The sequence below is a fragment of the Caretta caretta genome, chromosome 13 (assembly GCF_965140235.1).
Source record: "Caretta caretta isolate rCarCar2 chromosome 13, rCarCar1.hap1, whole genome shotgun sequence".
NCBI lineage: Eukaryota > Metazoa > Chordata > Testudines > Cheloniidae > Caretta > Caretta caretta.
In genome coordinates, this window is record NC_134218.1 from 22701770 (window position 1) to 22990127 (window position 288358).

The 288358-nt window shown below is 42.6% G+C and overlaps 1 long non-coding RNA gene across 1 annotated transcript; it reads right to left on the minus strand.

The window, feature by feature from the left end:
- Positions 1 to 22910: 22910 nt before the first annotated feature.
- LOC142068732 (uncharacterized) lies at positions 22911 to 233989 on the minus strand. The gene is made up of 5 exons (XR_012664638.1): positions 233714 to 233989; positions 99439 to 99622; positions 94071 to 94176; positions 93301 to 93383; positions 22911 to 23017 (listed from the first exon to the last, which is right to left on the minus strand). It is a non-coding gene; the product is annotated as an uncharacterized LOC142068732 (long non-coding RNA).
- Positions 233990 to 288358: the final 54369 nt, after the last annotated feature.

A 288358-nucleotide genomic window follows, 5' to 3' on the forward strand; every position in this document is an offset into this window, starting at 1 on the left:
TTGAGGGTAAGTTGCAACAACCTTAACCTTTAGAGAGACCCCATCCCTCCTGAGAGACTATTCCCATCTTTCTGCCCTAACCCCACCGCTTGAGAAAACTCCCATGAAATCAGTAGGAGCTGCAAGAGCTCAGGGCCTTTGAAAAATCAGGCCATTGACTTTAAATGTGGCTTTAGGGTATGTCCAGGCTGCTACCAGAGGGTGGATGGTGGCTCAAGTGGACACACCCAGGGTAGCTTTATTTTACCTAGCTCAGTCCTGGAGTAGGGAAGCTGTGGCAGGAGCATGCTGAAGCATGGGATAGCCCCACGAGTAACTACCCAAGGTTCCAGGCGGGCTTGTACAGCCCATGCTAACATGGCTTCGTTGCTCTGGGACCTGAGTTAGCAAGATTAAAGCTAATTCAGGTATGTTTACTCGAACTGCAATCACACGCTGTGACTGCAATCTAGATGTACCCTCAGCTGCCTGACTTTAGGCCCAGATACTTGAAATGTTTTGCCTTTTTTGGTAACCGAATACTCAGTAGCCCTAGTTAACATACGCTGTGTGCTGCAAGTTTCTTTCCATAAGGGAGATCTATTCAGAGAGGTGCTTGACTGGACTGGAGGAAGGACAGGTTGATGATATTAGTCTAATTGCAATGGAGCTGTTTATCTCTTTCCCATTTTTTACTTCCTTGCCCTTTGTTAATTTCACTGAAATCCTTCTGGTTCGACTGCTAACAGCTGAAGTTCTCACTGTCCACTTGCATGTTTTTTGGCCCCTCAGGAAACATTACTTCCACTAGTGTAAGTGGCAGGTTTCAGAGTAGCAGCCGTGTTAGTCTGTATTCGCAAAAAGAGAAGGAGTACTTGTGGCACCTTAGCGACTAACAAATTTATTTGAGCATAAGCTTTCATGGGCTACAGCTCACAGTTCCGATGAAGTGAGCTGTAGCTCACAAAAGCTTATGCTCAAATAAATTTGTTAGTCTCTAAGGTGCCACAAGTCCTCCTTTTCTTTTAGTGTAAATGGGTTACTCTGAGATTCCTTGTGGGGATTAAAGCCTGTGTTCTGGTTTTGAAGACTCCTTTGCCCAGAAAAAAAATCATATTCTATAATTGCATATTGGATTTATCAGTCTGCAGAGCCCCCTTGCAGCAGACCAATTTCTCCTACTTCAAGCCTGCACGTTATCCAGAAGGCTCACTTGCTCAGAAGCAAGTAGGTGGAGTTCCTAGAAGGAGGCATTTTACATGATCAGCACCCTGGAAAAGGACAGGCAAGTAGACTTTGTGCCTGGGCTGGTAAATTTTGACAATCTTTGCAAAGATAAGAACATTTGGTGATCTATACTTACTTCTGTAGACACCTACTTCAGAGACTGTTTGTAATTACCATGTAACAAAGACTTTGGATGTGAACAATTCATCTGCATTTACCTTTCCCCTGGGTAAGCTAAGTGTCCCAGAGACAGACCCAAAATAAACAGCAAGTACTTTTGGTTGAAGTGACTTGATGTGTGGGGGGGAGAGAGGGGTTGTTTTTTTCCATAGTGATCCTCCTTCTTTATCATGTGTAAAGACAGACAGGTCAGGGGCTAAACTATTATATATCACAATCTAGTGGCTTCTACGCCATGTAAGGCTGAGATGAGCAGAAAACTGGACAATAAAAAGAGACCTCAAAATATTCTGTCACTGTAAAGGATTCTCTTCCCCCGCCCCAATCCAAACACACACATCATGACTTTAATTTTTTCAGTCTTGTACTGCAATTCACTGAGTCTCCTCACCCCCGCTTCCTTCCCCTGCACCGTCCCACCCACACACACTCACTTTGCCCTCTGAACTGAAGCAATGATCCGTTCCCTGTGATTAAATTAGTGTAAGTAATAAGATATCATAGAACTGATTGATTTCCCCAGCAATGGTTATTAACCAGCTCAATTCAGAGGCAAGCAGGGCCATTATTCTGAACATCGATTCCTGAACAGGTCTGCGGGAAAGCAGAGCTCTTAGATACTGTGATATGTGTAGCTTGAATGCAAACATCTAGCTATGTCCAAAAAAAAAAGGGTACTGGGTCCCAGTTTTCTTTACAGGATCATTATCCCCTTAGAAAACACATGGCACAAGCTCTTTTTATCAACAACCCTATCACAGGACAATGACTTTTTCCTATATCACCCTATGTTATCCTTGAAAAGACCACAGCATCTTTGTGTGGGTCTCAGGGTGTTAGTGACAGAAAATTATTACCATTCATCTGGTGAACTATGTGGAACAAGTCTGGGAGGCTTGGCCCAGCTTCTGGTGGCCAGCTGCCCACATTGCAGATAGCACTGTCACAACTGGCACCGATTGTCTCCTTTCTTGGCTCTCTTAGCACAACAACCAGAGAGTGAATCATGAGAGTCTTTCACTTCTACATAGAATCATAGAATATCAGGGTTGGAAGGGACCTCAGGAGGTCATCTAGTCCAACCCCCTGCTCAAAGCAGGACCAAGCCCCAACTAAATCATCCCAGCCAGGGCTTTGTCAAGCCTGACCTTAAAAATATCTAAGGAAGGAGATTCCACCACCTCTCTAGGTAACGCATTCCAGTGTTTCACCACCCTCCTAGTGAAAAAGTTTTTCCTAATATCCAACCTAAACCTCCCCCACTGCAACTTGAGACCATTACTCCTTGTTCTGTCATCAGCTACCACTGAGAACAGTCTAGATCCATCCTCTTTGGAACCCCCTTTCAGTTAGTTGAAAGCAGCTATCAAATCCCCCCTCATTCTTCTCTTCCACAGACTAAACAATCCCAGTTCCCTCAGCCTCTCCTCATAAGTCATGTATTCCAGTCCCCTAATCATTTTTGTTGCCCTCCGCTGGACATTTTCCAATTTTTCCACATCCTTCTTGTAGTGTGGGGCCCAAAACTGGACACAGTACTCCAGATGAGGCCTCACCAATGTTGAATAGAGGGGAATAATCACATCCCTCGATCTGCTGGCAATGCCCCTACGTATACATCCCAAAATGCCATTGGCCTTCTTGGCTACAAGGGCACACTGTTGACTCATATCCAGCTTCTTGTCCACTGTAACCCCTAGGTTCTTTTCTGCAGAACTGCTGCTGAGCCATTCGGTCCCTAGTCTATAGCGGTGCATGGGATTCTTCCGTCCTAAGTGCAGGACTCTGCACTTGTCCTTGTTGAACCTCATCAGATTTCTTTTGGCCCAATCCTCTAATTTGTCTAGGTCCCTCTGTATCCTATCCCTACCCTCCAGCGTATCTACCTCTCCTCCCAGTTTAGTGTCATCCGCAAACTTGCTGAGGGTGAGGGCAATCCACACCATCCTCCAGATCATTTATGAAGATATTGAACAAAACCGGCCTGAGGACTGACCCTTTGGGCACTCCACTTGATACCTGCTGCCAACTAGACATGAAGCCATTGATCACTACACGTTGAGCCCGACGATCTAGCCAACTTTCTATCCACCTTATAGTCCATTCATCCAGCCCATGCTTCTTTAACTTGCTGGCAAGAATACTGTGGGAGACCGTGTCAAAAGCTTTGCTAAAGTCAAGGAACAACACGTCCACCGCTTTCCCCTCATCCACAGAGCCAGTTATCTCGTCATAGAAAGCAATTAGATTAGTCAGGCATGACTTGCCCTTGGTGAATCCATGCTGGCTGTTCCTGATCACTTTCCTCTCCTCTAAGTGCTTCAGAATTGATTCCTTGAGGACCTGCTCCATGATTTTTCCAGGGACTGAGGTGAGGCTGACTGGCCTGTAGTTCCCAGGATCCTCCTTCTTCCCTTTTTTAAAGATGGGCACTAAATTTGCCTTTTTCCTGTCATCCGGGACTTCCCCGGATCGCCATGAGTTTTCAAAGATAATGGCCAATGGCTCTGCAATCACATCCGCCAACTCCTTTAGCACTCTCGGATGCAGCGCATCCCTTTTGGGTCAGGATTTAGCACACCAATGGGGTAGTGTGGGCAGAGACAGCCTTTGAGACCTGGAAAGTGGGTTTCTGAAAGTCAGTAGGGACCCTGGAAGGATTTGAGGTATTCAGGGGCTTAGAATTCCCAGCCACCCAAGAGCAGCAGTAGGACTGCCTTGATCTCCTGCCCATTTGCCTGCTGCTGAACCAACTCTTCCTGTGATCTGGTGGGCTCTCACCCCAGCCCAGGAAGTTTCGCAGATGATCACCCAAGTTCATCTAAGGCCCTCTGCTCTGGGTACAACCTGTGGTTTAACACCAAATGTATGAGAAAACATCCAAACAAAGCAAAGCTTTTGCCCAACAAAGGCTACAGCCCGAGAGGCTCTCTCTCCTCGCCTCTGTCAGCCACCCTTCTGGGTCCTTAGCCTGACAGAGGGGCTCCTGCTAGGGCCATCCTACTCTCTGCAGAGCTATCCCAGATTGCTTTCTGCAGGATTATACTGCACAACCCACCCACCAGGAGTTGCATGTGAAGTGGGGTTTCAGCATGGTCAAGTCACTGAGGTGGCCTTGCCATCCAGCTAAATCAAAGTCCAACCCCTTCTGGGGTAACCCAAGTCCAAAGGAAAACACCAGTCTTCCATCCCAAACCTATGCCGGGTCTGTCCTTCTCTTCCTGGGCTCAACTTCCATGCTTCCTGGGCTCAGCTTAGTCCTTTCTCTCCTTTATCTCAGGGTCAGTGCTTCACCGAACCAGGTGGCAGTACAGGGGGAATCCACATCCACTCTCTACTCTGGGTCCCCAGACCTGGGACCCCTAAATAACTTGGGCCATCCACCCCTGTAGACTCACCTGCCCTACTTCGCCTTCCCAGAGCCTCTTCCTGTACTTGTTGCCTTCCTTCCAGAGCTCAAGCTTCTTCTCCCTTGGAAGAGGGTACTCCACAGCCTTCCTTCCTTGGGCTGTGTTTTAAGCTTCACTGACTTTTCTAGCTCACCCTTACTGGGGTCCAGGGTCAGGTACTGTTCCAAGGAATCTCCCTCCAAGTCTCTTCAGACTCCAGGATCTCAACTCCCTCCTTCACCAAACACAACAGCAGCTGACCATTCATTGGTGTTGCCACTCCCTGCTGCAGGACTCCTTCTGATGTCTTTTTTTCTCCCAAGTCTGCTCTTATCTCCCTGCAGGCCCCGCTCCTTGTCACCTGAGCCCTTGTCAAGTGACTTCACTCATTGCTTTCACCTGAGGATGCAGGCCAGATCCGTCACATGTGCATCCCTCAACCCTTTCAGAGGATCAGCTCACCTTGACACACCTTCCCTGAACTAACAATGTGGATGGAAAGAGACAACACAGTGGAAGAACCAAATCAAGTCAAAGGGATCAGCGAAGAGGGAGACCTGCAGTGGCAGAAGGAACTCAATGTTTCCATGTCCTCAAAAGCAACAAGAGAAGCAACAACCTCATTTGGAGTGGGGAAGGAGGCACCTCAAGTGGGACACAAGAAGCACTATGGGGACATTCCAGAGAGGAGATAGGTGCAGACTTTAGGGGGAAAAGGAAGAGAGAGGAGGTCCCTGGGGCAATAGGTAAACTAGAGTCATATATTCAAACTGTTAGAAACAATAAGCAGCAACAAATAGTCCCACAATAGTGGAATTGTAGCTCCATCAGTTTTAGTTCTGGTCCAAATAGCTCTCCCCCTCTTCTGGAATTCTAAATGAGATGTATTACACTTAAAAGAATCTCTCTGAGTGTTTGTGTACCTATGGGACTTTTTCAAGTCACTTATTTGTCTGAATGCCATTGATTTTTCTCCTAATTGTTATTCACTATGCTAATTTCCCTCACAAATCTCATATGCTATTGATCAAAAAGTAATAAACTCTCCAGCAAACAAAACAAGCATTATTGCAATGTTGGGAAAACATCATTTAATATCAATACCATATTTACAATTATCTTTAACCCAAATTTCACCCGTGATGCAATGCATAATCAAAATCAGAGAGCTACAGGCAAAAGGGTGATATTAAAAAATTCCCACTAGACTATTTCCTAGTAGATTATGAGAAGAAAGGCTGAAATAGGATAAACTTGAACACCTTAAAATATACAGCTGATGCTGAACAAATGCCACTGAATGAAGAATAATCTTTTTTTCTATTTTCTTTTTGGAAACAGCCACAGGAAAAGTACAGCACAGGTATAACAAAAGCAGCACGTGTGCCAAAAAATCCTTCCCTTTCATAGGTAGATCCACCTCTAATGATCATGGCCAATGAAGGCCTTGGCCCCTGCTTTTTTGCAATGGGGGACACACTTGGTCCTTTCTAGACAGTTTCAAACACATCTACTACAAGTCCAAACACAGTCAAAACCAAAGACATTATTTTCAAGAGCTGTATGTCACAGAGCACAATGAACACACAAATCTATAATGTGAGTGGATATGTGAAAGAAGAACCTTTGAGTGTGACCTGCCATTCAACTCTGCACCTGGCAAAGAGTGAAAACGATTCTAGTGAGCCAACTAATATAAAACAAAAAGCAGGAATGAAATCAGCAATATCAGGGCAACTCTTGCTAACACCTTCCTAAAGTTTCATGAATCCCACATTTTCTCCAACTGGAACTGCAACTAGGTTTCTGTCACTAACCAAAGCACTCAACATCTGTGTGACTGGCCTTATTCTGAATAATGGAAATCTAGATTATGGGCTAGCTGGTGTAAACTGGCATCACTCCATTGACGATTTACACTAGCTAAGGAGCCAGCCTTTGAGCATTGCCTGTTAATTTGTGTGGGAAGAATTCTTCTGCCTCCATCATATCTCTACCCAACTTCCACCATGATATTCCATCCCACAAATCCTGGGGGAAAGCAAGTAATCTCTTGGATGACTCCGGCCCAAGGTTCCAACTCAGAGGAGCTCCAAGCACAAACTTGACAAATATTTGTAATTTAATGCACAATGCCCAATTCACTTTTTTATATATATTATAAAATTGGGCCAATTTTTGCAGAACATTCTGCTATAGAGTAGCACTAATGCCATTGTATATATTGAAGGCACACCCTCACTTGGAACATTGTGTTCAGTCCTGGTAATTCCATCTCAGAAACCAATATAGCAGAAATAGAAAAGGTCTAGGGATGGGCAAGGAAAGAGTTTAGAGGCATAGAATACTTCCATCTGAAGAGAGAGAAAAGGTATGACGTGTTTAGTTTAAAAATGAGGTCAATAAAACTTAGTGGTAGGGAAGGCAGAATGGATGTTCCTTTTATACTTGTAACACAAAACAAAGAAATATCCCCTAAAATTGAAAGGGAAACAAGTTTAAAACCAATAAAGGGACATTTTGTTTTTTACGCAATGCATAACTAAGCTATGGAACTCATTGCCTTGTATATCACATTGTTGAGGCCAAGTGCTTATAGGAATTCAAAAAATGATTAGTCATTTATATTGATAACTACAACTTTGAGTTACATTAGATGGAATAAAAAAAAATACCAGGGCATAAGTCAACTACTAACCATCTAGGATAAGGAAGAAGCTTAACTTATGAGCATGATTCCATAATTGTCATGAGTGATTCCATAATTGTCTACTACAATGTTTCTTCTGCATATCTGGTGCTGCACATTGTTGGTGACGGGATACTGGACTGGATGGACCACTGGTATTATCTGGTATGACAATTCGTATGCTGGTATCTCCTGGCTCAAAGTGTTACATCACATGAAATAAGTTGGCGGTGCCAGACTTCTGGCTGGAGCATAAGAGTCATCCCAAAAATAAGCATCAGAATTGGCATGAACTGGCAATTTCAGCAGAGAAGGCAATGACCGAGTCAGCTTTCGACACTGAACTACCCTCCATCCATTGAGATGGTAAAGGCACACTGATGGAGCAAGGTAGGGAAAGCTTGCACTGCTGCTGCCCAAGCTGAATCCCTTCTGTGGATAAACAGAGCATTTCTGTCTCTAGGGCTGTCAATCTGGTACCTTTCATGTGTGCTGAAACAAATAATTATAGCTATAGTGATAGATGAGGAATGAAACCTTTTCCCCACCCAAAACAAAAAAAATCTGTATTTTTGGCCATCAATGTCACTTCCAGGAAAAGTGCGTGAAGTTGCCAAGAGAGGCAAGGAATGGCCTGAATAGATGGTGTACTAAAAACTACCCAGAAGCAGCCAAAAACGCCTGCCATTATTTGGCTTCTCCCTCCTCCACCCCACAAAAAACAGGTGCAATGTGACAACTGTTTATTTAGCTTTACGGCTTCCTCATGTTTGCTGGTGCTCCTTTCCAGTTCCTCAAGGTGGTTATCTTGAAGATAATTGGTGGAAAATACCCTACATAGACTGCGAAAGGAGAGTACTGTCATGCCTGCCAACCATACAACTGATAGTCAGGCTGAATTCTCAGTTATATTAAGACCCTCTAATACCACTCTGGCAGTTAGGTTCTCTTTTCTGAGCAGTTAAAAGGGTCTTAGTGTGTATGGGAATAAGGCCCCCAGAGTGGACTTCATCAAGCCCCTGTGACATTTGTGAATTATCTGTGAGCAATTACATTTTTATGGATGTTTATTATTTTAAATTATTCAATGAATGGTTTATACCAACGTATTTCTGTCTATTGACTGACTGGAAACTACTTGCTGCAACTATTTCTTTAACTATTTCTTATTTGGAATTTGCTAATTAGGATGTGTGGTCAGTCACAGAAAGCTATTCTTACACTAGAAATACTAGTAGTCTTTGCTCAGCAATGCTGCAGGTGTACCATTGCTAACAGCAATGTAAGCATTGCTGTAGAAAGGACTCAGGTGTTTTAACCAATTGCTCTGAACCAGGTCTGCATGTAATGCTGCTGATTCGGGCACTGGAAAACTGGCAACAACTATAGTCCAGCTAGTAAGTGAATAATAAGTGAATTGTCTAGTAATTAGAGCAACTTCAGCTAAGAGAGGGTTTCAGGACACAGTGAGCCCTGTCTACACTAGTGGAAGCAAGAATGCAGCTGCATCAATGCTGGAAAACAGGTACCAGTTTTCCTAGTGTAAATGCACCCTACAGTATGTGGTCTTTCTGCTCACTGATTGGATGACTTCCCTGAGGGATGATTTTCAGTCCCACAGTGAACTTTCAAGATGGCTGCATGAACATTTCCAGCATGAATAGAGACAAATTCATGAGAGTATTCAGGACACTTCCCTTTCCACATCCTTGCAAACAAAAAAGTTGCTTATATGAATTTCTGTAGAAGGTGAATGGGATTGTGTCCACTTGATTAGAAATGGATGAATAACAGAAAACATGACTATCTTGGACCATATAGGAGTCAGTGCCATGCAGGTTGTGGACTGCATATCACATTCCCCGATCTTCCCCATTTCCCTGACCTGGAATTGACTTGTAACCTGTATCCACAGAAGCTATATTAAATTTCTCCATCTGGATGTGGCTCTAAAATACCAGACAGCTTGTTTCTTACTCACTTACCAGCTGGATTACAGTTGTTACTGGTTTCCAGATCCAGTACATCCAGACTTGGTTAAAAGTTAACTTCAGAACAGTTTAATGCCTACAAATGTTCTGTAATCTCAGGCCTGTGTTACATAGGCTACATGACATTATTTTGTTCTTAGCATACTAGGAAATAAAGTGTGTGGGTTTTGATTCTAGGATCCAGACCATCTGCTAAACCTATCAGAGGTTTTTTGAATTCTAATTTACTGTTGATTTAAAAATAGTCTCAGCATTACCCTGTCATTTTCTGCAAATTATATATTATTTAGTTTGCCATTTTTAAATATTATAGCATCCTCTCCTCTTCTCTCTTATGCTTCAATTTAGATTCCTTATCAACTGCATCAATACAAGTCCCCTCCCAGTAGCCAATACTCTCGTCTCCACTATGGCATGAGCAATTTCAGTATAGCACCTAGCAGGCTGATCACAGACCTGAGAATTGGCTCAGAAACTTCAACTACTCTTTTAGGACTCAACCGGAGTTGTCCAGAACTCAGTCACTGATGCAAGATGTCATCTTTATATCAAGGGGTGACTTAATATAATTTTGCTCAGTTATCCCAAAACACCACAGTGGAAGCTGGCATAGTGCTGCTGATGTTTATCAAGTATCATTGCCTGTAGTTACCAAAATAGGTACATTAATTATTTTATTATAGTGATTATGTAATTATTAACTAAGCATCTCTCCAGGCATAAAATGTAAACCCTACCTCAGTTGTGATTTTTTTTTCCTAGGCAGCTTTGATCTGTGCCTCTCAGATTAAAGGTGGACCTTCATACTTCATATTGTTCTTCTGCACCAAGCCCTGCACAAGGTGTCTCTGGACTCCACTATCCTATTGTATTCTCATCCCATCTAAACAAATATATCACGGGACCTATTTCCTGAAACTTCAAAGGGTAACCAAGAATTTGTGCTTCTGCGGCTACATAAGAATTCAGCTTCAAAGTATGGCCTATGGTGGCCACCATACCTTGAAACCAACATTAGACAGAATACGGCCCCCAACACATTTGCACCATAGTTAGTATGATTCATACAATAATGCTGATACACTATTTTATTCATTCATAATTTTAATATTTTATTATGAAGGCAGTGATACAGTGAGGGGGACTGGCAGGAGGGTTGAGATAGTGGGAGCAAAAGAGACGGGTAAAAGGAAGAAGAGGAGAAATCTGGAGAAGGAAGGAGAAAAATGGAGATGAAGGCTGAGTGGCATGAAGGGCAGCGTGAGTGAGGCTGGCAGTGTGCGGCAGAGGGATTCTGCAGGGTGGAAAGGTAGTTGGAACAAATAGCCAATCAGCAGACAGAAGGGAGGTCCCATGGTAAGAAGTTCTAAGGTCTGCAGGTGTCCAGGGTCTGTGACTATCAGAGACAGAGAGCTGGGGTCCTAGTTGGGCCTTTTGCTGCTCTGCTGCTGCTTCTTCCCCCAGCTATTGCTGAGGAACTCCCTGCTAATTCCAGGGATGCCTCTCTGCTCCAGGCAGGTCTTGCTCTACTTTCCCCAGTCCATGGGGTGATTTTGATTGATCCCAGACTACATGTGTTTGGTTGGTTTTTTTTTTTTTATACTCAGCCCCTGACAATGAAGGTCTTGCTAGAGCCACCAAGAAAGCAGAGGCAAAGAATCCCAAATGCAGGAAAGATTCAGGAAAACCAATAATTTCCTCTATTTAGGTTTCACTGTTTATTTTAAGCTATTTTATAAACAAGGACATGACTGGCGAAATTTTCACAGATGGCCCCTAAATTTGCAAGGATACATTTGTGCACACAATCCTTTAGTTTCAAAAGCATACCAAGAGGGTACCACTGAGCAAATTAGGTCGGTAGATTTCATGCTGTGTGATTTCAATCACAAATCCTATTTAGAGACTGGGCTGAGGCACCCTTGAAACTTTGTCCCTACACAAAAAAAAATAAGTTTACACTCTTTAAACACTCTTTAAACAGCGGAGGATCTCAAAGCATTTCACAAACATCAATGAATGCAGACTTCCAGCACACTATGAAACAGCTGGTTTTATTCTTATTTATGAGTAATACATATGTCCAGAAGGGGAGACTGAGGTACTGAGTGGTTAAGTGACTTGTCCAAGATCGTACAGCAAATTGGTGGCAGAGACAGTCATAGAAATCATACCTAAACTGACCAAACCAACGTCAGTAAGGATGGGAATGGTCTTGATCTTGTCATTTAACTAGGAAAAGATTCTGGTACCAAGGCGACAGACAGCAAGATGGATTACACAAGGCTGCATCAACACTTACTGGCCTCCTGTGTGAAGTCCACTTGTTTTATATTTGAGCTGTGCATAGAATGATTTTGCAGAAGATGTTGATATGTTGAAATTTGGTTTCATTCCACTTTGGGAGTGTTTGGTCACACTGCAGGCTGCTCTAGAGCCACAGACGTTGATGTGGGGCCAGGATCCTGGGAGACATACTCTGCAGCAGCTCACCAGGCAAGGTGTGGAGGAGCCTGGGAGCTGGGGTTTCCAGGATCTTGGCTTCTGTCAGCCTGCTGGGGGGCTTCCAAAGAGCCAGGAGCCTAGCAGTCAGTGCTCCACAGCCCCTCGCCACATGGGATGCCAAGGAGCTGGGATTAACCCAGGCAGGTTTCTGACAGAACCTTACCTGGGTTCCGTCACAAGTGTGACAAAATCAAGCGGTCTCTGAAACATTTGTATTTCAACAAATCCGCACTCTCCGAGTTCCACTGGATGATTTCCCACCAGCTCCACTTTACATTCCATCGGCTCCTGCAGCCAAATAAACAGCAACTAGGGTAAAGAAAACAAGCTTCTTAGTTACGGTTTGCCTGGGCAGTTCTGTCAAAGCAAAATCAATCACCTTTGTTTGTGTTTATACATATTTTGCACTTCAAAGCCAAAAATATAATGTAGGGTCAGGTTCAGTGCTTAATTTGTGCCAGTGCTCGCCGGGGCTGAGCCTGGCACCTCTAGGCTTGGCAGTCCATAGCCCCGGCACCTCGGGAATTGCCACATCAGTTATGAAATTAAAAATATTGCTTAAGCCCCGGCACCTCTTTCATTACAAATTAAGCACTGGGCAGGTTGTTGCTTTAAGCCACTGGCTCCAGTCAGGGGCAGTGCACACTGATCCAACAGGAGCTATTGGAGATATCGTGCCTGGCTTAGGTTTAAAGTCCTCATCGCTCTACACCAGCAATATGTGGAGATGCAGTTCTGCACTAGCTCAGCTCTGCTGGTGTAGCGTAGATGGGGCTCGGGTGTGTACTGCCCTGCTGGCTAACCCAGCTGTGAGCAGGAAATGATGTAGACTTGAAGTGGCCTCTTGGGTACCCTACAGGAAAAAGCATCCCCCCTGTTATAAACAGGATGCATACAACAATCTGGATTTATTTCTTGACGCCAGTTCCTTTCATGTGATAGAGGTATTAACCTTTGGTAATCCTCATCCACCACAGGGGTCACTATTCACTGATAAGACACACTTGTATCTTATGATTATTTGTCTTATGCTAGTGCCTAGAGGCCATGGCTCCCATTGTGCTAGGTGCTGTACAAACAAAAAGACAGTCCTTGCCCCGAAGAGCTTACAATCTAAGTGTCAGGCTATGGACAACAGGTGCATAAAAGAGATTAGGAGAGCACAAGGAAACAGGAAAGTGACATTATTGAACTAACCTCCAGGAGCTTACTTAAGGATACTTCTGTGTTTTGTCTTTCTAAGATTTCCATTTTGAGTGCCCAAAGTCAGGATCCTAAACTTCACAGTCCTGATGCCAAATTTCCCACAGGTGCAGAGCACCACACTCCACTGAAGTCAGTGGCTGCTGCAAATGCTCTGCTCCTTGGAAAACCAGGCCACTTAGATTTAAATGTCTGTGTGCAATTAAGAACCTACCTTTAGATATCTAACTTTGCAAATTCCAGCCTTTGACTTTTGCAAAGAATGTTTGCATCCTCTCTTCTCTATCAGCCCTAGGAAAGACTAGTTTACTATTAGTTCTTTCTTAGGAACCCAGCCAAGCACTAGAAGCAATAAGGCCTAGTGGTTGGAATAACTACAACTCCTGCCTCTGAGCTTGAGGTAATGATATTATCACTACATATGTAACAGGGATTGGTGTTTCTCACACTGACATGTTGTAGCAGGAGAGCCTGTTGCAGCATAAAAAAGGCAGAGGTTTTAAGACGTTTTCACATAGATTCAAACCCTCCACTCACTAGTTTGAAATGTCCGATCTGGTGCCTAGTGCCTCTATCTTATCCACATCACAAAACCACCATGCAATGTGGCCTGACGATCAGTGGAGGTGTACTGGGAGTCAGAATTGAGGTTCCTTGGGTAGCACAGAATGTGTAAGGAGCTCCCACAACACTCGTCTATACTGTATCTGACTGTAGCTTGTGTGATGATACATTTCATAAACACTGAACTGACAAAAAAATACCAGTGAGAATCTCCTGTAAAATAGCCTGGTCCTGAAATCCTCACTCAGGCAAATCTCCAATTGGTGTCAAAGGGAGCAAGGATTGAATTTAAAAAAATAAAGTGGCTCTTGATTTGGCCCAGAATGAATCAAGAAAGCTAGAAAAAATGGATGATGAGACCAAGAAGTTATACCAAGCTACCAAGCTGTCCTTTTGTAATAAAACAAACAATGACAGTCAGACAACTGCCTGTTTAGAGGGAATTATTAGGAACCGTACTGCTGTCAAGCGGGTTTATAATTCCCTTCCATATATCAATTCCTTAGGACTGGAGCGACCTCTAGAATGGCTCCGTGCAGTACAGTGTACCAAACTTCAACTAAACACTGCAGCCTGGAACGATGAAAGCCACAGAAACTGGCATTTGGCAGGCCCTCTTAGATTAGTGCTGTGCCTCGCCAGCTCAGCCTTTGGTTACACTGCATACCCAAGTGAAATCCAAACGCTGCCCCGTCCTCATTCTTGCGGTGGTGTCTGCTTAATGTCAGAGACAGACACCAGAGCACTGTGCCAACACGCAGGGATGGCCAACGGCAGACTCTTCAAAACCATAACTGTGCATTAAGACTTTGTTTTGGCCAGACTCTCGTTTGGGTGGTTTATTTTTACTACTTTTTAATTACTCTAATTGAAGGGGGAATATTTCCCTTCACTTCTCCCATTCAGTCACTTTACCTCCTCCCACCCCACTATTCCCTTTCTGAGCAAACGGTTGCAAACACCACTGCTGGTCATATTACCACGTTACACTGAGGGGTGGGTGGGTTTTTCTTCCCTCCTCTTCTTTTCCCTTCAGCTGGAAGGTGGACGACAGATGAATTTCATTAGCTGGGCTTGCTTATAGATTGACACACCCTACTGCACATAAACACCGGGATTAGCTAGCTCATTCTAATAAACAAAAGAGTTTAAAAAAATGTGTCCATCACTGGGTTTGTTTGAGGAATTTTGTGTTTACAGAGGGAGAGGGGCACATGAGAACAAACCTACCATTTAGTCATGATTAGAGGAGGAAGAAGAGGGGATGGGATCAGGGGAGAAAAGCTCCAATCTCTATTGCCTGGAATTTAAGAGCGACTCTTTCTATGTAAAGACTAGTAGCCATGCCAAAGATTATGTATTCAGTTCTACAGTGCTTCTAAGACATGGGTCTTTTGTAGCTCCTGTTGAGGTTTAGTTAAAATTCAAGCAAGAGCATTTTGCTGGAAACCACAAGTAGAATCCAGGCATGCACAGAAGGCTTGTTCAGTAATTAGTTAGACAAACCTCATTGCTTTTAGGCATAAATTCAACCAGAGGTAGAAAAGCAACTCTCTCAACGTGGTGGGCTAAAACAAGAAAAAACACCCACTTCCTTCCAGAGAAGTAGAAAGAGATAGGCTGCCGGATTAACTCTGTGGACATAAAGTGTCCTGTCCTTCAATCCACCCACCCTCCAGCCAACAGGCTTCCAAATTCCCCAAGGGGTCTTGCTCCATGCTCAATACCCATTTTTGCCTCAAACCACTAAGTAGCACGTATTGAGTTGTGCTGTGCTCATAGGCCTAGCTGAGGATTTTGATCTGATGCTGCAGTAATAGGACAGGAGCGTGTGGAGGAAATTGGTGATCTTGTTCACATGTGGGCTCCAAAAGCAGGAGGGAGAGAGACAGGGCACAGATTATTAATTGTTATAATTTAGGATTTGTAAAACCCAAGGCCCCAGTGAAGATCTAGGCAGTGTATAAACACATAAAGAGACAGAGCTCGGTCTTGTGAAGTGCTGGGCATCCTCAATGGATCCTTGCTTTTCCAAGTTCTCAGTACTGGTCCAAGCTCTCCCGACTCCTCTGTCCTTCAGGGCCTTTGGCTTCATCTGCACTAGATTTTCAGCCTTATAGAAAGAATGATGCTATAAACAGAGTTCTCGCTAGCAAGGTATTATAACCAAGTTCCCCTGGTTTGCAGTGATGACAGGAATAAATCCCCTTATAAGCCACTTTCCAAAAAACTGTCTATGCTGAGACCGTATACAACAGTGGTTCTCAACCAGGGGTACATGTAACCCTGGGAGTACGCAGAGGTCTCTTAGCGGGTACATCAACTCATCTAGATATTTTCCTAGTTTTACAAAAAGCTAAATAAAGAGCACTAGCAAAGTCAGTACAAACACATTCCACACAGACAAAATGAGAAAGTAAGCAATTTTTCAGTAATAGTGTGCTGTGACACTTTTGTATTTTTATATGTGATTTTGTAAGCAAGTAGTTTTTAAGTGAGGTGGATCTCGGGGTATGCAAGATAAATCAGACTCCTGAAAGGGGTGCAGTAGTCTGGCAAGGCTGTGAACCACTGATCTGCAGCAAGGTCTTGGAAACCTGTTTATAACAAGACACTCAGTGGGTCAGCCCTTGTTCTTCTGCCCACAATAACACCATGCTCTCAAGAACTTTGTTTAAATGTGATTCTAACTTACACAGTTTGAACAGGCCTAAAACCTTCTATGAAATTGTCCTTCACCTCTGAGGAACCCTGTTAGATTCTTGAAAGATCAGCAGTGGTACTGACAGAAGACAATTAGTAGATGCTTCCACTGATTGCAACCAGGTTACGCAAACACATCTAATTTCCTTTGCGCTCTCAAGCCAAGGTCTGAATATAGAGAGTGAGCAAATTTAGCAGCACAGCTGCTTTTAAGCTTCCTACTCACCCCACTCATAACGCACAAGTGGTACTCCTGCATCACACTGCACTGCGATCAAGACCAGCTGATCCCAAGTTTGTCAAAATGTTACCATTTAAATTCCACTTGAGTTTTTTATTATATTTCACCGTGGCCCTTGTAAACCTGGTAAAACGTTGGAGCACCTACACTACTAAATGTTGCCATGTGTATGTGTTTCCCAGTATAAGACATCACAATTCTGTCTAATGCTCTCCACTGCCCCGTGTGGTATTGGTTGCCACTAACAGACTGTTGAGAAGAAAATGTTGCTCCTGTTCTTTCCCTGCCTCAATCAATCAGTGGCTTACACTTATATAGCACGCTTCATGCTCATATCTTGGAGTGCTTACAGTCAAATGAAATAAAACAACATACATTACAAAGCAAGGCAAATTAAATAATTCTTTAAGACTTGATTTAAACACAGTCAACAACAGATCAACAAACTAGATGGAAAAAGAAACTCCACTAACATATTCGTTCAACTACATTATCCTACAAGAGAAACAAAAATATTTTCTGTTGGGGTTCATGCTTCAAATGCGAGATGCTACAAGTAGTTATGTGCTGACATTTCACCTCTAGAGATGCGGCTTAGTGCACAGGTCAGATGTGACTTAGTGCACAAAGAAAGATTAGCAATCTTAGTTTAGACCTTAAGGAACATTTATCCAAGTGGTGTCTGCCAGCTGCTGGCCAGACACATTGGACTTTTTTATACAATCAGTTGAGTCCCCCAACCCATTTGAACTGGCTGTGTTTTCCAAGGCTTTCATAGCCAAGAGAGGAGCTGGCATCCATCTGGTGTGAGAGATGTTCTTCTACCCAGAATGACTACAGGAAAAAACTCCCTCTGGCAAAGTCATTTAGGGCCTTACCCAATAGCCCTTTGAAGTCAATGGAAAGACTCCCACTGACTTCAATGGGGTTGGGATCAGACCCTTGGCACTGAGCTCAGCTATTTTTGGCTGGAAGCTACCTCTACTCAGCACTTGACTAACACCTGCTTGTGAGTGAAATGGCCTTTGCTCACATGCAGTCCAGGGCATTAAATGATGGTATGGGTTGTTAGCCATTGAATAAATGTCTGTGCTTTTTTAAAAGGTGGAGAAAGGGAGGGAACATGTGCACATATTCAAGGCTGTGTCTCATTGTAACAATGGCTACTATGTAATATATTACTGAAATTGCTGCTTTCAGTGTGCAGTGATCATGAATCCTGCTATTCCACACACATAATCCTGTTAGTTCACCTCAGATGACATAGGCAAAACACCAAATCAGTTAACTGTCCTCCTTGAACTTTCAAAGTAACGTCTCTGTAAAAAAGCAGCTTTACTATAGCTGAAATGCCTTTGCTTATCCAAGTTACGTCTGCCATGCAGGAAACCATTTCTGCTTTATTTTACCCCATAAAAAGTTAAATTATTAAAAAAAGAAACGGAGCATTTTCTTGAGTGGTTGCAGGTCACTCTGGATCAGTGAGGTTTAACTTTAGTGCATTGTGATGAAATATTAATACTGAGTCAGTGTGTTTATTTCTCCAAGTGTCTGGAGCCGCTGAGTGTTTATGCCCTGAGATTAGCAGGAAGTGTGTCCATGCATAGCAGCCCACTACTTAGAGAGTTCGAGATTTCAGGACTTGAAGGATGTCCATGGCAAATCAGCTGCATCAGATTTCGTGTCAGTTCTGCTGTTAGACGGAGAGTACTCCTTTGAGGTTTAGTTCCCACAGAACAAAACAACAGACTGTCAAGGCACATTTCTTCGTTCCTTAGTCTCCATTGCAAAGTGGTTCAGAGTTATCTGGAGTGGGCAAACATTTAGGTCACAAACTAACCACAAGCAACAACTGAGATGCCGTGGAGTCCCTGCTTATTCTTGCTGATGGCAAAGACTCTCAGTCAAAATGGATTTCTTCATGTTACAGTCTGTAGGAAATTCAATACTTGTTGAAAATCTAACAAGGGGCTCCTTTTCCTGGAAGATTTGAAGAAAAATTAACTCATGACATTGGAAATTGGCTTTATACCAGGCTTTCCGCAGTGTACAGGTCTCACATGGGATATACAAGACATTCAAAATGTCTCACACAAAACATGACAACAGGTGCCCAGAGAAGTGGGACCGGGAGGATAGTTTGCACAGAAGGCTGGGATTCCCAGGTCTGAACCAGTTACAGGGAAGTTGTACCCCATTCACACCCAGCTGGCACTGGTGCACTCAGCAAGCATCCAGAACTTGAGAACAGGAAGTAACTTACTTTTCCTATTCTAAAGATTAGTGAATGAAGGGCAACAGTTAGGATTAGAGGTGAAAAGGCAGGAGAAGGATTCTGAGTTCTGCTTGGAGGCAGGTCCATTTCCCCTATTCCTGTCCAAATGGGAACACAGCTTGGATCTTGGCTGAGAACCTATCTCACATCCCATTTACAGCAGTGCCATCTCAGCATCACTTTTATGTGGAAAGGTTTCTTTCCAGAAGGATGAGTCAGAAAACCAAGGTCCTGACCCCACAGCAATGTTCTGACTCTCTACACTTCCTTGTTATGGTTTCCAGTCTGGCAGCAACAATTAATGCTGAAAGAACTAGAGACGCTTGAAAGGAAACTAGACCAAATTTGGTTTTGCTGTATGGAGGAAATACAGTACAATACATTACAACTTTATTATGCAGGGTGTTTTTCTACAAACTGTAGCCCCAAATGCCTTATAAAGCTAAATACAAAATGTCAGCAAAGAAAGAAGAATTGAGAGATACAAGGAGAAGATATATGTTTAGAGATTAAGCTTGGAAACTGATGTGGCAGAGAGCTATGGGAATGCTGCTGTAGCTGGCACAAGCTGCCAAGGAGAAGGCTGTCACTAACAGTGATAAGACTGATGGAAGGGACAGAGAGGAGGCTAGTGCTAGGTGTGTGCAGAAAGCGATCCAAAGCTCTGAGGTAAGTTGAGCTTTAGCAAGAGTAGCTATCAGAGAAAAGGATGAGACAGGCTCAAAGAAGCAAGAACTAAGATTGCACAGTGGCTATAGTTGCATTAAAGTTTTCCTTGCCCCAGGGACATTTGGCACAACCCCACAGAAGTGGCACCTAACCTATTCCAGTCAAGCATCATGTGCAAAACCACATGACTAAGGTCACACCCAGTCAGAACTTTTAGGGTTCACACACTGGACCCTCTTACAACAGCTCAAATATATCCATCACTCCACCCATTGAAGTTACTCTGGATTTGCACTGACATAAAGGAGCTATGAATATGACCCAATTTATGAAACACAAATACAATGATCATCCTTGTCAGGGGATTGAAGTCCGAACCTGGCAACACCACCCAGTGGTGAGAGTCAGTGGCCAGTGATAGGGGAAGATAGTCCCTCCCTGCTTCCGACCCACGGCCAGTCAAGAGGGCACAGTTGTGCACACATCGTGCAGTGGAGGACCCATATGGACACTACTCAAAAAAGAATAAGACATTTCTTTTTTCTCGTTTGAAAAAGATTTTCATAAACAGCAAGAGGAGAAAAAGGAAAAGATGCAGGTCCCTTTAAGAGCAGAACCCCCTCCACACACACACACACACACACACACACACAAGATTGTCTCCACTTGACATAAACACTTGCAGTATAAGCACTAAGACCCCCACAAAAAAAAAAGAAATTAGACAAGTCATAATAGTACCATAATACAACTATAAAGCAGGAGACTGCTCCAGGCATTTGACATGCATCTTGGCACTTTTAATGAGGAAAAGCAAAAGGCTTAGAGTGCATGGGGGGGGGGGTGTGATGCTGAAGGGCGGGGGGACTTGCTCACTAAAGCCCATCATTCTCCAGGGTTGCAGTAATTCTCCACAGCCAGGCTAACCCCGCCTTGCTCCTCACGCTACATTAGGCATGTTGTACTCCCTTTGGTTTATGGAGGATTGTGGTGCTAAATGAGCTAGAACAGAGCTGCAGTATCAAGGGATGGGATGGCTGTCTCCACCAAACAGCTCCACTAAGTGAGGATTTCTCCATCTTTCTCTCTCAGGATTGAAGCAGGAAAGGAGTCAGACCTTTCCGCCTGATATTTTGATTTACACACACCCCAGCTCCGTGACTGTACCTTTCAGGCCACAGGGAAAGGAGCATTTATCTTGGCTGCCACTAAAGAAGCAATTGTGCTGTATTTTTAATTTCTTAAGGTAGGTCTACACTACTACTTAAATCGATATAACTTGCATTGGTCAGGAATGTGAAAAAGCCACACACATACCCTGAGCGATGAGAGTTACACTGACCTAAGCACTGGTGTGGACAGCTCTATGTCGGCTGGAAAACAAGAATGCTGTTTTTGGTGAAAAATGTCAAGGTTTGGACATTTGTTTTTGTTCCCCATCAGAACAAAAATGAGACCTTTCAAAATGTTTCACAGAAAAAACAAGAGACATACAGAATAACCAATAGCCTGGTGGTTCAGGCACTCACTTGGGATATGGGAAACTCAGTTCAAGGTCCTCCTCCAGATCAGGGACTTGAACCTGCGTCTCCTACCTCCCATGTGAAGGCACAGACCAGCAGGCTATTGGCTAGTCCGGGGGTATTGCTCCCTCTTGCCATGCTGAATCTGAGAAACAGTCCCACTGAAAGTTTTATCACAATGGCTACGTTTCTGTGAAAAGTTTCAGGTTCGATAAATCCGCATTTTCTGGCTAAAAATGTTTAATCAAAAAATTCTCGACTCACTTTACTTAGGGGGTTAAATCCCATTTTCAAAGGTGACTCAGGCACTCAGAAGCCTAAGTCTCACTCAAACTAAAGATGGCCCATGACAAATTGGATATTTTTAAAACCTGGCCCCTCTTTATCTGTGCAGTACATTACACACCACAGATATAGGGCAAATATATGCCTTTTCCCAATAAGCATTACCCCCTTCCCTCCAAATCCATGTTTTTTATTGAAAAATGTCACAAAAGCAGCTCAGAAGGGGAAGTAGGGCTGAGCTGACTGATAAAGGGAGTCCTCTATCTAAATCACTAGTTCAGTTCTGGTATGGTAATCAGAAGATAATGTTAAGTCACTACCATCTGATGCTTGGTGGTGTAATGAGTTGGTGGTCTTGGTTCATGGTCTACATGCTTACATACTATGGTGAGGGGTTTTGTATAAAAACCTAAATAGAACAGAACACAGGTCCAGAAGTATTACTGAGAGTTCATTCCCCTCAGGAAATCTGAGCTTAATTCTTAGCTCTTCTTAGGTAGCCTTGGGAAAATAATTCCACCCCTCAGTTCCCCATCTGTAGACAGGGAACAACACTTCCTATTTCTACCCTTTGTCTATCTTGTCTATTTAGACTGTAAACTCTTTGGGTCAGGGACTGTGCCTCACTATGTTTGTATGGATCTCTGCTGAGACCTTTTAGGTGCTATCATACGTGAATAAATAGAGCAAACAATCTAAGTGGAATCAAGTAACTGAGACTAGATTTTGGATCAGTGCCTGTAATTCTGCTGCAGAGCCTGAACAAAACTAAACATTCCTCAGTGTTATCCACTCAGGGGAGCATGCAGGGTTAACATGCTGGAAAGCCAGGCCTTCTCCTACTGATCTAGCTTTGTAGAGTTTGCATAACATGGCACCGTCTGCTATAGCCCGTTCACCTTCTGTACGACATCTACAGCAATCAAGACTTAGGGCAATTAAATGGGATTTCTTAAGTGGCAGCGAAAGAATGTTAATTGATGTGTGAAATATAATTATCCTCCTGGGCTCCTCAGCTTTCTCTTGTTCGTGACTGGTTTTGATTAAACAGCACTACTTTCCAGGCCCTATTGTGTCCATGCGCCCACTCTTTTCTTCTTCACACAAGCCTGCATATGGAGAGAAATCTAAAGAGACTGTAGCCTTGTGCATCACAAAGATTTTCTCAAGGCAAAAAACAAAAGGGGGTGGGGGTGGACAGGAAGAAATCAGCCACCCTTCTTGGTATTTGGGTCCTTCATTGAGTGCTGTTTTTGGGTCAGAGCCCTGCATCTGGACTCCAGCTCATGCCAGCTGAAAAGGAAACTTTTATTTTGTTTGCTTAAAAGGCAACAAATCTCTGTTTAAAAAGGCAATCCAAGGGGATTTTGCAGGGACTTGACCCGATTGGTCCGGAAAGTAAATTAAATGAGGTGTGGCCAAAGCCTTCTCGAAGCGTGCAAGAAAATACTTTCTTACCAGGATGGTCAGGAAACAAGAGGGCGGGATCCTATGTGTACTGCTAAGCATCACTGCTAAATCATTTTCCTTATTTTCGTTCTGGTGGGCTAGTGTAATGCACTCCACATGGACCTTTATAGCCATCCAGGCGCATCTGTATATCAGGACATGAGAAATGTGAGGAAAAATTAGAACTAAAACCTACAGAGAGATTTTTTCAGACCAAATCTCTGGATCATTATTTTTTTTAAGCTTTGAAAGGTGCCAGTCTGGCAGTCCTTCAGGCTGATTATTTTTCAAACTGGTACAGTATAGGCAGCAACACGGCAAGGCTCCCTATTTTGCCTCAGAACTGACGTGGGGCAGCTGTCTGACCTCATACTCCAGTCATTCCTTGGCCTCTTTGCTGAGGTCACCAGCTGTGATATACAGTAGGCATTCTTTAAAAGTTAATTCTGGTTTGGATGATATTACTGATTTCAGAAAGATTCTGTATATTTAAAATAGAGACTACCAGTCAGGTAATTTTCCCCGAGTCTAAGTCTAGAATCTAAACCAGGGTTCAGCAACCTTTGGCACATGGCCTGTCAGGGAAATCTGCTGGTGGGCTGGGACGGTTTGTTTACCTGCAGTGTCCACAGGTTCGGCCGATCGCAGCTTCCACTGGTCGCGTTTGCTGTTCCAGGTCAATGGGGGCTGCGGGAAGCTGTGGCCAGCATATCCCTCGGCCCACACCGCTTCCTGCAGCCTGGAACGGCAAACTGCTGAGAGTGGGAGCTGTGATCTGCCAAACCTGCAGTTGCTGCAGGTAAACAAACCATCCCGGCCCGCCAGTGGATTTCCCTGACAGGCCGTGTGCCAAAGGTTGCCAATCCCTGATCTAAACAATAGGGTCCTGTCAATAACTAGGGCTCCCGGGTGCTACAATAATGCAAACAACAACAAAACAAGACTATCCATTATCTTTAGAAGAGGGACCCTGTGTTTTATTTTGTCTGTGAAGTAGTAGGCATGTTAAACTCTCCACAAAATGCTTTTCACATACACAAACAGTTAAAACCCCCTATATTTAAGCAGGCAATTTCTTCAACAGGCTGGGAAGGCAGAAAGTGAGCAAAAGATTGCTCTTATTTCTATTCTTAAATATTAGATGGTATTTAAATAGTATGGTAACAGGTGGCAAATCCTGCTGGCCCATGGAGAGACTGGGTTAGATCACAAACAAACTATCTAGACCTCACTCAACACTGTAGCCTATAGGTCTTTCCCATGGCAGTGCAGAAAATGGCTCCCAGGCTAGTATTCCCATTATAAGGAACTTTAAGTGCTTTTTGTGTATTTTTTTTTTATGGAGTATCATGTGCTTTTTTAAGTTAGACTGCAGGTTTTGGAGGCCGTATTGGAATTCCCTATGCTTCCATCTATGAATCAGCTGGAGGGGATTGGTCAAGAACCAGGCTACTTTCCATCATGGGCAACCCAGGAGTGAAGGATGGTGTCCCTAGCCTGTGTTTGCAGAAGCTGGGAATGGGCAACAGGGGATGGATCACTGGATGATTACCTGTTCTGTTCATTCATGTTGGAAGACAGGATAGTGGGCTAGATGGACCTTTGGTCTGACCCAGTATGGCCACCTTTATGAAGAAATAATCTTGGTTTCACAACCTGCTACCACTAGGACTGACTAAGGCTTCCTTTAATATTTAAATGCTTTACGGGTTAATTTTCTGGTGGAAATAACTGACTTCAGGACAAGGTCCGCTTCTTAGACATTATAGTGAGCAATCAGGCCTTCTAAACAGCTGCCTTTCAAAGTGTCCTGACTAAAGAGTGTCATGCTGGTGTTCAGATAGTACTGCATATCCTCATTGTGTTTATTCTCCATCAGCAACTTCCATATCAAATTTGATATTTCCAAGCCAAAACAAACGGTTGATCTGTCAACAGTGGAAGTTGCATGTGGAATCTAAGAAGTCAAAGTATGTCTTTTGGGCTCCGTACATTGCTGATAACTACAAAGATTCCAGAATCAGAATGCAGCTGGTAATTCTGAAGGATATTTTCAAAGGCACACAGGACAGTTAGGTACCTAACTCGTTGACTAACTCCCATCTCTGCCTTTGAAAATCTCTCCCCTATATCAGTGGATGAGACAGAAGAGGATACATTTTGGTCTCCTGCAGCCACGTGGACTCTGTAGGGAAACAAATACTAGTTGTCATTAAAATGAACAGCTCTAACTTGGGAGACACGTGAGGGAGGTTCTCAAAACAAAGCCAAGTACTTATTCACGTAACTGCTATTAGTGTTAATGGGATAAGCACAGTTAAAAAAACATGCATCAAGTAGAGAGCCAACCCTAAGGAAAGCACAAAAGGGAGGAAACCAGGTGCCACTGAGAGTCACTTTTGTGTCCATTACCATGGCTGCTAATTGTAGGTCTCTCTCCTTCTGTCAGGGCCTAGGAGGAGATATCCTATTCCCGAATAAGAAAGAAAGGCAGAACTCTCTGAACCAGAATCCAGTAAAGACATAAATAAGGAAGGCAACATATAATATCTGGAATAAAATCCAAGCACATGACCGATACAACAGATAAGTATCAGCAGAATTACAGAGGAGAGAAAGCAAAGCCTATAACATTGTTTGCTCCAGCCACCCTGAAGAAAAATGTTACAAGAATAATAAATTAACTTCTCCCAATTTAGTAAGGAATAATGAAAGTTAAACTGGCTCTGTAGCATCTTTACTGGGTGCTGTATATCTGATAGACAGGGACCTTGTTACAAAATACTGCATATTCTTGTTCTTTTAAGTCATGTGAATTTCTCTGTCATTAAGATGAAATGGATTGTATTAAACAAAGTAGTTAAGATAAGAATGTATGGATTGTGCAAGCCACCAAAAACAGGCTGAGGTCAAAAGTATTTTTTTTTTCCTTCAAGGGGAGGCATTATTTACACCTAACAAGTCAAACATATTTAAATTAACTGGAGAGACCAATATTTTTTGAATTAGTTGCATGATCATTTCCCAGAACATTTGAATTCTTAGACAGTCTCACCATATGTTGCTCGGAAGTCCCCATGGATGGGTTGCAGCGCCAGTAGGGATCTGTTTCAAATCAACCCATTTTGTAGAGTGTCTGAGGAGGGAGATATTTATGACTTGGGATCTGGTGATTTGTACCTACGGATATTCTCAAGTAGCTTTCCAATAGATCTTATTGGAAAAGCAAAACAACACCACTCTTATTCATTAACATTATCTATTCTGTGGCATTTTGCAATATGCATTTTTGAGAATCCCAATTCTTTTTACGAACAATAGACAATTATTAACATCTCATGTCCTCAGAGTACTGGACAAACATTTTACAAAATGAATTAACTACCCCTAGGAGCAAGAGAAATATTAACAACTTTGTTTTATACATGGGAAAACTGAGGCTGCACAGAGAGGTTAAGTCACTTGCCCAAACCCACACAATGAGATATATGACAGAAGCAGAATTAGAACTCGGGAGTTCCTGGCTCCCAGTCCAGCACTGATTTGACTAGACCATGCTGCTTGCTCAGCTTTGTATAGTTACACTATGCAGTACAAGTTTGTTAAACAGAATATAACCTCCTTGTTGCATCAAAAATGTAGCTTTTTAATGGCCCAGCTGGCTTCCCTCCCAACATTAAATCATTCTAGGCTCCCTGCTGCATTTTAATGGTTAACCCACACACACAATGCCTTTTCTTTGAACCTTTACATCTCCCCACTCAGCCACTGAGAAGGAGGGCCGATAGGGGTTGCATGAGAGAGAAGGTGGATGAATGGGGAGAAATATGAGACACAAGGCTGATGATGTCCATGGCATAGTAGTTGGGACAGGGGGATTCAGGAGAGAAAGTACAGGGCAATGATGTGACATTCAGAGTGTGGGTATTATGGATCCAGTTCAGGAAGGTATCCCTGTACAGGAATAGCCACATGGTCCATCTCCAGTATCCTGTCTTCGACAGTGACCAGCATCAGTTGATTCAGAGATAGGAGTAAGGATCGTCACAATAGGGAATCTGGGATGATCTGCCCCTCATGAAACCCTCCTCCTAACCCCTAAGAGCTACAGATTGGCTAAAGCCCTGAAGCATGAGGTTTCGCGGCTGTTCTGTTTTTAGCATTAACTCTAACAGCTCTGGATATTCCTGCTATGCACTCGTTAAGTGTCCAGTCCCTCTCTGAATCTCGCCAAGTCGCTGCTGTCAATGAGATCTTGAAATCAAAGGGACGGTTGCAGATGTTTGAAGTTAAGCACACGCCAGAGTGAGGTCTTGAACAGGGATGGGTTTATGAATGTGTTTAAGGGTAGGGCAATAAGGAGCAGGGAACTGCGACTATCTTGGAGGATTCGAGGAGAGATATGAGCACTAGTGGCAACCACTGAGGGTGAGCTGCACAAGCAGAGTAATCCAAGTGGTCAAGGCCTCCCTGCTTTCCAATACAAATGCACAGTATTTAGCCATTGATTTGTTACACATCAGAAGAGAGTTAGGGCCTGATTTTTACAATTGGCCACCATTTTTGTGGGCACAATTTTGCACCTTTGCATCTGGAGACAGTGAGATACACAGCTACCTGTCTGAGCCTATGTCTCTCCTGCCAGTAGTTAGCAACTTCACTTATATTTGCTCCAAAAATGGAATGCAAGTTCAGAAAAATTAGCACATTTATTTGTGCGCACAAAACTGCACCAACTAAAGTCAAGGCTAGATGAGGCCTGGCTGAAAAGTCAAGTCCATCTCATTAAAGCCCAAATATTTATGATAAAGGCTATAAGTATCTCTCCCTTTAAATCACTATTGTATCAGAGCACAAACTCAAGAGTTCCTAATATAGGGATCTTATACTACCATTACCACAAATCTTTGCTGCAACAGAAGGAAGAGAGGAGCCCTTACTAAACTACAACTACTGTACAGAACGCTCCTCAGCAACATGGGCTACTGCAAGCACGTCAGAACTGTCCTCCATTCTTTACACAGGCTTCCCATAGAATATCAGGTCAAATTCAAGGCCTCAGTCCTTCTTTTCAAGGCATTCATTGGCCTAGGGCCAGCATATCTTAAAGGTCATCTACAGCTCTAGGATAAGGACCATGGTCAATAACTCTACTCCTCTTGCACAATGATGCTTTCTACCATAAGGGTGAAGCTCATCTGCAGGAGACAGAACTTTCTTAGAGCTGATCCTAGACTGGGGAAAGAACTCCCACAGGAACTAAGGACCATCACCATCTCGCCTCATCAACTTCCACTCCAAATGCAAGTTCATTTCTCTTACTAGCAAACATAAATGTAGAGCATCACGTACATATAAAAACAAACAAAATCCCAAGAACAAAAGGCAACCAAAAGGAAACAGTACACAGCATACACAATTCTCTTCTGGGAAGAGGATGAGAGAAAGAACAGATCACATGTGACACATTAGTCATGTCACTTAATGCACTGCTGGAATGTAATCCTCAGATACTATAATGATGAGGGCTATAAGGAATAGAATAGAATGATGGCCACATTCAGTTTCCAGCTGGCCAAAGACTTGCTGTATCACCTTGAGCAAATCAGTTCATCTGTGCCTCAGTTTCCCTATCAGCAAAATGTCAATACACTTTCCCCCCCTGCTCTTTGTCATGTCTATTTAGATTGTAAGTTCTTTGAGTCAAGGGAAGTCTCTTATTATGTATTTGTACAGCACCTAGCACAACAGATCCTCAATATCAATTGGGCTATCTATGTATTACTATGATATAAACAGTAACTAATATTTTGGTCACATTTCTCTATAAGAAGAAGCTTCAAAACCACTGTCTAAATTTCAGTTCCATCTCTTCATTTGCGTGTGGCAGAACAGGCTTCGCACTTGGTGAATTTTCAGATTGGTGTGCTGGTCACAACAGGCACAAATATTTTTTAAACCTATCACCTCAGGCCCATTATACCAAGCCAAGTCCTTGGATTAGGTTACATCACCCACCGGTTTGGTGTATTCACTAGCTGTTCAGAAAACTGCCATGGCCTGTACCAACTTTGTTGTCAGATCAAGGCCAGCAAAATCTGGCATCACATGCCAGGAGCTTGGCCTGCATCCCAGTCACGTCTGAGGTGTTAGAGATCTGAGAATTTAAAGAGGGAAATAAGCAAATGAAAACCAATAAATAAAATAAACAAAGGAAAGGGGGAGTTTAAGGGAGGGGTAAGGGAAGAAACATACGGGCCCTACTGGAGATGAAAACTTTGTTCAGTATCCAAAATTCGAAGCAGCTCTTCTGTGGGTTGGCTTGTGCTTTTCTACAAACAAGCTGGCCCAGCTTATAACCTGTATCAATTTATCATACACACCAGCAGTGCCAGAATTCATACAGATCTCTGCCCTGCTGTTTGCTAAGCATTTAAAAGACAAATAATTGTGTGTAAACTGCTGGTCAGTCACTTGTCAAGAAGCGCCTTTCAGTTATTCAAATCAAAACATTTCTGCCTCCTCCCCCACCCTCTTTTCCCCAAGAGTAAGTGATGCGTCTTGGCAGCTTCTGATAAAACCCAATGCTTAATAATTAGAATGCAAGCTGAGCTCAACCCTGGAATGTCCATGATGTGCAGAGGAAGCCCGGCCTTATGGCTAAATCCACCATATGTCCTGAGAAAGGGAACAAGACACACGGGGGAGAAATGGGTGTTGTAAAAAGCGCAAGATCACTTTTGTTTTTCTACTACACATGCACACCAGCTAGAGCTACTTTTAAATGCAGTCTCATGCTCATGAAGCAGAGTGATTCTAATTAGCACCAAACCCTATTTATTCACTATGGTAAAAAGAGAATCTTTATTACATGTCACACAGAGGTCACCTATGTTTGAATTAAGTGACAGTGTATGACTGCCACCATGGGATGTCACCAGGGAATGAACCCAAGACCTGCACTCCTAAAAGCTTGTACCGCTGCCACTTGAGCTAAAAGATTAACTCCTTTAGTGTGTAGCTCTAGTAAATTTATACTGTCTGTGGACCAGCCACTAGAGGTGACACACAACACATGCTGAACAACATATTACAGTGCCACCGGTGTAACAGGATGCTGCACAAGACTAGCTAGCCAGCCTTGACAAACCCACAGAGCTCCAAAGGCAGAAGAGCTCAACATGGTTTTCATATGGCACATTAATCAGCCATATCCAGTATGTATCCAACTTTCTGTTGATGAATGGCTAAATCATCGGAGGTTGTGGGGTGAAATGCAGCCAGTGCCCAGTGATGTCTCGGAGGATGAAACCCAAAGTTGCATTGACCTTTTCTACTACCATCTCCCACTGCAAACAAGTCTAATCACTTGTCTTTTGTCATTGCTAAGTCTCTCACACTTTCTTCCTCCCACAAACAATGTGTTTCAGACTGTTTTTCTCCAACTGTATTCACTTGGGATTTTCCCAAGATATATTCAATTTTGTTATTTCTATATTTCTGATCTCTCTCTTGTATCATCACTTATTGTTACCAGTTTTGTTGTTTTGATGCAGAAGGACAAGGGACTCATTGTTTAAACAAAAAGGGAGTATAGCTGGATTTGCCTTTGCTGCACCCCTTTGTGGCCTGTCAGGACACAACTCACTGAGTCATGCGGTCTCCACTAGTAGGTCCCTGTCTCTCACAGGATCCAATGAAGTAGTTATTTTAGCCCTCAATCCAAGGCACACATCAGTCCTACCCTTTCCGGGGTGTTATAGTTCAAAAGAAATCTGGAAAAACCACAACTCAAGGATCATCCAATGAACCTTCAGTAAGACCCCGGTCTTCTATTCAGAGCCTGACTTCAAATAATCTGTACTCTGGCCAGGCTCATAGAGTCTGGTCATCCCTTCCACCAGGAGACCCAACTAATCAGCAAACTGCCTCAGTCTTTGGACTGCAATTAGGCTTCTCTCACATCAGGAGAAGCAGAGCTTCGCTCTCCCTGTTCAGCCCTGAAATGGTTTAAGTCTCCTCCTTTTAACTCTCTTCTCCATGTCTGACATCTGCAGCAGGTGTAGCATTGCAGAGCCAATTGTGTCCACATGCTCTCGGTAATCCTCTCCTTTACATTGTGGGGACTCTCTGCCCCACTGCAGGATTCTTGTGAAATAGATTGTTCTTGTTGCTTTGTACCTGACCAATGCACCCTCAGGGCCAGATTTTCAAGTGGCATAAATGGATATAGCTCTGTTGACTCCATTAGAATTACACCACTGTACACCAATGGAGGATCTGGTCCTCTATATTGTGAATAATTTGCATATGCAGTTACTACAGTTGCAATCTGCAAATGCAAATGGTCGCTTGGACACATCACTGGCCACTTGCAAATACAGTATTAAACACCAGATATTAGCAGATTCCAGAAAGCTATTAACAAGCAAGTAGGATGCATAACTAGCCATCTATATATGTGCAGATGCTCAATTTGTGCACTCACTCCTTTGTGTGCACAAACTAGGCATGCAATTGTACCTGTATTTTCACATGTGCAATTGGACACCACATTTTTTGAAAATCAGACCCATGTCTTGCAGCCAAAATTTTGAAAGAAAGTTGCAGGTGAAACATGTTAAAAGAAACTTGGAATGGCAAATTTTCAAATAGTTTCTGTAAGGAATTCTGAACAGCATAGTCAATAGCATGACATTCAAATTCCAAATTGGGAACAGAATATCTAATTTTGAATCCAACGTGCAATTAGAAATTTGCGCTGTTGTCGATTAGATTATTACATTAAGTCAAACCATCAGCAAAGAGAAACAATGCCACATGGCTTATATAACTAACAGTGAGATTTGAGACTTCTACACTCCACCACCCCTCACCCACAGCAGGAAGTCTCAGAGCCCAGGTCAACTGACTAGGGCTCACGCTAGGTAGATTAAAAATAGCAGTGTAGACATTCCCATTTGGTCTGGAGCCTGGGCTCTGAGACCCTTCCCTCTCCCCTCCCCAGGTTTTAGAGCCCAGGCTCCACTCCAAGCAGGAATGTCAACACCACAATTTTTAGCCTTGTAGCACAAGCCTTGAGAGACCAAGTCAGTTGACCTGGACTCTGAGACTGGCTGCTGCGGGGTGTTTTTTGTTGTTGTTGCTGTGTAGATGTACCCTTTGCACAATCACACATGTTGTTCATAAACCATCTATAGATTAAATATTATTCACTGAAGAAATTCACAATAATTTAAAGTAATGAATGTGCTAAAAAACTTTCTTGTTTCATTACAGATAATTCTCAGACATCAAAAGGTGTAAAGTGTGTGTTATTTCTTTCAAATCTTTCACCCAGCTCTACTAATGAACAGTGGGAAATTTACTCAGTACTGCTTCTACTGCATGTGCAAAGTCTGAGGCCTTGGCTATTTTAAGAAAATTCACACTGCTATAACTGCTTCCAGTGCAACTTACACCTACACAGCTTCCTCTGGTAATTTACTGTAGTAAGTTGCACGGGTGCACAGCCCACTTCATGTGGAAGCTGCTCACCTACATCAGCGTAACTCCATTGATGCAGTGGCACCAGTGTGACTCTCTAAAATGGAGACAGAGCTTGAGTGTTTGCACTTAGAGATTCACCACACTTGTGTCATTTTTTCACATGTACATTTATTCCTGTCTGTTATTAGCATATCACCTGTGGGTGAACACTTTTCACAAAACGATCATTGTATCATTTGAGTCCTTGTCCTCAAAGAAAACCTGCACAACACTCTCAAAAGACAAGCCTGGGAGCTTAAATTCATAACTTTGCTAGACACTAAAAATCATGGTCTTAATAAAGACACTGGATTTATGTCTTAATACAACAATCTGTAACCCCCTACCCTGCCTTTTTTTTTTTGTCCTAGGACCACAGAGATGTTAACTGGCCCTTTTACCTTGAAGTGTCCCTTAGAATATGTGCTAACTACTTATGCTAAACTATCTGTTTGACCTTGTAATTAGCTATGACACTCTGACTACCTATCCCAGACCCAAGAAGAGGTTGGTGTAGCTCAAAAGCTTGTCTCTCTCACCAACAGAAGTTGGTCCAATAAAATATATTACCTCACTCACCTTGTCTCACTAGCCGTTTTAACATTTATGCCCATCTCAAGGATTTTTAACGCCTATTAAATCCTTGAGAATCAGAAGCAGCTCTTTTGAAAAAAAAAATCCTATGAATAATCTTTTCAGCCTTTAAAATTCTCTCACTTTGGCTTTAAAATTCACATCTTGCTGATGCAATTCTGTGCTTGGAGATAGTATCTTGCAAAACTTAGTTGACAGGGCAGAAGCACATCTGCTTCCATTTTCATAACTATCTTCACAGTGGAAAAAACTTTTTCATAATTAAAGCTTAGGATGTATAGAATATTGTGGAATGTGGCAAAAGTTAATGTGGGAAATGTATTTTTTATTGTGATCTCCATTTTCCTCTGTCCTGGATATTAAGGTAATTTTAGAGGGAAGGATTTTGCTGTTTATGTTTCGATGAGAGGCAATCTCCATCATGAAACTTCTCCTAGCAGCAACCTGAAAGAACCAACTTTTATTCCCACACAGCCACTGGCTCAAGCTAAGCAGTAAGAATGTGCAGTAATATCAAAATGGGGCAAGTGCTGCACTAAAGTGTGCTAAAATCGTAGCCAATGCCAGTTGTGCATTACTTCCCCATCAAATAAAGGGGCTAGCCTTCAATGTGAAGTAGGGGCGTGCTGAATTTCAAGGCCCAGAATTCAGCCACTTTTGCTGGAGTTGGAACTAAAAAAAAAAAAGTGTAGTTAGAATTTTTTTCTTGACACATGGATTGTGGGGAGTTTTTGCTCTCTCATAATTCAAAAAAATGACTAGATGGATTTTGCACATTTTTTTTTCAGGCCATCACCAAACAGAACATTTCAGTCATGCAGGCGTGAGGGATTGTAAGCCTCAAACACAGGCCCTCAGGTCCCCTGTTAGGGTTCAGACCATGGCTGTCACCTAGTAGCTCACCTAAACTGCTGGAGAAGGGGGCCCGTGAAGCTCTAGCTCACAAAGAACTCCACCCATGAAGCTTCTGATTGGGGGAGATATCCAGTCCCATCGATTGGCTGCAACCTTCTAATTAAACCCAAAAGAGGCACTGGAAGTTGTCTGAGCAGCTAGATTAATCCCTGAGTGGCTGTTACTATGGACCCTGCCTACTTGCCTGAACCCTGCCTGTTCCTGTTCTCTTAATCCCAGACAGACATCTGCTCCCAATACTCCTGGGGAATTCTATGCCATTGCACAATTTTGCAGAATTCCCTGTTTCCCACACAGAATTTCTGGCTGCCACTAGGGGCCGCTGGACTCAGTGAGCGGAGCTCTGAGACTGGCGGGGCTGGATGCTGCATGCGCTTTGATCCCCATTCTGCAACGGACAGGAGAGGGTCTGGAAGACCCAGCCAGCTCTGGCAAAGGGTGCAGAATAGGATGACCTGCTGACTAGGCCGTTAAAAGTCCAGTTGATGGGGCTGGGGAGCTAAGCCAGGCTGGTCCCTACCTCTCTTGGCTCTGCGCTGCGCTCCGGAAGCAGCCAGCAGGTCCAGGTCCAGCTCCCAGGTGAGGGGGCGGGTTACGGCACTCTGCGTGCTGCCCCCACCCCGAGCACTGGCTCCACAAGGTGGGCCAGTACTGGGGTAAGTGAATGGGGGCAGGGACTCAGATCCTTATATCACTCTGTTCAGCAGGGTACTGTGTACATAGAGAAACTCCCATACTATGGTGGGACAAATCGCCCACTTACAAGTGGGTGAATGTTTCCAAAAGTTCTCAGCATATGAAAACAGGGTGTCATAATGGAAACTCTTCTGCAACCCTAACTGTAGAGTGGTTGCCATCAGCACTGACTATATTATATGGATCTATAGAGATACATATAGTGAAAGTGTTGTGGATTATAGTGGCTTTGTTTTGTTTTTTGAATAAAATTATATGCTGTAGTCCATCAGCAGAGCTCGCTGACTAGAACTTTATCTCAAGGAAACTTTGTCCTCATACTGCAAAAGGAAACCAAAATAGAGGCTTTGGCAGTCCGAAGCTTTCCTAGCAGCCCACTCATAATAAACCATAGGAAAGGACATGATGGCCTACTTTTAAAGGAGTGGACTGCCAAATCCCAAAATAATAAGAAAAAAATATATGGTGTAACAAAAAAATGCCTTTAGGTTGTGGAAATTATGACTTGATGACATCCCTCACCCCTTTTGCTTATGATCTTGCTGCACATATACAAGACCTTAATTATAGAGCTGAAATCAACAATCAGGCATAGAACATGTTTTCCGCCAGAATAAAAAAATAATCCAAGTGTAGGGAACCTAACATGCCTCGAACCAGGGTAGTGGAGTGGATGCTGAGCTCAGGGAAAAGGTTGACTTTCGAGGTCTGTCACGAAGAAAGGAACAGCCCCTCAGGGCCTTTATAAAAGAGTTTGACTTCCATGCACATCTGAGGTCTATCCTACCCATGGGCCCTGTCACAAAAAAAGGAAGCAAAGTATTCCCACACACCAGCTACACCACTGAGGCCTCAAACCCTCAATCCAAGCTGCTCGGAAGTCACAAAAATAGACTCCATGATAACATACGGGCAGTGTTGTAATATTATAATAAAAGGAAACACAGGAGCCAAGTTCTGTCCTCAACTACATCAGCGTAAAGCTGCAGCAACTCCACTGGAACCAGCGCAGTTATTCCAGGTTTAGCCTGCTCTAGATGATGAAAGTGACTCAAAACCAGCGGCACTGAGGGAAAATGGATTTACACAACGGAGTCTTACGTGCATATTTTCTTTACCTAAGCTGAACCTCTCTAGCCATAACTCAGGTAGGTCCCGGTTATTCCCATCTCTGGGTTGGGAGAGCCAGCCTGCAGCTCTGCTCCTGCCTTGAAGCCAGCCCTGGCCTGGTCTTGCCTCATGGCAAGTAATCCAGTCCTAACCATCAGCTTCAATTCCTGACTTTGACTGACCCTTGGCTTGGGCACCTGGCCTCTGACTCCAGCTCTGACCCTTGGCTGCAGCCACTGCACCTGACTCCTGCTCCAACCTCTGGGCACGACCCTCCACATCCTTGGGTCTGTCGGTCTGGATGTCAGTCTCAGTCTGCTGACAACTCATTCAACTCCCAGCCTTCCTTCCTTCGGCCAGCATTTTTAAGGTTTAGAATCCTTTTTGGTCTGAGGCTTTGGTCTGGGAAGAATACACCTTGGCAGACTAGCTGGAGCCAGGCAGGGGGTATCCCCAATCGATAGCGTCTCTATTGTTTCCCCACATAGCTTTATCTTTGTCATTGTTTCTTTTGCTGTTGGTTTCTCCCGTAACAGCCTCCTTTGATTTAATTCCTGGCAGTCAGGCAGATTAATATCAGACAGGAACTGAGGGCATATGATAGTTATAAAAAAATACCACACAGCTCCCTCATTGTCCAGACCCAAATGGCTAGACCACTGGAGTAGTCTGCACTGCGCCAGGCTATGTAGTCTTATGCTACTTAAGAGCATACAGACGTTGGTAACAAGACAGCATTACACATTGTCAATAATTTTCCTCTTTACCTCTCCTAAAGCAGACCAATCAGAGAAATTTTTTTTAGGGAATTTCTCTGTGCTTGAAGCGAGAACTTTTTTCTCAGGCAAAAATGGTAGCTATAGACACTAGAGGTAAAGCACATTAGTGATCAATTGCAGCAAATGATAGACTTTCTCAGGCCTCCAGTCACCTCCAGGTGGTGAGACCCTCACATACTTTCTCCACTGAAACAAAACACTTCCTCCCAAGCATTGGCCACTGTCAGAAGACAGGATACTGGGCTAGATGGACCATTGGTCTGACCCAGTGCGGCCGTTCTTATGTTCAGACATCTATAGTTTTTCCAATGCATTCAATTTTGTGTATGTGTGTAGATACACAACTCCAGCAAGCACAAAGGAGTAGCACAGACCACAGTTTTGAACCATGCTATGATGCTTAGAATTTAACTGGTGACTTTTGGATCCCAAAGAAATAAGCTTTCCTCAGGACGTAAAAGAAAATCTTTGCTACACCAGCACCTATGCCTTCTTTTCTAATGCCTGGTCCACCCTTAAAATTTAGGTTGACATAACTACAGCGCTCAGCAGTGTTAAAAATCCACACCCGTGAGTGTCATAGTTACCCCACCTAACCCCTGGTGTAGACACAGCTAGGTTGACAGAAGAATACTTCTGTTGAACTAGCTATCACTGCTTGGGGAGGTGGTGTTCCTACATGGATGGAAAAACCCCTTCTGACACTGTAGGCTGTGTTTTGCTGGCATAGCTATGGCACTGCAGCTAAACTGATAAGTGCCCATAGTATAGACAAGGCCTAATCCTTTAGTTACCAGAGCATTAGGCTATTCTAATTTCCCCTCCCACTCCCCCACCATCACACACACACACACATGCACCACTACCATTCACTCTCTCTTTAGGGCTATGGTACTTTTCCTTTAAAGAAAACCTCTCATGTTATTTCTTCCAGATGACAAGTATATTACAGTTTTGGCATAGATGAGTCTGTGTCACTATCACCATGCAAGAACAAGACTTGTTTGTTTGGACTTGTTACCCCAAATCAGGACTGAACTCTGAGTGATGTGGTCAGAGGGTTGATGCCCCAAACCCCACCCTCACCCAAGAGAGACAGAAAATCCTAGGGAAGAGGAAACTGAGGCAAGAACTGCCTGCACCACCACACTCAGCCAGCAGGGCACTAAAAGGCAGGCACACCCCCTGACAGTGTCTAGCTGCTGAGCAGAGTAAATGCAAGATGGCTGCCTCTTTTCAAGTAGCAAACCATATGTCCCTGTGCCTTTTTACATGCTACCTTTATGCCTGGAACAGCCCCCTCCTCCAGTCTGCCTTGCTACTTTGCTGTCCCTTCCTTCAAGTCCTTACTAAACACTCACTTCATTTGGTTGACCTAACTCTCTCCAATGCACGTAGTTCATTTAACTCAATTGTTATTTATCTAGCACCCATCCAGACTCCGTGAAGAAAACTGTCAGCCAGCCCTCTAACTTTATACACGAAAAGCCCTGCTAGAAATTCTAGCACTTGTGCAAACAGTAAAACCGGCTGAATGCAAATGGAAGCATGTGCACGTGCAGAACCCATGCCTCTAAAGCCCTTTACAAATGCTAACATTTGCATGTGTAGCTGTTGGACTATTGGGTGTTGCTGAGTATTATGAGCTCACAAGTGTTTGTACCTGCAAAATACAGGCACGCATTTGTGTATGTCCACTTACTACAGCTCTAGTCACTCTTCTACACTGCCAAAATATATACCATAATGTTTATTTAGTTGTTCTTAGACAGAAAGACACCCCACGTGACAATTACCGATTCCACAGTAAGTCTCCTCGTGGGTGCATCTCCCACAGAAGGGATGGGGAAATTTTCAAAAGCATCAAAGAAGTTTAGGAGCACACGTCCCACCAACTTTCAGTGGGGATTTTGTTCCTAAATACCTTAGGTCATTTTGAAAGACTTTCCTGAGAGTTGCAGCCATATATCTGTGAGGAGAATTCAGTCTTTTCCCATTTATGTACCAAGAGCGCAAGACAAAATTAAACTCATTTAAAAAAAATACTTTCAGGAATTACTTAATTAAAATAATTTTGCTCAAATAATTCTTTTCTCAAAACAAATAATGACTGAAAGCGTGCAGGTGATTTCCCACCCCCACCCCCCTTTTTACTAAAGTCACAAACAAAATCACTGTTTAATTAGTAATTCATCATTCGCTGTCATGATATTTTGTTTAATTTGAGAACAAAACGCTTGTATTTGTATTAAGTGCAATGACACAAAATGTGATTCAGATATTATCAGAGGCACATGGAAGATGGGGAGGGCTGACAGAACAATGATGGGTACAGTGCTTTCAAAGTGCTTTCACGTAATTTACCATTGCTAGGTCCTAAATTGCAAGAGCTATTTATCACTCAATCTGCTGAAAGTTTTGGTTTGGCAAAGGCAAGTCAACTGTAAAATGAACGTTCTATTTACTCTGACCCTATTATTACAAATAACACTTTGTGATGCTACCATGCTTTCCATCTGAGGATCTCAAGGAGCTGCATGATACTCAAGTATGGCTTCTTCAGAGTGGATGGGCAGGGAAGCAACAGCCCAGGAAGTCTCCTACCTTGTCTGCATTCCCATCAGGTAGCAACCATAACATGGCTGTTTTTTAAATATGGGAATCACTTGCACTGGAATCAGTATTTAGTGCTCCAAAAGAGATATAGGTGATGTCCCTGTCTACATGCAGACGAGGTTGCAGCGAGGAGTGCTTGCTACTTTATCAAAGCATCACTCATTAGCACGTGCTCCCCCTACAATAGAGTCAGTGTGGTTTAATAATTTAGGAACCAATCTAAGAACTCCTTCACCATCACCCCCAAAAATAAACCTTACTTTATGAGGAGTTTGCCCTGAGGCAAGGTTCATCTTGTATGGTTGGGACTGATTCTGATGCAGATGAGAACATGCAACATTTCTAGAGGCTGGCTGGGTGTTCAGACGCAAAGTCACCACTTGGCAAAATGTTGCAAGAAACAGCTTAGCTTTGGGGCTGAGAAATCAAGATTGCAAATATTTTGTGAACACATAGTCGCTATTTACACACACACACACACACACACAGAGAGACTATCAGGCCTAGCCATCCAGCCCTGCACCATCTTCAGACATTAAACCCACCACGGAAACTTTGCTGGCACAGGGAGAAAGCCTTGGAGTGCGTGTAATGTGGGTGGAGTTTTTAGTGTGAGCTCCATTGTCACTAGAGCCAGCCAGAGAACAACAATTTCACAACAACTTTTGAGACGGATTCCCAGGGCTTTGATTTAATGTCCTGGAAAAGGCAACAGATAGTTAGACAAATGGGTGAGGTTTATCTATCACAAGCAACATCATAATATATGGTCATTTAGCCTGGAAATGAGCAAAGCGTTGACCGAGCTTTCTAAGATTGTGACAGGAATAATGTCAGCTGGCCACTCCTTCTTTGTGTTTTATATGGCCCCTTAATGCAAGGTCAAGATGTAACTATCACTTGGCAAAATTAACAGTTCACATAAGCACACGCACAAGGAAATGCTCTCTTCAGGCAGTTGTGTAATCAGCCTGAGAATTCATGGCCATGAGAGGTCAGACAGTTAACTACTGTAGCTGGATTACTAAAAGGTCTAGCTAATTTTATGATCAGTAATACCACATTGTAAGGGACTGAGGCATAGGCGGTCTGGGATAGCAGCCACGGCTGGGTTCGTGTCCGCAAGTCAAGGACTTGTAGGTGGAGTACTTGTGGCACCTTAGAGACTAACCAATTTATTTGAGCATGAGCTTTCGTGAGCTACAGCTCACATCTGATGAAGTGAGCTGTAGCTCACGAAAGCTCATGCTCAAATAAACTGGTTAGTCTCTAAGGTGCCACAAGTACTCCTTTTCTTTTTGCGAATACAGACTAACACGGCTGTTCCTCTGAGACTTGTAGGTGGTAATCAGCAAGCAGGGATCAGTGTAATCGCTAGAGCCAAGATCAATAGGCAAGAGTCAGGGTCAGAGGCTGGTGATCAGAGATAGTTACCAGGCTGCAATCAGGAGGCAAGAGTCAGAATCAGGCTGGGGGCAGAGACTGGAGATCAGAAAGCTGTGTGACATCTGGAGTTGCAGCAAGCCAGAAGTCTGCATGGTTGCCCAGACAACTTCCTGGACCATCCTCCAGGTTTACGTAGTGAGATGGACAAATCAGAAGGCTACGGAGTGCTGTCACTCTGGACCCTTTGCACAGTACTTTCTGCAGCACTAATAACCACAGCGCTCCTTGGATATGGCTCCTCCTGGCGCCAAAGTAGGAGCATCCCAGGCTCCGCATACCAAGGTCTAGTCCCACATATCCTTACATACGTGTAGCTGTGCAAACTAAGATTTGGGTGATCAGATATCATGCTACAGGTTGTCATGTGATCATCAGAGGGGTCAGGAAAGAACTTCTATACCCCTTGGTCCCCATGAACAATAATGCACAATTATCTAAAAGCAAGTGCCTCTAAGAAGTTTTCACTTTCCTCTGAAACACCAGCTGTTTGCCAGTGCTGGAGGCAGGATATCAGACTAACTGAGCCAATCATTTGATTTGGAATGACAAATCCAAATGGCCAAAACTTTAAAACTTGGGTGTCTCAAGTTACGTCTGGACACAAAAACGTGTCTTCCCAAACAATGGCAAAAATCCCCGTGTCCTTTGTTTCCATTTTACAAAACAATGGCAGTTCTTCAAATGGGAAAAAGAATAATTTTAAAGTAAGTTTTAAGACCAGAAGGGACCAGTATGATCATCTAGTGTGACCTCCTGCATAACACAGGCCATGGAATTCCAACCCTAATTACTGAAAAGGACAAAATTATTCTTCCCTACTACATAAGTGAACCTGATTAATCCCCAAAACCCGTGGTTGTACTACGGCCTATTTTCTAGAAAAACTTCTAATCTCTTAAAGACTCCATCTGAAGATGAATTTATCACTTCCCTTCGTAAATAGTTCCCACACTTAAATTATTCTCACTATTGAAGTCATGTCTCATTTCCAGTTTGAATGGACAAAAAAGCTTCCGGAAGTTTCAGATTCCATATATGTGTGGAATTCGATATGAAGATTCTAGTTCCTGAAGACAGGCTCATTTTGAGGGGCAGCATAGTCTGACGGATTGAACTCAAGGCTGGGAGTCTGGAACCCAGGGTCTAATCCTGGCTCTGCCACTGGCTTGACATGTAGACTTAGACATCACTTACACCAGAATTTTTCAAGTGTAGGCACTTAAAATCAAGCGCCTAAAACCTTATTTAAAGCACCTAAATGAAAGAGGCCTGAATTTCAGAGTTGTTAAGGACTGATGTTTCCCACTTACCGACAATTTTGGGAGTTGGGAAATTTGAACATTTTTAGATGCAGATCAGATTTGGGCCATATATGCAGAATGTAAAATATAGGTGACAATAACAGATATAGTAACTATTAAAGGACCTGCCAATGTTTGTGATATTTAAGAGTGTACGGTATGTGTATTTATAGGCTGTGAAATGTCTTCAGCCAAATACAGTACATACTGCCAACCTGTGGTCAGGGTTCATTTTGGATGGGAGGGTGGCAGGTTAAGGCCCTACCGTTCATTTGTAATGCTGACTGCAAGGCTGCTATTTTTATGTCTCTCAAGAACCTCACAGAGTGATGGACAACAGATGGAGGTGCTGTTGAGAGTTCAGGGAAAGGGATAGATACATTCTCCATTCCTGCAAGCTTCTGCTCTCCAGCTGCAGTCTCTCTTAACAGACAATGAATCATTCGCCTAGAAAGAAACTACATATCTGAATAAACCACACTCTGACTGTCTCTCTTTGATAATTTATTAGGAGAACTGGACCAATCAAAGCTCATCAGCTGACACAGAAGCCAGCAGAATTAAAATGCACAGACACACAAAAACCCTTTGTAAACTACCCTGTAAAATAGAAGTGGGGTCGTGCAAGACCTTGAACACAGAGAAAAACAAATCTATTAATAACCAGAACACAGATAAAGGTTGTGCCTGGTTAGGGGAAAAAAAGGTGGGCTGTAAAAAATCAAAGTTTTTGTGGTCACTTAGTTTTCCATCTGATACAAAAATGTGGGCGTGTGTCTGTGTCCCTAGGACAACCAGGAGTCGGGGTCCAAGAAACAGTTCAACTTGGGGTAAGCATGCTAAAGGATTATGAACACAGGGAAAAAAAATAAGGAAAACACTGTAAATTCCACTTAGCACACAGGAAGGGGGGCACATTTGTGCACTGTCAGAAGCAGATGAGCTGGCAAAGACTGCCCTGCAATCTGACCCTGATCTAGTGTATACCACCTTGTTACGCTGGTGTACACAATCCACTGACTTCAGTAGATCACTCTGGATTTACACCAGTGTGAGATCAGAGGCTGGCTTTTCCAATTCGCCATGGAAGGTTGCTTTTGTTGTGATGCTCAATGCAATGAAGATCCTGGGAGATTGTCTGAAGATAAGAAACTATAGGAGTGGTTACACAAAAGCCACTCTGTGCAGCTTGCACATGTAGAATTGAAGAAGCCCTGCCCTGTTAAGCCTGTGGTGGCAGGATACAATGCCCCAGCCACAGAGGTGCAAAGGGCACCATCATCTGAAAAGGTCTGGGCCCTGTTGGGATGCCCGTCATTGTGCTTTGCAGCTAAAAACTGTCTCAGGGAACTTTGTGGCATTCGGTGCACTACGATGCAGCGTAACATGATCCAGCTGAAGCTTGTGTCATCTCAGGTCAGAAATTATAGGGAACGAATAAGTGGTGGCTTTTATTTGTTTATTCGGTTTAAATATGCGGCCGGTGCAAGGATCAGTTGTCAAATAAAGAACGCTGGTTTAGGCCAAACCTCCAACTGAAAAAAAAAAATAGTCGCAGGGAATGAAGACTTCTGTATCATCACTTCTTGCCCATAGCTGTTGTCCAGTGTGGCAGTGTGATGTCAATTGCTGTGTTTCACATAGACAAGCTGAACATTAGGAATGGGCAAAATTATTCCTACGTACAGCTTGTAAAGTGCTTTGCTATCCTTTAGGATAAATGGCACCATAAAAATCCAAGGTCTTTGGGTCACATTGTGCCCTTAACTTGTAGGCCCATCACCATTAAGATGGGGATTTTCAAAAGGAGTCTAAAGCTATGTCTACACTTGGAACTAAGGGGTGTGATTCCCACCTCATATAGACACTAGCTTTCACTGAGCTAGCATGCTAAAAATAGTAACATAGTCCAGGTAGCAACCAGCAGCACCATGCGCTAGCCACCCCATGTACGTACCTTCAGGAGCTAGACAGAGTTGTACTAAAGGCAACTAGCCTGTGCTGCCACTCGCTGCTGCCCCTCTGAGGCTACTGTAACTATTGTGGCTACACTGATATTTTTAGTGCACTAGCTTGATGAGAGCTAGCACAACCATGTCTAAGCGAGCTGGGAGTCACACCCATCGCTCCAAGTGTAGATATGCCCTAAGTACGTTGGGTACTATCAGCCTTAAGAGTAATTTGAAAGTCTCAGCCTAATTATAGCTGTCACTCCAACAGCAGTGTTAAAACATTCTAGCATTCCAGCACAAACTTATGTGGGACTGCATTAGGACAGCTAATCATGGGACCATACCCACTCTTCTGTGGACAGACTATAGTCTATCTCCTCAGCAGCGACAGATTTGCCAAATGAATTATTGAAGCAAAAAGTTCTCCAGGAACAGAAAGCTGGTGAATGCTACAAAAGGGTTACGGCCTGCCAGACCAGCCAGGAAACCTCAGGAATGTTGAGTCAATGTCTAAGATAGCTGGTGTTTCTAAATCTATATTAAAACGGAAATGTAGCACACTTCAAAACACCACCAGATTCTGTTCAGATTGGGCCTGAGGCACTGTTTTCCTCACTTTCCATCCAGAAGACAGTCCAACCCACTAATGTATTGAATAAGACAAAGGAAGAGGCTGATATCTTATCTGGAGGACATATTGATTTGAAGGTCCTGTTTGAATCCAGAAAAAAAAATTCACTGGAAAGAATAGTGGTAAAATTAAGTAACCAATAGCTGAGGTTTTGGTTTTACCTTCCAGTAGCACACAGAAATCCTTAGTAGAAAATAAAACATCCACCCTTTAAATTTTGTCTTTCATACTTGTATGGTATGGGGGGGGGGGGGGAATTATTACAGTATTTGCAATTACAGAGCTCCAGATACAGATAGTGGTGATCATGAAACCTTTGTTACACAGGCTTAATGCTAGTTTTTTCCAGTGTAGACAGGAGTAATAATTTTTCTAATACATACTTGATTCCAACTCCACTCTAAGCTTTAGGAAACGATCAGCTGTTACAGTAATGCCCTGAAGCCAGATCAGTGCACAGCACTATCCTTCTTTCATTTCCCATTGAAAGCTCCCTTTTATCTCTTACAGTCTCATTGTGCCTGCATCAGAATTCTCAAGCCCTTGATTCCTTTCTTGTTTAATTTCCTCTGTGTTCCTTGCACCCTTAAATTTCACAGAAACAATTTCTCTTATTCACTTATAAAAAGAGGCAGGAAGATACAGAAACTAAACCTACTTCACTAACATACATGTGTAATACTATTATCACAAATATAATGACCTTCATCTGTTATCAAAGATTCCATTCCGGTAGTGTTTCCTTTACACTCAAGAGTTGCTGCAAGGCAGTCACAACTAGTGACACAAGGGAAAGGTATGCAGGATGACATCCTTCGCATATATAGAATGACTCAAAATTCAAGGGGTCCCCCTTTCACTATGAACTTGAATACAGGCCAATTTCAGAAGAAAGTTTTACATGAACTTTTTGGAAAAAACAAGCCAATTGTCTAAGGATTTCAGCTGAGATTTTTCTCTTTTAAAAAGAGCCTAAGGGAGTTAGGCACGTAAAAATCCATTGAACTTCAATTGGAACTGGTTACTCAATGAGAGATAGATGCCTAATACCCTGGGGTCCATTTGAAAATCCCAACCTTCATTGGAAGTAATGGGCATCCAGTAACTCTGAAAATTAGGCCACTAATTTTGGGACCCAAGTTTAAAAATGTTAGCTTCAAGTGCTTGTCCAAGAACTGTACTTCGAATCTAGGTTTCCTATCTTCCAATCCCATGCTTAATCCAATGAACCATGCACTACCAACAAAAAGTCATTTTTAAAATTAAGAATTTTTTAAAATAAGTTCATCTTATGTTCCTTGACTGACACTCACTTCTATTCCCTGCCCTTTTCTCCTGCCTTGACAACAGTGACCTACACAACATTCAGACTGAAACCAAGAGAAAAAGATGATCTGACCCTGGGAACCATCTCCACTTAGATCCACTGGGCTGTGGTTTTACAAAACAAAAACCAAACAAGGTATTTTGTGGGTGGAATGTAATTGTAAGGCACTCAGACGTAATGTATATATTAATAGTTACACTGATTGCTAGATGGGTGGATAGACAGATGAAGAAAACAGAACTGTTTTTCATTCTCACTAAAACTAAACTGGGAAAGTTTTCCATCCAGTTAATGATGAAAAAGGAAAAATGGTAGTTTGTCCTTATTTCTCATTAGGAACAAAATGTCCTGCAGTTCAACACCTGGGACAAATATTTAGCTAGTGTAAATTATCATAGCCCTACTGACTTCAGTGACTTTCACCAGCTGAGGATCTTCTCTTTATTGTAACCAATAAATAATACTGGAAGGCTATAATCCAAGCAAGATTAAAGGCAAATAAGCAGCGAGTCATTCTGCTAAAGGTCCCCAGTCTAAGGGACAGCTAGACAATCCCTGAAAGCAATCCAGGAGCCAGGAAGTCTGGATTTGGGGAGTAGGTGGGAAATACCAGATTGCAGTTCAGCTTTACTTTGATCTTCTCCCATCTTTTCCCCATCCTCATGACCACACCAACAGGATGATGAATGGATTCTTCACACATCCCTTCTCCACAGAAATAGCAATCCCTCCCACTCCTTTAAAAGAACAAGGGGGTGGGAATCAAAGAATCACTTTGAAATTTCATAACATTCAGCCCTGGAGGCAGAAGGGTTTTTCCAATGTAAATTTCTTTTGGTCACTGCAATATGAACAGAAATCTTGGGCAGCCCTGCATTGCAGCAGAGTTTTCATATTTCCTTTGCCTGCCCAGCTATTTATCATTTTCCAATAATCCTATGCCCTGGAGATATTAACGCTCGGTGAATGGCCCTACTCCTCATCACCCCCCCACCCCACATACACAATAATGTTTCCATGCCTGAAAGTCTGTCCATCAACGCTGATTGGCGAAAGAGATAAACACTGTCTATACATATGGTAAGTCACAGAAGTCAGAGCTAGAAAAAGATCTATTAGATCATTGCATCCATGGCTCTGCTAGCAATGGATATAGCCCCCAGAGAGAGTATGTTTTTAACCAGATGCAATAAATCCTTCTTCATGATGTGGTGGCCAACTGAGATTTTCACATCCCCAGTTCTAAGGCTAAAGATTGTCTTTTGGAAGCTAGAGCAAATTAGCAGAAACTGACAAAATTTAGTATCCTGAATCTATTGGGAAAGGAGAAAAACTTCCAAATTGCACCGACAGACCACAACCACAATTCTTCCCTCAGTGCCTGATCTTAATTCAGATAAGATACTTACTGAAGTCATCACTTGGACAGCTCTCAACTGATCCTTGGCTGGGATCACATATTGAAAGACAACAGTCACAACAATCCAACAACATCCTTCGAACTAACCCCCAAACTTTTCAGAGGTTCAGAAGAACTCCACCCTTTCCCCCCTTCCTCAGTGGCAGAATCTGGCTTACAAGGGATGTTTCATTCTGGAGCTGTCCAGATGCCCTGCACACAAAAATGGGCAAAGCCACAGAAGGCAAATCCAAAGGGTGCTGCAGCTGGCCCATTGCCAATCCCTGGTATTGTGAGAGGGGAGTGAATTGAGTTTTCACTGCAGGAAAGTTTTGCAGATCTAGTAGATAGTGGGAGGGAGTACCTTTCCCCCAAAGAGCATTTCAGAAGGGGACGGGGGAAGCAATGGAACCTTTTCCTGAAGACACACAAGAGGTGCTGAGACTTCTCATTTTCCTTCCTCCCTTCACAACAGCTTCCCTTTCTCTAATGGCAGCTAAGAATCCCCTGAAGACGACTACGGAGACTAGAGGGGACAGGAATCTTCTCAATGAGAAAAGGTAGGCCAACGATGGAGATAGCTAAAAACTTTTGAATTGTAGAGCACAGTGATATTGTAACACCGACAGACCCTGGTTGGCGGCAGGTGGGATCGAACCCGAGACCTCTGGAGCTAAAGATATAAGCTTCTACTGCATGAGCTAAAAGCCATACGGCTCTTCTTCAGCTCTGTGAAGCTCAAAAGCTTGTCTCTTTCACTGACAAAAGTTGGTTCAATAAAAGCCATTTTCCTCACCCATGTTGTCTCTCTCACATCCTAGTACCAAGATGGCTACAACACTGCAAACAACAATGATTTTCAACAATACACTTTTGAACACCACTTAGCATCTAGGCTGGAATTTCCAAAGTAGCCTAAGGCCTGGTCTACACTATGGGGTTAGGTCAAATTTAGCCACGTTAGGTCGATTTAAAAATGACTGCGTCCACACAACCAACCCCGTCCCGTCGACCTAAAGGGCTCTTAAAATCGACTTCTGTACTCCTCCCTGACGAGGGGGGTAGAGCTAAAATCGACCTTGCTGGGTCGCATTTGGGGTAGTGCAGATGCAAATAGATGGTATCGGCCTCCAGGAGCTATTCCAGAGTGCTCCATTGTGACTGCTGTGGACAGCACTTTGAATTCTTATGCACTAGCCAGGTACACAGGAAAAGCCTTAGGAACTTTTGAATTTCATTTCCTGTTTGGTCAGCGTAGCGAACTCAGCAGCACTGGTGACCATGCATTTCCCCCAGAATCGTAGAGTGTAGAATGTTTCTACGCTCCCCCTATCATCTCTGTCCCTGAGGTTATCGCAGATTAGAAGGCGAAAAAAAAGCACTCGCGATGACATGTTTTCCGAGCTCATACAGTCCTCCCGCACTGATAGGACACAGCTTGACGCATGGAGGCATTCAGTGGCAGAGGCCAGGAAAGAATTAAGTGAGCATGAAGAGCGGAGGCAGGACGCGATGCTGAGGCTAATGGGGGAGCAAACGGACATGATGAAGCGTCTGCTGGGGGAGCAAACGGACATGATGAAGTGCCTGCTGGAGCTGCAGGAAAGCCAACAAGAGCATAGACCCCTGCTGCATCCACTGTATAACCACTTACCCTCCTCCCCATGTTCCATAGCCTCCTCACCCAGATGCCCAAGAACACGGAGGGGTGTGAGAGGGGAGGCTCCGGGACTCAGCCACTCCACTCCAGAGGACGGCCCAAGCAACAGAAGGCTGTCATTCAAACAGTTTTATTTTTAGTGTGGCTACAATAAGCAATGTGGCCTTGTCCTTCCCTCCTCCCCCACCCCACCTGGGCTACCTTGTCCGTTATCTCTTTTTTTTAAAGTAATTAATTAATTAATAAAGAAAGAATGCATGGTTTCAAAACAATAGTTACTTTATTTCAAAGGAGGGAGGGTGGTTGGCTTACAGGGAATTAAAATCAACAAAGGGGGCGGGTTTGCATCAAGAAGAAATGCACACAACTGTCAGACCAAAGCCTGGCCAGTCATGAAACTGATTTTCAAAGCCTCTCTGATGTGTAGTGTTCTTTGCTGTGCTCTTCTAATCGCCCTGGTGTCTGGCTGTTCAAAATTGGATGCCAGGCGATTTGCCTCAACCTCCCACCCCGCCATAAACATAACATAAAAATAACCATGGGAATGTTGGTTTCGCTGAGGTCTGACCTAGTCAGCAAACAACACCAGTGAGCTTTTAAATGCCCAAAGGCACATTCTACCACCATTCTGCACTTGCTCAGCCTATAGTTGAACTGCTCCTTACTACTGTCCACGCTTCATGAGCCATGGGAGCAAGGGGTAGGCTGGGGTAGTGTGACTGCGCGGTGCTGCTGGCTGGGAGAGCAGCCTGAGGCAGAAGCATCCAGATAACACGATATTCCAGACAGGACTGAATCTCCATGAGATGAAACTTAAAGAAGAGAATGACCTGGAATCTTTGCTCCCATTATGTGCTGTAAGAGGAGGAGAGCCATGTCTGTCCAGGCGCCCCGATCGACCTCACCGAGGTCTGCCAGGAGCACCCAGGAGACGTACGACGGCTATCAGTCCTACTGCACCATCTGCCACGAAGGCAAGGAGCTGCTGCTGTGTAGCAATGCAGTACCACGTCTGCCAGCAGCACCCGGGAGACGTATGGTGACAGTGAGCTGAGCAGGCTCAATGCTTGCCATGGTATGGCGTCTGCACGGGTAACCCAGGAAAAAAGGCACGAAACGATTGTCTGCCATTGCTTTCATGGAGGGAGGGAGGGAAGGAGTGGGGCCTGATGACATGTACCCAAAACCACCTGCGACAATGTTTTTGCCTCATCAGGCATTGGGAGTTTAACCCAGAATTCCAAGGGGCAGAGAAGACTGCGGGAACTTTGGGATAGATACTCACAGTGCACCGCTCTAAAGTCGAAGCTAGCCACAGTAGTGAGGACACACTCCACCAACTTAATGTGCTTAGTGTGGACATACGCAGTCGACTGTATAAAATGGGTTTATAAAAATCAACTTCTATAAAATTGACCTAATTTCATAGTGTAGACAAGGCCTAAGGCAGTTATATACCCGAATCATATTGACATTCAATGGGACTTGGGCATTTAGCTCCATTAGAGTCCCTTGCAAATCCCAACCTTAGTGTAGACAAACATAGTTATGATTTAAAATGGGGTCCCTAGGGTACCACGAATATCTGGGCCCAGGATACCTAGAAATCACTTAAGCTCCAGGATGAGGACCATGGTCAACAACTCCACTCCTAAGGCACAGTAGAATTTTCTGTCTTTAGGGTAAAGTTCATCTACGAACGAGAGAGCTTTTTCCAGAGCCTAGTCCCAGACTGTGGAATGAACTCCCACAGGAACTAAGGACTATCACAAACCTCATCACTTTTTGATCCAAGTGCAAGGTGCACTTCTCTCAATTACTTTCTGCAATATAAACACATAGCATGTGCATTTAACAAAACCAAACGAAACTCAACCACTCCATGGCACATACAGTCCTCCTGCAAACTCGTAAGAGTGCACCCCTCAGTCCAGACCGGGCTGCAATGCTACACTCTATTATTCTGGTACTGGAACATCTTGAATCAAGACAGCAAAGCTTGCCAAATTGTGGGGAGATTTTGTTTCAGAACAGAGTCTATGAGGAACTAAGCAGAGACCAGATACATAAAAGGATAGATCAAGAAGTTCACCATCATGCCAGGTCATCATCCAGAACTCGATTCAAGTCTCTTAATGCTTGAAAAGGTTTAGCTAACTGTTCTCTACACCTATCTTGCTGGACATTCTGCACTGCCTGGCCCCAGCTGGGGATGGAAAAAGAACTGCAGATTTATCACTGGTCAAAGGAAAACAGCTGCAAAAAAAAAAAGTTAAAAAAAAATTTAAAGTAATTTAAATTTGGTATTGAATGAGTTGTGTTTTTTTCAAAGTTTTCCCACAAACATTTACTTCACAATTTCAAAATTGAAACATTTCAAAAATGCTAGGGAAGGGGAAAAAACAAACAAACAAAAACAAACACTGGCCATTTAATGCAATACAATGCGTCTACAGTTTTCCCTTCCACTTTTTCATTTTTCTTTTTCTATTTTTCCTTTTGCCACCTTAACTTTTCAAAAGATTTGGGAAGTTAAAGTGAAAAAAGAATTTTTAAAAAAAAATTAAAATAGAAAAATACCTGGATATCACTGCATTGCTTTAATGGCAAAAAGAGGGATGTGTGCAGGAAGATATAGAGGCGAACACTAAAAACCCAATGTCAAAATTATGAAATTTCAAGTTTTGATTAAAAATTGAAGCATTCTGCAAAAGTTTAGAGTTTCAGAAAAATGCTGTTTTTCCATCCAAAAAAATTCAAACACTACCTGATCTGCTTGCAGTATTGCTGGCCTGGCCAGGAGCACTCAAGAAACAAATATCTCACAAGAACAAAAATCATGAGAGAGCAGACTCTCTCATGAGATTTTCAGCGAATTTTTGCAGACTCAGAACATTCAAATAATGTGTAGGCTAGTATTCCAGACTCTCATAAATAGCAGGACTTCACAATAGTTGGAGTTGGGCCTTAAGCAAAAGCTTAGAATTGAACACGTTCACTTGAGGCCATATGTCATATGTCAAAGCTCAAGTTGTACTTGCCAAGGAGGGATTGAAGGAACTCATCTCATGGCACCCACCTGAAGTGGGGGTTACTAACACCACTATGGACATGAAAAGCTACACTATCCCAGTCTGACAGCATCAGAGATGAACTGTAACCAATCCCCACTTCCCCTCCTCTTCCATCCCTTTTGCACAGCAGCAAAGCTGCCTGTTTCTTCAGCAGAGCAATCTGAACAGCAGCCGAATTCATTCATCTGGGATCCTTTTACATTTTCTGTTCCACGCAGTGTCGCATGAACTCTGAGCTAATCCTCCAGTGCGTCTGATGCTCTTGCTGGGGCGTGGGTGCTTTTATCCATCTCTGATTACTGGCAGCCATTGAGCCCATTCTCTGTACTCCATGGTCTGGGCTTCTCAGATTTCTCCCTAGTTAGTATGAGTGGGCCTGTAAAGAGATCAGAGACCTCCTCCTTCTATAATTGCATTGGGTGTGAACTGTGAATGGTCCTTTTGAGTGATTTTTCTCTTTCCCAAGTACAATTTTCTATGTATATAAAAACATATGCTCTATGTTTAGAGATGATATTTCAAACACACCCAGCGTAAATAGACATTTTTAAAATTTATTTTCTCTCCCTCTTGATGTGGTGAGATTCACAGGCTGTGGGAAAAGGGGTTGGGACAAGACAGGTTTGCATCTGGAGCGGGGGAGGCATTCTTCTCTGTGGTCGTCTGATGAATTATCAAAGTCAATGCACAAGGAGTTTGGGGTCCAGAACTTTTAAACAAAGATTTCTCTCTCTCTCCTTCCCCTTCTGTCTCTGACTCTCTTGGGGATTTGATTGAGTCATATTACACTGGCTGTGATTTCACATCAGTCGTCTCTGGCTTTAATAATATCTTTATTTTTATTGCTATAATTTTTGGCTGCAGCCAGATTCTTAAGAGCTTTGTTGTTAAACTCTGAGCAGAGGCAACAGCATGTACTGAGTGAAATAAGGACCGGGGATGGGAATGATCTGAGGACAACACCAATCTGGCCTTTGGAAGCAGAGATCTCTATATACAGTCAATCAAACTCAACTTAGGGCTCAGTTAAAGGAAGGCCCACTTTCCTTCAAATGGAAAGCTTGATAAGGAATTTCTAGCATGCCTTTTTCATGAGAGCAGCAACTACAGTTGGTCAGAAATTTGTCAGGAAGATTTAATGGGAAGCAAGGAGGAAAACATTGAGGATATTTTTGCAAACCACTCCCCCACACACACATCTCCTCCCCGCATTTTCCAATTAGCTCTTGAGCTGCTTGAAATCCATATCCAAACTGTGCAGCTCGGGCCCCAGTTCAAAGCAAAAAACCACAACCAAACAAACATGGTCAAACTCTAAGGCTCCAGATGACAGGAAAGCCCTTTGGGGAGGTCCAGGTGTTCAGCAGAAAAAAACAAACAAACTTCCCCACCCTTTTCTATAATAATTCTCAGAGCCTGCAGCTACATTAGCACATCCCCATGGAGCAAAGGGAAGGAAGGGATTTCATAGGCCAACTCCCTTCCCTTAAAGGGACTTTTTAAAAATAAATAAATAAATAAATAAACAGACAGTACATCTCCATTTTTCAGAGCAGTGCAAATATGAAGCCAAGCAGCATCCTGACCAAGAAAAAAGAGGAATCGCTCATTAGTGACTGCATTTCATCTCTTTCAAAGGATCATCTTGGAGCCCATCCCAGAAGGATCCTGCTGTGTTTCAATAAACTGACTACAGGGTTCGAAAGCTGAGTCAAAGGCACCTCAAGAACTGACTCAAGAAGGCAGCCTATGCAATCAGGGATTATTTATTTATTCATTCATGTACCAGAAGACGGGGGGGGGGGGGAGAGGGGAGAGAGAAGAAAGTTAGAGGGCAAAGGAGAGATACACAGCAAGGTTTTTAGGAATTGCTATTCTTTGCCCCAATAGCAGAATACGTAAGCTTTCAAAACAATCCAGGGAATTCTCCTTCAGCAAAGCTGCTACACTAGTAAAAGGCTTAAACCTCAACATGAAGACTCTCTGGTGGGGGACAGGGTCCAGGTCTTGGAAGAGCTTTTGTTTATGATGGACAGAATTTCATTCAGTTGCTTCCACAGAAGCCATAATCTCACTCCAGTAGGATTCATAATGCATTTAGTTATTTGCCATGAACATTCAAAATAATGAACAAAGTAAGCTCCCAACACCACAGGAAGATTCACGGAAAGTCACACTCATGCATACTCAAATTCTAATAGCACTCCTAGATTTCCCCTTCTCTTTTATACAACTCTCAGCTTTGCTATCAGGGAGCAGATACAACAGGCGATCACTTTCAAACCATGAGTAATGAAAAGGAAATAGTTGAAGGGGATAGTCTGCAAACAAGCCACCAGCAGGAAATACAGATAGCCTAAAAATTCTGAATGAACAATTTCATAAAAATCAGCAGCTGTTTGTGAAGGAGAAAACAGGGGCTCAGATTCATCACGTAAGTTATTCACAGTGATAGTTTGTTTAGCGCATTTTAGTTGGACACAAGTAATATGGTGTTGTGTCCATTCCTTGAGTCAATGGCTGTAACCTCTGTGATCAGTTTTCCAGGCTGACAACTCACATTTATGAATTCAAAATTCACTTCCATGTGCACTCCCTGATATCAGCTTAATTTGCACCTGCAAACATTCCCACTGGGAAATATTCACTAGAATACTGGTAGAAAGTGAACAAAAAGCAGATGCTAAAGGCGGACGTTCACCGATGCCACCACTCCATACCACACATATGGAAGGGACCAAGACAGTACTGAAACCTGACATGTGGGCCCGGTATTGCAAACTCAGTGCAGCAGTGAAACAGCAAGCAGAAGGAAATATATACATCGCTAATTGCTGCTGACTGCCAGTGCAGAGCATACACAGGGAGGAAAGAAAGAGCCTTGGTACTATGGCCCCCCTAAATACTTCAGTTTGCATCACATGGTGTCCCAAAGAGAAGCAAAGGGAGTGGGAGTAGGAGTAGTCATGTGACTCCAATTGCCAGCTGTCCAGGGGAGGCTGAACAATTTAAGGTAAGAATTTAAGAATGCTCAGGTTCCCAGGTACATGTTAGTCTCATTCCCCCCAATCTGCACCCTGTTAAAAAAAAGCCCTATCTCAGAGCCATGGAAAAGTGTCTGGTTTGAAAGCAGCAAAAGCCTACTGAAGACAATAGTGGCTGGAAGAGCCCAAGCTGTGCTCTCAGCCTGCTTGGCAATAGATATATTTCTGCAAGGAAGCATTTACTCTTCTGTTACAAAGATGAACCTTTGTGCTTGGAGAAACTACATTATTTCCATACAAAAAAGCCTTTTGTTTTTGATGGGGTTTTTTTTTTAAACCCTGTGTGTGTGGAATTCAAGGCTGAGATGGACACAGATGAGCATGGCCAGAAGCTCACTTCAGCATAATCTGGTGCTCTGCTTCCTATTTGTGTAACCTAGAGAGTATTTTAAAAGCAAGAGAGCACAACAAACAAGGTCACTTTGTTTTCACTTGGCATTATTGGGTGGTTAAAAAAAATGGATTTTCTTCTAGATGTATTTTTCCTCCTCCCTATAAACACCAAACTTATTGGTCAGTGGTCAGACTGATGTTAACAATTAATACATTATGATGTCCCATTCACATTGGGCCAAACTCTCTCCTGGTATAAATCCACTGACTTCAGAGTTACATCAGCAGAACATGTGGCTGAAGACTTGACCTCATGAGGTGAATAATTTGACCCAAGATTTAACTTCAGTGGGTGACTTCAGGGAGTGTACCAGCCAAAGATGACCTATTAGGGAACAACCATATGCACATTACCATTCGTAATAAAAGAAGAAATTAGGAAGCAGAAAATAGATGATATAGAAGCACTCCTTAAAAAAATTTTAAACCACTTTGGCTATGTCTGCACTGCAAAAAGGGGAGTGTTTTGATATTGAATTAGCTAACGCAATGCAAAATCCTAGTGGAGATAAGGTAGGTTTTACCCTGATTTAGTTAGTTGAAGTCAACCCCAGTTGGGGATATACGGTTGCCCATAACTAGCTAAATCAAGGTAAAAAATACCAGTGGTCTTGTCTGCACTGAAATTTTACATCAAGAGAGCGAACGTGATATAGATGTATCAATGGAAGTGAAGATGAAACTTTGAATGACCTTGTTGTGGAATTTCAGAAAATTTGCAAGGTTCTGCCCAGTTTTACAGATTTGTTCTGAAGACTTTACTGACAACATATGAATTATGTAGCCGGTCTTATGGTTCAGATTTTTGCAAAAAATATAGGTAAGTAATTATTATCCCCTTCACACAGAGGAGAAAACTCATGGGCTGAGCGGTTAAGTGACTTGCCCAATGTACTCTACCCACTTGACAATACATATAAAAACTCTATGAGCCTACAGCACTTTACAGACTACACACACATCACCTCATGTACTCAGGGCTTGTCTCCACTCACAGCACTATAGTGGTGCAGCTTAGCGCTTAGCTGTAGTGCTTAGTGAAGACGCTACCTACAGCAACAGGAGAGCTTCTCCTGTTCGTGCAGCTACTCCACCTCCCCGAGAGACAGTAGCTTTGTCAACAGGAAAAGCCCTTCTGTCAACGCAGAGCTGTCTATACCAGGAGTTCAGTTGGTATAACTGCGTCACGCAGTTATATTGACGTAAGTTTGTCTTGTAAACCAGGGCTAACGCACCACCACCACTCTGATGAAGCATCAGTAACTCCGTAACAATGAAACACTGCACAGCAAGGTTTAGGACAGGAAGTGAAGAAAGCCTTACCCAATGAAAACAAGAGGTAAGACTTCAGGTACTGAGCAATACGTTGCCCAGACTAGAATCTGGCAACTGGGTGAGGCCATGGGGTCTCATTACCAAGAGTGATCAAGGACCTCATTTTTGTTTCTCATTCAAAGGAACAACCCCTAGCATTACTGGCATCACTAACTCCCCCCTCCCCATCATCATTCTGGGACACTGAGTCAGTGGACCAATAAAGTGAATCACTACTGCTTCTTCCTGCAGCATTTGAGTTTTCCTTGGAGGTCTCTCAACCAAGTACCGGATCAGGCAAAAAATCTCTTAACTAGCGAAATGTGACTTGTTTTTTGGCCTGAAGTATAGCAGCACTGAGTGTCTGGAAATATCAAACCTGAGAAGGGGGAATCAGAGCCAGAAAAGATGTCTGAATGACTCGGCAATTGCATTTGGTCTGATGTTGGTTTTCGTGTTGGGGCCCTTTTCAGGGGTGCCATTAAGTGGTACAGGGGAGGGTGCTATTCCCTCCGCCCACCCCAAGTTTTGTCTGCTCACCCTAGCCCCAGAAGGAGCTCTTAACTGCAACAGCTTGAGTGTGATATGTGATGAGTTCAGAAGCTGGGAGCAGCACAGCCTTTGGGGCTAGGAGTTTGTTTATAAACAGAGGCAGGTGACTAGGATAACAAAAGGCTTGTCATTAAAGTAAATTAAGGATCTTTAAATGACCCTGAAAGCATTGCCAGGCACTTCAGTTAAAAGATAGGAAACAAAGGGTAGGAATAAAAGGTGAGAGTGGCGAGAGATAAATAGTGGTGTGCCCCAGGGATCTGTACTGGGACCAGTCCCATTCAACATATTCATAAATGATCTGTAAAAAGGGGTATGCAGTGAGGCGGCAAAATTTGCAGATGATACAAAATTACTCAAGATAGTTAAGTCCAAAGCAGACTGCGAAGAGCTACAAAGGGATCTCACAAAACTGGGTGACTGGGCAACAAAATGGCAGAAGAAATTCAATGTTGATAAATGCAAAGTAATGCACTTGGCAAGATATAATCTCAACTATACATACAAAATGATGGGGTCTAAATTAGCTGAACCATCAATAAAGAGATTTTGGAGTCATTTGTGGATAGTTCCCTGAAAACATCTGCTCAATGTGCAATGGCAATTAAAAAAGCTAACAGAATATTGGGAATCATTAGGAAAGGGATAGATAATAAGAGAAAAATATCATATTGCCTCTATATAAATTGGATTTGGAAAAAGTACAGAGAAGGGCAATATAAATGATCACATGTATAGAACACCTTCTGTATGAGGAGACATTAAAAAGACAAAAACAACAAGAAGTCCTTTTGGCACCTTAGAGACTAACAAATTTGGAAGTGGACTATTCTCAACAGTTGACAAGAAGGAGTGGCAATCACTTTTGTACTGCTAATGAGGCCAATGTAATCAAGGTGACCCATTTCAAACAGTTAACAAGAAGGGGTGAGTATCAGCAGGGGGAAATTAGTTTTTGTAGTGACCCATCCACTCCCAGTCTTTATTCAGGCCTAATTTGATGGTGTCCAGTTTGCAAATTAATTCCAATTCTACAGTTTCTCATTTGAGTCTGGTTTTGAAGTTTTGTTGTTTAAGAATTGCCACTTTTAAGTCAAAAAGAAAAGGAGTACTTGTGGCACCTTAGAGACTAACCAATTTATTTGAGCCATGAGCTTTCATGAGCTACAGCTCACTTCATCGGATGCATACCATGGAAACTGCAGAAGACATTATATACACACAGAGACCATGAAACAATACCTCCTCCCACCCCACTGTCCTGCTGGTAATAGCTTATCTAAAGTGATCATCAAGTTGGGCCATTTCCAGCACAAATCCAGGTTTTCTCACCCTCCGCCCCCCGACGCACAAACTCACTCTCCTGCTGGTAATACCCCATCCAAAGTGACCACTCTCTTCACAATGTGTATGATAATCAAGGTGGGCCATTTCCTGCACAAATCCAGGTTCTCTCACCCCCTCACCCCCCTCCAAAAACCACACACACAAACTCACTCTCCTGCTGGCAATAGCTTATCCAAAGTGACCACTCTCCCTACAATGTGCATGGTAATCAAGGTGGGCCATTTCCAGCACAAATCCAGGTTTTCTCACCCCCACCCCCATACACACACAAACTCTCTCTCCTGCTGGTAATAGCAGTTTGTGGTGGGGGGGGGGGGGGCGGAGGGTGAGAAAACCTGGATTTGTGCTGGAAATGGCCCAACTTGATGATCATTTTAGATAAGCTATTACCAGCAGGACAGTGGGGTGGGAGGAGGTATTGTTTCATGGTCTCTGTGTGTATATAATGTCTTCTGCAGTTTCCACGGTATGCATCCGACGAAGTGAGCTGTAGCTCACGAAAGCTCATGCTCAAATAAATTGGTTAGTCTCTAAGGTGCCACAAGTACTCCTTTTCTTTTTGCGAATACAGACTAACACAGCTGTTACTCTGAAACCTGCCACTTTTAAGTCTGTTATTGAGTGTCCAGGGAGATTGAAGTGTTCTCCTACTGGTTTTTGAATGTTATAATTCTTGACTTTTCAGCTTGGAAAGGAGATGACTGGGGGGGATATGATAGAGGTCTATAAAATCATGACTGGTGTGGAGAAAGTAAATAAGGAAGTGTTCTTTACTCCTTCATATTGTACAAGAACTAGGGGTCACCAAATGAAATTAATAGGCAGCAGATTTAAAACAAACAAAAGTATTTCTTCACAGTCAACGTATGGAACTCTTTGCCAGGGGATGTTGTGAAGGCCAAAACTATAACAGGGTTCCAATAAGAACTAGATACGTTCATGGAGGATAGGTCCATCAATGGCTATTAGCCATGGTGGGCAGGGACCCAACATCCTGTTCTAAATATCCCTTACCTCTGTTTGCCAGAAGCTGGGACTGGGCAACAGGGCAACTTGATGATTATCTTCTGTTCTGTTCATTCCCCCGGGGCACCTGGCATTGGCCACTGCTGGAAGACAAGATACTGGACTCAATCGACCATTGGTCTTATCCAGTATGGCCATTCTGATAATCTTATACAGAACCCAGATATATCTGTTCCCCGCTGTAACCCACTAGACCCCGCTGTCCTCCCAGAGCTGGGATAGAACCCAGGAGTCCTGATGGGGTCTCTGTCTCTCCACAGAGTTAGTAATGAAGTAAGAATATACATTATAATTTTAAACCTAACCAGTGTCCCTTAAGTGACTTGCCACAAGATGTCAGAACGTGTTATTAGAGCTGAGTGGGTTTAATATTTATTTAATTTTCTTTCTTTTGTAAAGGAATTAGATACAGGGCTCCTGTCAATTAATTGCTAAGTTATCTGCCAAAAAACTAGAGTTTTCAAGTGCCTTAGTAGCCGCAGGAATCATGGTTAAAGTTGACCCCCCCCCCCACCACCACCAAAATCTGAAATGGCACCCCTGGCCCTTTTACTCAGTGCAAACTGCCCTAAGTTGTTTAGTTTGTTTATTTTTGTGGTAGTAGGGAGAGGTTAGCACAGACACCCAACTCAGCCTCTCTCTCAGAACTGCTGGGTGCTTAACACTTGTGAAAAATCTGCCCCTACGCTGCTAGCATACAGGTTTGTAAAGGCTCAGATTTCTGAAAGTCTAGCTCCAAGTTTCTCTTTGTAGAAGACAAGAAGAGTTAACTAACAGAAAAAATATGCACAAGAAATAAAACAATAAACGGGGGGGTTGGGGGGGGTGGGAAGCCTCCATCTCGGAGCCTCCACCTTCAGCTCAACACTGAATGAAAGGGTCTCCAAGCTGCTTTACATGCTTTTGTTGACTTCCTTTCCTCTGTTGTCACTGGTTGTTTCGTGGTTTGCAAGGCTGAAATGTGGGTAAAGGGGGGCTTTGCGTGTCAAGTATTGAAGTTTGCCTTTGAAGGTCCCTTTTTCAGATGGAAAAAGGAGCTTCAGACAGAGCTTCAAAGTTTGACTAATCTTTTGTCATGGTGGCATTTTGCCACATAAGGCATAACCCCCCTTTAACACTCAGATCAGGAGCCTGTGTTTTTACATTTCCTTTTAATAGCTGCTCCACAGTCTATTTTCTCTCATTTCATTCCATGGTTTTTGGTTCTGTTTGTTTTGTTTTTCTGTTAGGAACACAGAAATTCTAATGAAAGAGATATTAAACCAGTAAGACCGCAGAGATAACATGCCTCTGATACAGGAGGATCAGAGAATAGCTGTATTCTGGGTCACCATCAATAATCCAATAAAGAGAATATATGCATTTAGTAGATAACTATGTATTTCCGAAGTGCCCATCATTAGAATATCAAGGCACTCAAAATGCAACTGGTACATGACCAGAGTGGGTATCAAAACTATGACCTTTGCATTACTATCATCACACTAACAACTTAATAGACAGGCAACACGTATTTGCAGGCACTGTCAATAATGAGCTCACACATAGTGCTTTTATCCTAAGGGAAGTTTCATTGACAAGTAGCAACTAGTGGGGTAAAACAGAGAAACTGCCTGGTAGAACATAGCAAACCTAAACAAGCATTTAGGAAGGAGAGAGAGGAATACCTTTTCTAAATCCAAATGAAATTTCAATAGAATTTAAATAGGCAGAATGCAATTACCCAAGTCAGAATTTACCCAGATCCCTGGAATTAATTCCCTACTCTCATAAAAATTGTCATGACATCTTTAATTACCAGAAGGGATCAGGACTTAGCTTTATATCTCAAGCCAAATATGGTATGAAACATATATGCAGTACTAATGGCCAACGAGTAGTGGGAATCCAGAAGGGTCTAAAATTCTGATTCCCAAGGGAGGCTACTATTCATTTTCATAGATGGGCTTGTGTGATCAGACTTGAGCATCTGCCTCCAGAATCCTGACAGACCACATACAATATGTTGATTCTAGCCTTGTAGTTGTCTATAAACTGACGTTTGCTGCAGCACAAAATGAAAAAAATCAAAAAATTCCTTATCCAAGTTGTATGTCTGAAAAGCCAGCCATCAGATAAGAAATCCTATGCCAGTGAGTTTATAGGAAAAACAAGCCTTATCTACAATAGCTTGCATTGTGCATCTATGCAAAATAGTACAACAAATCCAAGAGAAATGTCTGGGAGGAGGGACCAACTAACCCAGTTCAATTTGTTTTTGCATTTTAAATATCCAGTATTCAGAGAAAGCACAACCTGTCTCCACTCTTCCAAATTACTAACAATGCAAACAGTGAGGAAGATATCATATGTAGTTGCTCAGAGAACAAAGACAAGGAAGAAGTGGTGGATCCCAAATCATTTCCTCCAGGTCAGAAGTTGAACTCAAGTTCAGATTCAGCTGGAAATCCCATGTCTAAGATCAAGAACATTATGTACTTATTTGGATTAAATAACAGATTTAAACCTTCACCCAGAGCTGAAAGCAAAATGAGAACTGAACCTTGGGTGAGGTTTTAAAAAAGTCTAATTTTTAGAGATAGGAAAAAGCCAGAACAATCCACCATCGAGGGTCTTTGCAATCCTACCCCAGCTCCAGAGTTTGCAAACTGCCCCTATCTTTAGAAGATCCTGAACCAAGAATTTAGATCAAGGTTCAAATTTGCCACTTCACAACAGGCCTATGTATTGCCAGCAAATCCCTATCCAACATTTTTCATTCTCATGCTCTCTCTCTCTCTCTCTCTCTCTCTCTCTCAGTACTTCTAGAGGTCCAAAAGTGCAAGTGATGAAATGGTTTGAGCGAGAGCTCTCCTGCAACAATCTTAGCCCCAACCAGAAGTAGGAAGAACCAGACCTCTTGCGAGAAAAGCTGCTCAAAGCTGGTCTGTACAGATATAAAAAGGCCAGCAGCCTCCAGCACCTTGTTAACTCAAATGCTCATTGTCGTCCTCACAAGTGGAGCTGTAACAGTGGGAAATTCTAGGAGTTGGGGGACCAGCTAATAGAGACCGGGCCTTTTAGTTTGCTTGCAGTAGCCACATTTCAGAATGGATTATTAGAGTGATTGCATAAAGCAGACCAGACTTTACTGGTGATATGCTCAGCTCAGCCTCTGAAAAGTGTTTCACCACTTTTTTTTTAGATAATTAATATTTCTACAAGGTCCAACACTTACACATTCAGACAAATAATTTATAGTACAATCTGTATTAGCACCATCCAATGGATTTCTAATACTTCAGAGAACATTATAGTTCTTATCAACTTCAGGGCCAAACGCAAGACCCATCTTCTTTGCTTCAACTTTGCTACTAGAGAAACAACTGACTGGACACCTTTCCCAGCACTAGAGGGAAGAAAAGAACCACCAGATCATGTGGCTAGATTTGAAATCAGCATTAGGAAAAGATTAGATTAATTTCTATAAATAATCTCAGAACCCTTTGAGACTCAAGCAGAAAAGTGGTATGAGGAAAAAAAATGTTCTTGCACCCTCAAGTCCTCCATCCACCTGGGTGTGAGGTGGGAACCAAAGCAACCATGATTTGGAAAGAACTTACTGCACTCTTTGCAGAGGAACGCTGGTGGCAAAAACACAATCTACCCAGCAATTTCCAGCAGTCTCATTTTCACTCCAGCTTGCGGTTCCCTTTCAATTATCTATGTACAAGCCTATCTCCAGGATCCAATATAAACCACTACAGTCAAAGCCCTTGAAATGCTTTACCCAATCAGCTCATATATATTTCATTAGGTGCACCTTAGCATTATTAACTTGAGCTTTGTGGGTACTGTAAAGTAGAAGGGGGTGTTTTCAAGATGTTGAGAATCAAGTAATTTTATACCTAAAATTACTAAAAAAAATACACAGTCTATAAAAACAAGAAATAGTAGGGACCAAATCTTAATAATTGTTTCTCTTAATACCAATTCAAGGAGAAGACTCCCATGGCCAATTCAGGGACATGATTCCTTGCTGTTTTACTATGATAGGGCCCTAGCTCTCACCATGTCTTCAGGGGCATTGTGATTAAACACAAGCAAAATAATCACAATTATTAATTATGACTATTTTATTACTAAAGGAACAGAGAAAATACAGAACACAAGCAAAAAAAATGGTGACTTCAGTTCCAATCTCAGTATTTAAGCATGTTGAAAAAAAGCACAGGAGAAACAGTTATGAAAGCTGGTTCCCAAGCCTGACTCAGGTAAATCTTTCTACTGATCGGAATGAGGGAGCACTTCACATGAATATCTGCCCTATGCCTGTACATGCCAGGAGCATTTCTCTTGCTATTTTGTAATTAACTATATAACGTAACCACATTTTATTCCTATAACCATGTTTTGGAATAATCCATTATTTCCTTTTACTTCCCTGTGAATTATACATTGTGGCATAACGCATCACAGTATGTTACAGTATCAAAACGCAACAGCAGCAACTGGATGAATATCAGTTTCTCCTGTTCAAAATCCATTCACTCACAGCAAGCCACTCCCCTGTTAATAGGCAGCCAACTCTCACCTCTATTCCTAAACAAGAATGATTCCCTACACACACAAACATCTACAACATGTCTACACATCTGTGTATATAGTTCAATAAATATCCATGCACATGTATGTATCACTTCACAGACGTGTACCCAGACACCCTCCACACATCCACCCCCTCTAGTCAGGTACAGTACATTCAATGTGCTCCTTCCCAAAAATGTCCATGTACACTCACACCCTGTGCATACATTTACAGATTCACCTACATCTGCACAATCCCTACAAGGAAACCTGCTCACGCCTACACTACATGCACACCCCCTTAGCACACATGGATATGTTTAGGTCTTTAATGCAGTAACACAAATGCACACATACCCTGACATAAGTACTTACATGTGTTTAGGTGCATGTGTGTGTATACACATGCACACACCTGTTCATAAACTACACAGCCTCCTGGCCTTCATATATTTGACTAGCCCAGCAGGGGATCTGTCTTTCTATATTTACCTGCATACCATATGTACACATTCCAGCTTAGTTATCTGCTCTTGTATTTACATGCATATCTTCATGTCCATTACTTGCAAATCCACATACATGCATTCATGATACATCCCAAGGACATGCAAGTGTTGGGGATTTCACAGCCTTTGCATTGGAAGGGGGAAATCGAAACATTCTCACATCACTGGAGAAGCCATTCTCCAGATACTTCCGATGCACCAGCTGTAGGAATGTTATTGCACGCTGGTGCATGGAAATCATAGCCGGACACATGGACAGCAGAAAAACAGGGCGGCTTTGCCTTTTTGCCTTCAGTGTTTGATGACTCTTGTATTTCTCCCTCAACCCCCTTATTTTTTGTCCTTTCCATTAAAGAAAATCCAAATGAGGTGGCGTTCAGCTGCTTCTGCCTCTGGCATTTAGGACTATATGGGTGAGATCAGAAACAGGAAGTCTGACTCCACACCAGTACCACCAGCAAGCTGAGCCCTGAAGATCAAGAATAGGAACTGCTCCCAAAGAAAGTCCGGAAAAGGAATGGAAAAAGCTGTAACTTCTGAGAAAACAGAGTGACCTTTGTCAGCAACTTACTCTGAGCAATTTTGTTCTGGACACACATATACAAAGTATTATTAGACATCATAGAGAAGAGGAATACAAGACAAAGATAAAGGCAGAGGATTTTCAAAGCTGCTGAGGGGGTTTTGATGCACAATTCCCAATGACGTCAATCAGAGGTGGGAGTCTAAATCTCCTAGGTGGCTTTGGAAATCTCAGCTAAAAAGCACAGCAATATTATTTTTATAAATACATTCCTTGGTGAATGAAAAACTGTTCTTTTATATTATGCACACACACACACACACACACACACACACAAACATATGTATGTTAGAAAGGTGCTCAGATACTAAGGGAGATGGAAGTGTATAAAGAAAAGTAGGTGGACTTATTCCTTAGATCAGATAAATATATAGGAAGGAAGGCTGAGAGGTATCACCTTGCAGACTATGGCCTGATCTTGAGAAATGCTGTGCCTTCTCGACCCCTAGGTACTTCAGTGGAAGAGAGGGTGCACTGTAGCTCAAAGGTGCTCAGTACCAAAGAGAAATGGTCCCCCATAAAAATATTTCACCCCCTGTGTGCATCCAGCTGAACAAGGCAGCCTGAGTCTTTCCCCAAGTATTAAAAGCAATGTGGAAACTGGATTAGAACCACCACCAGACAATTAAATGTTAATCTTAATGTGTGATCTCAATCAGGGGAAGCAGTCGCTTGCTTTTGGTCTTACTGGGTCCAACATGAACCTGCAATGTGCTGTAACATCCCCTTTCTAACCTGCATTTTACTGCATAAAGCCAATTCCTCAGCTAACTGCAGGATAGAGGACGTACTGAAATAAGACAGATTTGAACAGTCCTGCATAGATGACGACAGATGGGGAGTGGAGGGAGGATATAATGTGTTCTGGCCATGAGAGACCTGGATTCAATCTGGGCCATGTCACATGTTTTGAAGTTAGTTTAATGGTTTTAATTTCATTCCCACCTCACTAAACGCATGTGTCAACTTCTGCTCAGCCAATGCGGGTGTCACATATCCTGGCTGAGGCACATTGGCAGAGCTGCAGGAAGGCAAAGGGTTGGAAGAACGCGGGTGCTGTATCTGAAAGTATCTTAGCAGAGTTTTACAGGCTCCAGTGCTGAGAAATGGTAAAAGCTGCTGCATCTCAGGATTAAAAGTGCACTCTGTCACATCTGTGCAGGAAAACTTGCTCAGTGTCTACCCACACTGTGCCTGAGTCTTTTCTATTTCCAGAGTGATCAGGCCCTGCTGGGAAAAAAAAAACGGGTCTGAAAAATCCACCCAAAAGTGCAGAAAATCTCTTACTGTAAGGGCAGCACAGTGAAGATCTAAAATGTTCCATGTTGACATCTAGCTGCACCAGCCCGCAAGCTGTTCCATCTCTGTATCTAATTGGGAACAGAGCTGCCTTGTGGCTTGGTTTTGGGAAGGAGAAAAGTTGCTATAAATGGGGGGGGAGGAAAAAAAAAGTAACCACGAGTCACTTTCTAAACACGTTAAAAAGATTATCTGTTCAGTAACTCGCAAGTATCTGGACAACTGAGGGTTTGTACCCAGAAGAGAAAAAAAGTGCTTAGATTTTTTTTCTTCCCATCAAATGCACCTAATTATGAAAATGTTAAGAAATGCACCTTAATTTTTTATTATTTGAAATTTAATCCAAAAGATTTTAAGGCTAAAGGGACAGATTTTTGCTTTCATGCTGGCCTTTTGGATTGCTCCACACTATAACTAGAGATCACAGGCAACCTCAAGTCATCGTGGATGTTCAACAGAGTGAAGAGTTCAGCAAGAGGTTAGGTTCTAGAGCCACATCTTCTGTGAATCATTTAACCCAGGACAAAGTCCAGCTGCTCCCGGCAGAGGCACTGTGGTCTATTGGCTAGCAAAAGGAACTGATGAAATCAGCACTCCTGGGTTCTATTCCAGGTTCTTCTACTGACTTGCTGTTTATCCATGAGCAAGTCCCTAACCTGTATTCCTCACATTTTAAAATGGGGCTATTACTCATGGTCCCTCAGAGGGGTGTTGCAATGAATTCACTCATGTTTGTAAAGATGAGATTCTCATACTAAGTCCACCAGAAGGCCCCAAGATTGTTATTGATAAATGAATTGAAATAGTAGCTGTCAGTAGCTCCACAGATTCCAATTTTCTTCAGTCATTAACAGAATCCAATGGGTGAATGAACCAAGAAGTTTAAAATGAATGGTAAAGGCTCCACAGGGGGCAAGAAGTAGTGGAAGGGGTTGAGACAGTTGTTTATGAAAAAGTGCAGGCATATAAACGTCATGCTTCAGGGCATAAGCCAGCCTATAATGAGGGCTAGGAGGAAACTTTTGCTGAAGGCAGATTATCTGAAAACATCCTCTGAAGCACCTGGAACCAGTCACCATCAGGTAAAAGGTAGCTGGATTAGATGCACCATTGGTCTGATTCAGCAGCGCAAGCTGGAGGGAAAAAAACATCTTTCTGTGCCAAACCATGTGAAGTGCTTAGTGCCCCTACCAGATTCTGAACTGTCACCTCCCACAGAAATCACTTGGCAAGGGGTTCTTTAGCACCATGCAGGACCTTGCTCTATCTGAGGTGATCCAGCTGTAGTGGGCGGGGCGGAGGGGAATGTTCCATTCCCTTCTGGAGTATGGATGCAAATTGGAAGCAGGGACCATCTTTTTGCTCTGTGTTTGTACAGCGCCTAGCACAGTGGGGTCCTGGGTGATGGCTAGGATTACTAGGTGCTAAGGTAATACATATAAATAATAATTGAAATCACTAACTCACCTATCCCTAGACAGAGAAAGAAAAAACCTCTTTAAAGTTTGCATTTACAAATTAACACAGTAGATGTGAACCCAGGGAAATGACCAGGAATTTTCTTGCCTGTAGCACAGCTAGTTTCCCCCATACAGACATAAACAATGCTCATCAATAGAAATGTGATATTTCAGAATATAAAAGAAACACAAACTGCGCTTACTAGGTCTCCTCTGGTTCCCGTTTAATTTCCTTTGTCTAATGTAAACTCACTGGGCTATGACTAACAGCGAACATATAATTTCTAATTGTATGGCATTTTGTTATGTTAGTACAAAAACATTATCAGAGCCAAGGAAGACAGCAGCAAACAGTTCAGTCTTACTAAGGATTAGATAGGAATGGAAAAACACCATCAGCATCAAGTACGTTCGTCGGGGAAATAGATTAAAAGTCAAGTTTAATGGGAAAAAATTCTCCCCATCTTCCACCTCCTCCTTGTTAGTTGTTAGAACTGTTCTATATATAAAGCAAATGGAACATAGTCACATTTACTACAGAGCTGTGGAAAAGGAAGCTGACAAACACAGCAATTACTATTTGCTTTATTAATATTATTATTACTATTAAGAGAACCACTATATATTGTGTGCATAAATGACCTAAAGCTCTATACAAAGCTACCATCGGGGCCCCAAGTACCCTGGGATTCTGCAGCCACAGAATTAGCTGTAGAATCACTCCTTGCTGCAGAATTGTGCTCTGGAGTTTACATTTCAATTACGAGGCAGATCCCCAGCTGGAGTAAATCCCCTGATTTGCACCATGTGGACCTCACCTCATTGTGGAAAAACCCATGAAAATACGAACTGAGTGTAATGCAATGCAGTGTTGTGTTGCTGAGCCTGCAGGCAGCCTGAAACAACAGCTCTGAGAAGAGTGAACTGCCTTGTTCCTCTCAGTGGTTAAATGTCAAACCCAAAGATTGACCTTTAAATGGTCTACACACTTAACCACTTAATTGCTGAACACCTTAGAAGAAACATACAGCGAAAATTCCCAACTGCCTTGCACACTTACCCAGGCTCCAAATTCTCCGACTGTCCCCTACCCAGCTGATAAAAACCTCCAGTTTCCTCCCTGACAGCTTTGCCAATACAGCACAAAAATCAGCATACTGAAGACAGAAAATGTGGGAACATCATAAAATAAATGTAATTAAATATCAGAACAAATATAGGGGCCATTTTCTAATTCTGCTTCATATTTAATTCAGTGAAACCTCCTATTAGATTTAAAAGAAGCTATTTTTTAGCTTCTTTTCCAGTATGCTATCCCACCCAAGGACCCTGCTGCAGAGTCTAGGTTCAGCATGCTGCTGAATACATACAGCCAGAACTGTAGTAAGATCTTTGGAAGGATTGTAAGAATAAGTTAGAACAACACACTCAGGCGTCATTTTTGCAAGTTACCTTCAGTCATTTGGAGACAGGAAGGACTAGCTCTTCCATCTCTGACCATCTTTCACATATAGCGTGTTTCCTCTTGCAATGTGTATTTAGATATACAACCCACTGCTGAGACTATGCCAGATGTTGAATAAATTGAATGGGGTCAGGAATTAGGCAGAATACACTTATTTGTTTATAACACAGAGGACTTGTAGAAAAAATAATGGATGATCATGTCATTAAAGACTATCATAATGCATACACACCAGGGGGCTGAAGTTACCAGAATTAAGGTTGCCCATGCAATTCACAATTTTTGAGAGTTTGGGTTTGCAACCTTAATGTTCTCAATGTAGTTTTTTGGATGTAATATCCTAGGTTTTTAAAAACGGAAACTAAAAAAAACAAAACAAAAAACCAACCCTCCTTCCCCAGAAATGCCATCACGTGGAACCAGATTGACTCCCATCTGACTAATCAGCAGGGCGAATGCTTTTAGATCCCCAATCCACAGCACAGACCTTTCCCACTTAAACTAATCAAGTAAATGAGCAGTAGCTAGTCACCATTCTTTATGTGGGCCAGTCATTAAAAGGGGGTTTCACTGATATTTCATGACAGCAGAGGAATGTTGAGACCCAGGAAACCTGGGTTTATTCCAGGTTCTGAGGGGGAGTGTATTCAAGTGATTACAGACACTTCTGACCCACTATGTGACCTTGAGCAAATCACTTCACCTTCTGGGCCTATGCTTGCCTTCCCACAATCTTTGTCAGTCTTGTGTATGTAGATTGGAAACCCTTCAGGACGGGGACCTTCTCTTGCTATGTGTGTTTGTACAGCACCTACCACAATAAGGTCCTAATGGGGCACTGCCATTATATAGATGAGTGCCTTACACCTTGTGCTGGCCCTCTGCCCAAGAATAACTTCATCCCCCACAAAAAGTCCATAAGATTCCAACAGATTTTAAAAGGTCATAGCCCTCCATGATTTTTCATTCAAAAAGGAATCTAGAAACTCCAGTATTCAGCCAAAGAGCCTCCTGTCATTTGACCTTTAATGTCAGTGTTACCTAGGATACACCTTGCAGTGACCAATCATAAATCTTCCAGAACACTGTAACCTTGACACTATTGACCAGCACTGCTCTCATTTAAATTTCAAACAGCCTGCAGTTTTGATTCCTCCCTCCCCCAGCTCTGAAAGCAAACATTATGGATTTTATAGGGAACTAAGCCTTTGCCACACACTCAATTTGCACAATCTTTGCATAAGCGAAAAGGCAGTCAATACAAACAGAATTAATTTTAATTGACCATAATATGCTTTCAAAAATACCAGACAGTTTTCATTAGCAAATAAGCAAGCCACAAAAAAAACACATCTATTTAGTTATTTACATGTGTACATGCCCAATGGTAGAGTCACAGTTAATTATGGTGCTTGCTGCTGAACTTGCTTTGTCGTGATCCCACTGAGGAACTATTTAGGTCAATAAATGAGAACGTTGCTTTTTTTGGTTTTGTGTAGTATAACCCAACAATGAGATTTCAATTAGTAGGCCTGTCAAAGAACTTTAATTTTCCATCTAATCACCTGGTCTCCAGTGCCTGTTGGAGGGGAGGGGGAAATCTAAAGATGATTTCCCACCCTGGAAATTCCACTGGAAGAACTTCTCCCAGGTCATAACTAGACTCAGTTGCAACCTAGAAGCAAGATGTCTAAAGGCCTGAGTCTGCTCGGTTACTTACACCAGTGTAAATCAGAAGTTACTACTGAAGCCAGTGGTTACACATTTGTAAGACTGGTGAGTGGAAACTCAGGAACATGGTCTGTGAACCCACTATAGGTTAAAAGTAAAGAATCAAATCATCAATGGATTTAAAGCTGTGTAATTCTACTGAAATAGATGGAACTATGCCAACTCACACCCGCTGAGGATCTGGCCCAAAGTTTGCTAACAGATTTGTTCTAAGGATGCGAACAGACAGAGGGAGGGCCTTACTTGACGGGTGGCAGAGCAGGTTTTACTAACTAAGGGCTTGTTTATATGGAGAGTAAGAACATAAGAATGGCCATACTGGGTCAGACCAAAGGTCCATCCAGCCCAGTATCCTGTCTGCTGACAGTGGCCAATGCCAGGTGCCCAGAGGGAGTGAACCTAACAGATAATGATCAAGTGATCTCTCTCCTGCCATCCTCTCCACCCTCTGACAAACAGAGGCTAGGGACACCATTCCTTACCCATCCTGGCTAATAGCCATTAATGGACTTAACCTCCATGAATTTATCTAGTTCTCTTTTAAACCCTGTTATAGTCCTAGCCTTCACAACCTCCTCAGGCAAGGAGTTCCGCAGGTTGACTGTGCGCTGTGTGAAGAAGAACTTCCCTTTATTTGTTTTAAACCTGCTGCCCATTAATTTCATTTGGTGGCCCCTTGTTCTTATATTATAGGAACAAGTAAATAACTTTTCCTTATTCGCTTTCTCCACACCACTCATGATTTTATATATCTCTATCATATCTCCCCTTAGTCTCTATGTCTATGTCTCTAAGGGTATGTCTACACTGCAATAGAAGCCCAAGCTCAGGGTTCAAACTCATGCTCAAGCCTAACCCCCCTTCTGTCAACACACAAATTGTGCTAACCCAGGGCTCAGACCCAGGACCCACGGGGTGGAAGGTCCAAGCCTGAGTCAAGCCGGGTCCCAGGGTTCAAGTCCTATTGCTTTACAGAGTAGACCCAGTCCCACTGGACTCATGCTCTGAGACTCCGCCAAATGCATACCACAATCCTATGGGCCAACTTTCTTTGTTCTCTGTCAAGAATTTTTTTCTTTGTCAAGTTTTCCTACACTGCACCATGAACAAAGGGAGAGAGTAGCCACATGTTGGGAGGGCACTTGGAAGTCTGGGATATGGGTGGCTGGACTCGGGCCCACATAAGGCAGTGTAGACACTGGAGCCCCAGGTTAACAAACCTAAAGTCTGCTAACTCAAGTTCTATTAACCCTGGGCTTACATTGCAGTGCAGACATACCCTCAGTGTGCAGCAAGCCAGGGTGTAACTATACAGGGCGCTAACTGGCAGTGTGGGCCCTGTAGCCACATGCTTAAAGTTTCAGAGTAACAGCCGTGTTAGTCTGTATTCGCAGAAAGAAAAGGAGTACTTGTGGCACCTTAGAGACTAACCAATTTATTTGAGGATAAGCTTTCATGATCTACAGCTCACTTCATCGGATGCATAAAGTTCTGTACCTTGTTACTCCAATCCTGCCATCTTTGCACAGCCAAAACTCCCATTGAGGTGCATGAGAGTTCTGGGTGCAGAAGCACTGAGGTATTGTTGTTCCTTATCAGCATAGCTTGGCTTCAGGAATCTCACTCAATCCCACACAAGTGAGCTGCATGCAAGGTACAATAAAAGCCGAATAGCTTGTCAACCAGCTATTTGCCAAAAGCTAGCTCCAAATCTCAACAACTAATTACATAAAACAGAATTGCCAACCCAAAGTGTTCAACAATAAGGAGTTAGGCCCCAAAAAATCATGAGATTTTACAAAAATATATATTTTAAAAAAATACATTTTGGGTTCTCTCTTTGCCTTCAGGTTTCTGAGCTGTTAGGATGCACTTGAGTTATATTTTCAGCTATTACCCACAACTGAGAGGGCTAGAAAATTACCTTTTTATTTAAATGAAAACTGAGATTCTCCTGTATTCACTTGACTCCAGGAGGTGGGGCATTAAGAAAATCTCCAGATATCACAAAACACAGTAGAATCACAAGAGTTGGCAACAAGGCAGAAAATACCATCCAGCTAATGCTTCCAGAATTAATACTTGTTAATGAACGGAAACATCTAACAATAATGGAGACTGCAGACGGTTTCTTGGACAGGAATATGTGGTTTCTATAGGACGGCTGTTAGGAAGTAGGCGATTGCAATGTTACTAAGGTCCATATCCTGTTTACCTAATTGAGGACTCAATGGGTCTAATTCTAATCTCACTTGCCCTGTTTTTATATAGTCTAAAGAATTTACCCTGATTTATACCAGTGTGCCAGAACAGAAACAGGCCCAATGGAACTACTTGAGTAAGTAAGGCAAACAAGGCGTGGTCTTAAATAGTGATTACGTTTATGAGATTAACTTTTGGTTAGGATAATTAAATACAATGCTGTTGATATTTACAGTTTCAGCATCTCCAAAACCCGGATGGGGTATGAGAGTGTAGGCTACGAAAATCTAGAAGCTGGGGATAGACAAGTGCTCTATTAATTGCAGTAGGAATGATAGGAATACAAACTAGCTGCTGATCAACAATACAACAAATACAACAAAATCACCCCCTTCCCCCTTGGAATTATTTGTTCCCATTATGTATTTATCTAGAGCATTTCAAGCAAAGCTTCATCAGATGTACCACTTGCACTGTCTGCGATAAATGCTATCCGGATAAAATTACAACTAACACTAACGGCCACATTTTGGAAGTGTAGAAAATTGCACTGACAAAATTGGGCTTTTAGTTCAATTGTGCCTTCAGCTATCTGACTGAGGGCATGATTAAGTTAGAGCAGAAGGGTGAGTACTCGGGCTGCAAAAAACAGGTGAAATTTTTACTGTAAAAAAATTGCACCTGCAAAAAAGGGAAACATTTTTGAAAGGCTCAAAGTGTTACATGAAAAATGTAAGGCCCAACCTGAGTAAATATATTAAAAAAACCCAAACCATTTGCCTTACTATTTTGTCTTCCTAACCAATCAGGAACTTTAACACAAAAGGCAAGGGGGTGGGGGGTGGGGAGAGGATTACACCGCTGGCATTTTCAGATTTAAATGAACAAAGCAATTTATTACTTCTCAATGGCAGGGCAAGAGATAGTGAGGGAGATGAAAGCTTTTGTTTCATTTTATGTGCAAAACAGAACAGATATCACCCATAGACATGCTAATGAAACATTGATTTGCTGGGGTGACTGTGTTACCACAGGGCTCTCCACCTTGGGCTTTCAGTAAAAACGATTCACAATTAATTAACTCTTTCCACAGATTATCTGAAATCTAACCTGGGCTCACCCTACTTAGTGCTAATGTACATTATGTTGATAATATGCAGACCAGATGTTTATATATTTATTGCTATATGCATGCTTAGCCCACAGTGCCATGTGCGGAGCTCCTGTCAGACCTTACAAACTAACCATTATCAAGCCAGGTCAGTACTCGTGGGAGAACGCCAATAAACTCTTTGGTGCTGTAAAGAGTGGCCTTCTAGATTCAACAGCTAGTGCTTCACCCCACCCCTCCCCCACAATATAATACTAAACCATCAACTCAACATGGTATTGGAGGCACAGGGCAGGAAGGGCTATCCTCTCTTGAATGAGATGTAAAACTAACATCTCCAACACTTAAAAGGCATCATGGCACATCTTGTAAGTCTAAGGGTGCTGTGTCTGATATCCTGGTCAATTTCAATTTAGATATATTAGGACAGGCAAGGAATGAACTCTTCTGTTGTGTTACTGTGTGCAGTTGTACAGTTGAAGCATTTGACCCCAGAATTGACTGTATTAACTATTGTTTGAAGTGACCAGAAGCCTGCCACTGGACTGCATAGCTCAGTGGGTCATAGATGCGGTCCAGGAAAGAGTGGGTACTATATTATAGTTTCAAGTTCTGCATTTAACAGCAGAATTTCCTTTGTGAATACAAATTCCAGACATGACATGCTGCTTCCAGCATTTCCAGCCAAAAGGGTAGATGATCTGCTGGTTAATGAGAGGGATTGGAAGACAGGATTCATGGCTTCAGTTCACATGTTTTCCACATGCGCTGGGTGTCTTTCCTGGGTGGGGGGATAAAATCAACACTTTTGACTTCTTATACCCATTTTACAGATGCATAAGCTATCTGCCTCCCAGGGGTGAGAAGGCCTTAGAGAGTACCTTTAGGTAAAGCAGCTTTGAGATTCTTGAATGAAAGATGCTGTGCTCGTGTTATGTATAGTTAGCAATGAAAGAAGGATCCTAATCAAGACTAATCTAAATGAAGCATCTTTCAGTTTGGAGGGAACCACCGGTTTGCTATCTTTAGCTCCTTCTGTAATTTCTTAATAAATTGAAAGCTCAAAAAAGGAGGGGGGGGGGGAAAGTAGTGACTGAGTAACTGCTGCACAGTGGGCACTGATCCAAAACTCCCCTTAGACTCCATAGAAGGTTATATACAGACATATCCAAATACAACAGACAAACCACATAATGATGCTGATAGCCATGTGATAAATTGCAAAGACGTGCAAAAGCTCCCTGCTGTATCATATACCTTTGATGGTCTCATCTGCCCTCGGCCCACTAATCCGTCTCCATTTAGAGACTCACGCCAACATTCCAGCCCGCTGGCTAGCTTCAAACAGCTGCCTCTGGTTTTACCACAAAATATATTTTCCCCCATTTGTGGAAACCCAAAGGCCAGAATGAGCCGTGTTCAATGCTGTATAAGTGACTTATTTAATGTCCACTGTTTCATGAAGCTGCAGAGGTAGAACTGAAAGGAGCTCAGAAAGGAGCTTGATTCCCAGCATTTCAGTGGGAGACACAGCTAGAGATGCATAGGAAAAGGTTCTCTACCTCCTCCCCAGGAAAACTTTTAATGAAAAAATAAGTTAGTTTTCAAACAACATTTTCTTCTACATTTTTCATGTTTGTCAAAAAAACAACAACAACAAAAACCCACAAACCACGAACCAATTTAGGGGGGCAAAGAAAACCAAAATGTTTCATTTTAAACCCAAAATTATCAGATTTTCCAATGGAAAAACCAGAATATTTCCAGAAATGGGGACATTTTTTAATCACAATTTCTCTTCAGTTGAAAAGCTACTTTCCACTAAAGCGTTGAAACCAAACATGTTCAACCAACTCTGCACACAGCACTCACTTCTACCTGTGGCAGTGAACGAGGTATTGACTTTGAAGTCATGGCATTTTTAAAGGATCATTTAAAGACTGGTTTTTAATTGATTTTAATTTCTCTCTCCATCTGAGTCCTGTGCAGCTGGACTCATGGTAACTAAAACACCTGGCTTTGCAGATGGAAGGATACAAGAAATAGTCCCAAAAACATTTTGGAAAAACTCAAAAATACATTTCTAACATAGCTTTTGTGAAATATATGGAGGGACACATGTCTATCGTACTGTATGTGACACTACAAATACTGCCAACCCCTCCCTTCTATGAAACTTTAGTCAACTGGATTTGAAATTTTTACACAGATAGATCAAACACCCTGTACACACACACACACACACACACACACACACACACACACACACACACGATTTTGTCCCCTTGTTTTAATATGACATGAATTCTATTAACCTGAATAGCAGGCTTGGCTCACCTTTACAACAGCCATTATTGACATGGAGTTAATGATCAATACAGAACAGATTGGAAGCTCATTTCAACAAATTGATAAAAATTCAGAATCAGGAGGGTTAGATGGTTTACAGCAAAGGTTAAATCTATGCATTCTGCTTCTCTCTAATATTCAGGGTTTCCCAGATGCTTCCAACAGTTATAATTAACCTAGTTTTAATAATCCTAATGTAGGCTTGGTTCACATCCAAGCCTAGTCTCCTTAGCCATGCCTCTTGTTACAGCTCCAAAACAGGGTGAAAATGGATTTTACTAGCAGTTATATTTACTGCACAGGGGATACTGCTTACAGTATGAGACAAGTTTCCTTTGTGGCAAAGCTTCGAGAACCATGGAGCCGCGCATTTCAAATTCTGACATCCATATTGCAGCCCAACATCTAGCTCTACAGACAGGCTTACATATCACATTGCACAGTGGGGATTGCACATTCAAACACCACATCTGCTGAATAGCAGGAACAGAGGTGCTCTACAGCCAGCTGAGTATTTTCCAAATTCAATCAGACAATGGTTGGCTGCTAAGAATGAGGCATTCCCCTGGGTCTGGCATGCTCTGGGATGACACAGCTCCAGAGTTAGAGGGCTAGCGTGCAGCAGTGGAAGCAATGAGAGGAAAAGGGTTTCCTGTGCTTCTGCGCAAAGATACTTGCCCAAAACATTTAGTGGAGAGGGAGCCAACCTTGTTGCCCCTCAGCAGAAGCCTCAAAACAGGACCCCTGACAACACCACTGAAGACGTCAATGGGTGTTTAAAAAAGGATTGAAGGTCATCAGCATTTCCCTCCACTCCAAAGAGCTTGCAATCTCCAGCCAAGACAACAGAAAGACAAGACAGAGGTGGGGAGGATGGCAAAGCAATGGTGAAATATGTTGGGTGACATCAACTGGAGTGGAAGATGCTCAGTACTGCAGGGGGGAAAAGATCAGCCCACTACAATAAAAGGAAGTTTCTGCCAAATTTTTTCAATCAACTCCATACAGAACACTCAATTCCAAACCTGTGGCTGGGCCCAAGAGATTGACTTTGAAGTCACGACATTTTTAAGGGTTATCAGGTCATTTTAAGACTGCTTCTAAATAAGGAAGGAAGAACAAATGGGAAAGGGTCTTCCCTCAACGAAGCAGCACAGGTCTGAACTCTAAATGAGAGAGCAGAAGTCCCAGTAGCCTCACCGCTGAAGTGCCTGTCCTTTGCCCATTCAATTACAGTTGTCTCACTTTCCCTGTCTCCATTCTTTTTGTCATCTCTCTCCCAATTAGATAGTAGGCGCAAATGTAACACTGTTTTCCTTTCCAGTGCAAGAACAAAGAGGCCATGAGAAAGAAGTGCTGTATTTAAAATAACAAGGGAGGGACCAATACAGAGTTCCTCTGAGTCCCGGCTCACTCTTAATGTTTATGTTGTTATATAAAAGTACCACAGTGTCTATAGGGCAACCCCATGTCTATCACAGCAGCCACAGCAATTTTATACCATATGCTTTTAATTATTTCATTGACACCCTTGGACTTGATAACTGCCTGAATGTTCCTGTCGACATGTCAGGCCTTGCGTTTTATTCTTTAAATCAGTTTCAAGTTACTTTTTTTCATTTTTACCTTTAATTCCCTGAATGCCCCACGCTGTTTTAAATTACATGCTCGCTTTGGGATATGCAGACTATTTATTCAGCAGGCAGATTTCAGAGCCATCTGAAATTAATTTCCCAACCCAAAAGTTCCTGGGTACCAGCCTTCAGTTCAGCCATGGAATTTCCTGGTGGTACGACGTGTGTTTCAGTCTTCATGTTACAGGTTTCTTGGCACTGCCCTAGCGCTGCCCAGCCAACTGTGAGACTAAGACATGCATCCTCTGCTGCCACTTCATTGCCGCTTTTACAGCATGGGAAATAGCATCTTCTTGGTGGACATTTGTAAATGAGACAGGCTATACAACTCTCTTAGTTGCACACACATCTTGGGATGTCTTAGTGTTCCACAGTCACAGCTGAAGGGCACATGACACATACACAGCAATATAAACCACAGTGTTAGCCACGAAAATTGTGTTAGTTTACTGTTAATGTGAGACATATTAACAGATACCAAATACACCTTTTATATATCAACCTAATTTTCAGAGGTGCCACGTGATTATTTTCTCCCAGAGAACATTTTGATCTTTATCAGAAGGAAGTTACCAGAGCTGTTCGAAAAATTTCTGATTAAACTTTGCTGGGGAAAAAAATTCGCAGTTTTAGGACAAAGCTTTTTGCTTTTGTGTGGCTAAAAACCGAAAAGTTTTTGATGAAAAGTCAAAATCCTTCACAAGGGAAAAGAGTTTCCAACCAGCTCTAGAAGTTACATCACCACAGTGGATGTCTTTTAAAAAGTCATTATTTACCCAGAGGAACAACACAGTGGCATCCAAAATACCTTATTCTATCTATAGGGGAAGTAAATAAGTGACTGGAGTTACACTAGTGTAAACTAATTTAAGTGTCAGGAGAAACAGCCCTAATAGACTATATTTGCCCACAATGTCAGCTAAAGAAAGGATTCCCTCCCATCTAGCATAAGGCATACATACCGCACAGTGGTTTGAACACTAGGAAGTCATGCTGACATGTGCTGTCAAAGGGTTTAGCTAGAGTACTGTGAAATGTCTGCAATGAAACTAAGAACCAAGAAACCCTTGTTTCATAGTTCCCTAGAAACCTAGAACTCACTGGAAGGTCAATGCCCAGTTTACTAGTGATCGTGAACCCAACCCATTCTTTTGAAACAAACCAAGGCTGACTTATGGTTTTTCTTCAAAACTAAGGTTTATAAGCTTGGTTGGGTTTTCATTTAAAATTTTGGCTTCACTGGAACCAAAAAGAAACACACTGGGAAACTGCTATGATGTGAAACTGAAGAAAAAGTTCAGACAGGCCCCCGTGAACCTAAGCACAACTTGCACACCTCTATGATTAACTTATTTGGAATGTGTCCGATGAAGTGAGCGGTAGCTCACGAAAGCTTATGCTCAAATAAACTGGTTAGTCTCTAAGTTGCCACAAGTCCTCCTTTTCTTTTTGCGGATACAGACTGACACGGCTGCTACTCTGAAACCTGTTATTTGGACTAAGAAATCTGTTCCACCTCGTATTTAGCTGTGACGCTCTGAGTATGTTTCCCAGATCCGAAGGAGAGCTCTGTGTAAGTCCGAAATCTTGTTTCTCTCACCAACAGAAGTTGGTCCAAGAAAAGATATTACCTCGCTTACCTTCTCTCTCTAATTTGTTTGGAGTAAGGCAGATAATAGCATGACTTACATTTAAGGATCCATAGTACCAATGCCCAATTGCCAGTGCATGAAAAAAAGACAGGAAAACAATGAAAAGGAAAAACATTTCACTCTCCTTTAACTGCTCCCATCAGATTTATTAAATACATGAACTGAAATTTGACCAAAGATGGCCACATACTCAATTACCCAGGGATCCAATGAATCTGGGTTCTTGCATCTTTAAAATGATTCCCTTTGTTGCAAATATTTTCCACCATTTAAAGAAACCACTGCTGACCATATAAATCTGGGAAGAATTCAAACTATGAAATCCTCAATCAAGGGAAAACATGGTCAAAGCTTCCGTGAAATACCTCAAGGAAGAAGAGATGCACATTAAGAAAAAAAAACAAAAAAACATTATGTTAACAGTCCATGATTATGTTGAGCAGCTGTATTTTTTTCACTCTTAGAAAAAAAGGAAAAGCCACAATTTTAAGAAAAATATACCACACCTAAGAACTGTACATTAAAGGGAGCAAGACCTGTGTGCACATTTTGATCTTGAAGTGAACACAAAACTAATTTAGCTCTCACTGTTTTGCTTCGTCGATGCCTCAGCTGGGTATTTTAGCATGTTTTTTCAGAGGGAGGGGAAATTTCTGAAAACATTTTGTTAACATTTAACTTTTCCATCAAGATTTTCATAAAGAGAAATTTCCAACCAGCGAAGGGCAAAGAGAACTTCCAAAAGGTTCTCACACCTTTAAGCGTTCACAGTAAATGCTGTGGCAATAGAAAAAAATTGCTGCCAAGAGCCATTGCTTTCTGTGTCAATGCTCTTCTCCTCTTTCCTCCCAAAGAGGCTGATCCTGCAGTGTGCTGAGAGACTCTTCTGAATATTAAGAGTTCCCAGTGAAATCAATGGACATGAATGGCTCAGTGCATCTTGTGAGCCATTTAGCACCTCACACACTGAGGCCCAATGTTTCACTTGCCTCAGCAGTTTTGTCACCGTGCCAAAGGGCACAGATTTTCAAACCAATTAGGTGTGTGTAATAGCATGTGTAGTTGTACATCTATTTGTGGCACAGTTGGAATAACCAAATATGCAAACTGGGTCCTGCAAATTATCAGAGAGGTCCATTTGTACCTGCAGTTATCCAATGTGTTTGTGCAATTACAGCAATTGTGCAAGTAACAGTAGGCAAGTAATTTTACACCTAGCTTGCTTGCAAGTCTGGCCCAAGGTATGAGGGCTTGTCTGCTCATGGAGGTATTCCAGATTAGCTATTCTGGAATAACTCCACATGTGGACACTCTTATTTCAGAAGAGGAGTGCCTTGTTTAGCTTAATCTACTTTGGAAATGGATTGCACCAACCAGAAAACAAAACACTTTTTCTGGAATTAGTGTGTTCACACATGGAGTTATTCTGGAATAGGTTTTGTGCTTTAAATTCGCACTCTACTTTCATCCAAGTTAACTTTCAAGTGTAGACAAACCCCAAAAGATTATTTTCTCCTGGAGAGCAAACTAGGCCCCTCCCACAATTCCTTCCTTCTCCTTATCATTACTGCTATTTGAAAACAGCAGGTTGCTGACTATGTAAATTAATAAAACCCATTAAGTACATCAATGAAAATCCACAGTTACATGCCTAGATATTTGGCAAATAAATAGCTGCAGAGTTCGGTGCAATGACTCCTTCACATGACTCCATGTTACAAACCTCACATAAGTATTGTTCATTTTCAGGGTAATTACATGGTAAAACCAGACTAATGAGAGAGGCACACCCAGCACTATCAAAATCTGCATGTAACTAATTAGAAAGATGAAAGCGACTTTAAAATTTAAAAACTGCCAAACTAACAAAGCTGTGTAAAAAGGTAAATGTTTCCACAGTCACCCAGACAAAAGTCATTGGCAGTAATGGGGAATATTTGACTTTTTCACTTGAATATGCACAAGAAAAGCTATTAACTAGGCAAGGGAAGGGTTGGAAAGGAATTACCGCTGTTATAGATCATGAATTATGGTTTGTGGCACATAGGGCAAAATCCTGGTCCCTGCACCAAGCTTGAGTAAGTGGGCTCGGGTACAGTGTGGGGAGGGGTGGGGCTCTGCAGGGGTCAGAGAGGATGGAATCTTTCCTCCCACACCATGGTAAGTGAGTGGCACTGCAGTGGCTGCAGCCCTCCCTTGCCTTGGTAGTGGTGTTGGTGCGTCTGAAAAGCTGACTTCCAGTCACCCTCCCACCACCCTTGCCCCACACCCAACCAGTCCCATACCACAAAGCAAAGGAAAGCCTGCTGTTAAGGCTCCCTCCACTTGCTTCCAGCAGCCCAGTGCCACACAGAAATAAACACTGTTCTGATGCTTATTGGCCCTTCTGTGCCCAGGGATGGGAATGAAGGCACAATATGACCCCTTAAAAGTAACTATGCTGTGATCAAGATAAGGGGAAAGCAACAGTGGACCGAGTCAAATAGCTTAGTTGCTGAATCAAATGTTCTGGCTGGATTTTAAGGAGGGCAGGATAATTTTATTACCACTAATAAATTGCATAGCTATGCTAATTAAGGTAAGGGCTCATGCTTCCAGGACATACAATTAATTCTTCCTTCATACGCCACTACACATAAAGGGGAGGGGCCCACTTTCCTTTAAAGCAGTAGGTACCCCCCACTGCCACAGGCAGAGTGGTGGAGCTCAGGGTCTACAGGTGTGACACAATATGGTAAATTCCACGTTCCTGTTATTTTATGTACTTAAATAGCTCCCATCTGTTTTGTACCAGAGCCCTGAATGTAATATCACTGAATTTATAATCACAACACCCCAGTTGTCAGATGGGGAAGTCAGGCACAGAGAGGCTAAGTGACTTGCCCATGATCACACAGGAGATGTGTGACAGAGCTGGGGATTGAATCATGGCCTGTTGACCCTCCAATACCCTGCCTTAACTACAAATCCATCCCTTTCCCACAAGAGCTGATCAAATGGCCCCAAAATTAAATATTTTATTTGATTAATTTCATGAGATTTTTAAATTATTTGATAAATAATTTTGCGAAATCTGCACAAAGCTCTACAAGTTCCTGTGCAGGTTATTCATGTCAGAACCCAATTACCACATAACACTGTCAGGCTACAGTCACCATGTCACTGACATTTCAATAGCAAGAACAAAGAGTTAACTTGCTCAGGCTTCGTCCTGTCTCAGCATCTGAGAAGCCTCCACCATTCTGTAAGTGCTCACTCTCCTCATATAGACTAATGGGAAAAGGGACTTTTCACTGCAGCTTCTCTTCCCTTTCTTTATCTCTCACTTTCTTTCTCCCAATTCACCTCCCCCAAAGCAGCACTTACCACAGTGATAAATGAAGCAATAATAAGGTTAGTCATTTAACTCCTTGCATCCTACTTAAAAATCACCCTAATTACTGTGTAATGGGTCCACAGAGGCAGAAGAAGCTGGGTGAAATCTACCCGGAGGGCTCTGGTATAGTTCATCTGTCCATTCTCTAATAGCACTCCAAAGTTCACCCTTATAAACATGTCACCTAGTCTATAATTAAGTGACTGGTCATTAGGTAACATATGTGGTACCTGTGGGTCACATATCAGTCAGCTGGTGATGGATCTTTATCCAATAACTGTGCAGAAGTAGCTCCATAGCTCTCTGTCACCACAGCATATAGCTTTACTTTCAATGCATGGCATACTCACTCAGGGTAATTTGTGTAGGTGGGTCTTTAAAGTGGTACACTCAGCTTTGTGAAGGGTGAAAAATTGTCCGGGGGTTGGAGATGGTGTCACAGTCCATTCTTTATTCTATTTGCATGTTAAAAAGGGGGGGGGGGTGTTTCTATACACTCTGCAAGAACACCTGTTCCTAAGGCATTCTTCCATGCCTCATTGGCTAGCAGATGTACTCCTTTGACCCCCTATGGGGAGAAAAAATCAGCAGTTACTGCACCTTTAAAAACTTGGAAGGAAGAGCTTTCATTCCTGAGTACTAACAAACTCATTTTGCGCCTTTTACCTCTTTCAGTGTTCCACAAATGCCCAAAATGGTGCTGGAAGGAAGGGGAACAGAGATATGCAGCCCAATTTATTTACCAGTTTCACTAAGAAACTTAGACTTGCTTTGAATATACAGCTAAGGAGAGCCCTGGGCTCCCAAATAAATTGTGAACTATACATCCGTGCTGACCAGCAAGCCATGCATCAGGGTGGACAGTACTTTCATCACAGTGGACAAAGAAATACAGCCAATTCCCTTTTCATGTCTTCTCTTTCCCACTCTCTCATCTGTGCCGGGTGTAAAGGGCTTGGGTCGGGGAGAATTCAGGACAAGATCAGAACATTAAAAACTCAAGGTCCTGTCATATTGCACTGGGACTGTTTCCAGTAGATTTTGGTGCCCCTGGTAGAAAGAAATGCCTGGCCCACGTGAAGCGTGGAAGTCAAAAACACAGCTCCAGACAACCAAGGCTATCTCCACCCCCCTGAATATTTGTTAAATACTTTTACAACTCTGATGTATTCCTTTCCTTTAAAAGCTTCAGAAAAAACATTTCCTGGAAGAAGGCACATTAGGCTTAAAACAGGCCGTGGTTACATAGCCAAGGGCTGGGCAACACAAGGGTTCTAACCTAGCTGTGTCACCCACACCCTGACCTCAGGCAAGTCACTTTCACCTTCTTGAGTTTCAGTCTGCCCGGATGGAACACTTGGGCAAAAATCTGGACCACACAGACTTCCAGATGGTGTATGTGAACTGAGCTGAACTTTCCTGGATAAATAAATTATCAAGGAAAATAAATGAAAAGCTGGTGCCCACAAGGTTTTTAAAGGGTTATAACTGCTAGTCATTATCTCCCTGAGAAGTGCCCAATGCCATGTCACTGTGGTAACTAAAGCAAGGCAAGAATACACAGTCTGGCCTCAAGTGTTCAGAAGTACTTGAACTATCATAGGTATTAGCCATCCCTGACATCTCCACTGGCAATGCACCTCTACTTTCAACATTCATGCTAAGTGACTGGTCTTATTTAGAGTTTATAATACACACACACAAAAGGTACATTTGGCAGAAAAATGAAATTGGCTAACAAAATTCACAAGACAAATGGCAAATGTGTGAAATTCAGAGAACTGGAGGAACCTATTTCACTGCTGTGACTGCCATGCTGTAGAGCAGGAAGCAAGTGTTAATGGAGAAGAATTGCAGGCATGAAAAATGAATGGACTGGTTTCAAGATAAAAGGCAAAATCTGTTTGAAAGCTTTCATCTCACACAGCAGGCCTGATATATTGTGTTTTAACTTCTTTCAAGTCAGTGGAGGCAGAGTCACTGGGGATGAATCTGGCCCATTGTAATGAGAGGTATTACCAGAAATAAACGATGGCAAAAGCACTAGCATTTTTGCCGTAAGAGCCAATAATGCATTTTGGTTCAAATTATGCTCTGAACCACAGGGATGCCCAAACTTTGCCCCATGGAGTGAGTCATTGACAACTTGCCCAAAGCCTAAAATACTTTTGTGCTCAAAGGCGTAAGGGCTATCCCTCCTCCTTTGGGTGTTGGCAACATAACAGTGGACTTCATGTAAAGAGCCAATGGAGAAGGCCACTCTAACCAAGATGGGGAACTGCACATTGGGATATGTAGTCTCTGAAAACCAAACCTTCCTCATTGTCTCCACTATCTTCCCTAACACTCCTGATGGTGGCATGTCTACAGAACATGCCACCACTTTGCACTTCTATAGTTACCTCTCAAAGATAGTTCTCAGTCACCCTACATAAAACCAGAGGTTCCACAGCAAGTTAATTTGCAAAATATGTGAACAGATCTACTTTCAAAGCAACGCTCAGACAATAGATGCCTCATTCCCAGAGTCTGACAATAGGGTTTGTGTATAGACCATTTCTGGCAGGTTGCCTTAAACCATTGATTCCATAAAGAATTGCAATATTGTTTAAAGGTTTCTTTCTTGTTTGTAAGTGATCAGGTTTTCCCTCCTACATTTAAAACCATTCAGTAAAGCAATCTAACTTTCTCACTTGGGGGGTCTGACTCCTCATGGTACCCCTGGGTGCAGTATCAATCACTCTATGATGGATGGGTATCCTATATCAGGGTCACTGGGACCTCTATTGCTTATTGAGCTGCAGCTCCTGGTGCTCATTGAATGCTGACGGTTGATCCATATGATTCAAGTCCAATCAGAGCAGTGATTTTTCAGTGTTAAGGGCTCTGCCATCTGACATGTTATATTGAGGTTCAGAATGAAGCCCTGGAAAATACCATAGTACAGGATTAGTGGAATATTTCTACATCTGTGCATGATTTTAAAATAATCAGACAAAGCATTTTGTGCCATTGCCTTGTGATGTAGGTAAGTGACTCCCTGCTGGGGAAAATTCAGTATTGCTTACACAAGACAGGTTTCAGAGTAACAGCCGTGTTAGTCTGTCTTTGCAAAAAGAAAAGGAGTACTTGTGGCACCTTAGAGACTAACCAATTTATTTGAGCATGAGCTTTCGTGAGCTACAGCTCACTTCATCAGATGCATACCGTGGAAACTGCAGTAGACATTATATACACACAGAGACCATGAAATAATACCCCCTCCCACCCCACTGTCCTGCTGGTAATAGCTTATCTAAAGTGATCATCAAGTTGGGCCATTTCCAGCACAAATCCAGGTTTTCTCACCCTCCGCCCCCCCCCCCACAAACTCACTCTCCTGCAGGTAATAGCCCATCCAAAGTGACCACTCTCTTCACAATAAGAAAAGGAGCACTTGTGGCACCTTAGAGACTAACCAATTTATTTGAGCATGAGCTTTCGTGAGCTACAGCTCACTTCATCGGATGCATACAAGGTGGGTCATTTCCAGCACAAATCCAGGTTCTCTCACTCCCTCACCCCCCTCCAAAAAACCACACACACAAACTCACTCTCCTGCTGGTAATAGCTTATCAAAAGTGACCACTCTCCCTACAATGTGCATGATAATCAAGGTGGGCCATTTCCAGCACAAATCCAGGTTTTCTCACCCCCCCCACCCCCATACACACACAAACTCACTCTCCTGCTGCTAATAGCTTATCTAAAGTGATCATTAAGTAGGGCCATTTCCAGCACAAATCCAGGTTTTCTCACCCTCCGCCCCCCCCCACCACACAAACTCACTCTCCTGCTGGTAATAGCCCATCCAAAGTGACCACTCTTTTCACAGTGTGTATGACATCTTCATCATCTAGACCCATGGAAAAGAAGCCCTTGAGGAATTCCACCATGATTTCAACAATTTCCATCCCACCATCAACCTCAGCCTGGTCCAGTCCACACAAGAGATCCACTTCCTGGACACTACAGTGCTAATAAACAATGGTCACATAAACACCACCCTATACCGGAAACCTACTGACCGCTATTCCTACCTACATGCCTCCAGCTTTCACCCTGACCGCACCACACGATCCATCATCTACAGCCAAGCTCTGCGATACAACCGCATTTGCTCCAACCCCTCAGACAGAGACAAACACCTACAAGATCTCTATCAAGCTTTCTTACAACTACAATACCCACCTGCAGAAGTGAAGAAACAGATTGATAGAGCCAGAAGAGTTCCCAGAAGTCACCTACTACAGGACAGGCCTAACAAAGAAAATAACAGAACGCCACTAGCCGTCACCTTCAGCCCCCAACTAAAACCCCTCCAACGCATTATTAAGGATCTACAACCTATCCTGAAGGATGACCCAACACTCTCACAAGTCTTGGGAGACAGGCCAGTCCTTGCCTACAGACAGCCCCGCAACCTGAAGCAAATACTCACCAACAACCACATACCACACAACAGAACCACTAGCCCAGGAACCTATCCTTGCAACAAAGCCCGTTGCCAACTGTGCCCACATATCTATTCAGGGGACACCATCACAGGGCCTAATAACATCAGCCACACTATCAGAGGCTCGTTCACCTGCACATCCACCAATGTGATATATGCCATCATGTGCCAGCAATGCCCCTCTGCCATGTACATTGGTCAAACTGGACAGTCTCTACGTAAAAGAATAAATGGACACAAATCAGATGTCAAGAATTATAACATTCACAAACCAGTCGGAGAACACTTCAATCTCTCTGGTCACGCAATCACTGACATGAAGGTCACTATCTTACAACAAAAAAACTTCAAATCCAGACTCCAGCGAGAAACTGCTGAATTGGAATTCATTTGCAAATTGGATACTATTAATTTAGGCTTAAATAGAGACTGGGAGTGGCTAAGTCATTATGCAAGGTAGCCTATTTCCCCTTGCTTTTTCCTACCCCCCCCCCCAGACGTTCTGGTTAAACTTGGATTTAAACTTGGAGAGTGGGGGGTGTGAGAAAGCCTGGATCTGTGCTGGAAATGACCCACCTTGATTACCATGCACATTGTAGGGAGAGTGGTCACTTTGGATGAGCTATTACCAGCAGGAGAGTGAGTTTGTGTGTGTATGGGGGTGGGGGGGTGAGAAAACCTGGATTTATGCTGGAAATGGCCCACCTTGATTATCATGCACATTGTAGGGAGAGTGGTCACTTTGGATAAGCTATTACCAGCAGGAGATTGAGTTTGTGTGTGTGGTTTTTGGAGGGGGGTGAGGGGGTGAGAGAACCTGGATTTGTGCAGGAAATGGCCCACCTTGATTATCATACACATTGTGAAGAGAGTGGTCACTTTGGATGGGGTATTACCAGCAGGAGAGTGAGTTTGTGTGGTGGGGGGGGCGGAGGGTGAGAAAACCTGGATTTGTGCTGGAAATGGCCCAACTTAATGATCACTTTAGATAAGCTATTAGCAGCAGGAGAGTGAGTTTGTGTGTGTATGGGGGTGGGGGGGGGGGGGTGAGAAAACCTGGATTTGTGCTGGAAATGGCCCACCTTGATTATCATGCACATTGTAGGGAGAGTGGTCACTTTTGATAAGCTATTACCAGGAGGAGAGTGAGTTTGAGTGTGTGGTTTTTTGGAGGGGCTGAGGGAGTGAGAGAACCTGGATTTGTGCTGGAAATGACCCACCTTGATTATCATACACATTGTGAAGAGAGTGGTCACTTTGGATGGGCTATTACCAGCAGGAGAGTGAGTTTGTGGGGGGGGGGGGGGCGGAGGGTGAGAGAACCTGGATTTGTGCTGGAAATGGCCCAACTTGATGATCACTTTAGATAAGCTATTACCAGCAGGACAGTGGGGTGGGAGGGTATTGTTTCATGGTCTCTGTGTGTATATAATGTCTACTGCAGTTTCCACGGTATGCATCCGATGAAGTGAGCTGTAGCTCACGAAAGCTCATGCTCAAATAAATTGGTTAATCTCTAAGGTGCCACAAGTACTCCTTTTCTGCTTACACAAGAGTGTGTATGCACCTAGATTGAATGTACCAGGACAATGATTTCACTTGCAAGTGCCCATTTAGACATTTAAGTGGTAATTTGCATGTACAATTGTGGGGCACAAATTTAGCACCCATTTTTGCATAGCTAATTCTATAAAACCAGGTCTTAATTGTTATGCCTTTGCTAATGAGGCTCTCCTCCAGCTCCCCTTGCACAGCTGCTGCCTATGGTCCATATTAATAGCTCTGGATATACCAACCAAGGGCCAATTCTGTACCCTGCCCCAAACCGGTATGCATGGTGGAAGAACCACCTCCGCTGACAGAGTCCAGTGGAATGGCAGTCTATGCTCAGCTAAGCACAAGACCTGCCATTAACCACTGGCTAGCCTCCCCGCTCTAACTTGGGCAAGTACAGTTCAAGTGTGAGAAGGTGCAAAGACGGTCTTGGGGAAGAAATCAGCATTGCATGGTCCCTGTGGCAGCACTAAAGGGAGAAAAGGACTGAAGAGTAGCCACACATTAAGTGGAAGCCTAGTTTATAAGCCTAAGGGAATGTGTTAAGAATCAACATCAGAAGAAACAAAAATTAGATAGGGTAGAGGGGGAGCATATAGGATGGAATGACAGCAGGTAACTAGGAAGGGGCAGAGTTGTGCATAGCCTTGAAAGTAAAGGCAAGAAGCTTGATGTGGAAGAAGGGAAGTCAATGAAGAGAGGGGAAGCCAGTGAAACTCAGTGTGAGATGTAGGGATGATATGGTCTGAATGTTGGCAGAAGAACATCATCCTGATCTCTTGAGTAATGCAGATTTGAGATCGGACGTATGTCTGTTCCCTGTTACTTTATGTATTGTAAGATTACTTTGGTGTGAAGAACCCTTGCAGTTGAATTGAGATGAAGCCTGATGCTGAAGGGAGAAATGCTGGAATTTAAGATTATTTGCCTTAGCTTTTATTTCTGACTGCATATATCCATTATATAGTGTCTTTTCAAAGGCAATAAGAGAAGCCATTATTCAAACTGCAATGATTTCCTGTGCCAACAAGGTGGTCTAATTGAGTTTTTGGCAACCTGCACTATATTCACTACAGTTTGTACTTTTTTTTTCCCCCCAGGCACTTGCCATGTCTGGGGACAAATCTCAACTCAATGCACCAAAATGCTGACCCTGGACATCCGTATAAGCTTAAAACTTGATTTCCCCATGTAGCTGGGAAACTGATGTGGTGAGACTTGAGATTTCAGCTGTACTGGGGCTGTCCTGTTAGGAACCAGCACCTAAACTATGACGAGTGCTCTGCGGTTACAGCTGTTCATGCCAGGCTAGTGCAATGCAAAGCAAATTGAGAATTGCTCGAGACAGAGAGACATAAGATAAGGCAAATGAAAACAAAAGCAGCCCTTGTTCACTGAATGTAGTAAAAAAGGGAATGTGGTCTACTGCTTAGAGGAGGGATGTCAGGACTGATACTTCACTGCTTACTTTTTCTGTAGTAATTACTCCTGTGCAATGTGTGTGTAACACACTACACTATTTGTACAGGTGTAGGTGCACTCAGGGAAAAAAGAAGTAGATAACTGGGCCCCAAATCAAGATTTTGGGGCTCTATTTTGCCAACAACTCATTGTGTGATGTTGGACCACAAGTGTAAAGAGCAGATTATACGTAACTTCCTCACAAGGATGTTACAAGGGCCAGTTAGGTATTGCTTATTAATGCATTTTGAGGTTCTAGGTTGGAAGATCCTATAGATGTGCAAAATATTTATCTCATCCTGTATTAATATTTAAGGTCAATCCACTCGTTTTGCTCAGCTAGTTTTGATAAAGGAGTTTGGAAGCACTATTATCCCCATTTTACAAATGGGTTAACTGAGGCACAGAAAGACTAAATCACTTATCTTCCTTACAAATATTTGTTTTTACTATGAGATAACTAACTCACATTAGTTATCCCTCTGTAAAACTCACGTGCAGCTAAGGCCCTTGGACTTTACTGTGAGGTAAACCCCAGGTGGTATACAGAGCTGACCTCTTCTAGATACCTCACGGTAAACACTACAAGTGCCTTGTCTCTAATATAGCAACCCACCCACTTTGCAGTGAGGACACAGGCTAAATCACTTGAGTGCTGACAGTTCTCCAATGCCTTCCCACAATCCCCTCAGAGTCCCAAGAAAGATGGACAGATTCTCCGGGATAGAATCAGAGCAGCTCAGCTTATTACAGTGCTAAGAACCATGGGATATATCCCCAGAAGTTACAGCACCCCACACAGGTGAGGACACAATAACTCATGCAGGGCTTTGCAGTGTGGCTCCTCACACACCGTGTGGCTCCACGCATTCTGGTGCCAACTGTGCAGTGAAGACATGCCTTTAGAGCAGGGGTTCTCAAACTGGGGGTCGGGACCCCTCAGGGGGTTGTGATGTTATTACATGGGGGGTCGTGAGCCATTAGCCTCCACCCCAAGCCACGCTTTGCCTCCAGCATTTATAATGGTGTTAAATATATTAAAAAGTGGTTTTAATTTATAAAGGGGGGAGGGGAACCACACTCATAGGCTTTCTATGTGAAAGGGGTCACCAGTGCAAAAGTTTGAGAACCACTGCTTTAGAGTGTACCGTACAATCATGACAGCATCTTAACCAAATGAACCCTTGGGCTTTCATTTCCATACCCAATGACAGCGAGGAACTTTTGAGTTTCAAATAAGAATCCCATTTAAAAGGTTTGTACAGCAAAAGCTAAGCAGGAAATCAAGCTTCAAAACAGAACCAATTTCTTCTCTTGATTTTTTTTTAAACAGAACATAATTGTGACATTTTTAAAGCATGTTTTAGCATTTTAACGCTTCACCCCCTCACACACATCCTATGGTCCCGATCACAAAATCAATTTGAGGGCAAGTTTGGTTTTATTTATGTGAAATGCTGCATTTCCTGGCAACCTTCAGGGGAGAGGGAAAGAATAGCATCAATTTCTAAGAAAACATCAAAACGCAATAACTACCCTCCTAATTTTAATCTATACCCATCTCTCAATGTAAGTCACTTGACATAAACACACCACTCAGAGACACACACGCATACACATATGCACATGCATAGGCAGTGCTATAGATGAGGTAGGGTTCTCCTGGAAGAGTTTCACAGAGAAGAAGAGCAGGTGCTTATTTCCATGGCCTGCTTAGGGGGAAATAATTTTATGGTATTGTTAATTGCCATGATTGGGGATCCCAAATTCTTTCTGAAACTGGAAGCCACCTATCAGAATTGTCACACAAATTCTTTAGAAAAAAATAAAGGTTCATTTATGAGAATTTCCACCAAAATACACATGCTGTTTATGTTGGGAATTAGACCCCAATCCTGCAACTGGATCTGCCAGGGTTGACCCTTGCGCGCACATAGCAGTTCACAGTAGCGGAGCTGATTGCAGGATTGGGAATTTAGAGTGGTTAGTGTGAACAGAAAATACCATACAATGATAGCACTTCCTATGCGTGCTCCATGCTGCTGTTCATTCACTGCATCGTCACAAAGCAAATTGCAGCAGCACAGTATGCCTGACACCAGACTGAGGCACTAGCTTATCTTGACTAAGAAATTGGCTACACAGGGACTTTGAATACTCACATAGACAAGCCTGAAGAGAAAAGGGCACTTAGCCCTTACAGAGTAACAGGCACAGCTACACTTGTATAAAACAAAATGTGAACACCTGGCCCAGGATTACAATGAGGTAGTTTACCTGCAACATTCTCTTCAACTCCGATATTGCAACAGAGTCACTGTAAAATGTTGAAGTTGGTTCCAATGTGTGTCTCGGCATCACTAGATAGAATTGTAGCAAAGTGAGTGAAATTAGAGAGTTAAATTAGTGAAACAGAACTTGCATAATGTTTTAGGGTTGTATTTCTGACACAGCAGGTGCATATAGGTAGGCTAACCTTTTAAGTTTGGCTTTATCTTGATCTGTTTTTAAAAGAGTCTGACGAGGTAGGTGAGGTAATAGCTTTGATTGGACCAACCTTTGTTGGTGAAAGAGAAGACTTTGAGCTACAGAGAGCTTGAAAGCTAGTCTCTTTCACCAACCAAAGTTGGTCCAATGAAATATATTACCTCCCCCACCTTGCGTGTGTCACATCCTGGGACCAACATGACTACAACAACAACATTGCAAACATTAAAAGATTGTATGACTTAAGCATAATAAACTAGAGAACATTCCTCTCCAGTCTGAGGTCCTATGCACCCCATAAATCCCACTTAACAAGTACATATGTGTGTGTAAAAAAATATATATATACTGAGAGTACGAGAAATAAATTAAGACTGAAATTTTCAAAGTTCCCTAAGGGATTTGGCACTTTTGAAAATTAAGAGGAAGTCTGCATCCAAATCCCCTAGGCCTCTTTGAAACCATCTCAGCCTAAAGCTCATGGCAGCAGTTACAATACTTTTGGAGTACAAAGCCTGAGGGTTTGGAGTACAAAGCCTGGAGTACAAAGCAGGACTTACCTAGGGAAGCAGACGGTTAAGTGACTGAATGACTGTCTGCTAAGAAAGACAGACATTTTCCAGTTTGCCAAGGGCAGAAACGCCTTCTCACTGGCACTGCCAAGTCCTAAAAATAACAAACAGAACTGACAGTGAAAATACTCTGAATTATGTGTTTTTCACTGGGGGAAGGGGAAAAAAAAAAAACCCAGCATTATTGTGCGGTCAGTATGATATGCCTAGAATGTAAGTCCATATAAAGTATTAAAAGCCCAGTGTGATCCTTTTTACACAACAGAGCTAAGGGTTTGTCTACAATGTAGCTGCAATTTTCAGCTTGGGTAGACATACCCGTGCTTGCTCTGATTGAGCTTGCATCCTAAAAACAGCAATGTAGCTGCAATTGCAGAGGCAGCAGGATGGGATAGTCACTTTGGGTACATTCCCATCTAAAACCCTAGTTATGTACTTTAAGAGGCTAGCTCAACTCGCTGCTCACGCCATTGCAGCTACGCTGGTGTTTTTAGCTTGATAAATCCTAGCATGGGAATGTCTAACCAAGCTGGAAATTACACCCTCAGCTCCAGTGTAGATGTATCCTAAGATCTGATGCAAGTCAGAGGTAATTCCACGGAAGTCAGTGGAGTTAGAGTATTGCCAACACTTCTTGCAGAAGCGTAAAAAAAAAAATATGTAGTTCCCTGTTATCCACTGCTTTCCTTCCCTGCATGTAGTAAAATTACAGTATATTGATACAAGTAGATCAAAAATTTAGGCATGTATGAACATCCCCCCTTCAAGGTAAGTGCTTTATTTGGGCCAATGTAAACAGTATAAGTTATTTGGTGTATAACTGTGAAGCTCAGCAGATTCCGTTCAGATTGGTTTGTGCATCATATTTTCCCCGCTTGCTTCATTTGGGCTTATATCTAAAGCTGGGAGAACTGTTTGGTTAGAACTGAAAAATTAAATTAGCCTTGAGCGGAGGTCAAAATCTCTCCAGCAGTGGTTGGTTAGAATTAGTGAAGGTCCTGAACCTGTGTCTCAGATATGAATACACCTTAATTTTTTACCATGTTCCATTCATATGAGCAGGTGTAACCCCCACACCTCCTGAGTGTGGTGTTCTGTCCCATCTAGTGGCACAGGGATGAGGAGAGAGATTTTAGCTCATGCTGTAAAGGCTCATGCACTAAGCTCCTGAGGTCCCCAGTTCAATTCTGCCCGCCGACAACCGGCGTCCATCAGCGTCACACAGGCAGTCCATGGGTCCTAGCAAACAGCTTGTAGAAAATGTCAGTTACCCAGGCAGTGCAGTGAGAACATCACTACATACTGTCAACATTCTTCAATCCATGGCTTAACATGACCACTTTCTTAGCATCTCTGTCAATATAAAAGAGTCAGCTTACAAGGTGGTTCAGTGTATCAAAAATGGGCTCACAAGCCTGCCGTCATGCCATTTTATTGGTAGCAGCATAGGGAAGGTAGGATAGTCAGCCTAAGCAGCAATGTGATGCAAAGTTTCTTCCAGGTGGCTTGCAGGGCTGACGTGTGAAGTGTCTCAGAACTCGAGGCATTCCAAAGAGTACACAGAAAGGAAGCTTAATTGGGACCATAGGCCAACCACCAGGCTGTCCCAGTTAAAGGCCCAATTACGCAACCCCTACTCATATTGGAAATTGCATGCACACACACCAGCCCCAGTAGCAGTCCCATGGAAGCCATCGGGACCACTCATATAAGTGTTCACCTGTATACATAAGGGTTGTACCTAACTGACTTCCCCTGTGTAATTATATATACTGTTCTACATTTTACACATGAATCTGGGTCCTATGTTGCATACTATAGTGTATTTAAGGAGTTTATGTAAGCAGCAGACCTTGCAAAGCATAGCATGTACTATAGAAGAAGAAACAGCTCAATCTTAAAGTTGAATGATGCACATTTCAATTTCAGTCTTCTTTTAATTAACCATAAAACAATTCTCAGCAAAAGAACTGCTGAAGATATTTTCAACCACTTCTCACTATTGCAATATTTATTACCTGTGTATAGGGGAAAAAACAGCCAATATAATTGGGCTAGGTACCACCAAACCTTTCTGTGACCCCTCACCCTACTATATCTTAAAAAGAAAAGCACCTCTTACACCACACAAATTTCATTTTCTCCCTCTTCTACTACAACCAAAACCCCACAAAATGGCCACAATGCCCATTTCTGAACTCAAGCAATCTTGAAGGCACTGGCTATATTCCACAATGAGCTCCAACAGGAAACACAGTAGTCTGAACTCACATGAACATGGGGACTTGGGTGTTGCACAAAACGGTGCCCTCTATGGATTCAGGGTTTGGTAAATGCATGCAAAATAGGCAAGTCAGGCGAGCCTGAAAACAGTGCCTAGCTATCGCACAGGTAGAAATGGAACTCAAAGAACACACAGCTCTGTACAATACCCTCCAGGGAGCTCTGAGGTTTGGAATTGGAAAAAACCCAGATATGCAAAGCAGAACTCAGGTGAAGCTGCCAAATTGGGACTGCTCTCAGTTTAAAAACAAAAACTTGTCAGGCTACGGTCAAATCAAACTTCACTTTCAAATTCAAACAGATATTCCTGATTAGGTCTTTGAACTATTTGCCCAGCTCTAGATTCCACAAGAAACATGTCTCAGAATGATCAAACCTCAGATCACATCTACTGAAACCCTTGTGAACATAAAATGACAGCACTAGAAGAAGGTTATTACCCAGTATTTATGTAAGAATTAAGGGCCAGATGTTGGCCTGCCAGAGCATACACAATCATAGGCACAGCTACTGAGACTTCACATGCAAACAGGCTAACTGCACATGCAATTGTGTCTCGCCATTTCTTAGCAGTTACCAAACTTGTGTATTTAATTGTGTGTGTGCAATTTAAGCACATAATTGCACATCTAACATGTAAGTCCAGCCCAAGGCATTTTCCACTGCAAATTATCAATATATTTTAAGTAAATATTTTTGGTATTAGAAATTTATTCATTTACTAAAACATCAACAATTGCATCCATCTGTCATTTGATTTTTTATTCCCAAATTAACGTTCAGAAAAAACAGTGGGTGTTAAATTAATTTATCCTCAAGCCTACATCCAGTTTGTTTCTTTGGGTATGTAGGGACTTGAGCATCATGGTCGAACATCAACAACAAATACATGGATCCAGCCAGGGGCAGCAAGGCCACTTTTATCTGAATCAGAAGGTGCAATGGATTCATCAGGCCCATGACACAGCTATGGCTATGCAAATCATGTAAGGAAATGGCCCAGTAGCCACCTGCTGTATCTGATGGACTCCTCATGGCCCAAGGTGCCTTGCTGAGGCACACAAGAATCTTGCATTTTGTTTCTATTTATTCAGTCTCCCTTCAGTTGAAAGGGAGAGTAAAGAGCAACCATCCTGAAGCAGAAGCTTGGGCTGCCAAGCATCTCGAGCAGGTTCTGGGACGGAAAAGATTTAATGTGAAACCATTCAGGTTGGGAATGACCTTCTGCACTGATTGACTTTAGTGGGATGTAAATGATAGGCAGTAAATCAGGCGACATGCAGGCCTCTCAATGAATCACACCGTTCCCTTCAATCCCATCTAGAAGGGGAGACATAAATCCTCCCAGTTCAAGCCAGGCCATGAGCAGTCCTTCATATTTCCAATTAAAGATGTACTGTCCTTTGCCTGGCATTCAGTTGGGAGGCTGAACATTAATATGATAATCAGCAACCAAGGAGCAAGCCATGGGCCTCATGGTCTCTGCCACCTCCGTTGCCAGGCTTCTTCCCAGCTGGAAGTGAGAAGGTTCTTTCTGGCAGGCAGATCCTGGCAGAGGATGAAGAACCCTTCATTACAACACATTTTAATGCTGCACTACCCACTGTGTTGCACAAATCAATTATTTGATTATCAGGGTATTCACAGTGCACCCTTTGGGGCTGGAGGCAAAAAAAATACAGACGCTTTCCCAGTGCTACATATATATGCACGTAGTTCAAACGCAGCCTAATGGCTTGAATGCCTATGGGCCATTTTAACACCATCCCTATGGTGTTGCATCTGCAAGACCACGGCATAAGGGAGCTGCTTCATTCCTCCTCAGTGAAAGCACACAAGGTTACAATGGAGAAATCCACTGATAGCCTTGCCAGAGAGAGGATGTGAAGGGATATCCAGCCCAACAGGTTGGCTAACTTTTCTGTGATTCCCCACAGTAAAGGCAGTATTAGGAAAGGCCTGTGTTGTACTGGAGATCAGGAACTGAGTTCCAACTGAGGAAAACCCTGTCTGACAGTGATGGTCCAGCATTTTGTGGTGTGTGATGCTTCCGTATTTTGTTACATTGTTGTATAGTTCACTAGTACAGATGGGGGCAGAAATCTAAGGCTTTGTCTACACTGGCAATGGCACATAGAGTATAGGCACTACACGTGTAGGCTACACACTGCAGTGAAAAGCAAGCTGCGTCCATACTGCGGTGTATAGCTACACGTGGCAGGTGAAAGGCTCTAACTGCAGGGAGCCAGCGGGAAAAGGCTCTGATAGCTTCCCGCTGCTGGAGTATTTCACTGAGGCAAAGAAAGGCTCCAACAGTGGGGAGCTTCCAGGAGTAGTCTTTCCCTGAGGTGAGGAAAGGCTCTGATGGGGGAGGGGACCTGCTGGAGGTCTTTCCCCACTGCAGCGGGACACTATGCTACTAAAAAGCAGCATAGATGGGAGATGCACTGCTTGGGCATATAGAGAGCCAAGTAGGGTACATACCCTAAGGGTCAGGTGAGTATTTACTCTACTCTCCTAAGCAGGGTCTCACCATCTACACTGCAATTTATACCCATGCCAGGGGGTCATGCAGTGCATGCACTCTACCTACTGCTGTAAGGAGTGTGCAGTGTAGACATACCCTAAGAGATGCAGATGATTCATTAGTATGCTGTGTATCTAAGCAAACAGCGAAATAGTCCAAAACCATGATGGGAAGACAGAACAGATTACTCCAGATCTCCCTCGGCAGGAAAGGAGATAAAAATGAAGCAGTGACATTAACGAGCCAGATTCTACCCTCATTTACACTGGTGTAAATCCGGAGGAAGCCCAAAGAGCAAGGCAAGTCCCATCATCCTGTGTACCAGGGGAGAACAGGTTGTTTAAAAATGTAACATGGGGAACTAAGAAGCAGGCCAGCTGAACGTAGAATTAAAGACTAGGAAGTTTAGCCCAGAGGGCTGAGAAAGGACATGGCTGAAATCAAGAGATATGATCCTTTCAGCCTGCACTGACTCAGCTGTGCTTCATATCTCGCCAATGTATGCCCATGACTTAGAGTAGAAAGGGCTTAATGCCCCATACTTACAATTTCAGACTCTGTGGTCTAATTTTCTCTGTCAGAGATCCTGTGGTGCCAGACTGCTCTGAAGATATTCACTGCCGTCCTTTCTGAGATCTTAAGCTAACCAGGTTCTCAGTCAAAGACATGGACCCAACCCATAAGGTGCTGTTGGGGCTCTGGCTACAGTCAGCCTTTAGGTCAGGAAAACCTGTAGGACCATAGGAAAAAGAAAAAACGTTTGGAGGGACCTAGATGCAGCCTTACAACCTCCTTGTGCACCCACAAAGCAGACAGGGACGATCTGGTCCTCAGGCCACAGAGTCAGGAATTCTTGTTGCCAATCCCTAGCCCCATGTTCAACCTACTAGGCTACCAAACTCTATTTAAGAGTTCTAATAAAAGCATCTTAGATTTACAGTCTGGGTGTAATTTAAAGCCATCCTAGGCAAGACCACCAAAAAAAAAAAAAATCTTCCTTCAGATGAAGATTTTAGAAAAATTTCTCCTTCCTCCAGGCTAGTGAGACAACAGATGATAAACCCAAACAATTAGACTTTACATAATAAATGCACCTCAACCAAAGACAAGATATTTGGCAATAACCTCCCCATGGAATGAAGAACTTCATCATCATACAGACTTTAGATAGATCTTCCTACCCCCCATACAGAGATCTTAGATGACAATACTTTGTATTTCTATAGCACCGTCCTGAGGATCTCACGTTCAGATGAAAAATTATTACAAATCCCTACTTAAAACAAAAAACAAACAGGGACTAGAGCCTCTGATATGCCCAGGCAGCTGTACACTGCTCTAGCTGCTCAAAAGACCCCCAAAAGCTAATGAATCTAGCCTCATGAGGATTCCCTGTGTACATATTCGGATGTTGCAAGGCTAATAGCAGCTCCAACATCTCCCTCTTTTCAGCTCCTCCTGTGCAAGGGGCATGGTCTGGGTGTCCCTACCTCATAGAGATCGCTGGCTGATGAGAGAGACCTTTTGATCCAAGACTTTTCTAAGCAGGATAGAGATAGTGCGGACTGGCCCCAAGATGAGAAGATAAAGATAGCCTAAATCTACCTTTGCACCTCCCCGCCCTGAGCTGCAGCTGTACACTGCTCAGCTACAGCTCAGGATCCAGCCCCAGGTCTTTTAAATCAAGCGCGGACAGCACCTGCTACTGTAAACAGCAATATTCTAGCAGGATATGATGCTGGCACAAAGAGAGGCATTTAATTTCAAGACTGATAACTTTCTGTTTAAGTCACACGACAAGACTAAATGATCCCTTTTAAACTTGGCAGTTTTAGCTGGAGATTGGATTATAAAACTCAAATATATGGAATTAGGCTTGAATTCCTGTGTCCCAGACCAGCAGGCGCTGGATGTTTTGAAGAGGTGAGAGATCCAATTTCGACTAGGGGCTGGGTGCCAATCCCTATTTTTAGGCAGTACCCACTGCCAGCTCTCTCTCTCCCCACCTCCCCGCTCCTGGAACAATTTTCCTCTGGCTCCAAAAAGGGATTCGCCTTCCCTAAAAAGATGGATGGGGTGAGAATTTCTGGATCCAAAAACCCTTCTTCCCACTCTCCCTCCTCCCCATCCCCCCTAGCTATTTTTAACATCCCATTTCCTCACATTATGGCAATTTACATACTTAAGCACAGTGTATTAGCGTCCAAAATATAAACAAAGTGAGATAATGCTCTGTAAAGAGCTGTATAAAAAACCCAACACAGGCAGGAGCTTTCAGAAATCAGGCAGTTGTTTGAAGCAAAGCAGTTCCCCTGTATCAGCAATAGCAGGGTTTCTCAGCAACACTTTGCAATAAAGCAGACTTAATGAGAGCCGAGCAGTGGCGTAATTCCTGCGGAATTGCATATTGAAAGCGACATTCATACCCAAGGAGCCCATCAGGACCAGTATTGTTAGCATGAATGCCGAAGGAATTGCAAAAATGAATTGCCATTTTATTATCAAGTGCTTCCGATCTCTCCATCCTGCCATCTGTGTCATCTGGAAGATGTGAAGTAGCAGAGGTCCGAACATGGGGCATCAGAAACACAGGTCAAGAGGAAGTCATATTGCAATCCCTCTGCCTCTTCCGAAACAAACCTACTGCAGTCAGCTTTCTCTTACTCTAGAGCCAAGAATTGAGTCGGCTTGAGACTTTGCTAATTTGCTGGGGAATACTATGGACACTATAATGTTAGGCAGCCGTGCAAAGCCCTATGACAGATCAGATCATACCCCCGAACCAAAGCTGAGGGCTGGCAGGTCATCTCACTTTCTGCAGAGCATTATATAAACATGACTCCAAATGAAAAAGGGTTGATCCTTTGCTGGCTTGATGCACCTGCTTTTTATATGGAGCTATATGCTTTTCTTCCTGATAGGATTATAAGAGCTTCAGTAGCAATGGGCCAAAACCAAAGCCCCAGACCCAAATGCCCCCAAATCCTGAGGGCGTTCAGCAACCAAACCTGGATCCAGAACCACGTTTTTGTGACTGGTCCAAGGGCATGGTCACTGCCTTTAAGGAGCTTGCGTCTCCTCACAACTTTTCACTGCTTCATTACAACCACACTCTTATTCCTGACCTCTCCCTTCAACTTTGTGATGGGGTTGTACCTCTGAACTGGTGCTCTTTTCCTAGGATGGGCTGAAGCAAACCACTAGATCGGAGGCTGTTTGAAATCTGAATCTGGATTTGAACTGAGGGACATGCTGGCTCCTTTTTGTCATTCAGAGTCTCCACTTTTAATATGAAATCTCATGTCCAGTATATATTCTACATTAGGCCTTCTGAGCATGAGCAAGGTAGTTCTGTGTGTGCTACTATTCAGAGAACGAAATAAGGGAAAAGTCAACTGTTAGCCTTAGGGTTTTTTTCTGTTTTTTTTTGTTTTTTTTTGTTTTTTTGCAAGGCTGAAGAGGTTAAGTCCTAAAGTTGTGGTGTTATGCCACTCCATTTTGATGCATTTTCCATGCACAGAGACCAGATTCTTTGTTCCCTTTCAATTAGGCAACAATGAAAAACAAAAATCTCCCTGAGACTGTGCAGTGTGTGAGCCTCCTTTGTAACAGGCTGCATTTGAACTCAACACAAAGTGGCCACTATTGCCAGCAGGGTCCTAGAAATTTCTGGGAGCTGCAGTAGACAGAAAGCAAAATTGCCATACAGGTACATACACCAAATGAAGCCTCTGCAAAATTACTCTAAATTAGATCAGGATTGTTTTCCCTCTGCTTCCTTTCCCTAAAGGGACACACAATTTGCAATTAGTAAATTTTCTTTTAAAAATGAGTTAAATATATATTCTTGGGCATTACTATCTGCCCTGAGTCCCTCTGACAGTTGCTTTGTTTTTACAAACACACATTAGTCTCCCCTCTGTTGCTGGGTAAAAGGCCCACTCAAACAGGAGAAACCAACAGGCTGCATGGGGAAAATAGTGAAACTGACTCCGCACAAAGGGTAACATTTTCAAAATTGTTTGAGTGACTTAGCGTCCTAAATTCCATGTTTGAAAGCATCTAAATCACTAAAGAGATTAAGAATCAGAGTCTAAATCGCCATGGGACTTGACAGCACTTCAGGTAAAATTTTCAAAAGTGTTTAAATCTCATTGTCAAAAGCATCAATCTAAGTCACTTAAGCACCTAAATCCCATTGGTAGTTAATCTTGTAAATGAGTTAGAAGCTTTTGAAAAACAGGACTTAGGCTTTCAGGTAAAACTTTCAAAAGCGCCTTATTTCAAAGTCATCTAAATCATTTAAGAGATTAACTACCAGAGTAAATCTCAATGGCATTTAGCGTTTGTCTACATGGTATACTCAGGAAAGTTAATCCAAATTAATTAAAGATGTGAATTTAAAGTGGATTAGTTAAACTGTATTCACCCCTATTTGAACACACTCATTCTGAATTAAAGTGGCCATAATTTGATTTAGCAAACAATTTAAATAGTTTTTTAAAGAGAGCTGGACAAATTTATGAGTGTGATTGTATGCTGGGGTTGCTTGTGATGGTAGGAGCAGGGCTCAACAGCCCTGGGGCTCACTTCTGGTTTATGTCTTATAAAAGCTCATACTTCAGGGTTTCAGGTGGCCACCTGCAAGGGTCAGAATGGGATTCCCCACCCTCACATGTATTCTGAGGGGGTAATCTCCTTCCTCTGAAGCATCGGGGATTGCCGAGGCTGGAGACAGAACATCAGATGGGGAGGGCTAGGTACTTGACGGGTTGATTTTTGTTCACATGCCCAGGGTCTAACTGATTATCACAGGTGGACTCAGGAAGGAATTTTCCCCTAGGTCAGACTGACAGTGACCTTCGGGGGGTTTTGCCTTCCCCTGCAGCATGGGGTGATTATCTAGGTATATCTCACTTCATCATTTCCCTGCCATTTGGGGACCCCGGATACTGGTGCACCTCAGTCCCTCCTATTCTCAGCCTGTGGGACATAAGTCTAGTCTCTCGTGAGCTGTAATAGTGTCACCTAATTTTGGCTGTTGAGTTTAATGTGCGGGCACTGGGTGGTGCTGGTGGCCTGTGACATACGTGAAGGCGGACTGGATGATCTGGCCTTAAACTCATGCGTTCCATTCTAGAAGTTGGAATGTTTATTCCTGTATGCAGTTGTAATATTTGTGGAATATTCTAGAATCCTGAAAATGGTGGGAGTTACATGGAAGCCCTACAGGTAACGGTATTATTTATTTTCCCATTTTGATGTTACTGCTTTTGGGAGGTTTCTAGTGCACCAGAGTTTGGAAATCTGGCCCAACCTTTAAGCTAACTTGGGAGTTAGGCAGTGCACCAGGTCCTGAAAGACACACAAGAGAGCAACCGAGGCTCTTCCACACTTGCCACACTCTTTCATACTAGTGTTAAACATCCTGGTACCTGAGCACACTTGGTTCCCCATCACACTGAGAAAAGAAAAAGATATCTAATGCTATGTTGTCCATAATTTTCCACAAGTTCACAACTTGTCACCCAATTGTTCCTCTTCCACAAACAGAAGTGACCTTCCCCTTTCTAGATGGCTTGTTAATCACATCTCCAAGCAGACTATCCTAGGCCCTCTCACTCTTATTCCTCTCATCCAGTGACTGTCAAGTCATAGAGATCCTCAATCTTTTATTCCAGCTGTCCCCGAGCAATGCCTTTGATCTACCAGCATTTCAGTCATACATTAGCCTTCTAGGGATTCAAGTCACATACATATAAAGTGTTCCCAAGATTAGGCTACAGATCATGTAATATTTTCCATCCATTGATCCCAAAGCACTACATGTAAAGGTAGGGACAACAATGATGTGCTCTTCCATTTTAAATATGGGTAAACTGAAGCACAGAGGTGAAGTGACTTGACAAAGGCCACACACCAAGTAGTGGCAGAGGCAAGACAAGACGTTAAGTTCCCTGACTTACATCCCTTGGCTTTATTCCACAAGACCGCAGTTATCTCTGTGAACAAATATCAGCTTATCTAACTACCCACATATTTAAACAGCAACCTAGAACTGAGCCAAACAATACAGACTGAGGCTAGCTAAAAATGGACCAGCCCTGATAATTACTCAGGCATCTGAGGTTCTTCTCCTGACAGGTTCAAACCCCTTCATTTAGATGCAATTTCTTTGCAGCCATATGGTCCCCAGGCTTGCATTTAAGGTTCATATATCTCAGATGGTAATGAATACCACGTGATTGCTGCACAAGTGAGAGGATGGATGTTTATGGGGCAGTGACAGCATAATACGACATAACAGAAGAAACAATATTATGGGGTTTTAGTTTAGGATTTGTTCATTTACAGTGCTATAAAAACGAATGAGAATTTAAATGTTTCCAGATTCACTAAAATAATTATTCAAACTAAGTTCTTAGGTCTGGCTTTCCTGTACATCAGTGTGAATCAGGAGGAACGCCACTGACGTTAGACCCTATTGTCTGCAGCCACAATGATGTGTGATGGTTTTATCGAAAAGCTACTCAAAAGGCTTGCTCAAGACGCCATAAAAAAAAAAAATCAAGGGAGTCTTTCCATTGACTTCAGTGGGCTTTGGAATAGACCTCACGTGAATAAAAGATCCTGAATTTAAATTTATGATCTAATGGAAAATGCTGTCCAGATTCCACATGTTTAAGACGTCTCCACTACAGCATAGAGCCCCCAACTCAGCAAAGCATTTACACACAAGTTTAACATTAAAATTGCTGAATTGGGACCTAGGATAGTAAAGAAAAACATTTAACCACTATTTTGGAAGGACCCACTTAAATAAAAGGCCCAGTCCTGGTTCCATTGAAGGCAATACTCAAAGCCTCTTCCAGTTCAACCCATATTCCCGGAGCTGTGTGAATTTCCCAGCTGGCATCATTAAATGATACACAGATAAATAAACATGAGGCAGCTACATTCACTACTTCTTCATTACAAAACACAGGAGAAAAATTATTTCAACAAACAGAAGAATTACTGGGCTGATCCTGAAACACTTACCCACAGCAGCTGTCCCATTGACTTCAGTGGGGGGAAAAAAACCACAGGCATGAAGACTGCAGGAGTGGGCCCAGATATGGTAGAAGGATTTTTTTTTCTTGATAATTGAGAGGGGAGAAGAAAGAGGTACGTTTTTGAACCAGCTTTTCTTTCAGCCATTAATTGAGCATTATTTTCATGGCACACAGTTGCAGTAGCTTGTATCATAACACTATTTTATTTCTTTGAATTCAGATTAACACACAAGAACCCAAAAACAGAACAAGACAAAACAGGCTGCTCCTTAAAAAGCAGAGGGGCACAGTTCAAGCCACCTTACTTTAGGCTGACTGGCTGGCTGAAGACTGACTGATTGCAGGATTTCTTACAGAATCCATGACTGCAAGAAGGACAAAGAAACCCCATTCAAATTAAAGTGATAGCCTACAATTCCAACAGTTTTAAAATACACCACAAATGCCCTCCTTGGGTTTGTAAATGTGGAGGGAGGTTAACCCAGGCTGTGGCTTCTGGAACTTCACCATTTAAACTTCTAAACACATTTTTAACGTGGCTTTTCCCTCTTCCTATAAAAATGGCCGGAGTGTACTTTTTGGGTCCATATAGAGTGTCTTGCCTTGGATCATATGGGGAAATTCGTAGATGGTCCAACTGCCCGTAGTTATTCAGAAAACAAAAAGGAGCATCTCACAAATCTTAAAATTCTGCTTTTCAAAGATACTTTGTCTTTTGGTGGGGGGTGGAGGTGGGAGGCAGAAATCAGCCAATTTAAAGAAATGTCTGATGATATTTTAAAAAGCTTTGGTTACGCTGCCTGGGGGAGCTGAATAAAACAAAGGTAATTCAGAGATACTTCATTGGTTTGTGAGCTGATTCAGCTTGATTAATCTTGTCTATGCTGTCATATATCCCTTCTTGCAGGGATTTCAAAGGAAATTTTGGTACTTGAAACTCTGATCTCGGCCTCTGTATTTGCAGCCATTTTAAAACCACAGTGTATACTCGTACAGCTCTAGTGAGTCAATAAGACCAGTCTGGTTTGTGGGTCAGTTAGTCAGGGTCAAGATGTGTGCAGTGTTGTTGTAGCTGTGTCAGTCCCAGGATATTACAGAGACAAGATCGGTGAGGTAATCTTTTTCACTGGACCAACTTCTGTTGGCGAGACACAAGCTTTCAAACTACACAGAGCTCTTCTTCAGATCTGAAGCTTGTCTCTCACCAACAGAAGTTGGCCCAATGAAAGATATTACCTCACCCACCTAAGTTCAGAATGTGCATCTGTGCAAGGCTGGTCACCAACATTCATTTAGTGGCCCAGGAACACTCAGCCAGATGTATTTTATTCCTTTTATTTATATGACACCTTAATTTTAAAAACCATATTTAAAAAACAACAATTTTGAGGGATTTTATAAACCATAGCCATCCACTCTGGAAGATAATTCAGAGTAGAAGGTATAACAGGAACTAGCAGACGGGGTGTAGTCTTGTACCCTAGCCACAGGAACTCCTGGGCCCTTTTGCCACATCTGATACTGACCTCCCGTTTGAACCACTGGCATGTCACCTGGGGATGGATCCAAATCCTGCTGAAGTGAATAGGGAGTTTTCTTAGGCAGTGAATTGGGACCTTAATCTCTCTGGCTAAAATTTTCAGAAGTGCCTAAGGGCGAATTTTCTAAAGGTATTTAGGCATCTGAAGATGCAAATAGGTGTCTAACACCCATTGAAATTAATCAGAGTTAGGTACATCTTTCGGTGCCTAACTACCTTTGAAAATCTATCCCTACGTGACTTAGTAGCCTAAGACTCATTTTAAACATGACTTAGTAAGACAAGAGTAAGTCTCTTCAGCACTGTTGAAAACGTTACCTTTTGTGCCTCAATTTTCCCACTATTACCATTATCACCACCACCTGTTCACCTGGATAGCAAGAGGATAGATCAGTTGTTCTCTGAACATGACAAACATTACATTTTATCAGCACTGGGGGAACAGTTAGAAAATCCTTTTTCTGTCTGGAATAAGTTACAAATTCTCTGGCAAAAACTGTCTAACTTGTCAATTGAACAGATTTGACACAGAATCGATGTGGTACATTAAACAGAGCCCCACTATCATACCGCATGTATAAAGTCACTCTCCAGAGTAAAAAATGTGACATTTTTTATCAATCATAAGGGCCAAATCCAGCTGTTGGGTGAATGAGTGCAATTCCACAGATATTCAATCAATGGAGATCTATTCCAGTAATTTAGGCACAGGCCTGGGAAGGAAGAAGTCCCAAGTTCCAATCCTAACCCTGACACTGGTTCCTCTCTGTGGCCTTGAGCAACTCGACCTTTTCCAACTCAGTTTTCCCTTCTACGTACCTGGAACAACACTCGACCATGGCACCTGAAAGGGTGGTAGTTAGGATTCAGGTAGGCAATAGGTAGATTTAAGTGCTTGAAGGTGCAGTGATGTGTCCATGTGCAGGATTTTAACCTTATGAATTAAGCTAGCAGACAGCTTTGAAAACATAAAGTGTTGTGTCATTGTTAGGTATAACATTCTGTGGTGCTGCACACTTATTTTAGGGCTGATTTCTGGCCCTCTGCATCCAAAGTCATGTTACTATATTTACATAAATTAAATAAATACGTATTCTTATTTATGTGAATTACTAAATTTTTGGTCCTTGAGTCACCTATTTCTCGGACTTCATTCTGCCTCGCATCATTATGTTGACAAAATCTTATTTTGGTTTTTCTTTTCCTGCTTTTGAAATACAGTCAGACACTGTTGTGTGTGATGGGCTTTCAAAAGAGATGTTTTTCAGCAAGGAGGATAGGGGTGGCTGCTCTCAAAATTTTTCAGGCTTCCTGAACTGGCTTCTCACCCAGATCTTAGATGAATGATTACCTGTTTTGAGCCACAGAGCCAGTTTAGACACTTGTACAGTTTCCCTAGGAACTGGTTCAGTGCCAAGCTGATTTCAGCTACTGAGGGAAATCGCTATACCTCAGGTTCAGCAGCTTTAATATCCTCCAGCCCATAACATAATAGCATTGTTCTCTGTTTGTTAGATGATGCATAGGATGCATTACACTGATATTTAAACCAGCATGGAACTGGCCAGTTCTCATTCTATTTAAACTCTCAGTTATAACATGAGCGTACTCCTGCTTCCATTGAAGTCAATGGGTGTTTTCCTAGAGATTACAGTCAGTGCAGAATTAGTCCAGATGTCAAGTATATCCAAAGAGATTAAAAATTGGTCATCTATGGCTTTGCTATGAATAACTTTACCACAGTAACCTCCATTACAGTATACTTGGCCTAAGTTTTCAACAGGCCTCTTTATTTTGACTTCAGACCCCCCAAGCCCACCATACACAAAACAGGGAATTGCTAGAGCTGGCTGAAAACTGGAATTTCCTGTTCCATGGTAAGTTCCAACATTTAAGAAAATCAAAGTCATTGTGAAACGGAACAAAAACTGAACATTTGGAATTTTCAGCAGAACGGGCATTCCAAAATTGTGTTTGGAAAGAGTCAAGCCAACATTTTGTTGCAACCTTTTGAGAACATTTCCAAGAGGCCCCACACTGCAAGGGCCCAGCAAGCTACCAAGGAGTCAGACCCCTGGAAGCCGATACCTGCCTGGTTTCTGTCAGATGTTCATCAAAATAGACATTCCCGTGGAATGTGTTGATTGCAACAACTCAGCATTTTCAGACATAACAATGTTTCACTGAAATTTTCCAACCAGATCTAGTAATTACACATAGTAAAAATAAAACAATTGGTATTGCACTGAGAAAGGCCGGTCCCAGAAATTTTGAACACGACACACACAACTGAACTGCACTCACCCTGCCGGGATGGCTCAGCTCTTTCCCAAGGGGCAGGGACAGCTCCAGGCTGCTCCAGGCACTGCTTCAGGCACTGCAACCTGACACATGGGGTCACAGTGCCACTCAGGTTTGGCCCAGCCACCCCTCCAGCATGATGGAGGAGTGGCTGGGCCAAATTTCAGTGAGTGGAATTGTGACCCAGCATGCTGGGTCACAGCACCACTCAGGTTTGGCCGAGCAGCCCCTTCATGGAGAGGCCACTGGGCCAAACCAGAGTGGTGCAGTGATCCCCATACACCAGGTCATAATGCCATTCAGTTTGGGGGCCCTTTCCAAATGGGGACCTGGGACAAACTGTCCCTCCCTCCCACTCACCCTGGTGGCCCTGCCTCCCAACTGGCACTCCTATCCTTCAGCTGGTGCCCCGCCAATGGTACACACCATGCATAACATGAGTACGGCTGTACCACACAAAACACTGAAACAACAGTATCCCCTGCCGACAAAAGCTTCTAATGCTAATTTGTGTGTGCAATTTACCCACCTTTACATTCAAAATACAGGTATTGTACATCAACTCATTTTTTGATGGTGTGGTTAGAGAAATTCACTGAAAGTTTCCCTTTATGTAAGAGGCCACACAGACTAACAAGGGTCTATATTCTCTGTGTATGTATTGGCAACTCCCACATGGGCTAAAGGGGGTTAAAGGTTGTCATACAATGTCCACCACAGTAGTATCAGGGCACCTTGCAGAATGGGAAAGTGTAAATATTAAGGCATTCCACTCCTCCACCACCAGTCAGCGGCATTTGAATGTTGTTTATTTATACAAATTCGGCCTAGATTTTTTAGGATTGACTAGTAATTGTGAGCATCGCTACTTTTCGGTGCACATGTGGAAATGCCTTGAAGGGACCTCCTTTTCAGATGAAGGGTGCTCAGCAATTTCTGAAAAAATCAGGCCTTTTAAGAGAGTTTCCAGTTGGACACCCAGAAATCTTTTGAAATCTTTTGACCTACTTTTGAAAACATTGACTTTACATTTTTAATTTACATACATTGAAGTTAGACTCTATAGAATAGGGCAGTAAGACATAATTTGGTCACCATCAGGCTGTCAATGGACAGAATGAGTTGGAAGATGCCTTAGTGCATGTTTGCTCCCTACAGTCACTTGGATTGGGATATTTTTCCTTGGGCCTGTGCCAGACTTAATGAAAGGGCTGATACTTGGTCAGGTGTATATTTGATTAGATTTTTAAAAAACAATAAAAAAGCCCTGCTCTCTAGCTGAATCTAAAAAGAAGCCAGATTTTTAACGTATTTAGGGGGATTGTCACATCACCTGCATATAGGCCAAATAGTTAGGCTTTATGCCAGTAAAGTATATGGTGTTTGAGATATGTGGAATCCATCCCCCGGCCACAATACAAAGTTGGGGAGAGGATGGATTACATGAATGTTTCTTACCTTAGCTGTTATTCCAGCCTGTGGACTGCAGTAGAGAGGGCCACAAGGATTCATGTACCCCTGGCCTATGCAGTCTTCCCTTGCCCCGCCCTCAATGTCATCCTCCATCATACACAGAGGGGATGACATTGCATGTCAACTTCTTCCACTCCGCTCTCTGGGTAGCTTTGGCACACAGCCCTATAACACAAGCTAAATTCTATGGTTCACACTTTTTTTCCTGTTTCAGAGGAACAGCCGTGTTAGTCTGTATTCGCAAAAAGAAAAGGAGTACTTGTGGCACCTTAGAGACTAACCAATTTATTTGAGCATGAGCTTTCATGCTCAAATAAATTGGTTAGTCTCTAAGGTGCCACAAGTACTCCTTTACTTTTTTTCCTGACACCATAAACTGATCCTGATTAACTTGAAATCTGTCCCAAAACATTTGTAACCTTGACTAGAGATTGGATTCAAATAATGATATGAAAATTGTACATGGCTGTAAATAGTTCTGTGTTAGTTAGTAAAGGGGCTTCAGATTTTCATATTGTAATTCTTTTTCTGGAATCAGTCGTGCTTCTTTTCTTTTTCTGCGTAGTGGTGAAAAATGGATTCAAATGCAACTAAAAATATCATCAATACCTTTAGTATTTACATGCAAACAGCTGTAGTCAAGTGTTGCAATATTCCCCCCCTCCCTTTGAAGAGCAATGGGAACAACTTGGGGTATCCTCATTTCTCTACACTAGGGAAATATGCACCAAAGTTTCCTTTTTTTAAAAAAAAGTGTATGTTCTTGTGAAGTAATATACACTGAAGTCACTAGCATACCTGCCTATAGCATTAACTTTTACTGCAATGCAATTTTTTGGGGGCCGGGGGGAGAGGGGGAAATCCAAAATTAAACTGAAAAAGCACTAAGAAATGCACTGTAAAAGGAACACTCCTTCATTCAGAGGGTCTGGATGAACTAATGGGTCTTTTCCATCTCTAACGTCAAGAGTAAGAAATATTAACATTGTGGTGAAAGGGACAGAGGGAAAAAGAAAAGGGTGAAAGAAATAAGTAGCAAAGGATGGGAGGTGTGGAAACATTTTAATGTTTATCAACATACCCTGTGCTCCACAAAATCAGCACATTGTTAAGATGGATTTGAATAACTCATGTCATCTGGAAAAGGCTTCTGGGAATACCATCTGACCATGCTTTCCTGAAGGTAACTTGTTCATGTACTACTGAATCTCTAAAGACCATGAATGCGAACACATACTTTTCAGTGACCTCCACTGTCCTTGTCAACCCACATGTGATATTTATGCATGTGAGACACAAATCTGAAGCCCTTCTCAAGCTCACATTCATCATTAGCCCATCACATGCTGCCTAGACCATATATCTCCACCTGCATGCTTCCTAATCTTTAACTATTAAACAGGAATAAGACAGAAATTTTATTTCAAGGCCCTGTCACTCAACTATTTAAGTGTATTTAGAGTCAGCTTCTTTCATATGAGATCTATGCATAACCTTCGAACAGGACTTGTTTAATTCACTTATTACTACTGCTTAGCGATAGCATTTCCAAGCCAAATTCTCCGCTTGTGTACGTCAGCATAGCTCTGAGGACTTCAGTGAGCCATGCCAATTTATACCAGCTGACAGTCTCGTCACACAGCTTCAAGGCACTGTACACACATTAATTAAGCCTCACAACAAACCTGCAAGGTTAAGCAATACAGGACACCAGAGGCAGAACTGCAATTACAACTCAGGAACACCTAGCCCCCAATCCCACACTCAGTCCAATAGACTCTGCTCCTCTCCAGGGGCCAAATGCTGAGGTTCTTAGTTATGTTCAGCCCTTACGCAGAACCCCACTGACATCAACAGGAGTTTGCTCCAGTGAAAAACTGCGTAAGGTATAGGTACAAATGCCACATCCTTCTGGATCTAAATGCAAGAACGTCTACTGCTTGAGCTAAGAGACCAAGGCTTCAGCAGATCAACCACCTTTGTCTATGGCTCAGCCACCACTAGAGGGGGACAACACAATACTGAGACTGTTACATAGGGTCACTAAGCTGCAACTGTAGTAGTATCTGTTGATTTCACCGCCTAAGAATTCCCAAAATTCATCCTTACTTAATGGCGCAAATCAACTCTGTGTGCGCCTAGATTCTCTCCAAGCTTCAAATCGTAGTGCATGATCTAAATCAGTGGTTCCCAAACTTGTTCCGCCGCTCGTGCAGGGAAAGCCCCTGGCGGGCTAGGCTGGTTTGTTTACCTGCTGTGTCCGCAGGTTCAGCCGATCGTCGCTCCCAGTGGCCGCGGTTCACTGCTCCAAGCCAAGGGGAGCTGCTGGAAGCAGCGGCCAGTACGTCCCTCAGCCTGCGCCGCTTCCAGCAGCTCCCATTGGCCTGGAGCAGCGAACCGCAGCCACTGGGAGCCACGATCGGCTGAACCTGCGGACACAGCAGGTAAACAAACCAGCCCAGCCCGCCAGGGACTTTCCCTGCACAAGCAGCGGAACAAGTTTGGGAACCACTGGTCTAAATCATTAGAAATATTCTATTTTTACCAGTGTGGTTTCAAAATTCAGACTGCTTGGGCTGGAGAAAGCTCAAGTCTCATGAAGAAAACTAAGATTTAGAGTGGGAAGTGAAATGTGTAAATTGCTATTCAGCAAGCAGTGCCAAAAGACCTAGCTAAAGAGTGAGCAGGATGCAAGTGAGGATTCATATATTTTAAGGCCACAAAGGATCTTTATGATCATCAAGGCTGATCTCCCACATAACACAGGCCATAGATTTTTATCCCATATTTCTTGTATTTGGGCTGTCATTAAACACAGTTAAGGCATGTGATTAATGCAAAATAAATTAACTAGATTAAAAAAATAGTCGTGATTAATCGCAGTTTTAATCACACTGTTAAACAATAGAATACCAATTTAAATTTATTATAAATAGTTGTTGATGTTTTTCTACATTTTCAAATATATTGATTTGAATTAAAACACAGAATACAAAGTGTACAGTATTCACTTTACATTATTATTATTAAATATTTTCACTAAAATACATAAAGCAAAAGAAATTGTATTTTTCAATTCACCTCATACAAGTCCACTGAGTCCTACTTCTTGTTCAGCTAATTGCTAAGACAAACAAGTTTGTTTACATTTGCTGGAGATAATGCTGCCTGCTTCTTATTTGCAATGTCACCTGAAAGTGGGAATAGGCGTTCGCATGATACTGTTGTAGCCGTTGTTGCAAAGTATTTACATGCCAGATACGCTAAACATTTGTATGCCCCTTCCTGCTTTGACTTGTAGAGTCTAGCGTTTTACACGATTTTGTTTTTGAGTGCACTTATGTAAAAAAAATTCTACATCTGTAATTTCACAGTAAAGAGATTGCACTACAGTACTTGTATGAGGTGAATTGAAAATTAAAATGTCTTTTATTTTTTTTACAGTGCAAATATTTGTAATAAAAATAATATAAGGATTGCCACTGCACTTTGCACATGTGCAGGGGATTCAGGAAGGGTACGGAAAGACTACTGACACCCTCTCCTGCACTAACACATCCATGGCAAACTACCCTAAATATTTTGAAGATAGTTCTCATTTGGTGCATTCAAAATGCAACACACTTGCCAGAAACATCTTTTTGAGCCCTAGATCAGAGTCCTGACTCACAGGGATGAACAAGCTATATCTGAAACTGGGAAGAAGTTCCATCAGTGACAAGACAATCTTATTCACTTCAAACACTGATATCATGCAACCAAGTCTGTGTCACCTACTGGTGCGTGTGTGTTACAAGTCCTCCCCACCCCCAACGCTAATCACAGAAGATATGAATTGTTACAGTCCCTTCTCCTCCTCTAGAGAGCCTTGACTCTGTAGCTACTAGTACTCTTAGATCTGGAGGTCCCCACTTCAAACATCTCTGGTACATTAACCAAAATGGAGGAAGTCATATACACAGATCAGGAGTGAGCCCCAAAGCCTGATCCTCTAGATCAACTAGATTTTCAGCTTTCAAAACAGCTACCACCCTTTATCTGCTTGAACACAAATATCCAACCACATTTAACGAACAGCCCCTCAAGGATGCAACTGTTGAGAGTTACGAAATAAACTCCCATACAGCTCCAAGACTCCGCTGTGCCACATCCAGTATGAAGGTTTCCGGCTGTGGGTCGGAGTATATAATAGGCCTGATTTATAGTTATCAGCATGGGACCTGATTCGAAAGCTCAATCACCGTGACTTCCCACAGTGGGGTTCACATGCTGTAACGGGTCTCGAAATTGGAGAGGAATTTACCTCCTGCTGCCAAACATTACATAACAATCAACAGAAAACAAGCGGAGACCGGTGGGGGGTCCTCATCATTAGCCTGCACAGTCATGTTAATGAAGACGGTGCACACACTCATCTATCTGGATTTATTATGGAGCTTGCCAGACTATAGGATTACGTGGATACAAGAGACGGGAAAGACAACATACATGCAGGTAGCTTCAAAATTCAAGCTAAACAACTAGAATTTCCAAGTTAATTCCACAATACATTGCCAGAGAGACCAGGGCCAACAGATCCAAGCCTTATGGTCACTCGAAGCAAGGAAGTAAATGGGCCTTTTGAGGTGGGTAGAACTACCTGAGTTGCAAGGATGCGGTGTGTCTGTACAAAACTAAGGGCATGTCTACACTACAAACTTAAATCAACCTATATTAGGTTGACTTACAGCCACTGCAGTAATTACTGCGGTGGTTGATGTCCATAGTACCCTCTTTCTGTTGGTGGTGCACGTCCCCTGCAGGAGCCCTTCCCCCAACGGAAAAGCAGCAGTGTGGGGGGTGAGAGCCAGGGCTCTCAGCCCTGTGCAGCTCTCCGTGGGGAGCCCAGCTACTGCCCAGGGCTTCTCACCTCCCCGTTCCCAGACGAAAGTGGGGGGTGGGGCGCGCAGCGGGGAACGGTGCGGTGGGGGAGGCCACCCAGGGTTTCTCGCTTCCAGCGGGAAGATCAATGCCCAGAGTCCATGGGGAGAGGGGAGGCAGCCATGCTCCCAGCAGAGAGCTGCATGTGGAGCTGAGAGCCTGGGCCCCCCACATTACCCCTCTTAAGTCAGTGGAAGTGTTCCTGGTGGGGACGTACACCACCAACAGAAGGAGGGTAATGTGGATATGAACTACCACAGTAATTACTGTGGTAGTTGTAAGTCTACCTGGGTCAACTTACGTTTCGAGTGTAGACATGCCCATAATAATTAAGCCTCAAGACCCAGGCAGGAATGTGTTACGTACTTTAACAGAAAGGGATTGAGAAGCACAGAGGGTAAGTGACTTGTCAAAGGTCAAACAGCAACTCAGTGACAGCAAAGAACAGAATCCTAGAACTCCTGATTCTCAGTCCTTTGCTCTAATCATTAGAAACATTTCTTCTTCCATCCAAGCCAGCTAGTTATTGAGGTTTGCTCCTGGGGGTGAAAGTAGTGAGTTCATTCTAAAGCTCCAGCAATGCACAAGGTTAAGAAAGGGTCAAGACACTTTAAGACCATCCAGCTTGATTTTCCATGGACTAGACCAGTCCATTTCTCCTACTCCAATGTCCCTTAAATGCAGAGCATCTCTAATGGCCTGAGATTCTCCCCCTTAATGTTGCAGATATTCTTTGTAGATCATTAAATTATGGATCCATTTCATATTTCTTTTAAACAAATTAAAAGTGACAGTTTTAAACAATCATCATGTTATAATCAAATAATCTGGAATGACATTAGGTTTGTAGATTGCCACTTTTGTTTTCTGATTAATGCCATGCTTCCCATTAGAAACACTGCCTCCTCCCTCATGAACCATAAACGACGAGCTCATTAACCCATCTCAGATGGACTATTTTTTATCTCTGGGCCAGTGATAAATCAGAAGAAATGTCTCTTAATATTTTCTCTTTTTTTTTTTTTAATTCTTCTGCCTCATTTTACCCCCAAGTATCAATGAATTGAACTGGGAACATTTGCAAACTAATGATCATCTCATATTTTAAACGAATAGTCCTCTGCAGCATTCGATTGATCTGTTTGGACTGGCGATGAGAATTTATCCCTTGCAGGGACAGGACAGGTCAAGTGAGGCCCGCCGCTAAAGATCCACTTGTTTGCGACTTTATGCTTCTCTTGCAAACCCTCCTGAATACACAGCAAGCTTTCCTGTTAATCTGTTTGAGCCACTGATTGATGTGTCTGTTTGAAATAGACAATACATGTCAAAAAATAAGATGGTTAAGAGAATATCAAGTAATATATAATTTTTTAAAAGAGATGGTTTTAATTCTATGCTTTTGGACCAAGGTTTTCAAAAGTGACCAGTGATTTTTAGACCCAACATTAGACACTTTAAAGGGGCCAGATTTTCAGAGGGGCGTTGCTCAGCAATTTCTGAAATTCAGTCCCCAGATTTCTGAAATTCAGCAGCCAAAAATGGAGACACCTTAAATCACTACTTACTTTTTTTGAAAATCTTCACCTTAGCTAAAATCTCAGAACAATTTAATCAGTAAGGTATCATTCCTGATTTTGTCCCTCAGTATAGACAAACTCTGATTTTTCTCGTCCTTGTGTGGCAATAGAGTGACAGCATATTACGGCCAGAGGCCCAGGTGTAAAATTGGCATAGCTCTATTGATGTCAATTTAAACCTGCAGAGAACCTGGCACTCTGGTTCCATTTTATTTACTTCTCTTTCTGAAAGATCATTAGAAACATCCACAGTTAGTGTTTTTCAGAATCCAACTTGCTATAGATAATTTCCCATCATTGTTTTTCCTTCGTGTTTAAAAACATATACAACTTTTCCACAGTAATGTAATTTTTTTGCTAAATAGTGAATTTTAAACAAAAAACAAAGGAATACCTCTCTCCAAGGACATGCTGCTCTGGATTATAATGGGTTGAGTGTAGCCAAGATTTGGACCCAAAATGCTAAGAATGTTGCTTTATCAAAAAGTTTTCATTTTTCATAGATAAAGTGATGGTTATTGATCTTTTGTGGAGCTTTGATTCACATAAGCACCCAAAAATGTTAGATAATCAATTCTGCTCCTCACTCTTGTTTCATATATGCTTCTAGGACTTCTCTAATTTATGGGAGGGACCATATCCACAAGCACCCAGGATATATAAGGCACAACACAGAAATTCTGAATCCCTAGCAGAACTCCAGCTCAGTTCTACAGGCACTCAATGTTTGAAGTTCTGAATCAAATCATTATCCAAACTATCCAACCGCCTTGACCCTACAAAATTGGATTGGAGACTGTATGAGAAGTGGCTGTCACGTGAATTCTGGTCTGGCTGGGAATACCACAAAGCCATCTTTTACATTTTTGACACTTGTGTGCATGGTACATCAGAAAGCAAGGAATTTCATATTCCGTGGAAACAGCTTTTAGAAACAAACCATTATCCACATTCTATTAAACCTCAACTACATTTCACCTTCAGGTGGAGGTTCCACATTGGTTCAGACCAGCCAGTGTTCATAGAATCATAGAATAACAGAGTTGGAAGGGACCTCTGGAGGCCATCTAGTCCAACCCCCTAATGTTGTTCCCTAGTTCCCAGTTCAAATGAGTAGACAACCCATCATCTTCAAGTTATGGGCTGGAGGAGAATCTGAACAGTAGGTATGTGAGCTGTAACCAAAATTTCCTTGCCTTGTATTACTGCTTAGCCTTGAAATTCTGGTTACATTAAATCTTTAGGTGGTGAACAACACTACAGCTTTGTTGCAACAACCTAATACAGCAGCATTTATCTAATGCTTTAGAATTTGCTTGCTCTCCTTTCAAAGATTGCTATTTCAGAAGTAACATGAGAATCATAGGGAGCAGCATAGGAATTGTCTTTTTTGTGTGTGCCACATATGAGAAGTCTTCAGAGGAAATTAAGACCTCCAACCCTGAAAGAGGATGCACCAAGTGTGGACGCTTATGGCCATGTGGCATCCCATTGGAGTCAGTAGCAATCTGCAGAGGTGTAAGGGTTTGCCCTTTTGCAGTTCCCAGTGCAGGGCTCACCTCAGACAAAAAGAATTTCTGAAAACATTCTTTAGTTGCATTTTACTTTTGCTACTATTAACATGTTTTCTTACAACTCCCAGTAGCGTACTGGGCACCTCACAACACAGAGAAATTATATGAACCTTTTCTTAAAGAGCTTCCAGACCAAGAATGGACAGAACATACTAGGACAACAAGACACTGAGGGGAGCATACAGCATGGTAACTCAGCAAAAGCTAGTGCCCAGCATGGTGAGGAAAGTGTGAGTGCCCCTGTTTTGTTTTGTTTCTTTAATTATTATTATTTGCATTAAGGTAGCACCTAGAGGCCAACCAGGAATGAGGCCTATCGTGCTGGGCACTGCACAAAACAGTTGTGGAGGAAGTTGGTGTTATTAAGAGTTGATGTAAAGAGCTGCTCAAAGGAAAGCCATTTGCACTACCCCAGAAGTCTTATTGGTCCTACAATACTGTACACTGGAACTATGCTATGTTCTCTTGAGTGACATCTACTGGTACCCTGCTTACCTGCTAACTCTTTACACATAAATACAGATAATGCTCCTGTAACAGGTTGTAGGAAATATCTTGAATGAGGAGAACGCATGTAGGCCAATTCAGGGATGGCATGCCCTACTTAGAAGTGGCACAGAAGCTTCCACTCAGCATTAAGTGACCAAACTGGGGGTGGGGGGGGGGGAATGTCCCTGTAACACTGGCAGACAAGGTGCCAGCTCAGGCCAAGGTCCCTAGGCCTCACTGAACACTGACAAATGCATAAGTAAAAACCAGTCTGGCTCACCTGTAAGTGAGTTTTGTTAAAATAGATGTTAAGTTTATAAGAATGTGTTTAGCATTTAGATTTTAGGAAATGCTTGTAGGATGCTGCCAGTATTAATATTATAACATCTGTTCCCCACATTATAAGGTTATTTTAAGTGCTGGCATTGTAATCCTCTGTAATCGTGTAAGTCATCAAACAGGAAAGGAATATTAATGTAGAAATGCTGGCTTGCTACAGAAGGTGCTTGGTCCTGCCCACCAAGAAGGCCCACTGAAACCAAATGAGCCATTGTGAAACATCAAAGAACAAAGACATTGTTTATTGCTCCCCTGCAGCCATAAAGAGCAGACGTGCAGGTGGACTCATCCCATCAGCTTGAACTCTGGAGGAAGGGAATAAAAATCCTTGTCAAGAAGAAATTGTTCTCTCTATTCTGCTTGAACTCTGAGGGGGGAAAAGGATTCCTGAGCATAAGCAAGAGATCCCCAGCTGTTTGGCCTGGGCTAGTCCTAGAGGACTTATAGAGCTTTCTTATTACAGCAGCTTCTATTGGAGACTTCTAAGCCTCAGTCTTTTGTATGTGTATATTTTCCGGCTTTAACCTTGTAAATAACACATCTTTTTCCTACTTAATAAATCTTTTGTTAGCTTATTGTAGGATTGGCCACAAGTGTATTTGGTATGAGATCTGAGGTACAATTGAACTGGATTAAGTGACTGGTCCTTTGGCACTGGGAGTATTGTTGCGATTTTTGGCGTAAGGGAACATCTATCACAAAGGCAAGCTTGCCTAGGTGGCAAGATTGAACAGAGTATCCCAGGGGACTGTCTGAGACTCCATGTTAAGGCTCTTACAGTGTTTGGGGAGTTCACAACTTGGTACTTGGTTGGTGAAATCTAAGTGTAGAACACACAACCCATTTGGGCTTCGTGCCTGGTTTGTAAAAGCCTGCCCTGTGGTTGGTACTCACATTTGTGAGATACTGTACGCAGCTTGACAGTCCCAATTCTGCTCATTGCTCTCCTATGTACCCTTCTTGCTGCCCTAAATCCAGCTACAGCTTCTGATGAAGAAACCAGTAACATCAATGTTTCCTCTGATTCTCATTGGTCCTTGTGAACTACAGACAGAAAAAGCCTGGCCTAATCAACCCAAACTACATCTCTTACAGATTGCAAGAAAAATAAGAGCCTGTCCTCCCTTATTTAAAAGAAGGGCTGTTAGGGTCTAACATAATAAATAAATAATCAATGAATCTCTGCTAATAAAGGTTGTAGGAGTGAAATTTACACTGAATGTAAGTATGATCCTGGAGTCTTTGGGTTTTTTGGTATGCTGCCCTGGCATGATTTACACTGAGATAACATGATGGAGCTTCCACCATTGAAAGGAATTAAATAAAAATGCAATAAAGGAGTACAAAATCAATCTGCTTACAGTTTTGTTTAATAAAAATTCATGAAGGATGGGTGTGGAGGCCCATAAGAAACACACCAGTTCAATGAGGGGCTCTATCAAGCCCACAACCATTAGAGAGTAGCAGCGGGATCAGGTTATTGAACATTAGCATGAGTTAGCAGTGTGTTGAATATGCCTCAGTTCCCCTATCATTCCAAACTCTGTCATTGCTCCTAGTTAATAGTGTATCTATCACCCAAAATAATGGCTAACAAAAGCACAGGAGACTGGGTGATGACCTTGAATGAGACGCTGATCCATGAGGATTCTCCAACAATATCCCCCCTGCTCCTTTAGGAAGCTGGAAAAGTATAATACAGCAAATCAACCTTTGAAATCAGTGGAGTTGCATCTGCTTATATCAAAGCTAAATTTGGCCTAGTGTGATAATTTTTGCTGCCGTATGCCCCTTTTCTCCATTTGAAGGTTTTTCTTTATCTTTAAAATGAGTTTGTACCCATTTTCCTAATTACAGACTGAAACTTGAGTGCGCAGCCTAACAAGGATTTCCTCCCCCAAATCCCAACCTGACTCCAGTCCACAAACTATGGTATATCAAAATACTGTAGCTACTCTATCCCAATGGAAATTCTGTTCATGAGGTGGCTACAGAACTAGGCCCAGCATCTTATTCTGATTGTCATATCTGATCCAACAGGTTGCATCCATCTTGCAAAACTATCTAGCATTTCCACTAGAGCAAGAAGATGTTCCACCTATTCACACCTAGTTTTTAAAGTAAATTCATTCCCCCATGGGCTTGTGTTCCCCCTTTTGGAGGCTGCTTTCCCTGAATATTTATCCCATAGAATTCAACTGGTAGAAATATTTGTTGAACGGGAATTTCTGTTGCATGAGCAAGTATTTACAAAACCAAGTTTTAAAACCCCAGGTGTAAATATTCACATTGGAGGTGCTAATATAACATGCAGGCTATGTGTGCCATATCACCCTCTGGTGGCTGGTATACACTAGGATGTGAGAGTCTGCTAAGAGTTCAGCTCAAATGGTAGATACACGTTTTTGGTGCTGAAGCACTCAGGTTCTATATTGGCTGAAGACTAGGGTGTGTGGGGGACGGAATCATTACATTTGCAGATGTATCCAATAAGGCAGTGTTTCCCAAACTTGGGACGCCACTTGTTCAGGGAAAGCCCCTGGCGGGCTGGGCCAGTTTGTTTACCTGCCGCATCTGCAGGTTCGACTGATCGCAGCTCCCACTGGCTGCGGTTCGCCACTCCAGGCCAATGGGGGCTGTGGGAAGGGCGGCCAGCACATCCCTCGCCCGTGCCGCTTCCTGCAGCCCCCATTGGCCTGGAGCGGTGAACCGTGGCCAGTGGGAGCTGCAATCGGCCGAACCTGCGGACGCGGCAGGTAAACAAACCGGCCCCCGCCTGCCAGGGGCTTTCCCTGAACAAGCCGTGTCCCAAGTTTGGGAAACACTGCAATAAGGGAATAGAAACATTAGCATGTGTCTTTTTTGACCAATCACAAATATCCAATATTGCTCATATCAAAAATATTGAACACCCAATTGTTGTGATAAATCCAGAGCCAATAAATACAAAGTGATCGATTAACAGAAATTTGAGACAATCACGCTCTATGTCTGTGGAACTCCATGCGCAGATAAGAATAATTTACAGTGGCTGATTAATTCTGCTTTATCAATAAACTTCTCCCAACAGTTTGGATGAAAACAGAGTGAATCTTGGACACCGGCCTCCTCTACTGGTCATGGCACCTGAGCATCTGGGTTTCCTAGTGCTTCAGCGGCATTCCACAAAGTGACAATACATGGGAATGGCCTGCTCCCTATTTCCCAGCATGGTGAGTAACCATGCTGTTCAGAAGCATAGAAAGATACATGGCCTATATAGTCACATCAAGAAGAAAAGGAGGACTTGTGGCACCTTAGAGACTAACCAATTTATTTGAGCATGAGCTTTCGTGAGCTACAGCTCACTTCATCGGATGTATACCGTGGAAACTGCAGCAGGTGCCACAAGTACTCCTTTTCTTTTTAGAAATACAGACTAACACGGCTGTTACTCTGAAAATAGTCACATCAAGGCAGCTCAGTTTTCAGGCCCACCAGAGGTTTTTCAAACTTCACTTTCTGCTTTAAGTACTTACCACTCAGAAATCAGACACAAGGCCATCTTAGCCTCCTCCTTCCTCTACAGATCCTGAACTTCTCTCAGAGATGCTTTAGGCCAAGCAAAACTGCCCTAGCAGTGATTTCCTGGTAGTTTTCTTGGCTGTTCCAGTACGTTGACTAGAAGGACAATAACCTCTAGCTTGTTTAACAACTTGCACAGCAGGGACAATTACACTCCTTTTAATTGGCTCATGGGGTTTAATCATCTCCTGGGACACAGTTTCCAACGTTTCTCATTAACTCCCAGCTCACATTCTCTTGTTCTGTGGAGGATGGGATATGCTGCAGAATGACACACCAAAGGAGGGTCTTTCTCTTTCAGAAATTATAGACTAATGGCACTGGAGCAGGGCAAGGCTCTCTCTCATCCACACAGGGCAGAGGAGTCCTGCTCTACACAACATGCAATAACCCAATTATTCCTGTCCTTTGCATGACACCACCAGCTCCACCGAGACCCAGATTTGATTGCACAGTCCACACTAATTTCAACAAAACGATTTGAAACTGGGAGAGAGAGATTTGATTGAGAAACTGACCAGAGAGAGACAATTTGTAGCATTTTGGTCAGCTCTCCCACCCATTACAGATCTACTGCCATGCTTACCCATTTAGGCATGGGGAGCACCTCTGACTGTATCATATTACCATAGTCCCAAATGTCTGGATGTTTTAGCTAGATGTTCCCAGGATTAAATGGCTCCCCAACTACATATGAAAATACTGTGGTGAGCCCTGCCTGAGATGGAGGGAAAGGATTTGGCCAGTGGAACACATTGCATTAACCAGAGAGTAGAGGGCTCCATAATACTGAGAGAAGAGGAAAAAGAACGTGACATCCTGAGGACAGAATCAAGGGAGCCAGGGGCTGCATGAGCACAGAAGCAGCAGGACGGAGGTGGCCACTTGGGAGCTAATTATGGAGAGAAGGCCAGGCAGTGTAGGGCCTGGGAGTGAAAACTGGACAAGGGCCCGTGGTAGCTGCAGGAGGAGGATCACAGCACAGTGTCCTGCCAAGTAGGAAGCATGAGAGCAACTACACATGCATAGCAGGATGACTATGCCAAGGGGCCCCCACTGTTATATTTACATCCCAGCCCCAGGCATGGCATTTATTGTCTCATGGGATATACCCATAGCACACTGCGTGTACCCTGGGGTTATATGGTGATCCGAGTGACTTGTCATTTTTGCTCCCCTCAGCTCCTTGACTACAGATGTTAGAAATAAACTGGGAAAATTAAGTTACAATAACCATGTCACACAGATCAAATGTCCATGTAATTTTTTGTTTAATGAAAATTTTAGTTGGGGGGGGGGGGAAGAGAGTGCATAAAAAGGGGGGATAAAAACTCCTTCACTTTCTCTGTCCTTTTTAACCACCGAAATGAGATGAGAAAATTTTTAGAAATTGTCAAAAAACGAAAAAATTCTGCCAAAATGAACATTCAGTGAACATATTAATTTGGATCCAAAAGTCATTTTCCATGGGAAAAAAACCTGAATTAAAAAGTTTCCACCAACTCTAATAATAACGCCCAAGACATATACAGATCACATGACTTTTTCATACTCCTAGGCAGCTGAGTGCACATGAAGTTTTTATGATCTAATCACCCAAAAGTCAATGGGCAAAAATTAAAATGATTATAATAGGGGTATATGTAGCTTTGCAAATGATAGAATGTTTTCTCTCTACTCTACCTTTAAATTTTGATACAGCCAGTCTGCAGAGGCAGCTGCCGTTTTGTAAGGAACACCTGATGCAGTTACAAAGGAGAGGCACACTGCACTCTGAGGGTGAAATCCTGGCCCCAGTCAAGTCCCAGGAAGTTTTGCCATTGACTTCAATGGAGCAAAATTCAGACCACTTTTGATTCTCCTTGCTTTGTTGTTTCCTTTAATCTAAATCAAGAATTCACTCAGTTTGAAGATACAGGTTGCTCTGGTGTATGCAAAACATCAGTATGTAATTTGAATCGTAAGGCACATTTTGACTTGGGGATAGACAGACATACTGAGGGTTAGAAAAGCAATGCGAAAAAGAGGTAACTGCTCCTTCCCAGGCAGTCAGAGCCAGCAGCTGGTCTCATGAGCATGAATCAAAGACACAATACACGATGTAGAAAACAGAAAAGGAAATCTGACATGTGGTGAAGGAATAACATTGTGTGTTAAACTTACACTGGCAGGACCATGAGATCCAAGTAGTTTTCTATTACTCCTCAGCTACGGTCGGCAGGTTTGTTTGATTTTTCCCGTCAGGATCCTGCAGTTAAGTTCTCTTTACTGTGGGGAGGGGAGCGCAGTGCTGGGAAAGGGACTGAGAAGCAAGAATCTGTCAAACAGTTGTTTTATTTCCTACAGTGCTGGCTGACTGACCAAAATCCTATAAAAAAAAAATCAAATTCAGGAAAAAAACCTGAACATGTCAAGGCTTTTGGAACAAATGGCACAATAAGTTTTTTCCTGTAGCTATAGGCATGTATTTCTTTCTATTCTTTATTTATTTATTTATACAAACCCCTGTAACACAGCATTTCTCCCAATGGACTGCAAAAGGTTCAAAGGGTTTGAGAGCACCGATAAATCACAACCATATAAATGTCCTGTAGTGAAGTTTGATTCTTATTTACCCGGGGTCTTTGGGCCAGTGCTCAGTCTGTGTTGCAGGAGGCAGATTTACTTCTCCCATGATGCCCTCAATTCACAGAGTGCTCATCTTGCAAGCTGCACCACTCCAGGCCTCTGCTGCTAAAATGGAGCCCACATTTCTAGTCAACGGATTTTATCCTTTGCTTCATCATCCTCTCCCTCCCCTTCCCAGATGCTGATCTGAACTAACTTGTGGTTAGAAATATCTTGGGAGGTGAGTGGCTCAGATTCAAAGAGAATGTTTGTTGGTCACTACCATATTCACAGGGGATGTCCAGATCCAAAGGGCTTTCCCTTTAAGCCACCTCAAGTTATGACTCCCTCTTTAAGGTAGCTCTTAGAACCCTGGCATAATGTATAGTGCCATAGGGTAGGCAAGTATGTATGCACCCCCCACACACAGATATGTACATCACAGACAGGGAGGGAAAGAGAATTTCTACTAACAGGAGGGAGGGTACTTTTTTACCTATTTTGAGACTAGTTGGTTGGGCAATTGTGTACCTAATTTGCATACACAATTCAGTTCAGCAGGCACAAAGGTAATTATAAATGAATTTAATTTGAGTACATATCCATGGAAAGTGGAGCTATTCATCCAGCTCTAACTCAAAATAAAACAAATCTAAAATACATCACCACTAATAGATGAATCTCAGAACTCTGACGTTTGGCCCAGATAAGCATCTGAAGTGACAGATGTTTCTCCAAACCTTTCTCCATTGATTTGCCTCATTGGTATCCACGACCTCATCTATTGTCTTTTTGACCAACATTGGGGTGAGCAAGTTTCACTCATGGGAATATTCAAGGAAAGCAAATAAACAATGGCAACCCTTGTATAATTGCACTGAATGTTTGTATGGGTAGTGTTCTTATGGTCGTTATGAAGCCCTTTTAATCAATCACTCAGTAGATTCATCATGCACATTTATTACACACATTCACAGGTAAGTTCTGAACAGATAAGAGATGCCATGTTTTATAAAAATTTACATCATCCAATCAGGGAACAGAGACAATACCTAGTGACTTAGGGGGATCAGTCATATGGCACAAAGAGTAACTATCCACTTGCAGTGATGATGGCCACGTAAATAACTGAATAGAAGGCTGGATTAACAGTGACTAATCAGAGCAATCAATTTGGGAGCAATCCCCAAATTAAAATTTATTCACATAAATGGTACAAACAATCACAATTTAAACATGTGGAAAATGTCTCATCACTGGGTAATTCATAAATATAATGGTCTAAATCTGTCAGATTGATTGCAATGAACAACTCAACTGCTGGCTACAGTGGGACCATGATATGCCCTAAATACATACTGTTTCAAATGCATTGTTAAGATGTGCAGAAAGTCACCTTCTCAGACACCAGTGGCTTTGAACCCTTGAGGAATCCCCACAGCTCTTAAGAGAATCCAATTATTGTCAATAATGGGATAAGAGTCTGGAATGGAAATTCTGGCAAAACCCCAAGAGCAGACTTGAACAGAGTAACTGCATGCCAGAAAGCAGTTTGCTTACAGAACTGGCAGGCTTGTAACAATAACCCTTTTAAAGAGATGAGCCCGGTGTACAGTAGTAAGCTAGTTCAGAGGCTCATGGAGTGATGGACCTGTGGACCATGCACTATCAGAGGGCACTACTAGTATATCCTTCCAGTAAGGTCTAAATGGCTCAGGTGCTTGGTAATGGGCTTTTACACAGCCAGCCTGATTGTTCAAAGCCAGCCCAAATTGGCAGCAACCAAAAATCATCTGGTGGCTATTAGACTATCATCTCATTTCATACAGTCAAACTCCTGTGGACATAACTCAACATCACAAAAACTACCAACAGGTTTAACTGGCAGCATCAGAGGCCAAAAATGAAATGGACTTGGAGAATGAATTGCTGTGTGTCCCTAGAAGTCAGATGTGGGGCAGTGTGGGGAAACTTGTGCTTCTGCTGTACCTGTTATGTGGATAAACAGGTCTCCAGGGCTGTCTGGCCCCTTTTACGCGCAATAAATGCACTATTATATGCCATTCTTGCAGAACATTATTGTTAAGTGGAACTAGAGCTACTTAATTTCAGCAATTAGAGTCCAGCCTTGTACCCCTCCCTGGTTCTGATCCTACCCACAGGGAATCTGCCAAGCTCATGGAAGCAGCCACTGACTCCAAGGTTGGTAATGCAAATTAGAGGAAAGAGCACAGATCTGGGAGTCAGAAGCATCCGAGTTTTAATTCTGGTGCCGCCCCTGATTTACTTTGATCTCCAGCAAGGGACTTGAACTCTGTGCCTCTGTTTCCCCATATATAGAATGAGGGAGAATACCTCACTCAGAGGGATGGTGGGAGGTTCAATCCATTAATGTTTGTTTTATAACACTGTGCAAGTGCCAGGTGTTGGCACACGGTCTCCTCAATAATTCCTACCAGCCCCGGTCTCCCAAATCTAGTCTTATTTTGATTATCAAATCTTCTGAGCAGGAAATGTGCCTTGTCTGTTTGTAAAGCCCCAAGTAATTTACAATGCAACATAAATACTTTATAATCACTCAGCCTTGCAAAATTCCATTCATCCGGGATAAATCACTTTTTTATGTCAAGCAAGTAAAACATTATTAGTAGTTTTTTATTATTATTATAATCATCATCAGCTCCAGCAGGGGATGGATATGTAGGTGATGCCTGGGCTAGCAAATGTTCATTTAAAAAGAAACAAAAACAAAAAAACTTGCAAGACTAATATCTGAGAACTTGAAGGAAGCAATCACGGTGTTTAGCATTCTGAAAAAGGAGACTTCCCCTCAGTAGTAACAATGGAAAATTTCAGATCATTGAAGCATGTGGCTCAATCTTTTTAACAGACAAAGAGGCAGTAGAATGCTTGCCTTGTTGTGGCCTACTTTAGGCTTAATGTCAGTTTGGACTTAGTATAATAATTACAATGGTGTTTGTGTTGTGTGCAACGTATGATGCACTCGTAAAAAAAAATACAACAAAAAAAAACAAGAGCTCATTCCCCAGTCAATGAAAGCAAAAATCCATCTTTAACATAATGGACAGATATAATCATCATGCACTCTGTTAGGCATACTGAGTGATTGATACAAGGGGGGATGTGTGAAATTATGATGATCTGTGAAGATGTGGCTGAAACAGAGAGAGGGAGAGAATCATTTTTAATATGATTAATATTACAGCAGAGAGGGGAGAAAAGAAAGAGATGGGATTTGGTCCCTTTTAACACTCTACTCCCATGCAGGGCTGCTTAGCAGGAAAGCCTTCCAGCTGAGGGCTATGAAACAGTTATCACTGCTAGGTGATTAAGTTACTAATTCTTCAGGGAGAAGACATTTAGAGGCCCATATTAAAGGAGAGCAAGGCAAAATTACATTCCGTTTCAATTTGGTTTAGCAATTCTAGTGATTTAGTTAAATGAAAAGCAATTGTTCCAATTAATAGTATTGAATGTTATTCATCAAAAGTGTCAAAACAGCTGTGTTGGTGCATTAGTAATCTAGTCTCTTGTCAGAGATATGGATAATTCCCCAGGATTGAACTGGGGAAAACGGCACAGCATCCAGGAGCCTTCAGAGGAACTGAAAGATGGAGCGGGGGAGAGAGGGTGTAAAATAATCACTGACTCGTCATGGTTCTGCTAGGCCCTGTATTGCAGCCTATGTATCATTTTATCTCCTGCAGGGACAGCTCTCTGAACTGGAGCCAAAGGGGGGCAGGGGACATTCCTGAACATGTGAACCTACCTGCCATCGTCTCCAGGTCCATCATGGGGATACTGGGCAAAACATGCTTCCCTCAGGTGAGCCCAGCGCTCTTAACTAGAGTGGATCTTAACTAGATCCTCTTCTTCATCCCACACATCAGGAAGTGTAGCACCATCATCAGTGCTAGTTTTGCCCAGAGGGAGCAAAATGAGGAGGAATAGAACTAGCCTCTGCTAGCATTTAGCAACTGTTTGGATCCATACACGTGATCTATGGTGGCCACTGTCTCATGGAACCCATCCATCAAAACAGTGATTAAGGATCTAAGAGGAAAAGTTTGGATGTAACCCCTGAATACAATGGGGTAATAAAACACAATGGTGCTGCTAGCCTGGGAATATGACACTCTGGCACAAGACGGGCCCTTCTATTTCGGGATAAACAGAGCCCAGTCTGAACAAGGCCGAGGGCATCCTGGAGCTCATTAATCTGTTTGGGAATGACAGAGACAGGATAACAGGTCTGATAAGGGTTTCCTCCAGCCTTTTCCTCACACAGCACAGGCCCCTCCAGCAGCTTCAGTTATCTCCACTCAATAAGGCTTTATACACTTCCTCCCAGGACCCATAATTACCGTCTCAGTGCAGGCGATATCATCATCTTCCTTTCCTTTCAAATTTCCACAGCATTTTTATGAGAGATTAGAGAGCCTTGTCTCTTTTGGACTCCACTGTTTGTTTTCTCCCTGAACCCAGTCAAAGAAGAAAAATACATACAATGTACCTGAGTTGAAGGACAGGGGAAAATGATCCCCAGTGCCCAGAAGGTTCAGCAGTGGAGGAGAAGCGCGTCTCATGGACATGAGGCTACCAGGGTGGCCTGTCGTTGCTAGGTGAGCTGGTTCATGCTACAGTGTAACTGGGAGTGGCCTACACAATTCTCCGGGTTGTGCCACCTGTCAGTGGCCCCCAGCTGCTGAACAGTCCCAGCCATGCTCCATACACTGGCAGCATAAATGTGGGGGGAAGGGTGGGGGGAAGAAGTCTACGCTGCTCTACCTGAAGGATCCTGATACTGGGATGATAGTCCCATGGTCAGCTGTGCCAGTTTAAAGGCAGCAGTTAGGCACAAAGTGGCTACACCACACAGATTTTAAAGCCAGATTAGGCAATCACAACAGTCCTATCTGACCTCCTGCATAACAGGCCACAGAGCTTCCCTGAATGTATTCCTATTTGAAGTAGAGTAGATCTTTTAGAAAAACCATCCAATTTTGATTGAAAAATTTCCCATGATAGAGACTACTTGTCAGGGTTCCTTCCCCACTCTGAACTCTGGGGTACAGATGTGGGGACCTGGATGCAAGACCCCCTAAGCTTATTTTTACCAGCTGAGGTTAAAAAGTTTCCCAAGACACAAATTCCACCTTGTCCTTGAACAGTATGCTGCTACCACCAAGTGATTTAGACAAAATCAGGGAAAGGACCACTTGGGAGTTCCTGCCCCCAAAATATCCTCCCAAGCCCTTACACCCCCTTTCTTGGGGAGGCTTGAGAATAATATCCTAACCAATAGGTTACAAAGTGAACACAGACCCAAATCCCAGGATCTTTGGACGCTGAAAAAAATAATCAGTTCTTAAAAGAAGAATTTTATTTAAAAACAAAAAATAAAAGGTAAAAATCCCCTCTGTAAAATCAGGTTGGAAGAGAACTTAACAGGGTAACAAAAGATGCACAAAACACAAAGGAACCCACTTTAGCCTTAGTTTCAAAGTTACAACAAAACAGGGATAAACCTTCCTCCAGCAAAGGGAAAATTCACAAGTTGAGAAAACAAAAATAAACTAATACGCCTTGCCTGGCTGTACTTACAATTTCTGTAATATGAGAGACCGGTTCAGAACGGTTTGGAGGACATGGATTAATGTCCAGTCCCTCTTAGTCCCAAGAGTGAACGAACATAGAAACAAAGCCTCCTCCCTGGATTTGAAAGTATCTTTTGTCCCCATTGGTTCCTTTGGTCAGGTGCCAACCAGGTTATTTGAGCTTCTTAACTCCTTACAGGTAAGGAGGAACGTTAGGCTACCCTTATGGTTATGACACTCCTCCACAGGCCTTGGTAAATTGTTCCAAAGATTAAAGACTAATTGTTAAGAATCTGTGCCTTATGAAGGGATCTGGAGCAGACCTCTAACCACTGACTTGGAACATTACACATCTTTCTCGGAGGATTGCCACAAGGGGCTCGAATCATAACATATGTACAGAGGGATTGTTTGTGCAATACCAGCTGCAAGCCCATCTTGAAGTCTATAAGACGGGCTCAGTGTTCTACAGACCTTCCCCCTTCTCTGCAAGCCCAGCTGGCAGAGCAGCTGGGGAGCCCCAGCTTTGTTGCATATGACAAGGCAGCGCCCCAGTGTGATGGGACCACAGTACCTGCTGGTGCAGGGTCATGACCTATTGAGACTCACATGCTCTCTGCGCTCCTTACCAATTGCCCCTCCCTTTTTTCTGTCTTCCCTTCTCAGTTCTATTCCCTTCCTTTCCTCCCCTTTTCCCCAACCCACTCCTTTGCTCCCATTTACTTTCACCTTCCTGCTGCTATTCCCCCGGCAACATTCCTCTCCCCATAATAAAAGAGATAAATGAAAGCTTTTTAAAACATTGAACTAATAAGGTGCCTTAGCAGAAATTGCCTCTAGGAGACAAGAAGTCTCCCACACATACCAGGGCTGAAAGGGGAGCATGCCAACGGCTTCACTCCTCTGGGGGGCACCATACATCTGCTCCAAGGCCAAACATCATTGCCAGTCAGTATGGAGAGTGCTGGGGCTGTGGTCCCATCTCATTCCCCTTCCCCACTCAGTCCTTTTGGGGTGGCTTGTACCCCAGTAGTCGCTAGCAGAGAGCAGTCCTTGTGTTTGAATGTGTAGGGTCAGAGGCCTACAAGAGAAAGTTGCACTGATTTAACTTGTGTGATTTAAATCAGTACAAACCCCTGTGTAGATGCTTATTTTGCAATGAGCTTAAGCTAAACCAAAATAAGCCTTGTTCAAACTAAAATAAAAGTATTGAAACAGCCTTTGGCACTGGTTTGGCTAAAGCACATTATCTTAAGTTAAACTGATGTAGCTTTCTTGTTTAGACAAGGCCTAAGATCGGGGAGGGTAACTAGCATAATGATGGGGTAAATAGTCCTGAGAAAGGGGGGGGGGGAGGGGGATTTTTCAAATTTAAAAAAAAAAGTCCATTTTTCAGTGCCCTGAAATTATTTGTGAATTTGGGGCAAATCTGACACATAGATTCATCTGAGGGGGGAAGAAATACTTTAGATTTAGTTTTTTCATTTGAAAAAAAATGGGGGAAAATGATTTGTTTGAATCGAACCAGATCTTTTCTCCCAAATTTTTGTGTTCTGTATCATAACTGAAAAATCCACTAGTTGCTCAGCGGTAATGGTAACATGCTTTCCCAGATTTATACACCATAAAAAATAAATAATAATAATAATGAAACATCATCTCTAGGTAATAGCAGATCCCAGCACTTTATTGAGACCTCTCAGAGCCTTGGCTCAGAATCATGTCACGGTATCATCTAGCATAATTCTAGAAAACACTCATGTGTACAAAGGATATTCACTCATTAGACTTTCACTGTGTTTTACCGGACTCTGGGTGTTTTGTTATTTTGCTAAAAAAAAGCTGCTGAAAACTCTCAATATTTGGTCCACTCCCAGCCATAACAGATAACAAAAAACACTACCTATAGTTTCAATTTAGCCCACCTGGCATGCAGAAAGTGTGGGCTTTAAAAAGAACAGCTAGACAGAACAAAAATGTATTCTTCTGGACTAGATTCTTTACTTAAAAACAAGAGTATCATCAAAACCTCTTAAAAATCACAGCCCAGAGTCTTTGGTTAGTAACTCCTATTTTTCACATTGTAACAATACATGTCTCTTATAAGGAAGGCACTGCAATTGTTAGTGCCTGCAGGGCGTGAAGGGTTACTGATGATAAAGCTGAGCATTTAATATGCATGAGTGATATTAAGTGGGCATGTCTATTTTAGTTTGGATGACTCTATACAACATTTGTGTTGTTGAGTCACATTTCATATAACACTTAAAGAGCATCATTATGTTAAGGCCTGCTTTACAAAAGTAAGCCCAATACATATTGCCCTGATTTTACAAATGGGGAAATTGAGGCACAGAGATGTTAAGTGTCATACAGCAGTTCCATTGCAGAATCAGGAACAGGAAATTCAAATCTCTTGACGCCTACTACAGAACTCTATGCTCTGCACCACACTCCCTGACAAAGGTAAAATGCTGCATCAACAATACCAGCAAAATACCAACTTCCTACATTAAAATGAATTTTTTAAGCATAATCCATCAACTCCTTCTCAATGCACCAATATAAGTAATATTCTTAACATCAGAGGTCTCTAAATTCCAGGTTTTCAGTGCATATGGCAGCAAGTGAACTGACTCCAAAGAACTTATCAGTTATACCAGAACACGTTATGCTGAAGGAGCACTTGTCAGCAATATAGAATGGGCCCAGCCACTCTTACAAACAGGAATTGCTTCTTTACTATATGTTTTGGGCAACTGGAAACGCCTCTATGTAATTATTTGCAATTGTACAAGTTAGACATGCTGTAAATATAGCTAGTCAGCAAATGGGATTACCTTTGCCCTGTGGGAAAATTTGACTTTTTTATTAAAACGTTAAAATAAAAATGGAATAGTTTGACTTGGAAACACCACTGCAATGCACCCTATTCCCATTATCCTCCATAGGCTGGGATCCCTGATAGTACTGTGTGTCCCATGATGCACTATGGCTTCCCTCTTAGTGAGGGGAAGAGGTGCCTCGTGTGAGTGTCATGCCACAATCCATGATGGAACATGAACTCCAGCTGGGGACCCCAGCCCGCTGAGGGGAATGGAGACATGAGCTAATTAAACTACATCTCTCAGGAGGCATCGTGGTGGCACATCCAAGTCAACGTGTTTCAGTGTTTGGATGAAAACTGAACAGGTTTTGCTTTATAGTTATTTGGTTTTGACAAAAATTAAAAGGTTTCTGCTTGTTGCAAAAAAATGTGTGAGAAAAACATGGTTTGCTGAGTCAAAAGAGACCATAACTGTCCATCCAAAAAACAGTGTAGATGGAAAATTTTCTACCAACCCTAATTGCAAGAAGAGTTGGTAAAAAAACACTGTGCAATTTTTTGCTAATTATTTAGATGAATTCGCAAAGATATTCTGCTAGCTCCCTTATGAACTCTGCAAGAACTCAAGAAAAAAAGATGCAGTAATCTATTAGAACTAAAATAATTATAACCACCGCAGAATAATGTTTCCAAGTGTGCATTTGTTAAATACAGGGCACACAGGCTGAGAATGCTAATTAAAAAATAAAAATGAACATTCAACTACAGATTTTACTTCAGCTTGGAAAGATAGAAGCCGCAGTATTGCAATTGCAGATCTTTGTATTTAAAGCACAAGACTATTATTCTCCTAAAAGATTATGGGCTTGTGTACAAAGGGAAATTGATCAGCATGGCTACAACAAGTAATTATTAGACTATAGCTATGCCAGCATAACTCTGGCATGTGAACACTATTCCAGAATAAAAGTGACTTTATTCTAGAATAATTACTGTGCTTTGGAAGTGGAGTAACTATTCAAGAATAAAGTTACCTTTATTCCATAATTGAGTGCCCACACAGAATTATTCCAGAAAAGCTATAGCGGAATAAATTTATTCCTCTATAGCTATGCTAGTCAGTTTCCCTGTGTAGACAAGCAAATCCATTTAAATTGCTGTTATAATAGATTGTTACAATTAAACCTCTTCCATGCCAAGTGATATACAAAGTTTTGTCCAAAGAATGAATTTCTCCAGTCCAGTGTACCTGGTCGGTGCATCTTGAAATTACATCTAAATGAGTGGGAATTGTTCTGTTTGAACTTGCTGAAGGAGATGTGCTTGGCAGTAAAAGGATTAAATAGGGCAATGCAAGACTGTATGTGTTATATTATAGTGATGCTATTTTATTATAAATAATGCTGGAGGATGCATTATTTATGTTTAATATTGGGCTTGCTTATAAAGTAAGTTTCTCTTTCTCCAGTTTCAGAGAATCATGCCTCCAATAGTAATATGAAGTAAGGATCAGGCAGAGGTGCTTAGTCAAGAGCATTTGGAAGGAGTCACCCACACACCTGTTAGTGTTGGGAAAATTCAGGGATGTTGGAACAGGAAACAATGAAAACATTTTGAGTCACCTGCTCTTTGTATCCCATGTCCTAAGGTTTAATAACTAAGGACAGAGGAGAATCTCAAAGGGTTAGGAACTCAGCTTTAGTTCATTTAAGGATTTTAAATGTTTGGATGTTTATCTGAACCTCATCCAAAAGTATGTGACCCTTTTACAGCTGCAAAGCTGGGCTGGAAATACCTTCTGATGAGATTTTTTTGGCACTTCCACTTCTCATCACAGCTTTAAACCAAAATTTGAAACAAGTCTCTGAACCATAAAAAGTGTTCAAGTTGGTTCTTTGAAATGGATCAGGGCTAGTGCCTCGCAGAGAATTTAGTCCTTTAACAAGGTTATTTTTTATTCCTATATCAAGGACACATCTGAGAGAACTTTGATAGTCTGTAGACGTTTTGGTATATACAACACTCCCTGTCCACACTGTGGTTAAACCAGATTAGCAACCATGGTGAAATAGTTTGTTGACAGCATGGTTCTAGAACATGATCATAACAGAGCTCTTAAGAAAGAAATCGCTCCCCACAGTGATCCGGGAAACGGTGTTATAATGGTGTTCTCTCCCATCTAGTGGCACTGAGACCATTTGAGAGAGAGAGATTAATGAGTCTGCTCTACAACCTATGGGACACTTGTAACACTGACAGATCCTAGTTGTCGTCAGGCGGGATCGAACCGAGGACCTCTAGAGCTATATGCATGGGCTTAAAGCCATATGGCTCTTAGCTAAGGCTGCAGAGAGCACGCACACACATGCACGCAAACACCCTAGGGTAAGTATCAAGTATTAGCCGGTATCAAGTGGAGTGCCCCAAGGGTCGGTCCTAGGGCCGGTTTTGTTCAATATCTTCATAAATGATCTGGAGGATGGTGTGGATTGCACTCTCAGCAAATTTGCGGATGATACTAAACTGGGAGGAGTGGTAGATACACTGGAGGGGAGGGATAGGATACAGAAGGACCTAGACAAATTGGAGGATTGGGCCAAAAGAAATCTGATGAGGTTCAATAAGGATAAGTGCAGGGTCCTGCACTTAGGACGGAAGAACCCAATGCACAGCTACAGACTAGGGACCGAATGGCTAGGCAGCAGTTCTGCGGAAAAGGACCTAGGGGTGACAGTGGACAAGAAGCTGGATATGAGTCAGCAGTGTGCCCTTGTTGCCAAGAAGGCCAATGGCATTTTGGGATGTATAAGTAGGGGCATAGCGAGCAGATCGAGGGACGTGATCGTTCCCCTCTATTCGACATTGGTGAGGCCTCATCTGGAGTACTGTGTCCAGTTTTGGGCCCCACACTACAAGAAGGATGTGGATAAATTGGAGAGAGTCCAGCGAAGGGCAACAAAAATGATTAGGGGTCTGGAACACATGACTTATGAGGAGAGGCTGAGGGAGCTGGGATTGTTTAGCCTGCAGAAGAGAAGAATGAGGGGGGATTTGATAGCTGCTTTCAACTACCTGAAAGGGGGTTCCAAAGAGGATGGCTCTAGACTGTTCTCAATGGTAGCAGATGACAGAACGAGGAGTAATGGTCTCAAGTTGCAGTGGGGGAGGTTTAGATTGGATATTAGGAAAAACTTTTTCACTAAGAGGGTAGTGAAACACTGGAATGCGTTACCTAGGGAGGTGGTAGAATCTCCTTCCTTAGAGGTTTTTAAGGTCAGGCTTGACAAAGCCCTGGCTGGGATGATTTAACTGGGAATTGGTCCTGCTTCAAGCAGGGGGTTGGACTAGATGACCTTCTGGGGTCCCTTCCAACCCTGATATTCTATGATTCTATGAAGTACTGGAGGGCATGCTCTTTGAAAGACAGGAGCCCCCTTGCTACTGAAGGGACGGTGTCCCCAGTTGCTGGCATTCCTAGAGAGAAGGGGGCCCTATACCACTGCCACTCCAAGTGAAGGTGAGGGGGAGCCACAATAATGAAGCAAAACATAGGTGTCCCCATGTTTTGTGTACAGGGCAACAGGTTGCCTGAATCTAGTGCTGCCTAAGGAGGCCATTTGTGAGCTTCTACAACCTAAAGATCTGGGTTTCACAGTACTTTCACCATCTGAAATTGAAATACCAGCTCTCCATAATTGGCTTCCTAAGGCTTTAAAAAGAAAAACACTTGTTAAAAACCTGGTATAATGGTCCACATCCCTGAAGTCCTGTTTAAGGACTCAGCAAAATGGAGTAAAAACAGTAAGAACCTGAACATCTGGCCCAAACACCAGCCCTTCTCATACTTCTAACAAACACTGTTAGCAAGTTCAACCACAGTTTGGATATGGACTTTTTTTTTTAAAAAAAAAAGGGCCCATTTCTTTAAGTGAGCTTCCGGTGGTCTTTTATCACTGAATCTCACCACTGTCTGGTGGCAGCCTTATTGTGGCTGTTTTCTTGCTAGGTGCAGTTTAATCAGCAATGCCCAGCTGAGATACAATACACAGAATAGCAGCATCCGACTTCTGGTAGATGTTTGGTTTGCTAATTACCAAGTATCATTTATAGAGTCTCCAACCAGAAGTTATTTGCTATCTGATAAAAAAACCCTTTGCAAGGGATTTTCAGAAGGAATGAGGTGGAGAATCTTAATTGTTAATAAAACTGGAAGGCACTTTTGTGTAGGAATGAACTGTGAGTAGCTAACCAAGTTCAAATATATGTAAAGGCTGCAGGTCAACAAAAAGGAGGGGGAGAGATTTCTCTTCAGGATAGAAAGTTTGTGAAACTGCTCGTTGTGGATGCCTCCTATGGTCTAATTTCATTGGTAGTAAAAGTGAGAGGTTCCAGCACCAACAGCATTAATGAGAAGGCAGCTGTATACCCTAATAAGGAGCCTCAGTGCCACCCATTTATCATCTAACACTCATTTCAGTTCTCTTGCACAGAGTTTATACTCTCCTCAGTGTTGGTTTACCTAAGTAAATCATTTAAGGAGAGAATGTTGTTGGTATAAATGTCCACTTTAATGGCTCAGTCTCAGGATCCTAATGGCACCTACTCATGCAGATAGTAACAAACAGCCCATAGTCAGAGTTCTCAATTCTCATGATACTATGGTGTGTCTTAAAAGCCCCAGCTCCCAGATTCAGGCAGGTAAGTGAGAATTGCAGGTGTCATGTTAAAAATTTCTTAGTTTGCCAAATTGCAGAGAAAAGAAACAGGTGGCCCAAGTGCACCCTACACACTCAAAAACAGATGAAAGGTTTTATTACTTTCATAATTGTAAGCAGATCTCATGATTCTCTGGGGCTTTACTCATGATTGCCAATAAAGTTAGTGCTTTCTTCCATCTGTAGCTTTCCGGGGCACTGACTTTCTCTGAGATATGGCCCTTACCAGTCATTCAGGTTTTTTCACCTGCAGACTGGGTTACTATAATGCACTCTACTTGGAACCATCCTTGAAGATGGTAAGCTCCAGCTGGTGAAGGACACAGAACTGAACTTTGAGTGGGGCTGGCCGTAATGCACTCAGAACACTCATTCTTGCCCCTGGCTACCTGTTCTGTACCAGAAGAAACCTGAAGTGTTTAATCCCAAGAGGTACACAAATGAAAGAACTTCCTCTTTCTCATGTTCCACTGCAACAGTGAGCTATACAAGTGCTGAGGCCAGTGTGTCTGAGGTATGCTTCAGGAAATTCTCAGCACAGGGAGAATTCTCAGCACTGACTCGAGAATCTGTTTCCCCTAGCTGCCCATCCAGGTCCAATTTTGACAAATTTCAGGTCATAGTGCAAACCTCGTTAAAGTCAAAGTATGTTTGATATTTTCTCATGTTTGTTTCTTGCAGTATAAAACAGAGGAAGCTTATATTAACAGATGGAATACTTGTTCCTGAAGCAGGTAAATGTTAAGTACAGCTGGGGAAAGTTCTCAGTTTTGATCAGTCTGTGGCAATTAGTCAAAATTTTGATCAAAAGAAAAAAAAATCACACACACACCCTTTTTTTTTGTTTTGTTTTGATTCATCTGATCCACAGATCAAGTGAATCCCAATCATTACTGCAACAAAAGGAATACCAGGATGCAACAGAATAGAAATTTAAGATTCTGCAATTTTAAAAATTAACTAGTGATTTTGGGTGCCCAAATTAAGGTGTTGTGACATGGTTGGGCTTCTCCCCAGTTTAACAAGTAATTACTGTCATGCCCAGACTCTTAAAGTAAGTTTACTTGTCCAAACATAAACCCATAACAGACAAAACACAGTTCTTTAGCTCGCCCTTAATCCTAGGATTCCTTGGACTCTGCTCCCAGGGGTCTCTATAATCCTGTTCCTTGCCACTTCCCAGTCCCAGCTAGCTCCCCTTCCAGAACACCAGCCCCAGGGCAGCCTCCCTGAGCACATACTGGTTTGTTCCAAGGATCCACTGCTGGCGTTAGCTCCACTCACCTGTAGTTCCTCTCCTAGGCTCAGCCTAGCCCAATTATTCCTCATCTTCCTGTCCTCTGATAGGCCTTCGTAGCCACACAGGTGTAGCCCTACTCCTTTTAATTAGCCCAGTTTGGCATACCTGCTCTAACACAGGGGCACTGGACCTGGTCTACTCACAGGGACCAGCTACCTTAAAGGAGCCTCCTTTTCCAAAGTTGGGTGGCTCCACACTTGGAGAATCTAGCCCCTTTAAGATGTCTTAAGTTGGGTACCCAAAAGTGACTAACCATTTTTGAAGATCTTGCTTATGGTTCCTAGGCACCTCTCTTTGGGGCACCTCTGAACTGGGAAGCTCCAGAGTGCAAGAAATCTTAGTCAACAGCACCTAGCGTTTTTTTATTTATTTATTGACAAAAGAAACTAGGGAGATGCTGTTCTGACTATCACTTGATCCACACACTGCCTCTTATTTCAATTCACGCTTTCCCTGAAAGGTTAATTAGTTGCCGTGCTCTGTGAACAGACAGTTTAGTTGACTGTACACTTGTTTTTCTGCCCTGCTTTGGCATAATGCTGCTGTTCTTATTCCTTTTTGCATTGTTCCTACACAGGAAGGCAGGAAAGTATGTTTCCAGGCTCCCAATATATGCTTGTTTTCCCTTATTGTTGTTCACTCTGTTTACACAGTCGCTGTTTTTCTTCATCTTCTATGAAGAAATGTTGGGCTAATAGAAGGAGAGACATTTAAAGGAATGGAAAAATAAAGGGCAGGCAGAGTCTGACTGAGCAAAACACAGACTTCATTCTCAGCACTGTTTACTTGCAGAGTCAACCTCTACCCTGCAATGTTCAAATCAGTTATAAGTACAGTCCATATAAATCTGGAATAGGACCAAATACCTCATGTAAAAATAGGACAAAAACATTAGCAAGTGACCAAGTAGATTTGGCTCACATCATCAAGTAACCTACACCAAATACTAACTACCAAATTCTGCCACCCTTGCTCCCACCTTGTCCAGGAGTAACCCTGTTGTTTTCAACAGGACAACTCACAGAGTAAGGCATTACCACTATGGGTGAGGACAAGCCTAATATGTGAACCTTTATATGTTGGGCGGTTCAGAGAAGGACCCAGAAATGCAATAGCTCTCTCTAAGCTATTGGACCAAAGTTACAAATTGAAACTACCCTCAGAATATGCAAGAGCAGCCATTTGGAAGTGCTAAATCCCTCATACGTGCATGAAGACATCTATTGGCATAAAAGCAAACAAGCCTGTATGCACTCAGCTGTTTTTCATTCACAGTATTTATCTGTGCACACACGTTTGCATGTGCAATTATTGGGGGGAGGGGTTATTTGCACAAATTGAGGCACTTACAAATTTTGTGGGTGCAGTTGCAGAGGCCTGTTTGAAATGTGGGTGCTTTAAGCCCTCAAATTTGGATTGAAAATCTACAGGCTCTCAAGATTCCTGGTTCCTTCTACTCCTAAGTCAGTAAGGAGACAGCACAAGAACGATCTCTCTTACAGAAAGAATGAGAAGTTGTATTTCTATCAGGAAGCACAAATAGTTCAGGTTTGCTTTGAGGTTTACGCAAAAGTTCCTATTTTCTTTGAACTGGTAAAACTCATCCCTACTGAAAGCAGGAGTGCTTGGATTCCCACTGTAGTCAAAGCAATGGGTGACTATCGCCATTCCCAATGGTACTAAATCCATGATCTACCTTCTCAGTCAGTTTAGTTTGGTCCTCTAAGTTAGGAAACGCCATCCCTTCCTGGAGGAATGGAAGTCCAAAACAAATTCTAGGCATTCACCCCATCTCCATCAGGGGCAGTGGCTTTCTTCTAAGGTTCTACACACACTTCATCACTTCTCCACTTTCTGTAGGGAGGAGTGGAGGGGACCTTCAAGCTCTTGCCCCCTCCAGGATCCCCAAAACAGACTCCAACTTTCCCCTCCAAAGTTTTCCCTTTTCCAGCTTCTCAGCTCTTGATGACTCCAACAGCCACTGCTGCAGCAGCATCTACCAGGGCTTCTCCTCTTCCACTCCCTAGAGAGGACCCACAAAAGGTCTTGCCTGGTTTCTCCATTGTAGGAAAGGGGGCTGCCTTTATACACCTCCTGTTTCTCAGCATTCCTTGTGGTCGCAACAACCAATCTGAGATTACATCAGTAACAGGCCTGTCCTAGATCTGGGCCTGTCCTTAAAGGACCAGCACATCCTGATACACGTACAATTTTACCTCATCCCACCCAAAAGCATTGTCCCAGCATTAGACCAAGCCAGTTGACCACCACAGTGAAATTAGTTTCAGATCTGCTACTTTACAAAGCTGTCAAAGCTCAGAATGTCATAAAAAACAACAGCTTTTCTCTTCCACCAGAACAGAGCAAGCATGAGTCCATTGGATATTTTGGGGACATCCAGAAAGACCCTGAAGCATCTTCTAAAAGTCTAGACACTCAACAGCCAGGAATGGACGGCGCAGCAGGAAGCACAAAGAGAAAAATAGCTCTCAGAGCACATCGTAACAAGTTGTTAAATATCACCATTCAAAATGTAAAAGATTAATTTCCAAGTGCTACAGCAGGTCTCAGAACCCTATTAATAGAAATTAGAGGGAAATCTAATAAGGAATGACAGAGAGGAAGCTATCCTCTCCACTGCTCCCTGGGGAAGGTGAGCAGAGACTGAGAGATGACACTTTATCTCTTCTAATTCCCCCTGGTTCCATAATTGCAGCATTCATTCAGCAAATAATAATAATAAATATGGTCTGAAGTGACTCCAGCTATTTCAGCCTTGATAAATGGGTTGAAATAGTGGCAAACTCAGATACAGAGAGCATCTTTTCCATAAAATTTGATAGGGTATTAATAACATTAATGGAATACGATGCAGTCTTCTCTTTTTTTAATTCTCATATTCTTCCCCAATCCATTTCCCAGCCCCTTCAGACAGACAGACTTCTCCCTCCAATAATGGCAAATTCAGACTATTCTGAATAGAGCTCTTTGTAAGCTCGAAAGTTTGTCTCTTTCACCAATAGAAGTTGGTCCAATAAAAGATATTACCTCACCCACCTTGTCTCTCTAATATCCTGGGACCAACGTGGCTACAACAACACTGCACACATAAATTCAGACTGTGTCAGTTTTCTGCTGAAAATGCATCTTGAGAGTTAGTCAAATACATTTGACAGGATTTTATTCTTTTATTGAACTGTCAACAGGGATCTTTCTGGCTGACGTAAATTCAGATACAGCCTGAGGGTCACAGGTCCAAATCAAGTACTACAGCACAGACTTCTCAACCCAACTCTGGCAGCGCACCCCAGTCCTGACCAGGAATTTCTCTGTTCTTCCACATCTGAGTATAAACTGTCAAGGATACTAAGTAAATGCACTGGTCCCTTGCAACCCTGAGGATCAGGAAATGAGAAGTCTTTGCAATACTCATCTGTGTCTCCTGCTGTGTCCTAGAAAGATCCTCTGCATATCCCTGCCCACAATTTAAGGACAAAAACAGACTGTCTCTGACTAGTTCACACCAAGTACATACATGTTAAAGATGTTCTGGGAGTTTAATCACTTCCAAAGGGGCCCTTCAAAAAGCCTAGATGTAGTCAATAACATTGCTGCTTCCTTACTTTGATACTGTATATTAATGTGATCCTGCTCCCATTGGAACCAACATCAAAACTCCTATTGCTTTCCATGATACAAGATCAGACCATAATTAATGGTTCATGGTAAGTCGGGACACAACACCACTTATCCCTTTTCATGTGGTCCTTTAGGGTTGTTTTCCAGGTGTCAAATTCTTGCAGACCACAGGGAATTAAATGAACACGCTCCTCTCTGTACTTCATGCTTTCAGCTTTGGTTCTTGCAAAAGGCATTGGGTTTGCAAACAGAATGGCTATATGATTAAAAGAGAAAAAAAAATGGTTCATTTTTCCAGCCTCACGCATGGACGTAGGGAAGCAGCAGTCAAGTGTTTTATATCTCAGTGCTTCCCTTGCAGGAAAATAAAAGGAAAGAAAGAAAATTATAGAGTAGCAGGGAAATGAAATGTTTGAACAGAAAATAATTTCCCTAACTCGTAGCCTGCGGGCATAACCTGTCATAACTCTGCATGAATTGAATAGTCAGGGAGTTCAAGTTTTCTGCAGCTTACCATAAACTAATATGCTCCATCACATCATGCTCAGGAGACAAGCATCTGAAAGAGCCACTGTAGTTAGTACAACAAAGGTAATTCTATGGCTTAATATAATTAGGAGGAGTCATTAGGAGCCCAGTACAAACCAGTGTGTTAAGAAAGAAAGAAAGAAAGAAAGAAAGAAAGAAAGAAAGAAAGAAAGAAAGAAAGAAAGAAAGAAAGTGACTTGGAGGTGGAGAGCAGCAGGAAAAAAGGAAAGATTGGAGATGGAGAACTGGATATGAATTTCTATCCTAAACCATTCCAGAGACCATGGTCTAAAGGCCCAAAGTTACATAGAGCTTATTTCCATGGTTACACCTTTGTATAGCCAGAATGACTCCTACGACTTCTGCCTGGTGGAGGGTATTTAACCCTTTAAGGTTCTCATGTGATGGTGGATCATCCTATGAAAGATGCTACAGTGGGAAAAGGGGAGGGGGTGGGACTGAATGGGAGTAACAGGAGCATGCAGTGGTTAAGGAGGAATCCAACTACTTTAATCCCTTTCCTGCACTGAGGGTCAGATTCTGTTTTTCCAAGAGTGAATATACACTCACTCGATTGGTTTTTGCTAGATTTACTCTGGCTTTACTTCTGACTAACAGAGCAAACTTTATCCCACAGCATGCCAGTTAGTCACTGAATAGAACAGAGGTGGAAAAGTTGGAGGATTCCTGAAGATTGTGGCTTTTTTCTTTCCTCCCCAAGTTCACACGTAGAACTTGGAGTGGCTTCTCTTTTCCTGAAGTACCATTAGACATAGGGTAATCAACCATAATACAAGAGAACCTCAATGGGGGGACAGCCCCTTCTCTCAGCAGAACTCATATGCTCCTGAACTGGGGCAGATGCTAGAACTCAAGTGGCCTACCAGAATTCAGACGAGGTTATGGCCTATCCCTGCTTTTAAAGAAAAACAGGAATCAGACTACAAACAAGAGATATCAAGTGGCATAACACCTCAAAGTTCAGCCTTGGGATTTTTTGAGGGATGAAGCAAGGACAGTGGTGGCTGATTTCCTTCCCCTCACTGCAGAGGCAGCAGAACAGTGGGCAGTTGTTGGGGGCCCATTTTCAGTCCAAGAAACCTTTGTCTGGAATTTCCCCGCTGTGTGCTACCTCCATATGCTCTCAGTGACACCAGCTGTTCGCTATGAAACAGCCTGTGACTAAGTCTTACTGATCTGGCATCAGACCCTGCTGCTGCCTTAGTCTCCCCGACTCTTGCACTTAATTTGAAAAAGACTCTCATGTGTCAAATTATACCCCTTCTTGAGGTCTGCTTTATGAAATCATCACAGCTCAAATGTCAACTTGAATCAAAACAAGTCTTTTCTCTATTGTACAGTTTCTCCAGCCCCTTGCTGGGCTCAACAATTCTTTCTCTAAACCCTGCCTGGAGTTTCCTCAAACCTCTTCCTCTTAAGGTTTCTGCTCATGTCCCTCACTGCAGGTAGGTCCAACCAGGACTTCTCATCTAGCTGATGTAGCGAGCTCTTTGGTGAATCCTCTCTCAGCCTCCTGCAGAAACCTCCCTAAAGGTCACTCTCCACAGTTAGCTGGGGCCTGAAGCCCTGATATGAAAGACTTTATTAGCTCTCTTTAAACACAGGAGCTCTGCTAGACCCACTTCAAACTCTGATTCTCTGGGGAGGCCAGCCCTAGGTCTTTCCTCAGTTCTAGTCTTCCTCTCTGAGGCAACAGATTCCCTCTTCCAGGAAGCTCTGGCCCCAGCTACCATCATATGATGCCTGGTTACCTGACCCAATCACTGGCCCAACCCCAAACCTGGAACTGGATGATAAGGTCAGTGGGGACTAAGCCCAAATCCCTTGAAGGGCTAGCCTAGTCTGTGACATAGCCCCTCAAGTATGCTTACTTCCATCCCGCTCAATTGCCACTCTGATCCACTATGCATTTCCTCTCCTACATGATCAACACTCCCTCATCAGAATGTCACAGGGTGATTTGGCCCTTTAAGTGGGTGGGGATCAGCCTCACATATGCCAGGTGGAGGGAATAAGAGTATAAGAGTCATAACCAAGAACCAGGCCTGCTGGGAGATAAAAAAGCAGCCTGTAGTCATTCAGGAGGGAAACTCCAAGGACAGCAGATCTGGTCATGAACACCTATAGAAGTATAGGCCGGAAGTTAAAGCACTAGCCAAGGATTTAGGAGATTTGGGTTCAAGCCCTTCCTTGGTGACCTTGGGCAAGACACTTAATTTCTCTACTTCAGCATTTCCATTCTCCTATCTGTAAAATGGGGATAATAGCACTTCCCTACCTCACAGGTGTGCTGTGAGGATACAAGTGTATAAGGTGCTCAAATCCTAAAGCAGTGGAGGCCATATAGGCACCTAAGATGGAATAAGTGCTCCATTAAAGAATGGAAGATTAGCTTGGAAAGGACCCGTGAGGAGGCCCAGGAAGGACAGATGGGGTGATAACCCAACTGTTTAGCCTTCCAGGACCAGGAACCAAAAGTAGAGTATCTTTTGTTTAACTTTTTAGAAAACATTTAACACACACAACCCCCAATCATTTTTCAGGCAATTATTTTCTTTCAACAAAGATCTGGTCTGCACTCATTTGGGGTTTTATAGGAGAAACTCAGACACTGGGGGCCAGACAGATCAGTCAGAGACTCCAGTATGTTCAATTGCCCATGGAATTCTGGCAGGGGTAGCTGAGCCTGCCACCTTTCCATCTCAACATCTCTCTAGCACACACAAACTAGCAGATCACTACCCAATCTGGAGCCGCCTTGACTCAATTCCAGCTCTGTCCAATTGCCCCATTTGCACAAAGAGACAAGGGATGTAACCTGCTCAGTAGCAGGGGCTTCTCCAAAGCACTCAGTCTGACCTCAGCGTAATGAACAGAATTAATATGGCAAAGCCTCTAACACGGCACCACTTCCCAGCAGCGCAGCGACAGCCTCTAATTGATTAGTCCATAAAAATCTGTGCACTAGATTGAAAGGAGCTGCACTAATTCTCTTTTATGTTAAATTTCTGTCTTTCTCCTTTATCGAATACTTCGTCCAACGTCCCTTCTGCTGCCTATTGTGGGCTTGCTGTGGGCCTGTTTTCCTCTTGCCCAGATTAAGTACCTAATCAAAATCTTGTCTCCCTTAATGGCATAAAATTGAAAGATAGATATTGCACTTTACACAGCTGATTAAACACTAGAATGTGGCTAAATGCTTTACAGGGCTTGTTACATTAACTAACTCTGTCATCTGCCAGCTATCTTTTAATTGCATATGCTCATGCTGCCACTGGTGAAGCCAAGGTAAGATTTCTTTTTCCTTCTATTCCCTCTTTCCACTCTCCCTTCATTCCACATTATGGCCCACCAAAGTGTGGTGTTAGTGAGCAGCTGCGAGTTCCAGTAACTTCAGGGAAAAAATGTCTAAAACTCTGCCTATAGTTTTCTCTCCTCCTACGTTCATTCCTTGTCAATCACTGGCTCCCAAACAGTGATTTGTGACCACCTGAGTGGCTCATGTGATGGGAATGGACGGCTAATAAATGCCATGAGACCTTCAGAAAAGAGTAGGGCCTGCCCTCAAAACTACCCCAGTTGCTTATGGATAGGAGCACCTGTTCTAGCAGTCCCAGAGAAGCCCTGGTGGTAGAAATGAAAATTGTAAGGTGATCATACTATGGTGTTGAGGGAAGTACAAGAATTTATACAGAACAGAATAGGAATGAAACTCCCACTGATTTGTCATGTAGACACCGGTTATAAACACAACTGGGAATTCAGGAGCTTTTCCCAGGCCCCCCACATTGTCCACCTGTGTTACTGTTTGGGGGAGAAAGCTCACAAGGCCTCTCCCACTTGACTCAGACTGTTACAACTTCATCCTGGCCTCAGATCAGAGTTCATTCTCTCTGCAAGAAGAAAAGGAGTACTTGTGGCACCTTAGAGACTAACCAATTTATTTGAGCATGAGCTTTCGTGAGCTGTAGTTCACGAAAGCTCATGCTCAAATAAATTGGTTAGTCTCTAAGGTGCCACAAGTACTCCTTTTCTTTTTGCGAATACAGACTAACATGGCTGTTCCTCTGAAACCTCTCTCTGCAAGGTGCTTGACAGCAATTATCACCCATTTACTATAACCAGACCCAGTTTGGATTGCCTTAACAAAAGAAAAGAAAAGAAAAGAAAAGAAAAGAAAAGAAAAGAAAAGAAAAGAAAAGAAGTTACAGAAAGAGAGGAACATGCAAAGTTACTCTAAACTTAGTTACAGAATATATTTGAGATGCCTGAAGGTATTACTTGGCAGAACAAACTATCAGTCTAAAAGCTGTCCTGTCTGTCCAGTAAGTTGTGAGAGTGAACAGGTCTGCTTTTTCATTCTATTGAGAACATACTTGTGTGCTCCCTAAAAGCCCCTTCACTTTGTAACTGAGGAAATAGGCTACATGTTACACCTGTTGGAAGCCAGACCAGAATGGTAAAAACTGCTTTGAATGCAGTTCAGATAGTGCATGCTTCTTCCTGCCCCCATCCTGTTAGAGGGAATCCATTTGCTGAGCAGTGAAAAGAAACACCTTGTGGTTTTGGGGCCAGACTATCCTAAAACTCTCTTCCTGTTCCAAAACACACCAAGTTACTTTCCAGAAGTACAGATTACAGCTAATGAGCAAATACAGAGGGGTCCCTTCGGTCACTGACAACCCCCTTCCAAATTCTATCCCTTAGCGCGCTAAAGATGGACTCCAAAGAGACAACAAGGAGTCAAAGTGCCACCTTGGAATTGTGCTCACAGCCACTAATTAAACTCGTGCTTAGCTGACCCCTAAACAGACCCAAAGGGACAATTTTCTTCCCCGGGACGACAGGCTAGTGAATGAAATACAAGTAACTTTTTCCATTTAAATGGTGTTGAATCAACAGTGATCAGACAGACACTGCATCCTGATGGCAATTAAAAATCGATTAATCATCTTTCCATCCCAAAAGAACCCTGCTCTCATCCCAGGCTCCATTCTCCAGACTCCATATAAAAGCCCACATGAATGAGTTCATCATACTACTGTTAATGTTTTATAAAAGCTTAATAGAAGCTATTATGAAGTCTTTACTAAGTGCTTCTTATTAAAGATTCATAAAGGCACAATATATATTTTAATAAGGCAGGTTGTAAGATACAAAATTCAGCCATGAACTAAATATCTCTAGGATCACAGCAAAGGTTTAGTCTGAAACCCAGTCAGGATATCCACAGAAGAAAGGTGCGTTAGCTTTTCAAAATCCACCCATAGCTCCCTTCCACCCACACATGAGCCATCTTTTCTGGGTGACTAGCTCGGACAATGACAGGTCCCATTCTAGTATTTTATGTAAGTTAGCTTCTTGATTTACACTAACATTGGCTGAGCTGCACTGAAGGACCTTCCTTCTGCATATCCTCTAGGGGTCTCTCTTCCCTTTCCATCAAGATACAGAATGTTTGCTCCTACTCTAAAACCAATGTTTGCAGTGTTGGTCCCAGTATAAGAGAGGGACAAGGTAGGTGAGATAATATCTGTTATTGGACCACTTCTGATGGTAGAAGGTACAAGCTTTCGAGCTACACAGAGCTCTTCTCCATCAATAGAAGTAGGTCCAATAAAAGATATTACCTCACCTACCTTGTCTGTCTCAAGGTACAGAATGACTTACAGTTAGCCAGTGACATTGCTAGAATGCATTTCATTTGAGGATAATGCTCCAGTTCAAGACAGGAATACCTGGATGGCTTATTTATGCACTATTTTCTCATTTCTAAATTTTGGGTTGAAATAATGGATTATGACAGATAATAAGCAAAAGTGAGTAGCAGTCTTATCCTAATTCTTAGTGGACATTTGGCCATATCCATATTCATTTGACAGTCACACAATCCAGTACAAATTGCCAAACTTTTTTAGTAGAGACATAAGACTAGAACGATGACAGGTCAGAAATTAAGTGGATTGACAGAGTTACAGGGGGAAGGAACTTCATTTTCACCAGACCTGGTTAAAGCCAATGCCATCAGTCCCTCACTTCCATGATCTTCGAATTCACACAGCAAATATATTAACATTTTTCCCTTTTCCTGTGCTCTGCTGTGATCCTTGCTGAGCTTCCACAGGTGCTGGAACTAGGGCTTTTAGGGGTGCTTTCGCACCCCCTGTCTGGAAGTGGTTTCCATCATATACAGGGTTTAGGTTGGTTCAATGGCTCTCAGGACCCCCACTATACAAATTGTTCCAGCACCCTGTGAGCTTCTGTCTAGAAGGACGCACATTTCAGAGCCATGAAACTCACAAAATGTATGCTCAGGCATGGGCAAAGCACCTTCAGCAGGCTGCAACTGATTAGGTTACAGTTCATAAACTCTGATCCTAGTAAAGTGCTGAGCACCTCCTGCGTGGGTGCTGAACTGCCCTGTTGCTTTCAAAGGGCAGCACTCATCAACTTGCAGAATCAGGCTCATAAGACACAATCAGTGAAGAACTGGGAGGAGCCAGGAAAGAACAGAAAACTCAAGCAAGAGATTACAATCTGTAGAATATCCTCTATCTAAGGGCATCATTCCAGAAAAAACGGGGTGGGGCAGCAAATTGTGTCAGAATATAGAGCATTATACTTGATTACGTTGTCACCTGTGAAGTTGGGGATGAGGCAAAAAGTGAAGCATATAGACTTATGAAAAGTCAGTAGGAGCAAATTAAAGGTTGAGAGAAGAGGGCAACTGCCCCCCTCGCCCAGAGCAACTGACACCCTGCCTCCATCTGTGTAAGATGAGAGATGAGATGGTAATGAAATTTTAAAATATCCCACAATCAGGAACTGATCCAACTGAGCGACAACGTACAGCCCACCTCATCTTCCCCCTATAGATTTCTTTTTTACGTGGAAAGACAAAAGCAGGAGGAAGACAGACGTCTCACTGTGGCTGCAAAGAGCCTTCTTTACAACACACTGCAACGAATGAAGAGAGTTTGCCTCTGCTAGCCCTCTGCCAACTCTCATCTGACTCACACTTTCTCCTCACTTACCTTCCAATCCCCATTCCACTCTTCCCAAGGGGTTGTGGAATTCAATATACGTGAGAAAAAGTATTTTTCCATTTAAACTGTGCTAAACTAACAGTGACCTGAATCAGACCCTACAGTCGTGACAACAATTAATAATCGATGAATCATTATCCTCCTCTAAACAAAATTCCATGCTCCTTCCAGGCTTCTCTCTGGGGCTTTATGTATACATAAAGAACAGTGCATGTGTAAAAATCATTGAATAAATGAGTAATCCCAGTAGAAATTCTTCTCTTAAGAACCTGCAGGGTTCTCATTAGGCACTAGTATTACTAGTTCAGTAGGATCTAGTTTCAAGAAGTCCTGCCACAGATATCAACAGATGCCAGAGAGACATTTAGAGCTAAACAAAAGCCTGGAGCCAAACAAAACACCTGCTTCCCTGCCACTAGTGACGGCATGTATAGTTTGGATGGTACTTCTTCCAATTTCACCCATGATCATGCAATATGTGGGGAAGGGAAGTCAAGCCCTGCCATGTAAGGGGGAGGTTTTCAAAAGTGTTCAACTCCCATTGGAGTTGACGGGAGCAAAGTACCAAAACATTTTGCAAATTTATGTTCGTTTTTCCAAATTGGAAAAAGTGGGGGGGGACCCAAAATTCCTAAAACACCAAAATCTTTCATTTTGACATTTTTCTATCCAAAATATTTTATTTTTTCAGAATTAAATTACTTTTTGTTTCAAAATAGCCTTTAATTGCATTTAAAGTATCAAATATTTTTTTTCCTAACTTTTTGGACTTGCCAGCCAAATGAAAAATCCATTATTCAGAGAGCTGTTTGAGGCAGAAACCATCTTTTTGTTCTGTGTTTGTACAATGCCTAGCACAATGGGGTCCTGGTTCAAAACTAGGGCTCCTATGTGCTACTGCAATACAAATAAATATTAAAATAGGCCAACAATGAATAGTTCTGAAAACCTCGCCCTACAGTGTCATTGCTACATTAGAAGGCATTCGTGCAGCCTGTCTTTAAAAGGATGGGGTAAAACTGTGAAACACTGCCTGCAACATTTATCTGTGAAAAATACCCATGTAATTTTGTTTCAGGCAATTGCATGTTGGCCAAAGTTTGTACAAAATATTTTGTGAAATGAAGTTACACACCAAACTATACAAAATATTCAATTTTCAGATGTTGGGATACAAATATCTAACTTCGTCACAGGTTACATTTCTAATTTTAAATTACAGCATAGTGGATTTTTAAATGAGATTTTTTTTCCAAAAGAATGGGCCTGTTTTCACAAGCAATCTATTTTAAAGTAAAACAAAATCTGGACATTTTCTAGACTCCACAGAGTTGGACCATTTTCAAGTAGTCACAACACAATGAAGTGAAAACCTCATACTGGGAAGTTTAGTTTAGTTTAAAGAAAAGGAGTACTTGTGGCACCTTAGAGACTATGCATCCGATGAAGTGAGCTGTAGCTCACAAAAGCTCATGCTCAAATAAATGTGTTTGTCTCTAAGGTGCCACAAGTACTCCTTTTCTTTTTGCGGATACAGACTAACATGGCTGCTACTCTGAAACCTGTCATTAGTTTAGTTTAGTTTACTTGGAAGTTTGATTTAGTTGGTGTTGGTCCTGCTTTGAGCAGGGGGTTGGACTAGGTGACCTCCTGAGGTCCCTTCCAACCCTGATAGTCTATGATTCTATGATTAGCTTTCAAGTTACATTGTAAATATTTTGCGTCGCCCTGTCAGACTATTTATTATGTTGGTACCTAGGGACCAACCAAGAATGGAACTCCATTGGTTGGTGTTATAGTATTGACAAGTAGTTTTGCATTTATTTATTTTTGCAGAACCATCAGTAGTGTTTTTTGCTTCCTGCAATGCTGCCCTGCTGAGTGGTGCCTGGTCCTGTTTATTCACAAGTAAGCGAAATGCCAAAATAAAACAAACAATTACTATTTGGGAGAGAAACATTGTGAACCAGATGTCCATACGATTCATTTGAGAGGAAACACCATAGTCTAGACTTTAGACTGAAATTACACAATAGAATTTAAGATCATACACCTGATATAGTTAATGCAGCCATCTAGTAAGGGAGAAGTATTACTGAGAGACCCTTTGGATGATATGTTGAACTGAGATCCTTTTACCTGTCTGATTTCTGTCCCAGTGGCAGTTAAAGGTCCTATGGCAATTTTTGCAGAGAGGTGTTTTTGGCTAACATTCCCTCTCTCAATAATGAAACAAATTCTATTATCCAAGGCTACACATGAACTATTGCTGAGTGCATAATGGCTGCCACATTTGCCTACGATCTCTGTGCTACCAATAACTATCATTGCCCTATAAAGTGCTTAGAGATACCTAGAATATGAAGGCACCTACACTACACAGTACAACTTCATTTACTGAAGATTTCAGGCAACATCTGAATTTCTCCTTAAAAAGGGCCCAAAGCTGTAACCCAAATGCTCCCACATTTTGGAAAGTTCAGATTCTGGCTGATTTTAGTTACTACATTACTGAAATTAGAGGAGTCACATTAAAAGGCTTGGTCCTTGCTGGTAGCTGCATGCAGGGGAGGGGGGAATTGGCACAGAAGGGCAGAACTGGTGGTGGTTTGGGGTTTGGTTTAACAAAGTCACAGCCGTGTGTGTTTTGGATCTGGATCTCATTTTTCCACAGGGTGCCAAAGCTGAGACGGTAGGAAAGTATATTGCATTTCTTGGTAGAGTAGAGAGAGGACTCCTTTATAATAATCATGATGAGGGATCTTTATTGAGGCTGCTGAGTATATACAATCCAGAGTGCCCCTTGGCTCTCTAGTTTTCAGACTAACAGAACTCTATGCTGTCTAGTGCTACCCTGACGGGGGATTCCAATTCTCCTTTCACACCAGTTCTACATCATCATCATCATCATCCCACCAACTTCAGTGATATTATTACTTCTAATTTATACTTGCTGGAGTACTAGCTTCAGCATAGTCCTGGAAAGGACTATGATACAGCAAAGGCTGCTAATAAATGGTTTGGGTTTAGCCCATCTGCTATAATTCAGCAGACTGAAAACTAAGGAATGGGGTAGTTTTGCAAAACCTCATCATTATTCTGTGGGTTCAGAGGGCGTTCTGATCCAGGTCCTGGTTTTCTCCAAGCCACCAAAGTTCTGAACAGTTTTGACAAAAGGTTATGATTTTGGCCCATTGATAAGCACCTATCAGGACTGAAGGCCCAAGGATGGAAAGCATTAAAGGAGATATAAAAAGCAGCTACCCATAACAAATACTTTCCCTCTTATTATAGCAGGGAGGTTGTGCTTGCAGGCACAGCTTGTGTCTTGTTTTTAGATGCAGAGAATAGTAAAATAGATGCAACGTGTATGAATTATTAAAAACTGCACAGATTCTCTCCCCCTCAGCTTCTTGCTTAATCCTTGTTCATTGTTGGAGGCTCTGGGGATGATTGACACTTAACATGGCTCTGCCCTGATCCTTTACCCACTGTATGCCTGACATAGAGGGAAAAAACCACACACACAAGCATATGCAGATTTCAAATGCTTCAATCTATTTGATTTCCCCTTCCTCCACACTTCCCCTGAACCAAGCTCCTTGCAAACTACAAGAAGGGAGAAATGTCAAACTAATATCACTTTGTTTGTTGCATGATTAAGAAACTATTTGTGCTTTTTAAGTAACAGATATTGGGAATTAACACACAAGGAAAAAACCTCAGTGTTATCGGTGGTTTTTTTTTTTTTTAATTATCCTAATTTTTCCTATGCAGGAAAAAATGGTGCAGGAGTCTGTAGAGTGGCATTACCCCCTCTCTTAAGAAATGTAACTGTATAAACCTGCAATTGAAAGGTGTCTGAGGAATATCAACTTATCCCTCCCCAATAAAAGTGATCTCCAAAGAACGCAAGCTGGCGATGTGAATGGCTCTGTTATTCCCTGGACATTTACAGCATTAGCTGTGATCTTACACAGCCTCAAATTCGCATGTTGAACAACAAAATCTAGGCAGGATTTAGTATTGTTCTCTCTTACAATGAGTATGTGGAATTGGCTCCCTCTTACCCTAAATGAGCTGAATACAAATTAAAATATGACAGGCACCAAGAGCAAAGCTTATTAAATAAGAAACATACCTTCATCCTTCAGAAAGTCAAATCTCAACAGGTGAGGGGTTTGAGGTCAGTTCAGAGAAGCATTCTGAAGATTGGAAGTTTATCTGATGTTGATCCTCACACCTTGGTGTCTAAAAAGTTTGGCTGGTTAGAATATAACGTGGTAAGAACACAGATGTCTGGTTTACACTAGCACTGCAGCCATTCCCCAGCGGACCTAAGACGGCAATAGTGCAATGCTGAGAAATTTCCACACATAAAAAAGAATAATGTTGACTATTCAGTTATGTTATTTGAGAGGGGAAATATCTGCCTGATACTGCTCAAAGTTGGCAGACAGATTCTGAACTAAAGTACATTGAAGTTAATGGAAAGACGACCGTTATCTATGATGTGTTTTGAATCAGACCCTTATAGAACCATAGAAATGTAGAGCAAGAAGGGACCTTGAGAAGTCATCCAATCCAGCCCCCTGCACTAAGGCAAGACCAACTAAACTGATAGGCATAACTTCATTTCTAGATTTCTGGGGGCAGCTCCAGTCAGGCCAATGGTGCTGCATGGGGTGGCATAGGTGGAGGGCAAATTCCATGCCTGTCCAAGGCTTGCAGTTTGGAGGGACAACGCTCCCCTGCTTTCACCAAATTATGTCCATGAGTAAACCTAGACTATACCTAACATCTGTTTATCCAACCTGTTCTTAAAAACTTCCAGTGATGGGGATTCTATAACCTCCCTTGGAAGCCTATTTCAGATTGACTTACCCTTATAGTTAGAAAGTTTTTCCTAATAGCTAGCCTAAATCTCCCTTGGTGCAGATTAAGCCCATTACTTCTTCTCCTACCTTCAGTGGACATAGAGAACAATTGGTCACGGTCCTCTTTATAACAGCCCTAGCATATCTGAAGATTTAACAGTCCCATTCCAGTCTTCTTTTCTCAAGACTAAACATGCCCAACTTTTTTTTTTACCTGTCCTCATGGGTCAGGTTTTCTAAATCTTTTATTATTTTTGTTGCTCTCCTTTGGGCTCTCTCCCATTTGCCCACATCTTTCCTAAAGTGCAGTGCTCAGAACTGAACACAGTACTCTAGCTGAGGCCTCACCAGTGCTGAATAGAGTGGGACAATTACCTCCCGTATCTGACATATAACACGCCTGTTAATACAGCCCAGCATGATTTTAGCCATTTTCACAACTTGTCCTTGTACTCAAGTGGTAGAACGTTGTGCTTCTGGTCCCAGGTTCAAACACCCTGCTGTTGGGCCGTGGTTGGGGTTGCTAGATAGACACAATCTTAGAAAAACTAACTCATGGGCAAGTCAAAGAAGCCCAGGACAGCTCTGCCCAGCAAACCAGACCCTAGTTCATCTGATGCAAGGTTTATTGCTTTTTAAGCCTTGACCTTTTTAACAGGGATTTCTCCTACAACTCTCTCTGAGATAAAGCCCTTTGAACCCCATTATATTTACCTTTGTGGTATCAATACCTCTCGGTAAGCATGTCAAACTGTTAATTTTCGCAAGGAATTGTCACCCATGACAAAATGAGACTCTCACAAATTCTGCAAAACCAAAATCACTAATTCAGCCACCAAAGTATCAAAATTCCTTTAATCAAAAATGTCTGTTAAGCTTTAACCCTGCACTGTGATTCATGCAGGTGGACTAGCTACGCTTGTGTGGAGCCCCAGTTAAGCCAATGGCATCTACACAAGTGAAGTCGTCAACCTGCACCGATCATAATACCCAAATGGGGCTTTGTTGGCAAAATAGCGTCATTTTATTGCAAATGATAAGTGTGCCATGAAGTATGCTGTTTGTTTTCATGGGGAGGAAAAGCAAGAGGAGAATGGCAAAACCACCAAAACAATTTGCTTTTCATGAAGAGTGGCAAAGAGAAAAAAAATTGCAGCAGGTGCAAGTATTTTGAAAGCGCTAATTTTCACCATGCAGAGGAGTCTAGTTAAGTGCCCACAGTGACACTTAGTATCTGTTCCAAATATAAATACTGTACATAAAAAAAAATTAGAAGGGGATAAAGAGAGACAGTTTTTCAATGGATTTCACAGATTTTGTTGACCGTTCCACCCCTTGCCCTGGAGCACCAATTACAGAGATAGCATGGCTTTGCTCTGTAGCCCTGGCCTGGAGGGAGCATGCTAGTCACTCTGTGGGGATGCTACAAGTAGCATCTGCTCAGCATTAGATGTTGTGAGAGGATGGAGCTTGTTCAGTGCACATGGAGTCTTTGGATATTTTAGCTACTAAGATCTAAGAAGACTCTACTAAGCATGTGCAAACAGAGATTTTTTTCAGAGGCTTGTAACTTGGCCAAATTTAAGCAGATTTTCAAAAGAACAGCAAATGGCATATCTGATACAAAAGCCACCCTCCTGGCACATTACAATTTCCTGCTTCCCAGCATCAGAGTGCTAGAGCTTTTCAAAGACAAAGGTGACTTTTTAAAAAACATTGCAAAATAAATATTTTTTTAGGTGAAAGGTTTTGGCTGATATTTTTCAAAATAATTTAGTCAGAGGCACACAACCAATGGGAAATTTCAGTCCAAATGGTTTACATTTGGCAATGTTATAAACAACTGAGAACAGTGTCTTACAATGGAAATGTAAAAATCTCTGATTAAAAATGTATAAACCCATTGCTTCCCACCCAATGCAATCAGCCATGCTGTTTGAAGATTCTTTAACAGCAAAATGCACTTTTGCCCTCCCAGCACCTGAGTAGTTGGGCTTTATATGGGTTAAGCAAGAGGGTTGGGGAAAGTGATATACAACTGCCAAGCCCATGGCTAGAGCATGCATTTGCATCACAAACTACTGGAATCATCCTACAGGCTGTAAAAACAGCTGCAGTCCCCTTACATAGGGAGTTCAGAGCAATGGATCTTCATGGATATGGACCATGCGGCTCTTACCTCTAGCTACTCCGGTGGTGAACAATGAGTTAAAAGGTCCTCGTACAGTCACTCTAGCAGTGGTCTAAAACACAGCCCCACCACAAACATTGTGGAGAACTGAAAGCATTATGTGGGACCTCCATACTGAGTTTAATTTCACCCTAGGTGCTTAATAATGCAGAATACATCCATCCTGGAGGAAGCCATAGGAAATGAAGACTTAGACAGCCTTGTATTTTACAGTGTGATGTCATGAATTGCCATGATACAATGTATCAAATCAGGAATAATATATTTTTGCAGGAGATTATGTCAAGCTGAAATGTTTAAAGAGAATTCCATTTACTCCATAGCAGTAAAACATTTTCAGATGTCAGATTTATTATTTTATCAGAAGAACAAAGAACTTTTTCATTTATTCTTGCCCTGAGGAATAATACACTTCTCTCACCTTCTTGCTAGTTTTCTTTCTTCTGTAATCTAGATCTTCCCTCAAATCTCTCTGCCACCTACTTTCTCCATCCTCCTGCAGTCAGAAATCTTCCATTTTCCCTTCAATGATCTTCTCTCAATTATCATCATCATCCCTAGCTCTTACATAGCACTTTTCATCAGTAGATCTTAAAGCACTTTACGAAGGCAGTCAGTTTTAGAACTGAGAGAAAAACTAATTTTTTTTTGTTCAATGGCCCAACTGAAAAATGAAAATAAAAATTACAAAAAAATCATTTCAGGTCAAACCAAAACTCAATCTTTTTGTTTAATTTTGTTACATTTTCAGGGGGATAACCTTTTTTGTTTTTTTCAAATGAACAAATCCAGCTAAATTTCAAAACAAAAATGTCAGTTCAAAACCAAAAGTCAAAGTGTTTTATTTCAAAAATATCAAACCATTCTGATTTTTTAAAAAAATTCACTTTTTATTCAGCCAAAACTATTCAGTAGTTTTGCCCAAAACCTGCATTTTTCAGTGAATAAACTATTTGACCAAAAAAATTCTCCCACTTCTAGTCAGTTTCATTATCCCCATTTTATAGAGGAGGAAAGGAGGCACAGAGAGGTGATGTGACTTGCCCAAGTCACACACCTGGCCAGTGGCAGAGCTGGGGACAGAACCAGACATACCAAACCCTCAAAACAAACAAACAAACAAACAAACAAACAAAAAACAGGAATTGGGCTTCTTTTTGGCTTAATCGGCTTGTGAGTTGCTTGTTGGCTAGTTTTTGGCATGTAGCTTATTGCTTGTTTGGCCTGTAGCTTGCTGCTTCTTCTTCTTTTTTTTTTTTTGGATCGGTTCCCAGCAAGCAGGGGCAAGAAGCGGGGCGGGCAAGCAAAGGCTAGGAGGGGAGAGAATCGGGGTGCACAGCGGGCCCACCACAGTCCCAGACTGCATGCCAGGGGGATCTAGTCACATAGAGTATTGGGGTTCTTAGGTATTGGCTTGTTCTGTCCTTGTTTTGAAATGGAATTAGCTTTATTTTTGGCTTCTTGTGAAAGTCAGGGTGCTTATTTACCACGTGAAAGTGGCAACTGTGGATAGAACCAACATCTCCTGAGTCTCAGTCCAGTGCTCTATCCACTAGTCTGCTACAGCCTTCCTCACCATAATATTTAAGGGCATATCTACACCATCCTGCAATTCAGATGAAAGGGGTGTGAACAGCAGTGCACATCAAACTGCTGCACTGTAACTCCCATGTGAACTCTGCGGGCGCAAATTAAAAGGTTCCTAGTTTGTATTAATGTAGTCCTGTTGAAGAGAAATAAACTAGCAACCTTTTAGTTTGCACCTGCAGAGTCCACATAGGGGACTTACAGTGCAGCACTTTGGTGTACACTACTATTCACAGCCCTCCTTAATCCAAACCGTGCGGCAGTGTAAATATGCCCTAAGATGCCGATTGGTTAAAATGCCTGTTTGCTGAAGAATACACAAATGCTGCATATCAGAAATTTAAAGGTGTTTGTCTCACATCCAATAAAACTTTACTCATGTGAATAGTGTCACTGAAGTCTGCATCAGGAGAGGTATTTCCATGTAGGGATAAGGAGGTTTTAGTACCATTATATAAGGCACTGGTGAGACCTCACCTGGAATACTGTGTGCAGTTCTGGTCTCCCATGTTTAAGAAGGATGAATTCAAACTGGAACAGGTACAGAGAAGGGCTACTGGGATGATCCGAGGAATGGAAAACTTGCCTTATGAAAGGAGACTCAGGGAGCTTGGCTTGTTTAGCCTAACTAAAAGAAGGTTGAGGGGAGATATGATTGCTCTCTATAAATATATCAGAGGGATAAATACCAGAGAGGGAGAGGAATTATTTAAACTCAGTACCAATGTGGACACAAGAACAAATGGATATAAACTGGCCACTAGGAAATTTAGATTAGAAATTAGACGAAGGTTTCTAACCATCAGAGGAGTGAAGTTTTGGAATAGCCTTCCGAGGGAAGTAGTGGGGGCAAAAGATCTATCTTGCTTTAAGATTAAACTCGATAAGTTTATGGAGGAGATGGTATGATGGGATAACATGGTTTTGGTAATTAAATATTCATGGTAAATAGGCCCAATGGCCTGTGATGGGTTTTTAGATGGGGTAAGATCCAAGTTACCCGGGAAAGAATTTTCTGTAGTATCTGGCTGATGAATCTTGCCCATATGCTCAGGGTTTAGCTGATCGCCATATTTGGGGTCGGGAAGGAATTTTCCTCCAGGGCAGATTGGAAGGCCCTGGAGGTTTTTCGCCTTCCTCTGTAGCATGGGGCACGGGTCACTTGCTGGAGGATTCTCTGCTCCTTGAGGTCTTCAAACTACAATTTGAGGACTTCAATAGCACAGATATAGGTGTGAGGTCTTTTTTAGGAGTGGTGGGTGAAATTCTGTGGCCTGCATTGTGCAGGAGGTCAGACTAGATGATCATAATGGTCCCTTCTGGCCTAAATATCTATGAATAAGTCAATGGGGCTATTTACTTAAGTAAGGATTTGCAGGGTAGGGTCTTTATTTTATATATGATCAATGAGAGTCTGTATTAAAAAGAAGAAAATGGTTTCAATGCTCGGGATTCTCAGGGTAATTAGCCAAATTTTAAACTATGATTGTTCCATCTGAAGAGATACTTGCCCTTAATTGCTCTTTTACCTTGGCTCACTCTACTAATTTGCTGTGGAAAGGGAATTTCCCGAAATATACCAATCACCATTCTTATGGCAATTTAAACAAACAAAATGTATCTGTAACTAAATATAAGTTGACTGTTTGGCTCTCTATAAATTCCTTCTTTCTGTATGGGGTGTGGAGATTGGACAGAAGAAATGTAGGGAAAGCAGCTGCCAAAATGGTAAGTAAAAATAGGCCTGGCAAAGATTAGGCAAATGCCAGTCAAACCTTTTTAACACACTGCAACACATGCAGAAATATATTCACTAGAATGACATCAAACCCAAGATTAATCAGATGCAATTTTGATGTGGGAGAGAAGAGGTATGTTGGGGGGCAATTCTGCAAGTAGCAAACGTATATCACTTATAGGGATAAGATTTAGAGGAGGGCAGGAATTTTTTTCTTGAAACCAAAACGTGTTCACAGGAAAGGGACTGTTTTGATTAATTTCCAGCCCCAAACATTTTTTAAGAGTTTTGAAATTGTTGGAACATCCCATTTTGACATTTTTTTAAGTTCCATTTTTTTGGTTTGAAATGACTTAAGTATAGTTGTAGCCATGTTAGTCCCCGGATATTAGAGGGACAAGGTGGGTGAGGTAATATCTTCTATTGGACCAACTTCTGTTGGTGAAAGAGAGAGAGAGAGACAAGCTTTTAACCTTACACAGACCTGAAGAAGAGCTCTGTGTAAGCTCAGAACTTGTCTTTCTCACCAGCAGAAGTTGGTCCAATAAAAGAATTACCTCATCCACCTTGTCTCTTTAGAAATTTAATTTATAGTAAAAAAAAAAAAAAGTATAAAAAGTTCAAAATCAAAACAAAATGTTTCAATTGACCCAATACAAAACTGCTCATATTTCAGAACACAAAAATTTGAGATTTTGACCTTTTTGCCCCAATTCAGAACAGGAAATTTTTTCAAAATTTCAAAAATTGTCATGGGATGGAAAATTAATTTCCTGCCCAGCTCCAAGAAATTCACCCCAAAATGAAGCTAGCACTTCATCTTGCAGTACATGAACCAGAGACTAAAATGGAGCATGGGGTCAAGTGCAGGCTTTGTACAGAGGGGTGAATTTCACTGGAAATAAGGTGTACACACACACACACACACAAAACTATGTTAAAAGATCATTAAGGTTGAAAATGTAAGCACAAAAAAATTGGAAATGCCTGAATTAAGGCTTCCATTGCAACCTTAAGCTGGCCTCTTGTGCATGTGAATTATGATGTAGTGTTTAATTACATGTCCGCATACTATATTTTCCAAAGGAAAAAAAATGATGTCAATGGATCTATGAGAACTTATGCCAGTGAAAGATCCTCTCTTTAGAATATTTCAGTCTCTAGAGCTGCTGTTACTCCTTTACCTTGTACAAGAAATAAATTCACACAGAAAAGAAACAGTTATTCTCAACTTAAAAAGACAAGCCATTTTAGCTCGCTATGTGGTATCCAGCAGCTTGGCTGAAGTCTAATACAACACCATAGGTGTGAGGTCTGATTGCTGCTTCTACTACAAGCATGTTATATCACCTCTCATAAATGTTAGACACAGCTCACAAAACCAGAATGCTTCAGCAGATAAAGAGTGTTATTTTTTCCCAGCCAGTTCAAGTAAAGTGTTTGAGTTACAGACTGATTTTCCTTTACAATCTCTGTTCTAAAACACAACTGAAGTCCCCCAGAGCCATTTCATTCCATTGATAAAACGGACAGTATGTGGATCAGACACTTACCTGGTAGAAAAGCAAACATAACTAAAGCTGCAAAATGAAGCATATGCCTGCTGGCTGCACATATCATATACAGGTAACCTATGATCAGTTATTGGCACACAGTAGTTTCTATTAATTAAATTAGCTCAATAATGTATTTTAATATATGCATAAAGCAAAACAAGCATTACCCTAGCATGTGTCTCAATGAAATTCCACTGCAAACTCATCAGGGTGGGAACCAGGGCAGAAATGTTCAAGATAAGCTAGTGATTTGGGGTGCCTCAATTCTTAGCCCAACTTGAGATCCCCTGAAGGACACCTGAGACACACTTGAGTGCCTATCCTGTAAAAACCTGACCTCTCAAAGATGACTGAAATTGGGCATCCAAAAAATGAGGCACTCAAAATCTCTGGTCACTTAACTATCTAGTCCCATTTCATTTTATACCCTTTTACAGCTCCTAGCAAAATGTCATCCTGATGCTAATTCTGGAGGCCTTCACAACACAAATAATATTAATTTGTAAAGAGCAAATAAAGAGGGGCGCAATCAATCAAACTGAACAACCTTTTGGAGTTTCAGTGAATGTCTGCAAATCTTTTACAAGTACTCTCAACCAGATCTAATCATTTATTTAAAAAGAATCTCTAACAGAATAGTCTGTCCTGGAGGATGAAAGCATGTCTCAGCATGGATTCATTTAAGAGGGAGGCATAAATTATCAGGTTCAGCATTACTTAAACTCAGTGCTGCCCTTTGCTTATTTTATATAAACACTTAACTGAAATGTATGTAGTAATCTGACTGCACAATACTTCACTTCCATTTGAGCTTATGGTTCTAAGTGAAATAAATTTGCCAGTTTCTGTTAGCAGTGAGCTAATCTGAGAAGGGGTTGGAGTTCACCTGGGAATGGTACCCAACAGCCTAGATACTTATCTCAGAGCTATCAGACTCTGGAGCCTGAAAATGTGCAAAGGAAACACTACGTGAATGGCCCTTTTTACTTGTATTTTTGACCCTTTCAGTTCTGGTCCTGGGCAGAAAATTCTATATCATCTACTGCCCTCATCACAATAGATTGGATTCATGTTGCATAATGCACTACTGGAACTACGAGGCTCTCAAAATCTGTCACATGATGTTTATTCTCTTTTATCCTCTCCCCCGAGGGAGAAATAGTGCATGCAGCTCAGAGAAGGCAGGTCGGGGAAAAGCATCTTGCACTTGGAGTGGAAAGGGATGATGTTTGTGAGGGTCCTTACTTCTTGGTGGAATTAATTCCATGGTGTTGAACCAGCCCCCTGAGAAATCTCTGTCTTCTACACAGACTGAGCTTTACCCTTATGACAGAAAGTTCCCATTGTGTCTAAGAACAGTTCTCAACAACAGTTTTTGTCCCATAGTTCTAAGCAACCTTAAAGGGCTGTGATCTTGAACTTGACTTGAGACAGCATGGAGAGACTGCAACAGCCTGCACTGCTGAGATGTGCTGCAATGTTGTGGACTACTTGGAGTTATCTAATGGCTGATAGCTTCATGCCCAAATCTATTACATTGCCATTGTATGGTTGGGAGATGACAAAGGTGACCTTGCTTGAGTTACGCACAACTGCCAGAATGGGATGGAGTCTCCTAGCCAGCTAGACATGGTGGAAATAGTTACTTATGGGTGCTGCTAGGTGAGAGTTTAATGTCTGCAAGGAATGTAGGAGCATCCATAAACTGTCTGAGGCCTTGTCTTTGCTCATAAAAAACGTGTTTTTACATTGGGTGTGCAATACTTCTTGATGAGCGAATGCACTAAACTCAGGGAATGCCACCTGCTATTTATTATCATGTACAAGAGGAGCGAATCCATGCAGTGTGAGAAGCCTTCTCTAATGTGCATGATCTTTTCAGTGAAGGAGGAGGACAGCTCTTCACAACACTTGGTGCTGAGTTCTGCTGTGGGCTGAAGTCATTCAGGATTGACGAAGCAGTTTACTATCCTGGATAGCTTTTTGGGATGGGATTTGACAGCTTTAGGGGAGGCTGATAGGAAGGGTCTCCTGGTCTGCAATACATTTCAGCATAGGCTTGGATGTGCACCGGAATATTTCAGCACAGTGACAGTTCTTCAGTACAAGTTTTGCCTACCATGCTCTAAGTCAGCTATTTTTACCCATTGCTGTCAAACTGCCTTGAACATATTTTCCATGTCTATTTTGCCTACCCACTTTCAAAAGTCATCAACCCCCACTGTTTTGGCTAGGTTGTGCATTTAATTGTACAGTGCTTAGCACAGTGAAGTCCTGATTCTAACTGCAGCCTCAGGATGCAACTACAGTACAAACACCCAGAGATCACAAGGACTCTCTGCGGGAGAACGAGAGGAAATCCAAATTCGCATCTCAGGGTGGCCTTTATGCTGGGGCACAGCCAAGCAAGATACAGAAAGAAAAAAAATGCTTTTCCTAAAGCCATTCCCAAATCTAGGGCAGCTTCTGCAAACCCTTCCTTGTCCACATAATCCTGCAGTGTTCTGCTGGATCACTCAGGTGAATAAGGGTCTCTAGACTCAAACCCTAGGAACCAGTAACTAACTCTACAAAAATGTCTAAGGACCTGATCCTGCTCACATTGAAATCAATGTGAGTTTTGCTATTTACTTGATTAGAAGTGGGATCAGGTCCTAATTTTAAGAGGCTACTGCTGTGAAGATAAGGAATGAATCAGAATGAGGTCAGAATTCTCTCTTCCCTCCACCTTCTGTAGCATCACAGGCAAATGAAATAGGAGAAAGTTAAAAGCAGAGACTCATGTTTGCAACTGTCACTTTAAAAAACCTGCATGCTTTACAAGTTATAATTAAACACACTTATATCAAGTTCTGTTTCTAATTCAATCTTGCATCTCCCCACCGGCTGAAGAGCAATGGGAGACTACACAGGGTTGTTGAAAGATAGCAATCTGCTTGACATGGGGACTATACAAGTTTAATTAAACACCACTAGAACTCAATGAATAAATGAATCTACCCTGAATGTATGAAGAAAAAAAATTAGATCCAAATCAGAACATAGATTAGAGACTCCAGAACAACAAGGACATCTGGGTCCGGACATCACAGCTAGGACCAATATCTATAATGAGTTAAATCCAAATATAAACTAAGCTCAAATCTGGATCTAAACTCAGGCCCAACTATATTAATAAATACCCCCAGAACATTCCATTCACATGCACCATCACCATTAATTTTTTTCTGTTTATTGCTGATAAAATTTGCAGATGACACAAAGATTGGCTGAGTAGTAAATAATTATGAGAACAGTGCAGTCATACAGAGCAATCTGAATCTCTTGGTAGCCTGGACCCATTCATACAAAGAATGTTTTAATACAGACAAATGCAAAGTTACACATCTAGGTACAAGAAATGTAGTCCATACCTAAAAAGTGGGGGACTGTATCTGGAAAAGCAGTAACTCTGAACAGAATGTAGAGGTCACAGGGCACAAGCAAATGAACATGAACTCCCACTGTGGTGCTACAGGAAAAGGACTAATGAGACCTATGGATGTATAAAAGGGGGTGTAGCAAGTAGGAGTAGTGAGGTGATTTTACCTTTGAGTACAGTGGTGAGACCAATAATGGAATACTGTGTACAGTCCTTCCTGAGACTAATAATGGAATACTGTGTACAATTCTGGTGTCCACATTTTTAAAAGGATGTTGAGCCACAAAAATAATTCAAGGGCTGGAGAAAATGTCTTACAGTTAGAGGCTCAATCTGTTCATCTTATCAAAAAGAAGATTGAGCTGTGAGTTGATTACACTGTCTAAGCACCTTCATGGGGAGCAAATACTGAGTACTAAATGGCTCTTTAACCTACTAGGGAAAAAGCATAACAAGAACCAATGGCTGGAAGCTGAAGCCAACCAAATTCAAATTACAGATAAAAATGCGTGCCCTAGCAGACACGGTGATTATTCGCTGGAACAAACTACCAAGGAAATTGGTAGATTCTTCATCTCTTGATGTCTTCAAATCAAGGTTAGATGCCTTTCTGGAAGATATGTTTTGGCTAAACACAAGTTATGCTTTAGTCAAAACAGTTACTGGACTCAATACAGGGATAACTGGATGAGATTCAATGGCCTGTGATATACAGGAGGTCAGGATGGATTATCTAAGCATCTCTTCTGGGACTTCTGAGGACTTTGAGAAAGTAATTCGCCCCCGCCACCAACTTCCCCTTCTCCCTCCCCCCCGAAAAATCCCACCATTCTGATTTTCTTATTTATAGTCCATCACAGCTAGAATTTACAGGGATGACAAGGAGCTCTATGAAAGAATGAGTGAGAAATCTGAATCCAGGTTTGGGGCTGGCCTATATACTGAGGCATAACCAAGTACAGATGCATATTTTACTTCTTTTTTAAATTGAATTTAGCAGTCTTGCAAAGTGCCAGATTGACAGCCTTGGGAAATAGACTGTGGGGAGCAGGTGGTTATGCATGGAAATAGTCTGAAACCATGCAGTACCTCATCCTGACAATACCTGGTGGGTCGCCTCCAAGGCAAGAATGGAGTTCCTCCATCATATCCTCTCTCTCCTTGGCCTTCTGACAGACTGTCTACAAGGTGGAGTCCAGTGACACCTTAAAGACTAACAGGTTAATTTGGGCATCTGAAGAAGTGGGTTTTTTACCCATGAAAGCTTATGCCCAAATAAATCTGTTAGTCTTTAAGGTGCCACCGGACTCCTCGTTGTTTTTGTGGATACAGACTAACACGGCTACCCCTCTGATACTCTCTACAAGGTGGGAAATTGTAACAGCATGGGGAGAGTTTTATAATATATACAACACTCTCCCATAAAGAACTAGACAGAGATGCCACTAGTTCATTTCACACAGTCATCAGTTGGCAATTCCCTCTCATTATGGACTTGGACTGGATTCATACCAGTGACATAGAAGTGAAGGCTGAATTGCCCATTCGCAGTCCCTTGATCCACACATTCCTCCCATGCCATGTTCTGCTTCCATGGGCGTACTGGCCAGTCGGTTTGTGCATCAACTGCTACAATAAGAGTTTTCTTCTTGCGACTTCCTTGTAGGATCATAAATGTTCACCTTCAAACAGAAGAGGTCAATTCACCTACATTATTTGGTGCTTTCAACTCTCCCTTCACATATGCTCCTGTGAATGAAAAATCAGCATGAATGAAGCCAGCTTTGCCTGCACTTGCACCATCGATATGCACAAACCCCAGGAAGCCAGGCCTTAATTTGATCTGAAAACCCCCACAGCCAATGCATGTTAAAGACACAACCACAAAGCCAATCAATAGGGACCGTTCAGATACTTGCTGTCGGTGGCTAAAAGAAAATGGATACCGAGAAAGCCATAACTATGATAAATTTAGGTGCTGCTTCTCTCTGACTAATGTAGGCACTAAAACACTCCATGAATATCCTGCTTTGAAACGTGTCATATTTCTGAGAGGCCAATCAATCTCAGGTTCTCTGTGGACCACATTAAAATACATTTGTCACTGTAAGTTTATGAAATATTGATGGTGTTTTTTAGGGGGGTGCTAGAAGGTGGAGAGGTGGATCAACTGGGGGGAGGGGGAGCTATGTTAATGAATTATCTTTAGGCTGGAAGAAGAAACAAATGCAGAAGCCTATTGTGAATGAGGATGAAAAAAACAGTCAACAGAGAATTGCTTACTGAAAGAAGACGCCTGTTGGATTAATGGAAAAGAAAGATCACGTGCGTGCACAGGTTACAGAGACGTTGTTAAGTATTCTAGGTCATCAGTTTGACCCGGATTTATAATTTTATTAATCTCTAATTTTCTAAACTTTGGATTTTAAAAAAATCCCAAACTGCGTGAAACTTCCAGTTTTCACTTTGTGAATGCTATTATTTGTGATACAGTAGTGCCAACTGAGGTCAAGGCCCCATTGTGCTAGGCGCTGTATATATTAGTAAAACAATCCCTACCCCAAAGAGTTTACAATCTCAGATAAAGCGAAGGAAAAAAAGTAGCATTATCCACAAGGTACAGAAGGGAAACGGAAGCACAACAAATAAATGACTTGCCCAAAATCATAAAGAAAGTCTGAAGCAGAGATAGATGAACCTAAGATATTTTATCCAGCCCAATGTCTTCAACACAAGACCATCTTTCCTTTCCATAGCCCTGATCCAGCAAACAGTTATCTTTGTACTTAGCTTTACACACACTAGTAGTCCAATTGAAGTCAGGTCAAGCATATAAGCCCTGCTACTAGTATCACATAGCCCAGTACAACCTGTTGTGGGTCAGGTACTCGGATGCTAAACGGGGAACCCCACCACTCACAATGGTGAAGGGTATGCCAGATGACCACTGGAATGGAAATCAGTATCCACAAGGAAGCAATTCCACCTAGTGCTGCTATCTTGCAACTAGTTCTTGGCTGAGCAAAAGCTAAGGGAAAAAACCCTAAACCAAATCTGCTGTGGAGAAAATGTCAGGCGGTTGGCACTGGAATTCAGGTCTGACCTCTGGCATCTCTGTAAATGCACTAGCTTCCAAGCAGCTTGAAGGGGGGAGGGATAGCTCAGTGGTTCGAACATTGGCCTGCTTAAACCCAGGGTTGTGAGTTCAATCTTTGAGGGGGCCATTTAGGGATCTGGGGCAAAAAAAATTGGAGATGGGTCCTGCTTTGAGCAGGGGATTGGACTAGATGATCTCCTGAGGTCCCTTCCAACCCTGATATTCTATGATCTCCAAGGCTTAGGGGCTCTGGTCCTAAGACAAGTCTCTACCTCCTTATTTTTTCTGTCTGTGCATACATGCTGGAAGTTCAGGTACCATGGTAGCACCCTTCAAACGTGCTTGTTGGAATGTGAGGACTATGTACACTGATACGTCAAACAGACCAGAGGAAGCCACTGGCCTTAGAAAGACTGCCATAATTGACAGAGCTGGAGAAGACTGACATCTACGTAGCCACTCACTCAGAAACCAGATTAGCAGCCACAGGCTCTCTGTGTGAGATGCATTACACCTTCTTCCGGAATAGAAAAAGCAAATAAGACCACCACAAGCATCGAGTGGGTTTTGCAGTCAAACTCATTAGCGCACACAGTCAAATGTCCTGTTGTAACATCAGTGACAATATCTACCACAGGTGCCTTTACCAACATTATCAGTACATATGCCCCAACACTCTCCTCCATCATTCTGTCAGCAACTTGACAGTGTCGTCAGTAAACTACCATTGGGTGAGCAACTATCTACTGGGAGATTTCAATGCTACAGTCTGCTCAGATCATGAGATGTGGTTGCTATGCATTGGCCACCATGGAGTGGGAAAAATGAACAACAATGGGCAAAGACTATTACTAGCATTCTTCACTCACCGAGAACTATGCATTGTCAAGATGTATTTCTAAGGTGGTCACCACCAGAAGATCCTGTGGAGACACCCCTCAGCTGGACAGTGGCACCAACTGGATGTAATAGTCACCCACAGAAAACACCTACAGGATGTTCTCCATACTCTCAGTTTTCACAGTGCAGACTGACAAAGACCTTGCACTTCATTGCTGAAAAATAAGGCTTTCACTACAGATGTTCCATCATACCAAACAAAGCTGTTGCCCATGCATTAACATCAACCACACAGAAGACCAAGAAAAGTGTCTCCAATTCACTAGGAATCTCAGGACATTATGGTGTCAACTATACCTCACCTGAATGCTGATGCAGCATGGAACACATTCAAAAATGAATATCCATATAGCTATAATCTTAGCTTTTGGTATAAAGAGTGTATAAGATAAAAACTGGTTGCAGCACACTCTGAAGAAATACTTCCAGTTATTGAAGCAAAATGCACAGCATATTTCCACCACAACATGAATCCCTCTCCTGACTGATGTGCCAGCTAACCTCAGAGCGTCCAAGAGCACACTGCAATCAACTGCAAAGCAATGTGCTCAGTCTCTCAAAATGGAGATCTAAAAGGTATGGATGATGGAATCAAGAAAGTAGTAGGTCCTCCAGCCAAGAAGACTGCCCCATTCAAATCTCTTAGTGGAGACATCATCATTGACAGAAGCAAACAGATGCAACACTGGGTGGATCACAAACTCTATTGGCATGAAACCACTGTTTCTGAAGCAGCACAAAGTGTAATCCCTAGGTTCCAGTCTATCATAGAGCTAGATATAGAACCATCTTTAATTAAGCTTCAAAAAGTAAATCATTTCCTTAGTATGAGGAAAGGCTACAGGAAAAGAGATGGAATACCAGCTGAAGTTCTGAAACAAAGAGGATGGGTGTGCTTAAACATCTGGACAATGTCTCACTTGCCTGGTGGAGGGAAGGTGGGGTACCAAGACACGAAGGATGCCAACATCATAACGTTGTATAAAGAAAAGATTGGAGTGATTGCAACAACTACAGAGGAATCTCTCTTGTTAGTGTTGCTAGCAAGGCATTCACATGGGTCATTCTTAAGACAGCAAGTTCTTGCTGAACATGTATATCCAGAGAGTCAGTGTGGCTTCCATGCCAATAGATCAACTATTGACATGGTCTTCACACTAAGGTGACTACAAGAAAAGTGTCAAGAACAAGGAAAACCTCGCTACATGGTCTTCCTAGAATATTACAGGATCAAAGAAAACTGGTTCTTTTCTATCTCAGATAGGCCCATCCAGTCCACCTCCCTGAAAACACAAGGTTATTTTGTTAAGTACACTTTTTTGTCCAATCTGGTTTTAAATGTCTCAGGCATTGAGGCTGTCAAGGTTCCTCCCCCACTCTGAACTCTAGGGTACAGATGTGGGGACTTGCATGAAAAACCTCCTAAGCTTATCTGTACCAGCTTAGGTCAAAACTTCCCCAAGGTACAAAATATTCCACCCTTTGTCCTTGGATTGGCCGCTACCACCACCAAACTAATACTGGTTACTGGGGAAGAGCTGTTTGGACGCGTCTTTCCCCCCAAAATACTTCCCAAAACCTTGCACCCCACTTCCTGGACAAGGTTTGGTAAAAAGCCTCACCAATTTGCCTAGGTGACTACAGACCCAGACCCTTGGATCTTAAGAACAATGAACAATCCTCCCAACACTTGCACCCCCCCTTTCCTGGGAAATGTTGGATAAAAAGCCTCACCAATTTGCATAGGTGACCACAGACCCAAACCCTTGGATCTGAGAACAATGAAAAAGCATTCAGTTTTCTTACAAGAAGACTTTTAATAAAAATAGAAGTAAATAGAAATAAAGAAATCCCCCCTGTAAAATCAGGATGGTAGATACCTTACAGGGTAATTAGATTCAAAACATAGAGAACCCCTCTAGGCAAAACCTTAAGTTACAAAAAAGATACACAGACAGAAATAGTTATTCTATTCAGCACAGTTCTTTTCTCAGCCATTTAAAGAAATCATAATCTAACACGTACCTAGCTAGATTACTTACTAAAAGTTCTAAGACTCCATTCCTGGTCTATCCCCGGCAAAGACAGACTATAGACAGACACACAGACCCTTTGTTTCTCTCCCTCCTCCCAGCTTTTGAAAGTATCTTGTCTCCTCATTGGTCATTTTGGTCAGGTGCCAGCAAGGTTACCTTTAGCTTCTTAACCCTTTACAGGTGAGAGGAGCTTTCCCCTGGCCAGGAGGGATTTCAAAGGGGTTTACCCTTCCCTTTATATTTATGACAGAGGCCTCCATTGCTTCCCTATGGAGACAATTCCACAGGATAGTGAGTCTCATTGCCAGCAGCTTTTTCCTGATGTTCAGACTAAATTTTCCCTTTCTTAATTTAATTCAGTTATTCTGAGTTACCACACCCCTGGTATCGACCTAAAAAAAAAAAATTCTTGCCATGCTCATCAGAAACCAAGAACAGCCAATAAAACAATATGTAATAACCATAGTTTATAAGAGTGGTTCTCAACCTTTTCCATACTTGGGCCAAACCAAGAGCCATATCCCCTAACTTTAAGATTAAATTAATAATTTTGCTAGACACTAAAAATCATGGACACTGGATTTACAGCTTATTACAACAATGTGTAATGAACCAACAAACCCTCCCTCCCCGCTGTTCCCTCCCACCTCTTTCTTTCCTCTTATGACTGGAAGAGTCTTAACAGGCCACATCAGCTTGAATGGTCCCTTGAAATATGTATTAACTACTTATGCTAAACAATCTGTTCCACCTTGTATTTAACAGTGACACGCTGAGTAAGTTTCCCAGACCTGAAGAGCTCTGTGTAAGCTCAAAAGCGTCTCTCTGAAGTTGGTCCAATAAAAGGATATTACCTAACCCACTTTGTCTCTTTAATATCCTAGGAGCAACACAACACTGTACTATCTATGTAAAGACAGGACTCGCAATTTGGCTCTCACCCAATGGCCTTTGCCCCTTTGGAAATTGTTCTCACTGGAAGGCAGCTGGAACCTGGGTTTTTATTTGATGCATCACTGGTTCGTGTTGGCTTTTGCTTGGCCTTTCTTTGTTTTGCTTTGCTATATATCTCAGATCACAATGGTGGTAGTAGTATTTGTATGTAGTAGTAGATACTATAACAGGGCCTGTTCCTGCCATTCTTATTCAGGCCAAAGTCCCACTAAAGTAACTGGGAGTTATGCCTGAGCAATGACTGAAGGCATTAATTTTCAGGTGTGACTACTGATTTGGGGTGCCTAACTTAAGATACCTCATAACGGCCTGATTTCCAAAAGGTGCTGAATGTCCACCATCTGAAAATCAGACCCCTTTATGGAGGCTCAAGATGGGCCCCCAAGGATAGAGTCACCCCAAATCATTAGCTTCTTTTAAAAATTTAGGCTGAAGTGAAATATTGGAGGATATTTTTCAAAAATAAGTGGTGTATTCGTTTGCATGACTACTCACAGCAGAAGCCCGATTCTAAGAGCTCAGATGACAGAAGTACACCATGTGCCTTGTGTGTCCAACAGACCTGGTTGGGAAATGGGAGGAAGTTAACAATAAAAAAAATTTTTGGAAATTTTATTTTCATTTAAATTTTCTGAACAGCAGAGCTGTCCTGAACAGCAGAAATTTCCAATATGACCAAGAGCTGCTCCCAAACTAGGATTATTGACAAGTTATTTGGCAAGTAATTTTTAAAGAAATACATTTTACAAAACTGTAAAATGCTCATAGGCAATTTGCGAACAGAGAAAAACCCCTGAATATGTGACTAAATCACTGTGAAGTTCATCCAGCCCTAATTGCAATGCTGAAATTATGACTAGGTTCAGACTGACCAAAACACACACAACTAAGTCACAGCACAGTTTTGAAAAGTTTGGCTGAGCCTAATGAATGGACTGTTCTCGGACAAGTAAAGGTACTCAGCTTCCCTTCTTAAGGCTAAGAGGCAATCATGCAGCATAATCTGAATGACTGACACCAAAATTGTTGTGTGTAATACATTAACATTAACACGTCTAGTCTTCCTGGCCAGAATGTTCCAACAGCGTAGCACCAAAACCCATATTTAAGCAACAAATCAGTGGCCTGTTTTTCAGAAGAATCAATTGACCCTACTGACTTCAATGAGTCTGGTGGATGCTCAACTCTTGTGTGTGGGGGGGGGATGGACGGAATGAAATAAAATCACATTATAGTGCTTAAATATGGCACCCAAGTCTGAGAATTCTGCCCTTAGCTTCTCCTGCCTCCGTCTACCAAGTTCTAAGATGGGGATAACAATGCTTACCCTCCACATCGGATTGGGTTAAGCTTAATTAATGTCTGAAAAGTGCTTTGAGAGCATTGACTGAAATGCTTTAAAAATGGTACATGAAAAGTATTTATTAATTGTTATTTTGATCTTTGAATCTTTCTTGGTGGGAGGTTTCATATAAAACACAAGTCCTTATTGAGCAGGTTCCAAGACAGTGCTATCTATACTAAGCCATGTGCTCAACCTCACCGTAAACTGACTATTGTGTGAAAGAGTAGTGAAGACATAAGAATCTTTTGACAGACCAATGACCAGTTGAATATTAAATGGGATGCTGCACGTGCCTTTGCCAGGGAGCATCTGTCCAACGGAAACTGTCCCGTCCAATATCAGTGTCATCTTGACTGACAAAGGGCAAGAAAAGCTTATTTATAAAACAATTAGAAGCAACGTTTCAGCCTTGGAGGTCTTCCTCAGGGCATGATGAATCTAGGACACAGCAAAACTAAACGACATCCTGTTCTTCTATAGCCTAAGGAAGGCCCTATGGCCAAAAATGCCTTCTCTAATCTCATTTGCTAGTTTTGACAAACAAATTGACCCTTCCCCTGCTAATTATTTGTTTTGCAGCTTTCAAAATGTTGATGCAGCACCAAGTTTATCCCTTCATTCTTAGGGGCTATGCACACACTGATAAGTTCATGTGGCCCACCTCCAAATCCTGCACCTTCCATTGTTTTCTGACCTGCATGACTTTGAAATACTCCCTTTGGAAGATGCGTGAAGCTTGCAGGCTCAGTTCTTTACTGCCTCTCACCCTGGGCAGACATTTACATTCCTGTGAGGTGAGTACAAAGTGGGTGTGAAATGCCATCACTCTGCTTCAGTATCCCTTTATGCCCACTTTACTCAAACTAAGGCTAGAGAATAAGGCCCAACAACTGAAGGTTGTCACAAGTAAGGACAAAAAAAAGGGGGGGTTTGTAGCATAAGTTGACTGCAGCCCAGAAATGTCTTCAGGAACTGTAGGCAGATAATATGATATGCATGTCTTATGAATGGGACCCTTGTGGCTTCTTGTCAGAACTGAATCTGAAGTGATGACAGGACATTTGCAAGAAGTCTTTCCTGGGACATTGAAGGACTTCCATAAGGAATCACCTCAAAGATTGGACACCAGGGGCCTTCAGTAGAGAGTCCTGCCAAGAAAGCTGAAGGTTTTTGATAACTTTTTAAAAATTGTTATATAAGAGGCCCCTGTCATTTAGCACTGAGTGGCAATATATTACTGCTTCTGTTATGGTGGTACCTAGTGGCCCAAATTAAGATCTGGCAAAATGGGACCATGATCCTGTACAAACATATAGGAAAGGATTGGGCTCTCTCAAAGAGCTTACACTCTAATTTATGGGAAGTCTTGCTCCAACTAGCAATGTTACCAAGGGGCAGCATGTGGATCTAGATCAGGTGTAGGCAACCTATAGCACGCGTTTCAAAGGCGGCACACGTGCTGATTTTCAGTGGCACTCACACTGCCCGGATCCTGGTCAGCGGTCCGGGGTCCTCTGCATTTTAATTTAATTTTAAATGAAGCTTCTTAAACATTTTAAAAACCTTATTTATTTTACATACAACAATAGTTTAGTTATATATTATAGACTTATAGAAAGAGACCTTCTAAAAATGTTAAAATGTATTACTGTCACGCAAAACCTTAAATTAGAGTGAATAAATGAAGACTCGGCACACAACTTCTGAAAGGGTGCCGACCCCTGATCTAGATCCTGCCTTGGGGAATGTTCACATGTGGGTTTTGGTGCAGAGGGCACAGAGTGCACCCCTGTATGGGAATGAGCTGCACTGCAGAGTTTATAGCATGTGTTTCTCCTTTCTCCCCACATCAGCTCAGATCAATCAGCTATGAACTGCCCTAGTCCCACCTCTTCTTGCTCCTGTTAGCTAGTCTAATATCACTAAAGGCATTATTCTTCCAGTCCTTGCACTCAGGATTCATGACAAGGTAGAAGATTCCTTGGGCCCTTCCTTACCTCCTTTGTGCACCTAGATTGGGCCAGCCACCACTTGCTTTTAAGGAGACAAGCAAAACAGCAATGTCACTTTTTCCTCTTTCAAATTCCTCTACAATTGGGCCCATCATTTAGCTCACATGAAGGAAGGCACTTGCTCATCCACTTCCTTGCGATATGTCTTGGTGTGAAAATAAGTGAAGGATGATCTCGTTCCCTGGTTCTATCACCAACTTCACTGTGGCCCTGGGCGAGTCACAAACTCTATACCTCAGCTTCCCCATCTGTGAAGGGAGTGTAATATTTGCCTCCCTCGCAGGGAGGGGGAGAGTCTGAGTAAATTCATTGGTGTTTGCAAAGTGCATTGAGATCCTTGGCGGACAGACCCCAGAGAACTGCATTCTATTTACAATTAAAGGGACAGTCATTCCTTGGGTGGATACTAGCTGTGCTGTGTCATGCTGTGGTTGAAGTAGTTTGAAATAGAATAGGGAGCTCTCAGCATACAAGCAAAGGGGAAACGGAGCAGAAGTGAGGGCATGCTGTTTGTTTAAGCCAGGGAGAAGGGATGCAGTTCTCACTCTGGTTTTTATCAGAGAGGCTGCACTCCCCACCCCCCATACACATACTCTGCCTTACTGTAAGGGCTGGTGTCTTGATATCAGCCCTGGGAATGCCACTGATGCTTATTTTAAATACCTAATCATTTTGACAGCTGTCATTTCCCCAATTTTCCAGAATGCTCAAGGAACCATCGCTCCAGATGAGCTCTGAAAGAAACACTAGGGTTTAAGACAAAAACATTTCATCTAAGGCACCAAGAAGAAGAAAAGTTGAGGTGGATGTTAATCAAACTTATGCCGTCTGATCAGAATCCCCTGTGCTGCATGAGACAGAGTTTTGAAAAGGGATCTAACAGCAGTGGCTGTATCTACTGCAAAGAGCTTCAATTCATAAGACCTTTCCAACTGGTCTCGTAAAGGAGACAGTGCCCTCTTAGCATGGTATCATAGCTACCATTTCAGTATCGAACTCATGCCTGATATGATTTTAAATATAAAATGTGTTTCCTTTAATTGAAATTTTGTACATGAAAGGGGTATTAAGTTAGACAGTGATGCTGCAGAGAAGCAGTGCTAGAAATTGCCCTCAGGCTGATCCTTCCTAGCCTGCCATTAGTTGCTGTTACACTTAATTGTTGGTGAAGGCAACTTAGTGCTTGATCACATTACTTTCACATTAAACCCTTCCTTCCACACAGGCTCTTTGTTACAAGCAGATCTTTCAGATGTACTTGCCCAAACATGAAGTTTCTTAGGCAGCAGGAGCTTTAGAAAGTGTAGGAAATTATAAATGTTGCTAGAACTCTTGAATTCACACTGCACTGCAGGACTCATGCCAGAGGGGAATTGTGAGGCGTGCTGTATATAACAACTATATTTTGTGGTGGGGAGAGGGAGAATGAAGCACCTTTGAGATGAAGATCTCAGATCTTTCTGACTGACATGGATACTTGTATCTATTTTGCAGAAAAGACGAAACACAACGATCTAGCTTTATCTCTGGTGGAACTCAGCTAAGCTGCATTTTCCTCAGAAATACTAAGTGATTCGGCCAAAGTCACTCAGTGAGTCAGTGGCAGACACAGGAGTAGAACCCAGGAAAAGTGACTCCCTCTCAGCAGCGTGTTCTTATCTATGAATTACCCTGCCTCCCACACAGACTCAAAAATCATTTGCTCCCACTGCTGCCAATCATAATTAAGATGCTTAAAAGTTCATTCCTTTATTTAGTACATTCTTGTATTATCTGGACCCAGTGTCTCAGAATAATATTTGTCATCATTAATATGCTGGAAATAATCCAAGTGATATGATCTTCCGACATTCCTTGAAATTTTAACACACTGAGCCAAACTCATCCGTGGTGTAATGTTTAATGAAGTGACACCAGGGTTCAATTTGGCCTGCTAGGCAATAGACATTGATCTGATGTAATCAATAAGCTTACGTCTATAGTATGGCTAATTGTATTTATTACACCCTTTCAGAAACCAACCTGTTATCTTTGAACAGTTCCAAAATGTGTGTTTGAGAGATGGGGCACGTCATTCTGATCATCACTCTGGATCTTACCGCTTAAGAGCTGACTATGGGTAAACCTTCAAAAAGCACTTAAGTTACTTAGGAGTCTATGGGTATGTCTGCACTAGAAACACTATATCTGTAGCTACATTGCTGTAGCATAGACAATACGGCAAAAGAAGGGGCAATTCCACAACTGTAGTAAATCTGCCCTCTCGAGATGTGGAAGCTAGGCTGACAAAATATTCATCTGTTGACCTAGCTGTGTTTACAAAGGGGGTTAAGTTGACCTAACTATGTCACAGAGGGTATGAAATTTTTCACAGCCCTGAGCCATGTAGCTTGGTCTACCTAAGTTTTAGTATAGAACAAGTCAAGTCACATTGACCTTCAGTGAAACATAGGCTCTTAAATCACTTTTGAAAATTGGATTTAGGTACTCTTGAAAATTTTATTCCAGATGTATGTCAGAAATTCTTCAGTCTAGTGGACTGAGCATAGGGTTAGGAGCCAGGCACCCCTGAATTCTTACCCTGGCTCTTCCCTTGGTTGTTATGAGACATTAAGCAAGGCATTTTAAGGTTGAGATGTCAAGGCCAATTAGCAAAGCCATGGCTAAATCTTTCAAACCTTCAACCTTAATCATTTTGCTTCAATTTCCTGTTCTGTAAGATGAAAATAAGTGATTCCCTACCACCTCACAGGTCTCATTCACTAATGTTTGTATAGCACTTTGAAGATGTAAAGCCCTATATAAGTGCTATTTTATGCATACTTTAAGTACGCTTAATCTCACTCTTCTCTATCGTAAGAAATACAACAAATGTTGTCTTGCTAACACTTGAAACTGTATTCAGCGTAGGTTTTGTTTTTCAGCTTTTTACATTCAGTTATATGGAAAAGCTACCCTAAAATTAAGACGGGGAATTGATGTAATGGAATGGTACGATGATCTATTTGGTCCAGTGTACTGGCATTGGCCACTGTCCGACTGAATTTCATATTAAGGTGTTTTGAGGAAGGTGTGAAGACTAAGAGGAAGACTTGTAAAGATTGTAATCTGAAATGCCAAGGAGTGGGGAGGAAGATCTTCCTGATCTGATGGTGTATCAGCTTGTATACAAAAGCATGCAGAGTTATAGTCTTTAAAGTTTTATCCTAGGTAAATTTAATGCAGATGCATCTATATAAATAACTGGTTCTTTTTGTGTAAGTGATATACTTTAGTAACATGCTGCAGAGAGTTCCATAGGTCACTGATAATTATGTCACGTAACTCGATCCTTTTATTGGTTTTGAAAAATGTAAAGACAAGGCCAAAAAGCCTTATTTGAATTTCTAAACATCACATTTTGTAGAGCTCTGAATGTCAAAATCTCAGTCAAACACAACCCGTCATTCCAGGTTTGCCTACCTTTACCTGAGGCAGCCTTGGATTTCCTTATGCACATAGTCTTAACAAGGAAAGGGCAGGTAGGTCATATGAAATCAAGGAGAAGGAACTGCTGAAGCTGTCACTAAGGTCCCCATAAATATTCTCTATGGACCTCATTACACATTTGAGCAAACATTACCTTCACTCACACAGCTAAATTTCCTGTTTGCTTGGCTGATCAATTTCTCATCAAATTTTAATGTGGGGTTCAGGCCGTCTGTGGCGTTTTAATTAGGCCTAAGATTGCACAGTATTGGTGGCAAAGCTAAGAACCATCTAAATCCCCTCCACCTATATATTAAAAGAGAGTTGGGGGCAGGAAGGAGTGAAGAGGCCAAGCACTAATTAGCTCTTGTTACTAGGTTCACTCTGCTCTCTAGTGGTCACATCACAAAGAGACTACAGCATGCAAAGAGCCTATGGAAAATGAAGATTTAAAAAAAAAATTAATCAAGCTTCCCCATCCAAACACAAGGCAAATGTGTAAATTCCATGCAGGATTATCCCTGTGCCTGCAATTTAAATGCAGCCTCTTTTGGGTACTTGTCTTGCCTTTTTTCTCCGGTTGGTATTTGTTTGCTGCTTTTAGTGGCACTCGTGGTTTCAGCACAACAGAGAAAATTAATAGTGATCAGAGGGCTTTCCTCAATTCAAATGCATTCAGCTCTGATCAGCTTGAATGGTTGTGAAATATGCTGCAAAGTGTAAATGTACACCTTGTTTATGATGAATTGGGAGTGGAGGGGTCACAGACGGTCATTTTATGTTCATGCATTGCCCATGAAAGAGTATTTTGACCCACAGTTGGTTACTGGTGAGTCTTAGTTCTCTAAATATCTCCTTCCCCATTATAGATAAGATTTTCATCTAGCTGACTTTATAACTAACATGCATTGTCCTCTTCGAAAATGAAGACAGACTACCATTTTTCTATTGTATTTTTATGGGTAAGACCAATAGGACAAACATGCTAGCGTTCAGGATCAGTAGCTCTATTACTTTACCCCCCTGATGTGAGGAAGGTATGTAGAAACTGCACTAGTGCATAAATATTCTTCATTAGGTACTTGGCCCAAAGCCCATTCGAAAGACTCAGACTTCGGTGGGCTTTGAATTAAGACAAGTCCCGGTACCTATGATAACTGAACTCCCTGAAAAGGAGCCTCGGCTGTATCTGTACATAATCAAGCACTCATATAACCAAGCGATGAGCGTGTGAGATAGAGCAATGGATCACACAGAAGTTTTCCCATGTAAAGACAGCAATTCTCTCCAGTTATCAAAAGACATTGCTGCAAGAAGATGAAGTAGCCTGTTTTACATTAGCCATAGATTGTAACACCCTCCCCCTCCCGCTGCCGCCCATCCACACACACAGAGTATGAGATTTGCAAAGTGGACAAGGCTATTTAGCCACACAACTGCCATTAAAATGAAGAATTATGTGTCTGAACCCCTTTGTCTGGTTGAGATTTGAAACGTTATATTTAAGCTCTGTATATTCATTGGGGCACAGGTCACTTTCAGGTTTAAACTAATGTAAATGGTGGATTCTCTGTAACTAAATCTTTAAATCATGATTTGAGGATTTCAGTAACTCAGCCAGAGGTTGGGGTCTATTACCAGAGTGGGTGGGTGAGGTTCTATGGCCTGCAATGTGCAAAAGGTCAGACTAGATGATCACAATGGTCCCTTCTGGCCTTAAAGACTCTTGTGTCTATGAATGAAGAGTGAAATCAAGTGAATTCATCATTTATTATTTTTGCAGAATGGACAGGAACTATTTTTAAGTGTTACTTAGTCTACAGCAAAAGGCTGATTCAAAGCAATATACACATTTAACACAGCCATTTATTTCACCTCCAGTGGCAGTGAACCTCAAATTATATCTGATGCTGTTGGTTGCTCTGATCACAGACTCTTTTAGGTATACTGCATAATAGGAACACCTGCAACTCTGTCTACCTACAAGAAGGGAGGTAGGACTGTAGCATATCACATGGTATGGGATGTACTATGCCAATGTCAGCATAGCCTACAGGATGAATCCCAGCATTTTACTTAGTGCCCCTAAATTTTCAAGCACTATAAGGAGGTTTAGTTGTATAGCTCCCATTAATGAACAGTAATGGTGAGGCTACAATCTCAGACAGAAAACTATTTTCAGATACCAAAGTCTTTGCCTACATTAGGTGCTAAGTGGTGTGTAGAGTTTAAGTAACCTACCAGAATTTGATCCACTAATGAAGCTGCTTCTTCTCAGCCCTCCTGAAGGGAACATTCTATAACACTCATAGGGAGGAAATTCGCTTTCCACGCTCCAAATATTTTCCCCAGTGAAACCAGACTTCTCAAACATAGAAGGAGAAGGAGTACAACAGGAGGAGTGTGAACATGGCTGCAGGGATTTCAATTACAAATTCAAATGAGTAGTCATGGGAGATTTCTTGTACAAAGGCCCAGTTCTAGTTCTTTCTCACAGTTCTGATCTCTTGCATTTGTTACAGGCTATGGTAAACGGCAGCATAGCCCACCCTCCTACCTGGCTGAGCAATAATTTAGCTGTATTTTGTTTTCTACTCATAAAAAGCACTCAGGGTTTTTTAGAACCACAGTAAATTAATACAAATACATTAACACGTGTACTTGTCAAGGACACTAGATAAGGTGCCTATCGCAGGGTCTACTAATAAGATCTCACACACCTTCTGGTCAGCATCCTTCATCTCAAAACACTTTCCAAACTGACCACTGAACTCTGTCTCCAGTGGCTTACAAACCACTCCCTTTGCAGTGAACAGCAGCCACATGCACACATGCGAGAATGGAATCTGGACCTAGATTTGTACACTTCACTCACAACTGAAATGGAGCTTTGGGGCTGAATGCAGTAGCTATTCTACATCAACACTAGACAACAGTTTAAGACAAAAAGTGAATTACAGCACAAAATCCAGCTGGAATTGCTTAGGCAGAATGTTTATTCAGTCATGGACACGGGATGAGTTGTTTAAAGGCCTTAATGGTCTCTGGTATTACATAACCCAAGGTAACAGACCACAAGTGTCACACAACTGTAAGAATCAGAATGGGAAATAAATATTATGATAGTCACTGTTATCCGGCCATTATTGTCACAAATTCACAACATGTATCCTGAAGCAACTGCTTCCTTCAGCACAGAGTTCAAAATGACTAAAGAACTATGCAGGTCAGGCCAGCAAGGGAGTACCCAAGCTCGTCCCCAGGTACCCAGAGTGCACATTAGGCTGGGGTACATGTCTTTTACCCCAGGCAGCCTTTATTTCCAAGGGGTTTCTACTGTCAAGAGTTCTCCCTGAATCAGTGTTATCAATCCCACTTGTAATTTTACAAACTTCAAAGGGTTAAGACAGCAAGCACACTTATCGACTCAGGCTTCTTGGTGGGATCAGTAAAGCATGACTGATTAGAGCCCCGTTCTAAAGAGCCCGGCTTTGTGGGGCTGGAATAAATAGGAGCCTGTCAATATCTCAGATCCAGGCATATTGACATAGTTTACAGCCTCAATAGGCAATTAACACTTTACAGTGGATATTACCCAATGGCCTTCCCATGTTTTACTGCACCTTTTCTGCCGTCAGCTGCAATATTGAAGGCTTGGAATAAAAATGATATCAGACAGACTGCACCTTTGTTCAGTCACACATGAAATTTCTTTAATATCTGAGAGAGATCATAGTTTCTTCCTCTTTTATTCTCTCTCACACACACCCTCGTCTTATTTTCTCTGTCGTTACATATTAGACAGCCCGAGAAACTCCTCTTACTAAGTAATTAGAACTATTACATGCTAAAACTCCTCAGGGGAATCCCTAAAGAATGATGGACACAGAAACCCCAAACTTTTCTCCTACCACCTGAACAGTCACATAAGTTCCACATGAATGCCTCATTCGCAGATATAATCATGAAAATGTAGGGCTGGAAGACAACTTAAGAGGTCTTCTAGTCCACCCCCACCCCATGCTGAGGAAGGACCATACTTACACCATCCCTGACAAGTGTTTTTCCAACCTGCTATTAAAAATCTCCTGTGACAGGAATTCCACAGACTCCCTTGGTAACCTATTCCATTTCTTAACTATGGTTATAGTTAGAAAGTTTTTCTTAATATCTAACCTAAATTTTGCTTGCTGCAGATTAAGCCGATTACTTCTGGTCCAACTTTCTGCGGACACTGAGAACATCTGATCACCATCTTCTTTACAAGAGCCCATAACATATTTGAAGACTGCTATCAGGTTTCCTCCTCAGTCTTTTTTTTTTCTGAAGACTAAATATCCCCAGTTTTTTTAACTTTTCCTCACAGGTCAGGTTTTCTAAACTATTTAACATTTTTGCTGCTGTTGCCTGGACTGTCTCCAGTTTGTCCATATCTCTCTTCAAGTGCAGTGCTGAAAATTGGACACACAACTCCAGCAGACACCTGAGTAGAGCAGAATAATTACCTCCCACCTCTTAGATACAACACTCCTGCTGATAAACCCCAGAATCATATTTGCCTTTTTCACATCTGTATCATATTTTTCATGCATATTCAACTTATGAGCCATTATAACCCCCAGATCCTTTTCAGTAATACTTCTACTGAGCCAGTTATTCCCTGTTTTGTAGTTGTACATTTGACTTTTCCTTCCTAAGTGTAGTACTTTGCACTTGTCTTTATTAAATTCCATCTTCTTGATTGCAGATTAATTCTCCAATTTTTATCAAGGTTATTTTGAATTCCAATCCTGTCCTCCAAAGTGCTTGTGACCCCTTCCTGCTTGGTATCATCTCTCTACTTCATTATCCAAGTCATTGCTTAAAATGTTGACTGGTACCAGACCCAGGACAGACCCGTGAAGGACTGAACTAGATACGTCTTCCCAGTTTGAGAGTGAACCATTGATAACTATTCCGAGTATGATGTTTCAATCAGTTGTGCATCCACTGTTAGTATTTCATCTGGACCACATTTCCCTAGTTTGCGTATGAGAATGTCACATGGGACTGTATCAAAAGCTTTACTAACATCAAGATAAATAAAGTCTACTGCTTCCTTGTTATCCATTAGGTCAGTAATCCTGTCAAATGAGGAAATTAGATAGATTTGTCAAGAAAAAATCATGCCAAACTAATGTTGGCTATAAATACTCACCCTATTATCCTTTGGGTGTTTACAAACTGATTGTTTAAAAATTTGTTCCAATATCTTTCCAAGTATTGAAGTTAGGCTGCCTGGTCTATAATTTCCTGGGTCCTCTTTTTTCCCCTTTTCTAAGATAGGGACTATGTTTGCCCTTCTCCAGATCTCCATGAGTTCTTGAAGATAATCATGAATGGCCCCAAGTTTACTTCAGCTAGATCCGTAAGTACCCTAGAGGGAATTTTATCCGGCCCTGTCAACTTGAATACATCTAAATATTCTTTAACCGGTTACTCCCCACTTGTTGTTGTTAGTTTTGTTAAGCATCTGGACACAATTAACCATTTTAGTGATGACTGAAGCAAAATAGGCATTAAACACCTCAGCCTTTGTGCCATTACCCTTGTGCTATCTGCCTAATGTGCCAGTTTGACAGATAACCAAAACTCGGCCATGATCACCTTAAGCAGGGATAGCTGAAGTGTGAGCTACAGACAGCACGTATCCACTTCAGTATAGAAGGAAAGTCCATGTATCATTCAGATCAAGATGGACTATTGCATCAGCAGCCTCCACAGTTGACATCCCCATATTGAAATACAAAGCCAACTACAATAGGGTCAATTTTAGTGATTTCTTTTTTAAAGTAAATTTAGTGCTGGTGAAATATGCCAACTTGACAGACTTGAAGACAAAGAAATAAATTCTTCATGGTCTTGCGGTCCTTTTGCACCAGCTATATCAGCACAAAAGGACTGAGAAGGCGCCATAAGGGAACGTTCCCTGTGCAGTGAGCCTCTGCCAGATAAGGAGACATCTGCCTCTGCATTAATAGCTAAAGATGTCCCGTTGGAGTGGGCTGCTGAAGCAAAGTTTGCAACAACATTTGGCCAAAATTGTCTATAAACAATTGTTTTTTCCCTGTATTATTATATGAGGGGGGGAAACATGTACTTAAGATTGCAACACAAAAATTAACAAAGACCTTAACAGGAGATAAAGAGCTGGAAGAGGGACCTGCAACAAACAGCACCCAATTGCAAAACAGCCATTTTTGGGGCTTCTGCTGTTTGCCTCTGCCAAATTTAAAGGGCCAGCTACAGAAAGGCATGCTGGGGAAATGTTCCTTATAAAAGAGCATCCCTAAGGTAAGGAAGTTTAGTAGGGTTAGGGTAGCCTTATCCGAGGAAGTGCTATGTAGGGAAGAGGTTGTTTAGAGTAGTAACTATTGTTATGTAAGGATATGAGGTGTGGTAGTACAGACAAGGCTCATTCTCACTTTTGATAGCTAGTCTGTAAGGGATAGACTAGATAGCACTGGCTGCAACTTTACAGCTGGCTCTCATTGCTGTGTTGTTTAATATTTTACTAAAAATATAAAATTTTCAAATAAATGCTCCTGTTGCTTTAATGCAAAGAACAGCCCAAAGGCTGCTCCTTCACTCAGTATACCACCCCATGTCACAGTCCTGCTCTGTGTTATACTCCCAAGGTTATCAGTTTTCTTTTTATAGGTATTGTATTTAAGAGCCAAGAAGAAAGTTCCGTAGTGAGACTGTAGGATTCCTTAAAGGCTATGTAAAAAGGTAAAAGTCGGGGGGTTATTTCTTTAGTAATACACAAAGGTGCAGGTTCTGAATTAAAGAGAAAAATTCTGAGCATTGATTCTTAAATACAAAGGGCTCAGACTTAATAGCACAAAGACTGGTGGTGCCATCAAGTGCAAGACATGGATTTCCCACAGGCACCATGTACAGCAAGAAAGAGAAATCATTTTCTCTATATTTTGTGGAGTATTCACATTCTTTATCTGCAGATCAAGGATTATATGACTGTGTGGATGATAGGGAATTGATCTGCATGTTATCCATTGTCTGGTAACTAAAGACCTGTGTGGAATTACTCAGAACAACCTGAATATCAAGCCAATTTTAGTCACCTAGCAGAAGTATTAAAGTCAGGTAAAATATTTATGAATTATATTCACATGTATTCAGCACCCCCTGCTCTTTTTTGGTGAGTGAAATATTAAACTGATTTTAATTTTTTTCAAATGAAATAATTACTTAGTACTTGCAGCATAGTTTGGATAAATAACTGTCAGGCTATGAGTGGTGCACTAACTGTTCATTTTGACTTTTGATTCTATTCATATTGCATGATTCAGCACTAAGTCACAGGCTATTGATTTTGCTCCCTGGATGGATAATGAACACTTTGAGAAAGAGAATAACATTTCCTGATTGATTTTTAATCTGTCTAGGCATTCACCAAGGTCCCCATTCCCATGTTACCCCTTTTTATCCTGAGCAGTTAGCCAATGGTCAGGGCCTCATGGGTTGTTTCCATTGGGAGCACCTGATGGAGTTCAGTATTTTTTTGATGCCATTCTGTTTATTCACAAAGAATGTTCACAAACTCCTGCTTCCCTGAACACAGCAGGAAACAATCTCCTTGCTCATAACTCCAAGCCTCTTTCCAGCCAGCACTCTGCCCCAAGAAGTATTCTTGTAGCTTTCTCTCTGGGTCGCGCTACAAGTGCTTCACTTGCTGTCTCCTCGGCTTTCTGCTTTTCTCACGCACACACCCCTGCAATCAAATCAATCCCCAGTCCCTGTGTTTGTATTCAGTCTAATCTTTGGGAGATGGCTTCCATTGTTTCAGTTAATCACTAAACAAAGGGACATTTAATCATTTCTCATTTAACTGCTTCAGTGAGGTTTCTGATTACCCATAGATCAAAGATAAACTTACTGGGGACTACTCAACCTCCAGCATAACAACTGTAATATTTGACACACACACCCCTCTTATAGACATGACTAAATGTATCTTCTGAACACTCCTGTGAAGTAGGAAAATGGTGTTATCCTTATTTTACAGAAGAATGTAAGCAAAAGGATTCATGATCAGATTTCCACAGGAGTTCAACACTGACGGAGGTACCTATATGAAGTAGACATTTTCAGAATGGATCAGGAGCTTCCACTATTCTCAGTTTAGACAATGGGGGCCACAATCTGCTTGGTGGAAAGCCTTGGACGTGTATAAAAGAGGGTGTTATAAGACAGGGTCCCTACCAAGGAAAGGACTAGGGATACAATTTTCCAGAATGTCTATGTGAGTTTGGACCTTTACCTACGGTCCCATTTTTCAAAAATTATTTAGGTGCTTAACACCCAGATCCACCAATTATTTCAATGGAAGTAAGGAGCCTAAGTACCTTTTGAGGAACTGGGCCTTAAGTTCTTAAGTCTCATTCAAAGTCGTTGGAACTTTTGCTCCTAAATGTCTAAATCACTTTGAAAATGGGACATAAGGTCCTAAGTCAGGTAGGGCCTTTTGTAAATGTTACCCTAACTTTTTGCAGGATATCAGCCCAGGTAGTAGTATAGTGTTGACTGAGGAATTATTACTTCTGCATTCAGCGGGGGCTCCTCATTATCATAAGCATCCACTTCACACAAGGAAATTGACTAAATAGAATGTGGGCTGGATCTACGTGAGCTACAGGTGGGTTTTCTGTCCCATGCATTTGTATTTCTCTTAAAAGATGGAAATGGTGTAGTATCTTTTTCGCCCTTTTGATGTGGCCAGGAAAGGGCTAGAGGCCTACTCTGGGAAATATAAATGAACATGGTGGAGAGAAATAGATGGGAGTTATTTGCAAGGGAGTAAAAATAAATCTTAAACCACCTTTGCAAAGAAGAAACAGACAAATCAGCAGAGTTATAAACAGGAAACTTTCCCTTCAAGGATTCCTGCATGCTGCTACTTCTATACCAAAAGAAAAAGCACCCCCTGTAGGGTATCTACCAAGATGTGGAGAAGCACTTGCTACAGAGACAAAGTACAACCTCATGCCAGGTGAGTACTAGCAGAGAATAATTGTTTTGAAAAACAAAAACACCCTGCCTTTACTGATTGTTCTGGAGCTGCAATCTGAGGCTGACATGGAGTCCTCCACAAAAAGAAAAAAATAAAAGCAGCATACAACACATCGAAACAAACCGTTGTTTTTTTACAGTCCCTGCAAGTCACGGACCTGGTTACATGAAATCACGGAGAGCACAGATACTGCAACCCTGCCTCAGGCTAAGTGGTGCCTAGAACCAGTCAAGGAATAAAATAAACCTCTGCCTCATTAAAGACAACAGGCGCTGACCCTGAATAACTGTAGAGGCTAGAGATGAAAGAGACATAAGGCCTAGCCCATCTACCAAAATATAAACCCAACCAAGAGAATTTGCAAGACACAGACCGTACCTGCACTAACTTTGTCTCATGGTTGTTTCTCTTTGCAGAGGACAAGAGAAGATCCCATCTCATTTCTAAAGCCGGCCAACCTGATGTGGCACTCTTAGCTTTGCCCCTTGTGCAGCATTCTGCCAGGGGAATACATCTGGCAGCTCTTTTGATCTGTAGCCCTGTGCTTTCCTTTGTGATGTGGCAGAGCATGTGGCTCCCAGTACACCTGCCTAATTAATGTGTGGGGAAGAAAAGAGCAACAACAAAATGACCCCTCACCCGCAAAAAATAGCAGCAGCTTAATAGAAGGCCTCATGGTGGAAAAAAGGTCTGCAGCACAGGGTTAAGTTCTGGCTTTTGCCTTCCGAGACGCACTGGGGGCACAGTGGTTGTGAGAGAAGCAGTGGTATCCTGCCCGCACAGCACAGAGAGCTCACTGACTAATGCCCCTTACATCTGTTGTAGAAAGGTGCACACCATGCTCCCAACTGTGCCTGCCTCTCTGGGCACCAGCAAGGAGCCAGTGGTTGAGCAAGGCCATGGCCATGACCCCAGCCCAGTTAGCTTTGTGGGTAAGCTAATCATCCTCTACCCATCCCCATCCCTAAGGAAACACAGTCTGGGCCCTATGTGGGTGCACAGAGGCGGCGGGGGGGAAGGGACTCCTTTCATGCTCTCTTGCCTATTAAAACTATCCCCAACCAACCCCCTACTGTACATGTTATCCAGAAAATTCATAGGAAAGGTAAACACAAAACTAAACCAAGTAGATCTGAGATGGGACAAGCCAATGGAGTCATGACACAAGCTCAGAAACTCTCCAAATGAGAGTGTGATTCAGTGAATAGGCACTGGCATGGGAGGCAAGAGATGTCGGTTCTGGCTCTGCTACGTGTCATCAGGGAAGTCAGTTCATCTCTCTGGCCTTCTGTTTTCCTATTGTGCCTCTTTAGGTTGCAAGCTCCTCGGGGCAGGGCTTCCCTTACTATGTGTTTACGAAGGAACTAGCACAATGGAGCCCATGTCTCAGCTGGGGCCTTTAGGCACACATAAATAAGATTAATCTGCCTACCTGCATCCACGACAGAGAAGCACTCAAATGTCCTTTTGCCAGTCATAGGTGAAAACTTTTTTGAACTCCTCCCCATTCACAACAGTCTGCCACACAGGCCAGTTTGCCACGCGGATGTTTGTATTTGGGTAACTGGTGGTTTGGGGTAATCAGGACAAATTTCCTATGCAAGTGGCAGCACGTGGCAAAGCAATAGCTAGTGGAATGTGTCACAAGGACTGGAGCAGGGAAGTGGAGTTGCTGGTGATAAAGACCAGCAGCAGCCACAACAGTGACAAGTCAAAGACTGGAGAAGAACTCTGTTGATGCTGACCTAGGATTCCCACAGGCAAGAGTCCACGTTGGCCATTAACCCCAGAAAGCAATTGTCAAAGCAGGTCAGTGATCCCAGAGGGCAGGGCCACCTCTGGCTAATGATACGAGAGGGCAGGGGTGACAGCTTATAGAATTCCAACCGCCACAGATCATGATCCTTTGCAATAGCAGCATCAAATAAAAGGGAAAAACAAAACATGCCCTTTACTAATAATTAAAGGGGGGAGGCTCAAATTCAACAGAGGAAACCTTTAGTCTGGTTTAAAACGTCAGATTCCAGGCTCAGTAAAGGCCGATAACCACGGAAGAGGCGTGTCAATCTTTCTATTTCTCCCTATTTCTCGAGCCATTCATTGAAGGTCAGAGGTAGGGGAAAACTTCTGTGGCTTATGTCCTTAACCAGCTCCAGTTAGCCCAGACACTCCCTCATGTCACCCTCCTTCATGGGGTGTTCATTTGTATTTGCACAGGCGTTTGAGTGTCATTTCACTGCACTTAATGGACACTTAACCGATTATTTTTTGGTAACACTTTATTTCAGATTTCCCATCATTATGAATTCATTTAGCATGGGAAGCAATAGCCCCGCTCCTAATGAATTCATCTGATATTAACATGGCTTTCACAAGTGTGTCCATAGGTGATCAGATGCAATTTAGCATTAGTTAAGCGAGAGTTAATGGACACTAAAAGTGCCACTTATTTTCTAAGTGGTCCATTAAAAAAAAGGAAGGCAAAAGCCCTGCCAGCAGATTTCTTTCATAAGGTAATGTGGAGATTTGTTCTTTGCATGTAAAATTCATTGGAGACCATGGATGGCTTTAAAGACGTGGCAGAGTGGGTGGGTATTACAGGGGGACTGTGTGAAGCAAGGGAGACATTGGGCAAGGAGCCCCAAAGAAGAAAGCACCTGGGAAGAAAATAAATACCAGCACCCTCGAAGGAAGAGAGAGACGTGGGGGTGGGGGGAGGGAGAAAGAAATTGGATGCCTGAAGGAAAGGAATGAGGCAAAGAAGGTGAGAGATGGAGGGTACCTAGAGAACATGGGGGGGAGGGGGGAGGAGGAGGGAGAGAGGATCCAGTGTGACTCAAGGGTAGCAATGAATAATATTCTTTAGATAGGACCAGCCCTGCTTCTTAACCGGATGGGTCACCTATCTCCTCCTGAACAGCACTAAGAAATGCTATTGTTTGGCACGTCCCTCATACAACTAATACGGTATCCTTTAGTAATGACCTAGCCCCAAAACTCTGTTGTAACTGAGAACATAATGGATCATTAATAATGATTACGGAGCTATCTAGATGCAAGAATTTAATAGGGTTACTTGACCCAACAACAGTACTCCCTGGATTGGCTATGCTGGGCCAGAAATTCAACTGAGGGTGGTGAGGGCATGACGACAACTTGGGCAAGCCAAGAAACAGTTACCAATGTTGCCTGGTTGCCCCTTGAAGTTTGACAGAAGCACCAAACTTCGACGCAGCACAAAGCAGTCTGCAGTTCTGTGAAGTCCCTGTTGGAAGGCAGCTGACAGCCAGCCAACCCAAATCACGAAGTAGAAGACTCCACAGGGCTGCTAAGTCTCTTCAGCATGCATAGTCAGACATAAAACCTTCTGCAGGAGAGGAGACAAAGGCCATCTCTCTTTCTCCAATAAGTATAATTAAACTGCTGGTGAGCACGGAGGCTAGGAGTTAAAAAGAGTGACAGTGGCTAAGAAGGGATTTGCCTCCATTACTAAAGTTTTTTTTTTAAATGTAGCTGGGCAAATAGGTATATGCTGTGCCCAGCTGCCCCAGCTCCAGGTGAGTGTTCCTTCTGTTGAGAGATTCCTGCTCAGGCCACAGTGTAGTTGCTTATTCTGTTAATAGTTTTTTCAGTACGGTGGATTTGGGGATCCTCCACTGACAGCAGGGGTACACTCTGGAGCAGATGACATTAGCGCTTCTAGGAAAGAAGGGTGAGGGTAGGGTTCCTTTTGTGCATAAGAGGACAAGTACTGCAGAGCCAATATGAGAGAAAGCCATTTACTTGCATTAGGGTAGCACCCATGGGCTCCAACCAATTGTGCTGGGCATTGTACACACACATAGTAAGAGACAGTCCTGGCCCTGAAGAGCTTACGGTTTGTATAGACAAAGCCGACAAGGAGGGGGAAGTGTTATCATCTCTATTTTACAGACTGGGAACAGACATGCAGAGATCAAGTGACCTGCCCAAGGTTGCATAAAAAGTCAATGGCAGAGCTAGGCATGAAACCCAGATTTCCTGCATCAGAGTCCAGCACCTTGACCATCAGTCCATCCTTCCTCCAGAGTCCCTGTGGTCACCAAAGGGAAGGTGGGCAAAAGCAAAAGCACAAACCTGCTGCAGGTAGGAGAATGTCCAAGAACACAATGGGGAAGAAGTGCAGGACCCAGGGAAGATTAAAGAAGTCCAAAGGACTGATCTGCTACCCTCAGCTACCATCTTATATTGAGAAGAGTTCCCTTGGCTCCCACCTTGAGTGAGCTTGAGCAGGATGCCAGGTTAGGAAGACTCGACAACCCACCTTGGAAGTACAAACACAATGAGCATTTAAAGAAACCAGATTAAAGGGTTTGACCCACAGCTGCAATCTCCTGTCTCACCCGAGGGGGTGGGAGCAAGCAATGGTAGCTTTACACCACCATTTCTACCCCCTTAGTCTGAGGCTTGCCAGGGACTACCCCAGCCTCTGGGCTGTTCTCAGCAATGCTTGGCTACCACAAGTTTTCCCCAACAATTAGATCTGTGACCAGCGGGGTATTCTGGTCATGCCCACTTTTCCTTGGGAACACCCTTATGGTGGGGACCAAAGGAGTGACTCTGCTGGATCCACAGCAGCCACGAATCCCCTCACGTTACAGGAATCCTTATGGAACAGAACAGATCATCAGGGCCAAGGAATCTAAATCACTTGTAGTTACAAAGGAGTTGGTCCAAAATTCTCATCAGCCGGGTGTACTTCTCTCTGCAGTGAAGCTGTTTTACAAATTTGGAAGTGCAGCCATGAGACTTGGCAGAAGTTTGTTCACCAGAGTTAAAATATACCACTGAGTTAGTGCAACAGCAGCCCAGATGTAGCACTCGTACTCACATGAGCAGGGATGAAACAGCAGTGATACTTTACTATAGTTATACTTATGATTCCAAGCTCCACTTAGTCCAAAAGTGGATTGTTTTTACTGACCTAATCAGCTGAGAAAGTTCACCATAGGGTTACTTGGTTTGCCATCGATAGACTTCAGCGTTAACATAAATTGTGGTAGGTCACAATCAGAGTTACTGCTTTAGTCTGGTGGCAGACTCAAAGACAGCACAGTATCAATTTATAGTCAGATGCTTTTCTCCACAAGGATAAGGAGGCAAGGCAATGCATTCTCTTTTCAAATGAAAATTTGAATTCCACAGAAACTGTATCAGCATCACTCTGGGGATCAATGTACCATCTTAATCCAACTCCAGCACCTGACTTCTCCAGCAAGAGGTATGTGCCAGGGATTCATCCTAATTTCAGTGGTATGTAGATCCAAGGTTTTGGTTCAGTCCATATTAAAATCCAAAAGCCTTTGGCCCCAATCCTCCATTGGGATCTGCTAGCAGAGACCGCTGCATTCATGTGAGCTCCCGCATAAGTCAATGAAATAATGTGCTAGCAGATCCTCATGCAGGAGCAAGGCTTTATTTTGTAGAGCATCCCTCAAAAGCCATCTGCAGCCTACTTCCATTTGGCTGTGAGACACATGCCATGCTGGCACAATGTTTTTGCAACACTTCCAGCACTGAAAGAGTTAAGCCATTTAGCTTAAAGGGAGCCCATTAATAAAATACCACCTAGCTGTTATACAGCACTTTTCATCAGTCAATCTCAAAGCACTCTGCAAAAGGAGATGAGCATCATTCTCCTCATTTTACAGATGTGGAAAGCGAAGCATAGGGAGGTGAAGTGAGTTGCCTCAGGTCACCCAGCAGACCGGTGGCTCAACAAAGGAACAGAATCCAGCTCAACTGAATCCTAGTTCAGTGCTCTGTCCACTTGGCCACACTGCCTAGCTGTCATTAGGACAACTGGCAGAAGCAACCCAGAAAGCACAGCAAGTATCTTGAAAGTGTCCTACTTCAGAGATGATGATGGAGCATTAGAAGTTGCTGCAAGCGAGCAGACTGACAGCACTGAAACTCCTGACACAGAACAGCTTTCACAACCAGAGAACACTTTCCATGTTTCCAAAATCACACTGTCAACAATGTTCCAGGCCTTGAACTTACTGAAGTAATCAGGAGATATTGGCAGTAAACAGCAGGCAGATTGTTGGATGGGGGTTTTGTTTTGTTTCTCCTCTTATGAGTGGTGGAAGAATCTTTAGTGCCAAAAACCCACACCTGTAGATGCTGTCAATTACCTTCTCTACCCAAGATGCAACCTTCCAAATGTGACGCAAAACAAATGTCCTTAATCTTTCTGTTTATCTCCCAGTACCATACCTCTGTTTGAGGCGTGATCAGTTTACTTCCGGTTACCTACATTCTTGTGCAGATTTAGTGTCCTCAGTTTTATTGTTTACAATTATTTACATCAGAAATGCACTCATGAAAGTGAAATTTGTGTAAATGTATTCTCTAACAGGATGAATCCCACCCACAGCATTTAAACTTTTCTTGCATGCAAGTTTTTCTCATGTCCCTCATTCTGGGACTATATCACACTCTGTGACCTATAATTGAGTCCTGGAAAGTTGAGTGGTATCCATAGCATTATTTAAGAGCATCAGCGCATTAGCCCTCGTATTACAATCGGAGATGGACCATCTCTGACCTTAGCCACCACCTGAATTTGCACAGGTTTTGATCCCGGTCACATCAGAACATCAAGGCTTGTACTCATCTCCAGTTACAGTATAGTATAAATAATTAAAACTCTTACCCAAATATCCTTGATACTTTAATTGGATACAATAGTCTCCTTCACTTCCCGTCCATACACTCTTATATAGTGTTATTGGTACCACTACAGCAGTTATCACTTCACACCCTAGAGAACATTTTGCAAAGTATCATTATGTATCGTGCATAGTTTATGTATCTGTACACTTTAGTCTGCCATAAAGTGACAAGAAAGAAGCTGTGTATGTTGCATGCATATGCAATGATTTATTTTACCAAGTGGTGAGATGTTGTGGAATTTGAGACAAAGATTAAAATATAAATAAAAAGATTTAATCAATATTCAAATTCTCAGCCCAAAACAAGCATAATTAAGAACAATTGACAGAGAAACCATAAATTAGCAATTCTAAGGGTTCAAGACACATTTAATAAATTACAACACTACTGCGTATATACACCACATTTCCTCTGAGGTCTCAAAGATTATTTAATTGAACTTTGGGAGGTGAATTGTCATTATCCTCTTTAAAGGTGGGGAACTGAGGCAGAGAGAGGTTAAATGACTTGCCTAAAGTAATAATCAGTGGAAAAGTTGGGACTAGAACCCAGGAATCCTGACTTTCAAACCACTACTCTGAGCAGTGGGTGATAATCCATCTCCTTGAGTGCCTTTCGAATGATTTCTCATAATTTTTTACCTTCTCTTTAAAAATGGATCTCTAAAAATCATAGGCACTAGAATACAATGTAAGGAAAAATTCATGATCTCATGTAGAGTCTCTATGAAATCTCTCTTCAGTGGAATGTATGACTGATTTTGAAATATTTTGTTGATTGTGATTACAAAGAGAATACACCAACAACACGATGATATAAGCACCCAAACATCAGAAGGATCAGTAGCCCAATGGACTAAGCCCCTCCTCTTTAAAAAAAGTTGGTACAATGATGTTCAAATACTCGTTAATTCTTTTTTAACTGTTCATTACAGATTCTGAAATCAAACTCAACAGGTATAGAAATCCTGCTTGAGTTTCATGTAAATGCCTGTTCAGATACTAAAGCTCTTTGCTCTTTAAACCCTGGTTAATTCAGTCTTCTCATTTTAGCTTGAGTTTGTGCATTGATGATTTTTATGCATGGTCTCTGATTAAAGGATGAACTGGATAGGAGTTTTGCTATTAACTTCAGTTCATACAGGATCAAGCCCCTATTTCCTATTCTCAATACCAAATACTGCATTGAATTACAATTGAGCAATCCCATTACTTGAAGTAATCATTTAAGGTCAGTTGCAGGGGAGATCAATGGGACTGCATGGAATATATGCCAGTTCAGAACTGCCCCTACTTCTGGGAGAAAATTGCAGTTTCTCAGATAGCGGCACGGTACCTACCGCCAAATGATGATTAACTGTGACCACTAAAAGCCCCTGAAATTAGGATCACCATTTAACAGCTAACATTTCTTTAAACCAAAAGTTGCCCATGGTCTAATCCTTGTGCCCTGACCGAGTTTTGTCATGAGTTTCCCCTAGTCAATATCAAAGCAGTTTTAGGTAGAACCATATTTTGGTGCCCCTATGCTACTCCAATGGCACAAAGGGACCACAGTTGCAGCAGGTGGAATGCTGTCAGTGATGAGTGATGTAGGATTGATGTGCAGCGCCCTCAACGTAGGGGTGTGTTGAGCACAAGAGGGGATGAAGCCAGACAAATCTGAGCTCCAATAACTTGGGATAGCAGAGCAGCCTGTAGGTAGCCATGTAACACTACTGTAGATAGTAAGATAGACCCTTCCTGAGGCTGCTCTAACTTATGCCAGCTCCAGAAGCAGCCCAGAATCCAGTTCTCAAGAGATCTAGCACAGAATTAGGCCCTTTATGTTTTATCATCGAAGTCAGAGATGGATGATGATCCAACTGGTATTTTCTATCTCCCTAGAGTCAGGATCTCATTGTTCATGATCATTTATAGTATATTTACTGGTTTTCAGATGATACAATAAACCAGGGTTGCAGTAAATCATGGTTATTCACTTAACAGATGATTTAGCCTCTATTCGTTTGTAGGTTTAACTTTAAGGGAACAATCATGACTTGCACATACTAAACCCAAGTAACTACACAATCTTATTACTGAATGACTTGTCCTCCTTCATCCTACACCCGTTGTTGTCTGCTACTCTCACTTATTGTGCCACATCTAAACTCAGATGCTCTTTGAGCTAGCCACAGGGCTGCTCTAAAGTTGCCTCAGGGACAGATTCACACACCCTCTCCCCCAAATCAAGAGAGTGGAAATCCATCTAAGTCCCTTCCCCATCTCCAGGTGCCTTAAGCACAGCTTCGGCACACCTGCAGATCTAGCTCAGTGCATTTCTAAAGTAACACAGAAGTGGAGCAGTCTTCAGTTCAGAATTCGTTGGACTGGGGGGACAGGAAAGGAGTGCTTAAAGTCAGCCCATTTGTCTTCATTTTCACACATCTTTGCGATCTAATTAACATCACATTCTGTACATGGACAGCAGTGGTTTGTGAATCAGATTATATTTAACAAATAAAAGTCTGGCTGCCTAGCAGAAAGTAAGGAAGGATCCCGGAACATGCAGAGGGCAATGGAGTTATTGAAGAGAACTGTATTCATTAAGCAAGATAAAACACAGCAAGGCCAGTATTCCTGGACTGATTCTGTATGCCCTACACAATATTGGGCATTCTTGGGCTAATATTGTAATGCTGCATGTTCTATGACATGAGGCAGCAAGCCAAGTGCCATGACCCAGAGGAACAGCACACTAATGACAGGGAGGCCAAGCCTGCAGTATCTTGTGCTGTTCTAAAATGGCCCTTGTTTTAATATTCAGTATTGCTGGCACTGTTATAATTAGGGCTGAACAAATAATTAACAAACTTATTAACCTGCAACTGTTATTCAGAATTCTTCTATTATTTTTGTACAGTAAATCTGGATGGAGGGAAAGTGTCTCTCTGCAAGTATTTGCCACTCCATATCTGAGATCTGTTAGCTGGCACTGGCCAAATCAGCCACATGGTAGCGTTTCCATTTCCTTATTCGGTGAATATGCAAAAACTTCCGTCACAAAATTTCACAAAAATTCAAGTACAGATTTACAATTCATCTTCCACAAATGCATGAACATGGAAATTTGAGTTTGGTCTTCAGAAAACAAAATCCAATCCAGAGATATATCCACTGAAAGTGAACACAAAAGGAGCACAGACCCAGAGGATGCAAATTCACACAAGTGACTATTCAAGGAAGCATTATTGTAGTATTTGTCACCTCTGATAGTGGATGCCACATCCCACCCCAGAAATGGTTGCATTTCATTTCTAGGTGATGTTCCCTCAGTGTGTACAGTACATAGTTTGCAGTATCACCAACTCCAAGCATTATAAACCATATCTATCTTATGTACTTCTATAACCCCAATCACAGTAGTATCTGAGCACTCTTTACCTCACAACACCCCTCTGAGGCACAGCAGTGCTATTGCCCCCATTGTACAGATGGGGAACTGACGGAGACAGAGATTAAGTGACTTGCTCACAGGAAGTCTGTGGCAGAGCAGAGAATTAAGCCCAGATCTACCTAGTCCTAGGCTAATTCCCTAACTACGGGACCATCCTTCCTGGAACTCATCAGCCCACCCCCAAAAATCATGACTGTAAAAACAACAAAAGTTTGGGGGTGTTCTTCTTTGCCTTCTGGTTTTTCAGTAGTCTTTGAAGTACACTCAGGTCACATATTCAAAGTACTCTGCAACCACCAAGGCTACAAAGTCACATTTTTAAATGAAAGCGGAGATTCTCATGAATACACACAACTGTGGGAGCTCAGGCTATCAGTGAAAGCAAATATTATGAGACTGACAAATTTCAGGACTTGATAACCCAGTGTATGTAATTCCGCAGGCTTATGAAAGGTAACATGCACATTAACCAGTAAGACCCAGACTGAGCAAAAACATCTAAGCATATGAGTAGTCCCACCAAGTCAAGTTAAAATACCCCATCATCTTAACTTAATCAAGAGGATTTAAAGTTAAACAACAGCCTAAGAGTTTTGCTGGACAGGGACCTTATTGAACAGGAGAGCTTTCAAAATACAAACGGGTCTAGACCAGCACATCAGATGCAAACTACAGGGGTATTCACACCTACATCCAAGCTTCCTTGCTCAGACCTCTCTCTAGAACAGCATACAGATCAGACATTGGATCCCTCTCCGACTTGGAATCCAGACCTCTTGGATTGGGCTCAACTGTACTTATAAAAGTTGTTGGCATGCAGTTCTTTGTGCAGGTGAAGGCTCAAGTGGTTCTTGGGTTTTCTGAGCTACTTTCCCCTATCCTTCCATTGTCCCTCCTGACAGTAATTCAACTCCCCATTGCACAGAACAGAATCTTGCAAGAGGTTTCCTGGATTTATAAATTTCTGTTCCTTTATTTTTAGTGTGTACTGCAAGTTCCTTGAACTCCTCTGCTCCTTCTTCTGACAATGGCAGCCTTGGATCAGGCCTCAGGGTGTCTCACCTTAGGTAGTATGCAGAGCTTTTCCATCTAAAGTGAGAAGTGCACATTTTAAAGGGACACTCGGGAAGTCAGCTCCAGTAAAGTTTACCACATGGCAGGCAGAAAGGAGGGAATCCAGTGTTCTACAGAGTGGCACCTCCACCTTAAATATATAAATAAAGCAGGAGTTTATCATTTATTTATAAAACTATTTCTAATCTAATTCTTTGCACATTATCGAGGGGCAAAAGAAGCCACTCAGAAAAATGGTTCTTAAGGAATTGCCACATAGAGAGGTTCTGATTAATATGCAAAACATAGATTATAAATAGATTTATAAATAAATGATTATCTATGGTTGCTTCTTTATTTATCTATGGATTTATGGAAAGTTTAAAGGCTGAATTCTGATTAAATGAGAAGCGCCATTTATGGTGGACTGGATGGCTCAAAGGGTTTGGTAATGGAAAGTGACAATGAATTGCATTTGCATAGTACCTTTGAGTCAAAAGTATCCCAAGTGCTTTGCAGTGTGTGTATATAAGGGGTCACTTCATCCATCACTGAAATATAGCCACCTCCAAGGAAGAAAGCTAATACTTTACATCTATACCACCCTTCACCCAAGGATTTCAAAGCACTTTACACACTAATTAAGCCTCACAACCTTGCCATGTGAGAAGTATTATACCCCTTCTACAGTATCCTACAGCAAGCCACACTCAAGCAGTGGTAGGTCTGGGAGCGGAACCAAGGAGCCCTCTTTGCAAATTCCTTGATCTAACTACTTTTCATCTCCAGGTCATCAGTTCTGATTTCAGCCCAGGCTGTGTATGACTAAAAGTTGTTCCCATGGCAGTGCAGTTGCCAAACCACTGTATCCCGACACTGAGCATTGGGATTATATTCTACAGCTGCCCTATAATGGACCTACCCCAAACCCTAAGACTCAAGGTATTAATCCCAGTTCCCAGATTTGCAGCTCAAGCCCAGTTTCCTTTCACTGATTCATTCTGCAGCAGACATGCACACATAAAGTTAGGATCCTGAAAGGTCAAAGTGACTCTAAAGGACAACTGTCTAGACAGCAGTTTGTAGACAACTGCCTATTGTCCCTGGAACAAAACATCTTTGCCCTGACTAGCTGTACCTGCTCCGCTCCTGCAGAAGCAGAAGGATGGCGTGGGAGGGACACAGCTGAATGCCTGGGAGCAGAGTCAGCCTCTCCTTTTACCTTTTCTTGGAAAAAAAGAGTTGAAGCATTTTCTCATACGGCAAAGCTGTGCTGCCAAGTCAGGTTTCACAGATGAACACTTTCCAAGGTGCCAGTTCTGCAATTCAGGGCCTGGCTGCTCTCCCCTGAGCATGATGGATAGCTTTAAAATGAAGGCACTGCAAGAAGTACCAGCTGTCCAGGTACACGCTCTGGTTTAGCATGGCTGAACAGCCCCCTCCCCCTCCCAATCTCTGCCTCTGAGGGAGAAACAGGAACACATCCTAGCATTGCTCCGCAGGGGAAGGCAAACTGCTGAGAGACAAGTTATCCCAGTGGAGACAGACCTGCTGAGCGTTCCATTTTCTCATTAGTTAGCTGGGTCCCAGTGGCCCCCAAGCCAACCTGAACACCTAGGCTCAGACTGGAAGTGGCATGATTCCTCCCTGCCCCCTTTCACCACTTCATTTCCCGATGTCTCTATCACCCCATCTGCACCACAGGGATTAGCAACGAATGGAGACCAAATCCACCAAACCAGTGCCCCTTCTCCAAAAACCAACCCAATCTCTATGCCTTCATAAAGACACTTCCCCCAGCCGAAATGGAGCTTTGCCTTTCTCCCACTCCTAAGTCCTTGATCATACCAAGTAAGGCAGCTCACTCCAGTGGACAATCACCAAATGAGGGCTGTCCGGTGACCAGTAGTGACTCCGCAGCATCCAGTCAATAGAGACCATTAGAACAAAACAATCACACCTTCTGCGACCACATCCCAGCTGTGGACCCCACTCGGCACCGACAGAAGACTAGCAAATAGCAAGAGCTAAACATTTGGGCAATGGATTCCTCTAGTCCTCATATGCTGGGAGTGCAGAGCCCAGGACTAAATTTACCTCTTTGCCTGGGCCCATGGGAGGAGGGGACTTGGGGGATGGAGCCTGCATAATTACACTGGCACAATCTAGGAGGTGTTCAAAGGACAGTTTCACTTGTGGGACTTAGATACCCAACTCTCTTTTTGTGTCTTTATGGCCGAAAGAGGAAATTTTCCATGTGCTCTCGATGACAGTCGCTATATACATTACATGGTCCCATCTCCCTCAGGGGGCCCCTCACACCAATTTCACTCCCCCAGTAAATGAGCAATGCAGGAAATCCTTTGACTAACTCAGCAGATTTCATCAGACACAACAGAAGGATAAACCTATTCAGGCAGCAGATTGCTGCCTACTGTCCAGTTATAATGCTGCATACAAGGAAACCCCTTTTGAATGAGCACTTGGTAATCCTCAGTAAACCTGTTAGAGAAAGTTACTGCGAATTTACCATTCAGGAAAACTGAACCTCGGAGATCTCCACGGTGCAGCCAAGAGTTGCTTCTATTCAAATATGTTTCCCTTACAGCTTCTTGTCTAGTCCCACTGAGCTCCATCCCTAAACTTGAAAGCTTGCTTGTCCCACAGCACAGCCTCAAACTGGGATCCAAGTAGCACACCAAGGAAACTAACAACACTATCTGATCATCTACCCTTATATACCAGATAGAAGCAGGTGAATAGCAGTAAAGTGACATGATTGAGCAGCCCTACAAAAACATCTCCAGATGGAGCACTGGGAAGAGGTTTTCAAAGGTGTCTAGGAACAGTCAACAATCAAAGGGATGGGCCCCCCTGCTCCACTAAAGGGCTAGGGAGCAGCCAGTTCTGGTCTCAGAGAAGCCCAGCTGGCAGGTGATGGGAATCAGCTGACCCAACTGGAGAGCCTTTAGTGATGGGTTTTGTTCTCTGCCAAACAATACAAATGAGGGCCACAGTTCCATGAGGGAGTCTTGACCAGGAGAGGGCTAAGCATATACTTTCCCTTGGCTGCAGCAGAAGGCTACAGGAGGGCAAGCAGGTCCTACAGGCACCATCCCCCTCCCCACCCGCAATCTGGGGGAGGTCCAGACTCTATTAACTTGGTTGTCAGTGCCACCAAGGGGATTATTCAGGAGCTAGGGATTGCTTGGGGACAGAGAAACCTGGCCATTGCCCCTACTCTGGTAGCAAGCAGCGGGATCTTGAGTAGTAGGGCTTACACACCATCTTGAAATATTTCTCTGAGTGGACTCAAAGAAAGGGAGGAGGTACAGTGGCCCTATCAGAAAGGATTCCTGGTGCATAGAGGAGTATAGTACAAGGCATGCAGATGAGAATTGAGGGCAAATGGGGGAAAGAGAGAGACAGGAGTTGATTGGTAATACTTCCAAGGGAGCTTGGGGGCCTGGGAGGATGCAACATTGTAAGGTGCTCGTTGAGGCCTGAGGGGCTGGGGCATGTTTAGTGCTAGCATAAATGACACGTACATACATAGCAATTATGCCCCTTACCTCTACTATTTTCAGAGGAGACATTACAACAGCTGGCATTGCTGTTTGGCTGATGCTGCTGTACAGCATTTGGGTTCAGTCCTTTCTGCTTCCCCCTTTGTGCACTGAGCTTTCCCACGCAGGTGAGGCACCTTGTGAAAGGGTTACTAAGGAGGCCATGTGCTTGAAGCAAGAATGCCAGAAAGGAGTATTTGTTAGTGCAGCTCTCTGTTCTGGGCTCTTCAGAAAACAAATAACCTCTGTGAAACCTGCCCTATAACTGGGAACTGTGACTATGGAAAACACGACATCAATGCTCATCAGTGAGGGCAAGACCTTTATGTCAATGTTCATTTACAGAACAAATGCTCTGTGGTATCCTCCAAGGAGTTGTAAATATCCCAATTGTACTAATGCAGGAAGAGCTGTTGCCCTATGGGAAAGCTAGGTTAGTGAAAACAGAGCCAACCCACCCCCACCCCCCATATGCAGGCAAGATTTCTAGACCTTAATCCCCAAATATAACCTACATTTCTGGTGTACCAGCAGAGATACAGTGGTTTATAGAGCATGTATTATGGCATTTTTCTTCAAGTGCTTCCCATCCTTGGTGTGGGCACTAACACGGGAGGAATTGCCACTGATAGAAATGCATATTTCAGCAATATGGTGGCATGATCTATAGCTGTGCCTTTTCTAATAGGACCGTAGAATATACACAAGCCACAGAGGAGCTGCATCCTGAATTCTTCCCTAGTATTAACTTAATGTTATGTTTCCTTTCAGTATATTATTCATCTATGAAATGAGCTGAAGAGGTATTGTGGAGAATTCAAACAGGGTGTGGTTCCTGAACAGTTGTGCACTCCTTGGCCATAGGCAAAGATCTGAGTCAATAAAATAAATTTAAAATATATATAATATATTATATATAAATATATAAAATAAAATTGTATAAAATAAATTTACACTGATCCAAAAAATTGCAAAAGCTTTTGAAATTTCCAAGTTTTTTATTTTGCAGAGTTTGAAATGAATCCATTTTTCTGACTGTTGATAAAAAGATTTTTTTGTTTACTGAACTTTTTTTAAAAAATGGGGAAAAAAATTATCAGTTAATTTGCAAAACTTTCCAATCAAAAAATTTCAACCAGCTTTAAAAATATACACCTACTCCTGTCTGTCTACACAACCATAAACCCTTCAGCCACACCACTTAGGAAGTAGAATGCCTCCAAGCAATGCAGCTCTGGTTCAAAGAGCCTCAGCTGAGCCCAGATTATGTTAATATCTATATTGTTCATGAGAGATCTTGATGTCTAGTAGAATATGCATGGGGCTGGAAGCTCACACAGACCTACTGTTGATCTTTGAGTGCCTCATGTATAAGTAAGTGCCTCACTGTCCCTCAGGTATAAGTTCTACCACCAACCTACCTTCCATGGCTGTTGTGAGCTCCAATTTATTGGCTAAGAGCTTTCTCTTCAAAGCTATAAAAGTGCTGGGTGCTGATACCACAACTGCTATTCACAGGAGTAATCCTTATAAATCCCTGGTGGTGGTGGCAGGGAGGGGGCGGGTGTAAAGCTTACTTACATGTGTCAGAGTTGCCAGATCAGGCCCCTATCAGAACTAAAAAAAGTTAAAAAAAAAGTTTTAATGTTTAATGAAAAAAAAAGTTGTAATGTTTAATGAAATAATCTAATTTGATCAAAAATATCAAAATTTCAAAGATTTGGCCACCTAAATTTACAGTAAAAATTAGCAAAATCTAAAAGACTTCTCATCCACTATGTGATAGCCCTGCTATTTCCCTCATCTTTGGGTCTTTCACGGCAGCATCTATAGTATTCTGCTTCACTGGATTCTACATAAGCAGTGAAAGCAATTCAGTCCCGGACTACGATGCAAAACATATTTACCACTTGGCTGTCTACTTAGGGGCCCAGTTATGTATGCTGGGAGTACTTGCACACAGAGAGTTAAAAAATTGTTTCAGTTAGCTGGGATTTTAAGCTTATCAGTTGAAAGGATCATCAATTTCCATCCCAACTACCTGCGAATTCAGATCTAGATGGAATGGCTTAAGGATCACATCCGACCACCACATCGTAAGGAAAAGGAGCAATGAATAGTTCCATCCTGTGTTTTCTATAAAGCCGGAGTTTTATTCCTGTCATTTTCTTCCAGTCCTGGCAAGAGAAGGGTTGGCAGAAAGAGGCAATAAATAGCCTCAGCAAGGGGTCTCAACTGCTCCAGGTAGTCTCTGCTGTCTGGACACTTCTGTGCAACACAGAGCGCAACTGGCCATTTCAGCTATTGGCAGCTCTTTCCATCCTGCATTTAAAAATGGTTGATGTGTTTTATTTCACCAGCTGCTGCTACAGCCTTGTATTGAACCAGCCTGTAAACTGCACTTTGGGGACCCTTGGCCCTCACAATGCTACAGCAAGCAATCCTTGGGGTAACGGAAGCAGGCAATAAACATGCATCTAGGTTCACACTATTACTTCCTGTTACCCAATTTTTCACCGGGGGTAGGGGAAAGAGGAAGTCTACTATTGTAGTGTATAGGTACAGGGTAATGTGGAAGGGCTGACTCACCACTGGTGCACTCCATTCTGACTGGGCGTGACACAGTAACTCCTCTCTCATGCCCCCTACCGACAGTCACTCCGCTCCTGCCTTTTCTCATAACTTGGCCCTCCAGCCAGGTCATGCTTTAGTCCCACCCCTTCCATGGTAACACATTACCTCACCCACATTGTGTCTCTCTCATGATAGCAGAAAGTCCAACAAGTAACAGTCCAAGATCCTTACAAAAGGTTTTCAGTTCTGACTGTAGGCCCTGCAGTCCTCATGACCTTCCCTCAGGGCCCTCAGTTGTCCTTCTCCTGTTCTCAGGGGCCTCACACCACCTTTCCCAGTGGCTGGTAGGAAAACCCAAGCACTCCCACTACGCTGGGTTTCAGTCCAGGGACTCTATAACCAGCAGCCAAAGTCTGCTCCTTCAGACTCCCTGCTCCTGCCTCCTTGGATTTCTTCCTACTGTAGTTTGTCAGCTGGCCTCTCCCCAGTCACCCTTCTTTCAGGGCCAGCACTTGCAGAGCTCTCCCCTGGAATCCTCCAATAAATCTCATACCAATTTCTGCCCTTCTCAGAATTGACTTTCATGCTCTGTTCCTCCACTGAACGCCTCCCAGGGGCTCTCTCCCTGGAAGTCCAGCCCCTGTGTCAGGCTTCCTCACCACAGAGCCTGCTCCCCTCCCAGGGGCTGCTCTGTGTCTCTCCTGGCCTCTGGCCAGACCCTCTATTTAGGAGAGATTTCTAGGGCCCCGGGTTACGTCCTTGATCCTCACAGTCTCTCTACTCTAGTCCAAGATAGTGACTGCAGAGTTTTCCACTCTCCCTGCAGTCCCCTCTTGCTCCAGATTTTTCTTTCATTGTAGTTATCTCCCAGCTCCTTCTTCAGCTGGGCTTCATCTTGCAGTAGGCCTGGTCACCCTCCAGATGTAGCCAGGTAGCACAATTAGCCTCTCTAGTTCCAGTTAACCCTTTTAGTGTCAGTGTGGAGTATACACCCATCCCAGGTAGTATCCCTTTAAGTGGTATATGAGCCCTCAAATATGCAAGGCCTGACGAGCTACACACTGCTGCTCTGGCTGGTTTCAGACTTTCTAAAACATGGTGAGCACCACGAAAGGATTGAAACTATTTAAAGGGATACTACCTTATTCCTACACACTGCAATCTTTATAGGGTCATTCAGGTGAGGATCTGACAGCACTTCCCCACATTCATAACTGAAGCTTCCCCACACACCCCAACGTGGTAGAAAAATAGCACCCCCCATTTTAAGTTGGGAAAACTGAGGCTGGGGAAGGAGGAAAAAAGAAATGCCGCTCAGCCAAAGTCACAGAATAGAACCGAACTCCGTGATCTAACCACGAGACACACTAATGCGGGACACAGATTTAGGAAGCAGATGACAAAGCAGATTTCATTTGCAGCAATGCAGGGTGGTAAGTGGGAGGGAGAGAAAGAAGAAAAGACACAAGATGGCTTTGAGCCAAAACCTTGTTTTTTAAATAAATTAATTAAATAAAAAGCAAAGCTCAGTGAGTAATGAGGTCTCTGATGCTAGATTGTCCAGATTTCCTAATTAGTCAGTGTTTATCCACATATCAGAGCCTTCTCCATTCCCAATCCCATGTTCAGAGAGTTATTGCTGATTGGACTCTTTTGCAATAGAGCAGTAAAAGGATGAACAGCACTAATTATGTCCTCAGGTTATGGGGCCACTGGGTATTCCACTGTTCTCAAGGTGGGTAGACAACTCTGCAATGGGAGCACCACGGCCTTTCTGACAGCCTTAATTCTGGGTGGGCCACTGGGTCCAGGAATCTCTACTGCTGGAGGATTTATAGAAAAAGTTTTGGACTGTAGCTGCTCTTTCCATTTGTTACTAACATGGAAAAAGATGCATTCCATCTTGCTAAGCAAGCCAAAACACAGATGGCCAGGGGCTTCCTACCAGCGATAGATGTGTTAGTCCTGGTACTTCCAGCATTCATAGCACATGACGGGAACCTGCAACTGGCATCCCTGCCTACATCTTTATGTGACTGTGCTGGGGCTGTGTGTGCAACACTGCTCGACATGCAGTGGTGTGACCTACAATGGAGCTTAGTCTGCTCCAACTTCCAGCATACTGCAAGCAAAGGTAAATGAAATAGTACAAAGAGGCTTTGTACTATTGGGGCTTCACACTTGCAGAAACAAGCACATCTCTAGAAATCTCATGTGATTTAAAACATCAGGATGTTTCCAGCCCAACTCCGAGACCAGAGACATTTGAATATACTGATAAGCATTCACATTTCCAGATGCCAGTCAAACCAATCTACCCACATTTTGAAGAGCCTAGGGCAAAGAGTAAAATACTGGGTTTCAGGAGACCTAGGTTCTAGTCCTAGCTCTGACACTAACTTGCTAGGTGATCTTGGGCAAGTCATTTCACCTCTGACTCAGTTTCTCCACCTGTAAAGTGGGGAAAATGATACTTAACTCTTTTATGAAGTGCTTTGAGAAAACTATTGATGAACAGTGCAGTGTAAGAGCTAAGTATTAATTATTATTACTATCAACACCCCCATCCCTCTAGGAGTTTAAATTCTGGGCCAAATTTTCAAGATGGAGAAGTACAGGTTCATGCAGAAAACAGAAATACTTGCATGCAATTGCAAGTTCACCTTTTTCCTCACAAGGTTGATGCAGTTGTTCACACCAATTTAGTAAATAGGGTACAAATTCCTAATTATCTGCCTAGCTAGTCCACAGCCAGAGCATCCACCCAGTTTACACATGCTGTTGCAGCAACCACATAACGTGGTACTCCATGTCCATGACAGGCAAATAAAGAAATAACCAGAGCAGTGATTGCTTGGTGTCAGATCAGTTATTAATCTTGGACTTGAGAACCAGAAATCGTCAGGGTATAAAATTGACTGGGGAAGTAGAACCACCACAGGACTTTACATATAAGCTAGAGCTGGTTGGAAAAAAACTGAAAATGGGAGGGGTGGAGAGAATCACATTTCCAAAAAAAAGAGACTAAAAGAGCCTGAGTTGAAGGCAAAAACAAAGTTGGGCATGGCTGACTTTTGTCCCCAAGCTGGTGGACAGACCCACCAGACTACATCCCTGTTTTATACAACTCTAAGAATTGCATTCCTCCAGTGATAAGCAATGCCTAGATAGAAAGGAAGAAAAACTTCTGAGACATATGTACTTTCCTTTAGCAATGGAGGTAACCAATGAAGAACCTATGGTCACAGCAGCCGAGAAAGGTCCTTCTTTTGCCCTTGGTAAGTTCACTCAAATTGAAAATGAGGAGGACTGGAATTCCCTGGTAAATGTTGCCAGCTTCCCAGGTTGGCTGTTATTGGCATAAGGTTATTCATTACATATCTAGAAAAGCAGTCTTGAGAAAGCTGTTCCTACAATATTCACCCTGGAAACTGAATTAACAGAACTCACGAGAAAGACTGTCCTCCATGTGATTTCTGGCCAAACTTTGCGGGCTCAAGAGGTTCAGACAGTGTTAAGCAGTATCTAGAGTCATAAGTGTTTATCCACATAAAATTCAACCTCTGAACAGAGAAACTAGGACCAAACTCCTTGCTCCAAATACCCAAATTCTGGGGAAACTCATATCCAGCCAGATCTGTAGCTCAGACCCATTTGTTTTGGAGGTTCCCCAACATCTCTAGTTGTCAGCTGTCAATTCCCTAGTCTCAATGGTAAAATCAGGAAGTGAAAGGAAAATATCCTAACCTGGAAATTATGGGAGAGTTACATTTATTCTGACAATTCAAAATATTCCAAAGAGTGGCTCCTTGAGTACTTACTTACCTTCAGACAGGAGGGGTCAGATTTGCTAAGGTTTAAGGCAGGCATTTGTGCATGTACCTTAGGTGTGTGCTCTCCACATCTGCTTGTAAGGTTACCTGATTTTATGTGCAATCATGGTATTGCTATACAGTCTTGCAGAAAGTAGATCCAGGGATGCCAGTTATTGCAGTAGTGGTCAGGGGCCCAAACTAAGATTGGGATCCTGTTGTGCTAGGCACAGTACAAACATATAGTAAGAATCCCTGTTTGAAAGAGCTTACAATTTAAAATCGACTAGCCAGACAAAAGGGGAGAGAAAGGGGATGGGGAACTGAGGTACAGAGATTATCGGTACATCTACACTTACGGCAGTGGGTAGAGTACAGACACTGCATTCCCAGCTAGCCTGGGTATAAGCAGTAGTGTAGACGGTGAGACACTGCTTAGGTAAATACCATAGGGTAAGTGCTCTTCATGCCTGAACCTAGGGTACAAACCCTGCGTGGGGTTTCTACACACCAAAGCAGTTCCTCCCAAATCTCTACTGCTACTTTTTAGCAGCGTAATGTCCCACTGCCAGTCTTTCACTGCAGCATGTAGCTATACATGTAGTACCAGTAATCTACATGCTGCTGTAAATATCAACGTACCTTAAGTGACTTGCAGAGACCACACAGGCAGTCTGTGGCCAAGCTAAGAATGGAACTCATCTCCCAAGTCACCATTCAATATCAACATGCCTTAAGTGACTTGCAGAGATATCTTTTCATGACAGGTTTAATACAATTAGCAAAGCTGCAGCAGTCTGCCCCTTACTATCCCAGACCCTGCTCCAAATTACCGACCAGTGGTGCTGAGGTTCTCAAGTTAAGGCACCGGAGTGGTCCTAAATGGATGCACCATTACTGTTTCACATGAAGTTTGTTGAAAATATGGCCCAACCCCTAACCCTTGGTGACTGTGTAACAAGATGACCCTCAGAGGTTTTCTACCACAACAACACTAGACAAATAGGATCTCCATTGGTTCTCAGACTGGTACAATCAGGTCTTAAGAATCACTGTGAGCTGTATGATGCATTAGGGTAGTTTTGTTTGCCCCTTTGCAACCAGCCTACAGCAGTTCAGATCTTCCAGTCCTCCCTACCAGCTGGTCCCCAAACACCTCCCCCCGCCCCCGTCAGAAGGAAATGATATAAAATGATTGAAGATTGATGATTAATGAAGAAAGAGGGTGAATATTAATCATGGAGACAATATTTGATGGCAGCCCCTCAGGAAGTTGTTAAGAGCCAATTCTTCTACTCCAGGGCAGTAGATTTAGGCTGAGGCTCATGATAGAAAGAGGAAGCTATAATGTTAAACTGCCCTGTGTGAAAATGGACAATCCACCCCCTTTGTTTGCTGTTCCGTAGGGACAATGTTCTGCAGGTCTATCCTTCACACCAACCCTCCCCCGCTCTCCAGGAGTTTAAAGGCAAAGCATGTGAACAGAACTGAAATGGACATGAAGATGTCACATTTCTGCTTTGAGAGTGAATTCTGGCCACCGCAAGCTGCTCTGGATGAGTCGAGGCAAATACAGAGACCATTCACACTCAGCACAGCCCTGTCACATTCAGTGCATCAGTGTTACACTCCAAGGTGTCAGAGAGGATCTGGGGCAACAGTCTTCCAGAACAGTAGTTTTCAAACTGCAGGTTGCGACCCAATACTGGGTTGCGGAATGGAAGGCACTGGGTCGCGGCGGCTCTGGTCAGCACCACCAACCGGGCCGTTAAAAGGCCCATCAGCAGTGCTGCCTGGCTAAGGCAGGCTACTAGTCCCTACCTCTTCTGACACCACGCTGCGCCCTGGAAGTGACCAGCAGCAGGGCCGGCTCCTAAGCGGGCAGGGGGGCCATGGGCTCTGCACGTTGCCCCCACCCCAAGCACTGGCTCTGCACTCCCATTGGCCAGGAACCAGCCGATGGGAGCTGGGGGGGGGCCTGTGGGTGAGAGCGTGCAGTATCGCTTGCGCACCTGCCCCTAGGAGCCAGACCTGCTGCTGGCCGCTCCTGGGGCGCAGCGTGGTCCCAGGACAGGCAGGAAGCCTGCCTTAGCACCCCCGCTATGCTGCTGACTGGGAGCCACCCAAGGTGAGCCCGCACCCCAATCCCCTACCCCAGCCCTAAGCCCCCCCAAAACCCAGAGCCCCTTCCTGCACCCCAAGCCCCTCATCCCTGGCCCCACCCCAGAGCCTGCACCCCCAGACAGAGCTCTCACCCCCCTCATGCCCCAACCCCCGCCCCAGCCCAGAGCGCCCTCCTACTCCCAGATCTCCTCATTCCCGGCCCTACCCCGCACCCTCACCCCCGCACCCAACCCCTCTGCCCCAGCCCTGAGCCCCTCCCACACCCCAAACCCCTCATCCCCAGCTCTGTTGGTCACAGGCATCAACAATTTTCTTCAACTGGGTCGTGAGAAAAAAAGTTTGAAAACCACTGTTCCAGAACACAGGAGTCCAGCCCAGAATTTTTGTCCAACTATTTAGGACCTGATCCAACTAGGAATCTAGGAAGGATAGAAGATCAGGAGCTAACATTCTTGGTAGAAGTGCCATGCAGTTTCTAAGGATAGAAGTTGTCAGGCATCTTGGTGCTCATATTATCCCCAAAATGGCACCTTACGCAGCACAGGTGCCTTCCAGTGCACATTTATAGTTAATTAATGCCTTTGAAGAGGTGGGTGATCTGGAGAGACCCAGGTTATTTGCACAGGATTGTGGCAGAAAGACCTCTATGTGCTTTCAGTCCCTGTTCATTTTTGCCTTCCTATTTACAGGACTGGAGGTGTCACAGACTAAGTGTACAGCACTTGTTGGTGTGTTTACACAGTAGCTGCCTTTGTAAAGTTAACAGTATGTGAACATGGACACCAGCAGGCTGAGAGGTGATGGATAAGGAAGCCTTTATTCCAACTCTCCTACAAGGGCAGGTGCTATGTCGCAAAGAGCACAATGCACTGCAGACCCCCTAAACAAACAACTCTTTAATGCACCTGTCATTTCAAATGTCAGACCAGAGACAAGGTCAAGCCTGGAGCAAAATCAGCCTGCTCCCTCCTTGACCCATCATTCATCACTGAATTTATCCACACACCAAGCAGACCAGCTGATTCACAGGGAAAGAGTAATCTGAGCTCTAGAAGGGTCCTGTTTCTGTTCCAGTGAACTTATTAATAGTCTTCTAAGGAAGCCAGCAGGGGTCCGGATGGACAACTCTGCATGTATACAGTCCTACGTAGAGAAGCTTAAAATTCCACATCCATGTACTTGGTCAGTAAACTGGAGGATCTAGGTAGATTTCTCCCATGTGACTGCTAGATCAATTTTACAGCCAACAAGGTAGCGCTATTGCATGTGATGAGCCACAGGAATTTGAGTTCAGTTTGCTGGGGGCATATTAGCCAGTATAATTTAATATTCATATTAGCACTTGTACTGATGGCTAGAAGCCCTTCCTCAATCCCTGTGCAGTAGCCAGTTTTGCCAATTTTTGCAATTTTAATCACTCATCTCACAATATTGGGTTTGGGGGATTTGTTGGTTTTTTTTTAATTAAGTTTTCAAAGCGCCAACTCCTGGAGTCATGTTATTAAAAGACAATTTCAGTTTCATTTCAAAGATAAGTCTCTAGCCTGACAACATGAACCTTAAAAGGCTCAAAAGCCAGAATGCAAATAAAAAGAATCCAAGCTCATGATTTTTTGAAAACATTAAGACAAAATTATAATAAAATGTTACCATACTACATTGTACATTACTTATTCAGGATCGGGTTACTGTTCAAAGCACCTGGCTAAAGATTCAATAAGAGGAGGAATTCCTCCATGATTTCAACAATTTCCATCCCACCATCAACCTCAGCCTGGATCAGTCCACCACAAGAGATCCACTTCCTGGACACTACAGTGCTAATAAGCGATTGTCACATAAACACCCCTATACCGGAAACCTACTGACCGCTGTACTTACCTACATGCCTCCAGCTTTCATCCAGACCACACCACAGGATCCATTGTCTACAGCCAAGCTCTACGATACAACAGCATTTGCTCCAACCCCTCAGACAGAGACAAACACCTACAAGATCTCTATCAAGCGTTCTTACAACTACAGTACCCACCTACTGAAGTGAAGAAACAGATTGACAGAGCCAGAAGAGTACCCAGAAGTTGCCTACTACAGGACAGGCCCAACATAGAAAATAACAGAACGCCACTAGCCATCACCTTCAGCCCCCAACTAAAACCTCACCAGTGCATAATAAGGATATACAACCTATCCTGAAGGATGACCCATCACTCTCACAGAGCTTGGGAGACAGGCCAGTCCTTGCTCACAGACAGCCCCCCAACCTGAAGCAAATACTCACCAGCAAGCACACACCACACAACAAAAACACTAACCCAGGAACCTATCCTTGCAACAAAGCCCGTTGCCAACTGTGTCCACATATCTATTCAGGGGACACCATCATAGGGCCTAATCATATCAGCCACACTATCAGAGGCTCGTTCACCTGCACATCTACCAATGTGATATATGCCATCATGTACCAGCAATGCCCCTCTGCCATGTACATTGGCCAAACTGGACAGTCTCTATGTAAAAGAATAATGGACACAAATCAGATGTCAAGAATTATAACATTCAAAAACCAGTCGGAGAACACTTCAATCTCTCTGGTCACTCGATTACAGACCTAAAAGTCGCAATTCTTCAACAAAAAAACTTCAAAAACAGAATCCAATGAGAGACTGCTGAATTGGAATTAATTTGCAAACTGGACACCATTACATTAGGCTTGAATAAAGACTGGGAGTGGATGTGTCATTACACAAAGTAAAACTATTTCCCCATGTTTAACCCCCCCCCCCTCCCCCATTCCTCACACGTTCTTGTCAACTGCTGGAAATGATCCACCTTGATTATCACTACAAAAGGTTTTTTTTCTCTCCTGCTGGTAATAGCTCACCTTACCTGATCACTCTCGTTACAGTGTCTATGGTAACACCCATTGTTTCATGTTCTCTGTGTATATAAAATCTCCCCACTGTATTTTCCACTGCATGCATCCGATGAAGTGAGCTGTAGCTCACGAAAGCTTATGCTCAAATAAATTTGTTCAACTCTAAGGTGCCACAAATACTCCTTTTCTTTTTGCGGATACAGACTAACATGGCTGCTACTCTGAAATAAGAGGGGGGGGTCACGTTTTTCCAATAATATGCAATACAGAGTGTAGTTGCTAACAGTAAAAAAGAAATTAATTTGTTCTGTTTAAAATGTATATCTTTTACTGGAGCATTCAGTAAGCAGATCAGGAGATTGCTAGGAAGCTGGCATTTTATCATAAGATGACTCTCTAATAATTTTCTCCTAAAACCCTCTAATTCCTGCACACCACTACCACGTACTGCAAATACATTGCCCTTTCCCTGCAACCCCTCCAACAGAGCACCTCCCAAGTAGCAAAAAATATGATGGATTTTAACTGCAGTCATATGCCATCTACATAGTAATTTATAAAAAGAAATTCTTTAAGAACTACGCAAATTTAAGATATATATCCCCTTTCCAGATACAGACCAACTCCTCAGGGGTCTGCCTAGTTTTGAAGGCTTAGGGTGGCAATACTGAGTAACTAAGGTGCAGTGACTAAACAGCAATCAGTGTAACCTGTGGTTTTCTCCATATTTATAAAGTGATGATGCCTTTTGTTCCAGGTACCTTTAAGTTTTAGAACCCTTAAAAGAACTTTAAGATGATTGCACTGAAAATCAGCCAAAAGACAGGGCAAGGAGTAAACTTACATGCATAACCTTAACTCTGCCTTAGTGTGTAGGCATAATGACACCCTTAATCACATGATCACAAACTATGAAAAGGGCATAGCAAACTCCTGTACTATGCTATATGCACAGCAGTGGTAAAAGCTGGCACCTCGGTCTACAAGTAAATTAGTTCCCTAGCCATCTCTCAAATGCACTTAAAGACTCATCTATGCATATGCGTGCAGCTATATTATCTTTGTGCTTACGTTTTACTATCCAAGAGATACTGTGATCACTTATAAGGCTCTTGTAATGCACACACATAAGGGGGCAGAGTTAGATTATGCATAACTTTTATTTTGGAGGTCCTCTCTTTTGACTGCCTAAAAGAACCCTAAAGTTGCACACGTAAGGCAGTTATTTATATTACAATGGATGGGATTTTTTAAGAGACTTTAAGAGAGTTAGGTGTCCAAATCCCACTCAGATTTAATAGGAATTAGATGCCTAATTTAGACAGACATCTTTAAAAATCCCAGCATACATACTATATTTTATATATGCATATTTATTCTCATACACACACACACACTGAAGAATGATTCCTCTTGGCCTCCAGTATCTGTTACCCAAAACCTTTAAATATTCCTCAGCTAAAAATCACATCATCTCTCTCCCTTTGCCGACTCAGCAGCCCCATTAGCACTGATTTGTTTCAATTGAAACTCACTTTTCTTTGTTGTGTTTCTTCGGCCTAACATTTTTGCCTCTGTTCTTTTCTCCCTCCTTGGGGTGACAGCTATTTTATCACCTGTAACAAGAATGCTGAGCCTGTTGTGCAGGCAAAACATTTGCAAAGGGGGAGGGAGGTATGTGGGAAGCCGTAAGAAATTGATAAGGACTGTAAAGTAGCTTTATAAAAGTGCCGACGAGCCTGTTCAGGGCACAGAGCACCTGCACCTCTGCCCCTGGCAGCGCTTCCTTCAGATGCTCCTATTGTTTTCATTACTATTTGTGACTCGATCATTAATAAATTACAATTTTTTCCTCATTGGCTCCAACCACCAGGGGAGCCAGCAGGTGCGCCACTCTTACAATTAGCCCTTCGTAATGCATGCTTGGCAAGAAAAGTTGTCCACAAGCTGCAGAGTTTACTGACTGGATTTCTACTTCACGGCTGCAACACTTGGTGTAGTTAAAGGAGAATTTGCAGGGAGGCAGTCTTAATTATTCAGTTCCTATGGCTAAGAACTTCAACAAGAAGGCTGGATCCCAAGTTTAGGAACCTGCTCATGAAATGGGAGTCAAGCAGAGACAGAGGGAACATGCTCAATCGACAGAGCAGTGCAAATGACTTCTGTTTTTATACAGCATGGATGGTTAGTCCATATTTGGACTATGCAGTCTCATTTTGGTCATCCTGTTTGAAAAAAAAGCTTTTAGTTAAGCTCGAGACTCAAGTGTAGGCTAGCTGTGGTGAAGGAATAGGTGAATGGAACAAAGAGAGATTAAATAATTCCAATTTTGTCAGTTTGGAGATGTGATTATTTAGGACTTGATCCTGGAAGATGTAGAGCACCCTTAATTTCCTTTGTGACCACTAAGGCCTGGCCTACACACACAGTTTGTACTGGTGTAACTATTTCAGTTAGGGGTGCAAATTTTTATCAAAATAGTTAAAGCAGTACAATCCCACAATCCCCGAGTGTCGACACAGTTATATTGGTATAAAAAGGTACCTTACAGGAGCATAAATTATTCCCCTTCCCATATGGTATAAGGCAGTGGTTCTCAAAGCCGGTCTGCCGCTTGTTCAGGGAAAGCCCCTGGCGGGCCGGGCCAGTTTGTTTACCTGCCATGTCCACAGGTTCGGCCAATCGCAGCTCCCACTGGCCGCAGTTTGCCACTCCAGGCCAATGGGGGCTGCGGGAAGGATGGCCAGCACATCCCTCGGCCCACGCCGCTTTCTGCAGCCCCCATTGGCCTGGAGTGGCGAACCATGGCCAGTAGGAGCCGCAATCGGCCGAACTTGCAGACGTGGCAGGTAAACAAACCGGCCCGGCCTGCCAGGGGCTTTCTCTGAACAAGCGGAGGAGCGGCTTTGAGAACCACTGTATAAGGCACCTTTATATTAATATAACTGCCTCCTCACAGGCTGGGGGGGAGGGGGAGGGGAGGGCTGTACAACTTTAAGTATATCAGCGTAGTTAGATAGGTACAATCAAGCATCAAAGGTAGTTGGCAACTTGTGGAACATGCTCAGAATCTTCCACCTCCGTTATGATCTTTTGATGGAAAGACTAGTGAAGGCAGAGTAAAAATATTCGGCAGGGTAAATAAAGAATGGGACAAGAAGGCTGAGAGCAAACCTCAAAGTCCAACTGTAATATTACAGCAGAAGTAGAGAAAAATTAATGACCACGCAAAGCTACCAGTTATGATAAATAGTTAGCAGGGTTATATGCTAGAATGAAGTAATTCACCTGTTTGCCTTTGGGACACTTTTCCTTTTCTTCCTATGAACCAATGGCGTGCCATGTATGCATGCAAGACATGCATTGCATGCCCAACTGGCTGCATATTGGCCAACTAGTGGTGGCCCATGAGCCAGATCCAGACTGAGAGATGATTTCATCCAGACCCAATGGAGAACACCATTTTGTAGAGCAAAATGGTATCCACCACACAGTGTGACCTCAAAGGCACCACACCATGCTCCATGGAGGATGCCATTTTGGACCAACTAAGGTGTGCCAGTGAGCTGTTGCATGCCTTACTAAAACTGTTACAGCTCACCATTGTTATGAACTCATTCATTTTGTACTGTTTTGGAGAAGGAACATGTTGACTTTGATATAGATGACAACTGCAAGCTCAAAGTTTCTAGAGGGAGAAAGAAGGAATGGAAAATAGGGTTGGGTTGAGGAGAAGACACCATGTTTAAATCCTTTCACTTGTCCTTTTTTGGAACACAAGAATTGCCGGACTGGTTCAGAACCATGGTCCATTCAGTCCAGAATCCTGTCTGACAGTGGCCAATCCCAGACGCTTCGGAGACAGAATCATCCCACAGTAGGCAGATTTGTGGTAATCTGGCCCCTACATTAGTTCTCATCCTGAAGTCTAATATACATTGGGTAAAACCCCGAAGCACAACTAATATCCCTTCCAAAATATATTAAAGAATATCCAGAGTTATCATAATTATATCCATAAAAGTGTCCAGCTCTTTCTTGAATCTTGAGAAGTTCTTGGCCTCAATGATTGCATGTGGCAGTGAGTTCCATGGACCAATAAAGTGCTATTTGAAAAATTATTTCCTTTTACCTGATTTGAATTTCCTATCTTTTAATTTCATTGAATGTCCCCTTGCTCTTGTGTTATGAGACAGGGAGAACAGAAGTTCATGATCTACTTTCTTTGCACCATTCATTTTTTCATATACATTTACATCTCTCTTCTTGGTCTCCTTTATAAAGTAAACAATCATGGTTTGGTTTTTTTTTTTGTCCACCTAATGGAGCCCAGCATACAAGCTGGCACAATTTAGCACCACAATCCGTGTCTCAACTCAAGACGCCTGGGGTTGAAACTAAATGGTGTGTTACAAGTAAGGATTAAGAGGGAAGCTGAACAGTTCCCAGCCAGAACGATTGATGCTTCAGCTTCAAGACACCCACAGGCACAGAGAATTTTACAAGGAGAACCCTAAACCAAAACACCACAAACTTTAGCCCTCGTGGGTCCCCATTCAGTAGCTGCATGTTTTTATATTTTATGTTATGGGACAAAAAAGACACACACTGCTCTTTACCAGATGGAGTCAAGAGCTCACTGAATGAGGGGGACTGTCCCCAAACAGAAGACCACTACGAGGCTTTCACTGTTGCGTCTGCCCCCAGAGGGCACAAATAAAATGTTTATTTAGTGGACAGAGCAAGTAACAGCAGGTGGGGAGAGAGAAGCACCTGTGTCTCTCTAGTCAGACAAAGTGTCACTCAATTAACTTTGGCTGAGGTGTCGCATCTTGCTGAGAAAGAACTATATTACAGAGAAGGAAACCAAATCTTCAGATCATTCCAGGAAATGACCAAGAAAGGGAATTTTCAGGAGGAGAAGGATAAGGGGAAGGTGCTTTTAAAGCAAATCCAGACGAGGATCTCTTACCCAAAGCCCACGCATGGGAGATTTTTAAAATTGAGTTCAACCTAATACTTTTTGCATGGCTGCAGTATATTACAGTATTATCACTCACACATACTTTTACTGGGCTCAGTATTATGAACCCTTACTGGGACTAGGAACAGAAAAACAAATATAGAAAGAGCCTGCTCTCGAGAAATGACCAGTTTTTGTTTTTTATATTCATATTACAGTAACACCTATAGGCCCTGCTGCATTAGGTGCTGTAACCACACACACAGCTCTTCAGGGCATGGACTTGCTATACACCTAAATAGGCAACACAAGCAAAGGGAAGAGACATGAAGTATCATTCCCATTTTACAGACAAAGAACTCAGCACAGAGAGATTGAATTACTTGCCCAGCACCACAAAGGAAGTCTAAAGTACAACCACGAATTAAGCTCAGATCAACCAAGTCCCACTTCAGTGGTTTGACCCCTGAACTAAACCTTCGGATTACTTTTTGCAGGGTGGGAGAGTTCCAATAAGCTTTCTGATCTCCAGAGAGATTTCTCCAAAACCAGAGGGATGCCTCTGGTTACAAACTCGACCAGAACTGCTCGACTGTCAGATGAACAGGTCCACTTCAAGAAAATTGCAGATTCCACTGTGGGGAGTATCTGCTCCAACTTCTGTGAAAACAGAACCATAGATAGCACGTTTCCACAACACTTAATAAAGAGGTGCATGTAGTGGTTTGACAAGCAATAAGGAACTACTGAGATCCAACCCTGACTGTACCACTAACTCCCTCTGGTTCTTCAGCAAGTCACAGTCTCTCTTCTTCAGGTCCCAGTTGGTAAAGTAAGAATACTTATTTACCTGCCTATTCTAGTATGCAGTTCAGAGGATTAGATATTGATTATAGAGTAGTTGACATTCAAAATATTTTATGTGCCAAGTATTACTTGTAATAAGATGTATTCTCAATTCAAAGAAAGTGTAACTACAGTAAGTTCTCATAACCAGGTTTAAATCATTTTCTAGAAAACCTAAGGAAAGTTCTAGATAAATTATCAAGCTTCAGGTAAGTTCATAACAAGATCACACTTAAATTAAATCTGCAGCATTAGGACATCACAGTTCTAATCCCAAAGGCTGCTTGAATGCCTGGAACTTTGAAGCACAGAAGGGTGTCGAAATGAAAAACAGGGGTTAAAAGGACCCAGTTTAATCTTTCAAACCTTTAAGTCAGTTCTTGCTCCAGACACACTGGATCCCCCAGCCCTGCTTCCAGGACAATAAATATTTTATCTGGTTGTTTAGTAATATATATATATATATATTTATGTCCCCTGCTCCCGAACAGACACACCCCCACCCCAAATGTGTCATTTTCCATTCAGCAACCACTGATTTTTCAGTTTCTTCTAGTCCACTTTAAAATTAACAAGTCTTCTACTGCATCTTTACTTCTTTTCTTCGTCTTGTGCATCAGTCCAGCCTTGGAAATATATCATTTGTTAAAAGTAATGTAGCAGTACATGAGGTGTGCCTTTCTGAGTCTCTACCCCCTACACCAGCACAGCAGCAACTAGCTCACTAGCAGCTGAAGCTATAATGTGTCTTGTTGAGGCTGCATATTGTTAAGCCATTAGACTTTCTCTTGCAACTGATACACAAAAACCCTTAGTGCCTTCCTTTTACTTGACCTGAACTGTAGGTTTTGCTAGCAGTCAACTCAATCACTATACTTTCCAAGTCTGCTATTAAACCTTGGCTCTAACCATCCAAGAATTTAATCTCCAGTGCCCAACCTCTCTCAGCCCCAACTGCATGCCACAGCAGCTGTTCGCAGCCTTTGATCTCCATCTGCATGGCTTCATCCATAAACCCAAGTACCTTGTGGTGTCCATTGAGTCCTGTCAGTCCCCTCCTAACGTCACCTGAAAAAACAAACCCAGGGCCTTCAGGGCTTTTGGCATTTCATATGCTCCTGCCAAACTGTAACCTCCTTTCCACCTTAGTTAAAAAATGCAATCAAGCCAGAAAACATGGACTCTCAATCCTACTCTCGTCAGGTTTTTTCCAGGGTTCATGTATACACAACCTAATGACTGCAGAGGAACCAAGAGATTCTGTACTGCCTTCTCTAGTGGTCAAGAACAAAGGCCATTGTGCATGACAACAATGCACCCAACTAGAAGGAGAGTGACATGTTATATACGCAGGCAGCATTACTTAACCCTATAAAGGACTTCATGGTTACACCTTTGTTAATCCATCACTTGTCCTGGCATTCATTAGAGCATGTTTACTGAAATGAGCAGAGAGGGACCACCAAAAAGCAGGTAAGATTCACATTCAATTTTATCTAAAGCACCAACATTTCAAGTAGTTTAAGTCCATCTCCAGTGTTTTTATTATCTGGATTACAGAAGCGCCTACGGGGTGGTTGTAATATAAAATGGTTATGTAGTGGTGTACTCCAGAAACCATTGTGCTCAGCACTGTAAAAAGAAAACAGTCCCCGCCCTGAAGAGCTGTCTAAATAGATAGGAGGCAAAAGATGGGAGAAAGGAAGTATCCCCATTTTACAGATGGGGAACTGAGGCACAGAGAGGTAAATTGATTTTCCCAAGGCCACCCAGGAAGTTTGTGGCAGTCTGGAATTGAACCTTGATCTTGATCCTAGTCCATCACCATACCCACAAAACCATCCTTCCTCCTGGATTTCTTGGCCACTTGCAAGCACTCTCTCACACAAAGGGAATCCCTGTCAGAAGTGGGAGAAAGACACAGGACTAGGGGAACTGCTGAAAGGCAAGGGTTGGTTTAAAAAAAAAACGATTTGAGCATGAGCTTGAACACTGGCCCCATTTTTCTGAAAAATTCACCATTTTTTCAGTATATTTTGTTTGCAAGTGGATCTGTGTTTTGGTAAAAGTGCAAATTTTGAGAAAAGCGGACTCATTCCAAGCAAAAAGTGGAATCAAAGATGAAGCGACAAGAGTCATTTTGTCAAATCTCCCTGAAAAATTAAACCTGAGGGGGGGAAAGTCCCCTGAAATGAAATAGCAAATGTTTACATGTAAAGTTGAGTGAGATGTCCACAATTGTATTTTCATTGATTGAAGCAAGATAAAAAAAAAATCTATCTAATGCTTCTGAATGTTTAATGCAAGCAGTGGCAAATCTCTCACTATCTTGTAATTCTTACTCTCCTACTCCTGATTCCATCTCTGATGTCCCTCTAGTGTTCTCAAGTAAGTTTTGCGTTTGCTCATTACTGCTTCACTCAATGGCATTAGATAGAACAATCTCCAATTTGTTTCCCTTACTTGTCTTTGTGCCACACGTTCTCCTGGTCTCCCTCCCAAAAGAAGCCAGCCGATGGCACTAGCTGGCATAATCTTTTCCGTACTACTGTGCTTCCTACAACTCTGCAGGCTACATGAGCTTTGTCTGTGACTTGAGACTATTTTTGGAAGCTTTAAAAATATCCAAGGGGCACCTTCCCCTTTTAGTCAGATGTGGCATCTTTTTATGTTTAATAAAGAATTTTTTTAAAAAAAATATTTCTGCTAAGCATCAACCTGGCTTCCTGTTAAAAATAAAAACAGCTGAGCTGGCAAAGACTTGGGCAAGAGGAAACCCTATTTATAGAATCAATTACAACAGCTATCACGAGAGTGTACTGATCACTCTGAGCCACATGCTCCTCGGATGAGCAGTGTGGAGAAGGACTAAGTCACAGAAGATGGCATCAGGGAAAAGCCACTTCCACCATTACATTTGGTAATGTGTGTATAGAGATGTGTCCTCAGGGAACATACTGAACTGTGCACATTCCCCTCCAAGACATCACACTGATGAGCTGCAAAAGGCAGCCTAAGTCACTGCTGCTCTGTGCAGCGGTACTTCCCCCCTGCATGTTTTAAGCCACAGCGCAGACTTAAACGAATGCAGCGGCCAAAGACAGCACAGCACGTGTGCCAACCTGTCTGCTGCCAGTGCTGGGGGAAGTGGGAGGTGGAATGCTCAGAGTCATAAAAGCAGAACCCTGATGTGCAAACAGCCCAAGTGCCTTGGGATTTACCCTGTACTCATCTACAGCAGCCTATCCCTCCCACCTTTGCACCATCGTCATTATTTCTAGGGTAAGTCCATGCAATGAAACAATACAACAAATGAGTAAGGGCATGTCTGCACATAGATTTACTGTGCAGCAAGCTGGGGGTGGGGGAATTATCTACAGCACTTCAACATGCCACACACTAGGTGATGCACACTGAGATTCTCCTAGTGCACTCTGAGCCACTGCAGTTTGAATCAGCAGTACGTCAACGCACACTATGGAACTTTTAGTGTGCAGTAGTAGGGTCCACACAGACACTGTATGGCACATTGGATTGCTGTAAGTGTCCACCCCAGCTTGCTGTGCAGTAAGCGGACACATAGGCATGATCCAAGGGAAAAAAATAGGAGAGAAGTGGGGATAGAATAATAAGATCACGCAAGTGCATTGGATAGTTATGTGGGAGTCAGAAGATTCAGATTCTTTTCCTTGCCCTGGCGCCAACTTGCTGTCCGTGTGTGACCTTGACCAAGTCACTTGACATCGTTGCACCCCAATCTTCCCATCTGTAAGATAATATATTTCTTTTTTTATAAAATACTTAGATCTATAAACCGAACGCACTGTATAACAGCAAATTATTATTGCCACCTAGTTGGCTCTGAATCAATATAAACATTTCACTTTTTAAAAAAATAATACCAACTATCCCAACTAACCACTGATCAAAAGCCCCTGGGATAGGGATATTAGTTAAATCTGCTGCGCTGAAGTCAAGAACAAAACTCCCATTGGACTGCAGTGGGATCAAGATTTTCTAGTGGGTCCAAAAGGCAGTTCTTGGGTGAAAGTCAGAACAACATAAGGTACAAGTCTTCAGGGGAGCTTGCTAAATTGGAGTCACTATCATGATTGGTGTGTTTACTTTCCAAGGCAAAGTAAAATCCATATATATACTTTCCTGGAGAACCTTCCCATTGCAGAGAAAGAATGCCATGGAAAAATAAAAACCTCACTTGGCTTGATGTATCATCTGGCTGCCCAGAAAGATCATATAGATGCAAATTGTTTTCCTTGTTTTTCTGAAGGACAGACACCAAAAAATTACTGGGCATAGGGACATCTTACCAAAACCTTAAATTCAAGTAGAGCTGGTTGAAACGTCATTGACATCTTTTGTTGATTTTAGAAATAACTCCTAACAGGGAATGATATACACCAACATGTCTGTGAACTCCTATTTCCTGTTTTTGGATTACCTATGAAGTGGGAGTTTGATCATTTTGAAATTTCATATTGATGAAGAGAGGATTTTTTAAATGATCAAATGTTTCCTATTTGTTGATCAACTCTCTATGGGAGGATGCCTGAGAGATTGCTTGATCACAGGTCTAAATGTGTTATCAAAGCACTTGGGTGAAATACTGGCCCTATCGATGTCAATGGGAGTTTTGCCATTGACTCTGATAAGACCAGAATTTCACTCGAGACACTGAAAGGAGCAATGGGAAAAGGCATTATAACCTAATGATGGGATCAAACTGTGAAATCCTCATCTGAATATTTCAGGCGCTGCAGGGAGATATGTGTATGTCAGGTTTGGTTCCAGGCCCATCTCTAATACTGGTGGGCAAGAAGAGTAGTTATGTCAAATGGGATAGTTCATTCTTTGTTTCATCATTAAGCAAAGCAATTCTTAGCTTTACTGACAGAGAAAGAGAACACAACCCACCCACCCACCCAGAGAGAAACATTCCCCTCCCCAAGATGCTGAGGTAGTGCCCACATATGTACAGAATTTGTGGATAGCTAGAAACTACCTGTTTATACCTTAGCCCTCTGGACTGCCCACTAAAGTGCTTTTCTGCACACTTGGCTTCTGCCTTATCCACAGCTCTAAGTTGTCCTCTTATGTTTTCCTCTCTGAAAAATGACTTTTTTTTTAATTATGGCACTTCTCATGGTACATTGTGATGTAACTCAATGGCACAGAGAACCACAACTCATATTTCCGCAGGATGCCAGCATTTTGGTGCCAAAGTGCCTCCTGGCACCGGACTATCGTTTGCACTGTAATTAAATTGACTCCACTCCTTGGCTTGGTTTTATCCCTGAACAATACCACCATTTGAGTAATACATTCTCAGGGCACTAATACATCACCTGGGTGAACTCTGTCCATGATGTATTACGCCAATACATCATCACAGTGCACTCCCGCTGTAAGTATGTATGGGCACCATACATCATCAAGCTGAGACAGTGGTGATGTACTGCGCAGAAGATGGCACCTTTCAGGAGTGGAGTAGGCCATGACCAGGAGAATAAAGGTTGGTATCACTAGAAGCTGTTTTCTTCATGCAGTAATGCTGGCACGGACTCAACTTCACTGAATCTGTGTCTAACTTTATCCCCTTATTTCTTTATCCTGACATGTTGCATCATTGGAAGCATCTCTTGAGATGCGCCATTCCCATAAAGATCCCAAGGGACAGCAGGTACACAGTTACCAGGAGTAGATTTTTTGCTTGGTGCGTGGGGCTTCAGCCCATTAATACTAAAAGCAGTTGCTAAAGCTTTGTGTACCAAGCAGAGAAGACATGCAACCTTTCAACATTCTCTACCCAGCCAATGAGCACCTCCCAAAGAGTTAGCATCAAAGATTTACACTGAAATGTCACTGAAGCAACTGGATTTTCAAAACAGTCTTAAAATTGTTTAACGTTGGCCTTTGATTTAACTGAGGGCAAATGATGGGACATGGTGCAAACTCGCCCTGACGAAGAATTACACCAAAGTTCACCTTGTCAGTACTGTTGACAACAGTCTAGAAGCAAAAACTCCTGGTGCCATTCCTGAAGGGAAGCCAAGTTGCTCTTTCAAAATGAAGGCCTACATCTCCACGCTGTGAAAGCCGTTTTACCCCAAAGTAGCTGCACTGAAATCAGTGGATGTATGTTGGTGTAAAGCTGGGGGCAGTGGAGCAGAGAATCAAGCCCCCCAAAAAGGTAGACAATGGAGGCAGCAATCTAAACAAGTGAAGAAGAAAAGAAGCATTCAGATCTTGACATTCTATTGTGTTTTTTATTTTACAGATGTCCAAATCTTTAACAATATAAGGCATAATGGAGACACCTGCTCAGCGACGGACAATGCCAAGGCAACCAGCTCCAAGGGGAGCCCCAAGAGGGACTGAGCTTCAGGGAGAGCAGCCTCCCAGAGCTCCCAAGCACGCAGGGGGAGCAGCCTGCTGCACCATCCTTTAGGTTGGAGAACGTCAGACCATGATTCTCAGTTAATCTGTTCCTGCACTGGGAACAGGAATGTATTGGGTAGCAAATGCTCCCCATATGCTGAGTCATTCCGGGGCCAACCCTGGCCCCCAGGACAAGTTAAAGCAGACTTAAAACCCCAGGAAGCAAACAACCACAGCCTGGTACACTCCAGCCACAGCCCCTACTCATCTCAACATGCTCCCACACCAGGGCTGGGAACAGCTAAGGAAGACTTGGACAGGGTCAGGAGCTGTTTGCACCCCCTTTGAGGCCACTTCACAGTGCAGAGCGGCTTAAAGGGGTATACATGTAACAAAGAATCAGACCAGAGAGTGCATAAAGCCTCCTCCCCACCTCCGTCACCCCCTCCCCCGTGCACTCACACAGGAAGCACAGTGCTGCAACGAACACAGAGCGCAAAAGGGAGTGGCTAGCACTCCATACCCTCAAGGGGGTGTGACTGTGCTGAGGATGTGGCCTGTTACCCAGCACTCCTAGTTTGTGGTGTGCGGCATGCCTCCTCTTTATTAAAGGGGTAATAATGGCTACTTTGGGGATGTCATTAGAGTACTGTGTTTGCTTTTGCGTTAGTCTGTCTGTGAAGTGGGGAGAACAGCACTTCCCTGCCTCACAGGAGTGTAGGGAGGATAAATACAGGAAGGTCTGCAAGATGCCCAGACACTAGTGTAATGGGGGCCATGTAAGTACCTATGGTAGATTAAAAATAACCCTTTGCTGAAGTTCTGAAAAGAGAAAGTTGCCCCTTTTTCAGAGGAATTGGACGTGTGCATCCTTAGGGAGACAGGCAGAACAGGAACTGACTGCTAGCCAGCAGCCCCAGAGGCTGAGAGAACAAACAGTAAATACATCGATTAGCTGGCTGGTTGTTAGAGCCAAGCATCTAAACCCATACCCCGACCCCTCAACTCAGTAGCAAGACTGAGGAGTCATTTGGGCCAAGGAGATAACCGGGGAGACCTAAACCAAGTAAGAAGCAGTAGGGATATGTACAAGAAGGACATGTGGAGAGCCAGGGGAACAGGCTGGCATCATTGAGCAAACAGAGGTGGCCAAGCGAACATGGTGGCCCCATTGGCTTTTCTTGGTAGAGATCAACATAGAATATGTCTATGCCTCGTGCAAAGGTGTGATTTCCAGCTCACACAAATACAGCCATGCCAGTTCTGACTGAGCACACGCACAAGAAACGAAAGTGTAGCCACAGCAGCATGAGCACTTGGGCAGTTAGCTCTTCCCAGCACCACTAGCCCGGGCACTGCTGCAGCGACGCTTCCATTTTTAGCACACTCGCTCTATCGGAGATAGGGCTGAGATGTCTACTCCACCTGGCAATTACAACTCCAGCCCAGAGTGCAGATGTTCCCTGAGTTATACCGAGTAAAGTGGAAAGCTATACATTTAATTCTTAAAAGGGAGATATGGTTTATGTTTAAGAATGTATGCTTATGAAGTTTGGAGTTTGTGGTGATGGATTATTTAGCTTAAACAAAATAGAATGACATTTCAGGGAGGGAGTGTATTATAAGACATTTCCTCTGATAAAGTCAGTTAATATTTGTCTTTAAAAATTACATTAAGAATTCAGTCATCTTTTGATTAATTTCTTATTCTGGCTCAGTAATTTAAGTCATTAAAGTGTGAAAGAGCAATTTCAGTTTTGCCTCTAGTGCCTTAACAATGGAGCTGCTGCAGACTTTGACCAGTCAGTGACTCCAGCTAGATCAGGAAGCTTCACTTCAAACTAGAAAAATGGGTGAAAATTTGTGAAAGTAAATAAAAACTAGATCCTGTTTGCATTTGAAAAATATTAACCAGGTCTACTGAAAAAGCTGACCCAGTTTTTCCACTGAAATTGGAATATTCAACCCGCTCTGTTCAAAACTGTTAACTATCATCAACTAGCTTTGGGCAAGATGCTAATCTCCAGTATAGGACTCAAGGTCAGAGAACTTGGAAAAATGAAAAATGCTCTCATGCATTTTTTTTTAATTATTTTATTTTGAACAGAGTGGTCTGTTACCTGGATGCTACAAGTGTCATTCATACTTTACCCTCCAAGAACATTTAGTACAGCTAAGTTGGATTTGTCTCCCTATGAACTTAATTATCAACAGCATTTAAAAAAAGTTTCCTTTAACCAACATTAAATGACAGTTTAGACTACTGTATATTTACATATTAATTTACACTGGTGAATTAGTTTTCTGTCCCTGCATTCAGTTCAAAGTTCTGAAGGTCTGTGGCGTGTGGCATAGTGATGTTCCTAAATGACCACTAATTAATTCCAGTTGGAAATAAATCGAACATTTAACAGGAAGGAATCATTCAAAGTCAACATTACAGAGAAGAATAAAATCACAATATGATACTGCCACTGGCAAAAATTTAAGAGTCAGACATTTCTCATATATATATTTCATTAAATTACCTCTTCTTTTGGATCAAGAATTTAAAGTCAGCTCCCAGATGTCATGCATTGGTGGCTTGGTATATCACATGGGTGCAGCCCACCACCAAAACAAACATTCCCATTCACTTCAATGGAGCTACGGCAATTACACCAAAGACCTGGCCCACATATTTTTAAACTATCTACAATTATGAATTTTTAACCTGAGTCCCATCTCCCAAGGACAGAAGAACTCCAGAACCTGCCCATATTTCCACAGCAAATTGCTTTTCCCCCATCCTTCCCTGCCTTCCCCCCAGTTATCACTAATTCCTGATGGAAAAAACATGTTTTTCTTGTAGGTTTTTTTTTTTTGTTATTTTATTTTTGTACAGGGGGGTTAAAAAAAGGTTTGATTTTGCAGTTTAGCATGTTGAGGCCTCACAGTGCTCACTGTCGGAGGGTGCTGATTACCCAGCTTCATTCATCAAAGTGTCACTTTTCTGACAGCCGCTAATAAATATACTGCCAGAGCCCCTCACACCTGGCAGCCATGGCACACTGCAACATGCCGCTAACCTAATTTGCTAATTGCTGCTTTCCCCATTAATTTTAGTCCTGTCTTGTTTGGTGTTGACATGGAGGGAAAAGAAATAAGATGGAAAAAGCAAGCAAGGAAGAAATATCTGGGGGATTTTTTGTTCTTCTCTCCCTTTAAATTTACATGGGAATATCAACTTCTATTAGCCTCCTATTAATTCGTGCATGGGAAACGCTCAGCTCCTTCTGCTGGATGATTGTGAACAAAGGGCTTTCCCCTGTCACAATTTAAATTTTGGTGTTGGTGAATTAGGTGCTTGTGAATGTGAAGGGTTAATAACCAGCAATATGCCTGGGGTTTCACCAGCATTGAGCATTTTCTACTTTTCTGCCACAATGTTACCAATCCAATGCACCTCATCCCTGATCTTCAGCATCCTTTACAATTCCAGCCCTGACAACCTCACAGACAGCTCAGGCAGTGTCCCCAGCCCTGACCTGCAATGACCACTGATATTCCAATCATAGTTCTTCACTCCCGACTCCTGACCCGCAGAACTCCCTGTTCTATTATTCCAGCCATTTACTTCTGTTGGACAGAGACTGCTAATGTTGCCAAATCACATGGGGTTCTGTGAGGAGGATAAATATCCTCCTTAAGGGCCTAGAGAGACAGTAGATCCTTTTCATTTGTGAAAAAGCTGGGTTGAAATGTTGGCATCCAGACTAGAGGTGAATTAAGAACAGAAGTATGTCTCCATAGCAAAGCTGTGCATAGGTTAGCCCGCCCGATTTAGCTTGAGTCAGCTAGCACAGGTAACAATAGCAGTGAAGACAGCACACCACAGACTTCCATCTCCTAAGTGAAAAGGGGACTCAGCAGCCTAAGTCACTTTGGTGCTTCGAAAATGTTACTCTAGATCTGGATCTTGCAGCTTGGGCCCATTCTCTAGGGGGAAATTGACGTCAACGAGCCGCAGTTCCCACCGGACTTGTGGCCACGCTGCAGACGAGCATTCCACCCCGAGATAAATAACCCTGACTGCCCTCACTCACCTTGAAAGATGCACTGCAGGGTGCAGCTATTGTCCTGCTAGGCCCCCACTACCTTAGTACATCACGACCACATGTAGCCAAGCAACAAGTGACACATCTAGGACCTCCAGCTTCCAATGGCTTTAGAGGTAAAAAAAAAAAAAAATACTGTCCTGTTCCAAGTGAAGTGAAAAGGGCTCAGTAATGAGTAACGGGATTTCCGCTTTTAGCCAAAAGTTTCAATTCATAGCCCTTTAAAGTTAAATTTACCGCCTCCATTTAGCAGTGTCCCTGTAAAATCCCTCTTGGCACAGAAAAACCTGTGTGTGCCATTCATGAATGCTACAACAAACAATGTATTTCATCCTTGGGCTCTATCTGTGCATCTACCTGGCTTTATTCAGGACTCTGTGTCTTCTTAACCATTTCAGTGCCTAGTAGCACCAGCCAGTGAGGCAGTATGGGCAACAATACCCCACAGTCTAGAACACAGCCCCTCTGGCAATTTCCAGCTAGTGTAGAAGAATGGATTGCAAGGGGAAAAACCAACATCATGCTGGGAGAGAAAAGGATACAGCTTTGTACTGTATTGGGTGTTTCTCCTATCCTTGATGCATCAGGAACAAGCCTATTGCGGGAGACCGGATACTGAACTAGTAAATGATCAATGATCTACCAGAGCATGACAGCTCCTATTGTTCAGAAGTCAAGGCTACTGCAGGGGTTCAACAGCTGTGTGGTATCAGCCCTTCCCTTTAAAGATCCCATCCATTTTCTCGCAAAAGTCTCATCTGCCCCCACCCACCCAGCTAGTTATCTTCCACAGAGAAAGGCAGCATATTTTATTAGATATAATCCTGAGCCACAAACTTTGGAACCAGACCTTGAAAGCCTTCCAACCCCTAAAATTTGCAGCTCCCTCGTGCTCCATTTTGAGCATCCCTGTCTACAATTTGCCATGCCTGCAGCAGCTTTCCCCCTTCTTCCATTCAAACTCACCTGGCCTGATGGAGGCAATAACACTTCAGACAACCTGGATTCCATTTGGCAGCAAACCAAGCCTCTTCTGAGCATGGCACTGCTACTGCGGGTTGCCTGCTTCAGAGACCTGAGTCAGCTCAAAACTGCAGTGAGCCAACAGGGCAGGCGAGAGAAGGAAGATGAAGCCATGAACATCTGCTCTTCCTTCAAAGGGTGACCCTTGACAGGAGGAGTAGCTTGCTCCATCAGCCTCTTTTCTGAAGGCCATTGGGTCCTCAGCATGAAGACACACTGAAGAGTTCAGGGCCCCTCAGCAGCCTTGCAGCAAGCACCTTTTGTTCAAAGCTCAGAGCTGTTAATTAAAGGACTGGTGATTAATGATTAAACTCCACGTGGTTTCTAACTCAGGCTTAGAAGATCCTAGCAATGCTGACTTTGCTGAAGGCTTCAGTGTTAAGTTCTGGTACACGCAATAGCTATTTATAGACATGTCCATCAGAGCACTGAAACGGAAATGTCCCTTCAACATCATTAAGAGGAAAAATACCATTTCCAAAAAGAGTAAAGGTCAAATATTCAGATTAAGTAAACAAGATCTCGGGCTGCCATAACCACAGCTAGAACTGGGTGAATAATTGCCAGTGTGAACCATTTATTCACCCAATTTACCTCTTTCTGTTTGTGGGCATGTTATATTTTTATGGAGTGGATTCGCTACTAGAAATTATTCACCAAATAATTTCAGCAAGCCATTCTTGACCTGTAACTCAATTTTTGAGTTGTGGCAGGTCGTCTTGATGAGAAACATAGGTTATATGGCTTCTTTGAGTTCATAACATAGCTTTAAAAAGTGCCCTTGGCTGAAACTGTATACCAGGAGCACACTCATTCGATGTCCTTTAGCCATCCATGTACCTGGCTTGCAGTCACAAACTAGTACCTTGAGTTTCAAAGGACAAATTGCACTCACAAGACAGTGTACTCCCTGCTTTAAAACAAAAACATTAAAGCTATAGCATCTGCAGAAGAGTCATTTTTCTTAATTTGTGGACTACCACAGCACCACTCGGCCTTTCTACAGCACCTTTCACCCAAGGATCTCAAAGCACTTGGGTCTCAGTCTACTCACAACAGATACCATTGTCACAACTACTGGTGGGTTCACTCATTTTGTCTAATTCAAACCCCTTCTAGCATTGTGGCTTCACCAGTTCAAAGTTCAGCTTTATGGTTCATGTCCCAGTTAGAAGAGACTGGGAAAAAGAGCAGATTAGGGGAGAGAAAAATTTTAATAGGAAATATAGCATGTACAATATTCATGTCCAGGAAGAGAAAAATTGGACATGTAGTAAAAGCCATGGACTCTGGAGACCTGGGATCAATTCCCAGACCTGCCACTGACTCCCACCGTGACACTGGGCAAACTGCATATTTGTGTCTCCGTTCTCCAACTGTTCAAGGCGAGATATGATGTTTTTCTCCTGTAGTTTGTCTACTGAGATTGTAAGCTCTTTGAGGCAGGGACTCCTTTACTATATGTATATGTGGTGTTCTGTCTCCTCTAGTGGCACCGAGATCACTTAGAGAGATTAATAAGTCTGCTCTACAGCCTTAGCTAACAGGCATACGGCTTTTCGCTCGTGCAGTAGAGGCTCATGCACTAAGCTCCAGAGATCCCAGGTTCAATCCTGACGACTGGAGTCTGTCGGTGTTACATATATGCACATCATAAAACACATTGGGCCCCTTATCTTGTTTGGAGCCTCTCAGTGCTACTATAGTACAGATAATAAGCCTTTGGACAACTCCTAAAGGCCACAAATGTTTTGCTCAAGAAAGCTAGTATTTGTAACACTGATGGCATTAATTGTAAGCAATTAATTTGGTTGACACAGAAGCAGACTACCCTGAAATAGAGATCTGGGAAAGCAGTATTGGATGTTACAGGTGTTACACCTTATTGGGAAGAAAGTGGACCCAAAGTGTTCTTTGAAATTTAGGTTAAAGCAATTGAACCCACTAGATAACACTGGCAAGTCTGAGCCCCACTGCCACCAGCTTACGTTCCAGGTCTTAGAGTGGAGGTAGGTGTTTAAATTGAGGCTTAGTTCTTTTTTCTTTTCTTCAATGACACTTAGGGTGTATAGCTTAGCCCTGTTTATGCATCAGGGTCGTCTACAAGTTCTTGTTATTGTTCCCATGTTGTAATAATCCTATATGGCTTGCACAGGCTTTAAGACAGTGCATGTTACGTTACTGGAATCCTTTGTGTGCTTCTCTATGCTTTGTTTTGCATAGTGGATCTTTGATATGAAAGAATGCTTTCATGACACGATGCCCAGGGGCGGCTCATTAGCAGCAGAGATCAACCCAGGACCTCTGGATCCAAAAGCATGAGTCTCTACTGCCTGAGCTGAAAGACCCAGGTCTCTTAGTGCAAAACCAGTAGAAGATTCCAAGCCACACAGAGTAAGCACAGGTTATACCAGTCCTTAGGAAACTAACAAAGGCAGCCTGAAGTTGCGTTGACAGAGCTGTGTATGAGAAATGCCAGTGCCAAGGAGGCAGTGGGCCACATTCTGCTGTTAATGCTGGAGCAAATCCAGCAGCTCCATAGAAGTCAATGGGATTCCTCTGGATTTACAATGGTGTAGCTAAGAAAAAAGAGTTTTGTTGAGTGATCTAATGATTAGGCCAGGGGGTGGGAGTAATGATGCCTGAGTTCAAGCCCTAGTTCTGCTACTGAATCACGATGTAAACCTGTGCAAGTCTCTGTCTAATGCTCAGTTACTGCCATGTCATTGAAGTGGAAACACCTAGTCTGCTGCGGGCAGGAAGGCTCAAGTAAAGTGCTATGAGAATCTCTGATGGGAAATGCCACAATAGTGAAAATCCTCCTCCTAGACTTGGCTCTAGCTAATTCTCTTAGCTATCACTTTTCATGAGCATCAACAACTCACCCGTTGCTTAAGAAAAATAAGACATTACAGCAACAATAGAAGATAAGTGTACAGAGCATATACACCAGAGATTCAGAATGTAAATACAGGTACAGTGATAGGTCCATTCCGGAGTGGGAATAATTAGCCCTTTAATTAAACTTAACTTGCTGAGCATTGCTTTGTTGTTAGCATCTACATCTGGCTTGGAACTTTCCTGTTTCAGCAGACAGCAGATGGAAAGCACAGACAAGATCCACCCCCCTCCTACTATCTCCATGGTCGCCTAAGCCAGTAATTAAGGTCTGGGACCACGTCTGTGGTAGAGTGAACTCTACCAGCCATTTCCATATCCTATTCTCTTTCCTTTTCGGAGTAGGACTTCTCTTGTTGCTGATCTCCCCAACAGGACTTCCACCTTCGCTTCCTGCCCTCATAATTATGCAATGTTCATTTTACCCTGGCCCAGAGCAATGTAAAGTCGGTCTTCGATCCTGCAGTGAGAGGTATGTAGGAAAATCCCAGTGACTTTTGGTGAGACTTTATATGGGCACAGGGGCACCCAGCAGGACCTTAGCAAGCTCACACAAACAAAGCAATATTACATATTATTTCTATGGTGCCATCAGCATCCCTGGCATTCTACACACAAAGTAAGTAGAGTTGCCAACCCTACACGATTGTCCTGGAGTCTCCAGGAATTAAAGATTAATCTTTAATTACAGATTATGTCCTGTGATGAAATCTCCAGGAATTTGTCCAAAGTTGGTAACCCTAAATGTAAGCTAGAAAAAGTGCAAGAGTATGTCAATCATAAGGGGGGATCTGTAAAAGATAAGGGTTACAGGAAGGTATTAGAGCTGGTTGCATAGTACTAAAACCTACTTCATGAATGTGTTCACAAGAAAGAGGGCCAGATTTGTGGGGTGGTGATTATCATTGCTTGCAATTATTCCCATGACTGAGAGAAAATGAAGCCTGAGGTTTCACCCATTTTAATGTAAATTATTTGTATGAAAAATTCATACCAGAAGTTTGTGGCTAGTTATTCTCCTGTTGAGAATGTTTCACTCATCCAGCCAGGGAACAGAAACAGTGCCACATGAATTTGATGTCCGACAATATAATCCAAGTGACAAATGGCATATTCAAAGGTAACCATTTGTAAATGTCCTCCAGATGAAAATTCTACCAAAACATAGAAATAATGAATTCATGCAGAGAAATCAGATCGTTTTCATGCCCAAAGAGAGAAGAGGACTAATTTAGTAACTAATATTTCACAATGAATATTTGACCAATTCTAATTTATATTTTTCTTAGGTGTCAAAGTTTCAGTGACACAAACAAGGACATTGTGGCTGGTAAGAAAAGTTTTGCTTTTTTAAAAAAAATATGCTGGAGTATTTTAGTGAGAGTTTGAAGGAACAAGGCCAGTTTAGAAGGCAGGAGTAGCTGCATGGGGTGTTAGGAGAACAACCAAAGAAGTGAAGGGGAAGTTAGAGTGAGGTTGCATGGCACAAAGGCTCTAGGTAGGGCTACCAGGTACAGGGGATGGATGGACAGAAGGTGATCAAGAGAGCAACAAGCTGTGCCAGGTTGCCTAGGGCGTGAGTGGATACAAGGGGGAAGAGACAAGGAGCAAGATTTAAGCAAGAAGAGAACTGTATGGCACTTTGAAAATGAAGATTGAGCATTTGTGTGTGAAGCAGAAGGAGGAAATTGAGGATTGGGATTTAGGAGGGGCTGATCTGGTTGGAGCTATGGAGGGAGAAATGCAATTTATGCTTCTGCGTGTTGGATAGACTTAAATGGTGAAAATCACGGAAGCCATATATAGGAGGAGGCTGCAGTAGTTAAACCAAAAGAAGGGACTAGACCAGAACTTAACAGCAGGGATGGATGTTGGAGACATTCTGTAGGGGTATCTGCCAACATATTCAGCACCACTCATGACCTACAATACCCTCTGCTCTTCAGAAGGGGCTCAGTCTAGGAAGGGAAGGGAATGCCTCAGTGATCTGTCCTAGTGACCCCATGAGACAAAAAGGAGAGAAACAGGGACCCAACCTAAATAGAATAGTTACAGCTTGTCAGATTCACATAGACAGTTTCAGATTTCTTCAGCCTCCAGCCCTAACCTCTTAGCAGCAGGTGTGAATCATTGTCAGAACATATGCGAATAAGTGTCTAATGGAGACTGAAATGAGACCAAAGTGTAATGGGCCAGACACTGAGCTGGCATGCAGTAGCACTGCTGCATTGACTTCGGTGTGGCTACACTGATCTCCACCAACTAAGGATAGTGAACACAAAAGTTATGCTTTAGTCAAGCACCAGTTATTGGGCTCAATACTTGCAACTGGGAGTACAAGCACTGACTGCATAACTGAGTGAAATTTAAATGATCTGATGATTCCTTCTGGCCTTAAACTATGACTCTGCCCCAGTAGTTGAATCTGCCACACAGATGATGAACTGGCAGAGTGCTAGCCCTCTATGCTATACTTCCAATACCTGCTATTCTGGATTTCAGTGGTTGGAGAGTTTGTTTCCTGAATTTTCAGCATGACCTGTTGTTGTGTAAGTAGGCCAAAGAGACATGTTGCCTGCAGCACCCACAGCTTGGGCACAACTAGAAACACAAATGGCCCATTGTATCTTTATTAATCTATTCCAATTCTTTTTAATGCTATGAAAACACCTAATGCCACTGTTTTGGCTACTGGCCCCTAACATAACAAGTTACATGGGACTTGTCTCATCAAAATATCATCCTGTCTAAATAGAGAATCTGTCTGAACTGCAGTGAAAATGAGTAATGATCACAATTACTGGGCCATATAACAGTCCAATAAAATCTAATTAAAATGATCCATGTCCCATCTGCTGGGGGGAGAGTGGGAGGGAAGGGGGGAGTAAATAACACTGTCTCTGTTTTTAAAATGCAAAATATTTCATGATAAAACGCTATTTACATTTTATAACAGTCTCCAAATTGTGCTGCCAAGGAACTCCTGAGGCTATTGGCATCTCCTCAATTGCAGGTAAGTTTGAGGAGATGCTTCCAGACAGGAAAGATTGCCCAATAGTTAGGGCAGTCGCCTAGCTATTGAAAGTCGTGGGTGCAAGTCCCCGCTCCACCACAGGCTTCCCATGATGCACTGGGTAAGCCACTTGGAGTCCCCTTTTCTAACGTTTTGTGCCTGCGTCCCATTTGCAAAAGAGATTTATGCACTGAGGAGCCCATTGACTTTCAGTGTCACTTAGGCCCTTTTCAAAACATGTCATAGGCACTTATGTCACTTAGGGGCTTTTGAACTCATTACCCAGGGCTGTAACCAGGGTGGGGCAATCAGGGCAACTGCCCAGGGTGCAAAGTCACAGGGGCAGAAACAGAGGTGACACATGCTGCAAAGGTCAGTCAGGCCAGCCGTCATGGCTGGAGTCGGGGATAGAGAGCCACCTCCACCCCCTGACTCACTTCAGTGAGCCCCGCAGCCTGTCTGGGTTGGGGGAAGGGGGTGCAACCAAAAAATCGAGGGAGAGGGGGCACGTGACATTGCATCTCTTCCCCCATGCATCATCTCTGGGTGGAAAAATGACAAAAAATGGTAAGGGCAAATATGCTTACTTGCTAAAATGCCTAGTTACAACTCTGATGTGACCCTTCATCTCAGTGCCTCAATTCTCCATCTGTAAAATAGAGATAAGAGAACTTCCCTACCTTTGAGGGGTGTTGCAAGGATAAATACATTAAAGTTTGAGGTTTGTCTGGAGTGGTTCACGACTGAGTGCCAACCTCAGCACAGACTGTCAAGAAGCAGGACAGACACCCCAAACTGGTCACACGTCCTGTGATTCGATTTCATCAACCCAGTAACAAGTGTGAACTCCTAAAGCACTGTAGTAGCTTTACATCACAGACCGTCACCTTGGGCATTCCAGTCTATCTTGCCACCCAGGCAAGATGGGCTTAGTGATAATTGGCTGGTACACACCAAAGATCACACAATATTCAGGTTACGTCCAGTCCCAAGAGACCAGCCACTTATCCCAGATCAATTTCTACCCTAGATCCCTCAAAGACCAAGCTTGTAACCAATCCTTCCATCAACTAACTAAAGATTTATTAATGAGGAAAAGGAAATTAAAGAGTTATTACAAGGATAAAGCATATATACTAGCGATACAGTCAAGGGTTTTAAAATGTGACAGTTGTAGTAATCTGTCAGCTCAAGGTCTTTTAGGGTGGCTAACCCAGGTTGACCTTGGGGGATCTCTGCTTCTGTTTTGTAGCTCCAACCCGGAAAAAAAAGATGAAAAATTTTCTTGTCAAACATTTTTATTTCCTTCTTCCAGAAGTCAAGCTGATGGGACGAGCCCCCTTTTTACAAAACCACTTCTGGGTGTAAAGGGGCAATTAACAAAGTCTTTGTATTGTGATGTCCCACGATGGCCCAGTTAGTATTGATTGGGTTTCTGGATGGTTAGAAGATGATCCCTCCTGACTAGGTTCACAGTTGCACAGCAAAAAAAATTTTATAGTCATAAAATTTAAACGATACCTTTAGCATGCAATAAAGATATGAGAGATCAATGCATGCAACAATTTACAAGCATTTCACAAAATCTAAACACTAAACACATTGTTGTAAGTTTGATATCCATATTAACACATAGGTGAAACTGACTGGTTTCCTGCAATGAATTTGTCAGTGCTCAGCTGAGGCCTAACGCCTTGACAAGAGCTGGCACCTGATCTGTCAGTGTCACAAGGTGCTCTCATACTACAGCAGTGGGGTCCATATTAGTACACAGCAGAGACAAAACAATAACAACAAAAATTAAGTTACTTACTCTGTCTGCTAACCACTGGCTGCACATGTCTGGATACACTTAGCCAGTTAGAGAATGGCAGCCCCCTGGCTGTGCTTTCTAGGCTTACAATGTGCACTTTCCACCTTGAGCTTCAGCCATTTCTTGGACTCTACAGCCAGCAACGCTGAGTTGCCCCCAAATGCAAGTTGCTTTCCACCCCATTTCACAGTAACCCAATGTGTAAGTACCAAGTGAAACCAAGAGCTAGTTGGAGCATACTGAAAGAGAGGCAATTCTCAGAAAGACTGCTCATAGAAAAAAATGGTGCTACCTTACCCAACACAGTTACTAAAAACTCTCTAAATAATGCCACAAATGTAGGCAGCTCTTCCTAGAACAAGGAGTTAAACAGTAAAGGAGATGAGGGGAGCGTGTCGAAGGGAGACAAAAAACAAAGTTAAAGCATGGGACAACAGCAGAGTAAAAGGAGGCCTTAGGGAAAACTATTGGTGAGAAGGAGAAGGTAGGATTTTTGTGACAAGGTGTTAAGACAGGATTTGCAGGGGAAGGCACTTGGAAAATAGGAATTTGGAAATTGTTCTAAGCATAGGCAGCAGCAGAACTGAAACTGCAAAAGTCATGACTGGAAAGAGACTAAGGACTGGGAGGAAAGTAGGGAGAATGAGAGCAGAGGTGTAAAAAGGGTGAGATTGTGTAGGCCCCTAGGCTGGGCACGCCCAAATCAACACGCTGGATCTGAACTTCTTATCTATGAGCAGAAGTGGAGCCCTAGAGTCAGACTCTCCTAAACTCGAGCATTTGAAAGTCTGGGTCCAAGCTGGAGCCCTCCCAAAGTTCAGAGTGTTCAGATCTGGTCATCATAGTGCAGTTCAAGCTACAAATTCAGTCCTGAATTCAGATGCATCATTCTGCTTCTGGGCATACATCACTGAAGCCATCCAACTAAATCTAGTGAGGAGCTGAAGTTGCTCAGTACCTCAGCACAGGCACTCATCACCACAAATAATTGGGCCCAATCTTTCAATACTTGATTAAATCAACCTTACATCCCATTGGCCCGAGGAAAAATAAATGGAAAACAGCCTGTACTTAATGTTTGTCACTGTAGCAAGTTCTTACCTCTCATCAGATGCACATGGGCTTCAGTTTCTTGGGGAAGTATACTTTGTTGTGGTTCAGTGTTTATTGCCTTGACCCTCTAGCACAAGCAAGAGTCCAGACATAAAATATATCCTTGTTGCACCCCAGGCCTCAACCTTCATGCTTCAACAGTTTGTAGTTTTGCCCTCCCTTTCCTGGGCTAAGCAGTGTCACGAGTCCTTTCCTGTGGGAAATTCTGCCCAACACTTCCTCCTGCTGATGCAAGGATTAAATATGGACTTCTCCCTCACTCAGGAAGCCTTGGCCATGGGCTCTTTTCCATGTTCTTGTTGGAGAGTCCCACTCCAGCTCTTGCCTCCTCCCTGGTCTTTCAGTTCTGAAGGAAGACGGCTACTCATACTCCTTGTCATTCCTTCCCAGCATGCCTTGCTGTGCTGACACGTACTCTCACGGCTTCTGCACCAAACAGTGAGAATTCCCTTGTTCTGATTCCCCTGAAAGGGCTTATGCATCCCATTATTCTACCCTCCTCATTTTTCCCCCCACTCTCCATCAATGAAAACTGATGCTGAGTACAAAATGTTGCATTTCACTCAAAAATTATTCTGTTTTTAAACAAAAGAATTCAAATTAAAAATGTCAGAGCTTGAAATTTCATCCAGCCAAAGATCAAATTTTGAATCAAGATACGCAAAAAAATTTTAAGTGTCCATGTTTTGATGCCATTTGAGGGAAACTTCCTCAAAGAGTCAAGTTTCCTGGCCAGAAAATGACCCAAAATAAAATTTCAAACTATTTTCTCCAGAATCTCATACAAGAAATTGCTCATTTTGGCACCCCACTGCAGAGACATGACCAATCTTCAGCAAAATGGCTCCCCACAGAGATATTTTCATATGCCAATTAGTTTTATAAGCTTCAAATATGTCATCATTTATTCATTTCAAGGTGATGGTGGACTTCTCTTTTCAACTTTCATACTGCTGGGTTGAGAAAACTAGTGGTATTTTGCCCTTAAAAGAAACAGAAGGCTTCACAACTTACACATGAAGCATTTATTGTGGTTGTTCCAAACTATGCTAACCCTTGACCTAGGAAGAAGTTCAAGATGCATAAATGAAACAATCTCCAGTGTAAGTGTTACGATAAAATGAAAGGGGAAAAATACATATGATACACATCACCTCTAGGAAACAGTAATCACAAAAGTTATTAAACATTCTGTCATGGGTTCTGCCGACTCCCTGTCCCCTCCTGCCCAGTTTTGTTAGTAATAAAGGCAGCTTCCTAATGTTTGTCACTCTCAAATGCATAATTTACTACTGAAAAGGAGAAGAAAATACATTGCATTTTCATAAAGGACTATGAAGTTGTCCAATTTTCCAGAGCTGCAGGAGGACTGAATCCTTGTGTTATAGCAGAGGTCTCTTTATGCATTATGGATACACAAACTTTGCAATTCAAAGTGATCGCTCTCGGCTTTTCCATTGCCTGGCATCACTGGATTATATTTTAAGGGGTACGTAGTCATTTGAGATTGAAGCAAATATGCCTTATATGAAGGCGAAGGCAAAGGCACCTAGGAGGGCCTGGTACCTTTGCCCCCTACTCCACTGATGCACCAAGAGACTACGGAGTGTGCACTAGCAACCTTCTTTCCTCTTATTGCCATTATATCAACAACAAAAAGTCAACATTCAGGTACCTGCAGTAACCTCAGTACCTTCTGATACACAGAACAGGATTTCCTACAGTACCATGGTCCCTGTGTAGTGAGACATGTCAACGTTTCACTGTGACAATCGGCCAGATTCTGACCTCTCACAATCAGGAGTAAACCATGGAGTTACCCCATTGTAAGTGAGAAGAGGAACAAGGCCCAAGGAATCTCAGTAACTCCAGTCTGAGTTGTCCCCTCCCCACCAAGCTACATAAATCTGCTACTAGCAAGAGGTACAAGTGACCCAGGAAAGTCACTTGTGGGCCTCTTGACAAACCTACCAAAGCTGTAGAAGGTGTGGGGGGAATCTGGAGTTCTGCTTTTCCCTCCCAGGCCTGTGTCTTATCTACAGAAAACAGGTAACTCTGAGCCCCATCCTGTATAAACCAACTTAAAAGACTGTCTTTGCTGAAGTTTGGCTACCCCCATTCCCATGGCAGCAGGGAACATTCTATCTTGGGGGGCGGGGGGAGGAAGAGTTATCGAACTTGCCACCTTCTGCAAAGGAATTTCACTCTTTTCTAGCTATCACAATGAAAGCTAAACCCCCCCTCCCCTGTCCTCCCCAAAGCCACCTTCCACTGGGCACATGCAAATTGAAGAGCTGGTTTTCATTTTGCCTTTTTAGGAGTATAATATGGACACAGAGCCTACTTCTCCCCACACAAGTGTAGCTCCTATTGGCTTACTCAAGAGGAGTTACTCAAACCCTGCTGGAGGAAAATATGGCCCAGTGTGCACACACAGATTTGCACATGCATGCCAAGCTTCGCTCACACAGAGGAGAAACTCATGAGGTGCATCTCCAGAAGCGCAGGGTTTTTTAATCCATTCCTTAATTTCACTCTGCTTCAAGACAGAGTTTCATTAGAACAGAGTTCACTACAAGTGTGTCCAGCTATACAGTATAGCCACGTGCATGTGGACTACATATTAGATGAGTGGCACTGTGTATGTGTGGGTGGGTGTGCACCCGTGTGCATCCAAGTTCCGATGGAGGTTGGGGGTTCCCTAATAAAACGCTAATGGAGGATTGCTTTCCAGATCCCTTCATGGAAAAATGGGACAGCAACAACCCCAGTCCGAAAAAGATGGGGAAAGAGAAAGGAAATCAGGCAAAGAGAGATTTACTATTAAACCAAATGAGATTCAAAACTAACATACCTCATTGCTATGGACCATGAATCCAATACCCACCATGAGCCGGATAATGATATAGTCAGTGGGAGGTCCTTCCAAGGGAAAACTCTAGTTATATTTTTATCTTATTCTTTTTTCCTTTCTCTTGAACTCAACGAAGGGAGGGGGAGTTTGTCTTGTCTCTGATAGAAAAAAGAAAACCAATTTCACTGGTGTCACATACAAGTGACCAAAGACTGAAATTCACATGAAACTGGCATTTTATTCCGAGTTCCGGAACCAGGCTAGGTAAGAAAGAGTAGAGGATGTAGTGTCCTGTATTCCAAAGTAATGCACTGAAACTCATCAAAGTAACTGGGCCAGATCCCCAGCAAGTATCAATCAGCTTAGTGCCACTGAAGTCAAAGCAAATATACTGATTTACATCAGCCAGGGATGCTGAACATGTCCACTCTGAACAGACATCATATTGCATTGACTGGGACTCCCATCATGAGATTATTCTGATGTCAAACCAGAGATGGATTTTCAGTGGTTCCAGAGACCTGAACAGGAACATGTAGGGGGACTTTTTAAGACATTTAAACAGCACTTTCTCACCTATCCAAGTCTCCTACTACAACTTCTAGACTGGCTGTCTGTGCACATGGTTTTGGAGAAAGAAATCCTGAATCAGTTTGGTATTAATACATCAGAAAGAGAGCAGCTATTTTATTATGGCATTACCAGTCTGAGCTCAGCAACCATAGACTTGGTCACTTTGAGTACATCTACACTGCAATAAAAGACTTGTGGCATGGCCACAACTGGCCTGGGTAAGCTAAAAATTGCTGTGTAGACTTTGGGGCTGGGGCTGCAGCCTGGGTTCTGAGACCCACCCCTCTCACAGGGTTTCAGAGCCTGGACTCCAGCCTGAGCCCGAAAGTCTACATTGCGATTTTTAGCCCCACAACCCGAGTCCTGCCCAAGTCAATTGAACCAGACTCTGAGACTCAGTGCCATGGGGTTTTTATTGCAGTATAGACGTACCCTTTAAGGCTAGGACCCAAGACAACAATTAGTACTAGGTAGTTTGTACCGTCTACATTAGTGGCTACCTTTATTTAACTGAGCATGAGAAATATTATGAACTTATCTAAGGATAAAGCAAGTACAAGTACGTGAGAACATACAGAAGCTGACCCTTTATTTGTTACAGACCAGAAAGGCTCTTGTAGAGCATAGATGTGCAGTAGTTTTTGAAAGCAGTGCAGATCTTCTCCCTGCTGCTCCAAAAATGCAACGCACACGAGGATTATGGGGAGAAGGCCTCATTTTCTTAAATCTAATGTTTGCCCTCTGCTGTAAGAAGATACTGTGCATGCCAGACAAAACCTCTGAGACTTAAATAGGTATCCAAATTCCACGCAATACAGCCCAGCTCCTGCAAGGAGATTCCTCCACTGGTAGACCCTTGCACCAGGCTGAGTCCCATGCATAATAATGGAGATCCACACAAGCATCTGATCATGCATATGTAAGTGCAGAATCAGGGCCTAAATATGCATATGCAAATAGGCTAGCTACATGTGCAGCTGCTTGGTATTCAGTTCCACTCCTCTTTGGGTAGATGGTTCAAAGATGATGAGACTTGAAGGAAGGAGCCTTCCAGGGAAGCTTCCCAGAGAAGTTTTGCTGTCAGGTCCAGGTGAAAATGCTAAGATTTATGTAGACGCCTGTAAACATTACTTTGCCCAGCTTGCAGGCAAGCTGATCATTTTCTGAGAGTTACTCTACCGCTAGATTCTAGCTTAAGCCTCACACAGGCACAACGGGTCAGGCAGTGCACACAACAGGAACTGTTACAACCTTTTAGAGGGTAACAGCATGCTCCCCAGAATGCCAAGCTATCTCCACTGATTGATGTGGACAGCAAGAGGGCAATTAACCTGCCCTTGGCTAGTCTTATTCCCAGTGCCCTATAGAGTTTCTAGAACTACTGTCAGCGCTAGAGTCCCTTGGCCCTTCCACACATACTATGCAAGCACCAAGACTGTACCTGGTTCCTGAACCCTCTTCCTCCTTGCACCCCATACAGGGCTGAACTAAGTCATTTTACTTCTGCAGCAGTTCAAAGGCCTGTAGAATATGCATATGAATTGGGGAGGCAGGATATCATCCGGGTTTGTTATATGATGAGACTTACATTAAACTTACATTAAACAAACCTGCAGTAATGTTGTATGAAGGATTCCCATCTCGAGTTTACTTTTTACATCTGACAATGTCACATACTTTTATTGGGGAAAAAAAATGTATATCATGTAATTTGTGCAAACAAGTTCAGGGATTAGCACGGTTGTCACTGCTGAGGAGGAACTAGAGTATAGTGGTTAGAGTTTTGCAGTGGAATTCAAGACTCCTAGGTTCTATGCCTCACTCTGACAACATAACCTTCAGCAAGTCACAATCTGTTTCCCCACTCATGTAGTGAGGATGTTACTACATACCAGAGCTGACCAAATAATGTACTTTAATTTATTCAGTGAATCCATTTCTCCACTGATTGGACCAGCTCTCTAAGTGAGATTAACAATAATTTAGCAAGCAACTTACCAGATACTTTTTTGCATTAAGAGTCCAATTAAATGTGTTTTGATTACTATACAACAAGCTCTAATACATTAGTCTCACAACACACCTAATTCATTCATCTCTGAGGTTCGGAGATAGACCACGTTATACCTTATAGAAAAGTAAACTCGAGATGGGATTCCTTCATACAACATTACTGCAGGTTTGTTTAATGTAAGTTTGCTCCATGTTGCTATTAAGAATGTTATCCTTTTACATTTTGTATTCCCAAAAAGCCATATTAGGATTGATAATACTATGAGCTAGATCAGCACAAACATGCCCGTCTGATGTCACATCAATACTAATAGGACTTTTCATGTTGGCCGCTGCTCTATGAGAATTTTCAGACACTTGTGTATGTAGTATAAATATTTATATATAATGTGTGCTTCTGAATGTGTACAGACACAGAAGCTGCCAGACCTAGTTAATCAGTCAGTTTGAAAACTTCATTGCTTTTAGATGGAGAAGAAAATCATATTAACATATCAATAGCATATACATGCTGGGAGAGTGATTACCCTTTACATCTCTGGGATATCCGAACACCCAGATAAACCACTGACACATTAACACTCTATCTTAAATATTCTGTCTTGGCATCTCTCATTTCACTCATGCGCTTTCATTCATCTTTTCTTTTCTCTTGTCTGCTCTTTTCTCCTAATTCGTTTGTTTCTCCTTTTACATTCACCATTCTCCTCGTGTTTCTTCTCCCCCCCTTCCCGCCGCAACACTCCTTTCTTTTCCCTCTCCCTCCCACTCGCCTCTCCCTCCCCCCCATTCCTCTAAGCTTGTTTCGCTTGAAATTTCCACCTTGTGGTTGCGTACTGCTGACTTCACATTTGCTGTGGTGTGAACTTCACATCTGTGAATGGATGACAGGAAAGATTAATAACCCCACGTTCCCCTTGACTGTGGGCCTATCTAATGAATAAATAAATAAATAAATAAATAACAGAGCTTAAAATCCCCTAAATAGAGACCCAGAGCCTGGGAGAAAACAACATTTTGCTGAATCCATTCTTTAAGAAAAACAACCTCTAATGATCTCTAGTTTACATAGTCGGCAGTTTTTTTTCCTAAACATTTTATGGAAAAAAACAAAACAGAAAGTTAGGAGGCAAAGGAATTAGTCCTTTCTCCTGAGCCAATTAAAGGAAGAGTGATTTAAAAGCGATAACACAAAATATGTACAAAGCATATGGGGAAACGAATTTCAGTTCCATGCAGAAAAACAGAGCTGTCAAGCAGTGATATCAGCTTAATACACCCATGTCAATAACAAGCTAAATGCATGGGTCTAACTGGCTTCCCATTTCTGGGCAAGAATTTCATTTCAGAGCAGTAATATGAAAGCAGGTAATGATTTTCCAGGTAATTCTAACAGTTCTATGCAGGTTCTATTCTTGGCCTCAGGCTTTATCACACCACCCAAAGTGAGTTATAATTACAGCTGGCTGGAAGATGGAACTCCCAGCCCATGAAAAGTTTTTTAAAAAATATGTTTTCCCTAATTGGGATGAAGAGTCAAAACTGCAAACCACACATGAAAGGATTTCCAGAAAAATTCTATTCTGAAAGAACCAAAGAAGAATTTTTCAGCTTGCCAGCTGCCCACCTGGAAAACAAAATTGACAAGAGCCTTCCAGGTGGGCTGGCAGAGTCTAAACACCCCAGCTCTATAGCTCCCCCCACCAACCTAGCTGTCAGAGATGCAGCCAGGCCATGGGAGTGTCTGAGTTCCCTGGCACTCCACCTCCCATGCAGCTCACTGCTTCTCTAGCAGCTGGACAGGGGAAGACAGGAAGGCACTGTGCCCCCCGGAAAGCTCTAGTCAATTTCAGTGTCCCCCAGCCACTGAGCTGGGGAGCCATCGATTTGATTTTCCATGGGAAATTTTCAATTTTGCCAGAATTTTTTGATTTTGCAAAAAAGGGAGCATTCGGTCAGAAAACCCTTCTGATGGAAAAACCCTAACTCCAGTTATAATCACCCATATAGGTACTGCCTGTCATAACTTATTACTTTAGATACACTGTGTTCAACTCCTTTTTGACCAACTCCACAACCATAAATTGACCCTCCGGCTTAGTTAAATGAAACCAAAGGTGAATACAACAGGAACCAAGAAATCTAGATACCGTATTTCTCAGATGTCTGTTTGGCAGCATGTCTCTGCCTCATTTTCAAATTAGTCACCTCTCCTCTCCCTTTGTAATGGCATTTTATTGTGTGAAAATGAGACCTCTCAATGAGCAGTTGTACGAGAACTACAGGTCATCTAGAGAATAGAGCAGTAGTCTGCCTAGCCAGTGACTACAGGTCAAATCTGACTGAGGGCATAAGGGCAATGAGCCTGGCAGCGTCAGCGCAATCCCCCTCAGAATCTGTGTGCAAAATCCCACTACAAGTGAGCTGTAGCTCACGAAAGCTCATGCTCAAATAAATTGGTTAGTCTCTAAGGTGCCACAAGTACTCCTTTTCTTTTTGCGAATACAGACTAACACGGCTGTTACTCTGAAACACTACAAATCTTGCAGTTTGATACAGACTGTCAATACACAAGCACATAAGCAGCCATGAAAAAAGTTAAGGGCTCAACCCTACACTTTTTCACTCAGGCAAGGCTCTCTGACCTCAGGGAGAGGTTTGCCTGAGTAAGGAATGAAGGATTCACTCTCTACTCTTTAGCTGAACAAGAAACCCCAAGCCTTGTCTTTTAACAGCCACAGAGTGGGTCCAATTCTGCCTACAGACTCACATTTCACAGCTCACATTGGCTTCGGGGGAGCCATGTACAAATGCCCAAGGACAATTTGGCCTGGTACATTGCAATCTGCTGAGAACCTTGTGAGAAACGTGCACCTGATCCAGCAAAGCGCCAAATGGTCTTAGCTCCCACTCAAGTCCCACAGATTTGACTTGAACGGCGCAGAAATAAGCTAATGCCGAGAGCTGCTTAAAACACCATCCCTTGTATGAAAGCCTGCAGCAAACCAGTTTCACTGTAGCAAATCTACAGATAAATCTAGGGAAGGAGCAACACCAAATGACTGGGAACTTGGTTCAGATAAGCAACCAAATATATGGGAGCATCTCCAACTCAGCTATGGCTCACCTCCATTAGGTCCTACAGCTTTCCATCCCTCCCGCAGGCTCACTGCATGCTGACTGGAGGATGTGTTCAGCCATGACATTTACTACTTGCTGTCTGAAGGGGTAGGGACTGCTTACCCCAGAGTCATTCACTGGGGACTAGCCAATGGGAATAGGGTGGAGTGCACGGTCCTGGCCACTCTCTCATCCCACATAAATGTATCCCTCTCTGGCAGCACTAACCTGACCATCTTGTATTTAGGTAGCATTGGCAGCCACTGTGGGTGGGGAGAGAAAAGACCAGCTCCTTGTCCCCACCACCGTAAAGCCCTTTATGGGTCTGATTTGAAGCCAATTAAACTCAGTGGGAGTCTTTTCATTGACTTCATTGGGCTGCATTTGTTAGTTAGAAACAGTTTTCTCCATCCTACTGTACCAACTGCAGATTCACTCTTGATACCTTTATTGTGATTTCCGACTCTTATGATTAAATATGCACAATCCCCATTTCCCCCAAATGGAGGAAACACTCCAAGAAAGAGCTGAACTTTCCATCCAGAAGTCATTAATTTATTTATTTTTAAAATCCACTGTCAAAGTTTGCTTCTCATAGATGAGTAGGCAAGAAAAACAGTTTGCCCTAGAGAAAACTGCATTAGGCTTTTAGTCTATGCATTTGCAAAATATTTGAAAGCTCTTCTAAAAGAAATAATTTCCTTTAAAAAATGCATTTATTTGTATAAAAAAAATACTTAAAAATTATACCAGATTCTGCTTAGTGGAGTGCTTTAGGTTATATGTGAGAGAAGAATCTGGCCCATATCAAATCAGACTATTGCTCCATTAAACCCATTTGCTGCCTCTGGCAGCAGCCAATATTACTTGCTTAGCAGGAAGATAACTCCATCCTATGGCCCCATCAAGAAACTCTGGGAGAAACTCCAAGTTAAAGGGCTGTGCTCCCGTTAAAAACTCAGGGTTTGGTGGATGGAATCCACATGGCCAAAATCAAAGCAAGGCTGTGGGAATGCAAGCACTCAGTGCAGAGCCAGTTACTGATGCCATAGACAAGGGACAAAGTCAAGAGATGAGGCCCATCAACCCCCCACTAAGGTGCTTTTTGGTCCTGCAAATTCACAGTAGGCATAGAGTAGCTGGGTATCCCAGACATATCCCCCAGCTGCTTTAGCTGGCTGAGATCTCAGCAAAGGGGAGGGATAGTTCAGTGGTTTGAGCATTGGCCTGCTAAACCCAGGCTTGTGAGTTCAATCCTTGAGGGGGCCATTTAGGGATCTGGGACAAAAATGGGAGATTAGCCCTGCTTTGAGCAGGGGGTTGGACTAGATAACCTCCTGAGGTCCCTTCCAACCCTGATAATATATGAATCTATCTATGACATGGTGTTGTGGAATGCTTCAGGCATGGCAGAAACACAGCATTTCTACTCCATTGTCCTCAAATGCCTGCTTACTCCGTCACTGGATTTGGCTACTGAGCAGATATTCAGCATTTGAACAAAGGGGGAAATTTCTTCCTTGCCTTCGTAGCGAACAGTTTATGCCTTGAAGACTAGGATTAAAGTTACCTTTTATTTAAGGCTGCATGACCACAAACGTCACTAAGTGACCCAGACCCTGTTCACACCCAGCCATAGTGAGTCTCTGATCCTCCGTGCAGCTGCAAATTTTACAAGCTGGTTGCAGAAGCATTTCCTTTTAGTTGTTCACACTGATTTCCAGTGATGCCCCTTGTGCATATGCCACTGAGCAGCAAAAAAAGCAGAAACTGATTGGTTCTCCATTACTCTTCAAAATCTTAAATCCCCCTAGCCGGTTTACCCTCATGCTATGGGTGTAAACCGCCTCTACCTAGCAGGGGCTATGAAGAAACTTCACCTACGGGCAGGTTATTCCATAGCCACCTTTTGCAGGGTTTCTTGCACCTCCATCTGAAACAACTGGTAGTGGCCACCACAGCAGAGATTGGACTAGACTGACCTGTGACCTGGCCCAGTACAGCAATTCTGATATTACTTCCCAGGGTAGATAAACCTAGATTATGAAAATCACTTGCTCATTGTAAAGTCTGCTATGTCTCTAACTATTGTACCTACAATCTTGCCACAGCAAGGAAAGGTACCTTTAAAATCATCAACACTTTAGAACAATTTGTGGGGGCTTTTATTTAAAATTATTTATGTAAGTCTGCAGTTGCACAAGATGTCTGGTCTTGTAAAAAGCAAATCAATCAAAATGACGTAGGGCCCAATCCTGTTAACATTAATGCATGCAAGTAATTTTACTTTTGTGTGCGCATTTGCAAGACTGAGCCCATAGAGTATGAAAGAGTGAGGAAAAAAATCTTTACAAAATATATAGACATCCCAGCACTATTATACAGACACGGATCATTTAAATTAAATAAAATTTTTAAAAGGAAGATTTTTTAGATGGCTGCTATTAATAGGGGAAAATATTGATCCCAATCCTGCAGTCCTTATTCAGCAAAAAAAAAAACCATTAAATAATGCAGGATCAGGCCCAATGCACTGGATTTTACAATTGCTTTATTTCAAATTCTGATGCAAGAAAACAATTTTTCTTCCCTGAAATTTAACAACAGACATGAATAATAAAATGCTCCAAAATGCTAGTGACCCTTCAGGTTTTACATTTGAAAGGAATTCTAGGGAGGAAAAATAAATGCAATGTAAATAACCACTGGGTAATTAAATTTATTTTTTAAATAGCATCAAAGTTCAGAAGAAAGAGAATAACAAAGAATATCTAGTACAGAAATGCACAAAGGCACTGCCTGTATAATTAGTTATCTAGCAGTATCCAAAGCCCTTTATATGGATTGATTATTTTAGAGATTGCATCTTGCAAATCTGAACTAAAAATGCTTTTTGTGCAGTGTTCAAACATGAAGATGCCTTTGGTAATACTACAGGACGAAGATTCCCAAATAGATATTTAATTTAGATTGAACAGGACACTTATGCCGTGGTAAATAAATCAGTTTATTAATGAACACCCCTTCACTGATGTTTAATGACTATTGTATGTATGGCATTGCTATTAATCTGAAATAAATGTGTTTAATAATCAATTGATATTTGTTTATCATGCAATGGTCTTATTAAATCAGAATTAAATGCCTATTAGGGAATGTTAACTTAAAGCATTACCATGACTTCTGAATGAGGCTTCAATGAATAGTTCTCTTGCTTCTTGAAAGGAGTAACAAATAAATTCTTTGTCACAATATTGTAATGCATGTTACAAAACCAATAACTGAAACGTTTGAATTGTTGAGCACAAAAGAAGAGAAAAAATGTTCTTAAAAGCAGATTAATTATCTACATGATAATTATTACATTTTAAAAGAATGACTTTTCCTGGGTTAAACAATTTTTAGATAACTCTGAAATCAAAATCCTTGATTATTTGTGGGTATTTTGCCAAGCAACTATGAGAAAACCATTTCTCCGCACTCATGTCAAATGTTCTTTCCCAAAAATAATCCCTGCTATGGAAAATCCCATTTTTAAAAAACCCATATTTTATATGTTATATATATCTCTTCTTTTTAGAGAGGAAAAAGTTTACCGTGAAAGCCAATGTTTTAACTATAAACATATATTCCCTCTTCCTCAACATGACACTTGATCAAAATGCCAGAAAATAAATGTATCAAGACACCCATCCGTTTCATTTTCCCCGCTGTCATTTTTAAACAAGTTACAAAATCTCTGTTATTACCGTTCTAAGGGCTGTTCTGAGTCTTTCTCTCCCCCCCACCTCCTTTTCAAGGACTGAAGAATTATTTGTTTCAGCGAACAGAGCACTCATGTCAGCCTGTACACCCACAGCGAAAAAATAAACAGCAGATGAGCCAGACATGTTCCCAATAGAAACATGGGATAACAGCAGCATTGGCTCCTAGTCTCAGCAGTAGTTTGAGAACATGCAGGGGGACATAGTTCTTCAAGGGGCAAAATGGACAGAGGAGAGAAAGAAAAAAGGTCTTGAATCCCTTTGAGCAATGCATCCGATGAAGTGAGCTGTAGCTCACAAAAGCTTATGCTCAAATAAATTGGTTTGTCTCGAAGGTGCCACTAGTACTCCTTTTCTTTTTGAGCAGTGGGTGAGTAATAGAAACTTGTACCTGTGTTGAATACAGTATGGACCCCACAACGTGAAATCTTGTTTCTCAGAGGAACTTCTCTATAATCAGAGCAACAGACTTCCCATGAAGATGTATTGGAACAATTTGGGAATTCCTTTTTACTTCACATAGCAATGGAGTTTAACTATACCACAGCTCAGTATAGCCCAGTCTGCCTATATATATTATATAGAGATTAGTATATTAATGCAGATGAACTGGGTTTTTTTGCCAAAGTCAGCTGCCAATTCTGTTTTGTACGAGAACTCATTAAGCAAAGTGACAGTCATTTTTCTTTTGGTCACATAACTCAAAAACCAGCTTTGCACACATTTTAATACATTTCATTGCTCATCCCACTGCCTGCTGGAAACTTGCTCAGTACATATATGTTCCTTGCTGCATTTCAGCCCAAAGGGGAATTTGGGGCTGGGTTACAGAACTCTTATGGTAGGTATTTGAATTAGAAACAAACAAACAAACAAACAAAAAACCCAGTGACTACAGTGGGACAAAGTACCTCACAAAAGTGTCCTCAAGAATTTTCTGGAATTTGTTTCAGGTGTGTTCCCACCCTGCTTGTAATAATTTATCTAGTCTTAGAGATTACTAACAGGAATGTTCCTGGGAATAGCAAGTTTTAAGGAAATTAGAGAATATTTCAAACTCAAACACAAGTATTTCAATTTTCATTTGTCTTATCAGGGAACAGAAATAATGCCTTTTGATCTACACGTCCAATCAAGCCTAATCTACACAACTCAGATTTCAAATATTGTGCCAACCATCAATAGCTCCCAAACAATCTACAGAGCAAGGATTAGTCACAAAAGTATCCAGCAAATAATAAATGTAAATGCACAAAAATCAAGCTGCGTATAGACAGTTTGTAAATAGAATGAATTAATTATTTACTATTCTGTCAGCTCTACCTTGGACCAAATATGCATGTTCAATGTGAGTGAATGAAACTCCCAGTGAGTTACATGGCACTTATTATAGAAGGGTTTGCTACAGTGCCCATCAGCGTAGTATTTAAATGCCTGCGCCAAAGGTGCATTTCACTCCTAGATTCCACCAGATGGTTCAAACACCTAATATTTAACTTCCGTGAGCCATGAAAATACATTTTTGGTAACTAATATTGCCCCTCTCACCCAGCCTTGCAAGTGTTTTATAAAAAACTTTCATAAAATATTTACTGGGGTCAGTTAAAGTATATTCTGTGAGACCATCAACCGTTGGGGTCTCAGTGTGTGTGTGTGTTCTCCTGTCATTTAAAACTACACGTGCATGGAGCAAACTCCTGAGACTCAAAGAATCACCTTGTCTCTAGCAAAAGAATCATAATTAAATGCTCGCAAACCCTGTCATAACAGCCAGTCAAAGCTAAACAGATCTGACACATTTAACACCAGTTCGCTTAAAACAGAGGTGTATTGCAGGAGAGAGTCCATTCCTTGAAACAAAAGGCAATTTTTCAGCTCTGAAAAAATATGTCAGGACCCTTTCATCTTATCACATGGGGGCGATAAGGACCTGGAAATCTTTATTTTAATTTTAGAACCCTGAGCACCTAACACTGGTCTAAACTCTACCAGCTTAACAGTTAGCTGATGAGGGAAAGAAGAGCACTTCAGAACATCATTTATTCTCTTACAGACACAGAAAGGCCAGTATTTAGTAGTCACATACAAGCCTGTTTAGCTCAGGTGCTCCCTTATCATGGTCCATGTTTGTGAGTCATTTAGTTTATAGAGCTCTTCTCATACAGTCTTTGGAATTTCAGGCTCCAAGATGATTGAGAGTTTTTACCTTGTTTAAAATTTAGTTGCAAAGTTCAGCTGCTTGCGAGCTGAAAATACCTTCAAATAAAGAGATCAGGTCAGATTTTATAGTTAGATTGTTCAGAAGATGACAAAGTCACTCTTAAAGTTTCCCGCATAGAGGGAAACGAATCTGCAATTTTTTGTTTCTAAACAAATACAAAAAAACAGTTAAAATTAACAAAAAACAATTTCAAGGTCTCCAAACCTGTTTGTTTTGAGTAGTCCAGCTAGAAAACTGGGCTCTAAAGCCCCAGAGTGCCACCTTGTGGCTATTTGGGTTTTTTGTTTTGTTTTGTTTTGTTTTTTGGGGGGGGGCGGTGGGGGGGAGTTTAAGGAAACAAATTAAAAGAAGGTTAAATTTTGCATCGGTTTTCTTTGCTGGTGCCAAATATACGTAAGGAGCATTGTCAAGGCTGAGATGCAAAAAACCCCAGATTTATTCTTTTTTCTATATACTTTGGTGAAGTCCATGCAATTTTGCCTTAGAGACAAATTCTCCTTTTTCCTTAACCCACAGCCCTGTTCAGAACTAGTGCCTGTACTGGGCCCTCAATTATCCTGGCCATATCTGCATTTCTGGAAGAGAAAGTTACCAGTCTAGAGAAAGACATATCACAACAGAGTTAAGAGGCTACACAGTTCCTGAATCAAACCAATTTGTGTTTGTTAGTTGTATTATTTCTTTAACTCTTTCTCCACAAACTAGTTCATCCACACTCCTTTCTCAACAAGAGCGCTATTTAGGGTAGGATTTTCCACTGTCTCTCACCCTGTATAGTCATTTACCTCGGTGCAAAGTGAGCATAAAATGCTATTAAAGCAGAGTAGTCTCAAATTGTTTTGCACAAGGATAAAATGACTACATAAGGGCTTGTCTATATGGTGGGATAATGCACACTATGAGGGTGTGATTTCTAAAGTGCACGGCCGTGTTGCACATTAATTGGTCCATGTAGACCCTGCTGGTGCACACAAAAGGGTCCCTAGTGTGCTTTAACATAGCACAGTTCCAAACAGCTCCATGTTAAAGTTCACCAGCAGGGTTTACATGAACCAATTAATGTGCACCACTTAAGTGCACTTCAGAAATCACACCCTTGTGGCACATTACCCCCACTGTAATGATAAGCCCTTCAGAGCAAAGCTGTCAGATAAAAGCTGGCTGCACTCATCTGTATGGTGCACCTTATCAAAATACACCTCGTGGAGAACTGACTGGCTCCAAGAATCTGTAATAAAATACAGAGTCTTTTGTCTCCAGGTTATTGGCTCAGTTGTCACCCAAAGTCACTACCATCTAAGGTTGCCAACAGTCCCTTATTACAAGGGACATCCCTTGTAATTTTTTCATCTCTGTACAAGATCAGGAGTTGCTGAGTGCTGCAAAAAGCAGCAAGAAATACCCCTGGCGAAAGTAGGTGAGTGCTGCTTATTAATAATGATGTTTAATAAGAATGATGATGATGATGATAATATCAGGAGGAGGAGTAGGGCAGGGGTGCTAAGGAAACCATCCCTTCTTTTTGAAATACAATGTTGGCAGCCCTACCACCATCTGACAGCTGTTCAGTCACCAATGTGAAATGAGTTCATCTCTCCATCTGATGCCATCCAGAATCCACAGCACAAAACTTAACCGGACAATTCAGGGCCAGCGCTTCTGCTGACCTGACAAAGCTGTAGTATCATATCCCAAAAGGGAAAGTGTTGTACGTTTAGTCACCTAAAGTCATCTCCTACTGCTCAGATCTCCTACGTGAATACCTCCATATCCTTCATCTCTCTGTTCAAGCTCATCTGTTCCTTCCAAGCTTTATCAAATGTCACCCCCCAACTACCTCTCTATTCTCCCTTCCTCCTATTCCCCTCCCTCAATACTTTTGTTTCAATCTACTTTCCTGCTCCCTGTATCCCTCTCTCATGCAACCCTGAAAGTTTACCTCTCCCTAATAGTCATTCCCTCCACCCCCCTACACCTTCCCTTTCCTGAGCTATTAGCACTTGCCAGGCCTTTATCCATATCACTCATAGGATGAAAGCCCATCGAGCATAAAGGGACATGTCTCACTATAGCTGAGTAAAGCACCATGTACCTCTCTGGGTCCCTTAGGGCCTGGTTCTGACACCCTCATTCACATTGTATAGTAGAGGCGTTTCAATGGAACTACTCAAGGAGTAAAGACCTGTACCAGGTATAGGATTGCACAATCCAGCAGTGTAAGGTAAATGGGTTTGGGAATATGGTCATTAGCCCTTCCCTGAACCAGACAAAGCATTTCCTACGACTTCCATGGCACTTAGAAGGAAGACAGGCTATTTTTAGCTCTGGGTCAGCCAGTTCTTTGTTGGCCAATTTGTAGCCATCCAAAGAACAACAGCAAACTGAATGTTTCTGCTCAGACTCTTGGGACTGGAATTGCTTGGGGTCGATAGGTATTATGAAGATGATGCAATGGTAGAACTGTGTGTGGTGGGGAGGAGAAGGGAATGGGCTCCCACAATGCCGTCCAGCACAGTTAGATACCACCTGGCCTCACCTAAAGCCAGCCAGGGCAGAGCATCAGATTCTCAGACATTAAGGAAGGCATTTCAGGGCAGCTTATTTCTTACTAGCCTCTTGATCTCAGTTATTCTCAATGCATGTGACAGAAAGAGGCTTGCATGGGGTAAGATCTGTAACTAGAGCTCTGTTTTTACTTTTGCTTTATTGGGTCATCAGTAGCAAGGGAGGGACGTTTTATTGCATGGACTGAAAACTACAGCTATCTTTGTGGGGAGGCAAGGAAATAGACCCTAACACAGGCAGGAAGTTGGTCTTGACTAAACAAGCAGCAGAATGGCCAGACCAAAGGTGGATTTTCACCTACCTCTTTCTCAGTATCCTTTGTACACTGGAGGGGTTTTTTTTAAATTACTTTCAGGAGAAAAGGAGAGAACAGCGGGGTTGACTGACGTCTTATTTCTCTGTGTTTGCATTTTTTGCTATGCAGGGCATAATCTGGTTCTTAGGGAGTTAATGCACCTGCCATTCCAATGCTGACAAGCAGTTTTTCAGAGGAATATGGAATTTTTTTTAAGAGCCCCAAAGACTGAACTCTCGAGACTTCCCAAATCCTGCCAATAACTAGCAGGTACCAGCACGTGAACATTTGACCACGCTATGATTGATGGTGTTTATTTGTGGCTTGCTGCGTAAACCGCTTTTATCTTTTGCTTTGTCTCTCTCTCTTGAATAAAGACATTTTAGCCATTTGGGTTGTGGGGAAGTGGTTCATCCAGTCCCTTTGCTTTCTTACAGCTGCTCTGCTCCGCTGAGAGTTTTAAAGAAATAAGTAATCAGTGGTGAGAAATTAAGAGCTATTGTCAGAGAAGCCTTTTGTCTAATAACATGGAGATTATCTGCGGACAGAAGGGGGCAAACTTCCAAGGAAGCTCTGCCAGAGGGAGTGCCACCCCCACAGCTTTGTTCTTCTTCTGCTTCCTTTTCATAATCCATCACTGAGAGGGTGCATGAGGGAGTGGAGTGAAGGGCAGAGCTCCTCTCTGTGGCATTTCTACCCAGTCATAGGCCACAAGACTTGAATAAGTCAATGCTGACAGAAGCTGCATTATCTTATCCACTCCTATCCGCATCCTCACACTGAAGTCTCCTGATGAGGAAAGCCAAAGGGCACAGGAGCCAGTGACAGCGCAGTTCTAGAGATGTGCTATAATGGGGGGAGGTCCCCTTCTCCTGCAGAGAAATGGGAACTAACCTCACCTGCCCGAATGGGGAGCCCACAGGGAAATCCACTAGTGGAAGTGTGTGGATCTCCCAGCCCCTCCATAGAAGCACCCATGCAGTAGTTAAAGGGGCCTTTAAGATTTTAATGGGCTTATAGTGAGTAGGAACAAAACCCCAAACTGGATTTGATTCCTCCTTGAATTGCACAGATGCCTGATTGCTTTTACTGCTTGTTCTAAGCCTCTCTACACTAGCCAGCAGGCTCGAGAGAGGCAGAGGAGTATTTTCATTTCTCTCTTAGGTTAACATGCTATTTTTTCTTTTGAAGGGAAAAAATTGATCTGATGAAAGCTAAAGCATGAAGCACCTGGCAACAAGACAGAAGGGGAGATCTACAAGAAGACCATCTTGACGCCGCCTGGCTGAATCCAAGCAGAAGTAACTGTTTCCTCAGTGTTGCTGGGTTAGTTTTAATACAGTCAGGTCAGTCCAAGTAGGTTCCGTTTGCAGGGAACTTCTCTGCTTTCATTCTCCCCTGAGGCTAGATGAGAATTCTGAGCACAAGTGAACCCAAGAAAGCACATAACGAGACAACCAAAGCCACCCAGTCTGAATTGCAGACAAAGCCATAAGTTGGCCCATGTTCATCTAAAGATGGAGTCCTCAGTGCCCCAAGGATCGTCTTGGAGATTACATGTGGTGGTAATACATAAATTGTGCAGCAACACTTGGTGCAGTATTGTTTTACTTAAGACAATACAGCTGTACTTTGTGCAACATAACCATATGCAGGCATCTGGGATTGCTCTACACTGATAGATACTGAAATACTGGTTGGATTATGGTTCCGTGCTTAGGTAGGGGGTACATGGATATTTGAGGCTGATTTTTTATCCTTGATTACATCTGTATGTATTACCCATACAATGCATAAGTAAGGGAAGAGAATCTTGCCATATCAAATATGATATTTTAGCTCAGGCAACTTTCTTTCCCTCTTTGATGGAAGTGATTCTGCAGACCAGACCCAGAAACAGGGGGGGAAAGAGATTGATTTCCCGCTCTCTGGATTTTAAAGGAGGATTGTCACGTTGGTATTGTAGTAAATATGGATAGAGATAGTTTTTTCTACATTTTTAAAAATGCAGGACAGAGAGAGACTGATGAGAAGATGAGCATCTCCTGTCAATGGGAGTTGAAGGCATGTAACTTCTCATAGAACCACTCCCCTGGCTTTCATTTGACAATATGGAGGATATCTACCAGAACCATAGGTACTCAGATTAAGTACTCAGAGCAGGACCCACCAGGAAAGAACGAAGTGTTGGATTTTCCTCCTAAATCAAGAGAAGTCAGTACTGACTCAAGTCAATGCAGTCACTATGGTTCAAGACCAGCATGGTAACTACAGAGAATTCTTTCCCAGGAATCTGCCTGGTGGGTCTTGCCCCCAGGCAATTTAAAGTCAGACACGGGAGTTATGCCCACCTATAGCCCTCCTGTAACATGTTATTTGCACTTTATAGACCTGAACAGAGTGTTGTACAAAGATTCACTGATCAGTCCTTCCAACACTTATATTAAGTATTATCTCCATTACACAGATGGAGCAAAATACACAGATTAGGTGACTTCCCTAAGGCCGCTTAGTGAGCCAACAGTAGAATTCAGAAGCTCCTGGCTCCTTCTAAACTAGTCACTCTCCATTTTCTTCCACAGGGGTTTGCTACTCTGTCCCTTCCTCCAGACATGAAGATGGACACACAGACTGACTCTTACGCAACATGTTGGGTCTCATTGGTGTTGCTATTGGTAAATCTGGGCTAGTTTCCTCTCAGTGAGATTTAGGCACATCAGCTACAGAACACCTGAAAGATTTCCCTGGGACCCACTGACACGGCAAGAAATCTGCCCTTGTCCCAGTCAGAGAATCCAGGACCATGCTGCTTTGCAAAATAAGCCTGTTAACAGGAAAATATCAGTGGGTAACTGTTATCTACACAAGTGTCTGCAAAATGGTCAAACAGTGTCACCTACAGGGAAGAGGGAAAGTTACAACTCTAAGTGCTAGGTAACTGGAATAACTGTACTGCAGACACGTTGTGTGATCTGAAGCTGGTCAGAGCCCAGCTGAATGACCAGTCACTTTTGCTCACTTGAATTAGAATTCAGAAGCTCCTGGCTCTTTCTAAGCTAATCAATCTCCATTCTCTCCCACCTAGTTCTGCTATTATGTCCTGTCCTGCAAGAGAAGTGCCGATATTTCATAGGGCCTTATATCAGTCTCTGAACTGGAGCAAACATGTTTTGGGTGCACAAGCCCCAGACTGACATAGGCACATGGTTAGCTACATGAGCAGTTTCATTTTCATATGAATCTGACAGGAGATGCTGAAACTCATGCACACTGTTGGGGCCAAATAGCCAGTATTTAGCATAGATGAAACCTGGGAGATGTGTAGTGAAGGAGCGAGCTCAGCCCAAGAGCCAGTATAGAAAGACCATGGTCAGGATTCTAGGAGACAGACAAGCTTCCTTGCTCTGAAGTTGACCACAGGGGAGGGGAGATTTCAAAGAGAGCGTGGGATAAATACATGGATAGCATTCAATCAAACCAGGGACTGTGACCTAAGGTCTGAGCAGGGGACTGGCAGCAGAGCCTCCTGGGTTTGATTGCTGGTCCTGCTACTGACTTACTGTTTGCACTGGGACAAGTCATTTCACCTCTGTGCCTTACTTTTCCCACCTGTAAGACGGGGCAAGTAATATTCACCTAGTTCATGCTGAGGTGTCAGCTTTATTCATTAGTATGGATACAACATTTTGAGGTCCTCCGCTGGAAGGCTTTAGAGCTGCCAAGTAACAATCTACACGTCACAGTGCCACACGGGTGATTACATGGAGAAAGGCTGTGTCCAACCCCATATGTAACTCGGTAGCAAGTAACTCAGCAGGAACAATCAGTCACAAGATATAAGCAGAAAGTGAGTGCAGGTAGTCCTACCGCCAAGTAATACTGTCTACCTACCTACTGAGCTTGCCAGTAAGATTTGAGTTGAGACTCACTTTTGATTCCCAGCAACTTCACGAGGTCACAGCTACAAATGAGGCAGTCAGCAGAGGTGATGTGCGTGTAGCAAGGGACCACAGAATAGCCCTGATATGGTCACATTCCACCTCAACTTTAGAGGAATGAAACCTGTGCTTGGTGCCTGTGAAGGTTTTCCAAAGGCTGAGACTGATTCAGCTAAGGAAAAAGCAACTGCACTTTGCTGCCTTTTCATTAAAACTTGGGAAAACTGTTTCCTAGTCATTGTCACCTTTTGAATTTTAACAACTGGCCCAGGAGATCATTATTTATCAACCAATGTTACATATCATGGGCAACCTGGACCTAGATAACCAATTCAGTGAGGGATTTCTATAGATATGGGAAGTTACCAGTATTAGAGAAGCATTCAGAGACTCACGACTGAGATCCAGACCTCCTGGTGTATATATAGGGAGTGATAGTCCCTGCTCCAAAAAAAAAAAAAAAGAGTTGAAATAAAGAGAATGGGTAAGGGAAAGAATCAGTCCCCCCATTTTACATATGGAACACTGAGATCTAGTGACTTACCCAAGGTAATACAGCCAATCAGTGGCAGGACTGGGAAAAGTACCTAACTTCCTATCCATTGGACTGCACTGCTTCCCGGATTACAATGAACATGGGATGACATGGTTGTCATCCCTTGTACTATTGTGCTAAGGGGCATTAGCATGTAAAAGCAGGGGAGTCTTCTCAGTAAGGTTGCAGAGGACAGGTTAGAGTAGTCCCGTGAACAGACAAAACTTCAGTGAAGGAGGTGGAAAGTCACATGCTAAAGAAATGATTGCTTGAGGCAATGGAGCAATTTTAGGGATGGGGCAATTCAAGAAGAGGGGGCATGTTCCACTGTCTGTTAATTTGTGGTTTCCCCCCACAGAACCCCCACCACCACCATAAACCTAATAGCTGCAGCCACAGCATTTACTGCACATTACGGCATCTGAGAAAGTGCTGACTGGGACAGCTGACAACCGCGTTGCAATGTAATTCACACCATAACATCATCTCCCAGGCTCTTGGATTTCTCACTGAAAAATTATGTGATGCTTTTTTGGAAACCCAATAGGAAGTTATTGATACATAGCACACACCAAACACACACACTGGCTTTCAGCAAATTGGCGCTAGCCTTTTAAAAATAAGATTGTTTAAAAATAAATAAAATAAGGTCTCTCCCCCCTCCTCCCCTGTTTAAATTCAATGGATTTTTCTCAACGGCAGCTTGAGGTTTAAGAAATGTGTTTATTTCATCATTTGCCTACTCTGTCTGCAACATCTGGGTAACTCACTCTAGCATTCCTTTGAGTGGAGATTGTTTCATTTGTTAATTTCTGTCCTAGGGCTTATCTACATGGCGCTGCAGTCCAGACAACGGGAAGGTGAACTGTAGAGAACTCTAAAGCATTAGGTTCTAACTGTCCCATGCAGACCCCGCTGCCACAAACTAAAAGGTGGCTAGTCCATATTTTCACAGATTCCAGGGCCAGAAGGGACCAGTGTATAACAGGTCAGAGAACTTCCCCAAAATCATCCCTACAGCACATCTTTTAGGAAAACATCTGATCTTGATTTTTAAATTGCCAGTGATCCACCATGCCCCTGGGTAAATTGTTCTAATAGTTAATTACCCTCACAGTTAAAACGTACACCTTATTTCCAGTCTGAGTTCATCTAGCTTCAAACAGGACTACGCTAATGTGCCCTACATACCTTTTCGTTCGCACCAGCAGGTTAGAGCACAACAGCTCTATAATTCGCTCCTCCCCCCATAGTCTGGACTGCAGTGCCATGTGGACAATCCCCTAGATATTTATATGCCATCACTCCCTGAGGTCTTGAGGTACAGTCCAGAAAGCTTCTATAGATCTTAGTACACAGAAATCGCTGAAAATTGGCCAATGTTTGGAGGAGGAAAGATTTCAATTTTTATTTCCTTTCATGATATAAAATATAATTAGAGCTGTGCAAAATTGGCAAATGAAACTCCCTCCCACCCCTCGCAATAAATGCAGATTCAACTACACCAAAACATTTCCCGAATTCTAGTTAGTTTCACCAATGCTGTTTCAGTTGAAAAAAATATTCTGAAAAAATCAAAATGCTTTTGCTTCAACATTTCTGAAATGAAGTGTTTCAGTTCAAAGTGTTTTTTCATTTCAAAATTCTTTAATTATTGAAAACAATCAAAAACCTTTACAATGATCAAACTTGAAACAAAACATTTCAATTTTCTCAAAAACAAAACCTTTGATTCAACCCAAGACCATTTTAAAACTTTTCAGAACGGCCAGTGAACCAAAAAAATCTGTTATTCACACAGCTCTAAAGGTTAGATAATCTGGTCAAAAAATGCTAGGGATTTACCCATCTGCTGAACACATCATTATAGCATCCTGTATATATCCAGTATACACAATACACTTATTATTTGGGTTTGTCTTCACTACAGCTGCTGGTCAATTTAAGCGACGCAATTTGAGTTACGTTAGTAGCGTAACTCAAGTCGATGTAGCTTAGATCTCCTTACCACAGGGTCCACACTATGCTATGGAAAGTGTCTCCCGTTGACATTCTTTCCGCCTCTCGTTGAGATGGAGTACAGAGATCGACGGGAGAGCGCTCTCCCATAGATTGAGCAGGTCTTCACTAGACCCGCTAAATCGATGCCGCTGAATTGATTGCAGCAGCACCGATTTAGCTCCGTAGTGAAGACAAGCCCTGAGTATTTTTCTTTACTTAGATCTTGAGCTCTGTGGGTCAGGAATGTTCTATTTGTTATGTTTGTATGGTACCTAGCACAATGGCGCCCTGAGTCCTGGCTGAAGACTGTGGGCGCTAACAAAATACAAACAATAAATAACTTGTAAATATTTGCTGATCAGTATAAATCCCTGTCTCAGATTGCCACACTGGATCAGATACTTGATCCATTAGGAGTTAAATCCAGTGACCAAGGCACGCTGCTTTAGAAGAAAGGAAAACATGCATAATTCAACCAGATGGGTGTGTGGAAAACTGTTAGCAGGGGTTGAGCAGTTAGCTGCCACCGTTAAGCAAGAGACTGGATTAACTCTATTTTAGGATATTTACCTATTACTGGTCATAAAATTAATTTACTTCCTTTTACAATCCAGCTATTGTCTTAGAACCCCAAACACGTTTTACTTATACAGTATATGCTACAGGACTAGATGGTTCAGGGAACACGGAAAGAGGACAAAGCTTTTCACTGCTTTGCCACTGGTTCCAAGCCAAATCTAGAACAGCAGCTATTGAACGTGTACTGTTATCCTTGCATTCACTGTTTTATTACCAAGAGCTTCTTGCTACTCACTGGGGCTCAATGAGTAGAACGTAACGAAACAAGAAAAAGCATCAGCAAGCCTGTCGGTGGTTTTAATTTAGCTGGTTCTTTGGCCTAATGGTCATTGCCTTGCCCTGACTTCCATTGCTCGTGCTGTATATCATCCCCTAGTGTGGAAGGGGATGAGACAGTGGAGACAGTATAGTCAGGCCTTGAGGAGGGAGAGTGATGCTTCTGTCATGTCAGGGAAAGTTGATGGGTCAAATCAAGTCCTCCTTGTGCAGAGGCAGAGTGGCTGAAACATGGGGACTCTCAGTGGCGCTGGCATTTAAAGTGGGAGAAATCTCTCTAGATGGGGGGCTAGATGTGAGGATCTTATCAGTGTATTCCATGGAATTAACATGAACTCAACCATGGGGTGTCCTTATTGTATCCTAACTGTATCCTTACTATTCAACATCACATGACCAGTGATGGCCAAATCTCAGAAGGTCTAAAAGTACCTAAGGGATCTATTACAGGTGTGGGTGGGTGAGGTTCTGTGGCCTGCAATGTGCAGGAGGTCAGAATAGATGAGCATGATGGTTCCTTCTGAACTTAAAGTCTCCGAATCTAAGGAGATCTCCTGTACTGCTTGAATTCACTGAGGCTGCAAATGCCACAGGAATAGCCTTGCTTGATTCTGCAACTGGAATCAGGAAGCGAAGAAACGAGCAGAAATATAATCCATCCAAAAAGTGAAGAGAATTCTTAAATAGCTATACATTTGTCAGGATTAATTTATTTTTCAGCAGTTTCAGATTCGTAGTTTACCTGAACAGGATCACTCTGCCCCACTAAATACACATTTGTATACTCACAGAATTTGAGCTACCTTAAAGTAACATTAAGGGCCATGCATTTAGCCACAGCCTCCAATTTTGTACACACAAGTACATGCAAGAACAAAATAGGGTCTCACAAGGGTAGGTGTGTGCACAGTTTGAAGCTGCAAATACCTGCATACACATCCTTGCAACACCAAACATCATGCCTCTTTGATGTCCACTGAAAAATTGTTCAAAGGTCTACACTCACCCCTACAAAGCAATAGACACACAATATTTAAGACTCTCAGTGCTTTTCATCCACTTTACACATAGCACCATAAAACATAAAACTTTACAAATGTTACCCCGTTGTCTAGATTAGGAAACTGAGGACCAGAGAGGCCTCGTAAGTAACTTACTTAAGTTCTCACAGAAATTCAGTCACAAAGCCAGAAACAGAACCTTGGAACTCCTGACTCCCAGTCAGCATCTACTAGAACATACTGCCTCTCTCTCCCCATCTAGCTGTTACCATACTGAAGTCAGTGTATCTCTCTACCCAGAAAACCTCTGCACAAAATAGCACCCCCCCTGAGTGACCATGCAACAGGGATGATGGTAAGGAGAGTGTGTACTCCACTCTGGCTTTGGTGGGTTTTCTCAAGGCCTTCCACACTATTTTGATGCGGTTTTCTTTTTGCACGTGGCTATGGTATATTTATTCTAGTTAAGCAAAATTGTTGGCCCACATCATTTAAAGCCACAGTATATGTTCAGTCTGTACCAGTTTAACATACCAGCACCATATGGCATTCCATAATCAGCCGCAGCATTGTACTTCAAACCCAATGCTTCATTTAAAATATTATTGTATCCAGTGCAAACACCAATATTTAGAAAGAAAAATGTCCTTTTTATTGGACTCCTGCTGATACTCCAGCTGTTAGCCAACACACGTAAAGAGTTTCTCTTTTCTGTATTGGGGGGAAGCCCCAAGCATTTAAAAGAAATAAAAAAATCTTACATCTGAAAGGTACATTTTGTCCTGCCCCAGTGGGTCTGTACGACTGGGTTAAAATGTGTTTTTTTATTAGATGAACTGCATCATTAAATTACATTATAAAAACTAAAAATGCACCATTAATTTTCAAAAACAATAGTACATACATCTCATTTCTGATACACGATTCTGCATTTAATTTGTGCCCTGGGCCACATTTTTCTAGCAGCCTCAGTGTCTTCCATTATGCAGACTATACAAATGGAGCTAAATTGCCAAAGACTTTTTTTTTTTTGGCCAAACGTCTAATGTGAAAATAAATGAATTTCTAATCGGCTGTTGCAAAAAGAAAAATTACTTTTTGATCTCGGCTCAGCCAAGCAAGAATCTACCTAACTTGAGTAATAAGATGCCAGGGTATTGTAAAGGATGCAGAGAAAGACAAAAGGCTAGACAGAGAGACAAACAGACATGGCCGTAAATTAGGCTAGCTCATTCAGTTCTATATGAGCAGCATTTCTTAATTAAATATACAGAAGTTCCACTGATCTTGAGCTGAGTTGCTGGAGGGTCTTCCCATTTAATGTAGCTTCAGTTCTAAATATCCATGGATCACTCCCATTTGCAAGGGAAACCAAGAGTTAACAGAAAGACCCTGTGTCCCATCCATAAACCACTGGGTGAATGAGAAGATGGAAGTGCTGGAGAAATGACATTTTTAACATTTCATGTACCAGGAATGGATTTTGACCGTTACAAAGAGTCTGGCGATGGCTATTACTGGCTACTGAATACAAGCAAGAGCATTGCTTCCCTACAGCATGCAATAATGCTGCACACATTGCTATTCATTGTGTGACTCCTGCTGAGCAGTGCTCACCCTTCCCAAACAAGTCCCCACCTGCAAATCTGGTGTGCCTTTTGTATAGACTTGTTCTTCAAAACCCAAGGCCTGACTTCTCCCCAGCTGGATGTGAGTAACTCCCACTGAAGTCTATTTGGACTTCAGTTACACAAAGAGATCTGACCTCAGGTTAAAACAAAGTGGCATGATTCTCTCCCCTGCCCCCAGAAAATGACCAATTCCTGCTAACTTCTCCAAGCTCCTTACAAAAGGAAGTAAGCATTATTCCCCATTTTAGACAGGCTTCAGTGGCGATTTAGTGTCCTTCAGGGGACAAGCAACAAAGAGTCAAGCCCTGGCTTTTAAACCGAAGTCCATCAGCTGTTATAAAAGTAATTTTCCTCCTTCTCCCAGCATTAGCTGCAATGTAAGAATGTTATGTTATGAGGTAGTTAAGATTGAGTTTCATTTTACACCTAAAGCAAAGGATTCTACCTCCTTATGTATGAAACAGACAGCACACCCTCCCCAAAATTACAACACTAAGAATACAGAATGAAATTTACTGATTTACAAGTAAATCCATTAGTTTATGAATTAAGTTATGAATTCTGTTTATTATGCTAGTGCCTAGGGTCCAACCAAGAATGGGGCCCCAGTGTGCAGGGCTCTAAACAGAGTAGGAGAGAAAGTCCTCGCACCAGAGAGCTCACAACCACAACAGATAACACAAACGCGGGGAAGAGACAGAACACACGTGCAGAGTGAACAGTGTGATGGAATGGCAGCCAAGGGCATGAGAATTTCATGATTTTTCCGGGGGGCGTGGGGTAGGTTTAGTTAGGAAGGGATTAGCTAGGGGAAAAGACAACGCAAGGGAATCGAATGAGGGGGAAAGGGCAAGGGAGAAGGGGATGGATGAGGAGAAGGTATGGAAAGAGGCTGAGGTAAGGGTAAAGAGGGTTGGAGCAAACAGCTAATCAGCAAAGTGAGAAAAAGTTGAGTAAGAACTATAGAAGATATCAGTGTCCTATGGTCCCTGCTTAAACTAATTCTGCTGCTGCTGTGCTGGTTTCAGTCTCTGGATGGCTTCTTCCTGTAGCTTATTTCCCCAGGGACACAGGACTAAGGGAGAGGGGGACATGGCAGGGGTTCTAGTATGCCCTAAGGGGGGTCCCTCCCACACAGTTCTGGGTCTGGATGGTTTGTGGGAGAGGTAGCTCCATTTCACCCCCTGCCCTGGTGAAGCAGCTACTGCTTTAGTTGAAACCAAAATTTAAGATGGTGTTTATGAAATTTAATTTTTCCTTTGTCCCAGATCATCTTAACAGAACTATGGAGAAGCTTCAAGCTGCCCATATATTTAATATTGAAGCTACATGAGCTAAGTTTGAGAAAGTTAGTTTGTAAGTAAGCTACATTGTTAACATTGTTTTATCTAATTGTTATGGTATAGGGTTACTTTTTAATGAGGCAACAGTGACCGAAACTCAGTCAGTCACCACTCTTCCTCTACAGTAACTTGCATGCAACAATTCTATTGGTTGTAACAAGTCAATGATATGAGGAAGACTAACACACATCAAGAGTTTGCATTGATAGGTTAAACAGCAGCAAAGGTTGGACCAAGTAAAGCGTCATACCTGCATGCTTGCTTGGGAATTGGCATCTGAAAGGCTTCCATGACACTGCTGCTCCACTGTGCAGCCAGGCAGCAAGGCTGGGGGGAGCCAAGGCCACAGCATAGGGAGAGCCCTTGCAACACAAACACTGGGACTTGGGTCTGGGCTCCCTTCACATACAGTTGGTCTCACTAACAGGTGTCTAAACCAATAAGGGAATTGCAAATCCAGGGCCAGATTCGCTAGCACACTTTGGTTGTTTTGCCCTGTTCTTGTGATGCAAAGTGGCTGTAAGCTCAACTTCCATTAGCCAGTGTATTCTGGCTATAGTGGCGAGTCTGCCCTTTGATGGGCAGGTCCAACAATAATTATTTAATGACAGTAAGCTCAGATTCAAGAAGTTAAATCTTTATAACCATTAAAACACAAATTGTCAACATCATGTCAACATATACAGAGTAAATATCCTTCGAACTCTAATAAGGTCTCAAGCAGCATTTTTCTTACTTTGTCTGTCTGTGCATTTCAATTATGATCAATGGAAATATTTGTGTTGATTTGTGTACAGTGAAATAGATGTTTACTAACATTTTTACCCGTAATCCTTCCAAGCCTCTATATGTCTTTATATCATTAATATTACATGGTAGCATTCTCTTTGGGCTTCTTGCTTAGTGTTCATGTATGAATTATTTAAACACCCAACCAACCAATGGAAATACCAAGACAAAAAGGTAGGTTGGAAAAGAGGTAAGGCTGAGAGTACAATTCATTAATGTAAGCATAGAAATCTTACAAGCATGGCAGGAGCTCCCTTTGCCCATAGCCTGTTCCAAACCCCCCACCCCTTGCCTTGCCAGAGAACGCTCCTACAGACTTGAGGAGGTAGGAGTCGACTGAGAAATGACTCCAACACCTTGATTAGCAAACACACAGACTGAGCCCCCCGCCCCAGCATGAGTCCCTCAATCACACAGACTGGTATTCCCCAGCATGAGTCCCTCAGTCACTGATTAGGGGCCTGAGCCTCCTTCCCTTTGGGCTCTGGCTAATTCTCACATGTGGTGCAAGCTCTGTGGCTCACAGATAGTTGCTCGCCATACTCCCACCCAGATTCCCAATGTGTGTCCCAGCAGCAGCTGCTGCAATATGTTATGTGCTCAGGACTTAGCAGAAGGCATTTCTCCAGCCTCACTCTATGCCTAATCGAGCGCCATATTTGGGGTCAGGAAGGAATTTTCCCCCAAGTCAGATTGACAAAGACCGTTGGGTTGGGGGTGGGGGTTTCTTTCCTCTGCAGCATGTGACACGGGCCACTTGCAGGTTTAAACTAGCATAAATGGCAGATTGTCTGTAACTTGAAGTCTTTAAATCATGATCTGAGGACTTCCGTAATAGACCCATAACTTCTGGCTGAGTTCCTGGAGAGGCTGGGCGAGGTTCTTGACCTGCAATGTGCAGGACGTCAGACTAGATGATCATGATGGTCCCTTCTGGCCTTAAAGTCTATGTGTCTATGAGTCTACAGCCAATCCCATGATCCTACTTGGGCAGGACTGAGTTCCTGCTTTGGAGTGGCATTCTCTTCTCCAATAAGAATCTAGCTAGCAGCAGACAGCCATGGGAGGGATTTCCTCCTAGCCCTCTACCCCAGGGAACTATGGGGCCCTCTCCCCTCTCTGCCCACCCCTTGATCCATTGGGCTGTTAGGGGTGGTGCTGGCCCTGTTACACTGCTACTGGCCTGTGGAGTGGGGGCTCAAGAATCCAGTAATTATCCCCAAAACAATCATTATAAACTCAGGGAATTCAGAATTCGGGTAGAGCTGAATGAAATTTTTCAGAAAAAAAAAATGCAGATTCTGCATCACCAAAATATTTTAAGAAATCATGTCCATTTGGCTGAATGGTCTGTTGAAAAAGAAATCTGAAAAAGGTCAAAACAAGATATGACATTTTTTAAATTGCATATTTCAGTTTTTCAAACCGAAACAACTTTTCATTTTGACATTAAAGAATTCAAAAATATAAAGTATAAAAAATATAAAAAATGCTCAAAATCAAAAAGGAAACATGTTTTGGGTCAAACAACCTGACCTGCAACAATTTCCACCCCCCCAACTGTTCAGTTTGCTGTACGTTTTGAAAATTTTCATTTTGGGGCTGACCCAAAAGTGGTTTTGGGGGAGTTTGTTTTGGTTTTGGGGTTGTTGTTTTTTTGGAACTGCAAGACAATGGGAAAAATCTGGTATTTGTTACCATTACATGTAAGAGAAATCCAGACATATTAAGGTATGGTGAAAATGCCCCAAACAGCCTTAACTCTACCCTGTAGTGACAGCATGAGTGGAAAATATATGACAATTAAAAAAACAACAACAACAACAATTTCTCTCTAATCTAGGAACACAAACACTGAAATGTCTCAATCATTATTCCATGACATCTCTCCATGGCAGACTTAAGGTTGGACGGGTACATGCATTTCCATGCATGAACATGTTTGAGTTTCTCTTACGTACAATCTTAACTCTGAATTCACTGGGGTTTTAGTGCTTGGTTTGGGGATAAATTACAACATCACTGTAATACTTTTTACCCTAAACTACTAGAAGGCTCAACCTTACCTCTATTTTAGTGTAATTTTTTTGTCGTGATATATAGAGAGACAATCAGAAATCAATCCCCAGTAGTCTGAAATAGCATTGGGCAAATTATTTGCAAAGGGCAGTTTACTCAAAGAATAGAATTAAGCTCCTCTTTCTATTCAAAGTATCAAAAGGCTAACTTTGATTTTCCAGGACTGGCTTGTGAGTTGAAGCTATCTAGTGAATGGAGGATGTTCAGATATTTCTGCCTACGAATAAATTCTGAATGGCTGACATGCATGCACTCCTGCCTAAAGATTAATCAAACAGTATTCACTGCAAGGGTAGCTTCAAGTACAGTAGTCACTATTACCAATTTGTTAGTCATCCTGGGTGATTTGCTACCTAAAAATCACATGGCACTGTCGCTGCTCCCTGATTGGATGGCTCAACCTGCAAAGAGCTGTCAGGATGCCACTTCCAGCATGCACATATGCATGTGAGTATTCACAACATGCCTTTCTGGGAAGAGAAATGCCCTTCTACAAATGTTGCAGATGGCAAAGAAAAGAGAATCATGGATCCAGTCAAAGCAAAATTGCATGTTTTATTCAAATGAATGTGCATGAACACTCTTCTGCACTGTGTGCCCGGCTCTGTGTGAAGCCCTCATTTATACAATACCATCTAGTAGAGATCCCGATCCTGCAAGGTGTAAGTGCCCTCAGCTCCCAATGGGCCACTGCAGGGTCAGGCCCTCGGAGCACTGGTGGAGTGGAGGGATTTTGATTGACCTAGAAGGTGGCCAGCTTGCCTCCAGGAAGAATATTCCATTCTAACACGGGGTTCTCTGTGACAAAAGAATATAAATCAAGGGAAAAGCGAGAGCTGAGAATCCTAACTGCAAGAACAATAGAAGGTGATTACCACTATAATCAAAATCAGGAGAGAGATGAATATCCTCACTTCCTGAGCCACTCTGCACCTTTATATCATACTCAGACAACTTACAAGGAGATACTGATATAAACTGCATCCCCCAGTACGTATTCATTTTTGTTTATTATAAGGAGCTATGTTGGATTGAAGTGAAGCTAAAGTAACCTAAGGTCAGAGGTGGATTTTTAACAGGGAGTTTAGTAATGCACTGTCATTTTGTCTCCCAGGTCCCCAGTCAGAACAGGCATCATAATAAGATGCTGCTGGTTATACAGCACAGCAGCAAATGCAGAACCAGCGGCAGCTGGAGTAGCGCTGTAAAATGGCATCTGGAATTCATTAAAATCCCTCACGCCACCATGCAAGAAATAATAATTCTACAGTAATAATAAAAGCACCCACAACTCTCCTCCTGAAAAAGGCTATTTCAAGCTACGCTAAATTATTTACATCATTTTATTAGCCTGCCGCCGATGCAACAAACCAGGGAAACACAAGGACAAAAGCAGATATTACAGCCATGGCAAGGAACTTAGAATCTCTTTGCATTCAGTGTCAACAAACCACAAGGAAATTATTCGACACACAAATTAGCATGCAAGGTTGCAAAAAAAAAAATCAAAACAAATGTAACATGTGAAATTAGATTTTGGAAGCAGGAGATAAATTTTTAGCATCTTGCACTCTGAATATTAACCAAATCCCCAACATTTGTGGTGCTGCTGCCTGGAACCAGCACTGCCTTCTGCAACCCAAAAGCTCCCATAACCAGCATTGTCTTCTTTGATCTACACGGACACTTTGAAGTCTTGTGTTGCTGCCCTTTGACCTATGCAGAGAGCCAAATTTCAGGGTCTTGCAGGGTTGTTTCCATTAGGATGAAAAAATTGGTGAAACAAATTAGGTAATTCTTGATGTAATCTTATGCACTTTTTTTCCTTTCACACAGCCCTGTTGCCCTGAACACAAATAGAAACAAACAGCAGGCAGTTTCCTGGCTTTGAAATCCTCCAATTTGCCCATCCAGCTAGCTCTGTGCCCAAGTAGCTTTATCCTTCTGCTGCCTCCCAAAGTCACCACTGAATGCCTTGTCCTGGCATCCTTCGCTGTCTCCAGCACACAAGCTACAAACCAATATCCCAGCCCTTGCATTTGCAGCCACAAAAACCCCTCATTCTGAATGGCTTAGCTCTGAACTGCCATGTGGCCAAGTGCTGAGGGTGGTAGGCTCTATTGTTTGCATCCATCTCCACCACATGAAGGGGCTTGATTGCTCCTTCTGTTGAACCCACTGACATTAACAAGGTCTGTGATTGTATTGGGATCCAAGACTCCACCGATGGCTGCCATTAACACCTCTTGGTGTAACATTTTTCATGTTCTTTTCGTGCTGGTGAAAGATACCACATTGACAGCCCTGCAGACTGACCCTCTGTACGTACAAAAAAAAAATTACAGCATGGGCAAGAGTGGCAAGAGCTTTTCCACACTGCCCTACAAACAAATGACAATGCTTACAAAGGAAACAAAATAAATGGGACCCAGCGGTGGTCATGGGAGAGAGGATACATGCAAAAGATATACATGATACATCCATCTTTGACACCTTGTAGAAGACCCCCCACTGCAGTTCTATAGGGTTGGGCCTTTGTATGAACTCGGACATAGGAGACAAAGTAAGTGGAGAAAGGGAAAAGCCACTCTCTGAAGCATGTTCCCTTACTGAACCTGAATAAACCTACAATGTTACACTGTTCGTCACAGCGACAGGGGAGAGGTCATCAGCCAGTAAAGCAATCCAGCAGCACAGCTTTGCAGAAGCATTGGGCCTCCATAGCTCTCAGAAGATAATCTTTTCCCCCTACAGTTCCAGTGGGGAAAGCATCTGAAGATTCTGGGACCACTGGATACAGAATTGAGACCTCTTGGGATGCATGGGGCAGTCTTGGGGAGCCTGGAGACTGGAAGCAATTCTATCTGGAGTACTAGGGCCCCCTAATATTTGTGTGTGAATATGGTCAATTCTATTGGAAGGGGGTCTGGGTAACATACAGAGGGAGGCCAGTTATCTCAGGTGCTGGTTGCAGCTGGGTCATAGTCTCATATTGCATTTTAATGGGTGCTACTCGATGGACTTTCAGGGGTTACTAGAAGGTGATTCTAGGTGGGATTTCTCATCATCAATCCTACTGAAGACAAAGAGAGCCTTTCTGTTGACATTAGTGGGAGTTGGATCAGCCCCCCTATCAGCAATACTGGGGGGAAAAGGTGATACTACCATTGCAAGCAAATCCCACCCATGTGAGACACCAAAATGAGACCCTGTTCTCAACAGATTATTCATGAACATCTATGCATTCTCTGAGCTCTGATGGTCATATTGGGGTTTCAATACACCCATGGATCCTGCTGGCCTCCTTAGGCTTGATTTCCCCTTAGTGGATCTCAAGTGGCCTGTTGGGTTAGGCTCCTTCTCAACTGGGAAAAAAATTAATGGTGGATCTCCCAAGCTCACCCAATACCAAAATGAGCTATCACCTAGAGTGGATTGTGTAGATCTTCTAATCTGCCACTTCCTCTCCTTCTATGCAATGAGATAGTAATGATAGTTAATGCTGCCATTTATACTGGGCATCTGTGTTAACACCCACTAAGCTGAATAGGGACCTCTCAGAGCTAATATTTCATGCTCTCTGCAAACTCAGGCCGACGTCACTACATCATTTGGCATGCAGGACTTCTCTATACACAGCTTTTGCACCAGTTTAACTACATCAGTTATGAACAGTTTTTATCAGTTTTTAAACAGCTATGATCAGTACCACACATGACCACCTCTTGTGGGCACTCAAATTGACTTTCAAGTATTTTAAAATAGTTTAGTTTAAGCTGATTACAAACTGACTTAACTAAACTGATTTAGGACCCTCTTGAACCAACTTAAGAGTGTCCAGACAAAGTTGCACCAATTTAACCAGGTCAATGAGGTGGGGTGGGGAGGGGGGGAATCATACCTTTTGTTAGACCAGTGCAACTGTGTGTCTAGACTAGGCTTCAGTTCATGTTTTCAAGGTTGTCTTTGCAAGCTAGAGACTTGAAAATGAAAGCTGCGATTGCAGAGAACAAGAAAGGCAGCTGGAGAGAGGCAGAGGTTCATGTAGAGCTGCATACCAGCCCAATTCAAACCCTACCCTTAACCTGCTTTTGCTTCAGCTGACCCAGGGAAATGTGGAAACATGGGTAATCTAGATAGAGTCCTGTGAACTCACTAAAACACAGATGCCTGTTCCTGCTAGATCTTACCCGCATGTAGAGTCTCTAGCATGAGCACACCCGCTAAGATCAAAAGGCGTAATTACCAATTCCATCAGAAGTTGACCTGGCCCAGGAACTGGCAGGAGTGCAAACAGGCTAACACCCTCCGTAACTTACAGCAGCCACAAGAACAAACTTAAACCCAGCTCCTTATGACCACAAGGGGTAGTTCCGACACCCGAGACCACAAGATCCCAGTAGTGCTGGAGCCACGTCCATTCTCCTGGGCTGCACCTCCTGCGCCATGGAGTAATCAAATGGATGAGTGCCGAGCCATTACACCCCTCTCCGGCAGCTGAGGTATTCCTGTACACCAAGTGTATTCCTAGTGACCAGGTCCACTGACCTCACAGCCCCTTTTGCTCCATTCAAACATAACAGGGAGTTGGGTCAGATAACTGGGTCCCCGCATCAACAGGGCTTACAGGATTAGACCCATTGTGTTGCATCTGAACTGAGCCTTTTCTGGGCTAGGCACATTGCAATAACGTTGTAGGCTTTTCGCTAACCCAACACTCACACACACATGGAGAGAATTCTGTGACCATTTCCTGATCAGCCTCTAAACCACTAACTGGTTTGAGGAAAAAAAAAAAGACTCATTCTATTTTTAGAACTCATATTAATTACCCTTATGCAGATGCAAAATCACCCTCCGTTTATTATTATTTCTTTGACTCCTTAATGGCAGTTGTGAGCAAATAAATCCAGTTAATGCAATAAAAGGATTTATTGTCACCCAAATTTACGCCAGCAGTTTAATCATAACACCTTTTCATCTGACAGACTTTTTCGAGAACAGTTTGCCCCACAATTTGTCAGCAGGAAAATGGCCTTGGATAAATGCTAGGAGGAAATAAATGCTAATATGTGGCATAGTCTTTCATTCTTCTAATTGCCCAGGGAATTTAAAGGAGACAGACTTGTTTACTCAAAGTAGGAAGTATGCTGCAATAAATTATCACCATTATAGGCCTAAATAAGTCCCTGACAGTGGCAGAATGGGGAGTAATGATGGAGTCTTGGAAATTTACATGCCAGTAAATGGGTGTGTGAAAGCATGTATATCCATGTTAGTAATAGCAGTACTGAGGTATTAATATTCAGTATCTATATGGGACCTGCATAAGACATTCCCTGCATTTTAAAGAGACAGCCTCTTACCACCAAGTTGTTCCTAAGCAGATAAGTGGCAGAGTCTGTCATGTTAGTGTCCCTCTCCCCATACTCCAAAGGTTCCCTTGGTGGAGTGGAGTCAAATCTTTTCATGCAACTGCGCCAGTTTCCCAGTCTGAGATTTCAGCTGAACCAGCTGGTAGCTGCGACCTTCCATTTGGCTGTGCATGCTCTAACCTGCACGGAGCTCAGGCTCAGAGCTGTGTAGTGCAGGAATCCCCAAGGAGGGAGAGGAGTTGCTTCAATCCCCCTTCCCCAGCAGGCTCCCACCATCCTCATTCCCCTCCCCCAATGAGGATCCCGCCATTCTCCCCCTTCCACTTCTTCCTATTTAACAATAAAAATAAAACTGCTTTTATCACTGCCGCTCTCACATCCAGCATTCCGTCTGCTCTGCAGGAGCTGCATCTTCGTCCGACCAGGTCCTTCTCAGGACCACTCTGAACCCCACGGTAACATTGCTCAGGTACAAGTCCACAGGTCTGTTGGAGACAGTTCTGCGAGGGGCTGCTGCCTCCCCATTCTGAGTGCCCGATTCTCACAGGACAATGTATCCCCGGGAAACCAATACAATCCCACCTAGTTTTGCAAACATTTCTTATTTCCACACCTATGTCAGGCTGCTTAGCCAACTCAAAAGAAGCTGAACTGCTTTGGCAGTGGGTGGAAGCCTCAAGCCGTAAAATTTTACCTGGGGTTCAAGGCGCCAGCTAAGTCACCAAATCAAAAGCCTGCAAGGGAAAGTGTGTGTTGGAGATGGGCCTGAACCGAAACCTTAGATATCAACACCCTGAAATTTTGGGGAAAATTCCCATCTGGATTCAAACTCTTCAGCTCAAAGAATCCTCCCCGTGAGACCAATGGTGAGGAAGTGCTCTTTATGCCTTAGCCCCAGTCACATGACTGGAGTCTTGCTTATAAAGGTCAGCAACCTTGTCATATGACTTCCGTGGCTACTATAAAATGCTCACATAGATGTAAGTGTCTAATTTAGGCAGCCAGCTTTGACAGTTTAGCTGCCCCTTGTGCTCAGTGTAATTATTTAGTTTATTAAAGTTTAAGGTACAGGGAGGCATCCAGATATCCATTATTAGCAAGCCAGCAGAGAAGTGAGTGAAGGTGGCATGAGCAAGAGAACCCGAACCCAGCCATTCCCTTCCCCAAACAGGTACAACATACGTCTTCCTCTCCTCCGTGGACTCTTAATTTCATTCTAGGCACAGAGTTGCCCAACAGAGGCCCCATATCTGTCCTTGAAACTGGATATGCCCATTGCCATAACAACTGGCTGCTGGTGCTCCAAAGAGGACAATTTTTTTCTCTTTTTAATTCCTTTATTTTCTTTTCCTTTTTGTCATTTCCTTGAATCCCTTTCTCTAAAAAGAGAGTCTCTCATTTCTCTGAAACAAATTGTCCACAGCTTGCTTTCCCATACATCACAGAGCGTGGACCGGGCCTTATCAACATGGCTCTGCTTTTCTCATCTATTACCCAGTTTGTTTGCACTTTTATCCCATCGTCCTTGCACTGGGGAGAAAACATCCATCATCTGCACATCTGCCACCTGTCACGGGGCTGTCAATGATGTGACAGCCAACATGACAAAACTGTTGTAACACCGTGCTGGCTCTGCGGCTCCAAGTTAGAGATTAAACAGCATAGGGGAAAAAATGTAGAGATAGATGGAGCAGTGACCAGGAATAAAAATAGCCCCCGTTGGGAGAGAATAAAGCAGAAAGTGGCAAACAATTAATATGAGTGAGTAGTGTAATTGAGAAGTGCCTGCATGGTGCGTCTGAGCAGGGAGGGCTATGCTGTGGATTATCATTTGACTCAGCTGGATGTTACTGAAGCAAATAGCTTTGGAGCATATTCTGCCACCCTTGCTCGCATTAAGTAGCTTTACTCCTCAGGTAGTTTGAAATCAATGGGACTACTTGAAAAATAAGGTCCTACTACTCAATGATGGCAGAATCTGGGCATGGGTAAATTATAAAGGTTTACACATTCACAGAGCTAATCAACATCACCTGCAATTATGCCAGCTAGGATAAATATTTCTGCTTCTTCCCTGCTGTCCCCCATGTGTTATAACTAGACCTGGAATGCCACTATAGCTCAGACCACCATAACTGTCCCCTCCGCCAAATCCTTCTTTAAAACTCACTTCTTCCACAAGACCTATTAGACCTGTGCTTACCCGTGGCCACAAGGAGCTGAGAGGGAAGAGGCAAAAGGAAGGAAAGACTAAGGACTTGTCTGCGCATGCAGCTATTCCTGCATAGCTCCATGTCTGGTCACACCTATTCCTAAATATTTCCATTACAGGGGTGCTAGATCCCCTGCTGTCCCAATTCCACTGCCCCTGGCTAATATTGTTTAAGGAAGTGGTTTAGCTATGCTGGCAGAAACCTTCCTGCCAGGGCTTAGCTGCATCTCCCCTAAGAGGCTATACCAGTATAGCCATGCCAGAAAAGCATCTGTACTATAGACAAGACCATAGTGTGGATGCAGGATAAAGAAGGTTCCTTTTGCAGCTATAGCTTATTTACCTTCGCTTACAGGAATAAACAGGTATAAACACTTTGCTTCCAAAATAGCTACATTCCCATTCGAGAGCTGAACTGTTTAAACTTAGGATTTATCTAAACACAAACTGCCCAAAGAAACCCAAACTCTGAGAACTCTTGGAGGCACAAGCCACATGCTGGACATCTCCACTCACTCAGCCATTCGTTTTGTAGCATCCTCTTCCTTGTCCCTCATCAGCTCATTGTCTATTTAAATAATAAAGCCGTTGCTTTTTTATTGGCTTGTAATCACAACAAACACACTTTGGCAACTTTGGTAATAATAATAATAATATAAGAGCTATATAAATCCTCATGCTTCAGGATAAAAGATGCTCACTGTCTGTGGTCAGTAAAATATCCCCCCTCTCGCCTATGACATTGTGTTGGACAGTTAGATGTATATAACGTAATATATACCTACCTCTGAGATACCCAGCATTAATGAGTAGCGGAGACAAGACAGCAAGGGAGGGACGCGTCATATGAGAGAGAAACTTTCCAGTCAACATTTCTGGAAGCAGCAACTGGTTTTGGGTGCACAGTCAGAACCCCTTTGAGACAGATTTTGCAGAAGCCCTGAGTATTCACAGTTCCAGAGAGGTCAGTTCAGGTGCAAAGCATCTCTGAAAATCAGGCCTAAAGCATCTCAAGTTAGGCAGCTAGAAATTTAGGCACCCAACATCACCAGCTACTTCTGAAACTCTCTTTGTAAAGGGTGCAACCTCATTCCTGCCCATCTAACCCTCTATTTACCTATCTAAGCATTTATACATCATTCATGCTAAGGCTGCCCAAGGGCCTCCCTGAGACAGAGTGTTCAATAACTCAGCAAAAAGGACTTTACATTTCTAAATAATACTGCTATTCAGAGTGTTTGGTTCTGCAACCCTTCCTTACAGTGTCTCATTGGTTTCATTTCAGTGGGACTCCTCACATGAGGTAGTTACTCTTCAATAGGCGATTAAAGAAGCAGGCCTTAGACTGCCTGTGATTTGTGGCAAGCAATAGCATTCCTGTTACTCTGCTTTTACCACCCAAATTCATAGCAATTAACTTTGTTGTGAAATGGAACCAGTCTGAAAAGAGAACTACGAGTCAGGGTGTGCATGTAAAATAGCTCAATTTTGGCAAAGAAGTTTATACGTTGTAACAGTAGTATCAGATTGGCTTTTTCCGTTGCAAGGTGCAGCAGGGTCAGACACTGCCCGTATGCCCCCTCACAGCCAGGATAGTGCCCTGCTAACAATTTCTCCCATCTTCAGTGCTCTCCTCTTACTCTCCCGCCAAACAAACAGTCTCACAGACCCTTCTGCCCAGGCTTTTATTCTTTTTTTTCATTTTCCCAGTACAGCCAACCAAAACTGAACCAGCAACACAGCATTACCCTGCTGTTCTTGATCCCCTCAGGGGTATCTCTTCCGCAGCTTTCTTCCAGGCCTCCTACCTGTGGGAATATCAGGAGCTCTTACAACCCACACCCCTACACTGCAGCTTCTTGATGTTCTTATCCAGCCCAGGTATGGTTTCTTCACAACCAGGGTTGACCAGCCCTAGGCCCTCTAGCCTACACCAGGTTACTCAGGGGCCTTGGATGTTGGTACACCTCCGTCCCTGCTGTTCTCTGCCTACGACACGCAGTAATTTACTCTCATGAGGGCTGTAATATTTCAGCCTAATTCTGGTTGCTGGGCTAGATGTGTAGGTGCTGGATAGTGTTAGAGGCCTGTGACATATAGGAGATCTAACGAGATGATCTGGCGGTCCTCCTGCCCTTAAACTCTATGACTCATTGGAAAGTTTCACAAACATTCATCCTCAGAACACCCCAAAAATTAAATATCATTAAAGAGAGACCCAGGGGAAAGAGAGTTAACCATTGCTACAGAGTCACTCATTGTCAGAACTGGAATTGGAACTCAGGATGCCCTAACTCTCAAGCACATAGAAGTGTATCTGCTCATTGGCCCCAGACATATTCCCCACATTCCAGGCCCTCCTCATATAATTTTACTTTTCCATTTCCAGGTAAACCCAGAAAGCACCAACATGCATTCATAAGTAGGGCTTTACAAAAAAAAAATAATAATAAAATAAAACTACCCATTGTCAAACTCTTAATAGAGGTCTGTTTGGATTAAGCTTTGTGTAGAAGTTCTAGTGGACTCTTATTTTTATCCCCCCCTCCCCCAATTTTTTTTTCAATAATATAGGTATGCTGAAGTATGCTCAATAGGTATGCTAGGAAAAATTCCTATAAAAGGGAAACTGGTGGGGCTTATGGAAAGGTACTACTGTTAACTTGGAGGTTAATCTCTTTTAAAGAAGAATGGGAATATGGCCCCTTTTTGAGACAGAAGGAAGGACTATATGAAGTGGTAAACCTGACTGTTCTTTACATTGTTCCCCACATCCATAGAACTTTAGAACATGCCCTGTAGTGAAATCTCTACCTGTACTTTAAGTAGTGTAGTGTATATTTATATATTCTATCCTAACAAATAGTAAAATTGCAACCTGGTTTCTCTAATAACATTGTATCGTATAATCCTGGCTATTATAATACCACATGGAGATAAATGGTAAATCTTACCCTATCCTGTTCTTGGTCCGTGATTTTAATTTTTCCATTTCAGCCTCTTCCTCTCATGGAGAGCCATGTTCCCTTTACCTGGAAAAAAGCAAAAAATAAGGCTATACTGATCTAGAGAACCAACACCTGGAAAGTAGATTTCTCCTGGTGGACAATGGGTAGCTGAGCACCATAATGGATTGATGAAATGCCCTGTCCCTTCATTGCTGCAGGTCCTGGTTCAAATCTAACCCAGTCACAAGCAATGCGAGTCTCCTGGACTCAGCCTTATTAATTTCCACCATGAAATTGTGTGTGGTTAGCAGTCTTTGCCCAAGGAAGAACCCAATCACAGGTTAACTCAGAAAAGCATTAGCAGAGACTGGGATGGAAGACAAACAGAATTTTGCCTACTGCATGCCCGCTGTAGTCAGGTGCCATCAGGCCCTCACTTTCATGAGGACCAAATTCATTCAGCTGTTATATGCATAAGAGTGAGGAGGGAGAGAATTTTTTCCCAGGCTTTATTTTCTTTGAATTGGGACTACGACCATCCACAATTTGACCAAAATGCTGCCTGACACTTTGGCGCCGTAGGAAATAAGGATTGTTATGGTTAAGAAAGCATGGAAAAGCTTGTATGTTCCTTTCTCCCAACTACTTTAGTGCTTCTGCTAAATAAAAATCCATTTTTATTCTTAAGAGAGCTGAGCAGAGAGATGTTGTTTTACGTCCCAGTTTTTGCCAGTGATGATGTATGTCCCTTTTACAAACTTATCTCTGGATTTTTGCTCAGTTTATAAGCCAGGGGCAATCTTTCTTTCCTAAAGCCTCCTTCTCTCACAGTCTGGAGGAACCTTGAGATTTCCTGCTAGTGATTTAAAGGGCTATAACACTCGCAGGCTAGATTTGTTTTAGTGTCCATAAAACTCAAAAATTTCATAAAACAATTGGTGAAAATAAAATTACCAAAAAATGATGTACTGCCAGCAGACTGTATAATAGTTATGGGGAAATGGAGAATATGATTCACTGGGGTATAAAAATGACAATGTATTTATTGCAGCACAGTGACAAGAAACTAATTTGTCCCTTTTACTTTTCAGACAGGGCTAGAATTCCGATTTTTCTCTCTTTTGCTTCAGCAATGATAGGATAGCCCTACACAGGCTACACACATTCCACCAGAGGGGCAGCTGTACATTTGCTTTCCCCTACTTGCATCTTACTGTATCTTTGCAAGTAGAGCTAACCAAGGTTTTTGTCACTTCTACAGAGCTCTACAGTTCCAAAGTGCTGCATGAATATTAACTCATTCACAAACAAGCTTGGCTAAAATAAGAACCCATCCAAAACTCAATCAATCTATTTAGACATTTGAAACAAAAAGGGTTAATTCTCCACAGCCCGTTTTTTGTTCACATTGACTCAATCTCTGCACTTTCAGGTCCTGGAGAGGGTCAGAGTTTGCAAAGGCTTTTCTTGGGAGTACACTCCAGCCTTGATTCACCAGAGGACTTGAAAAAAGCAAAACATCAGCAGTAGCATGAGAGTTTGTAAAATGGGGGACCTGGCCAGATGAGAAGTAGCCTTCACTGTACTCCAGACGTGAGAAACTCAGCTCATGTCTTCAGCATTGTCTGACTTTGGACATGACAACCAGAGGCTTTTCTTGCACGCTCCAGGGTAGGGGAACCAGAAATGCAGTGAAGAGTAAATTTCTCCCTGGCATTGCACTATAATCTGTCAAAATGAGTAACCAGAAGTAGAGCTCGTTGGAAAATGGGTCTTTTCCAGGGAAAACTTTGACTTTTCATCATCAAAAAGTTTGGTTTTCAGTCAAAACATTTTGGTTTCTTGCTTTCCAACAAAAATCAAATATTAGAGGAAAGCCGATACTTCCTGTGAAAAATTAATGATTTGTCCAGCTCAATTGTCTGTTGAAGGAACATTTCAACAGAAAACTTTCAACCACCCTTACCTGGGAGCTGTGGATAAGGTCAGTTAAGTACAGTGACTGCATTTCTGGTCCAAAGGAAATCTGAAATTGCCTCGTTCCCTGCTTTCTTGAGATTCTCTGCCCAGCTATGGGCCCAAGAGAGTCAGATAATCTACAGGTTTCAGAGTAGAAGCCGTGTTAGTCTGTATTCGCAAAAAGAAAAGGAGTACTTGTGGCACCTTAGAGACTAACAAATTTATTTGAGCATAAGCTTTCGTGAGCTACAGCTCACTTCATCTACAAAGATCACAAATTATTGGTTGGTCAAATGAATCCCAAGTCTGGATCCTTCAAGAGTCATTGGTCACTAATCTCATCTTCAGTTCTATTAGTCATGGAAACATTAGAATTCCAGATGGCTGGAGAAGCAGATATTACTGCCTCCTCTGGTCCAGTATTGGGAAGATAATGCTTCATCTAACTCACCACAGCAAACCACCTCCAGCACTTAGAGTGGCAAATAGTTTGATTGTGAGGGTGGGAACACTCTCCATAGTCTTTTCCTTACCTGGTGCAGAATACTTCGAGTTTAACATATAGCTGCTATAGTTTCATCAGCTTCTCCTCATAGGAGTTAGTAATTACTGTATACAGCAAGCAGAAACGAGCTTCCTGATATAAACACTTTCAGCTTCTGAGTCAAGGGGTTGCAGTCCAGATCCATACTTTGTGTCTTCAGCCAATCCCTACATGCGCGTTCTGCATCCTATTCGCTTGAGAGTGGACAACTTTGGTTTATCTCAGAACCATCCTACAGTAAACCCCACTAGCCTACCTTCTAGTAACTGCCTCTGAGCCACTCATCTGAGGGCTTGCTGAATTCCTAGAGACCTGTACTTTGTCCTTAAGTAGAGGAGTAGAGTTTGATGCCCCATCATTCTCAGCAGTGAGAGGGAATGTTCCTATAAATTTGATTCTAAGACTTTAGACTAAGATTTTAGACATCCATTTTGGTATGGCTGTCATAACACAGCTTTCCTTTCCCATTGCAACAGCAGAGCCAAACCCTGAAACAACGACTCGGTAGAAGTGGGGGAGGTTTAGATTGGATATTAGGAAAAACTTTTTCACTAAGAGGGTGGTGAAACACTGGAATGCGTTACCTAGGGAGGTGGTAGAATCTCCTTCCTTAGAGGTTTTTAAGGTCAGGCTTGACAAAGCCCTGGCTGGGATGATTTAACTGGGAATTGGTCCTGCTTTGAGCAGGGGGTTGGACTAGATGACCTTCTGGGGTCCCTTCCAACCCTTATATTCTATGATTCTATGATTCTATGAAATGTGTGCAGATCCCTATGGAGGTTCCATTCTACATCCCTTTGCCACATGTTCTGTCCATATCATAAAATCCTGGTGCCATTGGCAGTCTGCTTTGGAGAGACCCAGAACTAGAAAGGGGAGGATGCCAGCACTGAGGTGTGGAAACTGAGTTTTATGAGGGAAATGTAGTAGCTGCACAAACTGCCTAGGTCCCTGTCCTAAAATGCACCACTGAATTGCTTTAAGTTCTCTGGTTTCAGAGTAACAGCCGTGTTAGTCTGTATTCGCAAAAAGAAAAGGAGTACTTGTGGCACCTTAGAGACTAACCAATTTATTTGAGCATGAGCTTTCGTGAGCTACAGCTCACTTCATCGGATGCATACCGTGGAAACTGCAGC